At 43.9% G+C, this 287,596-nt stretch overlaps 9 protein-coding genes across 18 annotated transcripts; 5 read left to right on the forward strand and 4 right to left on the reverse strand.

Moving 5' to 3' along the window:
- Positions 1-5,775: 5,775 nt before the first annotated feature.
- On the forward strand, positions 5,776-24,638 carry LOC128415983 (armadillo repeat-containing protein 12-like). Of its 2 annotated transcripts, XM_053392928.1 has the most exons (8): positions 5,776-5,828; positions 7,268-7,370; positions 13,571-13,663; positions 15,198-15,355; positions 17,175-17,309; positions 20,571-20,744; positions 21,740-21,811; positions 23,845-24,638. In XM_053392928.1, exons 3-8 carry the CDS (start codon positions 13,618-13,620, stop codon positions 24,484-24,486), a joined length of 1,227 nt encoding a protein of 408 aa, XP_053248903.1. In that variant the 5' UTR covers positions 5,776-5,828; positions 7,268-7,370; positions 13,571-13,617; the 3' UTR covers positions 24,487-24,638. The 2 variants fall into 2 exon arrangements, with proteins under 2 accessions (XP_053248903.1, XP_053248902.1); XM_053392927.1 differs by lacking the exons at positions 5,776-5,828; positions 7,268-7,370 and having other exon boundaries at positions 13,317-13,663.
- Positions 24,639-26,688: 2,050 nt separating this feature from the next.
- On the reverse strand, positions 26,689-29,094 carry CLPS (colipase). The gene is made up of 3 exons (XM_053392932.1): positions 28,637-29,094; positions 27,485-27,607; positions 26,689-26,867 (listed from the first exon to the last, which is right to left on the reverse strand). The coding sequence occupies exons 1-3, from the start codon at positions 28,718-28,720 to the stop codon at positions 26,721-26,723; spliced, it is 354 nt and encodes a 117-aa protein (XP_053248907.1). The 5' UTR covers positions 28,721-29,094; the 3' UTR covers positions 26,689-26,720.
- A 2,314-nt stretch (positions 29,095-31,408) lies between these two features.
- Positions 31,409-39,550, forward strand: LHFPL5 (LHFPL tetraspan subfamily member 5). The gene is made up of 3 exons (XM_053392931.1): positions 31,409-32,194; positions 35,871-36,107; positions 37,134-39,550. The coding sequence occupies exons 1-3, from the start codon at positions 31,783-31,785 to the stop codon at positions 37,148-37,150; spliced, it is 666 nt and encodes a 221-aa protein (XP_053248906.1). The 5' UTR covers positions 31,409-31,782; the 3' UTR covers positions 37,151-39,550.
- On the reverse strand, positions 38,637-72,133 carry SRPK1 (SRSF protein kinase 1). 2 transcript variants are annotated; one of them, XM_053392921.1, is made up of 16 exons: positions 71,794-72,133; positions 71,131-71,191; positions 60,098-60,216; positions 56,315-56,423; positions 55,798-55,885; positions 54,812-54,899; positions 53,666-53,772; positions 49,575-49,740; positions 47,947-47,972; positions 46,616-46,841; positions 45,864-46,298; positions 45,009-45,109; positions 43,695-43,802; positions 42,597-42,666; positions 41,928-42,020; positions 38,637-41,249 (listed from the first exon to the last, which is right to left on the reverse strand). In XM_053392921.1, the coding sequence occupies exons 1-16, from the start codon at positions 72,116-72,118 to the stop codon at positions 41,065-41,067; spliced, it is 2,307 nt and encodes a 768-aa protein (XP_053248896.1). In that variant the 5' UTR covers positions 72,119-72,133; the 3' UTR covers positions 38,637-41,064. The 2 variants fall into 2 exon arrangements, with proteins under 2 accessions (XP_053248896.1, XP_053248897.1); XM_053392922.1 differs by lacking the exons at positions 71,131-71,191; positions 71,794-72,133 and adding an exon at positions 63,608-63,645.
- Positions 72,134-73,333: 1,200 nt separating this feature from the next.
- Positions 73,334-105,826, forward strand: MAPK14 (mitogen-activated protein kinase 14). Of its 2 annotated transcripts, none has more exons than XM_053392930.1 (12): positions 73,334-73,961; positions 78,951-79,080; positions 84,187-84,245; positions 87,657-87,768; positions 88,873-88,902; positions 89,428-89,475; positions 89,953-90,067; positions 90,410-90,481; positions 96,030-96,109; positions 101,578-101,656; positions 102,405-102,578; positions 103,741-105,826. In XM_053392930.1, the coding sequence occupies exons 1-12, from the start codon at positions 73,846-73,848 to the stop codon at positions 103,806-103,808; spliced, it is 1,083 nt and encodes a 360-aa protein (XP_053248905.1). In that variant the 5' UTR covers positions 73,334-73,845; the 3' UTR covers positions 103,809-105,826. The 2 variants fall into 2 exon arrangements, with proteins under 2 accessions (XP_053248905.1, XP_053248904.1); XM_053392929.1 differs by lacking the exon at positions 96,030-96,109 and adding an exon at positions 100,007-100,086 and having other exon boundaries at positions 73,740-73,961.
- Positions 105,827-111,551: 5,725 nt separating this feature from the next.
- On the forward strand, positions 111,552-130,188 carry MAPK13 (mitogen-activated protein kinase 13). Its single transcript, XM_053392938.1, has 12 exons — positions 111,552-112,024; positions 116,576-116,705; positions 118,046-118,104; positions 118,587-118,695; positions 119,378-119,407; positions 122,413-122,460; positions 123,274-123,388; positions 124,564-124,635; positions 125,803-125,882; positions 126,545-126,623; positions 128,686-128,862; positions 129,877-130,188. The coding sequence occupies exons 1-12, from the start codon at positions 111,906-111,908 to the stop codon at positions 129,954-129,956; spliced, it is 1,098 nt and encodes a 365-aa protein (XP_053248913.1). The 5' UTR covers positions 111,552-111,905; the 3' UTR covers positions 129,957-130,188.
- A 4,382-nt stretch (positions 130,189-134,570) lies between these two features.
- BRPF3 (bromodomain and PHD finger containing 3) lies at positions 134,571-171,559 on the forward strand. 4 transcript variants are annotated; one of them, XM_053392933.1, is made up of 13 exons: positions 134,571-135,288; positions 145,685-147,052; positions 147,706-147,862; positions 149,976-150,107; positions 151,427-151,555; positions 151,954-152,266; positions 153,233-153,502; positions 157,809-158,312; positions 162,133-162,229; positions 164,623-164,720; positions 166,440-166,537; positions 168,509-168,663; positions 169,068-171,559. In XM_053392933.1, exons 2-13 carry the CDS (start codon positions 145,704-145,706, stop codon positions 169,249-169,251), a joined length of 3,486 nt encoding a protein of 1,161 aa, XP_053248908.1. In that variant the 5' UTR covers positions 134,571-135,288; positions 145,685-145,703; the 3' UTR covers positions 169,252-171,559. The 4 variants fall into 4 exon arrangements, with proteins under 4 accessions (XP_053248908.1, XP_053248909.1, XP_053248911.1 ...); XM_053392934.1 differs by having other exon boundaries at positions 157,812-158,312; XM_053392936.1 differs by having other exon boundaries at positions 134,572-135,288; positions 157,809-158,225.
- Positions 171,560-173,824: 2,265 nt separating this feature from the next.
- Positions 173,825-178,907, reverse strand: LOC128415989 (armadillo repeat-containing protein 12-like). Its single transcript, XM_053392939.1, has 6 exons — positions 178,692-178,907; positions 177,325-177,473; positions 175,606-175,740; positions 174,997-175,170; positions 174,670-174,741; positions 173,825-174,229 (listed from the first exon to the last, which is right to left on the reverse strand). Exons 1-6 carry the CDS (start codon positions 178,828-178,830, stop codon positions 173,870-173,872), a joined length of 1,029 nt encoding a protein of 342 aa, XP_053248914.1. The 5' UTR covers positions 178,831-178,907; the 3' UTR covers positions 173,825-173,869.
- Positions 178,908-226,026: 47,119 nt separating this feature from the next.
- LOC128415993 (chemokine-like protein TAFA-5) lies at positions 226,027-255,096 on the reverse strand. 4 transcript variants are annotated; one of them, XM_053392951.1, is made up of 6 exons: positions 253,948-255,096; positions 253,588-253,684; positions 248,166-248,212; positions 242,605-242,757; positions 239,676-239,803; positions 226,027-228,651 (listed from the first exon to the last, which is right to left on the reverse strand). In XM_053392951.1, the coding sequence occupies exons 1-6, from the start codon at positions 254,042-254,044 to the stop codon at positions 228,643-228,645; spliced, it is 531 nt and encodes a 176-aa protein (XP_053248926.1). In that variant the 5' UTR covers positions 254,045-255,096; the 3' UTR covers positions 226,027-228,642. The 4 variants fall into 4 exon arrangements, with proteins under 4 accessions (XP_053248926.1, XP_053248928.1, XP_053248929.1 ...); XM_053392953.1 differs by lacking the exon at positions 253,588-253,684; XM_053392952.1 differs by lacking the exon at positions 226,027-228,651 and having other exon boundaries at positions 239,691-239,798.
- Between the last annotated feature and the right edge of the window lie 32,500 nt (positions 255,097-287,596).

Here is a 287,596-nt window from a genome sequence, read left to right on the forward strand (position 1 = left end):
TCTGTGCCTAAAGATCATGGATCTGTAATCTGAGAGTACTCCTTGATTTCATTCTGTCACTGCAGTCCCAAGTAGCTTTTGTGGCTAGAAGTGCTTTTGCCTAGCTTAGGCTGGTTCACCAGCTATGGCCATTCCAGGACTGGTTTAGTCCAGTGATCTCCCACTGGGACTACTGCATACACTCTATGTGGGGCTGCCCTTGAAGACAGCCCAGGAACTTCAGCTAGTGCAGAATGCGGTTGCTAGGTTGGTGAATGGGGCAGATCATGCATCGCTGGTCCTGAAAGTGCTGCACTGGGTGCCATAGAGTTACTGGGTCCAATTCCAAGTTTCACACCTAGTGGAAATTGCAGGGATGTGGCTTCCAATAAGGATCAGAACCACAGCAATTTTTCTATTTTCTGTTTTTTTGAAAAACATATACTCACTGCTGTATCATAAAAATATATCATAGAGGTTTACAACAACAACAACAACAACAACAACAACAACAACAACAACAACAACAACAAAACGTTACTCCTTATTCTGGGGTCCCAATCTGGATCAAATTTCTCACTTCCGTGCAAGACTGTTGATTTGTGTAACAACAACTGCAACCTTGCACATAAGGGCACAGTACATAGCACATAGCTAACGTAATGTGCAGCTTGCTTGGTCTGTCTTCTGGAAAGAGGCGAGAGGTTTATTGGTGCAGTTTAGTGTGTAATCCAGTGAGGAGTTCCAAACACACGCTGCCCCATGTGAAAGTGCAAACCACATGTTTGGAAAAAGGGGAGAGGATGAAGGGTAAACTGAAGGCACAAAGGGAAGCGGCAAAGAGAAAGGTGTTGTGGGAGGATGAGAGGTCTCTGAAAGAGGCAGGCAGCTCACCAGGCAAGCTTAAATAAAGAAACTACAAAGACTTGGAGGGAAGGGAGGGAAGAGGAATGATCGTTGCAAAATGGGAAGAGATAAGATTAGGCTAGAGCAGGGGTGGGGAATACTTTTTAGCCTGAGGGCCGTCCCCCCTCTGGGGTAACCTTCCAGAGGTCACCTGCCAGTGGTAGGTGGGGGTCAGAGGTAGACATGGGTGGAGACATGGATGTGGCTTTTACCTTTATACTGTAGGCTGCATTCCTGCCACACAAAAGTCAAAGGATTTTAAACACATGCCACGCCTCTCCATCCTCCATCTAGGTAAGCAAGAGGCAGCCACATGGACACAGCTTTTCCTGGTACTGAGATGCACTGGTGAGATATGCTTTGCCAGCTGGATTTCTGCCTGTCATGTGGTGACAATAATTCTGCTATTAAGGGTGGGGGGGTCATGGTGGCCCCAAAATGTCAGTGATCTTGGACCACATAGAGCAAATACAACAGAAATGTTTATGGTCACCTCCAGAGTGCCAGTATTTTGAGAGGGGTTCAGTTGCATATTGGAAATTTAGAGGCCCCACTATATGGAGGGTATTTCGTGGGAAGGATTCAAGCACATACTGGAAAGTTAAGTTTGCACAAATAAAGCTCTGTTGCCCTAGTGTAGCAAATCCACTTAAAGAATCGGACTTTTGTGCATTGAAAGTATAGGGTGCATGAATGACTAACGGAAAGATGTATAAACATCCCATAAGGAAATCAATAAGAATGCTTGATAAAATCCAGCAAATCAGGATGAATGTTGCAAAAATAGGCAGTCTGCAGGAGCTGTTAGTTTTATTTCATTTTCAAAAAAAGTGGATAAAAGCACTCTGGTCCAGCTAACCCACTTTTCTTTTTAAAGACTTTTTGCAGTTAGAAAAGTGGCAAGGAAATGTTCTCAGAAGTGTGGGATTAATAAGTGATTAACAGGAAGCTGTGTAACCACTGTGCAAGTAAATCACTGTGAAATCAGGATGAATGCTGATTGTCATCTAACCTCCCTGCAAATGAATCAGAATAATAAAGACCTGGAATTGACTAACCGTAAGCTTTGTGCAAGCAAATCGGGATGAATGCTCAATAAACAGGTCACCGGGAGGCGCCCTGCATAGACGAGCGTGATTCTGTACAAGCACACACACTGCTGCATGCAGCCTGCAGACATACTGTCTTTGTGATAAGTAGTAGGCACTGCAAGCGGATTTCTTTATAAGACTTATACCCACATGCCATTATTTTTCTTAGTATGAGTCATTCAAGAGGTCTGGGGAAGAACAAGGAGCTGAATGTCCTGAACTGATTGCTCCCCGTCTCTTGCTTCTTGCTCAAAAACAATGCTACTGGCAATACCTTTTTCCTGTTATCCATAAATAGCAAAGTGCTTTGCTGAGAAGGCACTGTAATTAAACCCATTGTACAGCTAGGGAAGTGGTACAGGGGGAGGGCTTACCCAAGTCACCCTCAGAAAAGGAGCCAAGGCAGTCCTACCTTTCTAACCAGCCAGACTCTGGCATAATCCACGTCTGCACCATGCCATCACTAGACCATATCTGCCACAGAGCCGCAGTGCCCCCGAAATCCTGAAACTAGGCAGATTACACCATGTCACCACTAGACAACAATGTCCACCACAGGACCACAATGCCCCCCCCTCCCCGAAGCATGAAAACAAGTCCAACCGGTTTGGATATTGGGCATGTGGCTTCACTTTCATGCAGTGTGGAGCTGGGAACGCTCACCAAAGATTTCTGCAAAAGCTGATTCATCTGAAGGCTGCTCGACCCCACTTTACAGGGTAATTCATTCCACACACATACCCGACATGCTTTCTTTCCTCCCCGCCAAGGCTAGCTGTGGTGCTTCATGTTCTCTCCCATGGCCCCGGCTAGCACTCTCTGTCCACAGGAATGTGCCAGGGATGGGGAATGATCCTCCCCTGCAGAGCTGTGGGAATGGCTGGCAGCCTCATCATTTCAGTAAAAAATTCAAGGTGGGGGGAAATGGTTGCCTATAAGCAGCTCAGGCTTCACAGCCCTTTCCAAGGCTGTGGCACACAAGACCCGTGATCCTTGCATAAATCGGGCATGGCACTCTTTGGGAGGAATAGAAAGTTTGTTCCTGTCTTTGGCAATGGCAAAATTCTCACTGACTTTGTCAAGGAGGACCAGGCTCCTGCAAGGAATGCCTTGCTTGGCCTTTGTTTGTTGCTAGCTTATTCTAGGTCACGTTAACCTCCTATTCTACACACCCTCCAATTATTCCTAATATTGAAGGCTGCTCTAATAGTGGTTTAGCTTCCAGGCTTCTGCGAAGGTTGAGAAATGTATGCAGCAGGTATAAACAAGTGAGTGCTCTCCCATGTCTTCCTCTCTCTGCAGCTGGTGCTATACCAATAGACTGAGCACCACTTGTCTCCTTCCAAAGCATTTCCACTGATGAAATGGTCCACCAGACTTCAGGTCTACATAGCCAAGGCTCTTTCCCAATCCAGGATATTGATAAATATCCCCAATACTGCAAAGTCAAATGGCACTATTTATTTGTATTACCCTTCTTTGAAGGAATGAATTTTGGAAACAACGGTCCCTGGAAAGAGATGGTGCTTGGTATCCATGTTGACCCCTTCCACACTCTGAGCATAAACATTGCTGGAGGCACTATGGGTGGGAATCAGCTAGCAAGTCCTGCTTGCAGAAGCCAGTGCATGGGCTCCTACTAGTGCAATGGGTTTTGCTCTTCCTTACCTCCCCACTGCAAGTTGGCATGGGAGTATCACCAGAACAGTGCACAAAGGGAGGAGCTGAAGCATTTGCTTTGACAGAACAATTGCCATGGTTGCTACATTGAATTTCTCCCTATGCCTCGGACTCCCAGTGGTTGGAAATCACAGGTGGGGGAGGGTATTGTTGTGCCGCTCAGGTTCAACTTGCAGGCTTCCCATGGGCATCTGGTTAGCCGCTGTGAGAACAGGATGCAAGACTAGATGCTAGACTGTGGAACACTCTCCCCAGGGAAGTTCGCCTGATGCCTTCATTATACACCTTTAGGCACCAGGCAAAAACGTTCCTTTTAAACCAGGCCTTTGGTTGACCTGATCAACATCAGGTCAACCCTTTTAAAATGTGGCTCTTTTGTGGGGGGTATTATTGGGTTATTGCTTTTATTTTTATTTTATATACTGTGATCTTTTTATGTGAATCATCCTGAGACCTCCAAGTATAGGGCAGTATATAAATTCAAATAATAATAATAATTAGATGGGCCTTTGGCCTGACCCAACAGGGTTCTGACTTTGCTGCTGTTGTGTGCCTCCTTTCTCTGTCCTGATATGTGATACGGATTCAGCCGGATGGAGGTCAGGTGAGCGGTACAGACCTACCACACCGTCCACTGCTGCCTAAACAGTTTGAGGATCAAGTTTTTTGAAGAATCATTTGAACCTGTATGTACCTGCCAGTGCCTGGAGATTGGCTCTGGAGGTTAGGCTCACTGGCATGCCTTTATGATCAGTTAGATAGGAAGGCTCAAGGGACAGGGCCTTCTCAGTAGTGACCCCTCGTCTATGAAGTCCATCTCAGGGGATGTGCAGTTGGCCTCTTCAGTCTTGGTATTTCAATCTTGGTGTTCAAAAAGAATTCAAATGCCTCTCTGTTCCAAGTGACTTGGGATTCTCAAATGCTGTAATTTTTGAAATGTTATAGTGTTTCCATTTTGTGCTTTATGTTGTTGTTTATAGTTATTCATACTGTTGAACATTGCCTTGAGAAGACTTTGTCTGGAGAGGCGGCCTAAATGTGCTTAAAAACAAATAAGTAAATATAGATTGAATGTGAACGTCATCAAAAATCAATAGGACTTACTTAAGAGACAATGCATTAAGAATGGGAGAATTTCTGGTTCAGAAATCTAACATGTGAAACAAATGTCACCCCATTTCCACTAAGAAGATGCACATTGTTCCCTTTATGCTCCCTTCAAACATTTCCTCACCCCTTGTTTTCTAGTTTGGTGTGCTCCCACTTTGTAACTGGTCTAATTTCTTGAATTATTGAAGCCTATCACACAATGAGGGGCAATGACTGGGTAGAGGCTCAGGCAGACCCATTCCCAACTAAGGATGGGGAGGGTGGAAATTCAATTCAGTTTGCATTTAAGGCAGGACCTACCTAATTCACATTTTCCAAAACAATATAGAAACCGAAATACATCCAACCTTCTCTGAATTTTGCAGTGCTATTCTCCAGTCAAATAAACACCTATCCTAAAGTGCACATAAAAATGCATCTCTTGGGAAAATAACATTTTTTAAAAATGCTTTATCCTGGGGGATATTGCTTTGGAAGACAGTGCATATTAGGTGAAATTGTGCAGGAAAAATGTGTAGAGCAGGAGAGATTCACTGATGAATTTTCACAAGGACTAATAATAAAGAAAAAAGCCTCAGCAAGCTCAAACTGATGTGGAAATTTAGAACCTAAGGCTGGAAAAATGTGAAGGTGAGGGGGAAATGAAATTTACAGATTCACCCATCCCTGTTCTCAGGTAACTAAAAATGCCAGCATGTTTCCCCTATAGTGAAGCCGGCTCTTGCCAGATGGTTCCGCTTATCCCTGTGTGCTATCAGTGAATCCACGTCATCTTCTTCCCAACCTTGTTACCCAGGAACAGCCAACCTGTGGAGAAAAACCAGGGTCAGGAGGAGGGGCCAGAGGAGAAGAGACAACACGATCCGCAGGGGCCAGGCGACGGGAGGGGTTGTCTCGTTCCACTGAATGTCAGGGGAGGAAAGGAGAGGGAGGAGGAGGAGGAAGGGGAGAGAGAGAGAAAAAGAAAAGCAACACTGTCTCTCTTTCTCTCTCTCTCTAAGCCACCTAGTAAACCGGCAAGCTGGTTACCGGCCAGGTCTTCAGGAAACCCCCTCATAAAAAGTAGGCAGAGCTGCTAGTTTATGGTGATGAGAGGCCGGGGAGTTTGCCTTTTACTTCTGGGATGAGCAATGCAGAGGCTCTGGGAGGGAGTCATGGGGGGGGAGGAAAGAGAGAAGTGGAGCAACAGCAACAGCCAGTCTGGTATTGTCTTCGCACAGAGCTGTGCCAAAGTGGCAGAGGAGGGGTTAAAAAGGTGAAGGCCACAGGCCTGAGAGTGAGAAACAGAAAGAGGGAGGGGTGCGCGGAGTGAGTGTGCCTGAGTGTGTGCTTGCGGGAGAGAGAGAGAACAGAACATCCTGTACCTTCGAGCATTAAAAACAGCCCTGTGAGGGCGGTGGGGGTGGGCGCAGGAAGACAGGAGCTGTCTTTAGGGAATAGCTGCACAGAAGAAGTGGGAGGCCTCCGTCTATGTGTGTCGAAAGGGAGGCTGCCGGGCCGGGCGAGTTGGGAATAGCAGAGAGAGAGAGCAATGACCTCCGCAAGGTCAGCCCCCTCGCCTGCCACCGCTCGGCCTGCAGCTAGAGCCACCAGAGGCCATTCCAGAAATGGGAACTTGGTCCCAGTGTGATGGAAGGGCCACCAGTTGGTGGCAGAGCAGCTGCATGCAGAAAGCCCCGTGGCCAGTCGCTGGCACCTCTGTAGGGTGGGGCATGTGCCCTGTCTGAAATGCCAGAGAGCCACTGCCAGTCAGTGTTGACCAGGCGCATGGAACCTTTTTTGGACAGACTCTCTCTCTCTCTCTCTCTCTCTCTCTCTCTCTCTCTCTCTCTCTCTCTCTCTTTCTCTCTCTCTCATGTACACACATATTCCTCATTCGTTTCATTTATTATATTTCTGTGCAGCTTTTCACTCTCATGAACCACATAGCCGCATCCATACAACAAATAGCAAGAAGAAGAGGAGTTTGGATTTGATATCCCGCTTTATCACTACCCGAAGGAGTCTCAAAGCGGCTAACATTCTCCTTTCCCTTCCTCCCCCACAACAAACACTCTGTGAGGTGAGTGGGGCTGAGAGATTTCAGAGAAGTGTGACTAGCCCAAGGTCACCCAGCAGCTGCATATGGAGGAGTGGGGACGTGAACCTGCTTCACCAGATTACGAGTCTATTGCTCTTAACCACCACACCACACTGGCTCTCGTAATAGGACATCACAATCGCAACATAAATCATATAAAGTAACTAACAAATCACCAGGAAAGCAACTGCAAAATCATCAGTAAAACAACCAGCTCCTGTAAAACACTATTAACAAAACAACTGTAAAAAAATAGGCTAGACAACCACAAGAAAAGTCATATTATGAAACTTGCAAAGCATTACGGCACTAAACAACATTAACAACCCAAAACAAGCTAAGCACTGTTGAATTCTCTCTCTCTCTCTCTCTCTCCAAACCCCCATGACTCACAGCTCCTCCCTCCCTATCTTCCGTCTAGGCAAGTGAGAAGTGGCTGGCCAAGGGCACAGTCCAGCCTGGCAAAAACACTCAAGGAGGATGTGAAGCAGAGTTAGAAGGGGATGTGACTGGCTGAGGAGGAGGTATGGCCTCTGGAGAACACCACAGGTCAGATAGAGAGGCCTGGGGGGACTGCATTTGACCCTCCAGGTCTGAGCTTCTCCACCCCTATTGTAGACAATGCTGAACTAGGTGGAACCAGGGTCTGGCTCAGTATAAGGCAGCTTCAGGTGATCGATCCACCTGTGGGAAGAGTGAGTACATGTGCAGAGAGCAGTTTCAGAAGCAACCCCAGGAGGCTTTGCTGACAAACTGCTGTTCATTAGCTGTTTAGAGCTGTTCGCAGACGCCTACATTGCTACAGTTCCCAGCACCCTTAACAAACCATAGTTCCCAGGATTCTTTGGGGGAAGCCATGACAGCCAAAATGGCACAAGAACGCTTTAAATATATGAAATGCAGATAAATAAAAATGTTGAGTTAGATCCAGACTTAAGTTAGTTGAAATCAAGTGGTGTTAATTTAAGTCATGACTAACTTATTCCATTGGTTTCAAGGGGACCTGTGTTCAGCTTACTTGCTCCAACCTAATGGACCCTTAAAAAAAAAGTATTGCCTGATTAATCTGGGATGCTTCTTTAGCCAATTAAAACAGGTTTTTAATTGATCAACCCAACAAATTAACTCATTAACGCACCCTCAACCTGATGCCCTCCAGATGTTGGGAGTTGTAATCCAAAACATCTGGAGGGCATCAGGTTGGAGAAGACTGCATCAAAGATTACAGCCCTCCTGTTAATGACTGTCCATATTGGGGTATCTTATCATGCATCTCTCTGTAGTCATAAGCACAATTTCACAGGCATTCTGTTCTGGTTATCGTCAAGTGTGGAGTATCTCTTGAAGAGCTATGCAGGGCCTGTGAAATCTAGTGGAGATTTCAACATGCAGCAGAGGGTGCATTTTGCCGAACATACTTTCAAGTGTGAGCACGCGAGCACGCGCGCACACACACTAGAGCAGGGGTCCTAGTGCAGCACCTGTGAGTTCAGGGGCAGCTTGAGGTTTTCCTTTCATGCCCATGAAACCTCTGAGCTCCCACACAGACTGCCCCCTTGGCCAGAAGGTGGTGAAGGTGGCTACCTTTATGCCCTTTCAAAAGTTGAGACAGCTGAAGGTGGAAGTTTGAAAAGGGACACTCTTTCCAACTTCCTCTTTCAGCTCTATGTGCTTTCCAAGACTCAGATCAATTCTACTGAAACTGACTTTAACCCAAGTCCCTTGGAGAAGCAAAATGTGTCTGCATGTATGCTTCTGTCTGTCTACATTAGGGGACAGTTGTGACCAGAGGGGATGATACCCATAGCAGTCACTCGAAAACAGTGTAAGAAAATGTAAATCCATTAATTAGGTGTACTGTAATCTATTTATAATCTCTGAACAAATTACATGGAGATTTAGTATAAAATGAGAATGGAAATTGTAATTATATATGTGCTTTTATTATTGTTTTTTCTCTCCTTCAGTTTTTCTTTTCTCTTTAATATTATATGTTATATATTCTGTATTTGTATAGTAAAAGAAAGAATAAAATTGAAGGGGAGAAAAAACGAAGAACGAAAACTCCTTATATGTGCCCATGAGCCTAAGAAGGTTGACAAGCACTGTGCTAGACTGTCTGTGTACCCTGCTGTACAGAGGGGCCCGGTCATCCTCTGTTGAAAGGCCTGCCCAAGTTCAGTTTAGAGAAAAGACCCATAGGAAGGGAGAACGGGGCCTTGAAGTTGTTCATCCACAGATAGCTCCCCCGCGGCAGACTGAGCAGCAGGCAACATCCAGGTCACCCGGCCACAGTCTTCCCTTCTATGGTGAGATGTATGGTATTTTTACTTGAATTACAGTAATTATTTCTAAATTTGCAGCTGTACCTATAAATTAGCATATGCAAACCAGTGTGGTCTCCCTAACATACAAACACACAAACACCTGACGAGCCTTAGCAATGGAGGCATAAAGAAAGGGGTAGAAATGAAGGAATGCATATCATTCTGCCACTAGACAACCTTTGATCAAAGGTTACAAGAGATTTCAAGGCATGGCAGAGAACAATAAGGAAGGCTATCATTTTACGTGAAGGTCTGCAATGGTAACACGATGACAGGTACATTAAAATAGAAAAAGCATCTAATGTGTGGATCTGGCTACGTGCAAGCAGAATTTTATGGGCAGATGCTATTTTTATCCCCCAGTAAGATGTTTGGGGTCAGGAAGGGTCCAGTTGCAGAGGTCACAGAGTTGTGTCTGTTGGCATGCTCCGAATCACTCTTCTCCTTAGCTCCAACACAATTCCCTGCAAAGCAGGTAATTATGACCAAGGTCTTGTGCATATGTGCAGTTTCTCTTGAGGTCCACTTCACATGGTGTGGGAAACACTTTGGCCTGGGAGGAAGTGGGAGCCCCTGTGTGTGGACTGTCAGATTTCCTACAGCTTTTGAGGATGGCTTCCCATGTAAATAGTTTCCATCACAGGAGTGTTTTGGCAAGACCATTCTAAAAACATTGAGCAAAACGGGGGGGGGGGGGGTTAAATGAGTCTGCTTCTGAGAAAGCTTCAAAATATGTGGGTCTTTCCTGCTGATAGTCTCAAAGTGTGGTTCCCAAGCTTTCAGTCAGGTCAGAAGGCCTGCATCTTAGAAAATGAGTCTTGCAATGTCAGCAAATATAATTTGTAAATGGTTAGATACACGTCTATTTCATTGCCAAGAACAGTTTCTGGGAAAACCTTGGAAGCTAAGTGCACAACATAACTTGAGAATGAGATGACTATTCTGTAAATGAGATCTGCAACAAAATGGTGCAGTGCGAAATGCTGCTGTCCAAAATGCTAGCTGCTCCACTCTTCCCCTTCCTTATTTTTTCATCCCCGCCCCAACAGCCAGGCTGCATACACATGACATCTTGTTCTAGAATCAGTGGAGGCTTGGTTTTTTCCTACGTAAATCTGCACACCATCTAGATCTTCTCCTTCTTCTTTTTGCCCCTGAAAAGTACTTCTTGAGAATCTGGTTTCGTTCCAAATATAAAAGCTCATTGTAGATTGATTTGGCATTACTCTGCACTGTGCCCATTTGAAAACAGATGTAGGCAGTTCCGGCAATCGGGGATGTATCTACACCTGCCCAGTGATGCTGAGGGTGGGCATATACCAGGATCGTAATCACCGCTTCCTTCTCCATTCACCTGGGGCATGTACGGGAAGGAAGAGGTGTGGATGACCTAATCAAGGGGAAAGTTTTCAAACATTTATCAAACAACCACACCCACCCTTGTGGACAGCAGGATCTAATCAATCTAGATTGACAGCAGCATGATGAGGACAAGCATGAACTATTCCAGAATGAGAAAAAAGTACTTTTTGTGCTGAACATAAGAGAGAGAGCAAATCATTCTACAGTGGTACCTCGGGTTACATACACTTCAGGTTACATACGCTTCAGGTTACAGACTCCGCTAACCCAGAAACGTTACCTCGGGTTAAGAACTTTGCTTCGGGATGAGAACAAAAATCGTGCCGCAGCGGCACAGCAGTAGCGGGAGGCCTCTTTAGCTAAAGTGGTGCTTCAGGTTTAGAACAGTTTCAGGTTAAGAACAGACCTCCGGAACGAATTAAGTACTTAACCTGAGGTACCACTGTATTTTATTTTGGCAGATTGTGTTACCCCATATATTCCCACTTGACTGCTTCAATATGCAGAACTGACCATGTTACAGGTGCCACATAATATTCACTCCACACTTCTCAGAAATCATTTTTTTGGGGGGGGGGGCATCACCTAAACTTTGGAACTCACTGCCTATTGACATCAGGCAGACAACTTTGCTGTCTTATTTAAGCACCTGCTTAAAACATTGTTGTTTAGGCAAGCGTATCAAGACATGTTAAAGTTACCTGTGTTTTATCACTTTTTAGCAACCATTGATTTTAATTATCTTTGAATGTTTTAAAATACCCATATTTTAATCGAGAACTTGAAGGTTTTATTTTATATTCTCTTAAACCGCTTAGAGATTTTAGAGACCTTTTGTTAAATGAATAAATCAATCTACTCTTTTATTCCATTCTGTTCTAAGTTCTGTGTTTCCGTTCTCATAGAAGGAGACTCTCCACCACCACCTGCCCCACTGCCGTGGTCTTGGGGTTGTTGCTTTCTACTTCCTTTTGAGCTTTGAGGTTCAGAGCTTGCCAACCAGAGGGGCAACTCGTGAAATAAACAGCGGCTCTAAAATAACAAAAAGGAAGTGGTTTTAACGTGTGTGCAGTAATTTCTCATCCTTTCCTGCCCATTGCCAGTAGCAGATGTGAGGTTAGATGGGCAGTTGCTCTGATCCAATTGACTCGATGGCATAGTTTTACAAAGTCAGAGAGGTAGAAGAAAAGCTTCAGGGATGAGTATTAGAGGTGGAAAGGGAGCAAAAGAAGATCTTGTGAGTGGGAGGCTACAGCCTTTGCTACAGCCTGCTGAAGAGGCAGTAGGTGGAGAGTTGCCATATCAGTGTGGGGTTTCTCTTAGGAACAGAAGTCCTGAATGCATTTGCAGCTGATCCTAGTATGTACCGAGGTTTCAAACTATGCTAGTCCACTGCACATCTACAGAGCTGTGAAGAATGACCCTAAATCCAGTGCAGACTGCACAACCCCAGCGCACTTGGTTTCCCACAGTGAATGCAAGGGGAATGCTACAGCCTCCAGCAAAACAAAAGTAACACTCACTGTGCAGAGAAATATCTAGAGAATACTTGAATAAAGAAGAAAGGAAGCAAGACGAGTTTGGAACCTGAGTAACATTCTTCACCCACAACATCTCCTTTCTGACTCACCAGGATACAGCATATAGAAGTGTTACATTCTTCAGTCTGGTCTCTGGGGAGCCCTGGGCCATCTCAGGGGTTTTGCTGCCCTCTTCTGGGGCCTGCCAGTGGTTCTTCAAGGAGCAAGGCTGATGCCTCCTTCCACCTCCAAGATCCCTGACCCAAGCACTCCCAATGCCTGTAAAATTGCTTCCAAGCAATAGGCTGGCTGTGAGTCCTAGGTTGCAGAGGACAGTCCTCTGTTTGTTGAGGTCAAGTCTGGTTTACAGATCAGGAACCATGAGAAGGGAAAGCAGAGGCCTTGAAGTTGCCCACTGAGGTGACTGAGCAAGCCCACAGCTCACCAAGTCACGGTCTTGGTGAGGTGCATTCTATTTTTATTTAAATAATATTAATTCTTTCTAAATTTGCAAATCTGGACCGTCTCTTTGTCCTTTTTGAGGAGATACATTTCTTCTCTCGCTGGCAATATGTAAGTGGCCACCCGACTGAGTAAGTTTGCTTAGGATTGTTCTGCACATGTGTATTTTTGATGCATTATATATTTCATTTCTGGGAAAGCATGGCAAGTTCATGCATATTCTCTAGCGTGTGGCCTTCAGAAAGTTGCATATGAGGAAATGTGGCCCCCAGGCTGACTTCTGCTCTATGTTGTTAGAAGGAGATAGATGGATGAACCCAAGGAGGGCCGATGAAACAGATGTGCCCTTTCCAGGCTTCTCTGTTGCCTTTTCAGAGTCTAAAAAAGGGGTGTTTTTTCTTTTTAAATTAGGACCCATATTAGTAAGTTGCCTGGAACCAAGTCAATGTAGCTCACTATTATCTATTCTGACTGGCAGTTGCCCTCCAGGGTCTCAAGCAGAAGTCTTTGACTTCCCACCTCAGGGATGGGGAACCTGTGCCTTCCAGATGTGGTTGGATTCCAGCTTCCATCAGCTCTAGCCAACATGGCCAATGATTAGGGATGATGGGAGTTATAATCCAATAACACCTGGAAGGCACCAAGTTCTTTGTAGTAGCTGATTCTTCTAAAATGAAATACCAGGGATTAAATTGGGGGATTTTGGCACGCCAGGCACTAGCTCTTCCACAGAACTATAATCCCTTCCTATACTATATTTTACTGTTTGAGATTACATTGAGAAGTAGTCTGTCAATTTCTCACAATGTTTTGATAACATCAGCAAGTGGGGAGGGAGGACTCAGGAGTCTTACCTCTCATATCCTGTGATGATGATGTGCCACAGTTGTTATGGTGGACTCAGGTGACATCACAAACCATGTAATGAGCAGTCAAGTATTTCCATAGGTGGTTGTGTTGGTGGGTTGCTGGTGGCCAGAATTCCCTAGTAAGCTCAAGGCAGGATGAAGAAATACTACGATCTGGTAACTAAAAAAAATGTGTTAACTGCAGCTACAGGAGCTACAGCCATCTATCTGGTGTCCAAGACTCTCCTATCAATGTTCAGAAGTCCCCCCTACAACCCGGATCAAATGAATTTTGCCAGTGAGTCATATGGGATATAGGGAGATAATGACGCATTCTCACGCCACATGTTTGTTGTTGTTTGTTGTTGTTCCAGAAGGGTCATGGCCATATAGCACATCATCCATCCATCCATCCATCCATCCAGCACATTCATTCTGTTTATGAGATACCTAATAAAACAAATTATCTATGTGCCGTGCAGATAAAAAAAGAAGAGAATAAAACATAATGATAAAACCATACTAAAATAAAACAGCAATAAGTTTAAGAGAGATCCAGGTGGAATCTACACACACATTTAAAAAAAAGCTGTGAAAATGCTTTTTTAAAAAAAGGTTTTGAAAAATAAATTGAATTTGGCATAGCTCACTGTCGCCATCTAATGTCACAGTTGTATATTGCTCTTTACAACACATTTAAAATGTTTTATTTGCAGCTGTATAGCTGAGTCCCCAGCGTAAAAAAATAAATAAAAATATTCAGCACAGTAAAATACTATATACATCACATTACTAAAACAACCATCACATATCTACATTAGAACCACCAATTGGATAGCTGGGGCTTAAAACTAAATCTTATAAACCCAGGTCTGGGAGAGGAAAATGTTAACCAGACACCAAAGAGACAGCAATGTGGGCACCAGGCACGCTTCCCTAGGGAGAACATATCCTAGGCCCCAGGGAGAGCATTCTAGTGTCTGGGGACACTACCTCTAGTGGCCGCCCTCCAAGCTTCAGATTGAAAGGGCACACAGAGAAGGATGTTTGTAGATTACCTTAGGGTTTGGGTTTGGGCAGGTAAATACAGAAGGTACTGAAGTCCCAACACAAGTCATTGTCCAGGAACTAATCATATATTTCCTTCATCATTGACTCTTCACTCCAGTTGTTGTGTGGTTAATGATGGCACGTTTTTGTTTTTCTGTAACTCTATTTCCTGACAGGTAATCATGTTAGTGTGCTGCAGCAGGGTGTAGAAAAAAATATATGTGGCCTCTCGAACTAATAAGCCTACCATGGCATAGGTTTCAATGCACTGCAGTCCACTACTTCAGATTCATGAAGTGTTTCCCCAAGTTAGGTAGCTACAAACAGAAAGTAACTCTGGCACCCATACACATCTAGGTTTCTTCAGAACAGCTGCTTGAGGCATCACACATGAGCTTTGTGAAACAGCCTGCTATATGCAGGTTATAGGAGGGACTGGTGGTATCAGCACAGAGAACCCCCATGCCAACTGGATAATCCAATGCCCCTTGAGATGTTGTTGGACTTCCAACTCCTAGCAACTCCAGCCAGAATGGCTAATGGTTGGGGGTGATGATGACGGTGGTGATTTATCAAATTTTATAATAATGGTTGGGGATGATGGAGTTTGCAGCCTAACGACATCTGGAGGGCCACAGGTTCCCCAGGCATGCTTTATGAGGTATTGAAATGTCCACAGAAGCTTCCTGTCACTTCTGTTGCACTGATGCAGAAATGCAGGAAGTTCTGGATCAAAAATGTCCGTAAGTTGTCCTAATTCACCTCTGGATTATTGCTTCTAGATCTAGCCGTTGAGTATTATCCAGCTCCATCTGCAAGAGCAAATGTTCCTGGAGAGCTCAGGAGACTCCTGCTGTCTCTCAGCCCAAACCTAGATGACAACTCCAAGAGGACAACGCTTCATACCATCACTCAGTGTATCTATCTGAAGGAATCAGAGGTGAAAGTCAAAAGTTGCAGGGCACAGATGCAACACACAATATCAAGCCTGATTAGTGCAGTTGGCTCCTGTTCAGCATTACCATATTCCTCTAGTGATCAATGGGGCTTCGTCCCCAGTATCTTTCAAGCCAAACATTCTCACTGGTGTGGATTTAAGGTGCTGCCTTGCACTGAGAAAAACTAGGCGGGAGTTTCAGCAGAAGCTGAAAGCTGCATACAAGACATAGATTGTGAAGGCTGGGAATCTATAGCTGAACTGGCCCTATTTGAGAGTATCAGTTTCTGGTTAGAGAGGTATTTTAGAGTTAATTTCCCCTGACTCTTTGCTGCTTGCTCTGCTGTAGAAATCCTATTTGGTCCAGCATGGCTTTGTAGATTCAGAAAGCCTGCTGGTAGGCTGACAGGGCTCCCCATTTGGCGAGGTCCCACCCCTAATATTAGGTAATATTAATTCTGTGGTTTTTGTTTGTTTGTTTTTAAAAAATCAACAGCAAGGTAGCTTGAGCCTTGCAAGAGCAAATGCAGCTTCCCCATTGTGGACTATGGAACACTACTGAGCCCACTGTCTATGGAACCCTTGGCCAGCAAGAGGAGCTCTGTGCATGTGTGGAGCTCAAACTGGGCAGCTGATTGGGTGCATTTAAAAAACAACAACACCACCCTGTTTCTGCTTCAGTGCACCTTCAGTGCATTATTTTTAATGAATCAAAACTGGATGAGATTCTCCAAAATATAATGCTGGCCCCCCAAAGGCACATTGTCACCTTAATACATGTTTAACTCCAGGTACATAGGGACAGCAGGTGGAGTTGTGGTCTAAACCACAGAGCCTAGGGCTTGCTGATCAGAAGGTCGGTGGTTCAAATCCCTGCGACGGGGTGAGCTGGTCCCAGCTCCTGCCAACCTAGCAGTTCGAAAGCATATCAAAGTGCAAGTAGATAAATAGGTACTGCTCCGGCAGGAAAGTAAACGGTGTTTCCGTGCGCTGCTCTGGTTCGCCAGAAGCAGCTTAGTCATGCTGGCCAAATGACCCGGAAGCTGTCTGCAGACAAATAGCGGCTCCCTCTGCCTATAGAGCAAGATGAGTGCACAACCCAGAGTCGTCCAAGACTGGACCTAACGGTCAGGGGTACCTTTACCTTTACATAGGGAATAGCTACCCACAGCAAAGTAGGAATATTCCTGGGACCAATGGGAAACCAGAGTATAACTTCTGAGCACATAAGAGTCCTTTGCAGTGACCACTTGTTCCTTCTACCTTTCTCTAGGAAAGTTACATGCTAAGCACCAATGTGCATATTATAGCTCCAATGACACTCCAGGAGTAGATAATAGCAACTGAGGGGGGAGCACTTAACCCTTTTCTTCCCCTGCCACTGACCTGCTTCAAATTGCCCTCCCCACTGGCTTTTCTCCCTGTCTAGTTCCAAATTTATGCTTGCCAATGCATTAGTGTTGCTAGTCAGAGGTATCTGCCCATGATTAAATTCCATGTCCCAGTGGAATAGCTGTTCTTTCCATTTTGAATCTTAAGAGATCATAGGCTGTTTCAGAAAGTGGGCTGGGCTGGTAAACATTTGGGTTAAGCCATAAGTGCCACAATATCTGAAATCCCATTGTGAAATCTAGCCCAGGGTTCAGTGCTGATGAAAATTCATCACATCTCTTGCCAGTTACACCACCACCTAGACTGAAGCGTCAGGTTCAGCGTCTTGGCAACAAGGTGTTCTGTGAACATGAAATGCGCGGAGCACTCTAATTCAGGTGGCCTCAATTCAGGCATATTCCCATCTGATAATCTGCTTCTTGCTTTCTAGGCAAATGCCTGCACCAATGATGACATTAGATTGGTGGCATTATTCCTGGATGATGGAGACAAAGCCGTCAAAACAGAGGCACTGCATGCCCTCAAAGCTTTCACTGTCGTCTGGCGGTTCAAAATCAAAATCCAGGTAACCACTTAAGGAAACTGTGTAAAAAATCCCCTCTAGTGTGTCTGAAGTTCTTACCCTAGATCATTTCTAGAAGGCTTCATCTATTAACAATGCAGGAAAACAGCTTTTAAGGTTTTCTCACCTGTCATGCCCTCCATATGCCTTTCTTCCTCAGCATACTTTTAATATTAATTTGGTCTGTTTCATTTCTGCTGCTGATTTTATGTTGATTGTTCATATGTTTTGCCTATTTTTATTTTACTGTTTTAAAATTATTTTTGTAAGCTGCCTTTCAGATTTTTAAGGAAAATACCTATAAGAAAGGGACATGGGTGGCGCTGTGGATTAAACCACAGAGCCTAGGACTTGCCGATCAGAAGGTCAGCGTTTCGAATCCCCCCAATGGGGTGAGCTCCCGTTACTTGGTCCCTGCTCCTGCCAACCTAGCAGTTCGAAAGTATGTCAAAGTGCAAGTAGATAAATAGGTACCACTCCGGTGGGAAAGTAAACAGAGTTTCCGTGCGCTGCTCTGGTTCACCAGAAGCGGCTTAGTCATGCTGGCCACATGACCCAGAAGCTGTACGCCGGCTCCCTCGGCCAATAAAGCAAGATGAGCGCCGCAACCCCAGAGTTGGCCATGACTGGACCTAATGGTACCTTTACCTTTACCTATAAGAAATAAAATAAACAAAGACTGGAAGCAAGAAGGTTCAGTGCTCTGCCTCTGTAAGGTAGAAACATAGGAATATAAGAATAGTCCTGCTGGCTCAGGAAACTGACCCATCTGGTCCAGCATCCTGTTCCCACAGTGTGGGAAACCCTCAAGCAGGACCTGAGCACAAGAACTCTCCCCTTTTTTGGTTTCCAGCAACTGGTATTCATAAGTATTACTGCCTCCCAATGTGGAGGCAGTGCCTAGCTCTCACGGCTACTAGCCATTGATAACCTTATTCTCTGCAGATTTGTCCAATCCTCTTCTAAAGGCAATTAAGTTGGTGGTCGCCACTGCCTCTGATGGCAAAATAGCTTTGCCTTTGCATGGACTTACTGTATATATTAGGATAACGGCACAGGGAAAGGGTTAAACCCTCCACCCCCAGCACTGCAGCCCCAATCAAAATCTTAACATCCTCCACAGCTGCTTTTTACATAAAAAAGAGGGTTCCTGTTCATGGATCCAAACTCTCCCTTATCATGTTTCATTTGGAGTTGCCTGCAGGAAGTACATGAAATTAGTCAATTCTGCCTCGGCCCCCAATGGGGGAAAGACTATAGCTCAGAAGCAGAGCACCCGCCTTGCAGGCAGAAGGTCCCAGGTTCAATCCCCGGGGACCCAAAGTCAGACTGGAAGACACTCCCTGTCTGAAACACTGGAGAACTGTTGCCAGTCAGTGTAGACATTATTGAGCTAGATGGGTCAGTGGGTCTGACTCAGTATAAAGCAGCCTTCCTGCATTCCCTATCAGTGGTGGACTTTGGGCTTTACAATCTCAATGGTGCCTTGTGCAACACCAAAATTTGGCACCCACCCATTATTCGTCATTGTTGCAGCGCCTCCTGCAGGCGAACTGGTTGTGCTCCCTAATCCACCTCTGTCCCTATGTTTGCATGTAACTTTGGATTGTAGCAGCTGACGTGATGTTAGGCTGCACAGACAACTGTGCTCACTTTCTGCTTCCGTGAACCCAGTGATTGGCTGGTATGCAATTTAGTTATTACTCAGAATAAACCTGTTGAAATGAACGGACTTTGTCATGCTCATATCAGTGGGTCTACCCTGAGTAAAACTTAGCTGAATCCCACCCATGATTTTTAGTGAATCAAACCCGGATTAGTCTCATCAATGTTTGGCATCTTGAGCCCCAACAGAGCACTGTTTTTGTCCCGTGCATGTTAGAACCACAAGGGCACTTAAAAAAGAGCAATTCCACCCGTCACCACCAGAGGACACCTTACCCACTGAACATAAGACACTGCTTTGTGTTTTGTCCTTGTTTTCATTCACATTTTAAAATTTCGTTTTGAATGGGCAGAGCCCTTGCAACGGGCTGAGGTTGTCCTCAGCTGCAGCCAGAATTGAAACCTGAATTCTGGGCCAAAGGCTTTGTTCAAAACAAATTATAGGGATTTGGAGCATTTTGACTTCCTTTACGTAATCCGTTCTGCCTGTAGTGTTTAATTTCTTGCAGAATGTGAAACATTTCACAAGGACTAGGCTGGCAGAGCGTGAGGAAGGAAGGGAATGAAAGCGGGTGGAGTGAAACATTAACCGTGGTAGACCATAATGACTGGAAACTAAAGCTGCAATGCTAGATGCACTAACTTGGGAGTAAGCCCCCTAAATTCAATGGACCTTACTTCTGGGTAGACATACATAGGTTGCTTGGGACCTGGTAATCCCCACTCAGCCGGGAAGCTCACTGGCTGACCTTGGGCCAGACCCTGTCTCTCAGCTTAACCAACCTCACAGGGCTGTTGTGAGGATAAACTGAAAGGGGAGAACCTATGGCTCCTCAGAGGAAAGGGGGAATAGAAATGTACTCAAAACAAAAGTAAATAAATGCATAAAAATACATCATTAATTTTATTTAGTCCAATCCCCCCCCAAGACTCACAAAGCATCTCTGCCAGTACCTACAACATTTGCACCTAAATGTGCAACAGCCTGATAATCAAGAAGTGAGGAGCTCTTGAGGCTCACATCTCCCAGAAGGCAACAGCCCTTGACCTCGAATACTAAAAATATAGGATGAGCTGTGATGACTGATGATTCAGTTGGTTAGAGGGTGATGCTGATAATGCCAAGGTGGCAGGTTCGATCCCAGTAAGGGGCAGCTGCATATTCCTGCATTGCAGGGGGTTGGGCTGTTAGTTGACCCTCAGGATCCCTTCCAACTATGATTCTACGATAATCAGTGGCAAAAGCAAATACATGCTGTGGGTATTCTGAGTCACTCTTTGCTCTTTCCCACAATTCTGAGCAGAAGCTGAAAAACAGGTACAGGAGGTGAGGTCTGGTCTGGATGATACCCTGATATGATATTCATCATAGCCATAAAAGGACTGTTTACACTTCACCCTGGATTGCTAGGAGGCGGTGATGCCTCTAGGAGCCCTATCAACAGAATGACCCAGAGGCCCGAAATGCTGCGGCAAAGACTTATCACCTTTTGAAGCACTCGTTGCCATCTGTGGGGTGGGGGCCTAACTGCCTGCAATACTGCTGAAGGGCAGAGTGCGAGTCTTTAAAATAAAATGCTGGTCTGTTTTCTGATGCAGGAATACGTTCCCAAGATTGTTGAGCTGGTGACTGGCTCCTGGGACCCCACCCTTCAGGTTGCTGGGTTGAGGCTGCTGAACGGGTTGAATATTCCAGACAACACCCACACTCTCCTGAGAGGGATGCTGCCGAACTTCCTGGAAATCCTTCTCATGGCAAACACTATGGCCAAGGTACAAAAAATCACAGGCAGGTACCTTCTCTTCCTCCTCAGGTACAGCATTGGAGTTGGGAAGTAGTACAGCTCTAGTAGTTCCTAGAAGGAAACGCTGGATGACTAATATTTCACCTTTTTGCTAAATGAACCTTTTATTTATTACATGTGGGGGTCTGCAACAAAATGTTGCAGCCTAGAGTGCCCCTGCTTGGAGTTCCAGTCACTACATTCCATTTCATTCTCCCTGCTCTCTGGTTCCCCTCACCCACAGGCAGTCTGTTTGCTCTATGGCCACTGAGTATGTACAGCCCCCACTGGGAGTTTTGTGGGCCCCTTCCCTCAGGATGTTTTTCTGTGTATTATTTTTGTATTTCTGCAAACTATGGGACTTCTGCCACACACACCCAAGACTGCTGATACCTCCCTCTTGTGGTGCTTTATTTGCTACATAATTGATGGCACTCACAGCCTGAACATCAGAAGTAGAGTGAGAAACAGGATCTATACCCTGACCTTTGATCAAATTATCAATGTGGCTTTGGAGAGCAGTTGCCAGCTCAAGTAGAAAGCACTGGATAAACCAGTGGTCTGGTTCAGTCTATAAAGTAACTTTGCACATTCATATTTTTGTCTGAAATATTTCAGTATGCTCTCTCTAGGGTTTGTGTTACCCGAGTCCTCTATCAAGTCCAGGCTACCTGATCATCCAAGGAGGGAAAGATCAATCTATTCTCAACTCTGAACTTACAGCCTCAATTTTTTATTCTTGCTCAGAAACCCAAATCTGTTGAAGAACATGATGTAGCCTGGAAGGTTGCTCCCTTCAGCTGAAAGGAGCGAATGTCATCTTCCTTGCTCAGCGTGGCTCATCTCTTTCCTGCAGTTTGCTCCCAACCCCACTGCCCAACTAGAAAGCATTAATATTTTTATTATAATTATTACTTTGCTTGCAAAAGGGGTCTAGTACCCACCCGTGTCCGCACACCCTGACATTCTCACTTGTTTGCTCAGGTGCAGGTTCTGAAGCTTCTTAGCACGCTGGCCCAGAAGGAAGACCTGCTGTACGACATCATGAATTGTCGGGTAAGGACTGCCCTTGTGCCTGCCAGCATGAGAAAGCTTTGTATTGGGGTGGGGGATAAAGAATATCAGAAGAACAGAGGTTGGGAAAGGTCAGTGTTTTTTTCTAGAAAAAGAGGCACCGGAACTCACCATGAACACCTCTTTTGTTCTCTTAGAATGGCAATGGCGCCCACCTGAGAGGTGCCAGAACTAAGATCTGGAGAGTTCTGGCTGAAAAAAAGCCCTGGGATAGCTGCTCTAGTTATAGGAATTTATTCAGACATAGGCATGAGAATACATGTTGCCCAGGGACTGCAACTAGGGAATCAATGCTGGCTCATTTGAAGCCACTTTGCATTCCAATGTACAAGAGCCAGCATATGAACAGGAGCCAGAATCACATCCTTTGAAGGCGAACACCCTAGCCCACCCAATTTCTGCTCTGCCTGGAAGCAGCCACATCCTTTCATTGTTGCATATTGATATTAGAAATGTCAATCTTATAATAGGCAATAGGTAATTCATTTTCTCAGAACAGGATTATTTATTCCTTGTACAGTGGGCAGGGCCCATGTGAGACTGGCGCTATGGCCACCAGACCTTTTGCATGCTCCAAACAATCTGGCTGCTGTACGAGACCCTTTTGACATTATTCAGTTTTGCATGGACTCTTGTGTATGTGCTGAGCATGCACATCCACAAATTCCCATGGTGGAGAAATAGGCCACATCTTCTTCTTTTAAATCCTTAGCCTCTCATAGGGAGACTTAGCTGAGAGGTTTAAGAAGTGCTGGAAAGCTGAAAGCATGGCTCCTCTGGCCTAAGTAGGAAACAGGACATGGCAGGAGTTCCTGGAAGCTCCAGCTAGGCTCATTTAGCCTGCCCAGGTGACTGAAGGATACAGCTGCAGCACACGGCAGATGGGAGCTCTGTCAGCAGGCTGGTTGCTTATGCATTAACCAAAAGGAGGAAATGTATCACCAATGAAAGAGAACAAGACGACAGGTTTTGCATAAATTCAGCAAATGCTAATTCATATGTATAGGTGCAAATTTTAAAATGGTTACAGTAATTTAAATGGAAATTCAATACATGTCACCATAGCGAGGAAGACTGATGTTGGTGACCTGTGCTCATGCTCAGTCTGTGGTCCATGTGCTAACAATTCAAGGGAACTTCCTGCTCTCCCATTGGATGGTTCTTTGTCTTTAAACTAGACTTGGATTGGATAGCCCTTTAGCTAGAGGCTTGTCCTCTGCAGAGTAGAACATATGATCATGCATCCCCTAAATTAGGGTCCAGTTCTGGAGCAGAAACCCAGGAAGTCTTGGAACCAAGTTCAGGCTTTTAGTCTGGTGGCTCTCTCTTTTACCATCACTCACACCTGCCCCCACTGGCACGAAGGTTTCTCTGTTGCCACAGGAGTGTAGGGAGCTGCACCATACTCAGGACTCTGTGTTCTGGTGCATGTAAAAATATCAGAACCTCTTGGTCGACAAAGGAAATAATGGCATCCTGCTGGTTGTAGCTGCTCCATTTCCTACATCATCCCCAGTGACAGAGGTTGAGAGTGAGGGTCACTATTGTCATTAACTACGTATTCACAGATCCACATTCATGGATCAGGGCCCTGTATACCATCCACCCCCATCATTCAGCCTGGACACTGAGGTCCAGCTCCAAGGGCCTTCTGGAGGTTCCCTCACTGCGAGATGTGAGGTTGTAGGGAACCAGGCAGAGGGCCTTCTCGGTGGTGGTGCCCACCCTGTGGAACGCCCTCCCATCAGATGTCAAGGAAATAAACAACTATCTGACTTTTAGAAGACATCTGAAGGCAGCCCTGTATTGGAAAGTTTATAATGTTTTACATTTTATTATGTTTTTATATGTGTTGGAAGCTGCCCAGAGTGGCTGCACAACACAGCCAGATGTGCGAGGTGTAAATAATAAAATTATCATCATCATCATCATCATCATCATCATGGGGATGAGGAGGAATGAGGGGAAGGAAGATGAGACATTGACTAAAGCCACTTGTGGTGTTTCTCCCCAAGACACCCGTCGAGTTCCTGAGCCTCTTCCAACCATCCCTGCCAGGGAACCTGCTCTATGAGATGTTAGTCTTTGTGGAGCGCCTCAGCGAAGGGCGCCTCTCCCCGCAGTACCAGTCGATGCAGTGGCAGTACAGCGACAACTCCCTCCACGAAACCATCTTTGGCAACAACTCCCGCCTCTCCGACCGCCTGCTTGCTCTCATCATCCACCCAGAGGAGGAGGTGCAGGCTCAGGCCTGCAAGGTCATCCTCAGCCTCCGGCTCAACAGGGAAGAGAGCAAGGTGGTCAGTGCCCTCCCCTTTGGGGCCAACATCAGTGTCCACCCCCTGGAATCAACGAGGATTAGCCAAGTCTCCAACCCCTCTGACCTGAGCAGCCACACTCTCGGTCCCAATAACGTCTCCTCTGAGCCCACCGGCACCAACGTCTCCTTTGACAGCACCCATGACAACAGCGGGCGTAGCTTCCACACACTCCAAGGCACTGATGAGACTGGACACAGCTTCTATCCCCTTCCAAGAGCTGACCACAGCTTCTACCCCCTTGAGACCGTCAGCAGCCACATTATTCAGGACCAAAGAGTCAACAGCTTCAATATTCCTCCAGCTTGCTATTCGGGTGAGAGTGACAACAGTGTTTAAAGGGCCCATTTCTAGACGAAAGAGCGAATGATAAAAGAATTGGAGAAGAGATGACATCACCATTTGTCTCTCCCTATGTAAGGAAAAGGTCCAGGCATGTAAGCATTCAGGATCCTACCTTCTACCTAACAAAACTTCTATGTGCATTAGAATCTGGAGTGTACTGATCATTTGCTCATTACCATCAATGTATGGTCTGCTGAACTTTGCTGCTCCAGTTCAAGGTTCAGAGTGCTCAGAAAATCAGGTCCATCCTAATATCTGCCAGCCTGCACTCATGGTGGTCTCTGAAGGGGTGTCTTTAGAGTTAGGTTAGAAACATTAAGACCGTGCCAAAATAATGGGGAAAGTTGCCTGGAGAGAAAGATCTGGTGTGTTACTGAGAAACCAGCAGATAGTCAGTAGCTTTTATTGTTTATAACCAATGGTCATCACAATACAGTATGAGCACAAACCACACAACTACACAACTAAAGACATTGCATGTGCCAGACCGGAACAAATCTACAATGTTCAAAATTTAGCAATGTTCCTTCTGGTCAGCATCTCTGGGTTTTGGCACTTGCACTATCCAGAAAGTTTGCCCTTATCTTTCTTGCCACTAATGCAAATAGTGCAGCCTACAGCTGATGAACTTATCAACCTCTGCCAACAACCATTTAATTTTCAAATCATCTGGTTGACCTTCCAAGGGTCAACCTGAAAAGGGGAGATAAACTTAGCTCTGGGTGAATCATACAATAGGCAATATAAAATATAATGTACTAGATCCTCAATATATATATGATCCACATATACAAAGGCGCTCTTTTACATATTTGTTAGTATATCTCCCAGCCAGAAATTCAGTAGGCATTGTCTGAAAACTGAGCTGGGTGAAAGCATGTCTTATGGCGGGGGGGGTGGGTGAGTTAATTCTCGCAAGTACATAGCCCTTTTGTGGTCTCTTTTAATTTTACTGTACCAAGCGGCGGATTTACAATTTTTTGTATATTCAAGGTCTTTTTTGCATCTTCGCCAAACACAATATCTCATATCTTGTGCGCAGGAGCATCTGACAGTATTACTGCTGGGGAGATTGAATAACTCTGCATCAGACCTCTACAAGATTTTAGCCAGCCTTCCCTATTCTGCAAATCTGAAAAACAACTTTGGGTTAGGTGTTGTTCTGGCTGCAATGATATTTCCCCCCAGTACAAAAACATGGATTTGTGTATACAAGCCTTTACAGAGGGAAGACCCGATTGAGTCCTTAGTAGTGCTCCAGGTGTACTGTGTGGCAGTGCCAACATCACATGCAGGAATTTATTTTGAAATACATCAAGTTCCTCCCTGCAATGGTAACCCCAGATAGGTGCACCACATAAAAGGTGAGACACAATCTTGGCCACAAAAATCTTTAGTGTTGGTTCAGCTAAATGATGGCCCTCTGTGTAATACAATTTCTTTATAGGCCCCAATAAGCTTGTAGCTGAAAGTGCTGTTGCTTCTAAATTGGTGTGGTTCATGTTCTAAATTGGACATGCTAGTAGATTGTGGCCTGGTACAAGGTTGGTTGCAACAGGAGCATTACCACCATGCAAGTATATGGTAAAAGATTAAGAAATGGGCCCTCAAATGCATATTTGGGTTAAAAGTGGGTACATGGTCTAGACCAAAGACTGCAATCTAAAGAGTATACTAAGTGATAAAATTATTTTCAACGAAATGGTGTGGTTCATGTGAATGGACAAAAGAGGTATGAGAGTATGGATATGAATATGCTGTGCTGAACTGATGTATATGGATGTTTTGAGAAAGTATGTCTGATCTGTGTTAGATAAGGGCTTTTAGCAGGTTGGATGAGGCGTATATTTGGAAGTATTTTCCATTTAAACAAATTGTGGTGATGTGTGGATTAGTTTAGAAACTTGTGAGATATGTGCAGACATTGGAATTACTTTGGGCAATGATAACTGCTGCATGGATGTGTGAAGGAGAAGAGGAGTGTGTGTTCATATTTTAAATGTTGGTTTCTGCTCTCTGAGTCCTATGCTCATGCACCTTCTCGCTACGTTCCTTCACTCTGCCCACGAGTTCCTTATGCAGAGTGCTGTGCCCATGTGTCAGCTGCTTTCTTCCACTGAGACATCAGAAAGGACCATGTGGCCAATTAAACTGCAACATATGTACAGAGGTAGGAATTACATTGAGGAATAATAATCACAGAGGAGAATAGGAGAGCAAGTGCATCTTTAATGTTTTTCCTCAACTTTTAATTTTCTTGCTGGGTCCTCACAAATGCCATAGTCGGTGTTGGTGATAGTCCCGATAATTGTCCTGTCAGCCTCACAGCTTAATCCATTTTCACAGGGACACCTGTAGTATATCCCAGTAAGGTGCTGCAAGAGATACAAAGATGTAGATCAGAATTCACAACTTGACTAGAGGAAAAGCTACGTATACAATGTCTTCTCCATTCTGCTAAACTGACCAGGCTTGGGCATCATCCTGCACTCCTCACTTTTCACTGTATTTGATACCAACTTCAGAATATTTGCCACATATATGGGGCTGCTTTAAAGTGAGTGATGGGTTCTTCCAGAAGACTTAAAAAAAATATCTAATTCAATTCTGCTTCTTCTCATGTTCACTCTCACACAAATCTTTTCAACTTCTCACCATCTCCAAAATTCATTACTTCATTCAATACCACTACATCCTCCTTCACTTTTCTAAGTATCTCTCAGGTTCACAGTTGTAATTACCTTCCCTGGCTCTCTTCTTTTGCTTCATCCTTCACTTAGGCTCATTCCCTCTATCCTTAGCTCTGCTGCTTAGCTTAATCTTCCCAGCCCATCATTATGATCATGCTTCTCTCTATTCGTCTCTCCACTGGTTTCTTCTTTCTTGTCTGACATTCTTCTGAATCTCCACTGACATCTTTAAGCCACCAACAAAGAAGATGAAGGCCAGAAGAAACACCAGTCACTCCTAAGGAATAGGAAATGCCACTTACCCACCGAGAGCACTCCTGAAACTCAGCTGCTTTGTCTGCACAACGAGCCAGGCTTAGGCCACTCCCTCTGTGACAGCATCCATTTTTGCATTGGAGACTGTTGAGACATAGCTCTCCATTCTCCTATAAGGTAATCATGATTAGATAAGGTGTGAGCAACAGGATAAATGCCCATGAAGATGGACGCAGGTGGTGCTGAAGTCTAAACCACTGAGTCTCCTGGGCTTGCCAATCAGTAAGTCGGCGGTTCAAATCCCCATGACTGAGTGAGCTCCCATTGTTCTGTCCCAGCTTCTGCCAACCTAGCACTTCGAAAGCATGCCAGTGCAAGTAGATAAATAGGTACTGCTGTGGTGAGAAGGTAAATGGCGTTTCCATGCACTCTGGCACTTGTTACGGTGTTCTGTTGTGCCAGAAGCAATTTAGTCATGCTAGCCATATGACCCAGAAAGCTGTCTGTGGACAAATGTCAGCTTCCTCGACCTGAAAGCGAGATGAATGCCGCAACCCCATAGGTGCCTTTAACTGGACTTAACCGTCCAGGAGTCCTTTATCTTTTTTAGCATGAAGATGAAGGCCAGATGAACCACCATCCATTCCCAAAGCATAGCAGAGAACAAAGCCAGCCAACCAAGGGAGTGATATGAAAGCTAGAAGCCAAACCCAGCTCTCACAGGTCTATATTCCCTGAATAGAGGATTTCATGGAAACTTATGGACCTTATATTTAAGTAACATAAAGTTGATTCTGCCGCACTCATGTCCTTTCCAAGCTGCCACTAGAGATACTGTGTTGTCATCATCCCTCAACCTCACAAAAGAAACTTCCCATATAGGCAGGAAGGTACCTTGTGTACCCTGGTTTTTATGCTGATATCCTAGAGTACCCTAATGCTCAAAGTGTTTGTTTGATACTCCTATTCCTAAAGTGAACTGGGGCAATTAAAGCATTTCTGAAATGAATCCTGAAATGGATCATATGCATAAATCAAACAAAGTGTCTGAAAAACTCCTGTAAAAGTCTTTCCCAATTACATGACTGGGTAGCAATTTCAATACTAGAGAGAACCCCAAGAGCCAGACACATGGCAAATCCCTCGCATCAGGGATGCTTCTGGAAAGGGTACAGCAAGAGTACCCAGTAACCTCTTACCAGATTCAAGATGAGTCCTCTTTGGCTAGAAAAGGCCTCTGCCAAGGCAAGTGTCAGCAGCAACAAAACCCAAGAGCTCTTCATTGGTTCTTAGCAGTAAGCCAAAGGTTTGATCTGGTGCACCTAGGACAAGAATCCAGAATGTGGCATGTTTCAGACTTATAAAGCCTACCCTCAAAGTCACATGGGTGCCTTCTTGCAAAAGATATGAGTACATGTAATTGAAAAATGCTGTGTGTGTTAAAAATAAAGAAAAAACAAACAAGCCAGTCAAAATCAGCCAAGGCCACAGGAGAGTATCATGTGCAGTCAGCCTCGACAGCTCTGTTGGTTAGAACAGATGTTTTCAACCTTTTTGAGTCCATGGCTCCCTTGACCAACTACATTCTTTCTGAAGCACCCCTGTGGGGCTCAGGAGCCCAGTTATGTCACCCCTTGCCTGCAGAGCTGGCAGCCCCTCGCCCCTACTCCCTCCATTGTGGACTGTTCCCTCAGCCACCTCTCCTTGGGAGTCCTTTGGGCAGCTGCTGCCGCCGCCCCGGTCTCTGAACTACCCAGCCCCAAAGAGAGATGTTTCCTCACACTGCCCCTCAGGGGCCTGGAACTTGTCTCTCCATTCCCAACAGTGAGGGCTGGTGGCTGGCTGGGCTCCCTTTCCCACTTGCTTGCTTACTCCAGCAACAGCACCCCCTGCCAGAGGGATCATTCGCCTGAGGAGCTTGTAGCCATGGCTGCTGCAACAAACAGCTGTGCAAGCCTTTGGGAAGCATAGATGAGAGAGGGCATCAGAGGAGGGAGGGAAAGAAAGAGGGCCAGGGGCCAGTATTGCCCATGGCACTCCTGACCATCATCAAGGCACCCCAGGGTACCATGACACACTGGTTGAAAGCCACTGGGTTAGAACATGGTGCTGCTAATGCCAAGGTTGTAGGTTTGATCACTGTATGGGACAGCTGCCTATTCCTGCATGTTTACACTCTCAGAAAGAACTGGAGCACGTGTGCAGATGTTTGGATATAGCAGATATAATTGCACCAGGCATGAATCTGGTTGGGCAGATCCTTCCTTCTTACCTTTCACGGAAGGCTTATACTTCCAGAGGAAAGGATAACTTGCCATTGGGTAAAAACAACAGAAAAGCTCACTGTTACTCATTTCATGGCCCTTTCATCTTCCTGAATATCTAGCAGGACTGCCAACATAAGGAACAGCAGGCAGGTGTGAAAGGCTTGCTCTTTCCCAGAGCTATTATTCAGACAGCCTGAGATATGAAATCACCTTGAGTCCAGTAACAGATACAGTCTGCTGGAACTTTCTCAGGGCACAGGTGTGGACTTTTTGGATTGCAAGGCCAGGCTCAGGTGTTCAGGGAGATGATTTTTTGAATGCTCTCAGCAGTTAAGTAAGTTTCAGTTTAGACTTGTGGGTCCCAATGTGGGGCACATGCCCCACAGAGGGACAATTTGATTTTTAAGAGGGGAAATTCAAGCAGGAAAGCTTCCAGTTGTTGAACTGAACTTCCTCTTCCACCCTCCCCTGTATGCCCCTTGTACTTCACACCCCAGCTCTGCTTTGGGTTCCCCCCAACTCTGTAGAGCAGATTGGGGGAGGTGCAGAGGCACATGGGAGGAGGAACGGGAGAATTGGACCAGGTACATATCACATATGGTTATGAGTTTGGGTGGAATTGTTCTGGATGAAACTGTGGGTCACTTCCAGGGTTGGCCGATCCATGAGGTGGGATGAGGCAGTTGCCTTGGGGTGGCAGGCTCTAGAAAGATGGGAGGGGTGGCAGACCCAGCCTCCATGAAGCATGGCCTGTACTTGCTGACCTTCCCCCCTCTTCTGTGTGCTTAACCCTCCCTGCCAACAACAGGTGGCAGCTGGTGCATAGGTGGGTGCCTGGCTGCAGGTGTGCAATGAAGGAGGAACAGGTGGGTGGGAGTGCTGTGGGTGCTCAGTGGTGAGGGAGTGGCATTTTCTGTTTTGCTTCTAGCCCTTCCAAACCTTGGAATGGCATGGCATGAAGATGGAATGAAGATATGGTTTTATGGTTGCTTCACCCTGTTCCTTGCTCAACCCACAGTTGTATTATCCATGCCACTGCAAAGTTGCTGAAAACAAACTCATGAACTTGTGAAATGTCAAGCTACATTTCCCTTGAATATTCCAAAGACCTTGAAAAACGCAAAAATGTAGCTACCTTGGAAAGTTGTCTCCATCCTTGCGGAACACCTCCTCAAACCACAGAATATGAAGTGTTGTGATTCAGGGGCTACTGTAATGAATATATTTTATACAGTGAATAGAGAGCACCTAGCATTCTTTTGCATTAGAGCAGGTATGAGCACTTGGTCTCTGAGGGAGTCAGAAATATAACGGGGCAATCATGAAAATAATGAGCAATTCATTGATAAAATTCCACTAAGCTTCAGTTAGTCCTGGAGGACGTGGCTGATGAAAGCCTGGAAAACCACTGTGCCCACTTGGATGCCAAACGACATAAACAGATGTTCAAAGTTGCCATTCGTCCCCGTCCTACACCCGGATCGGATTGTATCCCCGCCTCGTCCAATTTAGTGTATATTCGTGCTGTGCGCAGCTGTTGCAGCCTGCCTCCTTCCCCCTCGCTCTACTCGCCTTCCATTCCCTTCTCTCCCCTTGGCTTTCTCTGCCGGCCGCTGTCCGTGGTGCTGAAGCAGAGCGCGGAAGAGAGAACAGCAGGGAGGAGCTTCCCTTTGAAGGGCATGTGGCAGCCGCCGCTTAGAAACCGGGAGATCCGGGAAAAGGAGGAGGAGGAGGAGCCACGGCTAAGTAACCTTCAGGCTCTCGCAGGCTCTCAGGGAGCAGATCAGAACAGAAACTTAACAGGCATTCTGGAGACCCAGCGTCTGAAGCCCGGGAAGAGTCTCTTGAGTCTAGAGCTACTTCCCAGAGCCCTGAGGTACCGTCTAGGATTGGGAAGCTGAGCCTGCAGCCCCAATTCCACAGCTTCAGAGCATCTACCCGCTGCTCCCCCTCCCATTTCCTGGCGTAAGGAAGCAGCCAGCTTGCCGAGCATCTGACTTTCACCTCCTAGGACCCCTGTCCAGTGCTGACCCTTACCACCTGTTTCCTAGAAGAAACAACCCACCCTAGGAGTCGCCATGGGGAAGATGCTCCCAGCCCAGGAGGCAGCAAAAATCTACCACACCAACTATGTGAGGAATGCCCGAGCCATGGGGGTCCTGTGGGCCCTGTTCACCCTCTGCTTTGCTGTGATCATGGTGGTGACTTTCATCCAGCCCTACTGGATCGGGGACAGCATTGACACACCACAGGCTGGCTACTTTGGCCTTTTCTCCTACTGCATTGGCAATGCCCTTACAGGGGAACTCATCTGCAAGGGCAGCCCGCTGGACTTTGGCACCATCCCCTCAAGTGCCTTCAAAACGGCCATGTTCTTTGTGGGCATCTCAACCTTCCTCATCATTGGCTGCATCTTCTGCTTCAGCCTCTTCTTCTTCTGCAACGCAGCCACTGTCTTCAAGGTGTGCGCTTGGATGCAGCTGGCAGCATGTGAGTGGGGCTTAGGGGACCTGGAGGGAGAGGGGAAGACACTCTTGTAAGAGTCACACACCTGCGCTAATGGGAGTAGCCTCAGGGCCAAGCAATATCATTTTGGGAACAACATAGCTCTTTGGCTCTGTTTTCCAAAGGCCACCTGTGTAGATATAATTCAAATCTGCCGGTGGCCATTTTGGATTCACACTACATTGGCACCAACACAAACCAGGTTTTGGAACATTAAATTTGCTGCTGAAGCTCCCAGTACATAAGATGGTAAGTAAAATTGGTTTTGCGATGTATATATGAGTTCCTTAAATAAAGCATTTCCAACTTCTTATACAAGTGGTTGCCCAGATTACATGGATGCAAACCCTAAATTGTCACTGCAGCCAATCATTGCTCCCTGATCAGTGCACCTATATGCTTCATATGATGGCAAGTGAATCCTTGTACAATTCATATTTTCTTATTTTTGAACGTACACTTAAATATGCAATATGTGAAGTCTTCCATAGGCACCTTTTTGTCTTAAATTTCCAGATGGGTAGGCAGGTCAGTCTATTGCAGTGCAAACGATGAAGTCTTGTGGCACCTCAAAGACAAACAAATTCATTATGGCATAAACTTTTGTGGACTACAGTCAACTTTCTATTCTCCGTAGATTATCCTGTTTAATCTGGTGTTTACGTAATGAATAAGAGTGACTGCCTAATTAAGCCCTGCTAGTAATGGCAATGTCCAAGAGAAGGCACAGCTAGGATTTGGTGAAGCTTTTAGCCGTCCAGACTCAGTCCTGCTAGGTCTGTGCAATTCTACAGGCAGAAGAAGTTGACATATAATCAAGACACTTGAAACCTTTTGAAATATTTATACCAGTGAGAAATGTTGATAGCCTTCTTATATTACCTGCAGAGTAATACCTGCAGAGTAACAGGTAGAAGATATATTTGGTGGGAGACATTGGTGGCATAAACCAAGATGAACAACACTGTATTTTGTGGTTTTATATTCTGATTTTATCCTGTGAACCGCCCCAAGACCTGAGGGTATAGGGCGGTATACAAATGTAATTAATAATAATGATAAGAATAAGAATAATAAGGGAAGCCTCTGTTTCCAGCTGTCTCCAAAGCTTAGGAGTCAGAGGCTTGAAAAGGCCCGCAAGTGGCTCACAGTGACCAAAGAGCAGAAACACAGGAGGAAAAGAAAAGGATGGGTAAGCAGGGGGATGTGTGTGTTTAATGATTTCATGTGCAAAATTTCATGTTTCATGTTGCCATATTGGCTGCCAAGAAAGATGCCAAATAGCAGCATTGATCTATTTTATGATACCCACTTGCATAACTGTAGGCGACTATTTAAACAATGTATGACTCTTCATCTTACCGGTTTAGTATCTTAATCCCATACATGACCAGTGAACCCATTTATTCTGAACTGGAGGGTCATTGAACTTATTTACCAAAGACTTACAGAATTGTCTGAGATCTCAGGGTGTGAAGAATGAACCTCTGCTTTCTGGAAATATAACATTTATACATTTCAGTGTAATCTGGGAGAGAAGGTCAAATCAAACTGTGCATGGCACATTAAGTAGAAGTCCTAGCAGAAACACCAACTATGATCTTAGACAGGAAGGGATGCGGGTTATAATGAAGAGGAAGCTTGTGGGAAGCTAATTAATCAGTTTTCTTTCTTTATAAAGTCCATCCTAGGGACAAAGCAGTGCCAGAGAGTCATCATCATGTTATGGCATTGTAGTCTAGGCTATCACAATTCCTAGCGACAGAGATCAATTGTGTCTGTAAGCAAGGAAGACAGAAGGCAGCACATTTATTACTGGCATGAAAGAATGCTCTGCAACAGAGGTTATACTGTCTCTTGATGCACTGGTGTATAGTAGTATATCAAAGTACTGTAACTATGACCATGTGGCTGCTTTAGAGCATCAATTGCTGCATGTCACAGAAAGAACATTCACAATGGATATTAACAGAGCTTTACTGGATGCTTTTTCTACCACACTTGCCAGTGATGAAAAATGCTTGTGTAGCCCAGAAGGGCTTGTGTTAACATACAAATAATGATTCCATGACAACAGAAGCACTTAAACAAGTCTAATTCAGAACAGCAATGCTACATAAATGAACCCTATTCCATACTTATGCAGTAATCCTGGCTTATTTGGTTGTTTACAGCTTGGTTTGTTTGGATGAGTCATCTTGAGCTTTTTGCTCCATTAGCAGCTTCTGTTCTCCTTGTAGGAGAGGTTAATGATCTGTAGATATCTCATTAGTGGCTTGTCTGTCTTTGCTACAGGCCAGCTAGGCTGACTGTCAGTCCCATTCAGCTCTTGGATTCTATTTCAAAAGGAATAGGAACACCACAAGTGCATATTACTGTTTTAATCCTTTCATAGTTTTCCCCAAAGATTAATGTAATTCAATGTTAGACGAGGTGCCAAGAAAAATCCACAGTTCTTTTTCACAGAGCTACTATTACTGCATTCTCTAAGGAGCAGAACTTGACCAGTCCATCAGATTAGCTAAACCATATCTGTAGAGTAGATAAAATGCCCTAACACAATTACTACAGGTGAAATAAAGCCAGTAACATCTTGAACCTGGGGATCTCCCGTTGACTTAGAATATCTGTGCAGTGTTGTAAAAACACATGAATGTACTGCGACCACCATTCTGCATCCCTCTTTAGACAGGATTATATTACAAAAGGGATCTACATTAGTTATTGCAGCGGCACAACTCAGCAGCGAAGATGCTGCTGTGCTTGCAGAGGACTTGGTCCTCACACTGCAGCTTCCTATGATGGATGTGGCCCCAGGCACTGCTGAAGAACAATTCACAGATCCCTTTTGTAATGTGTAAAGCATCTTCTGCGTTTAACTGTGGTGATGTGTTATCTCAGATATCTAAACAAAGTTGTCATAAATAATACAAGTGGTCCCAAGGGAAGTAATTTTGCATTCAAGATCCTGGAGCTGAAGTGTTGCCAAGTGAACAAAGAAATGATGCAAAACTACATCTCTCAGCAAAGAAACTCCAACAAGACTTATTTTTTAGAGATGCTACAATCATACCACTTAAATGTACGAGATATAATATGCTGATGTCACAGGAAAACTATATGCATGTGCACTTAAGAGAAACAGTAGATTGCATGAGGCATATATGTTATACTCCAGAAAAACAAGGCACCTACTACAGTGATAATCCATATCTAGCAGCCTTCTTCCTAGTCCTAGACGCATGAGATTGGGGTGTGGTTACTCTGTAGTGAAGGACCTGGTGCTGAAAATTGCTTCCACACATTCATATCATCACTAGTTAAGCTAACATAGAACTGTGCCCATCAAAGGCAGAGACACTGAATGGCAATGACCTTCTCCATGCTGTGAAGATGAGTGGCAGTTTGCAAGAGATTCTGCCTTGTGTTATCACTGATGCAACACTGAGCACTCCCATTTGTGTCGTTTGGCTCTCTTCGTTTTCATTCAGCCTCTCTTCCCCCTTCATCCCGCAATTTCTGGGAGAGATTTGAAAGACATTACTGGAACCAAGATTATGTTCGAAAACCTTCTTGCACCACGCAAACATCCTGAATGAGACAAGATGCCTGCAGTCATCAATTTGGAAATCTTATTAATGCAAAGCATCTTTCCCTGCAGGTGCAGGCTTGTCCATAGGCTGCCTGCTCTACCCTGACGGCTGGGACTCACCTGAGGTGAAACGTATGTGTGGTGAGAAGACTGACAAATACACACTGGGGGTGTGCACAGTGCGCTGGGCATACATCCTCTGCATCATTGGGATCCTGGACGCCTTCATTCTCTCCTTCTTGGCATTTGTGCTTGGCAACCGGCAAGACAATCTCCTTCCATCTGACTTCCAAGTGGATAATAAAGGTGATCCTATTGTGTATATGGAACCTCTCTCGGGGCAGACACCACCCTCCAACCGGCTAGTACCTTGTAGGATAGCATTAGGCATGCATTCAGAAGTGCCAGGACTATGGGATATGATGAGGGAATGGTGGTTCCGAGCTGTGCTTAACTGCATAGCTTACCCAGATGTGTGCTCATGCAGGAACAGTAACTGCAGTGGGCAATTTGAGTTTATTTCAATTATTACCTTTATATCCAGCCTTTCTTCCATGGTGAAACTCCAGCTGGCAAATAGTATCCAGCTTGCCTCCCATCCAGGTACTGACCACACCTGCTTTACTTGAGCATAGTTGCTTCATCATGTGGTGGTGGGGAGCTCAGTCCTTGTGCCATGGTACAGGGAGAAACCAAGTATTTAAAAGAGGGGGCTTACTTGAAGGGTGCACATGTCAAGGCTTCTGCATAACTATATCCCTGAAAAACAGCCTGTAATGCAAATGCTTCTGCATGAATGCCAAAAACTCAAGCCTATGTATACAACTCCAAGCAAGCTTCTAGCAGGTGTAGGTATGACTCTCCCCTTAAATATATATGTTTTCTAGATACTAAACAGCACTGCAATAGCCCTGTGGAGAGATGATCTATCTTTTCCTCATTGCCCATCATCCTTCAAAGCCCTGCTCATCCATGGAATTCAGGTCTAGTCAGTTGTGATGAAGCCGATACACTTCCAGTGCAGTCCTTATTGGTACATTGGGTACTAAATTGAGCCAGTTCTCATTAACTGCAAGCGCAAATTGCAAATACAGAAAGGGAGTGACATCCTTTTTTCATATATAATCATGGCTAGTGATGGCTTTCAATTTAGCACTAGAGGTTCAAGCTGCACATCACACACCTTCTCCCCTCCCTGAGTAAGTGTGGGCTCATGTGCATATCATAACACTCTTTTGGGCCATGAAACAAGGGCTCCTTAAATAGTAGTCATGAGGCCTGGATACTTTTCAGGGTCACCATTTGTTGAATGTTGTGTTTTTTGTCTTGCAGAAGAAGGAAATGAATGAAGACAAACAACCTCAAGTGTACCTTGATTGAAGTGGGCGACATACACATTCCAACTATGACGGTGGAGTCCAGAAGGCTGCTTGATACACGCTCCCAGACTTTTATTGCCTGCAGACATTCAATTGTGCTCTGACACAAAACCAAAGGCACCTCAAAAGGGGGGGGGGGAGTGAGGACTCCTTTTGTAAAATTAACCCATCTTTCTGCGGAAAGATCACCTACTAGATTCTCAAAACCTTTGCCTTTGCCAAGAACTATACCCAAATATTCTTGAACTGAAGATCTGCTATGCAAGAATCAACATATTCATGACATTCTCTTTTAACTGAGGGATCCAATCAATCAAGAGACAATGCAGGCATATAATAAGTAACAAGCAGCCTATGTGAAGTAATCTGTTCCCTCCTTTGTTTACATGAAGCCAGAGTGGAAAGCCACAAAAGTAACTGAGGCCCAATGACAGGCATGCCCAGGAGGATAGTAGACTCCCTTCTTTGAAGAATGACTTTCTATCCTGCACTACAGAGTGATCGTGAAGCTTCCTTCCGGTCATGAGTTTGCTGTGCATCAAGGAGAGGTGCTGACCATGGAGAATATCTCATTAGGTGTGCAGTTGCTTGCAGTTTTCCAAATTTGGTCTTTTATTCTGTTCTTATGTTCAGTGTAGCCTGAGGTTTTCCGTAAAGCATAGATGAAAGAAATCTGCAGCAAAAATTAGCAGTTCCAACAAGATGCAGTAATACCGGTACCCAAGGAGAATAGGTCTATAAGCAAGTCCCAGACATCAGCCACAAAGCTAACCCTCCCCTCCCTTACCCTTACCAAATATCCCACTAAGATACCAAAAGAACCACAGAACAAGCAAAACATGCTAGTAGTTGGTAATGCATTTCTGCAGTATGCTCTGTCCACTGCACAGAGCGTATTAGAAATAAGCTCAAATGATAAGATTATGCTAAACAGATCTACTCTGAAACCCAAGAGTATTAACTGGATTTCTCTTTATGGTTAATTATCTGGGACAATTCAAACATCTCCTCCTGCAATGAGACCAGTATTGCATTAAGATGATACAGAGTTAAAAAAACCTGCTAGTATTGTAATGTAAATCTTAACTTAGACCATGATAATGAAATGTCTGATCAATTATGCATTGTGGTTTATGCTTTCAAGAATTAATTTCATCATCTTTTCTCCAGCAGTCTAAAAGCAGACCACCATTTCCTGAACTCATCAGCCACCAATATTCTTTGTTTCCTTTTCCTGCCCTGCAGCCATGCAACTAGATCACTATATCCCCGTAACACAACAGTGCTTGGATTTAATTTAAGCTTCTCACTGTCTCACAGCCTGTTCAGATAAGAGGCTCTACTGTACAAAACCTGTGGATGAATATAGACAGCATATCAAAAGTACCTGTGGATTATTTAATAACCTGTTTATTGTGCTGCTGCATTTACAAAGAAAAAAAGACAATGCACCCAATAGAAAGAATAAAAATGTATTTTTTTCCTTCAGGTTTTAGAACGTCAAAACAAGTACAAATCTGTTACTGAGCACTTTATGGCAATTTGGAAGTTGAGTGAATCCAATGTGAGCCCCCAAATATGTAGGCCATCCTGACAAGCTACCTCTTGTATTATCCCAGAACTTCTCTCTTAGTGCAAAAGAGGTGGCAGCAGCCTTCTTCGGTGGAGGGGAACCTATATCAAAACCCAAGAGATGCAGCCCCCACACCTAGGAGCATTTTGTTCCATTCAGGTAGGCAAGATGTTGATGCAAACTAGGTTGCATTGACACCGGAAATTCAATTCTCCCTGCCAGCAAGTTTTCACAGTATTCAAAAAGAAAGTATGTATTTATACATTCTATTTCGATCCTTACAGTCAAGCAAAGAAGTGCTTCTTGGAGGTGAGGACAATACTTTAGATAACAGGAGTATCATTTAAAACTATTGGAACCTTTTCCTTTTCATCTTAAGATTGTACAAAGAGAACATTGCTTAAGATCTCCTAAATGGACATGCAGCACAAATTTTGCAAAAGCCTCAGTCAGGTATAATATGACAGTGCAGCCAAATTCCAAAGTGAAGGAGGTATGATGGTTAAACTTCCATTTAAGATAAAGTGAAATAAAACTGCACCAGATTTTTTTTGCAAAGGATAACGAGGGTTTAAGATGACTATAAACTGGGATTTCTGCCAAGAGAAAACAACCGAGAAGAGTGTTTTCCTGCTGGTAGCTTTTGCATTGAATTGTCCCTCAGAGTGCCTTCAATTCTGAGTCCTCCAGCAGTTTCCAGCCTGGGAGAATTTTGCAATCTCAAAGGCCTATTTGGTCCATGGGAAGTCTCCAAACCTTACATTTGAGCAAGATGCTGGGGATTTAAAAAAACAAACCTGGGAAAACCTAGGAGATACTCATTGTAAAACTAGCAAGAGTTACATATCTTTCTAATAAAATAAAAAGCCTACAAGAGTCAGTCACAACTAACCCCTTTTCCTAGGAGTTTTACAAGCTTGCGTTGTATATTCTCTGCTGAGCAACAATGGCTGTAATGATTCTGGAGAACAGAATTTGACACTTCATCTCTAGGGGTAGGTGGGGAAGATTCAAACTACTCTGTTCCCCTAGATTATTTGTTCTGCTGTTAAGAAATTCTATTCGAAAGGGAATTTCTAGAGTCCAGCACCTTGGACAGTTAACAGGGTATATATATCATTACATTCATTAACCTTTGGAAATAGGGTGATTGATAGTCTGGGTACAGTTGGAAAGACAGCCCCCAATATTGCCTTTCCTTATTGTTGAAAAGGAAGAACATATCCTGTTTTTCCAGACTGAAAACGTAACTGCTCTCTCCTAAAAAGACAATTTCACACAAGGCCAACAAGGCCCCTGGCGGCATAAGGGAGACCCATGGAAAAAGTGGTCTGCACAGGCTGGATCACCTCCTGGCTTTTGTAGCAGAAACCATGCCATCGTCAAATGCCTTTTGGGCCACTGTACACTGTTGGCAAGCCCCATATTGCCTGGGGCTGCATGTTGGGCACTGAACTTGGGCAACCTGGCTGCCCCTCTGCAGCCAACAAATGCATAGAGCCATACTTGTAAAGAGACAGTGACCTCTACCAATGTCGGCTGCCTTTATTTTCCATGTGAAACTTACTCGGGTTCACATGCTACGGCTTTGGAGAGCAGCTTATTTCACGGGACTCAGAAACGCAAGTGAACATGGAGGGGACAAAAAAAAATGGTGCTAAAAAAAGAGAGATACAGTTCAAAAGAAGTCGTTTCAAAGGATTAAATGTCTAAAACTAGAGAAAAGTACTCCTGAAAAGAATAACGAGAAAAAAAGAAAGTTACCCAAGCAGCAGAGCAGACACCTTAGGAATGAGTCGAGTCGAGTTCAGTGCTCCACACGGAGCTACCACCTTGGTGCCATCTGCCATTTCTCCTCTTACTGTCAGCAACTGGATGTGCACTAAGAAAATGACTCCCAGAGTCAGTGAGCTAAGGAGGGATTCACAGCTCTTCACATCCCCCTTGGGATGACGGCAATATAGTTAAGGGAGTGTGTCCCAATGGAGATTTCCCCACACCTTCAGGGTTAGGTACTTGAGTAAGGAAGAGAGTCAGGGGTCATTTCACATTCCTGTAAAAACTCTTTGGCAAACTCCAATCACGGCAAAACATATTGGACGCCCACTGGCTGACAATATTCCCTACTGAGTCGAGTACACAAACTCACATGAACGGTTAGATTTATCTAAAATCTCAAAAGCCCTCAAGGAGAAGCTTCACTCTGAAAATCAACAAGGAAAAAATTGACCTGGGAGGAGAGGGAAGGGGCAGCTGGGACATCTAGGTGTGTATATATTATGCTGTAAACCCAGTTATAGGGCCAATACATCTAGGAGTTGAGCCAGGGGTGCCTGAGACACTGTGCTGCTGTAGCTCTCTTCTCAGGGTTCAGTTCCAGCATAGGTAATAAGAAGTCTGTGAATGCAGCTGCCTCGTCTTGGGACCACTCGTATTTCTCCACCAAAACTTCAAAAAGGCCCCATGGCTTCAGTTTGGTGATGTGCTTCAGATCACCTGAGAACAATGACGGGAAGATTAACAAGGCTCACATGAACATGAACAGGAAGGCCAACAGAACAGGTATCAGGATTCTAATGCTCCCTTCTAAATGATATTGCTCAATAGAAAAAGGAGTATTTTTTCTCTTTCAAATTTAACACCCAACGCAAGGCAAGTTGTAAATTATGGACTGTATGAAGTAGTGATAGCTAGGCAGCATTGTGCCAAATATGGACTACACTTTAAGGAAGTGTCCGGACTCTGGGATTTTTTTTTTTGAGAAGTCTGGTATTCCATGTTCTCTGTCTTCCTCACTTTCCAAAAAGCCTAAATCCCAATCCTGCTCTACACCTGCTGTCATACAATGTCAGGTGGGCAGGACAAATGGCATTGTGGGCCAAAATGGGACCTCAGTGGGCCTAATACAGCCTGTGGGCTGAAGCTTCCTGACCAGCGGCCCAAGGGGCCCCAATGGTTAAAGAAGTCTGACTTTGTTTCCAATGAACGAAAAGTAGAAATAATTATAAGCAAATGAGTAACCCTCTCTGCCATTGCTCATATACATCAGCAAAGTAAATGGGCGCTTTGTTATTATAAAAGAAAACAAACAAGCAAAAGAATAAAAACTAGATATTCCAACTACCCCAGGTCTGGAACCCTCAGCCATTCAACCTCAGATTATTTTCCCCTTACCTTTTTTGGTGAAGAACTCCTTGGAGTATTTTCCAGCCACAATGAGCTTGCGAGGTATTTTCCCCAGAAGTTCTATGATTAATGCAATATGGTCTGTATTCCCCAGGAGAGGGCATGAAAGAAATAATATGTAATAGTATTAACACACAATGGCTTTCATCCAGCTAGGATCAATGAGAGAGAAAATCATGAGGAGGCTGACCAAGTGGGGAGGAAAAATGTGCTCTTTCCACCTTCTTCCCTGCTGGATTTGAGTGTTTGTCCTGTTCTCCCCCCCTCCATTTTCTATTGCTCTGCCTGTTGGATGAGTCTATTCTGGCAGACATAAATCTCTACATTGGGAATAGTTCTTTTTATGTGTTACCTTTCTATTAAAAATATTTCAAGGAACTTAATGCTGTTAAAAACAAATCACTGATTATTTAATAAATGACTAACAGTAACACGCTGGAACCTAAAACAATCTGTTTTTAAATCTGACGGGTATTGAAAATGAGCTGCGTAATGTACCAGTAGACTCCAGCAGACTAGTATTAAAAGCTCTCAACAGAATAAAGAGGCTAGATCTCTTTTTGAGGTCTTGCTTTGTAGAGCTAGAACTTCCAAACCCCCTTGTGTAGGAACTATGTGCAGAAATAATTTAAAGTACTAGAAGTAGTAGGTACTCACCTTCATCCCTTGAGTAATCTTCTCCAGAGTGAGGCTCAAACAGATAGTCACCCGTAGCCAGTTCAAAGGCCTAAACAAGGAAATGTCAGACAACTTACAGTCATTTGGTATAAAAGCCACAATCCTAACCACACGTTAGTGTGTAGAGAAAAGGAATCCACTCTAAATTATGGTGCTGAGAGAGTATGTCAGGGAACTGCTATCAGAACAGGCGTGGGAAACAGAAGGGCAGTTGTGTTACAGGGAGCCTCCGAAAATCTTGCGAAGGAGTTCCTCTTCCGGTGATGAGGAAAACCCCACCTCCAGTGGGGAAGAGGTGAAAGGACCAGAGGACGCTGGTGGGAGCCTGAGGCACCACTTCTGGCAAAGCTGTCCAGGAGGGAAGCACGCCCCCTCCGTCGCCCACCCTGCGCAGAAGTCTAAAGCGCAAAGAAGGAAGGAAAAGTCTGGGTGTAACAAGGCTTTTATGCTGGAGGAGGTCCAGGAAACAGGCGCTCCCAGATTCTGCTAGTGATTGAGGCAGACATGAACTTTGGGGTTCTGCACTGTAAATAGTTTGCACCCAAATAAAACCTGTAAAAGACAGGTCGGAGTCCTGCCTGGTTACTCGTGAGCAGCCACCCTTGCCATCTGACAAATATCATGAATACTTCAGGGTTCTTTTAGTCAAGCAATTTTGATTCAAAACAAGGTCCACATCCCAGAGTGCCTTGCTCACCAAACTGCTGATACTGAACACAGACATATAACTGGTTAGGCTGCAGACCTGTAAATTACTTTGTCCATGAAGTCTGAAACAAGCAGGCCTTACCGAACATTGGCAATGTAGTAATATATTTTTTTAAAAAGTAAAAAGCTTGCTTCTATTAAATGAAAGCTTCATTTAATTTCTAATAGCACGCTTCATTTCATTTCAGGGCAGTACAGATATAACAAATGCAAAACACACACACAACAAAACCAAGAAAACAGCAGACAAAACTTTAAAACAGATTCAAATGTACTATCAGCTTATTGCAATTTAACAGTAATTTAATTCCTGCAGAATTCTGCAACTGACACCACTTCAAAGATTTAAGACAATGTGATTGAACTTACCATGCAGGCTGTACTCCAAATATCAGCTGGGGTGCTATAACCGGCTCCAATCAGTACTTCCAAGGATCGGTATTGCCGTGTCTGAATGTCCTCAGTGAAATGTTTATGCTGTGGGTTTAAGATGAGAGATCAAAGGAGATTCCAGAGACCAAGTAGACATGCACTAGGGAATGAATACATCTGAGAAATGAACCCCAGTGAATTCAAAGGCATGTATAGGCACTAGCTGGTGTCAACAGAGCCCCTAGTGTTGCTGTTAGAGGACAGATCTGCAAGATGTAATATAGCTCTCAATTATCTGGTTCTCATTCCTTTACTTGGTCTGCCCTCCCTCACCCTCATCTTCCCTTCTGCCTACCCCAGTGCTAATTAGGATGCTATACAGCATCAACAAAGGCTTGCGGTCACTTTTGTGGCTCTAATATGGGGCTGAGACAAACTTGGGTACTCAATTTGAAGATGCACCTTGGAAATCAATGTGCCAAAAAAACCCTGACTCTATCTATCTTTGAGTCCAGTCTTAAACATGTTTTGAGATGAATCTGTACTGCTACCCAACAGAGGATTACTGGATCACTCCCTATGGAATGCTGGATGCCTGTTGATCGTGCGACATATACTACCACAAGTGGTGCTCATACACAGTGATACAGACCTTTTGGTCTCAGGTATCACAGGAAATCTCTGCTAACATATCACAAATTGTACCTTCCTTGCCACAGCGGGCCTTGCTCTCTATCTTTCCAGAGGAGATGTGTGAATTTCTGTATCAGGAGTTTATTTCTTTTGCTGGCTGTGAAGCTGAAGGTTGCTCAGCATTGGAACCAGAGCTCCCCCTTCACTTTGGAGGAACGGTGGAACCAAGTTTGGAACCTTCCACTATTAGAAAAGCCAACTTACATAATCAGGCTATGTACAGGCTTGAATGAAGTGGACAGATTAGTTTAGAATACTGCTTGCATACATTGACCCCCTGGTCACCAACTAACTTGCTGCAATGAACTGATCCAACCGTGTCACATGAACTCTCAATGTTACATTGAAGATGTGCTGCCTGTAAGAAGCTAGATCTAACTTCTCATTGTAGTCAGCGTATTTTTCAATACCACTACTAACAGTACCACTACTGTTTGGTTTCCTGCTTATTTGGTGGGAATGTGGGGGGTCTGTATGGGTGTCTGTGTTAAGAAACCAATTTTTAATAAACAGTATTAATGGGGGGGGATATCAGAGGTATGTTTGCTACATTCACCTGAGCTAACTGCAAAGAGACAGCAGTTTCTGTAACAGTATGGAAAGAGCTTTAAAACTTACCACCCAGCAAGCATTTCCTAGGTCAGCTATCTTCACTTTGAGCTTATCTGCATTCCCAGGCTCAAGAGGATTAAGGAGGAAATTTCCAGCAGCCGATTTTCCTAGGCACAGCACAAACAGCAGCCAGTTAACTCCACATGGACAGGCCCACCATCTGCCACACAAATTCTAAAAGCATCATTGTTTATTAGAGTACTAGTCACTCCTTGTCTGGAGTCAAGTATTAATTTCACATCCATGAGTTGGTTTGGATGTCACTATAAACCGTGGCTTAATGCAACAGGAAATACAGAAGCCTTGAGCTCATGTGCTCCCCCCTTCTCCTGCAGTGCTACTATAAGTGGAAGACCAGAAGCTCTTGCTTCTGTTTGTGATCAATCACAGCTTGTCAGTTCTGCCAAACCTGGCAAATTGTGGTTGACTTTAACTATTTAACTTTTAGAATCTTCAAGCTGTGTGTTATGGAGAAAGGAAGAACCTTGACAGTTCTTCTTTTCTTAGAACCAGGGCCAGCTCTAATAGAGAAGTTTTCACTTCACAATGAAGCACAATAAAGGACAGAGAATAAACTAAAGCCAACTCATGCCTTGTCTAATCTCACCTCAGACTTTGCTGGATGACTTTAAACAAGTAATTATCTGGCTTCTCCCTGCCTCTCCCTTCATATGGGAAAAAAACAATACTAGCGTGCCTTACAAGGAATGCTTCTGTAAGATTATCACGATCATGTGTGAGAAATGCTTTGAAAGCTTAGGAAATGTTGATAATATATCAACATGATTGTGGCATATTCCATAGCACGGTTTGCCTCAAAATTGCACAATTTATTGCTTATACAGAACCCATGTCCTGTACCTTGGCTGTTCTCAGATGACTCATTATTCTCATTTTCATCCTCCGAAGGGATTTCTGCCCTGATGCTCTCTTGCAAATGGCTGATCTGCTGTTCACTAAAATACTGTCCGTCGCTTGAAGTTGCTTGGCATATCATTGAATCTGCAACCTCCGAAATTAAGGGCTCGCAGGAGTCTGATAACGCTTCCTGTATGCTGGCCTCTGGGCCACCATTACTTTGGTTGTAAGTACAGCTCTCCTCCTCTTCCTCCTCCTCCTGCGAGGGCCTGCTGCAATCATTGGCATTGTGAAGGTCTTCCTCCAGTCTCACTGACACTTGGTTGATGGACTCTGAGAAGGTAGCCATTTGCATCACTCCATTACAGTTGATCTCTGTTATGCATTTTTCAACTCCTTCCATTAAGACAGCTTGCTCGGATACAAGGGAAATGTCATCTAGATAAAAGAGAAAAACTGGAGTTATAATGGAGTTATAACTAAACGAGTTTTAAATGACTAGTGATTAGCTATGAAGTGCAAACAGTATCCAATACTGCAGCTGTTCTAATCACTTATAAACAGTGGCTTAAGATGTCCATTACATATGCTGGGGAAATGCTAATTCCTATGGTAACAATAATGATCTGTTAATATTTTCTTTTCCTGTAGAGTTTTTATCATTACTTGTGTTATGTTTAATGTCTATTAATGATTATTTTAAAACCTCCTCCCTTTCAAAGGATGCGTTATTACCAAGTACACCCAATCTATACCTGTCTTTTCCTGCAGCTCTTCATCTGGAGGGCTCTCTTTTAAGAGCAGCTCAAGTGGCTGTGGAATTTCTTGCTGCTCCTCCTGCTGCTCCTCAGGCTCTGCTTGCAGTGGGGTGGCTTCCTTCTCCATCTCCTCAATTTCCTGAATTCGCTTCTCCAGCAGCTCCGCTTGTCGTTTCTGTTTCTTTTTCAATTTCTTTTTCTTATTTTTTGACATTTTGTCAGCCTGTAGGGTAATTGCAAATACACCACCCCTCAGGCATCTATTGCCTACTGCAAATAATCTGGCAGACTTTTTATATAGAAAAAGTAGTTAAATAAGGGAAAACAGAAGGAAATAACACCACCCCTCTGATCATACAGAACATCCAGATATCATGAACATTTACGCTGCAATCCTATACATGTTTATACGAGTTCAATTTGGCTTATTTCCAGGTTTGCAAGTAAAAGGATTGCCACCATAAATCCAGTATTTCAATCCTATTCTCATAATTCTAGTATGTGCTTGTTAATGATGCACTCCTAAGCTTACTCAGAATTCCTACTGAGTTCAATGTCACTCCCATGTAAGTGGATATAGGATTGCAGTCTAAGTGCAAATTAGAAGATGTCAAACAAAGCCTCTCTGAGGTGAGCACTCTTGGATGTCAATACCATTTACATAGCAGAAAAATTCTCCATAATTATTCTTCCTTATGTAAATTGCTAGTACTCATTGATAATATCTGGCCACATTCTAGATCAGGCAAAGGCAAACTTGGCCCTCCAGATGTTTTCAGACTACAACTCCCATCATCCCTAGCTAACAGGACCAGTGGTCAGGCATGATGGGAATTGTAGTCTCAAAGCATCTGGAGGGCCGAGTTTGCCTATGCCTGTTCTAGATATTTCAGATATTAAACAAGGAACCTTTGTGCACTACAGACCAGTTCACATCATATTTATTTCATTCAAGTGAGCAGTTCAGACTACCTCCAAGTACGTGTTCATATGAATAAATATATGATACGAACAGAAAAATCATAGATTTGGTCATCAGAAATTCCTGCAATTGTAGTAGCTAGAAAAATAGCCAAACTATTAACAGTACAACTAAGGCAAAGAAAGGGTAACCATTAAGAGAACTGAAAGAAATGAAGTGTATATGGCAGCATGCTAAAATCTGAGCCCCTGGGATGGTGGGAAATAGAAATCTAAATATGTCCAGACACAACTGTGCTATTTGGTAGGAGCCTTCCCACAGCACTGGAACTGCTCTGTAAAAAGACAGTGTACATCTGAATGCAAAGTTTAACTCATTTATAATATGCACAAGTTATTACACTTACTGGTTTGGGCTGTGGTGCAGTACTCACTGTGAAGTAAAAAATAAATACAATTAATAATCCTGCAATCAGGCTATTAAAGTGGCATACTACTCAAACTATTCTATAGTTAACAGAAAACTACTTCTGCAACATGACTGCAGTATAGAAAAATAGGAAAATGTTCTCATCAAGTCATCAACAGATTGAATTCCAACACTGAGCAGCATTGGAAGACAGGCATCTACTTAAATCACTCCTGCAACACTGAGAAGCTGTTCCAAACACTAAATTGTTACCTTCTTATGGAAGCAGAGAGAACTCGATGTCAGATTATTATACATGACAACAATTATGTTATCAATTGTCAGGCCACTCAACCGTTTTCAAAGTGAGGGGAATAATTACATGCAAGTGAGGCAACACAGCAGCACGTACACAGTATTTTAAAAAGTGAACTGAGATGACACATAGGTAAGTCAAGAGTGCATTAAGTCCACTTCAAGTTCCATCAATTTCCAATTAACCACAGTCGTACCTTGGAAGTCAGCCTAGTTCTCAAACATTTTGGCTCCTGAACGATCAAAACCTGGAAGTGACTGTTCTGCTTTTCTAACATTCTTTTGAAAGCCGAATGTCCGAAAGACATTGGCTTCCTGCAGCCAATCAGAAGCTACACTTTGGACTTCCGGAATGGATTCCGTTCGACTTCCAAGGTACGACTGTACTTGAAATAGTAAATCACAAGGTAGTCAGCTGACAGTCCACAAAAATAATTTTCATTGGCCCCTGGCAGACCTATGTTTAATCAAGGGGTAAAAATGTTTAATAGACAAGAAAGAGCCTGACCACTGGAGAAGGACAGGGTTGTGACCCCTGGACCTCTGTTTTGAAAACTGACTGGTCTTGAAGAATACAGATACAGCAAGACATTAAACAGTTGTCATGGCTACTGCTCTGTAACCATACCCTTATGAACGCTTCAGGTACGGTGTACCACCTTGGCTGGTGACTGAAAAGGATGGAGTTCATGTAGTCTCAATAAAACACCACAGATTTGGTGGAGACCAAATTAGGAACACCCTCCCCGCTTTTACCATTAGTCAATGCTCTTCAAAATAATCCTGAGATACTGTTGCACAGCTCTTTGGCAGCACCAGGGAGGATTCAATTTCTATATCAGATTTGTCTTAAAAGATTGAACACCTATAATAGTAAAGCCACTTAATGGAGAGTCTACTTATACATAATATATACGGAATGTATGATGGAAAGAATTTTTAAACTCTCTGGAGAATACAAAAGACTGAGCAAGGCATATCCAAGATGCACCTCACTGCAGAGGTCTTCTAAATTGAATTTCTATAGACTCTTTTATACACAACGAAACAGAAGATGGTCTATTATCAATTTAATTACATGAGATCAGAAACAGCATTTTAAATAATTCTCCAGCGTGGCAATTTACACACTTTTCATGAGCTCTATACGGAACCATACAGCTAGCACTGCAATGAATATCTATTTTATAGACAAACTGAAATGATGTTCCATATTAATCGTGTTCAGGGTGATCTAGACAGCTAGTATTTGTCATATCCTAACAAACCACTTCAGAATGAACTGACTTTAAGCTAAAACACAAAAAGCACCTGCAGAGCCAGAAGGAGGGGGGGCTCCAGATCTCTGCCACTCTGTTGCTTCTGCAGCCAGCCTGCGGATATACTGGTCATTAACACACAGCAGAATGTTCTCTGGTTTAATATCAGTGTGGATAATCCGACACTTGGCGTGCAAATAGTCCAGTCCCTGCAAAACCTGCAGAGAACAAATGACAAAGGAAAGTCACATACGGGTGACAAAATGTCATTGTGTAACTTCCAAAGTATACCGAAGAGCCAAAATGTGACCAAAAGCTTGATTTTATTATGAAGCAAGCAGTGAAAAAGCCAGGTTACTATGGAAACTATAGCAAAATGAGCGTTCTTTACTTGATCTTCAACCTACTGTTGCTGAAGGCGTAATTCCCATTCATTTTAGCACTATTCTTCTACTCTAGGCTTCGCCATCCTTCCCAGCTTTCATTTCTGTTCTTGAAGCATCAATTACAAATGGGACTTGCAACAAAGCGTTGCACAACACGTGTGTGTGTTATTCAATGGGATGGTGCCTCCAGTATTATATGTTAATGTACAAGTGTGTGATATATGAAGGGAAGATACATTTTGCAGCCTGAACAACACACCCAGTCTACCTTACATGGGAATAAGTCCCATTAGGGCTTGTTTTCAAATAAGGATGCCTATGATCAGGTCAGGCCCTTGAGTGGAGGCACCACTGTGACATATTGGGATGTCCATTTGGCAGCACTTTGCCAACTCCTTTTGCGTATCACCTGACTCGAGGGGCTGTTCCGTACTCACAGGATGAAGAAGCAGCAGGTCAGTGTACCTCTTTGGTTCCACCTCCTTTAGCTGCACCCAGTAGGGACCAGGGCAAGTGGACAGGGCAACTGAGCAACACCCTACCTATTACCCTAGTTAGGTGCTGTCACTCCATCTCCTCTTCACCTCTTCCCACAGCCAAAGTGTGGGGCAGAGAGAAGTGAGCAAACAAAGGATCCATCATCACCATCCAAGAGCATAAGGTCAAACAGATTCCTCACAAGAGCATAAGGTCAAACAGATTCCTCACTGGCCTTGCAGACAACTTCATTGTCCAGAAAGTGGGAGAAGCAACAAGAGGAACAGCCATTTTAGATCTGGTCCTAACCAATGTTGATGACCTGGTTAGTGGGGTAGAAGTGGAAGGATCATTAGGCGCGAGTGATCATGCTCTTCTGAAGTTTACTATACAGCGGAAAGGAGCAGCCAAGCATACTAGGACTCAATTTCTCGACTTTAAGAAAGCCGACTTCATAAAACTTAGGGAAGTGCTGGGTGATATCCCATGGACAGTAATACTAAAAGGAAAGGGAGTTCATGATGGCTGGGAGTTTGTTAAGAGGGAGATAGTAAAAGCACAACTTCAGGCAATACCAATGAGACGGAAACATGGAAGGTGCCTAAAGAAGCCAGGGTGGCTATCTAAAGAACTTTTAACTGAGTTAAGATTAAAAAAGGATGTGTACAAAAAATGGAAAAGGGGGGAAACCACCAAAGAGGAATTCAAACAAATAGCCAGCACGTGTAGACACAAAGTCAGAAAAGCTAAAGCACAGAATGAACTCAGGCTTGCTAGAGAGGTTAAAAGCAACAAAAAAGGCTTTTATGGGTATGTTCGTAGCAAAAGGAAGAACAAAGAAACAGTGGGGTCACTCAGAGGAGAAGATGGTGAAATGCAAACAGGGGACACAGAAAGGGCTGAACTCCTCAATGCCTTCTTTGCCTCAGTCTTCTCCGATAAAGAAAACAATGCCCGACCTGAAGAATTTGGAGCAAATGATTCAGCAGAGGAAACACAGCCCAGAATAACTAAGGAGATAGTACAAGAATACTTGGCTAGTCTAGATGTATTCAAGTCTCCAGGGCCAGATGAACTGCATCCAAGAGTATTAAAAGAACTGGCAGATGTGATTTCAGAACCACTGGCAGTCATCTTTGAGAATTCCTGGAGAACAGGCGAAGTCCCGGCAGACTGGAGGAGGGCAAATGTTGTCCCTATTTTCAAAAAGGGGAAAAGAGAGGACCCAAATAATTACCGCCCAGTCAGTCTGACATCAATACCAGGGAAGATTCTGGAGCAGATCATTAAGCAAACAGTCTGTGAGCACCTGGAAAGGAATGCTGTGATCACCAATAGTCAGCATGGATTTCTGAAAAATAAGTCATGTCAGACTAACCTGATCTCGTTTTTTGACAGAATTACAAGCCTGGTAGATGAAGGGAACGCAGTGGATGTAGCCTACCTTGATTTCAGCAAGGCATTTGACAAGGTGCCCCATGATATTCTTGTAAAGAAGCTGGTAAAATGCGGTCTTGACTATGCTACCACTCAGTGGATTTGTAACTGGCTGACTGACCGAACCCAAAGGGTGCTCATCAATGGTTCCTCTTCATCCTGGAGAAGAGTGACTAGTGGGGTGCCACAGGGTTCTGTCTTGGGCCCGGTCTTATTCAACATCTTTATCAACGACTTGGATGATGGACTCAAGGGCATCCTGATCAAATTTGCAGATGACACCAAACTGGGAGGGGTGGCTAACACCCCAGAGGACAGGAACACACTTCAAAACGACCTTGACAGATTAGAGAACTGGGCCAAAACAAACAAGATGAATTTTAACAGGGAGAAATGTAAAGTATTGCACTTGGGCAAAAAAAATGAGAGGCACAAATACAAGATGGGTGACACCTGGCTTGAGAGCACTACATGTGAAAAGGATCTAGGAGTCTTGGTTGACCACAAACTTGACATGAGCCAACAGTGTGACGCGGCAGCTAAAAAAGCCAATGCAATTCTGGGCTGCATCAATAGGAGTATAGCATCTAGATCAAGGGAAGTAATAGTGCCACTGTATTCTGCTCTGGTCAGACCTCACTTGGAGTACTGTGTCCAGTTCTGGGCACCACAGTTCAAGAAGGACATTGACAAACTGGAACGTGTCCAGAGGAGGGCAACCAAAATGGTCAAAGGCCTGGAAACGATGCCTTATGAGGAACGGCTAAGGGAGCTGGGCATGTTTAGCCTGGAGAAGAGGAGGTTAAGGGGTGATATGATAGCCATGTTCAAATATATAAAAGGATGTCACATAGAGGAGGGAGAAAGGTTGTTTTCTGCTGCTCCAGAGAAGCGGACACGGAGCAATGGATCCAAACTACAAGAAAGAAGATTCCACCTAAACATTAGGAAGAACTTCCTGACAGTAAGAGCTGTTCGACAGTGGAATTTGCTGCCAAGGAGTGTGGTGGAGTCTCCTTCTTTGGAGGTCTTTAAGCAGAGGCTTGACAACCATATGTCAGGAGTGCTCTGATGGTGTTTCCTGCTTGGCAGGGGGTTGGACTCGATGGCCCTTGTGGTCTCTTCCAACTCTATGATTCTATGATTCTATGATTCTATGTTTTGTTCCTGTGTGTGTAAGGCAGTTGGGGGATGGCACCCACCTGCCTCAGTTAGTAGCAAGAGTGCCCACATCTTCCCTTTGTTTCACTCTAGCTGTGTCTCCTTCCCTAAGTTAACCCACCCAAATGATTCCCTCCCCCTCAAAACACACACACACACACACACACACACACACACACACACTTTATATAAGCCCAACTGGAGCAAACAAAAATGCTCCTGGAGCAGTAAAGCACACATACACAGCCCTTTGCTTCCACTTTTGGGAACTGTGCTGCCTTTTTAGTAGAGTGCCTTGTGGTTTCCAGTGATATGCAACAACCTACCCTGTTTTGCTGCCAAATCAATCAGAACAGGATCACAGATTCTGCTATTAGATAGAATCTTATTCTGCTATTAGACAGAAAGCATGAGAAAACTCTTGAACTGGCCTACTGATTCACAGCAGTTTCTTGTTAATTCTTAAATACTGTGTGAAGGACCTGATCTTGGGATCCAAGAGCATGTGATGCACAGGATATCCACCAATGAGAAGTCATTGTTACAATTTTGATCTGTTCCAGCAGCCAAAAGTGCAGCAACTGACATCACAGAGAGTCTCCAGCTGCACTTTGGAGCACCAAACGCTTGACAAAAACAACTTTTCACAAAAGTAGTCCCAAATGTAGTATATATAACATGCCTGGTGGATGATCTTTTTTACACAGAGTAGTGGTAGACCCTGATAATTTGATTTGATGATCCATTTCAGAAGATGGTGCCCCAGAACTTCAAACACCATGCAAATATCTGTAGCTGAGTCAAGGCTGAATTTCCCAGAACATTTACAAAGTCAGCTATTGCTGAATACATAGCAACACGGAAAAAGAAATTTCATGCTTAGTTATCGCGTATATACCCATTTCCCCCTGACTATCTGCATGTAGTTTTCTAGAATAGCTACACTTTGTGGCAATTTTACACAGCCCCCGCCAGTGGTGTGGCATTCCTTGTGTGGCTTCCCAATGCTGTGCACTGCTGCCAGTTCCCAAGAGGGAGAGGTAAGGCAATGGGGCGCTTGGTGTGGGTGCAGTGGTTGAGTCAGCCCAATGCTCCCCCCCACTGCATATCCACTGCACTCCCTGCCCCCCCCCCCGGTAACCAGCAGCAATATATGACATTGGGAAGCCAGATGAGCAAGGCCGCAACATCCACCCCATTACAGTGGTATCTTGGGTTACAGACACTTCAGGTTACAGACTCCGCTAACCCATAAATAGTACCTCGAATTAAAAACTTTGCTTCAGGATGAGAACAGAAATTGCGCAGCAGCAGGAGGCCCCATTAGCTAAAGTGGTGCTTCAGGTTAAGAACAGTTTCAGGTTAAGAACGGACCTCCAGAACGAATTAAGTTCTTAACCCGAGGTACCACTGTACTGGTATTGCACCAGAAAGTATTCTAATAATTAACAGTCCTATGAATTTTCACTGGTAAATTCCACGCACACAGGGATACAGAAATATCGTAAGGTGGTGCAGATGAAGCTAAAGCCACATCAGCAGGAAAACCCAAACAATACTCTCACTTTTTTCAAATTGTCTTCCCAACTTCCAACATTCAAAAAGGCTCTTGCCGCTCAGAATTAGAAAGGAAACCTTTTTGTAGGTTGTTTTCTTTATATGGTTGAAGGAAACTGAAAACATACTTGTGCCAAACGGCTACACGTTGTGAAATTTCATCACTGTGTAAGACAATCATTTACGTTTTAACCCAGTACTGTATTTTATTAAATCCCACATTTTGCTGGATTAAAGATCATAGAAAAGTCTGGTTTTATTAAAAGGATACGGGAACCATTTACTCCTGAGATTTTGAAGTCATCTAATAACTGAACTACTCTCTCTCTGTTTGGGTCGTCTGGGTCAGTGTTGCGGACCTGTAGGGGAAATCAAACACCATAAAAAATCATTTAATGCAGGTTCTATCTTTATCAAATCCCATAGGTTTCCAAGACACTCTCCAGATTCTCACCCCACATTCTTATTTAGCAAATCAAATAATCAATTTATGTTAGCATTTCTGACTATTCTTGAGCAACTATGTCCATACTAACCTTGCCTTATGCCCCAGCCGGGGCGGAAAAACCCTTCTTTAATCAATTCCTAAACAACACTGTCTAAGTAACTGTACTAATGCTGTTACTTCTCATGAGCCTGCATTTACCTTTCCCTCCCTCCATAAAAATGACTGAAAATGTACTGCTGGATACATGAAAGAAAGATTACCAGCTAAGGTAATGGGATGACATGATACCTACAACTAATGCCACAAATAGCAAACCAAACTTGAGATGAATTACCCACGTGCAATAATTACAATAGCCATATCTTTGAGTACCCGGCAGAAATTTTCACCTCCAACCAAGACTTTGACCTTTAATTATCTGTGGCCTTTTAGAAGTGTGTGGGATGTTTTAAATGTATTCCACCCCCTTGGTTTTAATATATCTCTTGTGGATTTTTTTTTCTTTTTCTGTTTGTTTGGTTGGTTGGTTGTAAGTTGCTTTGGGCTGCCTTGGGCAAGATAAAACGACTAACCAATTTAATAAATAATCTTCTGTCATCTTTTAAAATGCTCTGGAAACAGAGATAAAAATTGACCTTTACAAATTAAAGAAAAATAATAACAAATGCCTAATCTAATCCTGTGTACAGCATTCCCCTTTGTATCTAGTATGGAGCAAGATATTATATTATGGCTGGGAGCCATTTGCTGATATTTTTAAAGGATATAATTTGAAATTGAATCAAAACCATCTACTTGTGGATACTCACAGATTTCAGCAGTTTGATTTCATCCAATGCTGTTTCTGTGTAGTGTTCAGCACTCTTTACAACTTTCATTGCCACAAACCTCTTCCCCCTAAGTGGACACAAAGTTTAGTACTAAACTGCCTTCAGGAATCAGATAACACTAACAGAAAAAGACCTGAATGCTCAGGATCATTTCCTACAAAATACAAAGCAGGTTCTCTGTCACTCCTGAATGCATAATTTCCCTCAAGTTCAATAAAAAGCAAACTTGAAGAAATAATATGTAAGGGGGAATATGAATCAGTTTTCAGTTTGTACATGTTACCATGTTGTTGTTGTTGTTGTTGTTGTTGTTGTTGTTGTTGTTGTTGTTGTTATTATTATTATTATTATTATTATTATTATTCTAAAGCATGAGATGAAACCTCTGGATTTGAAAACAAGGAGGAACATTCTGAGGAAAAATCTCATGTTGCTGGTCTGTAACAATATTCCATGCAACTAGCAGAAATTCCTTCCAAAAAGAAAAAAGACTTACTGGATGTCCCATGATAACCACACCGTAGAAAAGTGTCCCCATCCCAGCTTCCGGATCACATGGTATCTTCCATTGAACAGATCCCCTATTTTAACAAGATGGTAGCCTCCTAGGAAATGTAAAAAGAGTTATTGGGTCAAGAACCCTCAGTGATATTGAGAAACTCACAGGTCAATCTATGCACCTGCCACTTTTAATCTCTCTTAAAAACAAATGAAAAAAAGAACATTTGAGAACACACAATTGTTGGTAGAACCATGCAATTTCTTCATTTTAGATATCATGCAAATAAATCCTGACAGCTTACCAAAGAATAATATCAGGCACAATATAGAATAGATGGTGTGTTTTCCCTTCTCAGCTTCTGCAGAGAAAATAGCTGTAGAGTGTGCTATTCCTCTATGTGGGAAGGATAAGCAGACCAGCATGGCTATGTGCAGGTGGTACAATCCCACTGGGAACTCTCAAATCTCTTGATTTTCTCACTAAATATACTCCAAAATAAGAAAAAGTATCTTTTAAAAACACTACTGTTTAAGAAACTTCAAATGTCACATTAGCTATGAGTTCTGGGATTGGGAGAGATAGAATGCATTGCTAACTGCTCTCTCCTAGCAGTAGCAAGAACATTTGGATTTAATAATGCTTTTCCTTCCCTCCATAAGAACAGGAATGCTACCCTGGGATTTTCTTTATTTGGTGAAGCACATGATGACACACCACTTGGCTGAAACTGCAGCTGAAAGGGGATGTTGATTTGTAAGGTCTAGTCACAATATTAAGAAGACCTGGTGGCTACTCTTCAAATCTCTTCATAAGATGCTGGGCTCATAACAGAACAGAATGACTCAGCTAAAGCATAGCAATATCCTTAAAAGAATGAGAGCCTAGCGTGTCTCTAAGGTTTCCATGATGAGGAGCCTTAGCCATGAGATAAGAGAATGATCTGATGGGTAATCTACTCAGCATTAAGGTCATACTGAGAACATGTCAATTCTATGTGCTAATACAGATGCGTATGTTTTGTTTAACGCATTTGTTAGCCACCTTAAATAATAAAAAAAGTATTTTCTCAATTGGATGTCACCTACTGAATTCAGGAGGATTCCCAGGTTGCGTCCTTGGACTTGCAGGCAAAGTGCAGCCCCACATCCAGAGCCAATTGAACCTTCTTTCTGGAGAAGACCAACTTCCCACCAGAGTATCTCCATTTTGTCTGAATTAAATTTCAGTTTGCCTGCCCTTGTTCATGTTAAAATTGCCTCCAGATACATAATTGACCACTAGTTTATTAATAGAAGCCAATGGAGGCGCATACATTCAAGCCCTGCCTTTGTTCAAAGAGCTTACTCAATATTTATCAAAAACAATCTAGAGAGAAGACGGGCATGATGGGATCGGTTGCCAGTTGATGTATGAAGGTGTTTGTCGTTGAATTACTGACTTAGAGACTTGTCCCTCGACCTTGGCAATGCTGGATTAAGAAAAATTATGACCTATGTGAGCTCCTATTAAAGAGCTCCCCTACACCATTCTGCCAATGCATTCTTGCCCCCTTCTCACATTACCTTTGTGCTATGGTTGCCACCACTATGGTGAACTGCAAAGGGTCCAACCATGTAGGAAGCTGCATATCTGAAGAGGTTCACACATCATCCTAACCACCTAAATGGCATCATCAGCCAACCCAAATCAGCCCACCTCAAACAGGAGCTACTTCACACAAAAACAATTCATTTTCTGACATTCACACCAGGCAACTACAGTACATCACTGTGATCCATGAGGGCAGCACCTCCATTTAGGCCCCCGAGCTGTACTGTTACACCTACACACATACTTCACAACAGCATCAAGCGTTGTTTGCAATTGTGTGAACCTGCTTTCTAACAAGGAGGAAAGCTAACAATGCCATCTCATACATTGCTACAAAAAGATCCCATTAAATTAAAAGATGCTTACTCTCAGGTATACTCAAAGGGGAAACAGGCAACATCCTACCTTTTAAGAAATGGCTTGGTGAACGTATTTCCTTGAAGCCTGGTTTGTTCAGCATGGGGAGTTTGTTATTAATTTTTAAAATATATTTCTGGATCACTATACTGGATTAGATAATGCAAGGACTATAATGAAAGAACTATCAAAGCAAGCTTGTTTTTAAACACTTGCCTGGTCGCCATGGGCAACAAGGAATTTCATCCAGGCGAGTGACTGGGCTGATCGAGTGCTTCAACCCTTCTCTGGTAGACTGCATTTCTAGGCTGGGCTTGGAGGAGGGTCCGGGGGTGGGGGGCTGAGCACCCATTCCCTTCTCCAGCATCCTTTCTATGCTGGACAGGGAGGTGGGGAAACTGCCTCCTTCTGTCAAGCAAAGAAACCAGGCAGACTGACAGGAGGCAGAAGTCTGAAAACTTCATCCCTCTTCTGACAGCCCACTGCCATTCCAAGCTAGCTGATAATGGGTAAGCCCCCTCCTGCGCGTTCAGCATTAAAAGCAAGAGGGTTTGCATCAGGCTGCTCCTTCCCTCTTGCTACCAGTCTACCATGTTTTCATATACAGGCACAGCAGGTGACACCCCCCCCCGCATGTCTAGCATAGAACACGCTGGCTGGCAATAGAAAGACAGAGAGATCCATGCCTTTGCTGCCAGCCTGCTAGATTTCTATGCCGGGCAAACAGTACACCCACACAAAATGAAGTCAGTGGAGAAATGACATGTTTTTCATTCAGTTTATTCCATTGAGCAGGATGCTAAGTATACCAGTTTGGGTAACTAGAGCCAGGATTGGGGAGATACAGTCGTGTTTGCAACATTTTACCATTGAGAATTCTGTGATGTGAAGGGAGATATATGGTATTTAAGTGGAGGAAATGACTGTTATTTGGAAATCACTGTATGACACTATGTCAGTGCTTTATATATAGCAAGTGGACCCAAAATGTACAGATTTATATGGTAATTAGAGGAAGCACAATCTCAGCACCTGAAGAGCAACCAATAGCTTTCTCTAAGTGTCGGCAGGTATCTAAAGGTACTAGTACAAATTGAATTGCTTCACCCAGTATTCTCTAGCACACACTGGGGGTCCTATACTGAGCTTCCTGCAAACTAAGGATTGCAGACAGTAACTACCCTTGGGAATGCAGTCTCCCTCTGACCAGAACAATCGCCCCCTACTTATTCCAAATTCTACCACTGCATGGGTGGATGGGTTAATCCAGTGTTGTCCCTGGCATTTTCCGTGAAGATGATGTTGCTTTGGAATCTCACCTATCAACCTGCTGGAGAAGCCTACCAGACAACTACATAGTTTTTACTTTTCACTCGCCATACTTATTAGGCTTTGTTTATTTCCTGATGAATTTTACAGCTCCTAAAGTTCCATTTTTTGTTATTGTTAAGTTTATATTTCTGATGTTTATTATGCAGTTTTGATGTTAACTTTAATTTCAGTTGTAAATATGGAGCCTATATTAAATGGAAAGCTGGAGAAGTCGTAAAAAGTTAAATAAATAAAAATACTGAGAAATACCTTAAGCAAGCATATGTCTTGATGTATTAACTTTGATTTGCTAAACAAACAAGGGGGACATAGTCTGGTAGATGTCTGGTCTTATAAGAAGAAGTATTAGTCTATCAAGTCCCCATAGATGAGTTCCTTTTTCTATCTACAAAGCAAAATCACTTACTGGCTGATACATACAATGTACCAAACCAGGTTTACAACCTTAATTATTGGTCTAAAATTATGATACTCAAATTGTAAAATAAAACATCTCACCTTTGCAGTAATCATTGGGATCTTCCTGCTCATCATCATCTGATCCCAGGATTTCCTCTTCTTGTTCAGGAAGATCATTCTCTGAATGGGCAGCAGGGCCTCGATGTTGGGTTTCTGGCCTAGGAGACATCGTAAGTTCGTAAGTCAAAAGCTTTTTACTGTGTGTACTTAGAGCAAAGGAAGAAAGAATATGCAAAGACTAAAATGCAGATTGAGGTTGGATAACGATAGGCAAAAGAAATGTTCCTAATTTTTTAAAAAGTAACTGAAATGCAAATGCATCACATCTATCTCAGATTACTTTGGTTGGAACAAACCCTCTCAGCAGATACAACTTGTGCAGACAGCTCCACATGTGCAGCAAGTACCAACACTCAAATTAGTACAGTTTCAAAAGATACCAGTCACACCAATGCCTAGAGCTGTCTTCATGGAGGATCAAATGTTGCACAGTACACCAATCACTCCCACTATGATTATGCCAGGTATTTGCCTTGCTCAGTCATGGGGAGGGAGTCAACTGCACTTTTACCAGGTACAGCTGTACTTTGTGATGTATTTTGTCTGTAGCAGAATTTCCTAAGCTGGAGGCGCTGGACCAAATGACTGCCCCTTTCCAAAAAATGCCAATCAAGAGGTGGGAGAGGCAGGCAGAGAATAATAGCAGCAAGAATTCAGGCTTCTAACTAACTACTCACCTTGTAGCTATAAGCAAACAGGAATTTCATACTGGCAAGGGAGTGAGCTGGTAGAGGATGGATCTCTCCATCCCTCCTCTGCCCAGTCCACTTGGTTTCCATGCCAACCATGGAGGAAGGAAAGCACCTCCCTCCCTGATCAGTGTGAAAACCATGCAGGATGGTGGAGGGATGGTTCATTTTACATCTGCTTGATAGCAGGGTCCTTTGTTTTTGTTTTTTTTAAGAACTTTCATTTCCATGCTGGTTGTGAAGGGGCTTCCGTTCCTCTCCAGCCAGCAAGGAAATGCAGGCTGCCAGTGTCTCAATGGAACAGTAAACATTTCAGCAGGCTAGTAGCTTTAGCAGCCTAATTTATCTGAAGGACCCTCTATACCTGTATGAATCTGCCCAAGATCAGAGTCCAAGACTCTGCTCTATGGCCAGTCATAAGGCAGGTAGGTTACAGGAACAGGGCTTTCTCAGTGGTGGTCCTAACCTTTGGAATTCCTCCCCAGGGAGATACACATGGTCTCATTACTGGCTTTCAAAAATATTTTAACAAAAAATAATAGGCATTCAGAAGGCTTCAACAGTGTAGGACAGTCCTTAGGCTAAAAATTGCCAGTGGCTAATAGAAGACTTGCAGTGAAAACTGCTTGGTGATGGGTTCAGGATGAAGGGAAATTTTAGGATTCTGAATTATTTTCTATAGACAGCCCCTCAGAATGGCTTTAGTTTAGTCATCCTATTACAGGTACCCAAATGCATTCCAGCCCTATAAGTGACTCAGTGTGCTTCTATGCAGTGGGACGAACCCATCTTTATGGCTCCCTAAAAACGGGAATTTCAAGCTACTGTATAGAGTGGCAGAAAAGAAAACCCAATCTTTCAGCAGAAAGAAAAATAGTCATGCATATATAGAAACATGTAACTACAACTTGCATGCTGTCAACTAGTAGTTGTCAGGCTTTAGACTGACTGCTACAGTGATCCATGACATATTATATTTGAATACCAAGAGAAACATACCTATATCTAGTCACTCCCTGGATTCTGTTTGTTAAATACTGAGTTGCTCAGCTGATCATAAGGCATAAATCAATGCTCTGAGGGTCCCCAACCCTCTGGAGAAGATTTTTGTGTGTGCACAGGGTTGCCGCTGGTAGGGGGAATAGCCAAAAACTGCTTCCCTCTTCATTCTGTTCTTACTGACAGCTATGTGACACCATTATATACAACACATAACAGTTATTTTGCAGAGTAACAAATAAACCTTTTGTAAAGTAACTGGTTTCACAAAACAATTGTGAAATACAGCTATTGTGGGGTTTGGTGTAGGGATGTTCAAACAAAAATAAATAAATCAGCATACTTGCAAGGAGTGCTCATGTACACTTCTGGAACATTTTACACACATTCTAAACTGACTGTTCCCTCCACACACTCATCTCTTGAAGATTTATTTAAACTCCCTACACCTTTCTTTGGCAAAAATTAAAAGTTGTAAATATTCACAGTTAGCCTAATGCGAGCAGAGCACATACAGGAATAAACACAAAATTAAATGTTAAACAAGAGTTAAGACAACTGCAGACAATGATTTTAAAAAATCATAACACTACTCAATAAATCTCAAACCTAGAGAGGAAATGAATAAGGATGAAATCAATGTGATCCCCCTAGAAGCCACACCCATCACAGCAAATCTCTTCATTAATTACGTCATAACTATGGGAACACTGAATTGTTAAGGTTTACTAGATCGGTTTTTAATGACAGAACGTTCTAGGGCATGCATCGACAAGGAATTAGGGTAAGCCTTAAAGCTAATTTTCCAGGCAAAAACGCTGTTTGAAATTCCCTGAATATTCTGCAATCACACATCTCTTCCACAAGCACAATCTTCCTGCAGCAAAGAAGTTACTAGAAAGCCTTCATAAAGCTTTTGAGAACTATCCTGATCCTTTATCTAAAGGATGTCTGAATGTCTTATCACTGAGTGATGTTACAGAGAGCTCAATTGCAATTAATTATTTCAAGTCCTTATACTTTCAAAATGAGAGTGAACTATTATTTGCCAGGGAGTGAAAAAGACCACATAACACTGCAGAGATGTGATTGCCTTTCAAAGGCAATATTTTCACTCTAATGTTTCTTGAAAAGTATGTGTACTTTTGCTATTAAATCTTTTAAAAATGCTCAATACAATCCCCACAACTGCTCCTGCCCCGCCCTCCTAAAATTTATCCCTCCTAAAATGCACCCCAAACGGGCATGGGCAAGGATGGTAAAACATGCATAGGAGGTACAAAGACCTTATTTTAATACATCATTTGATTCTAAACAATGCTTTATTTGAGCAAATTGTTACTAAGAAGAGAAACCTGAAAGCATCTTCTGATTCATTTAAACGATTTAGAAGTCAGCTTGTAAGCAGGGACAAAAGGCTGATGTGAGAGTTCCAGAGACTGCATTTCAATGAATAAGAAACAGACAGCTGTCAGAACTGCTACACTGCTAGAAACACATCAAATGCTAACAGAAGCCTTGAATGAATCCATTTTAACATATCAGAACATTTGGCAGACATCCACCCCAACAAGCACCTTGGGCTTCTGAACATCTACTTGCTTTTACAACCTAACTTCACTGGATTTGTTCTTAAGCTAAGCATCTGGTAAGATTACATGCTAGGGGAGGGCGACAATTGAATCAGTGTCCTCAGGAAGATTTATGAGCTTAAATGGAATTCAGAGAAGTCCTCATTGAGGCAGCCAAACTCCCTTTTTTCCATCTGGGTTTTAAAAAATGCTGTAAAAGGCAAGCTTACCTGCACGAAGCACGGACTCCCATTGATGAAGGTATCTCTGAAGTCGGGCCAACAGTTTTCGAAAGAGCCATCAAAAATTAAATGGCACCCTGGTGCAAGTAATAGCGGTACATAAATTGCAAGCAGAGGGCTGGTTCTTCCTGAACACAGCAAAGCTTTGTGCAAAAGCAAGAGAGAAAAGGAATTTGCCTCCACCACCTAGCTGCAGATGCATAGCACTGCATTGCAGGTAAATGCCTTGCAGCATCACTGAAGAGAGTTGCTCTCAGCTAATTTGCTTCCTGAAAAATTTAGCCATGCTCTGGAATGGCCAAAAACTCATTCTATTCTTTTGATGCTGACCAACTTCCAAAGTCTTTCCAGATATACTAACTATGTAGCCTAACTGAAGTGAAGCTACGAGTTTCCTGTTCAATAATAAATTTCCTTCAGAACTTTGAAAGAAAAGAGTATCACAGTATTGATTATACTATATGAGCACAAGAGCTCAAAGTATTAGCTTCTCTGTGCCAGTAGGTGCCAATTATTTTTCTAGCTCTGCCCAAAACAATTCTATGGAAAAGATGGAAGACAATTTTCATAAAGGCATCCCAACCTAAACAAGACAAGCTTCTTCATCTCATATGTTCTTATTAAGAAATAAACAAACTGGACAATTGCAGAGGCAATTGCCAGTATCATTATTGGCTATTGTATGGTACTTCTGCAACATATTTAGCCTTTCAGTTCATGCTGGCATTTCAGTGATTAAGTGAGCTGATGAGCTATGAAAACCAAACAGCAATGCATCAGTCTATGTAAAAAGCTGAAAAGGCAGAGAAAAAGTTACACGAAGCAAGACAAATGAAGATGCAGCTGAAATACAGTCTGAATAAGTGTGGTCAGCGGCTCCACCTGCAAACACATTCAAGTTCTAGCTTGCACATCTTATTCATGAAATAAGCACTAATTTGTGCTGTAACATTCCAGGTATTGCAAGGTACACTGCCAGTGCCTCCTCTACCAACAGATCTACTCAGGAGAACAACAGAAGCTCTTGCTTGCAAGTGAATCTGCCTGGCTTCAGTTAGCCTGCTGCAGCTTTTCTTCTCAAACAGATCAGCAAAGAAAGAAGTACTACAGTCGTACCTTGGTTTTCGAACAGTTTAGTTCTCAAATGTTTCGGCTCCTGAACACCGTAACCCAGAAGTGGCTGTTTCGGTTTGTGAACTATTTTTGGAAGCTGAATGTCTGACAGGGCTTCCGATTGGCTGCAGGGGCTTCCTGCAGCCAATCAGAAGCTGCGCTTTGGTTTCCAAACATTTTGGAAGTCAAACAGACTTCTGGAACGGATTCAGTTCGACTTCCAAGGTACAACTATACTTATTGTGAGAAAACAGACTGAAGTCTTGTGAATCTGCTTGCAACTAAATGCTAAAACCAAACGGTTACTCTTAGGTAATTCCTTGGTTGCTCTGGGTGGGCGTGGAATGCAAGCAAGTAAAAAGTGATACAAGAACTTAACCAGGGAAAAGAGGGACAAACTCTAAAGACTTCCTCCCATGAAAATCAGATGGTGCAAACACAGCCAAAGACTAGAATCCTATATGCATTTACCCTGGATTAAATACCCATGTACTCAATAGAACTTCTTTTGAAGAATCAAATAACTAGTTCCACTCACTGAAGAGGGTCTGGGGCTTGAGATTCTCAAATGGCAACTCTCCCAACCCCTAGCCAATGTTACACAACAAGCCTTTTGAAACTAAAATGATCTTTCAAACACAGTTTGTTATATGGCATGAGGCTTGCAGTTCAAAATAAAAAAATCTACTGGGCATGCTTTTTGGATCCCAGACTTGATTGCATATGCAATTCGTATAACCAACAGTCCTTAACTAAGGCTGTCTGTAACTCTGATTCTAGTTATTCATGCATAATCCCCATTCAATGTATGGGGTTCACTGGTGCAGAACTGGTAGCAGAATAGCCATACTGACTGTTTCATTTAGTAATCTAGATAAAGTAGGCTTCTGATTATGTCTTCACAAGATATACATCATAGTCGTACCTTGGTTCTCAAACAGAATGTGTTCCGGGAGTCCGTTCGACTCCCAGAACTGTTCAAAAACCAAGGAGCAGCTTCTGATTGGCTGTAGGAGCGTCCTGCAGCCAATCGGAAGCCGCACCGGACATTCGGCTTCCGAAAATTGTTCAAAGACTGGAACACTCACTTCTGGTTTTTTTATCATTCGGGAACCAAAACGTAGGAGTTCCAAGGCGTTCGGCAACCAAGGTATGACTGTACTGTCTTACAGTATGCATGCTTAGTCCTTTACTGTAACCTACATTTCCCATATTTAAATGTATGGAAAACGAAGTAAGGTACATATTCTATAAAGAAAAACCAGTCAAGTTCTTGTTCTTAAAAGTTATAATTAATCAAAAACTCTTGCTTCCTCTCCCACAGACCTGAGAATTGAAGGTTTTCTATTTTCTTAAAGAAAAAATGCCAATTAATCACTAGCTTTAGAACTATAAAACTGCATGACTTCTATCACTGAGAAACAACCATAGGGTAGTTCTATTTTATCTATTCTACTTATACCAGAGAACACATACCAGAGAAATTTGTTCATTTCTTCCTTCAGGCATTCATTCTCAGGATGAATGCCACCAAACTGTGTTTGAACAATAATAATGCATAAATAAATAAGGTGATGCACCCCCAACCCGTCTGTAACCATTAACTGTTCTACACAGAAATTCAGAGGAAACAGATTAAAAAAATAAAAGGCCAATTAACATGTAGCTTCTCATCGCAAGGTGAAACAATGAACATTCAAGCATTTCATTAGATACCATGCTGATTTATGAGTGAAGACAGCATGTTTCTTCAAAGGTGGGGGTGAGGTGAAAAAAGCACTTGTATTCATGAGCATTTAACTCCCAGCAAGTAGGAATTTGGGGTTTAAGGGATCTCACCCTTGTCTCTCTGCCTATAGGGAGCAAGACAACAAAGAAGGAAAAACAGTATTGCAGTAGTGTCTTGCCCTCACACTCCTACATATTTTCCCACTCATTCAGTAGTGCCAGCAATGTCAGAAGAACAGAACACATGGCACAGAACACAGAGCAGACATATACAGATGGATCTGTGTATTAATGTTAAAACAATTCATGGTTGTGGAGAGCAAAAAAAATTAGACACAGCATATAGAATGGCTGCATTTACTTAAAGGGAAACAGCATTAGTTTAGTTTATTCTATATCTATGGCTCAGAAGGAAATGTCATGTATATTGTTTTCACAGTTATACATGCAAAAAAGTAGAATTCCATGGAGGTCCCTGATTGCCACATACTCACAGACCTCTAGGCACTCTTTCCTCTACAGACAGGAGGGCAAGTGGATATCTCCCTTATTACCTACAGCCTTAGCATTTCCTTAGTGCTCTCCATCATAATTAAATCTGGGGTGTAGAGAAATGTGAGAGCTTGACTTGTTACCAGCTGCTACTGTTCTGCAGACCTTCTCCCCAAAGACCTACATTTCCTCAAAGCCCTGAAGTACAGGGATTTGGGGAACCTTGTGACCCTGCAAAGAAGGGTGTGTCACTCTCATTTTTTTTAACTGAAAGAAGGGGAATGCTGCATACCCACACTAACAAAAATGCACAGAGGTAGCAGCAAGAACAACTGCTTGCTTTCCAAGGTTCTGGGAGGGAAATGAACCTTCATTGATGCATTCTAGCTAATGCAGGCAACTAATGCTCACAACCAGTAGGACCTGTACTGATGACATACTGACTAGGTCTGTGGGTTATAAATGCATTAAATATATTTTAAAAGGTGTAGGTAGTATGTAAAACCACCACCTCGGAACACATTAAAAAGCAGCAAGCCCAGGCTCCCACTCACAGTACACTTGTCAAGAAGCTTCACCCAGTCCCAACTGACAAGTGTATGGAAGACATGTTTTCAAACATTCATAGCATACTTGTGTGTGTGAAGTGGCCCGCAAGGTACACACACAACAACAGTAGTTCTACGTATAAGCACCAATGTTATCAAGAAGGAAACCCATGGCCAGAAAGCAGCACATATTTTGCAGGTTATAATCACAGAAAGCACTCTATATGTATTGCCATTTATCACCTCCATATTTGACCTCTGCCTTGACTTGAATGCTCTCTTTCTTTTCTTTAAAGCATATTGGCTTTTAGCAGAGATCTGATATTTGACTGTCAAATACCACATGCACTGCTGCAGCTTGTTGGTAACCATTTGCCTGGTTATGAGCAAGGCTTACCTCTATGCAGGGAAGCCTGATAAAAACTACTGCTTTTAGAAGACAGATGACTAACATTAGTATGTGCAGGCAGGTGGGTTAGAAACATTTTTGTGATCCTTTGCTCAATTCTAAATGAGTCAACAATGTATATTTAAATGTTTCTTAAACTTAAAATATATTTTGATAAATCACCGATAGCTTTGTATACATAGTAACATAGCTGTTGCTCAAAATTATTCCAAAAAAGAAGGCATTATTTAAAGCCTGTTCTTTTAAATTTATATCTGCTGTTAAGAAATAAGCCTATCCATCAAGTTCAGTGGCAAAATCACACAAGCAACAGCTTTGAGCGGAGAAATCCACCTAGGGCTCAAAGACCCATTTCTTCTGCCAACCAACTCAAGTGTATGGATGGGCATCAATTGGGAGTGGGGAAGAATGAAAAAGGAAGGCATGGGAAACATGCACAGATCCTGTTATACTTCTTCCACACATACCACAGCTGAGGAGAAATGGGGCTCTGTTGAAACCCATGGGGTTTTGCAGTTAAGTATATATTGTGTCCTAAGCCTAACTTTGTTACAGCAAAATTCTACCGCTTCTCTTCCTCTATGATAAAGGATAGCCATGGCTATTTTAAGGCTCTCAGAACTGCCAGAGTATTAGCCATCTTACATATGAAGAGTCAAGACATGTTAGCTGCAGAAACAGCAATAAACAACTTTATGTCAAGTCCTTGATTTTTTGACAAGAACGGAACTTTTTTATTGTTCTTTTCTACAAGCAATTAAAAAACCGGAACTCTCTCAGAGCACTAGCATTAAATGGGAAGCTACCTTGGCTAAACATGTTATAAAAACCACTCTACTTAAGCCACTATATGAATTTGTAAATAATGGTTTTGGGTTGTATAATTAAGTTAACTGTTGGCCAACTCTTTTCATTTTTACTAGAATGCTTCCACAGTGAATGACAGCTTTGAAAACATAGAAGAGCGAGCTTGGGAAATTTGGGATTCAATTTCTGAATATTACTAGCTTGCCACAACTTTGCAGTAAACCTTCATGCAGTGGATTCAATGGATTCAATCTAAATGGAGTAAAATATTTGAGACAAGAGACTACACTGAAAACAATGCTACAACTATTAAAACTTTGGATTCACAGCATGATTTCAGAAAGCATTATTTTAGACACAAAAATTGCCTTGACTGTTCAGAAGTGACAGAAATGCTACATGGACAAAAAATTTTGACGTGAACAATGGATGAGAAGAGGCATAGGGTAGGTGAATAAATGAAGCCCCTTGACACCAAGTCAGAATATTGGTGCACCTAGCCTAGGTCTATCTGGTGTTCCAATTGCTCAGAGGCAAATATTTTCCCCACTGTTGCTACCTGAGTTAATTTAACTGCAGATTCCAGCAACTGAAACTAGGATCATCTACCAAGCAGTACTTCATTACTGCTATTCTCCAGTCAGAGATGCCAGATTTGGGAGCTTTCTGTGCACTGCATGAGAACTGGAGAAATATGAATAATGAAGGGCAGGACATGACAAACCAGGGGCAACTCAGTCAGATGGGTGGGGTACAAATTAATAATAACAACAACAACAACTAATAACCATTTGAAAATGCAGACAAAGGGGTTCAATTCAGGCCTATTTCAAAGTCAATGGAAATAAAAAAATTATTAGAGCATTTAATGGCATATGATGGCATCTACACATGTAAGCTTCCAGTGACTGTACAGTACAATCCTTTGAAATTTTACCCAGAAGTCTCACTTAAACGGGGCTTACTTGAGTCTTGTAAATAATCCTTCCCCTCCACCTTAAGTTACTAGCTTGCAAAAACTTTTACTCCTCTCACTTTCCCACAAGTAACTCCTGCTTGCATATGGGTACTTGGCTAGTGCTTAAACAAGGGATTACTTTCCTTAATATTCCAGGCTTAAAGAACTTTCAGAGAGCACTATCAACTCTGATAATTACTCGCACTAAATAATGCACATTCTCTGGCTCCATTTTCTTAATCTGAAACCACTTGCCGCTTAACACACACAGAACACAATCTTATCCACACTTAACTGATTTCAGTGGGACTCCTCAGTAAAATTTCAGAGAACTAGCCTATCAATTTAGTCCACCAAAGTCAGTCTACAGCAGCTACATAGAGTACGGTATGGTCAAATCTCTTTTCGAGTTATAGTAACAGGGTGAAAAAGAGAAGACTTCCCTCTTCTATGTGATATCTGAAATGTTTAAAGTAAGTTCCACCCTTCAGTTTTAGTGGGATTATTAAATACTCTTATTACAGTATTAAACTACACAGAGAACATATGTCTATTGCATTTTAGTTTGCTGAATTTACGGGCAATCTTAGATGTTCAGAAGTTAGTGCACCATTCTGAACATGTTTCAAGCTTCTTGGATCTACAAGGCCAGAACAGCTTATTATGACTATGCAAATAACACTTGAAATCCAGGGCTAGCCAGAACGGCTTGCTATACAATATAAATGTAAATCTCAAGGTCACAATTCAAATTCTGCTTGCACCAGGCTGGGGGGCTCGATTAAGCAGAGATCTTGCTTCCCCCAGCCCTGCCAGCCTCTGCCTGCAGAGTGACATCGGCATCGCTCTGCCAGTGTGGTTTCCCATTTTGCCAGCTAAACTTGTGGGCAGAATTGCTGCTGGTGGGGAGGGGGACTTTCTGGGATGGCAGACATTCAAGACAGAGGACTGAGCAAGCCTTACAGCTGTCATGTGACAGCAGCAGGCCTGATTACCAGCCAGTATGTGCTGCAAGGCTGCAGATGCTGCAGTGGCCCTGTTGGACAGCGCCCAGGGCTTGGATTTCACCCTACTACGGTTGAAAATGTATATAAATAAATAACATATTTGATCCATTAAGTTTATCTACTATTTTAGATTAAAATATTATCCTTGGAAAAGGAGACGAGAATATTACCAGCAAGCTGATAGGCACCCAGAGACAAATTTAATGGTGCCCACTTAAAATATGCACAAGATGCAGAAGAGGGTATATCACTCATGTGAGTTTATGCGCTTTTAACACTGAGGCTACCCTCAGGATGTAAAGAGTCACTTAGAATTGGAAAATCTGGAAGATTTCTCATTACCATGCAACCAAGGCTACCAGGCTGGCTTCTGCACATCATTTCAGGAAATTATTGTCACTGTCCAGGACACCATTCCACTCTGTTTAAGGCAATAGGGCCACACTTACTTTCTCTGGGCTTTTTCCTTCTTGGCTTTAGTCCGCTTCTTCCGGGCTTGCAATGCTAGAACTAGGAAGAAACAGAGGGAAGAAGAAGAAGGGGTGGGGCAAGAGTCAGTAAGCTTTTGTTCAGGGTGAAAAAGAAGGGCCCATTATTCGCATCATCAAACCTATCCGGTTTTATTTTGTTCTCAGATTAACCCCCTCTTCCCTAGAAGGAGCATTAATCCAAGAACAAACCAGATTCGTGAGACACGTGCTCATAATAGACTCATTGTACCCATATTTATAATATTAAAAAAAAATCCCCAAACACGTTACTGGAGGAGACAGGCGATTATGTCACCCTCTTTTATCTCATACTGGGTAGCGGGGTGGAGGCCGAGGAAGGGGAGCCCAAGGGCCGGACATTTGTCAGGATACCCGAAGACTGGCAGTTAGGATCCGTGAGAAGAACTCTGCGAATAACAGCGGGACCTGACAAAAGGAAACCGACGCCCGATCTCGGGTGAATTGGGGCAACAACCAGGGACGCGGAGGAAGCGAGCCGCCAAGACCCAGAAAGCTGAAGCCTGACTAGAAGAGCCGAGGGGCCGAGGGCGGCGGGCGAGGGGCGGCGGCGGGGAGGGGGGGTGAGGTTGGCGGGGAGGCGGCGGGGCCAAGCGCACTCACCTTTCCGCTCCATGGCGGCTAGAGACAGCAGCCCCCGCGACCCCCCGCGCGTGCGCTCCAAGGATGTTTCCTGCGCCTGCGCTGGCCGCGGGCGAGCCGGTCGGCGCGTGCGTACGACGGGTATCTTCGCGCGCCGTTGCGCGCGCCACCAGATCTCCTCGCCGCCGCCGCTGCTGCTGCTGTCACTTCCTCCGGAGCTGGGGCTCCCGGGGAAGGCCACTCCCCCTGGCTCTTTCAAACGCGTGCGGCGCCGCCCCCTGCTCTGCGTGACAGGCAGGAGCCGGAGCCGCGCGTCAGGCCCCTCGCCCGCCTCCCCTTGTCCCATGGGCGGAGCGCATGCGCCTCGCGGTGTCCCAGCCCACCGCTCGCTTCCCCGGGGCTTCGCCGGATTTAACTAGGGCCAAGGGAGGTGGGGGCGGCGTAAAAAGTGGCCTAGCGCGTATACAAGTACTGTAACTGCGTGTGCTGTCGCCGGAGATGGGATTGTGACGTGCCCGCCACGCGTTCTGGGTCCGGGCGGGTTTTCCAGCTTCACGCGTAGCCGGCATGGGAGGGAGGGATGTGTTCTGCTATGGACCCCTTGCGCCACCAGGGTGCGCGATGACTCGCAGCAACTGAAGTTAACGTTCGAATTCTCGAATTAACCTTTTTTTTTTTTTAACAATTTACATGACTTTGTACAAATGCGTGGCTTACTCAGTGGGAACTTTTATAAGTTATTTTAATGTATGCAGCTTATTAAAAATGAATTTAGTGTACGCATGTTATCCTCAACAATGGTTAGAAGCCAACAGTTGGGTGCTACCAGTTTTATTTGCAAGAAACAGGAAAGGCAACTGGTGCTGCGTACGTGCAACAAGCAACGTTGCATCTGGATGGTGAATGAAAGCAACCTAGCTTGTCACTGCAGCTTGTCACAAATAGCTTTCCGATTGGAAAGATTGGACAGTCCTGCAAAGTGAAGCCAAAAATGGGTTTATGCCAATAAAACTCAGAAACGTGAGGCTTACAACAGACCTAGCATATAGGAATCTAAGCAAGAAAGGATCAGCAGTCATAGCTAATTTATCTGGCTTGTCATTGCTGCACCACGAAAATGGCCCCCAAGAAGGGAATGCAGCCCATGAGCTGGAAAACGGCTCCTCATCCCGCATTAACAAATAACAAGGAAGACTGTATTGTTAGCTACCACAATTTACCAGCCGAGGGCTGTAACTCAAATGGTTGCTATGAAGAGAATTGCATTCCAACGATTATTTGTTAACGAACATTATTACAACTGCAAGCACAAAACAGCTAATGCGCTTCTTCCCCGGGGGCACAGAAAGAACGGGAGGAGGAAGTCACAAGGTGGCGGGTGTGAACCTTCCTTCCAAGAAGGCACCTGTCCAGGTTCCCGCTGCCTTAAACAGCAGCACCTGGAAGCCTTAAACCTTGGCCGGCATCACGCTCCACCCTTCCTCTTCTTCCTCCTCCTCTTTCCTTCTCGCCTCCTTCCAGATCTCGCGAGACGCTCCCCTCCTGGTTGCGCTCATCATAGGGCGCTGGAGCTGGGTTCCATATTGGGGCATCGCCTCAAAGCTCTTTCCGCGCCGTGGGTCTCGCGAGACCTCTGCAATCGGGGACTTAGGAAGAGGTCGGGAGAAGTCAGGCGGCAGCAGCAGCCCCTCCTCCTCCTCCTCGTCGTTGCTGCTTGGCTTTGCCGCACCCCCCCAGTGCAAGCTCTGCTCTCCTCAGGGGGACCCCTCGCGCCCACCTGTTAGGCTCCCTGTCTTGGGGCTGTGCAGGAGGCCGCGGGGTTGCAACCCGACAGACGGCGGGAGGCAGAAGAGCCCCGCTTGGCCTGGCCTTCCCCTCCGGCCGCGGGGCGGGGTTGGGGTGTCGGCGGCGGCACGAGGCCAGTTACTGAGGCGGCCGCTGGGCGCGAGCGACCTCTTTACCCTCGGAGCAGGAAACCCCCTTTCTCCGAAGGGGGAGGAGCCAACGGTTCTGCTCGAGGGTCTCCCCCCCCCCACTCCCGGCCGCGCTGGGTGGGGCGGGCTCGGGGTCGAGATGACCCAAGAGCGGCCCAAGTTCTACCGGCAGGAGCTGAACAAGACGGTCTGGGAAGTGCCTGAGCGTTACCAGAACCTCTCTCCGGTGGGCTCCGGGGCTTACGGCTCCGTCTGGTAAGTTACTGCCGCTCCTTTATTCCCCCCCCCCCCCGCGGCCCCGCAGCCCTTCGTGCGTACGGGACAGCAGCCGCCACGAAGGCCTGTCATTCTGAATGGGATGATTGATTAGCTGGGAGATCCTGAAAGCGGCCTTAGAAGGCGGTGGATCTCGCCTATGTCCACACCCAGTCCTCCTTGCAAAAGGAAGTCGGTTAGATCCTGTGATTCCGAGGGACCGGCTCTCGGTTGCAAGTACTAAAAGAAAAAGCGTTGCCTGTTTGGTTCTCTTGCACCGTAATGCTGGGGCAGTGCAAGTTAGCAGCAGAAGTAGTAGAGGCGTTTGATGTACTTGTCGCTCCGTCTGCTGCAGTGCCTTGATCTCCGTCACTTATTCCCGTAACCGCTATGAACTCATTCCCTACTTATTTGGGAACGCACAACTCGCACAGTTGAGCAATGTCTCCAGAAACAATCAAAATGTGCACCAAACAGTGGCTTTCTTCAAGTTCTCTAGTTTTCAAAAGGCATTATGTTAAGCATCTTATGCACGACCCTTTATTTTGCTTTGTGGTGCCAAGATTATTGGCTTTGGTAGGAAATGACTTCTTGGTTATTTTAGTTGCATTTGGCTTGCAAACTGTTGGGTGTTTAATGAAGTTTGGTTTTTTAGCAGAATCTTGAAAACAAACATAAAGCAATATTTTCAACACTGCACAATTAAATAACTTGTAATTAGTCTTAATATTTTTTGCATTTTTATTCCAACACTCCTTGAAGAAGCTAAGGGTTATGTACATAGTTTCTTCCCCCACCCTGATAGGCTGGTATCTCAATAAACACCATGAACCTGGATCTCCCCCAGTTTCTTACACTGATCTTGCTGGGAATGAGAGTAGGGAATAAGAGTTGACTTGCAAGTGAGGAAGATGTGTACTGAAGAGGTTGAGTGCAAAGCTGCTGAAGGAAAAACAGCTGGCCAGGGGTATCAGAGATTGGCAGGAGAGGAATTTGTGATTCATCTCCTCATGATGTCATAGGCACTATCCATAGATGTTTGACTTCATTACCACATTCCTCACAGCAAAATATGTATTACAGTTAGACTGCCAGGACAAAGATTAGAAGCTTACTCAAGAATCCAACAATAAATGGATGTTGTCTTGGCTACAGAACCTCTAAGCCTCTTGAGCTTGCCAATCAGAAGGTCAGCGGTTCGAATCTGTGCAACGGGGTGAGCTCCCATTGCTCTGTTCCAGCTTCTGCCAACCCAGCAGTTCGAAAGCATGCCATTGCAAGTAGATAAATAGGTACCACTGCAGCGGGAAGATAAACAGTGCTTCTGTGCGCTCTGGGACTTGTCACAGTGTCCCGTTGCGCCAGAAGCGGTTTAGTCATTCTGGCTAAGAGATGTAAGTATTTTTGTATATAAAACAACATAACCATTGCAAGTTCAAGGTAGTCATAACTTCTTTCGTAACAAATACTTGAATTGTACTTATCAGACTACCAGCCTTCTGTGATAGTTTAGCTAGAGTTACATGTATATATTTACTTTATTTACATGGCACAGTAAACTAGTGAATGGTTTGCAGTGAAAGTACTAGTCTGAGCCACTTGGTTCCTCTCTGCTAGCCCAGTCTCTGGCTTAACATTGGGTCCAAACCAAGGGTTGTGGTTTATTTCCTTCCAGACAAACACTATGATCTGTAGCAAAAGTTTGTTCTTGACTTGGGAGGAGCAAACTGGCTCATGTGATAACTGAAAACAAAGACTTAGACTCTGTGTATTTGTGTTCTTCTGCAGCTACATAGCAACGTTCTTTTAATTGTAGATATTAAGCCAATTTACTGCAGAGTTCTTGTTCTGCATTTTTTCCTAGAAAAACATATCTTGGATCTAAACTGTTTTATTATTTCATGTCTCGTTTGAAACAATATTTCACTTCCTTGTGTTTTGTCAGGTAAGAGCAATATCATGAGACAAGTTCTCACAGGAGAAAACAATGAAATTTTGTTTTTTAAACACCTACAACATAGATCCTGGTGGCCTCAGAAATTTGCATTCATTGATGACTGATAGGCAGGTGTGGTTCATTACACCATTGTCATGGTAGGATAAGAATGTATACTGCAGAGTTTTGAATGACCTTAGCCTTTTTGCTAGTTATTACTGCTGATACATCTAGTTACTGTAGTGATCAGTTTGCAGAATAATTAATGGTAATTCCACTAAGTAATTCCACAATCAAGTTTTGTGCCTTGTATCCATTAAGTAAATACACATATATCTCCATTCCCTCTAATATCAAGCTCAGGTGGTTGAGTGCCCATCAATTTTGGAAGCAAAATGGAATTAAAGTAGTGGCCTACTTAGGCACACAGAAGTATATAAATCTAATAATATTAATAATACTAATGCTAATATATTTACAAACAGCCCAGCAAAGTTTTGTGAGCTCTTGAGGTGTTTGGCATGATTTATCAGAAAATGTATGTGTGAGGTCGGGGGATAAGAATTGACTTACTCAGACCACAAACAGTTTATTGCAGGTATCCTGGAGGAGGGTAAATTAGGGTTAGGTATGTGATATTAGGTCAGAAAGTACCAACTGCTCTACACTATATATGGTTGTTTCAGGAGGAAAAAAAGCATTCTTTTCCCTTTAATCAGAATCACTGTACTGTATAGTTATAAAATACAGCAGGGAAAAGTTTTGGGTGCGCTGGAAAAGTAAAAAGAAGTTGTGCTTTTTTCTCATCATTAGAGACTCGAGCTCATATAAAGCTTCTGTTTCAGGCTGCTTGGAGCACTACACATAGTGGGTATATACTGAAACCCTTGCAAGTCTTCCTGAAACTCCCATACTTAAGTGAGGGAGAGCTATCTATATTCTCTATAATGTACCATTCACTTTCATGGTATATGTGAGGATGAAGCTGCTCACCTAGCCCCCTGAGCTTGCATTATATGAAGGAATTTCTCATTTGTTATGGCCCACTACCACCACCCAGTAATTATTTCCAGACTTCATCTTCTAAGTTTATATTGCTTTCACTTGTTCCTCTCTACAGCTAGCTAGGTCCAGATAAGGAGTTATTGGGGGCACTTATGCATCCTGTGTGTCTTACGGACCTTTGTAGATCATACTAATATCACCAAGAAAAAATACCAGCATTTCCCATTTTTGTTCAGATGCACACTGCTTCTGTTAAAACATCCAAATAATTTCTGACTGAATTGTTAGATATGTCAAATGTATGTGTTCTGATCTGAAGGATGGTGGTTTGCACGTCTCTGTAACTTAGTAACTATCACAAATCATTACATTTTTGTTAAAATGTGTGGCATTTGTTTGAGATCTTCAGAAAAATTAACATATCTTTCTACTGTTTTCATCATGTCTTATCCCTACCCTGATTTCAGATCATTTAAGTCTCTGCTCACAATATTTTTGTCAGGGAAAACTTGATTTAGATGCAAAAAAAGGAATAAAAAGCAGAAGTGGAGTTTTGTTTGCAACTAAACATTTCTTGCAACATGTGTTCTGTGGTAAGGCAAGGTGCAGGGCAGTGCCATATTGACAGGGTAAATTAAAAGGGAACTTGTTCTTTAAAACAATGCTTCAGTAGAAGCATACTGAAAATGCCTCATCAATTCCATATTATGATCAGGTACCAAACATAAATTATTGAAAAGCAAATCCATACTAGTCTAGAGTCAATTGAGAAGTGCGAGTGGCTTCCTGCTAGTGTGGCACTAGCCCTGCTCTAGAATAGAAAATTGGATGTATCAGTGGATCCTTGCAGAAAGGCACTTAGCATCATTTGTATCTGCAGGTGTTTCCACTAATTTAACACAAGTCAGTGGGATGGTGAATTGCAAACCTAATCAACTTCATTTATCAGACAAGTTTTGCTTGATGCTCCACTCCCCTTTTTTAAGAAAGACTTGATATGTATACAAGTACCTATTTTCCACACTAAGAAAAACAAATAAACTTTAGAAAATATTCCACAATTGTCCCAGGTATAGACAGGTGCCCGTGAGAATGGCACCAAAGTATGCTGTTGTAACCACATTGGTTGTATGTGTGTTTTAGGGTGAGGAGTAGTCTGGGTTCATGATGGTAAAACTTGGAATGCCAAAAAATCTGCAAAATGTGTCCCATAGGCAGTGACATCTGTACCATACCACCTTCAAGTTATCATCACTGTAAAGCTATTGGCTAACATCACCTGAAAATTCACTTACTATCAGAGATCCTAGGTATTCAGTGCCTTATTTCTACAAAAAACTTGCTTGGAGACAACCATCATGTGTCTGCTAATGCTGTGACCTGGATACAGCGAGCCCTAGCTTCTGAAATGTCACAATACAGTGGTGCCCAGCAAGACGAATGCCTCGCAAAACGAAAAACGCGCAAGACGAAAGGGTTTTTCGGTTTTTGCGTTGCTTCGCTAGACGATTTTCCCTATGGCCTTGCTTCGCAAGACGAAAACGTCTTGCGAGTTTGTTCGCTTTTTTATTAAAGCCGCTTGAAGAGGCGGAGTTGTGACGGACCGTGCTTCGCAAGACGAAAAACATCGCAAGACGAAAAGACTCGTGGAACGAATTAATTTCATCTTGCGAGGCACCACTGTATTCTGTTGAGGTTGAAATATTCGAAGTTACAGGAAGTCATTGCTATATCTTTTGCTGTGAGTCACTAAATGATTGCAAAAATTGTCATTCTTCCTTTATAAATCCAGCTGCAATTCCCAAACTCATCAATACATTCTTAAAACTCTTCTAATGATTCATTCTAAAACTTGTAAGCACCTTCACCTTTGTTTTCCTGCCTGCTCTTACACAAACCTTAAACTTGTGACTTATTTCATCTTGGGCACAAAGTTATATTCATTCAGTTAAACAAGATACCTATTGAATCATTTTCATGGGGGGGGAATCCTATTTTAGTCTTAATAGACATATTTAATGCTGTTTTTTTAAACTATTGTCTTTTAGTTCAGCCTTTGATGCTAAAACTGGCCTGCGAGTGGCTGTGAAGAAATTGTCCAGACCATTTCAGTCCATCATTCATGCCAAAAGGACCTACCGTGAACTACGTCTGCTTAAACATATGAAACATGAAAATGTAAGTTTGGGGAGAAAACTAGAAATGTACATTTCATTTGGTTTCAAATCCTAGGTTAGGAGTGAATGCTGGCTTGATAACCATGGTGTACTTGGTACAGATAAAATGGCAGACCATAGTGTCGGGGTTTTGTTAAAAGAGTAGAGGGGCCAGAGCAAGAAAATGAATAATTCAAAAGTTCATTCCCAATACCTTCATCTTAACTGAAAGCTGAGAAAATGTAACGTGTGTACCATAGTATTTTCAACATACTAGAGCCAGTTGGTTATAAACTGTTTAAAAAGTTTCTTAGTTCTGATTTTGTGGTGGTTATCGAGTCCTGTCTATTTCAAATGTTATGAAAACTTTCCTTACTGGTTTAATTCTCTGGTTTTAAAGTTAGCTTAATGCATGAGTACGTATTTTTTTCATTTCATTCATTGTTTTGGGTAATGGCTTCCATGTGTTGATTTCAATATTTTCTTACAGAATATATTAACTAGGGGAGACCCTAAACCTTGGGGGAAATAACGAGTCTGTTAATTAGACAGTTGTAAAATGTGAGAACCGTTGCAAAGTATCTCACAGTCCCAGTTTGTTTCTGAAACACCACAAGAAGGATGTTGCAGAAACATTTCTACCTTTTATGCTGCTATGAAGAGTTTAGTGTTACTATTTCATAGTATGCAGGAATAATATGTGTGCACAGAGTGCAAACTACTTCAAATCTGTGCTCCTGCTTTCTTCCCTTAACCCTAACCCCAACAAATTATGCAATTATAGTACTAAATAAATACAACAGCATATACCTCAGGGTGATTTTTAAGTACTTTTTTTGGAACAGTTGTGTTTCTGTTCATAATATTTCTTCAGACATGCCAGCAAACACCAGAGGTGTGACAAAAGCAGGGTGACTGACATAGGAAAGCACCTCCTAATCTCCTAAAGCAGGAATGAGGAATCTGCAGTCTTTCAGAGGTTGTTGGACTTCATTCACATCAGCCTCATCCAGGATGGCCAACAGTCAGGAGCGATGGGCAGCCCAAAAACATTTGGAGGACTACAGATTTACCACCCCGATGTAAACCCTTGGTTCACTAGCATTTGGGTAGATTTTTAATGACAGCACTCACAGTCAAACCTCGATTGAAAAACGTAATCTGTTCCGGAGGACTGTTCAACTTCCGAAATGTTAAACAACCGAGGCATGGCTTCCGATTGGTTGCAAGAGCTTCTTGCACTCAAGCAGAAGCCGCTTTGGATGTTTGGGTTCTGAAAAACATTTGAAAACCGAAGCATTTACTTCTGGGTTTTCGGCATTCGGGAGCTGAAACATTCGAAAATGGAGCTGTTTGAGAATCGAGGTTTTATGGTACTACTTACTATTCATCTGTTTTAACCACACCGTAACGTTTGGTCCATAATTTTTAATTTTCCTATAAACGTAGGAGAATCTTTAGTTCTTGCATTTCAAACTGGAAGGTATTCTTGCAGCAGTTTTACAATGTAATTACTTGGTTGGGCCTGAGTGTACTATAAAAATAGTCTTTTCACGTATTTGTCCCAAGTTGAAGCTTTCTAACACAACTATGAGTGACAAAGTGTTTGGAGAGGACAAAGGAGATGGGAGGAGGGAAAATAATTTACCACTGAGGCAGAACATAGGTTAGCAGCCATAGCTTAGGGCAAGGAACTACACATCACAGAAGCCCTAACTGTAGTCTTGACCACAGCTATAATGCCCAAGGCCCTTCTAGTTCTTGAGCCATCTGTGTATTCTGCCTGATCACTTCTTTGTGTCCATGGGGATTTGATTTAGCTGTGATGGTAATGTTTAGTCAAAAGTCAGATGACAAATACTTTAATGAAATAAATATGTACATTGCAATGTATTTACTTTAAAAGAAAAATCCAAATTCTTTGTTGGATACATGAACAACATGTAGTCGGATAAATTCCAGGACATTTTGTAATCCTTGGGATTGATGCATAGGGTTTATTTGTAAGCGCTAATATAGTGTCTGGCTCTCTTTATTTTCCATGTCTTGTGCAAAAATAGCTGCCCTCTGGCACTTGCAAGAAACATCCACTGATCTGTGTGCATTTAGATACCGTATTTTCCCCTCTATAACACACAGATTTTTTCTCCTAAAAAGTAAGGGGAAATGTCTGTGCGTGTTATTGAGCGAATGTGTGGTCCCTGGAGCTGACTGTCCCAAGTACAGGGCAAAAACAGGCAAAAATCGTATCGCGCCGTCACGGAGGAGAGGAGGCTGCTGCTTTCCTGCATTCTGCCTCAGGGTCTTACTGCCCACTCTCTTCTGTTTCGTTACTGTGTTTGCTCAAACGGAACAAAGAGCAGGCAAATCCCCTCCCCTCCAGGCAAGCAGAGGGGAAAGCAGAGCGTCCCCTCTAATTCCTCTCCGTGCTCCGGTGCTGCTGCTGCTGCGTCTAGGGACTCGCAGGCAGCGGAAAACATGCAGGAGGGGGGGCTGGCTTGGGTGGGGGGGACTTTTGCCTTCCTTCCCCCCCCTTTAAACCCCTCTCTTGCATTCTTAGCCAGCTGCTTCACACACCCCTCTCGTGCTCCTTGTCCCTTCTATGTTTTTCCTTTCCTCCCCACTTAAAACGTGGTTACAAAGCACGGATCCACATGGATCCTCAGGATCTTTGCATTGGGTCACCCCAGATTCACCATCAGATCACATAGCATGTCCATGGCTACAGCCTGCACCAAAAAAAATCACGCACCCTCTGTTGCCTGGGGCTGCAATGGTGCAAAAACGTGGTTACAAAGCATGGATCCACATGGATCCTCAGGATCTTTGCATTGGGTCACCCCAGATTCACCATCAGATCACATAGCATGTCCATGGCTACAGCCTGCACCAAAAAAATCACGCACCCGCTGTTGCCTGGGGCTGCAATGGTACAAAAACGTGGTTACAAAGCATGGATCCACATGAATCCTCAGGATCTTTGCATTGGGTCACCCCAGATTCACCATCAGATCACATAGCATGTCCATGGCTACAGCCCGCACCAAAAAAAATCACGCACCCACTGTTGCCTGGGACTGCAATGGTGCAAAAAAGTGGTTACAAAGCACAGATTGACATGGATTCTCAGGATTTTTGCATTGGGCTACCCCAAACTCACCGTCAAATCACATGTCTGTGGCCACAGCATGAAGCACAAAAATGATACATCCACTGTTTCTTTCAGATTTTTTTTTTCTTCTTTTCCTCCTCTAGAAACTATGTGCGTGTTATGGTCAGGTGCGTGTTATCGAGCGAAAAATACGGTATATACAGTAGTGATAAGTAGAGATTTCTGCAGTTGAAATAAGTTATCACACTTGGGTTTCAGCTGTGCACATGAATGAAAATATTGTATGCCTCAGAGACGGAGCCTGTATCATAATATGATTACCCTGTATAATATCTTCACTTTACATCAGCCTTTTGGAAAAAGAAAGATGAGTAGAACTAGTCAAGATGCCTGAGCCATGAATTAGCTTTCCTATTTACTATATGTGTATATTTGTGGGATTATTATTCTAGTGTGAAGCATGTGGTAGTCTTCTGCTCACATTTCCCCTACATTTAGTTTATTTTGTTTGTGTGGGAACAGACCATTTTTGTCAGTGCTGGAGAGGTTTGTACTGATAGCAGTACTTGTAAATGTATATTTTTTAAAACCCTCTTCTCCAAATTCTACTTAATGTGATGTATCCCTACTTAAAGCCTGTTAAAAAAAGGTGAACGTACAAAGTCATATTTCATGGTCTCTGGTATGAAATTACATGTTACATGTAAATGTGTAATGGAATCCTGAAAGCCCTTTTTAATTAGAAAAGTCAGTTTGCTAGGGGGTGATTAAGATCAGATGAGTCACATCTCCCTTCCTCTGCCTTCAGAGTTCCATGATGCATTTGTAAGGGCAGAGGGTATTCATAGAATGTAGTGATGGCATGCTTGCCCTCCCATCCCCCTGATTACCCTATACAGTGGTATCTCGGGTTACAGACGCTTCAGGTTACAGACTCCAGTAACCCAGAAATAGTACCTCGGGTTAAGAACTTTGTTTCAGGATGAGAACAGAAATCGTGCTCTGGCGGTGCGGCGGCAGCAGGAGGCCCCATTAGCTAAAGTGGTGCTTCAGGTTAAGAACAGTTTCAGGTTAAGAACAGACCTCTGGAAGGAATTAAGTACTTAACCCGAGGTACCACTGTAGTACTAACTAGCCAGAGAGCTATTTAGCTAGCTGACACTGACTTCCATACTTGGTTTAGTTGAAATACTACCACCAAATTACCTTGACTTGTACCCAGTGGCCATATTCAAATGAGAGATGAACAAGCCTTTTGTCCAAACATGCAGCTACTTTGTTTCGCTAGGTTGTCTTCAGTTAACTATAGATTTCCATTACATCTGAGCTCATAACCTATAGTTAACTGCTTTCGAACAGGGTAGGATATCAAGCCATGCTTTGAAGTTAGAGCTCATATTGTGGCTTGTTCTGAAGCTGTTAACCAAGGCCTCCATTTCAGAGCCGTTGAGAAACTATACTTGCACAGTTCCAGATTTGTTTGCTCGTACAGCAAAGAGAAAAAAGAAGTTACATGTGCACCTACAAGGTTCATTTATATCTCATCTCATTAAGCTGAGATATGATTTTCTGAACCAACCCAGTGTATATCACTGCATATTTACATTGGAGGTAGCGCTGAGCTATTTGATATGTTTACACCCCTTGTTTTTGAAAAATAAGTAGCAATTATGCTTTTAAAAAAAACAATTGTCGATTCTTTTCATTAAGGAAAATAGTTTACAACGGAAACAGTGATCTGGAGCCAAAGATGAAGCAGGAGGAGTCCATGCATGCAACATGATTCTTTTCTCTGATATTTTTCAACATGCCACATTACAAGATATTTGAAAGTTGCCAGATTTAAAGGAACTATTTTGAGTTTGCATCTGTGTAAGGATAAGAGTCTTATTTATGTGCAAGTCTATGTGTTCATGTAGTAGGCACTTTGAATTGGGGCAGTGTATATATGTGAGTTGGGAAATGGCAGATAAATGTAGAAAATGTTATTCCTTGTGTGTCTTTTTCCCTTTCTAGGTTATTGGTCTTCTAGATGTGTTCACACCTGCAAAGTCACTAGAAGAATTCAATGATGTGTAGGTAACCCTTCATAGCCTTGATGTTGGAAATAGTTTCCAGCCTTGATGGAAACATCCTTATCTATAAGGAGCATTAATGTAATAGAATCAAAGGTTTCAGTTTAGACAGGACTTTAGATTGCTATTGGACAATGAAATTAGGCATATGGAGGAAGAAATGAATGAAGTCATTTCATTGACTTTACTGTGATAGAAGTATGTAGTCACAACCCTTCATTAATTAGCATGGAAGGTAGCTATGGGCTGTTTCACACACTAGATTTTCTTTACTCAGTAGTGGGAGTAAGAAATTATTTAGTCGTGTGAAAACTGTAAATATCTACTTTGCCATGTTGACATTTGCCAAGAAGTTGACATCTGGCTCCAAACTGAAAAATCTGCTTAATAGTAATACAGTATATTGAACTCACTTTATGTAACTATTTCCCATCATGCAAATAGCCTGTAAATACAAGTCTCTAGCAAATGGCGTTTCCGTGCACTGCTCTGATTTGCCAGAAGCGGCTTAGTCATGCTGGTCACATGACCCGGAAGCTGTACGCCGGCTCCCTCGGCCAGTAAAGCGAGATGAGCGCCGCAACCCCAGAGTCGTCCGCGACTGGACCTAACGGTCAGGGGTCCCTTTACCTTTACGTTTACAACTTGCTAGCACTGTAGCTCAACTCTCAGCTGGTGTGATCTAGATTCCTCAGTGAAGGTCTCCCTCTTTAAAGTCATGTTATCAGTTTGAGGGTGTTTTTTTACTTTACAGTCATACCTCGGCTCTCGAACACCTTGGGAGTTGAACACTCCGGCTCCTGAATGCCCCAAACCCAGAAGTGATTGTTCTGGTTTTCAAACATTCTTTTGGAAGCCGAACATTTGACGGGGCTTCCGATTGGCTGCAGGACCTTCCTGCAGCCAACCAGAAACTGCGCTTTGGAAATTGAACATTTCGGAAGTTGAACAGACTTCTGGAATGGATTCTGTTTGACTTCCAAGGTACGACTGTACTAGGCTCTATGTCTGCTCATGCACAGTAGATCCCAGAACATGCTGTGTATTACTTAGGTTTCCAATTTCAAATATTCCAAATTCAAACTCTAGGCCATCCAAATTTTGGATCTTAATTCCCCTCTCCCCTCGGTTTCATGCCTGGAAGGGGAATATATATGAGTTATTCAGCATCTTAACAGTTTTGATTTATTACTGAATCCAGTTCTCAGGCCTAAGCCATTTGAATTAAATGGCACAGTACACAGGATTGCCATGCTTATAGAAGCATAACAAATTTAAATGTTCCATAATTAGGTGCCCTGAGTTACCTGTGGAGACAGAGGTTTTAAAGCTTTTTAGTAGCAGAATATTATTGTTGCTTTAAGGTTACCTTATGCAGGTGCAGTTACTGTCCAAAGCAGGAATGGCAAGTGTATCTTAAAAAGGAGGGGGAAGCGTCGCACATTGAGGGAGGAGAGTGAGAAATCCAGACTGAGCAAAATACTTTTGCTATATGGAAGGACTTTTGGGTTTTGGTAGGAAATTGCTCGTTTTAGCAAGGAGGGGAGTAATGTATTAATCATGTGACCATCTTCAGTCACATAGAATGATTGAGCCCTGGTTTCTTTAGTCATTACTTTGTACCAAGGCAGACTCATGGATATTTGCAGTTGTATGATGAGACAAATGACAGATGGCTTAAATAGCTGTTTATAAAACCTGTTGGACTTGTATGTGACAGTTTCAAAGCACATGTTGAGACAGGCTTCCTGTCACAATAAGTCCATGTAGAAGTATTTTATTAATGATGTACATACACCCTGTACACACCTTTTACCATATTCTTACTCTTGTGGAGAACTGGAAAGACTGAATCAATGCAGAGATCAGCCTAGTTTCATCGTCGTTGAAAGGTAGTAAAATTACTAATTTCAATAGGTCTTTTTCTCTTGGGGCTTCAGATTTAAAAATACTTAAAACTAACAACTATTTTGTACTAGGAGCTGGTTCCCATATAGCCCTGCCGTATGGGTGGGGTGGAGAATACATGTAAATTCTTGTGTGAGTAGATCCTGCCAAACATTAGTCTGACTTAGGAAAAGGAGTAGATGGACTGTGTGGTTATACTCTAGGTCCTGTGAGTGGTCAGGGAGAGTGTGTAAATTGGAGACTCATTCCTTGGCCTCAGCCCTCTGTAACCTATGAACTAAGACCTTGCATGAAGCAGGCCCAAAATAAATATAGGAAAAATATGTTAGTTATGAATTTAAATTACAGTGCATCCTTAAGAAGTCTCTTATTATCTATTGGAATTTTAAATAGAATGGATCTTTCTAAACAATGAGAGATGCAGGGTTATACATGAATCTGCAAAAGATAGAACTGTCTTATTGCTTATTGTCTTACATTATGAATACACTCTTTTTTGCATTGCAACACAAGTGTATCGTATATCTCTGTACTAAATGGTTTACATTCTTTATAATGGCTTGTATCCAATATAGTGCTAAGTACCTGTCACATCCGGATTTCCACTTGTCCACTTGTGCAAAGGGACTTCCCCCATCTTGTCCCTCTGAACACATCATCTCAAATCTGTTTTGAAGGTTTTCTCAACCCTCTGGAATAGATTGCGAGAGGATGCAGGAGGAGGAGGAGAGGGAGGGAAGTCCCATTGTGCAAGAAGAAATCCTTTTGCTGATGGAAACAACGGAGTTAGATACTGCCCAATGTATTCTCACCATACATTTAAAATTGTATCTGTACCATAGCAGACTACTGGCTATGAAAAGGTCATACATAAAACCAATGAATTTTCATAAATGCAATAGGTTGGATCCAGATTTAGTCATATTTGAAGAAGTTGGTCAGTAACTGATTTCAGTGGAAACTAGGCAGCTAACAGACCAGCCTAAATCCCTGTTCTATCATGGTGGAGGGAATTTTAATAGGACAGAGTTATCCCTCTGCCTGGTTCTACCACCTTTTGCTGTTGGCAGGGAACAGCGGCACCCTGTTGCACCGACCCAAAAGGCAGGTCAGCAGAAGCTGCTGCTACTGCCAGTATACTTGCCAGCAGTAGCCAGTGGAAAACTCCCCCGCTAGGGGGTGATTGGGGGATGATCTGTGCTGTACAGGATCTCCTGTGCTGACCACCCTGCTGCCACGTGATGGCAACAGGCCTTATCCAGGCAACTGGGGTGCTGCCACAGCAAAGGGATATATTCCCTTTCTGCCACCTTCTGCTCTAGCTGGCGTGACTGGTAGGACTGTGGAAGTGGTGGTGACTACATGGCACTGTCAAAGCCCACCGCTGCCAGTGATTGATCCCTAATTTAATCTGAACAAAATCCAGTGCTTCTCTATAAATGCTCTGACTCACTCACCTACAACACATGGAGGTAATACCATTGTTTAATTCTTGTTTTTTAGATACCTTGTAACCCATCTTATGGGGGCAGATCTGAACAATATTGTGAAATGTCAGAAGCTCACAGATGACCATGTACAGTTTCTAATCTATCAAATTCTTCGTGGTTTGAAGGTATTTGCATTGACTCTATTACTATTGTATTCTGTATGCAAGTGGCAAATAAAAGACATACTTTCTTCCCATTAGAGAGGTCCATGGGCATACTTTGGATTCAGATAAAAACACCACCACATGGTCCTGAATTGGTTGAACTGACCCCCATTATGACAGTCATGAAATATTAGCTGTTCTTTTTGAGAGTCTGAAGAGAGGCAAAGATATCATTACATGCTGCTCTCCTGAATCAGCTCAGACTTGCCTCTTGTATTCTGCTCTCCTCATGTTCAGAGGAACTAAATGTTCTTTCTGTGTGGGAGGATTTTGTTTTATGTGTTACATTCCCTTTGGTGGTGGGGGGAGGCACTGCAAAAAAAAAAAGTTACCTAGAGGGAAAGAAGGGAATGGGATCCTGCTGGAGATAGCAAGGCAGAAGCCAATACTTTCTGCTCAGTGGTGCTATCTTGTTTCACCCTTCTGTGTAGGAAAACAAGGCAGAGTGTTGAGAGGCATAGAAAGATAGTGAGAGCCAATTTCAAGTCTATATTTTTTGACCTGAAGAAGAAATCTTCACCTTATTGGTTTGTCATATGCAGGTGATTTTAATCTAGGAAACACACTGCATGCATTAACTCAGAGAAACAGTTGTTTGGCTTTGAACAAATAGCACAACCTTACTGGAAATGAGTTATAAATTATTGTTATTTTTTAAGTAGAAGTTCCTTCCAGAACTTCTAGATGCCCTCTTAAATGTTAAATGTTGTGAATCTTGTGAGATTACTATCTTGTGAGATTTCTGGGGCACCAGACGGATGCAGACTTTGATTCAGTAGTTTCAAAATGCATCTGTACTTTGCCACAGAATGGGGAAGAACCAAATATGAAGGGATGAAAATATGAACATTGTGCAGGCATTATTCCCTCTTCCTTTCTGGTTGGAAATGACTTTGGTTATCTTCAAAGGAACAAACTTAGAGCAGACATTTCTCAAACGTCATTACAAAACCACTGAATGCTAGATGAGTAGATGTAATACAAGACATAGACTTTCATAAGGCATGTACCTTCATAATGGAAAATAGTGTCTGAATCTAATCTTCAAAATATTTTTATTTTCAGTATATCCATTCAGCTGACATAATACACAGAGTGAGTATTATTTTTAGTGTAAATGATTCAATGAAAGCAGCATCCTGGGAAGTTGTAGCATTAGATCTTTGTATATCAAAGCAGCAGTCAAATTAAGCTAAAAGTTCAATAAAATTGCAATAAATATTTTAGTTAATGCTGGGAGAGAGTGAGTCTTGACAGATTCTGTTCAGGCATAGTTCACTTTACCACGGGGTTGGCTCTGGCCATCACTTTTCTTAACAAGTGCCTGCAGAGTACAGAACTGTAATTTGACTTGTTTCATTTGTTTGTTTGTTTGATTGGTTGGTTGGTTTTTCAGGGGTGGGATTAATTCTTGTTTATATACATATGGCTGATGCATGCTGTTGAAAATCTCAGTGAAGTGTGGATTATGGTAGGATTGTATTACAGTTAACATCTGAAGATTATTTTTGAAAGTTGAGGAATACATTAGATGTTGCCAGTGCTAAATTTCATGGTTGGGACATCTTTTTTATCATTGCAATGTTGTGACACCAGTATCTCTTTTTTTCTTTCTTTTAGGATTTAAAACCTAGTAACCTAGCTGTGAATGAGGACTGTGAGCTGAAGGTAAGGTGGGGTTAGTGTACACATAGCTTGTGGGCAGCCTAGCAATCATTTGTTTAATAGGTCAGGACCTGAATATCTTAACAGGAAAATGTAGGCACTAAGATAAGCAAGTCTGTTGACCCCTGGAGAAATATTTTAGAATTTATGAGTCTTTGTACACTGTTGGCTCAAAAGGTATTTAATAAAAGTTCCACTTTAGTTATTCCATGGTTGTGTATTTGTGGTACTCTTGAACTGCTCTTGTTTGAAATTGGGCACAGTGCGGTTAGGGAGTCACATAAGAGCTGTAAATCCTTGACAAATTTAGTCTTACAAAAGTATGTTTCACCAAACCTATTTCTGGAAGTGTTCAACAACATTTCTTTTCATCCATTTTTTTGCATCTTCTGCAATTGTAGCTAATCAGATCAAAAGTCCAGTTTGTCCTTTAAAAATAAATAAATGTACCAGTGCATTACTATCTTCCCTGTTCTGCAGATTCTGGATTTTGGATTGGCACGACACACAGATGATGAGATGACGGGGTATGTAGCTACTAGGTGGTACAGAGCTCCTGAGATCATGCTGAACTGGATGCATTACAATCAAACAGGTACGGTGTCTCATTAATCAAACCATCAGAGATTTGTATAATAAAACTGTATCATATAATTCTGTGGCACAATGGAATTGCCTCACTGTTGTAATACAAGAGATCTAATTTTTCAAGCATAGACATCTATATCATTAACGGAATCAGGTCTGCATCTGAAATTGTCAAATTCATGTTTATCAAGAGTACAAATACGTGCTTTTTCTTGCTGTCATACTAAAGCTAAGCATTTTAGGATTAGGTTAACCATTACAATTGGTTTTATTTAAATCTTTTGGAATACTGGAACAGAGATCTGGCTAGAGGAGTCTGGCTTCTAAATTCATTCTGCTTTTTCCTCAGTTGATATTTGGTCTGTTGGATGTATTATGGCTGAACTGTTGACTGGAAGAACGCTATTCCCTGGTACAGACCGTATCCTTTAAAAACATCTAAAAATTAACTGAAACTCATTTTCACACACAGCAACATGTAACCCAAGGAAGACTTAGGAACCAGCTCTGCACTTTGGTGTTGGAATTCTTTCTATGCAGATGAATTCATTTTGAGAACTACTGCTGCATTCTCCAATAATGCTTTTGGCAGGTGGTTGAAATGCATTATTTCAGTCTGTGGTTTAACAATAGGGTTTCACTTTCTCTGTCTTTGCTTGTTCTTCTCTTTAAAAGCTTTGAAAGTGGCCTTCCACCTTGAAGGGAAAATGTAATTACTTTTTTCAGCATCTCTGAGATCTGTTTTCCAGTTCCAGTAATTCAGATGTCCTGTCAAACTACTTCAATTTTGATACTAAAGTTCTATGAGAAGACAGGTTCCCTCATAATGTTTAGCAGCCCCAAGTCAGTAAAAGGGAAGAATATATAATCTACAGGTAGATCTGTTCTTATGTAACTTGTAAATATGACACAAAATAAAGGATTCTGTGTTGGCCCATAAGAAAAAATCCAAAATCCATATTATGGCAATACTTTTATGAAGCCAACTAAAATAGTGGACAAGCAATCGAGTTCTCAAATCAAGACTTGGGAAGAGAATGCATGGCTGGTGGTAACACCATGGCTGTGCATTTTGGAAGAGTCTAAAGGCAAAATGTTGGAAGAGGTAGTAGGTTGTCACATGGAACTCTTAAATGCTGTGTTGCTGTTTCGTTGTACCAAGGTTTACTTGAAAGGAAGAAACAATAGCAAATTTCCTATCTTTGGAACTACAAAAACTAGCTGTTACTCAGGTCTGTCTCCATCCTTACATGAAGCACACAGGTTTATGTTTTGTGTGACTTGGATAGATGGAAAAGCAGAATAAAGAGGAAGGGCTATAGCTCTGGGTTGGAGCATCTGCTTCTTACCTTCCTAAAGAGAAAGGGAGTCTTATTAACAAAAGTGTACTTTTTTTTACCTTTCACCCCACCTATACTTAACTTTTACCCACCTGAACTTTCTACCTCTGATAATATAAATACTATCTACTTTCTCTTCATTTTTCTCTACCTGTCCAGGTCACACAAAAAGTAAATCTGTATGGCATTTCACCTAAAGATAGGAGCAAACCAGGGTACCAGTTTTTTTTTGTAGGTTTTTTTGTATATAAATTTTGTTTTAAAAAATAAAGATGGGAAATCAGGCATTATCAGCCCATCTTTATACCTTGGTGCAACCTGATACCTGCATAGCGCTTACAGAGCCTCATTTGAATGTCTGCTGCTTCCTCCTGCATTATGCCACAGGACTCTTTATCAAGTGCAGACTCATGGCTTTGTCACTAGCTAAATATTCTGTCCCCAGCCCCCCATTTTATCCACACAACAGCCTTAGGCTGAGCAACAGGGACTGGCCCAAGGTCATCCAGTGAGCTTCATGACTGAGTGGGGACTTGAATCTTGGTCTCCACGTCCTAGTCCAATACTTAAGCCTCTTTAACATACTGGCACACTTTATAATATAAAAAAGCATTCTGTGTATAATTCAGTATTTGGTCCCTAATCTGAAGTCTAAATCATTGGCAGGCTCCGTGCAACCCTTTTATCAGTTATTAATGGAGAGATCTTGAAAGATAAGAATATCTTGATATTCTGTCCAGTTGCACTGTGTCCACCAAAATATGTTCTATGGGAATGAAACATTTAAAAGTTTCCGGGTTATCCGTCTAAAAGTAATAAATAAATGGATTGAATCCTAGGGAAATAAAATATATTTTTGCATTTAGTTTTCCGACTATTAAATATTTCATGAAGGGGAGTGTGTGATGTTGATCTTTGTGGAAAAAACTAACACATTTATTTTAGGTTTTAGGCTAATATTAGAAGGTGTGAAGATGGTCAAAGTCATTTATTTTATGGTTGTTTTTTACCAAACTTTCCCAGAATAGATGAGGCAAATGTGAAAACTATATGATACATTTATAGCCTACATGTTGGATTTTTTCCTTGTTTTTGTTGTGTTACCCTTTGCTTTCACTTCTTCCTGTTCACTTCTCCTTTTCCAAGACCCTTGCAGTTGTCTTTCTCCTTCTCCTTTTCTGTCTGAGGTATGTAGAAAAAAAAGTTTCTTGCCTAAAGAGCAAAATAGACATGTTTTAACTATGTTGGGTGCAATTTTTATTTTTACAATATAAATATTTGTACTCTTTTCTCTATTACATGTACATGCTCCTCTTTTTGAATGGTCCTAAATGAAGTTGTGTTTGCCTTCCACAAATCTTCACTCCATATGTGCAGTTATTTAAGGCTAGGGTGGGGAGTGATAGCCATTTCTGTCAGCTTCTTAATGGGAATAATGGATATGCATTCAAGGAATAATAACACATTGGCTTACATTATAGGAATTCTGTGAGTATACACAGCATGCAAATTGGTTTAACCAGTGGCAGGAATTTGTAAAGCAAGCTTTTATTACTCAGCTCTTGGAAATCTGATCTGCAGGAGATAGTGGGTTTGGGGGCTCCATTAGTGGGAGTTGCCAACTTAAACACTTGATGATCAGCAGCTACAGGTAAGGGAAAGATTAAATGCCCAAGCTGTAATTGGTTAATATGCTGCATGTGCAGACTTAACTTCCATAGCTGTTTTGAAAACTTCCATATGTGTTTTGAAAATTGCTATAGGTTTGAGCATAACCAAAGTTGTAGCTGGTAGTACTGAGTAAAATCTAATATAGTTATTGCTGAACAGAGTTCATATTTCTTCTACCCTGACCCATATTAGGGTGCTCTCCATATTTTGAAATCGGGCTGGGCCGGTGTCTTCAAGTAATGTACCTTGATTAACCTATTTGGGACAAGTTGCTTTTTTAAAAATAATAATAATAAATCTTACTAACTGAATTACTACAATGATCTGGAATGACTAATTGGACTGTGATGTAGAATTTGTTATAAACATATTCTAAGTCAGGAAGATTTCTCAAAAAGTAGCCATATCAGAATAACGTGTTCTGGGTACTCTTGGTCTTGAATGCCCACTTGGACCTGGCATCTGGATTTTGCTTTAAACTTGGCTTTTTGCTGTATTCACTGTTGGTTGTGGTAGCAAACTTTTCCCTTTTCTGTATGGTCAGTATTGGGACTTGCCAGTTCTTGAAATTCATTCTTTTCTGAGATCTGCATGCTTTTCTTTGCTTATGGCTTTCTATGCACTCTGTTTACTTTTGCTTTGAGTTTACTAACAACTCCTTCCTAGTTAAGCAGCAGTTCACAAATTATATTGTTGATATATAGATGCAACAATCTTGTAATATTTTAATTGATTCATTGTGTTGGTTAGCTGCTTCCAACTGACTTCTGCTTCTTGCCCTAGTAAAGACTTTGTAGTGAAGTAATTAATGTTTGTCCGTGTACGCAGCAGACACAGTCTGTAAAAAAATAAAAAGCACTGACAGCAGATATATCTTTCATTAAATTCTGATATTACTTAACTTTCAAATACTTCAAACAACCAGAAAATGGTTGACTTACCATTATTTAGATGGCACATAGAGTCATACTTTTGGTTGTACTTGTTTTAATTTACAAACTTGTGTTAACTTGTTCTGGCTGAAGGCTGAAGCACATAGATGAAAACTGGCATCTTCTTTCAAAGATGAGCCTACATTGTGCAGGTTTTTATTGGAGGCCTCAGTTCAAATCCAGCCCAGAATTCACAAAGTAGCTTTTGGGAAGTTACTGCTAGAAAGTAACTTGCTTTAAGGCTTAGTATAACTAAGGTGGGAATTATTTTGCAAATTGAATTTATATCCTGCCATTCCTTAGGACAGCCTTGATGCAGTTTCAAATTCAGGAGATTAGATTTTAATCTTCAGGGGCTGGAAAGTTCTCACTCTCCAATAGCTATGGGATTTCCTATGCAGTCAATAACTTTTTCTCACTCTCTCCACCATTGGGAGCATTGCTCATGAGCCCCAAGCTTGCTTTCCGATCTTAAGGATAGCAGTTCCAGGTGGGGTGTAACTTCTAGGGCCCCTAAGGAGTTTGTGACTTTTCCAATCAGTTCCCTGCTTTGTTACACTAGCTGTTGTCCGCAAAACTCCCTGAGAGGACAGTGGAGGGAAGCAAGTGTGACTCATTAAAATATATATAACTGCCCATTAAATACTATGATAAAATGTCCAGATGGGTTTTGCTGACATGGGGTCTCCAATTGTAATAAAAGTCACTGATTTCACAAAAAGGATTAGGACTGAGTATAAATAGTGTTGACCGCCAACTTCTACAAAGTAGAAGGGTTGACAGCACCTGAAGTAGCCAGCATCCTAGAAAGCATTTACCAACCTTTCCCAACCTGGTGCCCTCCAGATGTTTTGGATTAAATTTCCCACCATCTTCCTACCATTGGCTGGGCAGGCTGGAGTTGATAGGAGTTGGGAGTCCACTAGGTTGAGGTAAATTGGTTTTGTGCACTATTAAAATTAGCCTCAAAGTTGCTACTTTACTCAAGCTTTAAAAGTTAAGTGACAGCAATTTCTACTTACAGGTAGATAGCCGTGTTGGTCTGCCGTAGTCAAAACAAAACAACAACAAAAATTCCTTCCAATAGCATCTTAGAGACCAACTAAGTTAATTATTGGTATCTGAAGAAGTGTGCATGCACACGAAAGCTCATACCAATAACTAACTTAGTTGGTCTCTAAGGTGCTACTGGAAGGATTTTTTAATTTAATTTAATTTGTTTCGAGCAATTTCTGCTTTCACTATCACCAGTGCATGCTAGTCTTTTACCAACTGCTTCTGCCACTAAATCTTAACTGTTACTAATGACTGGGAGTATAGGTCTAACCTAAAATAATCACAGAGAGCATCAATTATACCTGTTAATCACCATTGTATTCTGATTGCAAAATGTGCATGTTTGCCACTATTGGATAGTAGCTTGGAATGGTGGACAAGCCTTAGTAGAGCAATTAGAATATAGAGCATAGAGCAGAGCAGAGCAAAAAAAGCACTTTAACCTTAGAACCTCAACGAAGCTGTCTTCAGTTTGTCCTTTGGGCAGAAGCTTGGGTATATTTTCTCTTGTAAGGGTAGAAAGATTTAGACTGTAAAGCTACAGTTCTAAATATTCTAGGTGCACTCATTCTATTCTGAATTAGGAATTGCCTCATCCCTTCCATGAACAGGAAAATTGCAACTTGTGAAAGAGGAACCACATTGGGTAAATTCAACCTTGCAACAATTGATCACTCACATAAGCAGTTGTCTCCATATGTTAGCTGCTTGCAGAAACAAATGTGGCTAAATGTGTCCACATTTCTTGAACAGATTTGGGTGTAGGATTTTCATCAGGTGGATATTTAAATGGTATGTGTTTTCTACATTAGATGTGTGCTAATATTACTTATTATTATTATTATTTATTATTATTTTGATTGAGACATTTGGTTTTCTTTTTCCCCCTTTAGTTTTATTCGGCTGCTGCTGTGATTTTTTTTCTCCCATTTTATTTGTCCCAGCATTTTCCTTTATGGTCCATCGTTAGATATTGATCAGTTGAAGCTCATTTTGAGACTCGTTGGAACACCAGGGCCTGAGCTTTTGAAGAAAATATCTTCAGAGTCTGTGAGTTTAAAGCTTGACTGTAATGCCTTGCCTTTTTGGATTTTGTGTTTTCCCTTTTCTTTGCTTGCTTGTAGACTGCACCTATCTCCTTCCTGGTTAGTTTTGTCTTAAGCTTGTTTCCTTAGACACATCTTATTTTCCTTGGACACATCTTGAAGCCTCCCCTCTCTGCCTCTGTACTAGTCTTCATGTCCCATCTTACCTTCTTCTATTTTCTGTCTGTAGGCTATACTAAGCTTAGCTGAACACTGTGTACTTCATTGCACACTCTTGTTAAACGCTGTTAGGCACATGCTGCTACCAATATCCCATATATATCACATCTCCTAATGGATAGTGCTTTCTTTAAGTTGGATTTTGGGACTTGCATTGAGTGCTCTTCCACAAGCTGTTTCAAGAAGGGGAAAATGTTTAGGAACAAGTATGAGCATGAATCATGTTAAAAGCCAGACAGTAAATTCCTGTTGTCACTAGTGCAAACAGCTTGTTGTTGGATCATAACATTGACCTCAGTCCTAAAAGTGCTCAGTCATAAAGGTGATATCCATGGAAGTAATGATATAGCTGGGGTTTCCCCTCCATAAGTAGGATTGTTCTGCATTCATGGGATGATAGCTAATCTACATTCTACACTTCAACATAGGGAGCAGCTGGGTGTTGCAGCTTACCAGAATAGGAATGAAAGTTGGGTAGGCGCCCCTGTGCGAGTGCAGGTTTGGCTTCACCAGTGTGCCTGTGCAATCCTGTCACCACTGCTGCCTGGTCCTCCCCTATCCCTGCAGCGTCCTAGTAAGAAGCAGCAATGCCACTGTCAGTAGGGTAGCACTGTTGCCTACTCTCATCACACTGGTCACTGCTACTTACGCATGGATGATTTTGTCATATAAAATATTTTGATTAGAAACTCATTTAAAATAGATCTACAAGCACCCTAATTTAGATTAGGCTTACTGAAGAGATTGAAACGTGTTCGGAAATAAGAGGGGAAATGAGCTGAAAGGAACCCACAGATTCAACATATCCATATTTGTTTACTAAATACATGTTTGCCGGTTTAGCCATAAAGCAGTGGTGGAGAGCCAGGGTGGTGTAGTTGTTAAGAGCGGTGGACTTTTAATCTGGTGAACCGGGTTCACTTCCCATCTCCTCCACGTGCAGCTGCTGGGTGACCTTGGGCTAGTCACACTTCTCTGAAGTCTCTCAGCCTCACTCACCTCAGAGTGTTTGTTGTGGGGAAGGAAGGGAAAGGAGATTGTTAGCCGCTTTGAGACTCCTTAAGGGGAGTGAAAGGCAGGATATCAAGTTCAAACTCCTCCTCCTCCTCCTCTTCTTGTTTTATCACTAAATGGAATGTGAGGAGGATGGGCCTATGAAACCTGTACCCCCTTACCTCCTTAAGGTCTGCTGCTTGAAGAATTGATACTGGAACAGGGAGATGGGGAATTACAGCAGCAGTTTTCAAATAGGTAGGGCAGGGAAAGAGGTTGTTCCCACCAATCACACCACCCTTCTTCATAGGCTAACCAACAAGCAGGTATTTAACAAACACAGCTGTTGAGCCCCCAGTAGTTTTCTGGAATTAGGCTGATGGTACTTGAAAAATGTTTAAAAGTTATAAAAATAAAAAGGATTCTTCCTTCTGTGAAGTGCTGTGAATAGATGAAATAGATAAGAAAGACAATGATGCTTATAGTCCTACTTTTTCACCTTTTGTACATCTTGGTTTTTGCTTCAGGAGGACCGAGTAATCAGCAGTTGGGTCATACTGCAAGAATTTAATGGATCATTTTTTCTGAGTTAAGGAAATAACTGGCTCCTAAGAACGAGCATATACAGATGGATTTTTATTGTTTCTATAGTGCCATCTGTGCATATTGCATTTTACAAAGAACATGTTTGATAGGACCCAACCCCAAAGTATGTGTTCTTAGAAGAACAAAGCATATGTTCTTACCTGTGCTGTATATCCATTGAAGAGAGTACTGAAAAGTCTAGCCCATCCCTTTATAGCCTTCTAAATGAGGGTCTGCTTTGGAGTAATGGGATTTTAAATGGCTGCATCTGCTCATAACTTTCTGCTTTGCAGTATCAGTAGCTACATGTGTTCACAGCCAACTTGGCCCAGATCTTATCCAGAAAACAATGCTGAGTGAAAAATTCAGAATTAGATGACAATGCATACTGCAATACAGCAGCTTGTTACCTTAAGCATCTTCATACAGTTATTTGAGATGAAGTAGCAGATGAAGATTCTTCTTAGGCTCATACCAGATGGTTGTTTGGAATACCCTTGCTATGAAACATGGATCAGATGCAGTCTTGACTGGATGTGTGTTAAGTAGCAAAACGTATGTAAACTGTTTTGAATAAATGTAGGAATGATTGCCAGGAGGTAAGTAAAGGTATAAAATGGCAGCGTTGAAAAACAGGGCATTTGAAGTTAGAGAGTGATTTTAACTCCCTCTGTGTGCCCCAAACTTGAGCTGTGTATATTTTTAGAGCAGGGAGGATCAGCTTTTTTGTTCATATACTTGCTGTGTATGAGCCCTTTTGTTGACTGGGTGGGGGATAGAGAAGAGCCATGCTGCTCTTGTGTGTTTGAGGGTATTAGAGGGGTAATAAGAGATGGTGCCATTGTAGTTGAAGCAGATTGGTCTCCTGCTTACCCCACCCATCTTACTTGCAGGTTGGGGGTTGTAACCATAAGATAACAGATCTGAATAGAATGTAAATCAAACTGTGCCTTGACAAACACATAGCCTTTGCCTTTCTTTCCTGTTGCGGAAGTTGGTAATATTCAGGCTAACACATTGTCACTTTTCTCAGGACTTCTTTCCATTGGTTGTCTAATTTAAGGGAGATAATAGAATCACTAAAACTTCCAGTCTGTAGTAATCTCCATATATGCATACCTTTTTTACCCGTCTGAAACATATAAAGGCCTGAAAGTAGGCCCATTGTCCAGCCAGTTTGGAGCCTGTGGTTTAATTAAAAATCCTACAGTGGAGGAAGAACTGTGGAGGATTCCACCCTCCCAACTTGGCATGAATTCCAATAAATAAGAAGTTTTTTTTGCTTTTGTAGACAAAGCAATGTCAAATAGTATCAAATAGCAATATTATCTAAATAGGGAAATTGACTAGATTTTTAAAGTTGTGAAAACTTTTTAGGATAGAAAATTATTTCAGTAAAAAGACTTTATTTGGTTCTGCATATAATTAAAGCATAGCTAGACAACATACTTGAAAAAAATCCTTGTCCTCTTTCCTCCCCATATATCATGTGCAGTTGAACAAAATTAAATGCTGTATAAAGAAATGTGCTACATGAAGCTTAACCTCACTACTATGCACTACTATTCACTGTACAGATGTTTATTTTGCCATAGTTGCCATTAAATTGGCTTTCTCTTTATCACTGACACCTAACATTTTTGTGCAATGCGAACTGCATTCTAACATTGCATATTTTTCTATTAGCATTCATATGGACGAGTATCTCAGATACTGCATCCTCAGTGTATTAGCTTGTGCAGCAAAAGAGTGAAATCTAAGCTTTGTAAAGCCAGATAGAATAAAATAGTATATCTTTAGCAGCCATCAATTGGCTCACTTCCTTGTTCAAGGCGACTTCTGTTTCTAAAAGGGGCCAGCACCCAGTTTAAGGCTGCCAATTGATTATTATAAACAGTGAGCAAGCATCTGGCTTTACTGAAATATTATTAACTGTTTTCTGATTTTACTTTCTGGTCTGCTTTCCTGTAATACAAAGATGGTGTGACACACAGAGTGGTAATTGCCTGTAGTGTGCAGACTAGATGCTTTTTGCGTAATTGTCTTGATTGTATGTTCACACTGATGCTGAAATATTAACAAAGCCCTTGACTAGGCACCTAAGATATTAACCAGCTTCAGCAGATAATGCGTCTGACGGGGACGCCCCCTGCATATCTCATTAACAGGATGCCCAGCCATGAGGTGAGATGTGGCAGGGTGTGCATAGTGGTCTGCAGATCAAAACATTTCTTTATTCATGGATCTTTAGCCCATCTTCCAGGGCATAGGCCTACTAACGCTGCTCACAAAATTGAAACAGCATGGAACACTTAAATACATTATCACAACTCTGTCCCCCAGTCTAAAACCAACGGTGTTTAAAAACCCCAGCACACTGCACTTAAACAGAAGATATACCTGAAAAGTTCAGAATCTACTTTAAGGCAAATATAATTGGGTCTCATGAATTCATAGAGGTGGAGCTACTACAACAGAAGTCTGTCTCTGCCAGAGGACTAGGGATTAAGGCTCTCAAGGCCCAGGCAGGCCCATATGGGTGCAGGCAGTCCATCAGGGAACCTGCTGCCAAACACTTTAGGTCTTTAAAGGCTAAAACCATCACTTTACATTGAGCCTTGAAGCAAGCTGGCAACCAGGGAAACTGGTATTGGGTAAGGTTCTCAAAACACCTAGTCCCCACAAGCATTCTAGCAGCTGAGTTTCCAGTCCAGACGACTCTGGGGTTGCGGCGCTCATCTCGCTTTACAGGCCGAGGGAGCTGGTGTGTGTCTGCAGACAGTTTTTCTGGGGTCATGTGGCCAGCATGACTAAGCCACTTCTGGCGCAACCAGAGCAGAGCACAGAAACACCTTTACCTTCCCTCCAGAGCGGTACCTATTTATCTACTTGCACCTTTTTTGGCGTGCTTTCAAATTGCTAGGTTGACAGGAGCTGGGACCAAGCAATAGGAGCTCACCCCGTCACGGGGATTCGAACCGCTGACCTTCTGATAGGCAAGCCCAAGAGGCTCAGTGGTTTAGATCATGGCGCCACCCGTGTCTATCCAGAGCACATTATGATAGTCTAATTTGGAGGTTGTCAGAACATCAATAAGTGAGGCAAGCTCTGCTTCTCTGCATAGAGCCACAACTGGTGAACTTTCCTAAGCTGATAGAAGGCTTCCCTTTATAGTAACTAGGATTTCTAAAAATGTGCTACTGCACAGCTGTAGACAGCATAATTAGCTTATACTTTGGGTCTTTTAATAGCAAGTAATGAAAATCCACAAAGGAGAACCAAATTTGCTGAAACTTTGTAATTAAGTAGTCAACAGATTGTAACTATCCATTTCAAATGGGACTCTTCTAGTTAGTTGCAGAAATAACATTTGTATTTGGTTAGTGCTCAACTACATAAATACACCTGGATGCCACTGCTGACCTTCAGGAACTTCTCCTCACTTGCAGCAACCTTCAGTACATAACAGGCAATGTTCTTCCAGCCTTACAACTCATAGTGCCCTAGTTCCAACGCTTGTTAATTGTATCTCTGTCGCTGTGGTCAGTCTGGATGAGAAGGGGATGAGGATAAGATAGATGCTGATTAAGCTCAAGCAGGAAAAAGTAGGCACTCGCAGGAGCTTATAATGATTAGGAAGCACAACCTTAACAAAACGTTTTTCTTTTTCTCCAGGCAAGAAACTACATACAGTCTTTGTCTTACATGCCGAAGATGAATTTTGAAAATGTATTTATTGGTGCCAACCCCTTGGGTAAGACTTATCAGCAGTTCCATAACAGTGGAGAATCCAACATGCAAACATTGAGATGTTTAATGTCTCTCGAGACAGACTGATGTTTTAAAATAGTGCTCTTTGTCCAGGAGGTGAAATAACTATTTAAAATATTTATGGACTGCCTTTCTCAACAAAGTCAATGTGAGGCTCAAGCCCACAACCCTGAGATTAAGAGTTTCCTGCTGTACTGACTGAGCTATCCCAGCTCATTAAGTTCAACTCTGCATCTTAGTGAAAACTTGCCTTATTTGTAAATTTTGGTTCAAAAGATAATACGACCAAGTGTTTGTTTGTTAAATACTACTTGTAGCTTCCTGTCTGAAGAGGAATCCAAAGCTGTCCACTCAGATTTGTTTTCTTGCAGGTGCTATTTGCAAAGCAGGCATTGATCGCATACCGTTTGGGGTATATTTTAAAGTAATACTCCCAAGTACAGCTTGAACCATAAATTACTCTCCATTGTGAAATTATAATATTCCTTGGACTGCTGGGACTGAATCCTTATCTACTATAGTTGGGATGGGGAACTTTTGGCCCTCTTGATGTTGTTGGACTCCTGACTTCCATTAGTCCCAGCCATTATGGCCAATGGTCGGGGTGATGGGAGTGGTAGTCTACCCACATCTGAAGGGCCACAGGTTCCCTGCCCTACAGCTTTAGGTGGGACTTTTAAAGAACTGTTGTACAATAATTCTCTCTCCTCCTCATCCCTTGACCCCTGCAGCTGTAGACTTGCTGGAGAAGATGTTGGTGCTGGACACAGACAAACGAATCACTGCTGCTGAAGCATTGGCTCATGCCTATTTTACGCAGTATCATGACCCAGATGATGAGCCAGTGGCAGACCCCTATGATCAATCCTTCGAAAGCAGAGAACTTGATATTGAAGAATGGAAAAGTAAGTTTTCTGGGAGACTGATTTGGTAAGACAGGTCTTGATGGGTGACATCTATTACTGTATGCTCATATAGTGAAAGCAAAACTTGACAGGAGGTGATAAAATATAATGCAACTCAGTATTACTTTGAATAGAGGAGGCAGGGGGCGGTGGGAGAAATAGCTCTATTCTGGTGGTATATTGTAAAAATAAATAAAAAATACAGTCCTTTGAATTTGATGTCAAATTAGGCCTGAACCTAATTGGTGGGGGTTCACAAAACCCTTCTTATTTCCATGTGCTGTTCATTGTCAGTAGTGCTTTCTACAACTTGCAACATATTTGCCTTTAAAACTGAAGAAGTGGGACTTCTGTCAGATTGAATGATTCTGTAGGGAATAATGTAGGCAGCATAATACGCAGTTAATCAGAACTGGATACATGATGTCACAATCAAACTGGTGTGAGGGGAGCCCTTGCTCTGTTGGGGGGGGGGGTGGAACACATCCAATGTTTCTCACATCCTGCCCAACCGTTGCCAAAATGGAGGTGTGCAGTTCAGGAGGGGTGAAGTCTGTAACACAATGTTCTCAGTTTCTGTATAGTGTTACATGAAACTGCTGCTCACAAAAGCAGTAAGTTTATCTGTACTGAATTTGCTTATTGGCCCAATCCACCTCATTGCAGATTCTAAATATCTATAATTGGAGATTCTACTGCTTCATTAGGATTTGAGGGAAAAGAGTCATCAGCATTCTGCACTTCAAATCCCCACAATAGTTTGTAGACTTGACAGAACCGGGTTAGCAGCTGCCATGTGTTCTGTCACCTTGCTCCAGCAAAGTGATGACCAAACTTTGTCCTCCAGCTGTTTTGGGACTACAACTCCCATCATCCCTAGCTAACAGGACCAGTGGTCAGGGATGATGGGAATTGTAGTCCCAAAAAAGCTAGAGGGCCAAGTTTAGCCATCACAGCGGTCCAGCAAGTAGATTCAGGTCTGGCCTAGAATTATGTGAATCCAGTGTGCAAATCTGGAAACAGCTAGTACCTAATTTTAGTTCAACCATCTTCGTTGACTCTGAGGATTGAATTAACTAGGAGTGATTCATTATCTTGTAGGGAAGGAACGGTTACCCACCGGCTGCACTAAAGTCAATGTCTTTCTCTTTTTCTCCACCAGGCCTAACCTATGATGAAGTAGTTAGCTTTGTGCCACCACCGCTTGATCAAGAGGAGATGGAGTCTTGAGAATCTGTTTCTCTCTCTTTGTCCCATATCACTGTGAGGGGAAGGCCTTTTTCATAGGGATTCTCCACATATCATTCAAGTGCCTCTTGCCGTGAAGATTCTCCTTGGTGGAAGGGTTTTGTGTGTAATTCTCGTGTGTGTGTGTGTGTGTGTGTGTGTGTGTGTGTGTTGAATGGGGGTGGGTGGGAGAGTATTTATACAGTAACTGTATAAATAATGCTGCATGTTCTCTTGTATTTTTGTATACAGCCTGGGACATGCTTCTGAAGACCTGTTTGTTTGCTCTTTAGCCTTTACAGTTGGTAACCAGCTTTCATCGCTTATATGGCAAGGCAGATAATTATGCAGGGAAGCTGAGATTTCAAATTCTCAGTAGCAATTCTTGCCATTAAATGGCTTTCCTATCAAGAAAAGACTTAAGATGATGGAAGCTGAACTTTTACTTGAACTGTGCCCTCTGCTTTCGAAGATAAGGGAAAAGAGGGTGAGGGATGTCTTTCCATTCCATGCCATGCAGCTGCTTTACACCCATAGCCTCTTCCCAGTATTCTGTTCAGCAGGAAGGATGGGCCCATGAATGACTGGCTACCTGTTGGGAATATTTTGTCTGAACCAGTGTAAAAAAAAAAAAGTGTGTGCCTTAAATGACTGAGGAGAAATTGGAATCGGGGTTAGTGTTCTCTTAACAGTGGGATTCTGAGCTTGCTGCTTCCTAGGGTGTTGTAGGCCACAGAATACCCATGTATTACTGGCTGCTTTGGCCAGGATACAAATCTACCAAAAATAGGGTGCAGCCCTCATTTTTGGTATCCTCTCTCTTCCCTGCCCAACTCTGAGATGCCCATCAGTAGCTCTGTCATGCTGCCTGTTCATTTTGTATATCTTCTTAAGACAGAGTGTTTTGCATGTTGTAGCTGTGTGTGCATGTAGGCTTCTTTGTGTTATCTGGAGGAGGCACTGGGTTGGTAATCAGCTAATAAATTACTGTATTCACTACCATGGTCAGAGCCATATACAATTGCAGAATCCATCTATTCTTGTTCAACTCATGGGTTGACATTTTGGGCACTTTTTGGATGAAAAGGGGCAAGCGAACATGCACCTTTCTTGGATCTTCCTTTTGTGGCTTTAAAAATGAGTTCATTTATCAGTTTGTGTGTGCCTGAACACAAGATTCAGTTCACTGTATTCATATATGATAGAAATCAAGTAATGATGAGATTGCCCTATTTAGGGACTAAGTGGGGGGCATCACTTCAAGTATTTTGTGTCCATCAGGTGTTCTGGGTATCTGAGGTCCTATTTTTAAAGTATTTTCTGAAATTTATATAATGCAGGTATCATGCATGGATTGTACGTCTGTCTCTGAAAGAGTGAAGCTTTGCAGTATTTTTGTTTCTCCTAATGGATCTGGGATTTTAATGTATTTATCCCTTTTGTACAGAGAAGCCGCCAAAAAAGAAAAAAAGATGGCATGTGGATAATAAAGCCATCAGTTCCTTCCTTTCTAGTGATCTCCCTTCAGGTCATACCCTCTGTAGAGAGACTTGGGGTCCAGAGAGCAGTGCTGCTTCATGCTTCTGGTTTGGAGGCCATCTTAAGACCAAACAAAGTCAACTCCCTCTGCTGGACCTGCAGTCTGGGTATTCAGATGGAAATGTAGATATATTCTGTAAAACATAACAGGAAGATTATTTTTATCAGTCGTTTTATGTGTAGATGCTACCGTGTGACTTTCATGCAGAAATGCTATAAAAAAGAATTTAAAAGCTTATAGGTATTTGTGTGAGTGGGAATATCTCAGAAGTTGAGAGTCTATGTGGGAGCCCCTGTGGAGAGCACTCCCTGTCATTTAGTGTGGTGCTGTTCTACTGCCTCAACTGGACAGAAAGTACACACATGAAAAGATAATTTCTGCAAATTTGTATGTATCCAGGAACTTTGCTCTAACTGGTTATGCCATATAGGATTATCACACAATGCCACTGGTTTAAAATAAACCTATTTTTCAAACTTAATGGACTGGCGGTGGTGGTTGCAAATTAATGTGTGTCTGTAATTAAAGTGACTCATTCATTGGGGCAATGGATATGATGCGGTAATGTCTTACAGTTAATAATAGCACTATGTGTAAAAAGCAAGAGAAAAAATCTTAACTGGCCACTGTGTGTTAGGTGGTGGTTGTGTTGCCTTTTTAAATGCCCCCCCCAACCCAATTACTCTCTTGAATAAAATAATCAAACTAAGCCTGTTCAAATTTGTAAACAGATACCAAAGACCAATTACTCATCATTACATTTCAATGTTACGACTGGACTCTTGAAAGTACAGACTGTAAGGAATGGTTTTTAAGGTACCCCTGGTTTGTATCCATTTGAGTTGGTCAACTCTGAAAATGAGCTTCATAAACAAGTCTGAAGAAGCTGGAATTACATCTTCCATGGCCACACTGCAAGAAGCTGTGCTTGTAAAGTTATAAGTCATTCTTGATCCTTCACATTTTACTGACATCCATTTGTTGTGCTGGAACAGATATATTTTAAATAATAAAAAGGTGGTGTATCCGATTGGTGTGAAGTAGGTAGTGGAAAGAACAGATCAGAGGAAATAACATCTGCCTGCACTTTCTTGTAAACCTGGCTGAAATGTAAACTGGTGTCCGTAAAATATTCAGTTAGACCAGGACAAAAGAGTGTGTTTCCTTTTGGGATAAGATGGTGGGAATCCCTTAGCTATAGAGCTGTTATTAAGCTGGAGTTGTCAGCGAGGTGGATACCTTTTGTATAATTGTTTCTACACACTATTCTCCATCCAGGCAAGCAAGAGCATTCAGCATTCAGGGATAAATTATAGCCAGGTAAAGCACTCAAGGAGGATGCAAAACAGGGCTGATGGGTATGGCGACAGAGTCCCTAAGGTCAGGTAGGGATGCCCTGAGGACCACATTTAGACCCAGGCTTGGGGTTCACAACCTCTGTAAGTAGTTTTTAAGCCAATTCTTTAATCTCCAGAAATCTAATTGGCTATTTGCATTCCAGAATGTTGAGGATTCCTTCTAATGGTTCGTCATCCTGGGAAAAAAGTGAAAAGTAGGATGCCGCAGGGTTCAGTCCTGGGCCGATAGTTGTTTTTATAAACAACTTGGCTGAAGGAATTGAGGGGATGTTCCTCAGATTTGCAGATCCCACCAAACTGGGAGGGGTAGTTAAGGCTGCAGAAGACAGAACTGACATTCAGTATGACCTTAACAGATTAGAGAACTGGCCCTAAACTAACAAAATGAATTTCAAAATAAATACAATTAGGGTGCCACAATAATTGAATTTATGTGTGTGTGTTTTAAATGAAAACATAATAACACAAATAGACTGATTTCAGCAAAGATTCAGAGCCAAATGTTTGTGTCGATGTAATATTTTATTTGTTGGATTTGTTTCACAATCCCAAAAAGCACTGGCTTATAGCACTGCAGTGCTAAATAAGCATCCCAACAGTGCAAGGGTGCCTGCTTGCACAAAGTGACTCACCCTCCCCCCCAAATCATGCTTCTCCCCAGGCACCCCATAAATCTGTTATGGGGTACCCCCAATATTACAGAGCAGATTTGGGAAGCAGGCAGTGGGACTTGAAGAAGGAAATCCTGTTCCACAAGCAGAAATCCTTGCACTAAAGAGATGCTTCCATACTGCTGTAATGGAGACAAGCCTGAGTGAAGTGCGATTACTGAACACCTAAATCTACACAATACATTGAAAGTCAATTGGAAATGTGGCTGTAATTGTGATCACCTTTTAAAATTATCCTTCAGAGCATTTACAAAGACCTCAAATATGCATACAAAAAGACAATGTTGTAAAAGAGAGCCTTATGTAATATGGCTAGGTCTTCAAAGTACTCCTACATTGTCTGGCAGAGCCCAGACAGAATGAGATTTGCTCATCTGCTGTGGCATAATTTGTAGATAAACATAAAGGGACCCCTGACCGTTAGGTCCAGTTGCGGACGACTCTGGAGTTGCAGCGCTCATCTTGCTTTACTGGCTGAGGGAGCCGGCGTACAGCTTCTGGGTCATGTGGCCAGCATGACTAAGCCACTTCTGGCGAACCAGAGCAGAGCACGGAAACGCAGTTTACCTTCCCACCGGAGCGGTACCTATTTATCTACTTGCACTTTGACGTGCTTTTGAACTGCTAGGTTGGCAGGAGCAGGGACCGAGCAACGGGAGCTCACCTTCTGATCGGCCTTAGGCTCTGTGGTTTAGACCGCAGCACCACCTGCGTCCCAATTTGTAGATACTGTAATAGCACTCTTGCAGCCTTCCAAAATGTTTGACGTACCCTGGCTAATTTGAGCACAAGGTGTCTCCCTGAGCAAAGGGATGAAAGCAATTCACAAGCATGACAAACTTCTCCATAATCACCATTCCCTGCATGAGCCTATTAGCCACAGATCCACATTTTTTCACTGTGATCAACCCTCTGACCGCTCATAATGCAATAATGCATTCATTTATCCAGCTAATTACAAGTGCCTGCAATCAGCATGTGATGATGTGATCAAGGGAATGGGAATGGCTCGGGGTAAGTAACTCAAGTAATTACCCAACCATAGTAGACAAGCAGGGAGGCAACAAGCCAATCAGCTGGTTAGTTGTCCATTCAATTACGGCTATCATTTACTTGAAAAATGTGAAGTCTCCCTCCTCCATCCTACAGGGGAACTCCTAGAAGGCGAAACTAGAGCTGTAATCCACTGACTGGACTATCCTCAAGTGAGCTATAGAATTGTTCCTGGATAACTGGTGTAAATGAACTCTGTTTGCAATCATCTTTCAGATCCCTCCTGCTTATTTACACATGACTGTTGGGTGAAACTAATGATTAACTTTGTAGGCAGCTGCTAGTTGTACCACAGGCAGGTGATTTGTCATCTTAGACCTACAAGTGGTTTTATTGCTAACCTATCGTCCTACTCCCCAGCCCACCCACCGAAAGTCAGCACTTCTTCATTGTATCTGGAAATGAGATCCATACTTACAAAGCTGCACGCTGATCAGACAAAAGATACTTAAGAATATAAGAGCCCTGCTGGATCAAACCATGGGTTCATCTAGGCCATGGGTAGGCAAGCTAAGGCCCGGGGGCCGGATCCAGCCCAATCACCTTCTAAATCTGGCCCGCATACGGTCCGGGAATCTGCGTGTTTTTACATGAGTATAATGTGTCCTTTTATTTAAAATGCACCTCTGGGTTATTTGTGGGGCATAGGAATTTGTTCATTTATTTATTTTTTCAAAATATAGTCCGGCCCCCCACAAGATCTGAGGGACAGTGGACTGGCCCCCTGCTAAAAAAGGTTGCTGACCCCTGATCTAGGCCAGAGGTGGTGAATCTTTTTCAGTCTTCGAGCCATAGTCACCATTGCCCACCCATACCTTTTCAAGGAGTGCTTGCCAGTGATGGGAGTGGCTAAATCCAAAAGAATGTGACTGCCCAACACACTCTAAAGTGCACACATTGCTACTCACCACGCACATGCATCTCTCAAAACACACCAGTGCTTTGTTTTCTAGTGGTACTCATTGGCACACAGTGCCAGCAACTTAAAAATTAAATAAAATCTTGGCTTCTAAATCAAGCATGTGAGGAGGGTGTGCCTTTTCTCCCATGCCTATGGTGGCAAGCCCTTTGGCATTGCCAGCTCCAGTGGCACCACTTTGCCCTCCTCCCATGGCGGCACAGCTGTAGAAAGCTGCTGGTCTGCCACTGCACCCACCACTGCTATTCAGCCAGCTCAGCAGGAAGCAGGTGTGCTGGGTTTGTGGAGGCAGTGACAGCCTTGCAGGAGTCTGGCTTCCTTAAAGGCCTTGCAGATGGCATTAAGGCGGAAGGCCACACCTCCTGGCAGCGAGGAGCCCAGCTCTGGGTGCTCGGCAAACACTCGTCCCACACTGAGCCCAGTTTGCAGCATGGCCTGTCCAGCAGCAGCTGCAGCCAGTTTGGCTGAGAAGGGTACTTCATTGTGAGTAACAGCACACACACACACACACACACACAGAGAGAGAGAGAGAGAGAGAGAGAGAGAGAGAGAGAATGAATGAGAAACAAAGCACTGCATACAGGCCACATTTACATCTTAGCTACAGACCACATGCCTCTCCTATTCTCTCACAAACACACTTCTCACACACTCACCCTTCTTGACAGCAGTGGTGAACACTTGTCCAGATAATTCGCCACACCACCAGCACTTTTCATTGAGAGCTGCAATAGTGGCAGCTTTGCCAAAGCTTTGCCCAGAGGACAGGAAGAAAGAGAACCAATCTCTCCCAAATAGCTAATGGGCCCACCAGGAACTAGGAAGATAGCTCAGTGTTGCAGAAGCACTTGACAATGAGGATGCAGCAAGTAGGTCAAAGACAGGGCTGTGACTGCTGGCACCGTCAATAAAAATTCTGAACTTGGTGGGGGACAAGCACAACGACCCAAGCTCAACTGGTGTGTATTGCAATTTAGTTGGGTTTCTAAAAAGAAAAAGAAAAAAAATGCCCCACCAATTTGCCAAATCCTGGTGGGTCTTGAACAGCCAAGCTAAGAATACTTGGTGGCTGGATATGGACAAGGGGATGCAGGTGAGCCACCCATGATATAGATTCTGTTTCACACAGTGATGCCTCTAGAAAGATATGATGACAATAAAGGTAAAGGTACCCCTGCCCGTACGGGCCAGTCTTGACAGACTCTAGGGTTGTGCGCTCATCTCACTCTAGAGGCCGGGAGCCAGCGCTGTCCGAAGACACTTCCGGGTCACGTGGCCAGCGTGACGAAGCCGCTCTGGTGAACTGGCACCAGAGCAGCACACGGAAACACTGTTTACCTTCCCACTATAAAGCGGTACCTATTTATCTACTTGCACTTAGGGGTGCTTTCGAACTGCTAGGTGGGCAGGAGCTGGGACCGAACGACGGGAGCTCACCCTGCCGCGGGGATTCGAACCGCCGACCATGCGATCGGCAAGTCCTAGGCACTGGGGTTTTTCCCACAGCGCCACCCGTGTCCCATGATGACAATAACCCCCCACTATTGCTGCTACCCAACCATTTGAGAAGAGCATCACTTTAAAGGCAATAATTATCACCTCACCAATGTTTGTCTTGTTTCTGAAACCTTTCATCTTAAAGTGCAGGATATGGCCTTTCAGTTTTGCCTCTGAATGTGTCCAGTGAGATAGCCAACATTTTCAATAGCATTTTATGCAACTATAGCTCTAAGCTTCCTTTACACTTCCTTACCGATTGAAGGAAGCCATGGGATAGACAAGCCTTTTACGTGAAGCTCTTTTCCCCAGTCTGCATCAGTACTGGAACTGTTTTGATCTGTTTTCATTTTTTGTATCTGGAACCACTTTTAAATGTTATATATGTGTGCATGATTCTGCTTTTAAAAAAACAACAACCAACAACAACACTTTTCTTTTACAGTTGTATCAGTTTTAATTGTGTGTAAGTGTTCGTTTTATTGTTGTAACCCACTCCGTGCTCTTATTGTGAAGGGCAGTTAAGAAATACATGCCCCCCCCATTTTATATAAATGGCAGCTGGAGTCAAGCAGCTGGAATTTTGATGGCTGTTCTAAGATCTGATTATTCCTTTGCATCCATAATTTTCCAGCCAAGGACAAAGTCTAATCTACACCATGCCTTCTCTAGCAATTTCTCTCCCTCCCTTTTACCCTTTATGGAAACTGGCAATCAGGGACACGAGGGAAGTGTTTAATTGTAGCAGTAAAAACCTAATAGCCAAAAATGGTTGTTGTCTCTGCTGCTGGCTACCTTTAAGGTAGAAAAGGTGAGTCCTCTGAAAGTACCAGGAAAGAGGTGTGTCTAATTTGAAACCTGATGCCTCCTTCCTGGGCTGGTGTGTGGGCAGAGGAGGAGGGAAATGTGGCTCGTTGAGCACAACAATAGCAGCTGAGACGGAAACTCACAGGTATTTCTTTTCCTAGAGGAGCTTTCAAGGTGGGGAGATTCCGGATTTGGCTCTCAGTCTCCTCTTGGGGGCCCTGAGCACTGGAGGGTTCCACTCCAGACACACAGGAGATGAGCTTCCCCAGGAGAAGAGGCTTCTACAAGCAAGAAATAAACAAGACCGTCTGGGAGCTTCCTAGGAGATATACTTCTCTCAGCCCCGTGGGCTCTGGAGCTTATGGCTCTGTCTGGTGAGTGGCCTTTTTATGGATCCCAGGGCCCTTGGCAGATGGCGGCAGGGGGTGGGGTGGAAGAGGGAGAGAGACTGGGGTACAGGACGCTGGAAGCCTGGATTCTTGGGAGGAGTCAAGAGGAGGTCCTTCACTCTCCTCCATTATGGAGTGAAAGCGATTTGCATTTTGGTAAAGGTGCCTTGCTTCCTTCCGGCCATAGCCTGCGTCATTCCAAGTGTCAACAGATCAGCTCTAACAAGCTAGACATGTGGGGAAGGCTGCTTAATGTTCCATTGCTTCACTTCCTGCAAGGCCCCTTGTTGTGAATATTTCAGCTGTTTGGTGCCTTGGTTCATAAAGCACCAGCGCAAACTCTGAGTTTCCACATTGGAGGAAGATGTTTCAGATATGGCAGGTACAGACGCATTTAGACTGCCAGCAGCTTTGCCAGTAGGGATGCATAGCCAATGACCAAGGCTGGTCCAAAGACATTTTGCTGCCTGAGGGGAAACAGCAAATGGTGCCCACTTGCCCACCCAGCACCACCGCAAAGGTGCATAGCGCCCCTGAGCAGACACAGAACTGGCATGTTTTATTTCAGACCAGGAAGTAGACCAAATATAGTCAACCAAATGTAATCTACATCAGCCTATACAGCGACTGGTTGTTCTCCAGATACTTTGGACAGCAACACACATGCTGCCCAGTGGCTAGGAATGATGGGAGTTGTAGCCCAAAAGTGCTAGAGGGAATCCAGTTATCAAAGGCTGATCTACATTGCTAGGACACTCACCTCGAATTCTTATATGACCAAAAATATGCCACCCATTCCAAATACCAAAGAACTGAGACAGGGCCAAAACTACCAACTAAAGTGGAATGGCAGGTGAAATTATTTGACTCTGTAGAATTGGCAAAGATGACAGGAAAAATTATGAACCAGACAAACCAAAAGTTTAACAAAAATGGGATATATACAGGTTATATTTAAAAGAACATTGTTCACATATGAAATCTTTGACATGCTTTGATTAACTTTTGCAATGCCATATGCTACAAAGATTATAGATAATTTATAAGTTAAATGTGATACAATATGCAGTCAACAAGGAAACGAAGAACCCATGCCAAGGAAGACGGAAGTCTCAACGTATGGAAGAACTTTATTTTATATGTAATATTTTCTTTGTATTTGTTGAGTTTTGGGATTTTTTGTTTTTTTGTAGTGAGCGGATGCAATATTTAAAACCTATAAAGATTAAATTGGGGGGTGAGAGAAAGAGGGCAGAAACTGAATATTTGTTTCAGGGCAGCTAGATGACTCTAAAAGAGGATTAGACAAATTTATAGAGGATAAAGTCATCAGTGGCTACTAACCTTTATGGCTCTGTTCTCCCTCCACTGTCAGAGGCATCTTGCTGGCTACTGGGAGAACATCATGCAGGACAAGATGAGCCAGTGGCTTGATGCAGTAGGCTCTTCTTACATTCTTATGTATGTTCATGTGTATGTATATGAATATATATATATTACTAGTTTATGCATGCATTTTTGAGCTGCTGCCCTTCACCCTTTGTCAATTGAGGCAGCTGCCTCACTTTGCCTAATGGTAGGGAGCATATTAAAAACCATGCCCGACAATTAGAATGCAGGCATTTTATGATGATTTGCCCCCAGAACTTCAAGCAGGACAGAACTTGCAGTCAGTAAAGAATGGTGTAAAGTCAGACTCTTTCCATGTTACTTATTTAAAAGGTGGGCACATAAGATAGCCAGAGCATATAGAAAGATATAAAACAAATACAGTGGTACCTTGCGTTACAAACTTAATTTGTTCCAGAGGTCCGTTCTTAACCTGAAACCTTTCTTAACCTGAGGTGCACTTTCACTAATGAGGCCTCCCACTGCTGCTGTGCTGCTGGTGCAAAGTTCGCAACCCAACGTACTGCTTCTGGGTTAGTGGAGTTTGTAACCCGGAGCGTTTGTAACCCGAGGTGTTTGTAACCCGAGGTACCACTGTACATGTTTGGAAATATGCATCGTGCAGGTTAGGGAGCCAGATTTGGTGGTGGCTTCAAGGCAAGCATGCCTCCCATACTCTTGAATGGGTCCTGAGACATAAATCCTCCATTAAGTTTTTAACCCTTGCTGGATCAGGGGACCCAAGAATCACAAGGGACTATCATCATGCAGGCTAACCCCCAAACTCACAACAATATTGTTGCCATCAGCAAACTGGGGAAGGGATTTTTTTTTTAAGAGACTGAAAAGGTTTTGGCACTAAAAAGAATACAAGATGAGTCTGCTGGATCAAGCCATTCCAATCCCAATGGCCCATGTAGCCTAGCATCCTGTTGTCACAGTGGCTGACCAGATGCCTGTGGGGAAACCACATGCAGGACCAAACACAAGAGCACTCTCTCAAAGCAGCTGGTATCCAAAGGCACAATGGCTTTGAAAGCAGAGGCAGAACATGTTTAAAATATCAGAGCAGGCGCCTGAAAGGGACAGATTTCTTGGAGCTCAGCTGCTGCTACAACTTCCTAGAACCCAAAAATGCCTGCAAAGGACAGCCATCCTTTTATCACATATACTCATCAGGTGGAATGAATTTGTGTGTGGTATTTTTGCATTTCTGCTGCGCTGGTTAATAAGCAGGCTATAACCAAGGGTGGATTCATGGTATTTACATAACGATAGCAATTGCCACATGATAACCTAGTAATCGTGTGCTGACTTGCTCTGAGCAACGTCTGGTGCGGTATTTTGCAAGCACAGGACAATTCTACAGGCTGCATACACACAAAAAAGCATTGAATGTATAGACTCAGATTGCTTATAGGCGATTGTCTGTGCTGATTAAAAATTAAAAGAGAATGATATTAAAACCTTTGTAACTCAAGTTCCAAGTCTACTTAGACATGAGGATTGCTGAGTACAAAATGGATGAGTCCCAAGTAGCATTTCTACTGTGAGCAATCCAAACTGAATTAAATAGCACAACTCCCAGGCCACCTTATTCTGGAGAGGATCACAACCCCCCCTGCCTTGCTCTGGAATACCTTTTGGGAGACGGACTGGCAGCAGTGGTTATGGAACTGTAGCCTCAACCAAGTGACTTTACTCTAGCACTTAGCTGCAAGATTGCGAAAAGTATTACATCAGCCTTCAGTAATGGTTTATTAAATGAAGAATGAGTTTATTGCATGGGATAGAGGACAACTGGCTCATTGGCTGATTGAATCCTTCCTGCATTTGGGGGACAATAATTAGTTGACATGGAACATTGTTGGTATATCTCTTTTTCCCATACTCATTCACATATTGCTTTGTTTAAAAAACACTTTTCAGTCTTTTTCTTAAAATTGTATCCCAACCTTTCCACTGATAGATTGCCAAGATAGTTAATGATAATAGATGATTATGATAAATAAAGATACAGAATAACAATAAAAACATTAGAACCAGAACAGAGGACACAAACACTTCAATAAAAATGCACATACAATGTGCACATGAACTTTCAGAGACAAAGATGTGTTACTTTGTTATATTTGTTATATTAAAAGCAGAAAAAGTGTCCCATGGCATCTTACAGACCAGCAGATTTATTGTGGCATAAGCTTTTGAGATGCATGAAATGTTATCCTCAGCTGACAGATACAAGCACACAATCCTAAACCCACTTTATAGAGATTGGGAAGAAAATTGATGTGGTTTGCATAATAATGCAAATCTACGACTAAACGACTAAACAACTAAACAACAACAACTTAAAATCCACACTTCTTGCAACAATACCCAAAGCTGAAATGCAGCTGTTCTTCAAAATTCACACTCCTGCAAATTTTAGAGTGTGGTCCTCTAACCAAAGAAAGTGTACAAAAATGCATGTATTAGTGAAAATAACATAAAATATGTACTAGAGAAAATTGTTTGCATAAAAGTTTGTGATAGTGACAATGGCTTACAAAAATGTGTTTATTATGAGAAATGCTGGTGAATTTTTATGAGGACTTTAAAAAAACCAAAATTTCAGACTAATGCTGAACTGAAGAAATGAACTAAACTTAAGTCTGGGAAAATGAGAAACCAGTACTGATGGATTTGCCCATCCATACTTTCAAGTATAGGGACGCGGGTGGCGCTGTGGGTAAAACCTCAGCGCCTAGGGCTTGCTGATCGCATGGTCGGCGGTTCGAATCCCCGCGGTGGGGTGAGCTCCAGTCATTCGGTCCCAGCTCCTGCCCACCTAGCAGTTCGAAAGCACCCCTAAGTGCAAGTAGATAAATAGGTGCTGCTTTCTAGCGGGAAGGTAAACGGCGTTTCCGTGTGCTGCGCTGGCTTGCCAGAGCAGCTTAGTCACGCTGGCCACGTGACTCGGAAGTGTCTCCGGACAGCGCTGGCCCCCGGCCTCTTAAGTGAGATGGGTGAACAACCCTAGAGTCGGACACGACTGGCCCGTACGGGCAGGGGTACCTTTACCTTACTTTCAAGTAAACATGCAGAAGCTCTCATAGCACTCCAACTTCATATCCTTCTGGATTTCTCCTGCCTTATTTGCCACAGCTCAGCAATAGATAAGAAGACAGGGGAGAAAGTGGCAATCAAGAAGCTCTGCCGCCCATTCCAGTCTGAGATCTTTGCCAAGCGAGCATATCGTGAACTGACACTGCTGAAGCACATGCAGCATGAGAATGTGAGTAACTCCTTCCCTTTGCTTGCTTACACACAGTTGTCTATGTCTTTCATGCACAGCCCTGGATGGAAGATGGAATTGAATATCGGAATCTATCTCCACCCAAGTTTTGGTAGTCAAAACAAAATCTGACCAAGTATGCAGTGTCAGAATTTGCATGCCCACCAGATTTCAGCCACATTCACACCATGCATGTAAAACAGTACCATGCTGCTTTGGACAGTCATGGATTCCCCAAAAGAATTCTGGGAGCTGTAGTTTCTCAAGGGTGCTGGGAGTTGTTAGGAGACCCCTGTTCCCTAGCCAGAGCTACAATTCTCAAGAGGGAACTCTGAATGGCCACAAGTTCTTCATCCCTGTATTAAACTTTGATGCTGTACTAACCGCATTACTAGTTGGCAAAATCTTCATGCAGAGGCTCATAAACTGATATGCCCTAGTCCTTATAGACAATGTAGAGGATGATGGTAAAAGAGCAAGAGCTGATGATAGATGACATCTAATAAATCTCCACCCCTGAGCCCTTTTCCCCCTGCTTCTCTTCCACATGGCTGACACACTAAGTTCAACTGGACAAAAAAGAGGAGCATGGCCTGTGCCAGTTAAATGCACTCTTCTTCAGATCTGCTTAGGATCTCTAGTACAGTCGTACCTTGGTTGACGAACGCCTTAGCCGTCAAACGTTTTGGCTCCTGAATGCCGCAAACCTGGAAGTGAGTATTCCGAACGTTCTTTTGGGAGCTGAACGTCTGGCAGGGCTTCCGCAGCTTCCGATTGGCTGCAGGAAGGCGAATGTTTTGGAAGTCAAACGGACTTCCAGAACAGATTCCATTCAGCTTCCAAGGAACGACTGTATACCAAATGAAGAGGACAGGGAAATTGCAATATCCCACTTCTGGACTGCATACAATGCAGAGATGAAAATCCGCTTTCATTCAGAATTCACACTCTGGTGGGGGCGGGGTGCAAGTTCATACTCTGTTCCCCAAAATGGTAAACACTGGCAATCAGCTATGCTGGTGATATTCTAATAATGTGAGTAACTCCTGTTTTCTCAGCTTCAGGAAAGTTTTGGCTGTTGGGCATATTCCAATCTCTTTTGCAAGTTTTGCAGTATTAGCATTCTAGCATCTGAAAACACACATTCTTTACTATTCCTGGCGTTAGTCCCTAGATTTGGGACTTGCATGAATACTGTACAGCATATAGTATAAAATCTGGGTTTCCACCCAATGCATGAACTGCCATTGAACCATGGCTTTGCTTCTGGTGGGGCACAGAACTCCTCTTCTACGGTGTGTCCTTAATAACATTAAATTCCATGTCCCCTTTTACTGCAGGTCATTGGGTTACTTGATGTCTTCACTTCAGCTATGACCTTTGACGGATTCCAAGACTTGTAAGTTTGTACTTCCTTCCATAAAATGCTGCAAAGTTCTACTGTAGGATTTGCTTCTGGTACAATGTGTTGGTCTGTTGCCTGCTACTACAAAAATCAGCTGAATTCAGCCTGATTCCATTCCTCCTGAAGTCAGTGACTGAATCTAAAACAATGCTTGTGTATACTCTGAAAAGAAGCCAATGTGTACTAATTTCCATAGTTTATATACAAGTTGCAGAATTCAGCTTTTTCTGGATGCACAATGTAATTTCTTCAATGCTGTTTTTATTTTATTTAAAAGCATATATAAACCACTTAATGCTTTAAAAATATTAAAGTAGTATTAAAAATAGAATATGTGGCACTCCTGTCTTTCTCACTGTGATCAATGTTGCCATTTCTGATCCTGAAATAGAGGATAGTTCTCAGAAATGCAATGTCTTAGTATGTCAGTGACAGTCTTCCTTTGAGATTCAGGGAATTGTTTTACTGTCTTCTAGCTACCTGGTGATGCCATACATGCGGACAGATTTACAAAAGATAATGGGACATCAGTTCAGTGAAGAGAAGATCCAGTATCTAATCTACCAGGTGTTGAAAGGGTTGAAGGTAAGAGTTTGGAAAAAACTCAGAGTAGGAATTTGATCCTGCTGAATTTTCCTTCATGTCTCTCTTCTGGCCTAAAAAGTAGATTCTGATATACTGGACAAACTAGTTTGCAAGTTCCTACATTTATAAAATGAATGCCTTTACAAGTCTGCTCATTATAAGAGTTCATAACCTTTCAGTCTCCCCATGTTCTAGCTGATAACTTAGCAAGTGGAATAAGGTACATGGGTTATTGTTTTTTAGGACATAGAGGTTGGTAGTATGTGTGATTATAAGAGGCTGAGTGGAAGCCTAGTATATAGCAGCTGAGTTTCTTAGCTCACCATTTCAGTTTGGTAGAAACTATGCAGACTGCTTTGATTTTTCTCAGAGCCACTGGGGGCAACTTAATTCCCATCCAAATTGTAAGTCAGCAATGGAAAACTTGTAGCCCTCTAAATGTTGCTGGACTACAACTCCCATCATTCCAGACTCCGATCACTGGTCATGTTGGTTAAGGCTGATGTCCAAATAACCTATGGAGACCGACTGGTTGGCCAACACTGTTATAAGAGTACAGCAAGGGACATTTTCCATTATGCAAGATCCTGACAGATGATTGGCTGTTGGGGATTGGGTGGGAAAATACTTGTTCACAAATGACCAAACAGACGTTTGTGTGTTTTCTCTTTTTTAATTGCAGTATATTCATTCCGCTGGAATCATTCACAGGGTATGTGTCCCTTAACTTTCTTTAAAGCTGTTTCTCTTACAGTTTACAGTGCATTCTCCTGCACATGATACCTTTTCTGCCCTCAACCTTTTCAAATTCTCTCTTGATGTATGTTCTTGCTCAAAACACCAGCGAGTCCCTATTCATATGCCAAAGACTACCAAATGATACCTAATGATATCTGCCTGCCTCTACCAGGGACATTATCCTCTGTCCCTAGAAGCCTCTTAGCTATGTGGAAAAGACACATAGCTGGTTCTGCCCCAGCAGTGTGTTGCAATAAACCCAGAGCCAATACCATCATCCAACCTGGCCACATTTGAGCTGCCACTATTCTGCCTTAGGGTGGCCTAAGGGATTGCTTCACTCCAACTGCAACTGCACTCCTCACATGGGGCACTACTGAGTGTACCACATGCCCCAGAGCTGAGCTTTGCTTGTAACAGAAACTGGGCTTTTAGTGTTGCAGCTCCAGCTGACTGGAATTAGTTGCCAGCCCAGATTAGACAGGCACTTAGCTTCGTGACATTTAGGCACCTGCTGAGGTCACTGTTGTTTAAGGAGGCTTTCCCTGAGGTGTGACCCAGTCATTTATGGAATATTAATTGCACATCTGTCAGAATGATTTTATTGTTTTGCTTTGATGGCTTCAGGCTGTGAAGTGCTCAGCACATTTGTAAAATAAATAAAAGAGAAGGCCAGGTTCCTCCACCTTTATAAGAGTTGTGGAGAAGAGGAAACCTCAGCAGGCGTGGCTTGTTGTTTAAGCTCCTCCCACTGGGCTGCCTGAAGCAGGTTGCTCGCTTCGCCCTGCTGTGTTGCAGGGTGGCATTTTTCTGCCACTTAGCTGCACTTTCTTCAGCTCTTACCTCACATACTCCAAGGGCAAGTCCTGGACGCAGAGCTGTGAGGGCCTCTAGTTCCTCCCTCGAAAAATATTTTGGAAACTGCCTGAGGAAAATGCATTGCACATCACCTGAAAATACATCACTACGCAGAGCCTCTTCCATACCCTGACGCCAGCTTTCAACACAGAACGTTTTTTGAAGGGAACATCCCAAAACGTAGAGAAAAAGCAGGCCTAAATTAGAGGGAGGGAGACCATTCTGTCACATTAAACAAGGCTAGATACTTGTCTAGTTTTAAGTGCAGAACAGAATCTTTTACCTCCCCCAAACCACAAAAGTACCTATGTGTCCCACATCTGGGGAGCATTTACTGAGGACATTAATGAGTGTAGGAACAGGTTTTCCATCCTTGGGGGAAAAGCGAGACAGATATTTTTCGTTATTAAATTCTATACAGTGGTACCTCGGGTTACAGACGCTTCAGGTTACAAACGCTTCAGGTTACAGACGCTTCAGGTTACAGACTCTGCTAACCCAGAAATAGTGCCTCGGGTTAAGAACTTTGCTTCAGGATGAGAACAGAAATCGTGGCGCGGTGGCCCCATTAACTAAAGTGGTGTTTCAGGTTAAGAACAGACCTCCAAAACGAATTAAGTTCTTAACCTGAGGTACCACTGTATGTATTTTCAAGGGTTAAACAGTTTTTTGCAGCAGAATCCTTTCCATGTCTACTCAGAGCAGAGTGGGACTAACTACTAGGTCAGTGCATACAGGCTTGCAGCCTTATAGAACAAACCTATACTCCCATTTGGCCAGAGACCAGATATATGCTTCCCCCATACGGCGGAACAGCTGCTATATCCAAAGGGTGCTCAGCATGGGAAGAGAGTGGGAAAAGACACAACACAGAAAATATGAAAAGGGATGTAAAGTGATTTACAGGTTTCCATAGACCATGAAAAATGGAACAACAAACTTCCTTTTAAATCTGTGTCAGCTCATATGTAAGAAAATTCTATAAAGGGAATATTATGCTGCTACCTGACCCCTGTAAAGTTAAATATGATCGACTCTTCCATCTCATATGTGGCCAAAAGAGGACTTATTTCTTATTAGGTGGTCCTGTTCAGAGATCTACCTTTTATGGACATAAACCTTCAATAAAACTGGAGTGATAACACAACAATCACTATACCCTTTCCCACAAAGTAGCCTCATTAAATATTTTTGATGATTCAATGAGAAAAAAATTTGCCCAGAGACTGATAATCTTACTATCAACAGCAGCTACATTAACATGAACAAAATAATTGGAAAAGTCCCATTTGAATTTATTGGAAGTTTGTTACCAAGAAATCTGGTCAACTGATTTGATGGAAAAACTAATGCGTAAAACGAAAGCATCAAGAAAAGCAAAAGAGTCAAGAGAAATATGGTATTGTTTTATTGAATTTGCTTCTAGCAAAAAAATCCTAATTTATTTTACCTTGAACTCATGGTAAATTATGGATAGCTGACCTTGGCTGATGGTATTTTCTTCTTTAATCTGATTCTCTTCTTCTTTAGCTTTCCCTTCTTTGCTGTTGTTGTCCTGATGGTAATTTACACTGTGCTCTTGACCTTGCATTAATTGTATGGTAACTTATCTGCAATCTGTTATTGCTCCATTACATTTGTTAGCCCATAAAACACAATACATACACTTTAAAAAAGAACCTCGGGAAGAAACTGGAAACACAGTAAGTATAGCTGCTGTGTTCACATTCAGCTGCAACAAGTCAGATCTCTTTTTTCATACACATAATGAGAGATGGGTTGGGGCAGTTGGGTCTATTTACTTTTCACAACCTGACATTTCCCATGCTATTCTTGGTTTTTTCGCTTATCTGAAAAAGCTGTTACTATGGTAAACTGAAACATTCTATCTTGATTTTTGAAAGCGCCTAATTCATTGATTTTTATTTAAAGACAAGGGATGCCACCAACATGCCTGGAAACTCTGCCTGAGCCCCAAAATCAAGAGTCATGCCAATGGGGACACCCACAGGTGGCATGGATTGGGGGGAGGTGTTTGCAAAACTGCCAAGCTGGGTGGGTGTGCGGGTGTCTGTCACACAGACCTGCAAGCTTATTTCCTGGCCTTTCTGTGTTTTGCAGGATTTGAAGCCTGGTAATTTGGCAGTCAATGAAGATTGTGAACTAAAGGTAGGAATACTTTTCAAAAGTAAGAGGCATGTAGCGTGTAAGATTGGTTTGATGGCGCTTTTTCTGAATCAGCAACCACATCAGATGTGTGGTTAGTTGGAGGTACATCTGACTGATTTCAGTGGAATTTACCCCAAAGATTACACAAAACTGAAGATTAGATAGAGACCCAGCTTTGAGGTTCAGAGTGCAAATCCAGGGAAATTCTGATGTAGTTTCATTTATATTCAATCTTTATTGGTTTATAATCAACATAGATGTACAAAGAAAACTTAGAAAAAGAGAAAGAAAGAAAAACACAGCACATCACTTACAAATAAAATAATAAAGAAGAAAATAGTACAGTACATCGCAAATACACAAAAATATTTTACCCCCAGTTTTAGAGTTGCACAATGGCACCTAAAATTATTCTCCATCATCGGTACTCTCTTTCACTGACAGATGGCTTTGGGATGGTAACAGGGACTTACCATGGTCCATGCGCCTGATTCATATCAGCTAGGTTTGAAAACCATTTGGAATATAGATACTGATTCAGCAAGATTCTTGAGAAATGTATTTGATCTGGTTTTATGCTGCCAGCTTAAAAAAGAAATCCTGTTAGTTCTTATGTGTGATGGAGAAGATGTTTGTTATCAATAGGAATACATTGCTTCTAGTGCAGACTTTGTGTCCAAGTGATATTGCAGGGTGCTCTGGTGATGGAAAATAGTCCTAGAAAAGAAGAAGTCTTCCCTTTCCTGAAGGGTGGTGAGTCTGTTCTGTGGTTCCTTCATTATATCTCACCATTTGTGTGTGTGTGTGCTGTAGATATTGGACTTTGGCTTGGCAAGGCATACAGACTCTGAGATGACAGGCTATGTTGTGACTCGCTGGTACAGAGCCCCAGAAGTGATCCTGAACTGGATGCATTACAATCAGACTGGTGGGTGAAATAATTTCCTTGTTCGGCTGCTGGGGGAACTTTTCTCATTAGAATGTGGGTGTTCTTAGACGGCTTTTCATGCTCTTAAGATTTCAGTAATAATAATGCCACCTGATAAACAAGTACAATATATTTCCCTTATACCTCCTCGCAGTGCTTTTTTTTTCAAAAAAAAAATGTTTAGGGGGTACTCTCATTTTGACTCAAGAAAATCACCATTTTATAGTTCAAATCAGGAAAAATAAATACAGGAAATGGACAAAAGGCCACCATCAGGGGTAGCAACGGAACTAATGATTTACCGTGCTAGAGAAGAAACTATTTTTTTATTTTTTAAAGTTTCTTCTCCCGTTATATTCACAAAATGTTTAGGGGTATGAGTACCCCCGCGTACCCCCAGGGAAAAAAAGCACTGGCTCCTTTGGTTCAAAGATGCATCTGTTTAAAATGTGTACAAACCAGATAGCACAACCCTATATTACACTGTGAACCGCCCTGAGACCTGCGGCCATAGGGTAGTATACAAATTTAATACATACAATAATAAATAATACTGTACATGTTTACTTAGAAGTCAGCCCCACTCTGTCCAATGGTGCACATTCCTGAATAAATGTGCATAGGATTGCAGCTTGAACAGATTTTCTCCCCTTATATAGCCAATGAGCTAGTGTTCTGGACCTGGAAGAGGGCAGAACAAGAGCGGAACAGGCCATAACAAGGCCGTAATGGGGAGAGGCGGGTTCATTCGCGCTCGCCAGAGGCACGCAGAGGCCAGGAATGCAACCCACGCAACAACTCAGGGGTTGATTGTGTGCCGCTGTGCACTGTATTCTCAGAGAAGCTAACAAGAGTGAGTAGCTTCTTAGCCTTAGCTTATGTTATGGCACATAAGCGCAGGTGTTTCTGATGCAGCTGCTTCCACTGCTATCCCTATTAGAAAAAGCTTGTGTTGCATTAATGTGCACTAGTCATTGTCTGCAATCGGCCCTGCACACACTCCACTATCTCCTTCAAGAGAGAGGAAGTGAAAATATTCAGTAAGACCCCAGAGGAGGAATAGGACATACAAAACATTGTTGCGGGGAATTATTCATTTATTTTAAACCCTTGTTTAAAATAAGGGTTTTATGAGCCATTCAGTCTCCTCCTCCTGTGTTTCTTCTCCTCAACAGTGGACATCTGGTCTGTTGGCTGTATCATGGCAGAAATGTTGACTGGGAAAACTCTCTTTAAGGGTAAAGACTGTATCCTTTTCTAACTATGATCAGTAGGGGTGGGTTAAATGCGTTTGTTGAGGGTGTGATGGAGGCTGATACTCTCGGTGTATGGACTAAAAATATAAATAATGGGAAATAGAAATCCATGTGGCAGGGGGTACAGGCAACTCCCCATTTACGTGAAATCTATTTGAGTGCAACCATGCACACACACAGTGCCAGGACCCTGGAAGTGAAACCTGGAAATGGGGAGCACCCTGGAGAGTTCTCCTGGCCTGCAAGGAGATCCATCGCAGAGTCTGAAAAGGACATCCTCCTTGGCCTCCAGGGAAGGTCTCATGAGCCAGAGGCGTCGAGGGGCTTTGCTGAGACTGCTCAGCCTTCCCAGCTAACAGCTGACATGCAGGGTAGCGCAGCCTCAACAAAGCCCCGCTGCCCCTCTGGCTCATGAGGCGACCCTCCCCAGAGCGAGAACAGAATGTCCTCTTCGGGCTCTGGGGAGGGTCTCCGCACAATCCGGAGGCTTGGTGGGGCTGCTCAGCTGATACACAGGAAAGCTTCCCCGCATGTCAGCTGAACATGCCCCACTGCCCCTCCGGCTCACTCTTCTCTGAATCCCACCAGTGGAGGAAGCTGATTATGTGGGGATGGGAGACAGAGCCTTCTCAGTGGTGGCACTACATTAGTGGAATTCCCTCCCTTAGGGAGGCAAGAAGCACAATCCTATCCATGTCTACTCATTTCTGAGTAGTCTCATTGAGTTCAGCCGGGCTTACAATGCATATAGCGTTGGAACCAAAGTTGTGTGTTATTACTGTTATTGTTGGTGTCACTGCAAGCACCCCAAAGTAGCCATTGTACAAAAGATAATATAAAAATGTACAATAATGCGGGGGGTGGGGGGTGGAATTGGGTATTTCAGATATAAGTTGAGGCTCTGAAACTCAACGTATTACCCAAAGGTTGTAGATTGTAGCCACCGTTATCACTATGAATCAGTAAACGGGAAAGTCTCACCATCTGTTAGTCTAGCAAGGATAAAATCAGGGTGGTGGAGGCGAACCTCTATGGAGAAAGAACAAAATAGAAACACATTAATAAATAGATATATAGATGTAACTTGTGCAGGTGCTTTGACACTTATGTTCCAAAGTTTGAGCCTTTGTTTTAATAAGCCTTAACTTAGCCTGCCAGATTTAGATCAGCTGACTCAGATCTTGAAAGTGACAGGAAGCCCCGGAGAAGAATTTGTGCAAAAGCTGGAAGACAAAGCGGTAAGAAAATTGCATCAGATGCTTCACTCAATTTTGTGCTTGGCCTCGCCCACTATTGGCAGACGGTCCTCAGAATGTGGGGCTTGCTCTGTTCGCCCCCATGTGGACTGGATTTTGTGCTCTCAGAGTTGCAAAGGAACTTACAAGAGACACATGCAAAGACGGAAATGCTGTATTGGAAGATCTCTACACCTGTTTGGGATGCAGTGAAACAAAGACTGGCAACCAGAACTCCTTGGGCTAATCATTTGCTGTGTGACTTAGAACACATTGTATTTCTGTACTTAAGTTTACCTAAGAGTGCAGCCCTTTGCATCTTTATTCAGTCTCACTACGTACAGTGTGGCTTACTCCCTCGTAAGCATGTTTAGAACTGCACCAAATTACTTGCTTGAAGAAGGGAAAGATAAACAGGCAATTATTGCATAAAGGGAGCTGCTGGAATTAAGAGCAAAATAGAGGAGGCATTAATAACTGGTAGAATTATTACTGTGTCCTATTTACAGATATGTTGGCCATTGTAAATTACTGCTCAAGTTAAAAGCTGACTGCATGTGTGAGTCTTTGGTTCCCCGACAATATATAAACTATTTAATATTGCTCCTTACACTTTCCGGTTGTGGGGCATTTGTATGCCTGTCTGAAAGTCTTGTTTCTTTCAGGCAAAAAGCTACATCCAGTCGCTTCCCAAGATCCCTAAAATGGATTTATCTCTCCTTTTCCCCAAAGCTAATCCTTTGGGTAAGTAGACACATTTTCCCTGACTCCACGGAACCTGCATTTAATACTTCACTTTTAGTAAGGCTGGCCGAGCAAAGAATTATTTTACAATAGAGGCAATGCAACTCTGCAGTGTCTTCCAGAGAGCTGGAGTAATCATCATTTTCTGTAGTGTTTGATGATGATGACAAATGAAGGGGGAAAATCCCTTAAAACAGGGTGGTGGGATGCCATGGACGACAGGGCTCTGGCAATTTCAAAAGTGGTGTTGGATGGGGAAGTTCAGCAGCCTGACCATGTCATGCAAGCTACACCTTAAAGATGCAAGTTAGCGATTGTTCCAAATTGCTCTGTGCGACAAAGGCATCTTATTGTATTCCTGTCATGATTTGGGAAGCAGGATTCTACTAACAGGCCCTGCCAGCACAAGGACTTTTACTAGTGCTGCAGGGCTTCCCCCCCTCACCTACTCACTGCCATTGACTATAGAGTGGCGTCATGAGAACCCCTTGAACTAGAGGCGGAGCTCGCTGCTCTGGCATGCACACCCTGCACCCGGGGGCGGGGCTAGCTGTCCGCAGGGGCAGAGCAAGTGTCCCGGGGGGGCAGCGTGGTGATGTCACTCCCCCTCAGGGATGGCACCTGGGGCGGGCCACACCCACCACACACCCCTTCCTCTGCCACTGCATGGAACAGCACCTGGGGGAGAAGAGGGCAGGTCGTTCCATCAGGCAACCTGAAATGCTTGCACCATCAAAGCAGTCTGCTTAGCACCACATTGAAGTCTTCCCATAATATCAAGACAAGGAAATATTTCTGTACATAGCTGTGAACTGAAGCTTTTGAACTCTGGAAGAGATGTGTGCGAATCGTCCTTGTTGAATTCCCTCCACTCCTTCTATGTAGGTTGCAGATGAGAAGAAGCACTGTGCTTCCAAAACGGGCTGAGAAGTAAAACTGAGAAGGAAATGGTCTTGACAGATTGGTTAACATCTGGGTTTCCTGCCTTCCTGTTTTCTAAGCCTAGTTTAGCTGTCTTTTTCTGTGTGCAGTGTACCTCTTTTCTGCACAATTTGAGATGAGTGAGGCTGAAAGGGAATTTAAAATGCGAAATAACCCTCTGCTGTAACGTTTTGATTATTTACCTTAACTCTCCCCACCCCCATCCCATTATGCAACACTCCCCATATATGTGATCACATGGAGAAACATCACACATGATCCAGTGGATCACAGATATAGTCAGCAGAAGAGATGGGGGAGAAATTTATTCTGTTTGTGTTTAGAGGCAAACCTACTTAATCCTTATGTTCCAAAACAATACAGTAACTGAAACACAGCAATTTGTCAATACTCACACTTCTCCAAATTTTGAGTGACCATGGACCAGTCACTGCCTCTCACCCTCACAGCGTTGGAGATAAATAAATCATCCTACTTCACCTAAATTATTGAGTAAAATGCAAGCACGATTTTTGGGGGGTGGGGTGGGGGTTGTTTGAGCCAAACTACTTGGTGATGCTGTAAATCTCAGAATGGTTGTGGGGCTGGACTGATGTAGTTTCATCACTGAAACTAAGTATGTCTGGGACTGTGCAATTCTTTGAAGAAGACTGAGAGCAGATACGAAAGGCAAGTTGTCGCATCTGAAGGGCTGTCACGTAGAAGTGGGAGCAAGCTTGTTTTTTCTACTCTGGGGTAGGACCTGAACCAAGGGCTTCAGCCAGGGATTCTTTAGCTGTGATTCCTGTGTTATAGGGGGCTGGACTCCTGGGATCCTTTCCTACTCTACAATTCTGTGTGCCTATGGATGGGCTACCTCTTTTGGAATATGCATTTTCTCTGCTTTCAGTGATGTATGTGACTACCATCTTCTGTGCTACTTCAGTGGGGGGTGAGATTCAATATAATAATGAAAACCATTTTTGGCTCCATCTGATGAGCTGATGCAATCAGCCATGGGAAAGTGCCTCAGAGGCCAAGCATCCCTTTTGGTTTTCAGCACATTACTCTCTCGGGCTCATCCTAGTCTTAAGCATTATTGCCCTAATTTACCTAGCCCCGTTTCCCTCCTTTCTTGCAGCAGTGGACTTGCTTGACAAAATGTTGCAGCTGGATGTGGAAAAGCGTCTGACGGCCACCCAAGCTCTAGCTCACGCTTACTTTGACCCATACAGAGACATTGAGGAAGAGACAGAGGCGCAGCACTCCTATGATGACTCCACAGAGGCCGAAAAGCTTTCGATCAATGAATGGAGAAGTAAGTTCAGCTCGATAGCTTTGCAACCATGAGTGAAAGAAGTCTCTTGGGGAAAGGTAGGCACCTTCTCCACCCTCACATGCTATTTGGAGACATCCGGCTGCCATGGAAGTCCAGCAAGCCAGACTCTCCCTCATTTATTTCACTTCCGCCTTTCAACGGGCCTCTGACTCCTTAAACAAGAGAGACCTCTGAAGTTTCTGCTTAGCTTTAGACCCAGGCAGCAATGACAGCCAACTGCATCTCCTCATCACTGTGAGGCAGATTTCATCTCATCCACCCTTTTGTCCTTCTAGGCCTAAGGCTGTAGTATGAGGAATCAGCTTGGCATGAGGGAGGAGAGTGGTCCTTGGGCTGTTGTGTCCAAAGGACGCAGTCAAAATCCAAGTTCCAAATTAGAAAGGGAAGACAGAAAGAAAAGGCAAGTAACAGGAAATAAACAGCCTAGCCAGACCAAAGAATATTAAAAAGGCATTACATGCCATAAACAGCATGGGTCTCTCATAAACATCAGACAATAGTTTTCTACAGCATCCTATTGAACTTTAAAATTATTAGAGCCAGGGCATGGGGGGGGGGCTGGCCATGGGGAGCTGGATATGCCCGTTTGGCATCTTGTGGCAGTGTGTTCAGCATGTAGGTCAGAAAACCGGAAAACATCCAACAGGATTGTAGCCTTAATGAATTTGCTATGCCGAACATGCCTGACTCCATTCACCTATGCTTTTATGCCTTTTATAATCTTTGCAGTTCTTTTCACAACACTCAAATGATTTCCCCCCCTGTTCTAAAGCACAATTTTGAAATGCATCATTCCACATGTTCTCAGGCCTCAAGATTTATGAAAATGACCCATTATAGAGTCTTGTATACATCTGAGTTCCTTTTATAGTCACCTTTCCCTGAGAATCACAGAGTTTTATGTTGTAAAGTAATGCACTAAGTAACCATTAAAACGTTCGGTGTACATAGATTGATCACAAATGCAAACATGTCTTTTGCTTCTCTTTCAAGGGCATATTTACAATGATATACTGTCATTCAGTCCAATCGCACGGAAGGACTCCAAGAGGAGAAGCGGTATGACATTGTAAGCTCTGTCCTATCTGATGCTGAGACACCTTTCCTATGAGAAAATGTACATCAATATTTTGACCCCAATAAAGAACAAATGTTAATCAGCATGGAAAAGCCTGTGTACATAGAACACAAGGACAATGAGTGTATTAAGGGAGTTCCAGCATAGCCGGAAGGCCAAAACTGCACCAGAAACATCTTTCAGTGCCAAAAATTAATATGCTTCTCATTAAAGCTCTTTGTGATAAATGGTGAGTTGCACATTTCTTTCTTTTCTTATGCATTCTGTAACTGGTTCTTCACTTGATTAAAAAGGCACCTGTGCATTCCATTATTCTTTTTCATTACACCTTCTGGAGTCTTCTCAACTCCCCGTTGGAAACTCTGCAGCTTCCAGCAAAACTGACAAGGGGTGGTGTTCAGTGCTAGTCCTACTCAGAATAGACCACTGAAGTTAATGGACACAGATAACTCAGGTTCATTGATTTCAATGGGTCTACTCTGAGTATGACTTAGTAGAAACCAACCCAATGTTTCTAGAAATAAGGTTTATGTAAGATAGTGACAATTTTTTTCTACTTCTTTGAGGGCACCACAAGGAATACGGGTGAAATATTTTGGAGCTGGAAGTGATTTCTGATTTAGGACACCTCAATTCTCATTTCCCTGATATGAAGCCACATTATTAAACGCAACGTGTCAACTTTTTAAAGTACAGTGGTGCCTCGCAAGACGAAATTAATTCGTTCTGCGAGTTTTTTCGTCTTGCGAATTTTTCGTCTTGCGAAGCACGGTTTCCCATAGGAATCACCAAAGTCTTCAAAAACCTCAAAAAAGGCTACCACACCGCGTGCTATGAGTTGCTCCTCGAAGTCAAGTCGCAACTGCACCTCTTCAAGCAATGCACCCTGGGTATTAACAGTTTTAAGAAAAAGGAAACAAACAAACTTGCAAGACGTTTTCTTCTTGCGAAGCAAGCCCATAGGGAAATTCGTCTTGCGAAGCAACTCAAAAAAAGAACACTCTTTCGTCTTGCGAGGCATTCGTCTTGCGAGGTACCACTGTACTAACATAACATAGAAATAATGTTGTAAGTGTTAGCTACATTATGACCATTCTGAACTAGGGGAGGGCTTAGGTCAGTGGCAGAGAATCTCTTTTGTATGCAGAAAGTCCCAGGTTTAATACTTGACATCTCAAGCATCCAGCAGTTAGTATCCCAGCCTTTCCACTGCATTTCCGTTTCCTCCTCCTCCTGGGGGTGGGGTGGATTTATCGTGTAAGAGCCCAAATTCACTTCAATTGTGCAATTATATGGCATGTGGCGAAATCCCACCTACAGAAAAGCAAGTCTGGAAGCACCCTGAGTCTCTTAGATTTTTCCATGCACACTGGATTCCAATTGCTGCCCATTCATGGGAACTAAGAGAGGTGCAAACTCTAGGGAATATTTCCCTTCTTTGCCAGACAGGACAAAAACATAGGGTATTCAGGAAAGAAAAACAAACCAGTATTGGTTTGCTTTGGGAATCATGGACAAAGGTAACCTGTGGCAGAGAATTCTGGAGAATTCAACCTGTGGGGAATTCTGGGAAAAAGGGCATTACGGAAACCCAGAAAAAAGGGGGGATTGTAATCTCTTTCATTCCAGACCCATCATAACCAGTACACAATATTTTGTCAGAACTTAGCTACTTCCCTCTTCCCTTGACTAAATTTATGCAATGTGAGAAACTGAGCTTTAACAGATACTTTTAAAGGGGTGGATGGAAATGACCACAGCCAGCTACCATAACAGATCATCAGTGACTTCCAAAACAGAACAGGCTTGCCTCACAGTTCCTCTACCCTGAGAATGGCCCCGACACAAAGGCATTGAACTGCAACCAATCACTAAGGATGGTTTCCAGCATGGCCCCTGGACTTAGGGATTGAATTGCAACAACATTCAAGTTCCTGCACTGGCTAAGTGACCCTTAGAATACCACACAATAAAACAAAATAAAATGTGCTAGCAGCTTTCTGTGCCAGGATGGGCTTTGGTCAGCAGTGAAATATTAGGAATGGCCACACTGTGTTGGTGCTACAAACACACACTGGCAGCAGAGCATCAGTCAGATCGAGCACTTACTGTACGAATTCCATTCTTATCTACTGTTCAGAAGACCCCATCATAAGGAATGGAAATATGCGACTTTCTGAAAGCCAAATTGATGTGGCAATAAAAGGAGGCATCTCATTTGCAAGCAGGAGTGTTTGTTTTGAAAATGTCATCTGTTTCCTGTCAGTATCTGATTGAGTCATTTTATCTGCTTATTCCACATAGCTTTTGCCTGCAATGCGACCGTTGCTTTTAGCGCCCCAAAAATCATTTTGATGTGCATTTCCCTCTTCCATTGTTCAATATACTGTTATTTCCAATCCTAGTTTCATGCTGCAAGTTGTGGTACCTTTTCACTCATTTATATAGGCATGCTGTTAAACCAGCACTCATTCCCATTTGCTGTCCATCAGCAAAGCCCTGCTGTCAGTGAAAGTTAAATGCTATGACAACAATGAAGTGAATTGTTGGATGATTAATATGAAAAGTTGGGTACCCTATATTACTTTACTGCTGGCTAACTCAGATGACTATTCAGGAGCCTATTTTTTTTAAATGATTTTTTTGGGGGGTGGGGAAGGATTGCTCTTTTTGAATCTGCAGCTTGTTGTAATATGAGTGGGACAACCATGCAGCCAGATTATAGGCATATAATCTGCCTACGACAGCTCTAGTTCTAATATTATTTTGCCTTCTAAAAATCCCATTTGCCAACATCCATGATGTAAGAGGGATTTTACCAGAGACACCAACAAACTCAACCCCAGCTTGATTTCACTGCAGTAGTGGTCAGTAAAGCAAGCATGGGTGGGTCTCTGTCGCTTTTCAGGCATCCAGACACCACAGGTCACTGCAACTTACCACGAAGGGGACAAGTGAGGTGCAGAGTTTCCTATCTCCCCCCCCGGTAACAGCCAATGTGACTTGCAGTATTGGAAAGTGACTTGTCCCCTTCATCCCACCCCATACTGCCGACAGAAGGAACCCTGAATTTTAGTATCACATCCCATAGCAACAGAAGTGCAGTAGAGGGGAGTGAAGGGTATACAGTGACAGCAGGAGCGTGGGAAGGCTTGCAAAGCCCATCTACACTGATCCTTTCAATCTCAGACATCCGAGGTTAGACATCCAAGGTGTCATTATTACTAACTGAAAACGTACTGCTAATTGAAAACCTTTGTGAAATAGGATGCTGCGGTCAGTACAGTACAGTATACAGCAGCCACCAGAATGGAAGTACGGTAATTTCAATCTCAGATATCAGAAGTGCTAGTTGATTTACATGCATCATTTACGGCATGTAGATGCTAGGCATACATGTAGGTATACACCTTTCAAACATTCTCCATAAACAAAATGAAACTTTTTAATATGAGGTGTCCGACAACTACAGTTCTGAAGTCAGTATAGCTTGCTAGCATTAGAGAATAAGAGTTCTTCAACCGTGTATCTGGAAAGGTCCCAGTCCCAGGATCCTCCATCAGTGACTTCAGTGTATTTGCCAGGTGCCTTGCTGTAGGTGGTTGTAACTCAGTGACAACTAAAGTTGTGCAAACCAAATAGTATGCCTATTGTTCTTTACTAGAATAGGATTTGGAATATATAAATATGCCATCTTGGCATAAAGAACAAAAATAAATGTCTTTATCTGGCTGTGCATATACACAGTATGAAAGCGTCACCTATCAGATTACTCAATTTTATACACTAGGGAGAGGTTATAACCCTTAATCTGCTTTCATGCAGTAAATGGTATTACTTTCTCTCCTCTTTACTGCCTTGAAATAATAAAGCGGAGCACCTCATTAAGCTGGTAACATTGACAACCAAGTTTTCCTCATAATGCAGGGACACCCCCTTGAAATAAGATTATCTGAAGGATTACAAAATATTTCAGTTACATATACTCAGCTGGATACACCACAGAGAGAATAAGACTGGGTGTTTGTACAAAGCCATTTCTCCTACTCTTAGTTAAGCACTTTAGTATGAAACTAGAAACAGGCTATTACCTGAAAAACATAGCCTGTCATGAACCTGCATCACAAGGACTGTACTTCTAATACCGTCCCAACTTTTTGTACGGCATCACTTTACTCAAATTTGTTATGTGGTAGCACACAGTTATAGTTTGTGAATTGTTTGCTGCAGCAAAGGAAGACAAAGCTCTCTGCATGTGTGCAATCTATGAAATGAAATAAACCAGCGGCTAAAACAGAAAGCCTGTATGTGGAATGTACTATGTGCATACAAATATTTTCTTGGCCAGGGTTCCAACCTGAGTCGTCAACAGCAGTGGTACAGTCCGGACATAGTCTCACCACCTCATGTGCTTTTTGGAACTAGGCCTACTTTAGGGCTGCTTCACACAAGAGGAGAGCAACTCTGTAACAGGAACCTGTGAAAACACCATGCGATACCCAAACACTTGTCACTTTCTGGCCAGGTTCCCAAAGCCTGCAGCAACTATACACGTGTTAAAAGCTCAACATGCAGCAGTGGGATTCATCTATGCATGCCTACGGGGAAGTGACTTCCTGCAGGAATTTGATCATGGGTGGAAAAAGCCCTTAGGACTCTGCACCAGGAGGAACCCATGTAGCCTATGAGCTCGACCGACGGGGGCACCTTTTCCCCATGCCCCCCAGCCTGCTGATCGGTCCCCGAAGTGCTCCCCACAGGGGCCTCCCCTAGGGTCGCCCCCACCCCTAATGCAACTTAGCGAGCCTGGGAGTACCAACCCGCGAAGCTCTGCCCGCCACAGCGGGAAGGCGAGTGGCGACGGCGCTCATTAGCCTATCTCGGTGCCCCCCCAACCCCGCTCCTGACCGCTGTCGCCGGGCCTCCACGCTTTGTGTCCAGGGAGGAAAACGTAAGGGGGGGGGCGGTCCCTGACCGGGGGGGAGAGAGAAAGAGCGGAGCGCGGTAGCAGCCCCCTCCCTCGCCGCCTCCTTCCCTCCCCCCCCCTTCTCCCTCTCTCCATCGCTTGGCCGGGCTGCGCTCCTGTCGCCGCCGCCGCCTCCATCTTGCCTTCCCTCGCTCCCTTCCCCCCACCCCGCAACAGGAGCCGGAGCCGCGGCGGAGGAGCTGAAGCGAGCGGGCGGCGGGTCCGAGGCAGGTCGGGAGCCGCGGCTATGAGGGGGAGGCGCTGAGGGGAAGCGCGCCGAGCCGACATCTTGTCTCCCCTCCCCGACGGCGTGAGCCCGTCCGTCCCGCAGAAGACCCGGCGTCGCCACGGAGGAGGACAGGCAAGTAGACCGAAGGACGCGCCCGCCCTCGCCACCACTGCCGCCCGCTTGCCTGCAGCCCCGTTCCTCCCTCCCTCCCTCAGCGGCGCCCCCAGGGTCGCGGGAAGGTGACCGGACTAGGCGGTGAGGGGGTGTCGGGACTGAGGAGGCCTCGCGTCCTCTGAGCTGCGGAGCGGGGCTTTCTCCACAGCGCTTTATACCGAGGCTGAGAAGGGAGAGAGAGTGGGTGAGAACGCGGGGGGGAGAGAGAGGGAGACCGATGCCCGCCATCTTGTTCGCCCTCATAACCGGGACACCATTAGCCACGCCCACCTTCCCCTTCTTTATTGGCTCAGGCAGGGACACGTCGCTCTCGCCCGCGCGCTGTGTGCTGCTACTGGCCGCGGTGCAGGAAGATGGACAGCGATCGTATCCAATGGAAGGATGATTACAGCTGTTTCCTTTCCCTGCCGTGTAATTAGTCGAGGGATTTCCCCCCTCGGAGGGGCTTGTAGATGTTGGCAAATTTATATTCAACATTTCCCACCCGCCGCCTGCGACTTTAATCTTGCTGTGGATGGAAGGAGGGCCGCTAGCATCTGGCAGAGCGCGATTGCTGCGCGCTCTGTCACGTGGAAAGGGCCTGGATTCTGACACAGCCCAGGCTGCCCCGTCCCCCAGGGAAAGGGTTTCTGCTGTGAGGCCTGGTGTGTTTTTCTTTCCCTGTGCACACTGAAGAGTCACCTGAGAGAGTGTGCATGTGCACTCAAACCCCCTTCAGCGGTCTGCTGCTAGAACCCTTCAGTTGCATGGACCACCCTTCTCAAAAAGGCCAAAACACAGTGCAAAGGCAGATTAAAATGTTATCTGCTGCTGAGAGGGTTAGTGAGAGATGTTTTGTTAGTTTATACTGATTGCATGTGATCCATAGACTAGGAGCAAGAAAGTTGTTCACATGGAACCTATTCTAGCCTTTAAGTTCATAGTGGCAACAGGGTCGTTTTCCCTGAGGCATATGATGCAACTCTTGAACAGGGGCCTCCTCCACTGAAGGATACGAGTTTGTTCACCTTAATGCAAGACAATCCCTTCATTGGCTGTACTTTTCCATTGCTAAGGCTGCTGCTGCTGAAGTAGGAGAAGAGCACAGTACAACAAAGTGCATTTCCCTCTTATTTTATTTTTTGTCTATTGTAGGATGTCCCTGCCCCAGAACTGACTTCTCAGTCAGCCTGTTTAAAGTCTTAATCCAAGCCAAACTGACAACTACCTATCCTTTCCCAAAATCTATTCAGCAAACAGTTGGGTTTCTTGAGCAACTGAACATTCTGGGTTATCATACCAGCTTAGCTGTCAGAAGCACAAACTAATATAGATAATGGTGCAATAATCTGTTGAATATAATGATGCTAGTTAAATCTCACTCATCAACATGTGGCCAGAGCTTTGGCATAGTTTTCATTGGATCATGTGTAACGAATTCTTTGTCTTTAATTCAGCATATGCATGATAGGAATAAGGAATAATGACATGTGGGAAGAGAGGAATTCAGTGTTTTATGAATTGGGGGGAGATTATTGTATTACTGAAACTAGAAAAGACTAACTTGAAGACAAATAGCAAAAGCATAAAAATGACATGGATTGTTGTTTAGGGACATTTGGAGATGGTGGCTAGCATGCACAGAAACATGTTGTTGTTTAGTCGTTTAGTCGTGTCCGACTCTTCGTGATCCCATGGACCAGAGCACGCCAGGCACTTCTGTCTTCCACTGCCTCCCGCAGTTTGGTCAGACTCATGTTTGTAGCTTCGAAGACACTATCCAACCATCTTGTCCTCTGTTGTCCCCTTCTCCTTGTGCCCTCCATCTTTCCCAACATCAGGGTCTTTTCCAGGGAGTCTTCTCTTCTCATGAGGTGGCCAAAGTATTGGAGCCTCAGCTTCACGATCTGTCCTTCCAGTGAGCACTCAGGGCTGATTTCCTTAAGAATGGATAGGTTTGATCTTCTTGCAGTCCATGGGACTCTCAAGAGTCTCCTCCAGCACCATAATTCAAAAGCATCAATTCTTCGGCGATCAGCCTTCTTTATGGTCCAGCTCTCACTTCCATACATCACTACTGGGAAAACATAACATACGTTCCATCTATTTACACTTTAAGCAGTATCATAGCACTTTCATGGCTTCCTCCCAAGAATCTGATGCTAAGTGTTCTTAGCCTCATGGAGCTACAGTTCCCAGAGTTCCCTCAGAAGACGGGTTTATTGTTAAACCACTCCACAAACTGTAGCTCTGTGAGTAGAATAGGGGTCTCCTAACAACTCTCAGCACCCTTAACAAACTACGGTTCCCAGGATACTTGAGGAGAGCCATGACTGCTTAAAGTGGCATGATACTGCTTTAAATGTATAGTGCAGATTGGGGCCTTGGTGAAAGTGCTAAAGGAGTCTAGTCTCTTGATAAGTGGCAAATGTTAGCAATAGACAAGGGTGAAGTCTTGAAAAGTGTGGAGGAAAGGTAAAGCTGTTTTAGGAAGGTGAGATGTTGGATGTACCTTGCGAAGGAAGACACTGCTACAGTATTATAGAGGGACAGGGGTGCCAACTTGACCAAAATGTTTGGGGGGCAAGCCCTGCCCTACACAATCGATCACATGGCACAGCACACATGCACCATTTGAATGGCCACACTCATCAACCTTAGGAGGACCAGCCCCCTCCATTTTTTGGGGGGGGGGACTGCTGAAGGGACCTCAGCCCCTAGGAGTTGGCTGCTGTGCAGAGGAATTTGTATTAAGTCCACAAAGTTTATTGCTATAATGTGGCCTTGTAAGAAGAGTGGCATAGCATCAGAGGAGAGAGGTGCAAGAAAGAAAATGAAACGATAAAGGGTCTGAAAACCAAGCCTTATGAGGAACGGTTGGTGAAAATGGGTATGTTTAGCCTGGTAAGAAGATGATAGCTATCTTCAAATATCTAAAGGGCTGTCACATGGAGGATGGAGCAAGCTTGTTTTCTCCTGCTCCAGAGGCTGGGACCCAAACCAATGGATTTAAGTTACAAGAAAGTAGATCCAACAAAATACCAAGAAAAAAATTCCTGACAGTAAGAGCTGTTCAACGAGAGGTGGTGGGCTCTCCTTCCTTGCAGGTTTTTAAGCAGAGGTTGACTGGCCATCTGTCGTGTGATCTAGTAGATTCCTGTATTGCAGATGCTTGAACTAGATGACCCTTGCGGCCCCTTCCAAATCTACAATTCTATGATTCTATGAAATAATTGGTTTATGGTTGTAAATCAGTGGGGTGGGGGGAATCCAGCACGTGCTGATTTAGCATAAGGGTTGAATAATTTGAATACTGAAAATCAAGGGAATGTAAAATAAAGTGGTTTCTGTCTTCTGTAACCAGCTGTCATCTTTAGTGTTTTAACATGAGAATAGAAAATATGTCTTCATAGGCAATCCACTAAGCTAAATTTTGCATGGCTAAATTTTGTATTCATTGCGGAGGAGGCACTTTTACAACACAACTGCCTTCTTACAAATATGCAAGTGGAACATAATGGAAGCAGAACATTATGGCATAATACTATGGCTTGAGAATCATAGGACATAGTAATAGTAATGATTTTATTATTTATAGCTCTCCCATCTGGCTGGGTTCCTCCAGCCACTCTGGGTGGCTTCACAGCATATCTAAAAACATAATAAAAACAACAAACATAAAAAATCTCCTGATACAGGGCTGCCTTCTGCTCTGCCATTTTAAGGCTGTGCCAGTAGAAATATCACTGGTGTAGTTTCACACCAGCATACTTGAACTGCTAGCAGAACTTTACCAGTGGATTCACCAAAATGGGCCAAGGTTGAGTGCATGACAGAAGAGAATCAGATATACACAAAATGCTATGCTGCTAACTCCAACACACTGTTGTAATGTTACACTGATGTCCTAAGTGGTGTAAGTAAAAAACACTAATTGAACCCCAAAATCATTGGCTACCCACCCTGTGTCCTCTGCCACGGTGGAGCATAGTACTCAAACAAACTTTGTACCTAATCACAGTTGTATAGAAACAGTATATAAATCCCTGGGAGGGAGAGTATAGCTCAGATGATGAGGAATGCACTATGGGACTATGTCTCTCTGCCATGCCATTAATTGATTTAATGTGTCTAGTTTTGCCTTTCAAAGTAATAGTTTCAGGGGGCCCTGAGCAGGAGTGGGAACATGTCATCTGGAGAAGGAGAGTTTAATTATCCCCTCCTCCCTCCACTTTTGTGGTCCTGATTAAAATCGCCCACAAATGTACTGTTAGCCCTAATAGGGAAATGTCCCCCTGAGGCTAATAGCAGCTTTGGGGGTGGAAATTTTTATCTTGACCATGGTGAGAGGAATGATTCCCCCCTCCCATTCTAGCACGCTGCAGTCCCACTTCTGCTTACCTGTGTTTCTGTAGATGTTACTTTGAAAGGCAAAACCATATGCTAAGTCCACTCTGAACACACAGGGGGGAGCTTTGGAGATAGGAAGCACTGAGAAATGAAATGTTTCACAAAAAGGGGCAATTAAAGCAAGCTATTTAAGGGGCAATTAGCAGGCCCTTTATAACTTGTTTCCCAGCTGGGATCAACAGGAAGCAATAAAACTAGCAGAAACAACAGACTTCCGGGTTAGCGCCATCGACTAATGGCGGATTCCCTCTGAGCTCCGGAGGGAATCGGCTCTGCAGGATCGGGTCTTGCCGCTGCGGCGACGCGGGGACCCATAAAAATCACAGGCGGTGAAGCCTGTGAACCTGGTGACTCGGCGGGCACCATTTGCGCCCCCCGACCTGCGAAGGAGCCTTTTTAAAGGCTTCGGAACGGGGGACGGGGTGAGTGGCGCGGTGCGGAGAGTCGACTGCTTCTCCTGCAGAGTGAAGCCACATTGCCATGGTCGGAGAGCGCTGACTTCTTCATTTGAACAATTGGACTCTAAAAGTAACAACCCGTGAGTACTACGGAAATTGGTACTGTAAAGAAAATTTTGCTTTTAAGAATTAGGCACGATCGGGGAAGGTGTAAAAAGGAAGTCTGCCTCCCCGTCTTGTAAACAAGTTAAAGCAAAGACCTGCTAACTAAGGTCGAGAGAACCTTTTCTTCTTTCCTTCTTTGGTAAAAGACTTTAATTTCACGATTTGGCAGTATAAGAAATTTTGCTGGAGGATAAAGAGCTAATTTTGGGAACTGAAGTGCCACCCTCCCGGACCCGGGAGTGTTCCGCGAGAGAGCCTGTCGATGAGGTACTAAAGAGTTTGACAGCTGTCCAAGTAGCTGTCAAAACGGAAAAAGAGAACTTTGTTTCTGTTGCTTCTGCTGGTTATATATGTTACAATTTTTGTTACAATTTGTTGAAAACAAGGAAGAACTGATACAAACTAGCTGGATTTTTGGGCTTGGATTGGAATGAACACTAAGAAATCAAAATCCCTCTAGAGGGGGATTTGGGACATTACAAGAATGGCTGGAGAAGGGAGAATTCAGGCTGAATTGGACAGAGTCTTTGTTCTCTTGGGAAAGTTGCAAGGCCAAATTGATGTTTTGGCTATAAATGTTACAACTCTGGACTCAACTGTAAACAATATCATTGAAACTGATAAGGAGTTGAATCTGGAAGTTTATTCAACTGAACAGAAAGAGAAACTTGACAACTTTGAGAATTTGGAGAAGGAGACATATGTTGTCCCTGAAGAGCTGCAGATGATGAAGGAGGACTTGAGGCCTGACATGATGGTAATGAAGGAAAATAAGAATTTGATGTGGAAAATCTGGCCTGAATTGGAGATTGAAGAAAGGAAAGATCTCCTTATGTGGAGATCCGAAGACCTAAGGATTATAAATTGCTCAAGGTGGAGGTTGGAGCCTTGGGGACATTTGGACTTGAAAGGAGTAAGAAACAAGATTTGGGTTCCACCTTTAAGTATGGAGGACTGGTTGAAAGAAACATGGATCCTGAAGGGCCAGAGCTTCTCCGAGAGTTGGTGTTTAATTTTAAGGACTATCAAAAAAAACCAGCAGAGAGGAATTGAGAGAGAATTAAGAGCCTCGGATGTGAGATCTCCAGGCTAAATATTAGATTAAGACTGATGGACATTTGTTGGGGACTGGAACCGGGGAAGGGTGGGGTGGGGTTTGGGAATCCAAAGGGTACATAAGTATAATGTGTTTTGCTTTTATTTTTGTTTTTGTAATGTTTATGAAATTTGGGAAATTCGTGGAAGGGAATTTGGGTCGACTTTAGAAAGAATGTTTTAAGAATATGTATTGATGTATAAGTATTGATGTTTAAGTTTGGATAAGGTAAAATTGGTTTTTTTTAAAAAATGAACTAAATTAAAGGAAAATAAGGTTAGCAAAAATAAATTGAGGAAATGGATGAAAGAGTAAAAGTAAAATAATAACATGTTAATTTATTAGGTTAAGAATTATGGTTAAGGATTTGCTGAATCAATAATTTGAATTGGAATACAAAAAGGGGAGGTATGAGGAGGTTGGGAAAATATGTCAATGAAAGTAAATTTTGGTGAACTTAATGTGTTTTTAATTTTTATGTATCTTTTTTCTGTTTTTTCGTATTTTTTTTTCCTTTTTCTTTTTGACTTTTTATATTCTTACTGTATTAATTTTGAAAATTTTAATAAATATCTTTTAAAAAAAACCTAGCAGAAACAACAAGCAATAAACTTAGAACTGAAGTTGTCAGGGACCTTTGTTTTAAATAGAACTTAATTGTGATGGAACATAGGAGAATTTGGTTATGGGGAAGGCCATTGCTTGGTAATATAGTACTATATGCAAGCTCTGTATGGACACTCTGCTTTAATTCCTTTGCCAGCTAATTAGAGGAAACTGTGCACCTAAGGGCTCTAGGGTGAAAGCAGCCCTGAAAGGCAACATGGACTGGGACCTTATTTTCCTTTCACAGATTCCTCATCCCCATTTCCTCCCTTCCCACTCTCTTTCCCTTCCTATTGTCCCTCAAAAAACTCCACATAGACTTGATTCTTTTAAGGAAACTTTCTCCAGGAAACTATCATTGGCCTCCCCTGCTCAAAAAACAATGCTCAAGAGTCCTTCAAATCCCCCCATCCCATATAAATGGAATGCTTGCTCCTTCCCCTGTATAAACAAAATACTGATTTCTCAAACACATTTCTTTAAAAGGGAAGATGGGATACATGCATCAGTCAATATTAATACCGTACATCATGATGTTGACTGATGCATATATTCCATCTCCCCCTTTTGATATGATAAATGCACTTTTAATAATAATAATAATAATAATAATAATAATATCTTTATTGTCATTGCCCCCTCTCAGGGACAACGAAATTACTCTCAGGGACAACCAAATTTTTCAGTCTAAAATTGGTTCTGCGCAGTATGAAAAAATCTACTGACATGATAATAATAATGATGATGATGATGATAATAATAATAATAATAATAATAATAATAATAATAATAATATCATGACTATTATTATTAACTTGTTGATCGCTTGTTACCTGAAGATCTTCAAGCAACTTACAACACATTTAAAACATAAATACATAAACCATTTTGACCAAACTGCGGGAAGTAGTGGAGGACAGAGGTGCCTGGCGTGCTCTGGTCCATGGGGTCACGAAGAGTCGGACACGACTAAACGACTAAACAACAACAACAACACATAAACCATAACAACAGAGCAAAACAGCCCACATAACAACCACAAGGAGCTTTGATGGCACACTACTTTATATTTATATAATAATTACTTTTATTTTATATTTATATAATAAATGTTTATATTTTTATTTCTATAGAGCAGTGCAGGCCAAGTGTACACTACACAAGTGAACCAGTGGGCTAGAAGCAGTTTGTGGAGTAGCCACATTTACTATCATAATTTGTTTCAATGTTGTTCTATATGTTTGTTTATTTAAAAGTTATTTTTCCAGCCACCTGTCAGTAAGCTATCAGAGTCAAACACTGAGAACTTCTTTCTCATTAGCATTTTCAAAAGATGATATATGTAGCATTATTTCTTCCGCTAATGTAGCATTGCTCTGTGTTTAAAAGTATTAGGCTTGAACATAAGACTCCAATATTCAAACACAGTATATGCTCAGCTATGAAGCTTACTGGGTAGCCCTAAGCAAGTCACTACCACTTATCCCACAGGTCACCAACATTCAGGGACCAGTGGAGGCATTGGGAGTTTTGAGAAAGTGCAATGCACTAGTCAATAAATGGCTGCCTTGAGGTGGGATATAATAAGAAGTAACTGTTGTGAGGCATAGCTTAACAAAAAATAGCTGCCACATTTAAAGGAGCGGAAGACACAAGACCACAAAATGGCATTGGCATGGCTTCCATTAGCCCCCCATCAATGGAAAAAGGCCACCTACATCAGCTACCACTGTAGTTACAGAGAGAACCTCTTTGTACCTTTTCTCTGTTCAGAACAGAAGACATGGACAATATCCCATCCTCGCATCCAATGAAATCTGGGCATGATTAAGGGTGCTTATTCATTGGAGGAAAGGACAAAACAATGCAAACAGGAACTGAGCAGGAAGCGCAACAGTCTTTCTTTTCCCCAGGTTTTTAAAAAAGTAGTTTTAAAGTTGCTTCAACCATGAAGTAGCCTCTCTGACTTAAGTTGCATCATCTCAGAACAAGTAGTTTTAGAATTCTCATCCTTCTCAAATGATAGCCTTTGGAAAAAATGTAGCAGATGCAGTCTGAAGGCTCATATTTTGTAACCAAAGGGGAATTGTAGATTCTCAATTATGTCTTTAAGAATACATGTTTATCTTAAAAGAAGTATTGTTACTTTGTTCTATGCCACTAAGACCTATACAATAGGTATGGATTTCAATTGTTGCATTTCCATGTTTGGAAAACTGCCATTTGTTAAATTTATTCCTGGCTTACAGTTAAACAGAGGGCCTAGGAAAAAGGGCCTGGCTTTTTCTCCTTTCTTTAAATGCATTTTTATTGAATGTTTCAAAAATAATTACACAATAGGAACAAATGTAAAACATTGACATATTCTTCTTAAACTGTGACAATGTAGGAAATATAAAGTTGACCATTGAAGAGCATGCATTATAATAGTTATTGGGTTGTGGGGGGGGGGGTAAAAGAATCGCGCCAAAAAGAAAATTGGGTGATGGGAGGGCAAAAGGTTTTGTCTTTCGTGTTTGCACACATAATACATGTTTGCCTTTTCAAACATTTTCCTCAACTGCAAGTTAAATTCTGTTCAAGTGTACAATTCCAAATCAATGGTTGGTTTGTACACACTTAATATCTCACAATCATGTGCCCCTTCCCTCCATGATGTGACTGCAAGGAAACTATGGAAGCTTTTGATTCCATTTTAGGTTAACATTATGCAGTGACCGATTTCCCTCACTAGAGCTACAGTTGCCAGTGTTTCCTGGGGAGAGGGGCTGCTTGTTAAACCACTCTGGGAATTGTAGCTCTGTGAGGGGAATAGGGCTCTCCTAACACTTCTCAGAGGGAAAGCCATGCCTGTTTGAAGTGGTATAATACAGCTTTAAATGTAAAGTGCAGATGGAGCAGAATAGCTTACAGCAAATTAGGCATCCACTAATTTAAAGTTTCACACACCCAAAAGTGCACTAAGAGATAAGGCCCCAGCCCAAATTTATCTTTTTAGTTTGCATTCATGTGCTGCTTTGCATTCTCTGTTTCAGAATCTTAGTTCATTAGAAGAGACAGGCTGATATTTAGCTCCTTTATTTTACTTCTTTGCTCGGGTTTGTGTTTCCTAATTAAATTCTTCTTTTGATCCATTTCTTCATTTTCAACCTCCTTGTTTATTATTGGATTTTCTTTGCTTCCAGGTTCTCTTCTACAAGTCTTCTGTGTCTAGCCTTCCTAGCTGCTTGCTTATGATATCTTTGTCTTGTTGGTTCTGTGAATGACTCCTATAATGCTAAAACACTTTAGTAGAAAGAGGAAAAGAATCTAAGATTCATATTCAGGATAGCCATATCTTTAGGGCTATTTCTTAAAGAATTTGTATTTGGTTAAATTTTGTTTTTTAACAGAGCAATCAATTCAGTTTAAATACTTTTCAGATTGAACATTACCTAAGTTACCTCAGGATAGGTGCCTTTTTGAGAAACTGAAGTGTGAGATAAGCCAAATCTGTCTACCACTCATTGTTTAAAAGGCTTTATTTTCTTTCTTTTTTTATTCCCACAAAGTAGTTGCCAAATAAACAGGTATGTTCTTATTTCTCAGCCCTGTTAGTTAAAATTAACTTTAACCAATTAATCAGTTGAAGTCAGACCTTGTTGCCCTGAAATTTATGCTGCTCATGTTTATGCTATTTTTCTTTTGGACTATTCTGCAGGGTTTTTTGAGTTGCTGCTATGAGGAAACCTCGGAGGAGGTCCCGACAGACCCTAGAAGGGAGACGTTCTCCTTCACCATATAGCTTGAAATGCTCACCCACGCGAGAGACTCTGACCTATGCCCAGGCCCAGCGGATAGTCGAAGTTGATATTGATGGGCGTCTCCATCGCATCAGCATTTATGATCCTCTAAAGATCATCACAGAGGATGAACTGACTGCCCAGGACATCACAGAATGCAACAGTAACAAAGAAAACAGTGAGCAGCCACTGTTTCCTTCAAAATCAAAGAAAACTCAGTGTAAAGGCAAAAAAAGGGAGACATGCACAAAACATGCTCCTGGGACATCATTCCACCTACCACAGCCCAGCTTTCGGATGATTGATTCCTTGAGCCAACCAGATGCTCCAGCCCTGCCTTCAACATACTATCAGTACATTGAGAAGCCACCTGAAGATGTTGATGCTGAAGTGGAGTATGATATGGATGAGGAAGATTTGGCGTGGCTTGACATGATCAATGAGAAAAGGAAGAACGATGGCTATGGGTCAGTTTCTGCTGAGACTTTTGAGTTGCTAGTAGATCGGTTGGAGAAGGAGTCATACCTGGAGAGCCGCAACAATGGGCCCCAGCAGACTCTAATAGATGAAGATGCCGTTTGCTGTGTTTGCATGGATGATGAATGCCATAACAGCAACGTCATTTTGTTTTGTGACATTTGTAACTTGGCTGTGCACCAAGAATGCTATGGAGTGCCCTACATCCCTGAGGGGCAATGGCTTTGTCGCTGCTGCCTACAGTCCCCTTCCCGCCCAGTTGATTGTGTTTTGTGCCCAAACAAGGGTGGGGCCTTCAAGCAGACCAGTGATGGTCACTGGGCCCATGTTGTTTGTGCCATCTGGATCCCAGAAGTCTGTTTTGCAAACACTGTGTTTCTGGAGCCCATTGAGGGGATAGAAAATATCCCACCAGCTCGCTGGAAGCTCACTTGCTACATCTGCAAGCAGAAGGGCATGGGAGCAGCCATCCAGTGTCACAAGGTGAACTGCTACACAGCCTTCCATGTCACCTGTGCCCAGAGGGCTGGTCTCTTCATGAAGATTGAGCCCATGAGGGAGACCAGCCTCAATGGCACAACGTTTACTGTGCGCAAGACTGCTTATTGTGAGGCACATTCCCCTCCTGGCACAGTGAAGAAAGGGCGCACAACTACTGTTCACAAGGGAGAGGAGGATGTTTCAAGGAATGAGGCAGTAGATGGGGGCACTCCCAAGAGCAAGAACAAAGTGAAATTGAAGCAGAAGGCAAAGAAGGAAGCCTGTTCTTCTGCCCCTTTGCTGATGGTTGCACAGATCCCTTCATACCGGTGAGTGGGGAAACCATTCTGGCTTTTGTTTCCATGTTGATCAATGAACTAGCCCAGCGTTTTTCTCCTGTTTTCCAATTGGGTGGCATCTTTTATGCCCTGCGGCTGTTTCAGCAAATGCTTAATTACGTTAGGAAATGAAGTGCAGGCACAAATTGTTGAAGGTGGGAAACGAAGAAAATTTGCAATTTATGGTCCGAGTTTAGGCTTATCCCATTGACTTCAATGGGATTGTGACAGTTTAACTTGGAGCGGGATTGTAACCTCTATCTACAGTTGTGTTTGTTGCTTAGTGTTTATATTAGTAATGCGTTTAAGTGATTATATGAAAGTGACTAGAGTAATCACTTGTGCTAAACCTCTGAATTAATTTGGTCCATTTGAGCTAAGCTGATGGCTGGGTGTTGCCCATTTTGCTGTTGCTATTGCTTAATTGGAGCTGTAGAGCTGTTTCTTACAGAGCAGCAATTTCACAGTTGAAAAGCCTCTGATGAACTTGAGTTACTTATATAATTCCTAACATGTAATGTGATGTTAGAAAATTAGGCACTGTTTTGCTAAAGTGGGGGTTTCCATGTGTTACACTGGTCTTCCGGAATCTGAAGTTGGGTTTAATATGTGATGAAATCGCTTGATGCTTTTGTTTTCCCTAGACTGAATAAAATCTGCAGTGGTCTCGCCTTCCAGAGAAAGAATCAGTTTATGCAGCGACTGCACAACTACTGGCTTTTAAAGCGTCAGTCAAGAAACGGTGTTCCTCTTATACGGCGTCTGCACTCTCATCTGCAGTCCCAAAGAAATGCAGAACAGGTATGATTGTGGCATCATTGACATTTTACTGAACCCTGAAATACCATGAGAGAATAGTGTTACATGAACTAATTAGGGAAGCTTCTGGGATACATGGATGGAAAATGTCCTTGGATGGAGTAGCTACTGCTAGCTAAAAAAAGTAGGAGGGTAGTTCATTTTGGGAATTGCTTATGAAGTATAGAAATGGAACTTCAAAATCTTCCTTTAGTAGAGTTGTCCATGAATAATAACTATTGCGTGGACAGGCGGAGTCCCCAGGTCCCGAGTGGCCCCCCCCCCATGTGGAATAACGACTCAAGACAACGTGCTATGGGATTAAATTGGCCACAACTTTATTAAATTTCAAATGTGGGTAGACCTTGGCTCAGGCATTGGGCGTTCTCTCTCCCCAGTCCCCAGCCGGGGACCTAGGGAGCATCAGGGTTATCCACTGTTTGTGTGGGGGATGGGCCGGCTCTGGAGAACATATGTTGAAGCAGAGATAGCCGCCGCCGCAGGGGAGAGCAATGACGACCTTTCGGTGTACGGTCAAAGCCTCCCTTCAGAAACCCCTTTAACGGGGAACCCTGGTATCGCAGCTGCAAAGAGGAAGATGGACAAAAGGATTCCGCCCAAGGCCTGATACCTTGTGATACCAAAGTTGTGACATTTTGCTACGGGAAAGGCAAAACCTGCCAATGCAGGGAAATTCCTTTCCGGCCCTTTGACAGCGACCTTAACGTAGCAGCGCCCGCATACCTGTAAGAAAAGTTAACCTGCAAAACCTGTGAAGAAAAGTTAACCTGCAAAATAAGGCATTAACTGAGGGTGGGTAGGGTGGGAGAAACTCTGGAGCCAAGTGAGGATTCCCAGGTAAGATGCTCCCTCTATTGTGTGGGCAGGTAATCCCTCCCCCACCTGGCCTGATCTCCTTGGCAACGCTTCCCCCAGGTGGGATTGGACAACTGACTGGGATAGGCGGAGACCTCCAGGTATCCCACCTGAGGGAAGGCAAAGCCAAGCCTATGCTGATGGAGCCGCTCCAGATCCAGGGGCTGCGCGTGTCCATGCAAAGGTCGCCCCCCGTTTTATGCGGGGAGCGGTCATTGTGATTGTAATAGAGGTTTTGCAGCATGCAATTTTTGTATTATGCCACGTAGCATAAAGCCAAGCCACCCATGATCTATGCCTCCTGCTGAAAATTCTCTTAACAGTTCCTTCCTTTGAAACCACATCCCATTGTTTTTACCTTGTAGATGGTTATCAATGGATTTTATCCACATTGTTTTTCTTTCCTGTGTAAAACACTACATCTGTCTTTACCTTAGAAACAATCAGCACTGTGGAGACCACTTTTCCTTAGTTGTCAGGGCCAAAGACTGTACCCACTGATTTACTGTTTGTGGTCTAGTCCTTTTGAGCTAGGCATACACTTTACTATTTTCTTTACACAGAATTGGTACTTGACATTTGCTGTGCCCCATAACTTTTTTTGAGTGACTTTGCTAGAGAGCTGCAGCAGTGTGCGAGGTTGGGGGGGGGGAGGAGAGCAGCAGTGATGCCCTCCTGGTGGTGGTGCCACTATGTTCACTGGGACAAAAATGGGGTGGGGGCAAGATCGAGGGAGCATTCTGTTGGCGTCATCATTGTTGTGTATGTGTGTCTGCACCAGAGACATGTTTCTGCCATCAACCTGTAGCTCTCCACCCCATGATTCCTGGTGAACACAGTCCTGGTGAGCACAGTGCTGCCACCACCAGGAGGGTGTCACTGCCATTTTGTGCCTCCTGTGCCACTGATGACACAGTGCAATCCTTTGTCAAAAGGCCAAAAGCAATGGAGCCTCGCTCTTGGTTATACCACAGGTATGAATTAGCAACACATATTTGAGAAGTTAAAGAATGTCAGTGGGTATGGTTAAAACATTTCCAGAACATACTCAGAACGTTGGTTGGACTTCTTTAGATAGTCAATCTATGCTTAGGACTCATAAGGTGCTTAGATTCTATGATCTAGTTAAAGACTGACTGTGAATAACTGTAAATATGAAGAGATTGGTGAATCAGGAGAGATATGAAGAGAGATCAGGTACCATTAAAAAAGAAAGAAAGAAAAATCTCCCATTTTACAGAAAGAGCATGATGAGAAGACTGGTGCAGTGAAGGAGGAACTGAAGTACTGGCAAAAACTGCGGCATGACTTGGAAAGAGCACGGCTGCTCATTGAATTAATTCGTAAGCGTGAAAAACTCAAACGTGAGCAGGTTGGTATGAGCATGACCTGATGATCTGTACAGCTGTTTACACTCCCAATGAGATGGACATTATTTAATACCTTTGATTAGAGCTGCTAAGGTGGCCTGGATGTGGAGTGATTGCCATTTTAGTGTTAAAACCAAACAAAAAACAAAACACCAATGCAATCCTAAGCATGCTTATTCAGAATCAAGCTGTATTGCATTCAGTGGGCCTTACACCAAAATACGTGTGCACAGGATTACAGCAAAAAAAAAAAAAGATTCTGAAATGAGTCAGATCCTAGCTCTTATTGGACAAACTGTGTGTGTGTGTGGGTGAGTATGCGCACATGTGCATACACACACACACACACAAACACATCCACTGGCACTTTAAAATTAAATGGCAGCTTTTCCCTGCCCCCTTTCCCCCTAGTGCTGGAGTGAAGTTGAGGGGAAAATGCTATCTCTTAGTATTAAAGAGCTGGAAGACAACTTTCTCTGATTTCAGTGCTGTGGTGCTTAGCACTGCGATTGGAGCTCAGATATTTCTCTAACCGCCAGATTAAACTTTATCTCCATATCTGCATCTAAGATCACAGAGCTAAAGTGCTTAGTGTTGAGATCAGAGAAGAAAGATCCCTCTGCTTGCTCTTTAGAGAAGATCTCTTTAGAAGAGGTCTCTAAAAAGCAGTCAGAGGGATTTTATATTCTGATGAGTAGATATCACATCCATCTCCACTTTAGCGATTACTGTGTAAAGAACAGACAGGGATATTTATCTCCTGACCAGACTGGGGCCTCGTGAGTAATTTTCTATGGCTTGGTGGGCCATATCTGGCCTGTTGGCCTCAAGTTAGCCATCTCAACTGCAAATGCTACAATTAAACTGCATTCCTGTATAGATCAGGTCAGGTTTCTTCATTTCGTAACCATTTTAAAAACACATGAATAAATACGGCTAGATCATTAAAAGAAAACATATGTATCAAACGAGTAGTTTATCTGGCCCACGATATTGTTATTGAGATATTTGCCACTAGAAGTAATAGATTCAATAACAAATTTGTTGTTCATGATGTTCAAAATCATCTGTCTAGTTTTGCCTAATGGTAGGGCCAGCCCTGCTTGTTGTATATCCTGCTATCCTTTTAGCCTCAAGTTAGTTGGTTTTATCAGAACTAGCATTTATAGTTTCTGCAGTTTACAAGGTTTGCCTGCAGGAAATGCTATTTTCCATCATTAGTATCTCAGGTGTGCTGCTTTTAGTTATCATTCCTGCATTGCCCGCAGTTGAACTACATGACCCTTGGGATCCGTTCCAACTCTGATTCTATGATTTTCAGGTAAAGGTTCAGCAAGCTGCCTTGGAGTTGCAGCTCACACCTTTCAACGTGCTTCTGCGGACAACACTGGATCTTCTACAGGAAAAGGATCCAGCCCAGATCTTTGCAGAACCTGTAAAGCTGAGTGAGGCAAGTACTTTACCTAGAAGTGCAGTTAGATTTGACCTAAAGAACTGCTCATTTGAATGCCTGCAAAATGTAACTCACAAAAAGCAAGATCAGTTTGGACTGTTCAAGGCATACTTGCTCTGTTCTTGTATAAATTAAGGACTTCCTCTAAGGTTCTTATACAGAGGATTCCCCAACCAGGCAGACTAGAGCACTTTTTCTGAGGGAGTTTCCTTTTGCTTCTCAGCAAGGTTATTTATTTGCTGGGGCTAAATGGGATAGGACTTAACTGGATGAAATCACTGTGCATTTGTGCACTGCCCCAGTGCCAGTGAGAGGGCATCTAGAGTGCTTGTGATGGATATGCCCTGGTTGGCTAGTAAATGATTTTTGTAATTGTACAGGTTTTATATGTTTAGGTTCCAGATTACCTGGAATTCATTTCCAAGCCAATGGATTTTTCTACCATGAGGCGGAAGCTGGAGTCCCACCAGTACCGGACACTGGATGAGTTTGAGGAGGACTTTAACCTTATTCTTACCAACTGCATGAGGTATAATTCTAAAGACACCATTTTCCATCGAGCGGCTGTCCGGCTGAGAGACCTCGGAGGGGCAATATTGCGCCATGCACGGCGGCAAGCTGAGACTATTGGCTATGATCCCCAAGTGGGGATTCATTTGCCTGAATCGCCAAAGACAGAAGATTTTTATCGTTTCTCTTGGGAGGATGGTGAGTTTCCATTAGGGATTTTTGCATTTAAAAATAAAAGACCATTAAGGAGAAAGAAGATTAAAAACCTGCATATGTGCAAAGAAAGACAATAATTTAAGAAACTGCTCTAGAGGCAGTATCGCCTACAATATATATATGTATTTAATTTTGTTAATACAGACCTCCATTTCCCATTGATCCTATGGAGCAATCCCATTTTGCATCTTCCCCCACTCCCCATCTGATTGATGCTGTAAACAGCTGAGGAGCATGCTAATCAGTGTGTCTATCAGGCAGGGAGGTGCATGCTGTTTGCTGTTTTGCCACTCCTGTCTTCCCTTGCACTTGTTCTTTCATTGCAGTGCTGGGTTCAGTACTGACCTACCCGTCGTACTGTGTCTTCTGCTTCCTGGCCAGATGATCATAGATGCCTACTTGGTGCTGTACCCTGCACTTTCTCTATTTGTCTACCAGGAAGCAGGAAATAGTGGGCAGGAGATGTCTGCAGTAAATTTGAGGCCAATGTTGTTGGTGGGAATAGTCGCCATGGGGGACAACTGGAGGAGTGGGCCATACAGGACAACAGTGAGGGGTACTTGAGTTCCACGGCCACAGATTGCCTATGTGTGCTGCACAGCATGTGATCTCTCTCTTTCTCATTGGCTCTGTGGTGTATTTCCTACATATTATTGGCATTTCATTTGAAGAATCCTTATGTCCTGTTTATTATATGAAGTTCAAAAACAGCTTTATTAATTGTCTGCCCTTTGCTCAAAAGTTGTAGTATGAGTTACAACAATTAAAACACAATATTCAAAACAGTTCAAAACAACTTAAAATTACAGAAATTATGGTATGTTCTAAAAATAACCATCTCAGGTGTCAAAAGTGAGAGTGAAGAGGTGCCACAAGCTGTATAATGAAGATGATAGTTGATGTGAGACCTAAATGGTGGGTCAGTCACATTCTTGCTTCTCATTGCAGTTGATAACCTTCTCCTCCCTGAGAACCGGGCTCACCTTTCATTGGAGGCACAGCTGAAGGAGCTACTGGAAAAGCTGGATATGGTGAGCACCATGAGGTCAAGTGGCGCCCGAACTCGCCGCATCCGACTCTTGAGACGCGAAATCAACTCTATCCGGCAAAAGCTGGCCCAGCAACAGAATAAAACCTTGCCAAATGGAGATCCAGCTCCATGGGAGGAAGGGCTTGAAAAGATGCTACAAGGAGAACGTGATGAAGATGGGGAGAAAGGTGAGTTTTTTCACTAGGTCTTTGAAGGAAGCAGTTCTGGTTGTACTGGAAAGGGCTAGGTAAATGTGAAGACTCAAGGGGATCTGTGCACATTAATTCTACACAAGTCTGGTAGGCAGAAGTCACTATGTAATTACTGCCTTTGACAACAAACTCAAAAATCATCTTGAGAAATGGAGAGCATCAAGAACAGCCTTAATATATATAGCATTTGGTAAACCTGTACATTTTTGTAACAAATGCTGGAGAGTTTTGGGGCCGAGGAAGCAGCAGTCGATGGTAAGAAGGGTTGCCAGTCTCAAAGCTTTATGGTGATAAGGCAGCCTTAGAGAAATGTGTTTGACAATCTTATCCCAGTTTCTAGAGGTCTGCATCACAAAGACACCTACACTTGGAAGTGCTAATTTACCTCCTTGGCAGTCTCATCAGGAAGAGGTTAAAAGATTGAGAAGACTGTCAGCCTCATGTCCTACATGTGTCTGTCACCTGTAGATACATAGTTGCAACAATGGGCTGTGAATGTAATAGCAGTAAGGAGCTGTGACATAGATTGATCCAAAGGATAGTGGACAAACTTGGGCAAGGAAGCTTGGGTTGTGATCCCACCCATGGTCATGTGTAAATCAAAGATAGTAGAGACACTTACAGAAGAGTGCACAAGTGGCTGCAGCCAACCATGATCCTAGTTTGCTATTGAGTAAGTGGCTCTATTTTTTTCTTTTTTTTTCTTTAAAAGCATCATTTAGTTAGAAAGTTAGCTGTCTAACTTTCGCTTAAAAACAAAATTAGAAGCCAGTAAAGATGGAAGCTGTAGTATATACAAAAAAATAACCACAGAAGCAGTCAGGGTTGGCCTTTGCTGTAGGGTGGGTCAGTTCCCCTGGCAGGGAAAAGCGGTTCAACGTTGCCTTGCCTGGCCTTCTAAGAGGCTCAAAATAGTCAGCTGACAGCAGTTTAATGCCATTAATTGTTACTGATAAAAACAGTGTTAGCATGGTCCTGCCATCGTATTCTCAGAAAATGTGCCTCTGTTAACAAGCACTTCTGTTCTCCCCTATACTGTTTCAAAGCTGCAGCCATGCTGAATTGTTACAGAAAACTCTTTTCTCAATTCCTGCATGTTTGCAGAGCTTTACATGCAGCCACAGAGCAGCAAGCCTCACTCAGTTTGCACAGCTTTTGGCATCAGTCAAATCTTTGACAAATGCAAATTCAGAAATAATAGTGGATGCTGGTGCCACATGGCTGGAAAGTTCAAAGACAGGCAAAAACACATGGAGTGTGAAGTAGGGCCCATGAGGGGTGTGGCCTAGGGAGAGTTTGAAGTGCCAAACAGAGTGGTCTGTAGGGGCATGAGTTTTCCTCAGCCCTTCTGTACGGTTACACATCCATTCTGAAATCAACCAAATCCTTGCAAAAGTGCAACTTCAGTCATTACCTTTGTATACCACCCTTCATCCGAAGATCACAGGGCAGTTCACAACATTTTGTTAGAATTACTGGAGCAGCATAGTTCTCCACCTGTGGGTGTCAGTAGCCCTGTCCATTGTTGATTGGATAGATATGTTTTGGGTACTACTCTAGCTACTCAGCCTGTGTCATGCTGGGAGGAAGGAGGAAAGAGGAGCCAGCCTTGTTTGAGCATCCAAGAAATGGGGAAGGCTGTTAAGGGGGAACAAATAGTAATTTTCCCTCTCTCTGCTGCTTCTGAAAGTCTGTGAACTGTTGTGTATATATAGATATACACACATGTACACACATGTACACACACACATACACAGGTCCTTTCATTGGACTTCATTTGTGACCTTTTGGTACATAGGTCGCTAAAAGTATATTAAATTCCTTACCCTCCACCCGCTGTAAAAATGGAATTAAACACTAGTTTTTCAAAATGCAGATTGAGATTTTAAAACTTACGTTACACACCTCACTGTTTGGTGCTTTTAAAGCTCTCTAAAAAGAGTCAATAGCTGTGAAATCCAAAATTTGTTGACTAACACCAAGTCCTAAGTGGCTGGTCCATGAGAGCTATATGGGCCAGTTAATGGTAAGGTCATGGTTAGACACATAGCATTTCCAGAAAGTTTGAAGCCATGAGGTGTGTGTGAATATGTTTTTCCCATTTTTCCCAGAAAAAACCCAGAAATTTTGGAAAAAAATAATTCTATTTTATATATATACATACACAGAGATGAGAAAGAGATCACGTTTTCAGTTTAATTACAATTTGAATTTACTTTTTACTTTTTTTGCTGTTGTTGTTTTTTAAGTTACAAGTGAAAGTACAAGCTGCTGAGCAGTAAGGAATCTCTTTGGTTTTGCCAGTTTATGAGGAACAGGCAAATGATAATAATAAAAAGAAGAAGAAACAATTAGTATTTTTGAAACAAAGAACATTATTATGTCTCCTCCAGTTCTCCATAGTGAAATTTAATGTCTCATTTTCTGAGCTATTGCTATGAATTTCAGTTCCTGCGTCTTCTGCTTCTTCATATTTGTCATCACCATACTTATAATGAACTTCTAAAATCTGAAGGTTTGCCTGTATTGAAACAAACATCTCTGCCCTTTCACAAGCAAATGAGGCACTGAAATCATCTTCCTTCCCTTGTGACAATAGCAGTGCCCCCAGAGGCAGAAATGCATCTTGCTGTTGCATTTGAGAGTTGAAGTCTCAGTTTACAACTCAGGACTTGATTGTCCTCAGTGTACAGGAATTGTAATCATCTGATACTGCACATAGTCTTAACATAAAAGTCTTCCCAATGCATAATTTTTAGAAATCATTTGCGGGGAGTAAATATATGAGCACTTTATCTTAAACATTGTATTTGTCATTCAAACATAATCTATTTTTTTGAACAAAACAAAAAGCTTGGGGGGGGTGATTGGGAGGGATTCCCCCTTGAAAAAGTTTCTGGCTTTTCCTAGGCTATCACATCTTTTGTCATGGTTGCAGCAGATGAGAATCTGTTTTGACTTTTGCTGAATGGATCTCAGAAATCTTAATTTCTCTTCTGGATTGCTTTCAGGAATATTTAAAGGGACGTTTTGAAAAGTTGTTTTCCTTTTCCTTGAGACACCCCCTCTCCTGACGACATACAAATAGGGTACCCCAATGGTCTGCTGTCTCTTGGTGGGGGATCAAAGTATTCTTAACTAGTCGCCAAAAAACTTAAAAGAATATCAGTATTCCCAATTGAGATTTAGGGAAGAGCTTCAGTATGAACAAATTACTTCATGTTTATTGTTTTGGTTAAATCTACAATAATCTTTAGTTTATAAGCATACCAGTCTCTGATTTTGAACCGCACTAAATAGGACAAAGGGCTTCTTAATATACTTTGAATTCAGAGATGCTCTGTGCTCTATTTATGAGGTTCTTACGAAATTCCTGAATGGTGACATTCCTTCTTAAGGAGTTGTAGTCATCTTAGCAGCCATGCTTTTCCACAGTGCTTGCAATCCATGCAGTTTAGCTAGTCAAGGGAATAACTTGTTTTCCCCTGCTGACAACCAGAACGTTGCACAGATAGCAAATAGTGCTTGAACAGGAACACAACCTTAAAAGGGGGGAGAATGAGTGCTAATCTGTGACCTCATTGCATCATGAATTGGAATGAAATGCTTAGACACAGAATACAAGAGGAAGGAAGGCTCACTGGAGAGAAAGCTGAGCTTGGATTTGGTAGTTTAATGATCTCTGGGTGTTTTTGGTGACCTTAGTACACGGGACAATGACGTAGTTTAAAAGGAAAAGAATACACAATTGACCATTTTCCATTATTTGCAACATGATCGAGGTCCTTAAGAGACTTTTTTGCATTTGAAGCTCCTCCTTTGATGTTTTCTAGTTCTCCCATATCTCTTTACCCTATTAGGTTAAACATGGCTATGTAGAGTTTAAAATACCTGAGGAATGAGGGTCTGAAAAAAAGAGTTAAGAAGGTTGGGGAGTTAAGCGTCATGCAGCCTGAAATTCAGCATGTAAACTTATAAGCAAATTCCATTAAATTCAGTGGGATTTGCACGCTTGTAACGATGCATAGAACTGTCACCATAAATAACATTGTTGGTTAAATGACAAGCATGTTGACTGGCTCTCAAGAGGATGAATATTTTTTCTTCTGCAGAGTGCCATAGTTATTATTTTTTCACCTCTGAGTGTCTTTCTTTAGGCTATTCAACAAAAGTTGGTTATTACCTGCCACTTACTTTCAAGCATAGAAAGGGGCAGAAAGGTGTGATCCGTACTTTGGGAAATACTTTTTAAAATGTTCAAGCAGATTCTCTTTCTCTTTAGCAGATGACACCAAGCCCCCACTTCCCCCCACCCTGGAGCCCACAGGACCTGCACCCCCCCTATCGGAGCTGGACTCTCTGCAGGACCCTCCAACTCTCAAACCCATTAGCGAAAGCAAGTCCTTGAACAGACTACATAAGCGGCTGAAGTCCGAGGGCGAGCTCTTTGATAAGAAGACACTGCAGAGGGAGAGCCACGCCTTCCAGCGCTTGCTCAGCGACAACGGCCTGAACGGATTGGCCCTTCAGGCCACGGGCACTTCTGCCAGCCCCCCGTTTAGTGGAGTGGGCAGGCGGACATCTGTCCTTTTTAAAAAAGCCAAGAACGGGGTGAAACTGCAAAGAGGTCTGGACTGCCCCCTTGAGAATGGAGAGGACCACAGCCAGAGTGGGCAGCTTTCCCCCTCCAGCGTAGAGGGTGAGCGGCCATCCCGGAAACGGCCACAGAGTGGGAGCTGCAGCGAGAGCGATGGCGAGAAATCCCCCAGGCAGGCAGGAGTGACAGGTGACTCCCCTGAGCTTTCATTCCTCTGATGTCTTGGAAAGCCAGAGATCCCCAGAGTAGAGGTGTCTTGTAGCTGCGCTGCTTGCCTGCTGGCAAGAAGTCTCCACGCCTTCGCAGCATTTCTCTGAGTCCCTTTGGGAATTGAGTTCTGCCAAATGTCTGTTGCATGAATCCCAAAACTAGCATCCAGTTTTATTGTACTAAAGGATGAGAGGAAGCTATGGGCTCTGGAGCAGAAAAGAATTTTATATTGCAGAGGAAGGCATATTAACCAGCCTATAAATCTGTGACTAATTTGGGCATTTTCTTCCCTGATGCCTTTATCATGCTAGGCTGCTTTTGGGAGAAGTGTAATACCTGATTGTTTGAGTTGCAGGGGAAGAGTAGGTCTCTCTTTTTCTTTGCACCTTTTTCAACCTTCAACTGAATCAGATACACATCTCTCTCCAATTTTAATGTATGCATGTGTGAACTATTTATTTATAGTGTAGTGAACCTTAACACTATTGAGAATTTTTCAGTGAAATCAAGTGATGTGAAAAGCTTACACCATATTCTTCTCCACTGTTTCTTGTTCCTGGATCTTGTGCAGTCATGTGCCAGAATTGGACAAATGGATATGCAGAGGGATAGTAATGGTTCTGTGGTGACTTATAGGTCTGGAGGATCTGGAAGGAAGCAGACAGTGTTAGGGAGACTTTTTATAAAGGCAAGCAGCAGGGTCATAGTATTGATCTGAATGTGTCCCTGAGCTCAGGCTGTTTTGCACATGCTTACACATCATTGGAATAATCTGCACACGATTACTCACAAGTGAATGTGTGATTTGATGCTACTGAAAAGCATACTGTTTTGTTTATTTATTTATTTATCAAAATTATGTCCCATCTTTCCATCAAATGTTGCTCAAGGCAGCTAACAGAAATAATAAAAATACCATAGCATGTAATTAAAGGCAATAGAATAAGTTTAAAAATACGTAAAGACAAAGCAAGTGTGCTCAGTTCTGCTTTCTTCTTTCAGAGTAAGCAATTAGCACATATCTTTTCTTAGTCATTAAAAACAGGGACCAGTTCTGAAGCTCTTTAGAGCAATCTGATGGGATTTTTGAGCCATTCTCAAAAAGTTGAATGAGTAACTATTTCTAAAGCAGTATTTGTGCATGTGCTCATAGTGATCCTGTGATTTATCTTTGAAAGGGGCACAGAGAATCAAGGAAGCGTTTGGTAAAATAGTGCCATGCAATCTCATACTGAGCAAGTGTAGTAGTACCTGTCAGAGGTATGCAACACCTTTTTAGCTAGCAGTTACTGATGTTAAAGTAGTAGGTGGAATCTCCCATTTAGCTACAACCCAAATTTAGGAATGCATTCTAGCTTGCACTTCTCTGTTTTATGGTTTGTGTGCTTCACACTGTTTCATTTATTTAACTTTATATAACAAAGACTGATAGTGGGTTACAATTTTAAAAATAAAAGCATGAAGTCCAAATGCAAATCCTAATAAAAACATCTCCACAGGCCTTAACACTTCTGGAAGAGTCTCATGCTGAGCCTTAGCACATCCATAGGGGGAGACAAGTTCATAAGTTTGGAGCCACCACTTATTGTATGCAGTTTGCTCACAGAGGAAACGAGGGTGCTCCTTAGTTTATTACAGAGCTGGTGATGGGATAGAAGAAATAAGACTGTCTCTTTGATTCCTCAGGTGCCTTTATATGTCAAGTGTAGCACCTTGAGTCTCTGAATTCTATAGGGACCCAGTGCATGCTATGGAATACAGGTGTAACGTGCTCCCAGGGACCAAATTGTACAGCAGTATTAAGGCCTAGGTTACCCTGATAATAGTTGATTCTTCGTTGGCTAAAATGCCTTTGAGATGGGCTGCTCCCCTCTCTACTTTATTCTGTGCTATGCAGCAGCTTTGTATGGTATCGCTTAACTTGTGTGTTACCAGTTATGAAAGTGATAACCTATTCTGTTGGGATACTGCTGTGTCTTAGTTGGCTTGTGATTCTAGTACAGCTTGATAAGATGCGACAGTCATTGCTCCCCATGCTAAACACTTGTTTGACAGCTCAGTGACTTGTGAACTGAGCTACAGGATGGGTAAAAGAGATGTAGGTGAAATTAGAGGAAATTCATTACCAAATGTTTCTAATACTTACTGTTTTTTTCAATTTGATTTTCCACTTTCTAACTGATAGAGCACATTAGTCAGCAGGGGACCCATGGATGGAATATTATTCAGCTTTCTCACCTGCTTCCAAATCTCATATATCATATTCTCTTAAGTCTGGGGCTACAGTGAAGTTTACCTGTGCCTGGGTTAACCTTCTTTGGTGGAGTAAAGGATTGTTTTCGTAACTAATATGTGGAAACTCAAGTCAAGAAATTAAGAGATATCTACACTTGCAGCCCTTGTTTCATCACTTATTATTTCTCTTTGTCTCTCCTTGTCCTGTGATATTATAATACTTTTATGTATGTACTTTCTCCTCCCAGAGTTGAGGCCTGCTCTTTAATTTCTTTATTTCTAAACCCAGTGTCACTTGAATATGGAAAGGCTGTTAAGCAGATTGCACTCTTGCCATGAGTGAGGGCATTAAAAAAAAAAATCAAATAAGGAAGGAGAACAGACCTGTGGGTGACCAAACCTTCTGGGATTATGCAAGAGCAGAAACAAACACATTCACACATTCCCAAAGGAAAGTAATGAGGTCTCTAGGGGATTGCTGTGTAGTGGATAGGAGCCCAGTCTGTGTTTAAAACAAACAGTTAAAAAGAAAAAAAGGAATTAGTTGTGAAGTCTTGAGCTGATGACTGGGATGAGGGGCATTCCCAATGTTAGCATACCTGACCCTAAGGGACAACGCATGAAGAGTAGTATTTCTTTCACAAGGTACTAATGCCAAACGCCCCCCCCAAAAGCACTAATCAGGAACATCTCATTATATGAAAACTTGGCATGCCCAAACCTCAAGTTTCCTTCCAATCAATAATCATAACCATGTAGCAGATGACATGCAGAATCAAATCCAGGCTAACTATACATTTAAGTGCAGACCTCTGGAATTGAAAATGGTTTTTAGAGTGTAGGGGGAGAAGCTTGGCAGATAGAGAGATGGAAAATGTGTCTTGTGAACATTTGTTCAGGCTGAATTTTGACTTTGTAGACAAGGCAGTGCTTACCATAATTCACCAGTTATCAGTGGGGTTAAGGAGGTAGCAGTTGCTGGACTAAAGGGAGGTGGATGAGGAACATTTATTTGCTAATGGGTAAGAGTTGGTAAGGACTACGAACATAAGAAGATGGTGGGGGAGAACTCGCTTTGAACGAGTTCTTTGAACATAGTTGTTGCAAGATGCCTCTTGACTCCAACTGTGCACAGACATTGGGAATGAGAATTTAATGCATTCTTTAAACTCTTAAATGCATTTTCCCCCAACAAAATTTTGACATGATTCAAATAGTCTTGTTAGCTGCATTGTAGAATTGTGGTGTATGTAGTCTGTTTTCTTTCATAAGTGTCTAAAGTGGGTATGGGGAGCAAGTTGGCCAAGTTGGATTTTTTTTTACCTGCATGTTAAATCACACAGGTAAAAAAGTGGGTTCAGCACTTTTCTAGCAGCAACTGTTCAACTGATAGATGTAGGGCAGATAGATGTGACTTGGCTGAAATGGCCTCACAGACCAAATGGGGAGGCGTAGTGGGCCTAATTAGGTCTGCAGGCTGGACGTTCCACATCTGTGGTATAAGAAATTTTTAAAATAGCATTGTATTTACAGTTAGACTCATTCTCACATGCATTCTTCTCAGCACCAGTGACAAATGGCTTCAGGAAGCATATGGAAAGCGGGTCTGACTCAGAGTGCAGTTCTGGCCTCGGTAGTGGTCTCTCATCTGACATCTGCAGGTAAGTCTTCTTCCAGGTGCTTTCACCCAGAAAAAACATTATTCTCTTGGTAATTTTCCAGTCTTTTCTTTCCGTTTATACTTTTAGGTGCCTCTTACATTTAGATTTCAGCTCGGCATTTAATACCATTCTACCACAGCGTCTGATGTCTAAACTGGAAGATCTGGGGCTTCCGTTATCACTTTGTGGGTGGATATTGGACTTTTTGTCAGACCGCTCCCAGAGGGTTCGGTTGGGCCCTTATACCTCTAAAATGCTTAAGACTAACATAGGAACACCACAGGGATGCGTACTCAGTCCGCTCCTTTATATTCTCTACACGTACGATTGTGTCGCTGCTCACCCTAGTAATAGGGTTGTCAAATTTGCAGATGACACAACCGTGATTGGGCTCATCCCTGAAAGGGAGGGTGAAACGCACTATAGAGATGAGGTGGAGCGGCTGACAGAGTGGTGCAGAGCTAACAACTTGCTCATAAATACAAGGAAGACAAAGGAGCTTGTGGTGGACTTCAGGAGACAGAAGAGCAATATCTTTTGATTGATGGGGTCTGTGTGGAGAGGGTAACAACGTTCAGATTTTTGGGCATTGAATTACAAGAGGATCTGTCCTGGAGTGTCAACACAAGGGGGCTTGTGAAGAAGGCGCAGCAGAGACTGTACTTTTTGAGAATTCTAAGGAAAAACCATCTTCCGCAGAAACTGCTGCTTGCCTTCTATCACTGTGCCATTGAGAGCGTGCTCACTTATGGCTTATGTGTGTGGTACGGAAGCTGTACTACCCAGGACAGGATGGGGTTGTGCAGAGTTGTTAAGGCAGCAGAGAGCATTGTTGGCTGCCCACTCTCCACCTTAGAGCAGATTTATGCCACAAGGTGCCATAGGAAGGCACTGGACATAGTAAAAGATCCATCGCATCCTGGTCACTGTCTCTTCGAGCTCCTGCCGTCGGGACGGAGATACAGGACGATGAAGACAAGAACGAGCCGTCTTAAGAACAGCTTCTTCTCCAGAGCGATCTCAGCCCTGAATGGGAAGCCTGGACTTTGAAAGTCATCTAATCTTCCTTGCTGTACTATACTGTATTGTTTTAATTAGTGTTTTTATGGAGCAGTCGAGTAATTTCGTTGTCCCTGAGAGGGGGCAATGACAATAAAGATATTATTATTATTATTATTATTATTATTATTATTACATCCATATCAGAGGCCAGAGGTTTTTTAATAAAAAAAATCAGCATTCCAGAGGAATTATGGCTCTAATCTTGATTTAGCTGCATGTATGCTGTTTAGCACGTGGCAACTGAGGGGTGATAAGTTCCAACCCTTGTATTCTAGACAGTATAATTCTAAGCAGTATATAGTAAATTGGTGACACCGATGCCTGAATTATTTTTTCATTCTTAAGCATCAGTGTTTTCCATTATTTTGTGTTTTGTTACCAGTCTATTACTGAGATAAGCTACCTTTTGATCCCAAGATGGCTATAGGGTCAAGAGTAGACCCCAGTCCCTTAATAATAATTAAGTAGTCCTTAATACTTAGCACAGGGACGCGGGTGGCGCTGTGGGTTAAACCACAGAGCTTAGGACTTGCCGATCAGAAGGTCGGCAGTTCGAATCCCCGCAACGGGGTGAGCTCCCGTTGCTCGGTCCCTGCTCCTGCCAACCTAGCAGTTTGAAAGCACGTCAAAGTGCAAGTAGATAAATAGGTACCGCTCTGGCGGGAAGGTAAACGGCATTTCTGTGCACTGCTCTGGTTCGCCAGAAGTGGCTTAGTCATGCTGGCCACATGACCCGGAAACTGTACGCTGGTTCCCTCGGCCAATAAAGTGAGACGAGCGCCGCAACCCAGAGTCGGTCACGACTGGACCTAATGGTCAGGAGTCCCTTTATCTTTACCTTTAATACTTAGCACAGTCTTGCCATTAGTTTGCCTATCCCAAGTGAGCATCACTGCCGTACCATTCTCCCTCTAGCTTTGTAGCCGAACTTTTGTCTGCAGAACAGTCGATTGAGAACCAGCTTTCTTGCAATGTTGGTTTGCTTCTGCCCTATCACATCCTGCTTCCAATGTCCGCAGCAATGCACAGCCTGCCTGAATTAGCTTGTTTCCCATCTTCCCTGTCCTTTGCATCAGATCCAACTCTCCTAGGAGCAGCTGATCAGATCTATGATTCATATGAATTTCTGCCTTTCACAGTAAGGTTTTAATTGCTGCTCTGGCCGCCCACTTCTGGTTATTTACCAAAAGAAAGGCTGCAGAAGTCCCTTATCAGATCCAGATGTTATTGCCCACAACGGCATTCTATCCACTCCTCTTCCTTCACTCCATGAAGCTCAAGGTGTATTTTGGAGCTAAGCATTGTTTTATCACTTGGCTCTCTTTTCACAGTGGTCTGACTCCGCACAAACGTAGCCGAGGAAAGCCTGCTCTTGCACGGGTCCCTTTTTTGGATGGTGTAAATGGAGACTTGGAATACAGTAGCTCAGGTAAGAAAAACAGTGTTGGTATTTCTTAAGCACAACGTGTAGCTAGGTTATGGATGTTATTTTTTCCTGTGGATTGTGCCAAAGGAGACTAAGGTTGCAATCCTTCCAACACCAGCAAAATAAACATTGTTGAACTCTTATTTGCAAGTAAGCATGCATAGGATCAGTTTCTATGCATGCTCTTTACATTTGTTGCCAGTCTTGTAGCTTGTCATTTTTATAACTTAAGAAATGGCAGGATCAGTTCCGCTGTAAAGATGTAGGTAAAAGAGTTTGAACAAGTTCTATAATGAGGCTTTCATCCCCCCCAACCCCCCCATATGTTACAGCTGTAGAGAAAACCTTGAAAATGTGTTGTCAATATCTGGAGAAGGCTCAGGCCACAGAGTGTTAAATCAATGGAGCAATATGCATTTCTATTATGGTTCCCTGCTTCCTAGTCCTTCCCCAGCTGACGGTCCAGTCTCCAAGCCTACTTCCTAAATGGCCTGTGCCAATCAAGTTTTAGCATTCTAAATTCTTCAAAGTGAAGTGTGTGTGATAGGGGGAAGCTCATAATTTGGGGAATAGAATAAATTTGGCAATGTTGCCTAAAATATATATTCAGATTTAATTTCCATAATTTATTCTGGGCACAAAAATATTTTTGCGTGTTTCAGAATTCAGTCTTTGTGGAAGTAGCTTAGTATGGCAACTGTCAATGGTAGATTTTACCTGTATTTTTCTCTGTGGTTGGGTCTTGAACCTTGTCCCAGAAAGGCTATGTATGCTCTCATCAGTCCCCTAAACAATGTATACATTGCCTAATTACAACTGCCTCCAAGTGGTATAGAAGGATACTATGTTGCTGCATGTGGTGTTCATAAAACAGTGCTTGTGAGGAGCATAAGGGAATTTCAGCCTTTGCCAGGCCCTGGGGGGATGACTGGGCACTGACCTCAGTGGGATTGTTGTTGGCTTTGCCATTGATGGCATGGGAGTGTTAGGGTGGCAGCTTGCATATGATGTGTATTGTGATGCAGGGGCTGTGTTCCCATTGTTATAAGTTTATTGGTTCCTCCTTTATGTGTGTGGCATGGCATGCACAGTCCCCATTAGGTGAGTATTCCCCTTGCTTCTAGAATGTTGTGGGCATGTCTGTTTTTACGCTGTTTGGGGATTTTCTTGTGTGTTTTCCTCCTTGTGAGCTGAGCACACATTGGATGTGGCAGCTATTCTCCTGACATAATGGTAGCTTGCCTTTGGTACTGGGTCAATGTGAGTATAAGATTGCACTGCCTGGTGTGCAATGTATTGCCTTTATACCAGATCCATTCTTACAAAACATTTTATCTACTTATAAAAGGAGGATGGTAGGATAAGTCTTTGCCAACATGGCGTCTTCCAGGTTTTCTGGACTGCAGCTCCCATCAGCTATACTAGCAGAGGTTGATGGGAGTTGCAGTCCAAAGCTTCCCGAGGGCACCAGGTTGGCAAAGGTTGCCTTAGATATGTTGTCTTATGCGAAATAGTTGCTCGTTTTTAATTAACATGTTTGGCCTGATTTCATTTTTCAACCTGCAAGTTTTATCAGAAGTGATATTTAAGATGCAGGATGTTTCCTCAACTTTGTATTCATAAGAGCAGCCTTCATCTATAGCTCTGCAATTGCTTTCAAGGAAAAATGGTATTGTCATGGTAGACTATGATTCTAAGGCGGTTCATATTGCAATTCCTTAGGTACAAACCTACTGATGCCCTTTGAGGAGCACACAGAACTAGAACCTCTGGAACTTGTATGGGCAAAATGTCGTGGCTACCCTTCTTACCCGGCGTTGGTATGTATACCTGGTTCAGTGCTACCTTCTTTCCATGGAGGACATCTTGGTGGCCTATAATACAGTGCTAAGCTCAAAATGTAGTTTCAGCTGAGGAGGGAGGAGAAGATGTCCTCTGGAAGAACCCTACACAACACTGAAGCTTTCGTTGTGAAAACTTGGGGGCCTCTGAGCTATTGTTTCATGGCTAGCCATATTGTTACTTTGTTCCTTCTAATCATTTTTAATGTTCTTTATGCATTCTCCATATTCTTTTTGTTAGCTGCCTTCCAGTGCTTTGGTGGAAAATAAATATACAAATAAATGACTCAGAATAGGTAGTAGTCAACAATCCTCTATCACCATATGTTTAGCCATATGCCTAGTAACATCCACATTTCGAAACATGGAAGGATAAACAGTGATAAAAATATAATAAACAATTTTAACTAGAAAGATGCCATCTCGGTGCTAGGAAACCTTGGATGATTTCCTCTTAACCAATTCCCAGGTACAGGTGTGTAGCAGAGGTGGGGAACTGGATCTTCCTAGCAGGCCAGATCATTGTCTCCCTCACCCCCAGTGGGCCAAATTTGACAGGTGGGTGGGGAGCCCATCTGCCAATCACTTGATGTCACTATGATGTAAGGTGACTCTCTTTTGCCTTCACAGTTTTAAATCATACTGTGTAGGCAAATGCACAACTCACAAAGCACCTTTCAGAGTGCTCCTAATGAATGAAAAAAGCCCACTGCAAAGTGCTCACAATATTGTTGTGTCTTGGAATTTTTAAAATTTTATTTTTGTGCACACAACTTTGCAGATGCTTTCAGTCAGCTGATCAGGGGTGTCTACAAACCCCTTTCAGCTGAGCCGGGTCTTTATCTGTTGCACACCAGAAGTCAGGGGCAGGGCAGGTTGAGTGTAGCTTGGTTGAAATGTCTTGTGGGCCAAATGGGGAGGCTTTGCAGACTTAATTGGGGCCACGGGCCTGAGAGTCCCCACCACTGTTAAAAGCTAATAACAAAATCTAGTTAGAATAAAACATTCAAAAATTAGGTTTCAAGTTAGTTGAATGAGATGTAAGGCACACAACCCACATAAGTGCGAGAGGCATCATGTGTATGAATATATAACAAGTAGCTTGTGCTTTACAATAGTCATAATTTAAAATATCAAAACAAAAAGTTAAGGAGCACATATAGCGTACAGCACAGTCATTCTGTAAACATGTATTTATGCAACAGAAAACTCAAGTGAAAACTCCAACAATGAATCCCTTACCTATCCAAATGTCAACAAAGGTTGAGTCTAATTATCAGCCAATAAAAGCAAATTAACTGATAGCCAGCTTGAATCAATAGACTTGTACCATAATGAAACTGGTGTGAGTGAGAGTAAACTGGGACAGCTGGATATTGGGTCAGCAGGGATGGTGTACCGTCTCTTGAGTAAAGTTATTTTGAAATCTAATTTGCCAAAAATTACACAAGTTTCTGCTTACTTGTTCACTTATTGAATTCTTCAGTATGGAATAAGAGAGAAACTTACTAAGTTTTCTCTAGACTGGAAAGCGTAGATGAATGGTTGTTATTCATCTTGCATTAAAGTACTTAATTCTGACCAATTGAAATACAGAGTGAAAAAAGCTGTGTTTTCTGAACCTTTTAGCTAAAACAGCTTCCAGTCTTATCACCTCTTGGCTCTGCCCTGCTTCACATAATTCTTTGCTCTTGCTAACGTCTTCTTCACAATTTTCTTGGATCCATGCTGCTTCTGCCTAAATACTCAGATGGTTGTGAAGCTTGTTCCTTTAATTGCAATCAAGAATTCACATTCTACTACCATAGATGAGATTTCTTCGCTACCCACTCATCCTTTCCCTGGTTTCCTTGGGTGCTACAGAACGGGGCTTTTATCTTCTGGCAGAATTTCTAAGATCGGTGATGAGTTTCCATAATATAACCTGCGTATTTTGCCTTGTGTTTTTAGATAATTGACCCTGACATGCCTCGCGAGGGCCTCCTTCACAATGGAGTCCCAATTCCTGTCCCTCCTCTGGAGGTTTTGAAGTTAGGGGAGCAGAGGCAAGCAGAAGTTGGAGAAAAGCTTTTCCTTGTCCTTTTCTTTGACAACAAGAGGACATGGTGAGTAAATGTAAACAGGTTAAGGAAAGAACATTTTTTTGACTGCAGAGTATCAAGAAGTTATACTGATGAATTTGCAGCTTAAAATTTAAGCACCCGAAGGTAGGAGGGAAGACCTGCCATTTCTTCCTTCCCCTTTTGGCACCAAGCAGAGTCGTTACACAACTTCCTCCTTTTGGAGGGTGTACATGTCACAATATTATTCAGCAGACTTAACTGACATTCCTTGAGGGTCTTGTTTCCAGTTAAAATGAATAGCAACAAACATGTCTGTAAATTTGGAAATAAATCTTTGCAGTCCGGGAGAAAACTAAGGCTCAGGATCATTGGAAATAGATTTCCTTGTGTTTTCTTATGCATTCTCATCAATCATTTTTGCCTCTTTATGTGCTCTTGAACCGCAGGCAGTGGCTTCCACAGGAAAAAGTTATTCCTCTTGGAGTAGATGACACAGTGGATAAACTAAAGATGTTGGAGGGACGAAAAACCAGCATCCGCAAGTCTGTCCAGGTGGCATATGACCGGGCCATGATCCATATGAGTCGAGTTCGGGGAGACCACCCTTTTGTCACACCAAATTATCTGTAGGGACTGAAAGAGCCTGCTCTGCCCTTCCTGCTCTTTCTGGAAATAATGCCTATCAATAGGCACAGTGGGTCTTGGGTCACTGATCAGTAGGGGATTCTCCCCTGCCTGGAGGACGGTGTGAATGTTATGTCTGTTTGCGTTCATAACAGAGATGCACTATTCCTAGTAGTAGGGAAAGCAGCTGTAAAGTATCTGATATGTGCCATAAAGCCTGTCTGGATTCTTTCTGAATCTGTCTCAATGAAGAGCCAGCAGGAAATGAAGTGATGTAATAGTCTGACTAGGAAGAGGATGTCAGGAGCAGCTGCACTGTCCTGCCGTGGCCTTGGTTATAGGGCAAGGGAGAAGCTGAACTCATTTGGCGATTGGACTGCAAGTCTCACAAGTCTCTTGTGTTTCATTCTTCAGCTAGTCCCGAGTTCAGCTAACGAAGAATCATCTGGAGCCTGCCACTGCTATAAATAATCCTTCATCCTTTAGATGACTCTTGTGTGCCAAATTTAATATTCAACATACTTTTTCATGTTATTTTAAAAAGCACTGGTTTGCCCCACTGCATTTATACATTTAAAGGCTAGTCTAGAAGCCTCATGCCTAGGTTTATATAGGTTTTTATGTTAGATCTTACTGACAGGAAGGATAGAGATAATATTTTGGTGGGTTTTCCCTCCTCCCTCATGCACATTTAAATGCACAGAGCTTTAAATATGAAGATGAAATCACTTGTGAAATGTTTTGTGTGATTACATTTATGAAGTAGTTTTTACATTTCAACTTCAGGTTAATAACATGTTTGAAACTGGGCAGAACAGTATTTTACATCTTCTTTTGGGAAGCACCTAGTCCGCTGGAGCAATGCTGTTAAGTACTAAGATTTACTAGGACACGACAAAAACAGAACCTTGTTGGTTTTAAAAACTTCTAGCACATAGCTCCATTTTAGGGGCGCTGCGTACAGAAGTTCTGTCCGAGTAAGAGCTGCCTCATTCGCTTCTGTACATCATCACCCTGACCCATAAAGCCGTATGATTGCTGGATGTCTATAGAAGAGGCTGGCTGTATGCAGAAACAGGTTTCCATGTGGCCATTGTTCACCTCGTGGCATGTGCAGAGATTTCTCCCCCTTTAAATGGTGCAGTACCTGCTTGCATAGAGTGCCATGTGTGTATTGCCGTGTGGAGCTTTGGGTCAGGGCATTAGTGTCAAACTGCAGTTCCCCTTTGCCCTCAAAATTCCCCCCATCTTGTTTTGGGTTGAATTTGGAACAGTGTCTGTTTTCTTGCTCACCAGAACACATTGCAGTTTCACCCTTAGCTTCCCCCATAAATATTTCTTTCTCTATGAACCTTCGTTACTGGAATCCGTTAAAGTCAAGTGTGCAACTCCTCTGAGAATCCTAGCTTTTAACTTGCATGCGCTGGAAAAACAGGGAAAGCTGAAGTTTGCAAGTTGACAAAGCATTTCACATTTGAATTCTGATTTGTCTAGATTTCTCTATGTCTTTTTAAGCGTTACAAACCAAAGGTGCAAAGCAAGATTGTAATTTTAAAATATAATTGTTTCTTTTCTTTTTAACTCAGTATTTTTTATTATTTTAATTTTTCTTCATACTAAAGAGATTGTGGAACAAAATGTTAATAATAAGGGGGAAATCACTGCCATTTCTATGTGGTCTACTTTTTTTAAAAGTACCACATCTTATATATTGGGGACATAAAACCACACTTTATGGAAAATATCTGTAACATATAAAGAATAAGAATAGGATTTTTTTTTAAAAAAAGTTGATAATGCCTAAAGAGTGTGGCTGTGGAAGGAACTTCTGTACATAGTTGTAAAATACTATTCTAAATTATTCAGGCCGATTGTTACCATTCTTGAAGTCCTCGGTTGTGTTGCTGGGTCTTTTGTATGCACACAGTGTAATTAATTTAAAGCAACATACACTTTTCCCAGGTTGTAGCTCAGCTGTGGACTTGTGACTTATGTATAACTGTTTTAAGATCTTGCATTTTACTTTTTTCATTTTTTAAAAATTACATTTTAAGGATTTGAATTGGCTAATATCCTGCTGTTGCTATGGGACCTAAACGTGACTTGTCAGTCTGCTGTAAAGCACAGATGGCTCTATTTATTATAGAAAGTGAGTTTATTTGCTTTCTAGAAATGTTTATATCAGATGGTATAAAAGAGGTAATAAAATTCTATGCTTGTAAAGAAAAAAATGCTAATTTTACCTACTATAATCTGACTGTCTGAAGCTATATTTTCTCTCTGAGAAATAAATGTTCTAATGTAAAATAACTAATTGAATTGTCTTGGGAGATCCTTGACCTGACATCTGGACATTGAAATGTAATGTGAATTTTCCTAAGTCCCAAGCATTCAGCAGTTTTCATATACAGTACCTCCTTTCTTGGAAACCTGTGTGCCCCCAAAGCTTTTCCTCAATTACGGTATATTTAAGTGTCAGATTTCGTAGAATGTTGAAAAGTTGACAGATTCATTTCTTTAAGGAAAATGTGGACTATTTTCAAGAAAAAACTTCCCAAAATGATATGTCAAACACACATCTGTAAAACAGCACAAAAATCTCAAAACAGGATTTGAAATCTTTACCAAAAGCCACAAGGATCAGCACTAATCCAGCATAAATATCAAAATTGGGCAAAAATTTGGTAGTAGTATCGGGGAAACAGGAAGGTTTAAAATGCAAGGACATTAAACACATAAGCCTGGAAAATACCTAAAAGGTGATTTTTTTTATCTGTCACATGTGTAGTTTGTCCCCACTCCAGTCCTGCCAGTCTCAAACTTTCATGATTTTAGGCTTGCAAGGAAGAGCTCTCAGGCTACTGTGGTAAATTGAACTTATGGGTAAGCAGCCTGTGTAATGTTATCCACAACAAATTTTTTTACAGCCATACTTCCAATGCTTGTGGAGTGGGATACAAATTGAGTATATGCTGCAGCAATCTCATGGTGATTTTCTGCCCGTTGCAAATGCTGTGTGAATCCACATAACACATAACCAGTGTGTCAAACTGGATTGTATGAATTGGTTTACAGAACTGGGAACAGGCCACTTTATGGGATAGAATTATATTAGTTCAGCAGCGGCTTTTCTCATTGGGTCTGCTCATATGGGAAGGACTTTGGACAGATGTGTTTCTCCTCTGGTTCTTGGAGGGCATTCTGGATTATCCATGGTAGAAACTCCTCTTGCTGGGAGGGAAGTGACTCATGTTTCTTGACATAGCTCCTTTAAGGAGGGACATCTCTCCTTTCCCCAGCTACCCTACCTAGTGGCAGATTAATTATTGGGGCTTGTATCCCTTTGTGACCAGTTGGTTTTAACAAGGCAGCACAACCCCAAAGAAACATGTGGACCAATGGAAGCCATTCATCAAGGCTTTATTGAATCCTGGATGCATAATCAGAGAGATCAAGTGATAATAGCAATATTTCTCTTTGGTTTGGTCCCAACAGAATGAAGAGTTTGATCACATAGCCAGCTCATATTCTGGTAGCTCCCATGAAGGAGCAATCTTCCTCACTCCATGCTCAGTACTTGGCTGGCACAGACCATAGTCTGCTGTAGGGACTGGGTGCCATTCCACCCATCCATGTACAAAACAAGAGTTTAGATGGAAGAATCTGAAGTTTGTATTGATGGATTCTGAGTTTGTAGAGCAGTGGCTAATAATCAAGTTTCACGAACATTCAAAATATTGTGACAGAAGTGAAGAATGGAGCCTGATTGCTTCGTAGGGCACATTTGGTAATTGGGTGTTAAGTATTTTATTTGTGATTTGATGTCTTGAAGTCATGCAGGAAGCAAGAGAGAAAGTCAACAAGTTCGCACCTTGTTAATTTAATTTATCCTCCATTGTCCCTTCCCCCACTTGGTGCATCTGTTGCCTATGAAAACTCAGACTATAATAAGCCGTTTAAGGGTACAAGCCTGTATTTAGGCCTATACTGGTGGGAAGCCAAAAGGTATGAGGTGGGAGCGGAAAAATGCCGGATACAACTCAACCAGTGAAGATACGCCAGCACAACTTTGTGTATATGCTAGTGGAACTCCATGCAACACTGCACTGCCAGGACAACACTGCTGGTGGAATGACCAAAAAGGAGTACAGATGTGGGAGTGATGAATGAGTAGACAGATGACAGCTCCTGTACTCTCAACCCTACTCCTAACATCAGCATAATACCATTCCTAGAACTCAATAAGGACTGGCTCCTTGTATGGCTGGCTAAGATGATGTCAGCCCATGATTGGTGGGAGCCAGTAGTGTTGCCATGGGCACTAGGGGTGTGGCTGTTGTTGCTCTATTCCATGTTACTTGCTCCTCAAATTTGTGCTGGGCTTTGCTAGATACTGTCGATAAGTTACTCCAACCTTGCGGTGGTGCAAGAAGTCTAAGATTGCACTCTGCTTGTTTCTTAGGAGCACAACAGTAGTCTGCCACAGACTTAACCTCACAGCTGCTTCTCTGAGAACGGCTTAGGCAGGTCACACCTCACCACATCACTTCTCCCCCAAACCATTACTTTCGCTCCGTGGTTTCTGTTTAAAATAATTTAATTATCTCTTAAATCCTACAAGGGCTTAACAGCCCGATTTAATGAGTGAGCTGCCAATTTTGGAGTCAGAAAAGAAGGTAGAATCATAGTTGTGGAGGAAAGCCATCTCCCCTTCCTCGTTGAGCTGGAGCTTCAGGATAACCCTGCAGGCCTGGATCTGCACCTCTTCCTCTGGGTGAATGATGAGCGAGAGGAGGCGGTCAGCTAGGCGGGAATCGTCCCCAAAAAGGACCTCATGAAGGGACGACTCATTGTACTGCCAGCTCACTGACTGGTACTGGGGAGTCAGGCGACCCTCACAAAGCCGTTCCACAAATACCAGCAGCTCAAAGAGAAGGTTTCCAGGTCGTGAAGGTTGGAAGAGGTGGAGGAAATCTGGATGGACCTTTAAAAAGAAGCAGACCAGGTTGATTTTGTTTTAAAGGACAAGGCTTGGGCCTGCAGGTCCTACCCATCTGGATGACTAACTCCAGGCGGAAACCAAATGCCACCCTCCAGATCTTTCTATCTGGCCCTTTGAATTCCTCCTGGGCCACACCCTCCTCAGCCACATTCTGCCCATTTTTGCCTCCGACCCCACTCACTGCTGGTATGTGGTTCTCAGAAGGTTGCCCAGAAAGGAAGGCAGCCCTCAGGCTAAAAATAACTGTATCCCTGTTCTACTAGGAAGACATCCCAGGCAGCAGGAAGGCAATGCACTTTACTCTGTTAATGCCGCTGCATTAAGCTGCAGCAGACATGGAAGTCTAGGATTGCTGCCTTCTGGCACCTTTTGCTTCCTTCCTCTCCCAGGTTTCCCAACAAAGACAGGACTGAAATCCTCACCTGGCAGTTCATGATGTCAAATAACAGAGCTTCCTTTTGGGCTAGCGTGCCAAGGAATTTTAGAACCTGCACCTGAAAAAGACAGTTGCAAGTTTATCAACATTACAGGTGAAGTGTCTCACTCTTGTTTTATGGCTTCCACTTAATGTCCTCACAGGATTAAGGACAGGGATGAGGGACCTGTGGCCATCCAGATGTTTTTTGAGCTACAACTTCCATCATCTCTTGATGAATGGCCATGTTGGCTGGGGCTGTTGGGAGTCCCACAACATCAGAAGTTCTCCATCCCTGATTTAGGAGTTGGGTACAAGGGATAAGCCTTGGTACCTGACACATAGTGTTTCCCATCTGCAGAATTTCCATGAAGGCTGGCATAAGCTTCTTCACCAGTGGAAATGTGTGATCTGACAACGGTAGCCCATTCAGCAGCCTCAGTCCAGCAGCATGTAAGTCGTGGTCCCAGATGCTGGCAACCATTTCGAGAACCTTGGGGAAAAACTCCTGCAGAAAACATAGTGTTTTATGGTCACTGTGGGTTATTTTCCGTGACTGAATTGTGCCCTCTAGTAATGCGTAAATGCCTCTTCCTTGCAGTAGAACACTGAAGCAAGAAAACCACCCATTTTCTTCTTCTTATGGAATGATGTGGTAGGAAACATACTTAACAGATCAGATGGCTTACAACATTCAAATGTGCTGTTCATAGCTCAAGCACTATCACAGATCTAACCCCATGAGCAGAGTTTTCATAGGACTTTCCATTACTTTAGATCCTTTCATAGCTTCTCAAAGAAGTCCGTTCACTTGTTCAATCCACAAGCCATAGAATGATGAGACACCGAATGATGTCAAATGGCAAGCATTCTTGTGGGAATCAGTCAAGATCCACTGCATGTAGCCTGATACGGAAAAGCACTGTGGGGTACAAACAATCACCTGAATCCTAATTCTAAACTTCCAAATGCCGGTGAAGGCCTTGAGGGCATGCAGAGTCTGAATCTTGATGCCAATGTCTGGATCATCCAGGAAGGAGGCCACCAGTTTGATATCCTCATACGTACAGGCAGAAGCCTGGAAAAATAGAGCATGCAAAGTCAGAGGGATGTTAGTTTAGGTTTATTACGTTTATGTGTTGCTCCCACTAAAGAAAGTTCTAAGCCAGGCTTCCTCAACCTCGGCCCTCCAGATGTTTTGAGACTACAGTTATCATCACCCCTGACCACTGGTCCTGCTAGCTAGGGATCATGGGATTTGTAGGCCAAAAACATGTGGAGGGCCGAGGCTGAGGAAGCCTGTTCTACGCAATTTACATCCCAGGTAAAAAAAAAACCCTAATAAAATCACATATGAATTGAAAACATATTTAACAATACAATAACACTCAGGAAAACAAAAGCACATTTGCTACTGAAAAATGAGAAGGTTAGTTCCAGGCAGGCCTTCTTGGAGAGGCTTTATGGGGTGGGATGGGGTGGGGTGGGGGGCTACTATGGAGAAGACGCATCTCTCATTGCCACACTCTTAACTGTCCTCAGAAGGGGCACACAGAGAAGGGCCTCACGTGATGGTCTCAGGATCCAGACAGGTTCATAAAGGTAAAGGTAAAGTGACCTCTGACCATTAGGTCCAGTCATGACCGACTCTGGGGTTGCAGTGCTCATCTTGCTTGGACAAAACCATCCATTCATTCATTTATTCATTCATAGCACTTATACTCCACCTTCGTAGCTCCAGACCAAAACCACTCAAGGCAGCTAAGGGGCGAAAATTAAAAAGACCAGCGCAAGAAACAGCAAAATGCAAGCAAACAAGTGGCAGATAAAATTAACAAAAGAAAAGAAAAATATGGGGGGAGGAAAGGAAAAGAACCAAAACAAAAAAGAAGCGAGCCAGCAAAATTAACCCACATTCACACCAAAGGCCCACCAAAATTCCAGGTAGTGGCCAAAGGAGCCAGGTGGATTTCTTGAGGCAGGGAGTTTCATAGGGTTGGTGAAACAACTGAGACATCCCTTTTACATTCTAAGTCCTCCAAAAATGTGCATACTTCTGAGGGATTTGCCTCTCACTTTGCAGCAACTAGCCAGAACGCAACTGTTGGCCAAAATATGCCACCTTTAAATATGGCTTTGCCCCAATCAGTCGAAAAATAGGTGTGTGTGTAAAACTCTCCCCCGATCACCATTTCTCCCCTTGTAATCCACTATCCTCTCTCTCTCACACAGCTCTTTTTGCCTTAAACCAGACTCCAGTATCAGAGTCCTGCTGGGAGATAAGTGGCTGGTTGGAGGGATTGCCAGTGGAGGGGGCAGTGGAGGATAGGAGGAGAGTTTAAATCAAAGACCCATTTTTAGATGCACAGGCTGCCATCATCAGATGTAGCTTTGGTCATGAACAGTGGCGGACTTTGGGCTCTCAAATTTCAGCATGTGTGATGCTAAAATTTGGTGCCCCTCACCTCTCCCACTCCGTTCTACAGCATTGCTGTGGTGCCCTCTGGCACCCAGTGCAGCCCAACCGGTTGTGCTAACTTAAAACTGCCTCTGTCCTGAACTTGGTTACTTGGGTGAAACCTGGCTGGGCAACGCACACTTGATTTCCTTGGACTTGCTGTTCCACCACTGTACTTTACATCATGCAGTTCTGGAGCCTCACCTCATTGTCCAGTAGATAAACACACCGGGTGATGCCATGGAGTAGCATATTCTTGGAGTAGTCATCTAGCTTTGGGTTGAGGGTGTTCAGGAGTCCCCTGAGTTCTCCAGAATCCAGCACAGTTTGACTCTGGTGCTCTATAGCGAGTTCTAAACACAGGAAAGGAAGGAAGGCAAGAGGTCCCGAGGGGGGCAAGGAGGCAAAAAGAGCAGTGATAGGTGAGCTGAATGGAGCATGTCGTACTAAATGGAATAACATGTGTTTCGACATGGGAAGCATCAGAGCTCAGTCGGAGAGTATCTGCTTTTCTGGTAGGCAGATCCCAGGTTCAACCCTTGATATGTCCGGGTAGGGGTCAGGAAAACCCATGTTTGAAGTGCTGGAAGGCCGCTGCCCATCATTATGGACAACACTGAGCTAAATAGACCAAATACTCTCAGTATATGGCAGCTTCTGACAGTGTGTTGTCTTCTTCAAAGGTCATATGTTTATGCTATCTCCTATTTCAGCAAAGTCCTCTCTCAGATCTGTCCTTCTCAGGAGGAGGACGCTGCCATTGCAAGGAGCGCAGCCAGTTAGAGGGACCTGATATTTAATTCATAGCAGTTCACATTTCATTAAGCAGATTGCTTCAGCCCAGAGAGATGTACAAAGCTAAGACGTCTACAATCGGCACTTGCAAGGTGGGTATTAAAAGACAACACAGACCCCAAAGAAGCAACTCGACAAGCTGAAGAGCAGAGATCAAGAGAGTATTTCTAGATCAGTGATACAAATTTAAGAGCAAATATATTCCTTTGCTGCACGCTTTCAGAGATCATGTATGAGATTTACATTTTAAAAACTGTGCCCAGTCTGGCTGGGAGAAAGGCCTTGGGTGTGGCCTTCCTGCCTGAACTCCATTGGCCATTGGTAGATATCTGAGAGCCTGTTTTATGGCTGATTAGCAGAACGTGGGACCATGCAATAGTGCATATGGCATTTGTTTCAGCAAATGTCTATACCATTCTCACATATTCAGCGGGAGCCTATGCAAAAGACCAATTCCCTCCATACTGTTTGCTAGGAGAGCCAGTGTGGTGTAGTGGTTAGAGCATTGGACTAGAACCTGGGAAACCAGAGTTTGAATCCCTACTCAGCCATGAAGCTCACTGGGTGAATTTGGGCCAGTCACTACCTCTCATCCTAACTTACCTCATAGGGTTGTTGTAGGGATTAAAAATGGGGTGGGGGAGAGAATTATGTACGCTACTTGGAACTCCAAGAAGAGCTGGGATATAAATGTGATAGATAGATAGGCAGATGGTTGTTGAGAGTTAAACCAGGGCCTGTGAAAACTGCCATGCTGGGAGCATTACATAACTCACTGGCTAAGGTAAGTGGCTCTGGGTTGTAGGGAGGGCTCTTGATCCCTGCCATGATGGTCTTGGCCATTAGGAAGATAGCTCCAGCTCCTGTCGCTGCAGATACCACGTTTTTTGTTGTCACCAGCTCAAAATACTTCATCTCCTTTCCTCGAACTCCCAGGGATGTAGATAGAGCCCTGGGTGCTGACCTCAAGCAGGCCCTCCAATGGAAATACTAGATTGCTCTCGGCATGGTTTGTGATGTCACCAGATTCCACCAGGACATCTGTGACACACCGTCCGTGAAGGTGCAGGAAGCAGGTCCCTCCAGGTTCTCCAATATCAGTGCAGGAGGACGTGGAAGCCTGTGCTGAGCTATGCAAAGGGAGCTGCTTAACAACAACAACAACAACAACAACAATTGTATCCCTACCATCTGGCTGGGTTGCTCTAGCCACTCTGGGCTGCTTCCAGCATATACAAAAACATAATAAAACATTAAACATTAAAAAGTCCCTATACAGGGCTGCCTTCAGATGTCTTTTAAAGGCTGTATAATTACTTATCTCCTTGACATCTGGTGGGAGGGCGTTCCACAGGGTGGGTGCCACTACTGAGAAGGCTCTTTGCCTGATTCCCTGTAACCTCACTTCTCACAGTGAGGGAACCACCAGAAGGCCCTCAGAGCTGGACCTCAGCGTCTAGGCTGAATGGCGGGGGTGGCTGGTGCATGTTTTCCCACTGAATTTTATAGACAAAGTGGTCATAGGGGCCACACCAGGGGAGGAGGGAACCTGCCCCAGTTCAGCAAGGACAGGGGACTTTGCTCCCTCCTCAACAGCGTCCCCAAGTACACCCCTTTATTTTTCTCCCACAGAAGTGAATGGTAGCGGAGTGAGGGAAGTGTATCACTTGAAAACAACTCTTCAGCCCAACTGATGCCCAACCCCCCTGCAAAGAGATCCCATAGGAGAAGTACAATAAATCAGTCCATCTGAGACTTCTGTTCTTAGAGACACCTTGCATTCCTTCAGCAGCCCCTGCAGTTTATAGGCTCACCCTCCCATCCTATCGATGGCCAATCATAGATGAATATGGCAATATGCCAACTTTTCTGTACATGTTGTGGTGATGCCACTGCTTTCCCACACCCCCCCACACCCCCATCAGTTGCTCACAATCGCTCACAGAGAGAAGCCCTTTGCACCTCACCTCACCTCAGCAGAGAAAGGAAGGTGACTAACCACTCCTCACATCTAATGAAATGTGGGCATGGCTGAGGGGTCATGCTCTGTGTTGGAGAGGCAGAGCCAGTGGAAAGAGGAACTGAGCAGGAACAGAACTATGTGGGAGGGCCCAACAATAAGCCCACATTTCCCCTGTTTTTTATGGCCTCAAAGGGCAGAAACAAACCTTTATGTGCAATGTAATGATAGGTAAAGGTAAAGGGACCCCTGACCATTAGGTCCAGTCGTGGCCGACTCTGGGGTTGCGGCGCTCATCTCGCTTTATTGGCCGAGGGAGCCGGCGTACAGCTTCCGGGTCATGTGGCCAGCATGACTAAGCCACTTCTGGCGAACCAGAGCAGCGCACAGAAACACCGTTTACCTTCCCGCCGGAGCGGTACCTATTTATCTACTTGCACTTTGACATGCTTTTGAACTGCTAGGTTGGCAGGAGTAGGGACCGAGCAATGGGAGCTCAGCCCATCACGGGGATTCAAACCACCAACCTTCTGATCAGCAAGTTCTACGCTCTGTGGTTTAACCCACAGTGCCACCCGCGTCCCAATGTAATGGTAGGGACATGTTTATTTACGTTAGGTGTTGTATCTGCAATTCTTCTAGTTTTGCCCTGCTCCTACTCCTCCCAGGCTGTCTTCTTTTCTTATTTCTTGGGATGAAACTTCTCTTTTTCCTGTTCTGACCCTACAGCCTGAGTGCTCTGGAGTCTTCTGACAGATCCTGCAGCTTATCGGCTCGCAGGGCAACAGATCAAATCATGCTCACATCTCTGCCAAAAAGAGATCTTAAGAAAGTATGGTGGGGACCCAGTTTTTGTCTTTCTTCTGCTGGAGTAACTGAACTGAACTCAGAGGGTATAGATCTGACGTGGAACGAGAACGAATAAAAGGAGAATGTGAACATCTTGGGTTATGCTTATGTTGCTGGGTGAACAACAGGACTTCCTGCCAGAAGATGGCGACAGCAACCAAATATTATGTGGCTTTATTCCTTAGCACTGGAACTCTACCAGCAGTGTGGGCCAAGTATTGCCTATGTCACACTTACCAGGTAGATATGAGCATCAAAGGGTTGATTTCCTTTCTGTTCCTTCTTTGTTTTTAGTTCAGGGTAGGCTTCCAGGTTTGCAGGAACTATTTTGTTGCATTTTTTACTAGAACCCCCAAAGGTTCTCAACTGGAGCCAGTTGCCAAACAGTGGTGGGAGAAGAGGGGGCAACATATCCAGAATTAAGGAGCAGAGTGTCTCTGAAGACATGCGGAGCCCAGGGATTTGTTTTCAGTACTCACAGGCCTGTCACACCAAAACCCACTCCTGCTTATCCCTGCCTCCCAGCTTTCCTTATCTCAGCAGCCTAATAAATCAATCCTTCTTGAACTACTGCAGGGATGGTGAACCTTCTGAAGGTTGTTGGACTCCCATCTCCCATCTGCCCCAGCCAGCATGGTCAAGGATTATGGGAGTTGTAGTCCAGCAACATTTGAAGGTCCACGGGTTCCCCAACCCTCACCACCTGCAAATCACTTAGAGATCTACCAGTAGTTCCCAATCTACCTTCTGCCCATCTCTGCTTTAGAACACATGTTTTAGTAATTCTCTCTTTTTTTGCCCAGGGAACCTTATTAATTTACTTTATGGAAGATTTTGATGCTTTCAGATAATAAAAAAAGCCTTGCATTCTGCTTGCCAGGAGATATGGGCTTGTAGGTCTGGAGATGCTTCAAAACCACCTGTGTGATGCTAGCTACACACACACACACACAGAGAGAGAGAGAGAGAGAGAGAGAGAGGAGTAGAAAGAAGAATGCTTGTATACAAATTTCAAAAAGTTAAATGATCTTGGGGAAAAGCAAACTGGAGAAATTCTCATGATGATCCTTTAGTTAGTCAAATGAATAGCCCCACACCAGCCCAAAGGCACAAGCTGGTAAGAATACATTACAAAGCAAATATAAATTCTATAGTTGAAACTCATTTAAGCAGATAATGCTTCACAAAACCTTTTCAGAAACACACACTCACCACTGTATTCAGCTTCTCCAACACACCCACCCACACAACACTGTATTCACTTGGGTACCCAAAGCCAGACATATAGAAATTCTGGCACATCTCCAGGGGGGATGGGAGTTCTATAGAGAATGCTTTTCTGCGTGGTGAAGCTGTTCTCATTTGATGCAAGGACAGTAGCCTCAAGGGGGCACTCTCTTTCAAAGTTAGAAATCACAAGAGGGCACTACAGAAGAGGCAGGTACGTTGGGCTAAGCTGTACAGTGCCTGGAATTGTTCCTGAAAGAATATGAGGAATAATGCAGACGCTGCAACATTGGGGTAACATGCTCCCAGCTGCGCTTTGCTCCAGGGCTGGCCATCTGTCTTGCTAGCACAGCAGGCAGGAAGACCAAAAAATGCACATACAGACTTGCCTAATGTATCGTATCCTGCCCGATGGGGACAAACGCCTCCACATGCCTCTTATGTTTAGGGGCAGATCTTCATTTGGTGGCTGGTTGCAATGGAAATATGTTTGCATTCACAGAGCAGACCTTTTGTGACACATACGTACATGCACTACACATCAGGTCACAACTCCTCCCCAAGTGTGTGCTGCTGCTTTCTGTAACGCAGTTGTAAAAATGTACATTGGTGGAAAACACACAGTTTGCAGTGTCATCTGCATGTTTTCTGCACTGACAAGAATCAAAAGAGAGAGAAATAGTCAAGAGAGCCTCAAATGTGTTTTTCCAGTGTTTCACATTAAACTGTGCAGCCATGACACGTGATGCCTATAGACTGAATGGGTTGAAGGGTTCCAGTTGTACAGACACAGGTAGCAACTCTGCACACCTGCATAAAGAGCAATCAACCAAGCAACTGAAGGGGAAAAAATCAAACCAAGTTAAAAGTAATGCAGACCAGCCTTGCAGCTGAAATTAAGTAAAGGTAAATCGTACTCGTCGGAAGGGATAAATCTGTCCATTTCAGTTGTTTCCGTTTATCACTTTCAAATTAAATCCAATTCTCCACATTTCTGCAGCAATTTGTGAATTAAAAACACAAAATCTTTGCAAAACTTAAATTGGCATTTTAGTGTGAATTTCTTCTAATATACACATTTTTGTATGTAGTTTTGATTAACATGCACTGTTTTGCAAGCAGCTATCCCTAATATAATGCATGGTTGTAAGTTATTTCCACGACACGTTCATTTTTATGCCTATTTTCTTTGTCTGGAGAATTTCATCACAAAATTTGGTTAAGTGCAAACTTCAAAGGGTAGCTATGTTTTGGTTTGTGCATGGGTTCACAAAGTGTGAAATGGGTCAGTTCTCTTTAAGATGCAAGCAAAATAGAGTTAGTTCCCCATCCCTATATGCTTGTGTAGTGAGGTATAAGAGTCTTAGCAGCAATACCAATAGGTGTTTCCCCACTTCTGACCTCTACAGGTGTGCTGCCATCAAGAGCACACCAGTGTGTGGCAAGATGACTTCAAGTGTGCATGAAAAAGGAAACCGTCAAGGTGGAAGCATCCACCACTTTATGCCTGTCACATTGGGGAAACCCCTGGTAGTATTGATTCCCCTTTTTGCTCATATATGGGCAGTGACATCACATACCCTCCAATATGTCCAGGCTCAAAACCAGGCCATGCGTCTTCCAGGGTGATTTACGTGATCTGTGCAGTGCCAGATTACCAAAAAGGCAGAGCAGGCACTGGCTTAAGGGCCCCATGCCTTTTAGGGGTCCCACAACAATGTATCAAAATAATATTGTGTAATAAAATTAGTTTATTAGAATTGCTGATTGGTAAAATAAAAAAGTATTAGGAGATAATTTGTGTGTGTGGGGGGGGCCTTGAGATTTCGTCTGCCTAGGGGTCTCTACAGGATTTAATCTGGCACTGGAGCCACCTTTTCAGGGTGAGGTTGTGGCATCCAAAATGGTCGCTGTGCTCTTGCATGGTAAAACAGGATGTCCTGGTTTTCCCGGGACAGTTGAGAGGTATGACATCATCTCAGGGAGGGAGTAACAGAGGATCAAAGTATTGCTACTGAAAAGTGTGGGGAATCCCAGACACATCCCATTGTCTGGAAAGAATGGGTCCCATCCTTGTGAACTCTGACTCAGAGGCGATATTAGCGCAGCGATCCTATAGTTGTGAGGAAGATGCCAGCCCATTGTTCTGGGAGCTGGCTGTAGAAATATATGTATAATCTTTTGGAGTTCAGGAGTGAAGTGAGCCCATTTCAATGCCTCAAACCCTGTGGCCTGGATATTAAAGGTTTAGGAAACACTGCATCAAGGTGAGGGACCAGGACTCAAACATGGGACTCAAACACAAACCTTCTGATTTGACTGTGCTGCCCTTACCATTCCAGGTCTCCCTGGCAGACAGTAAACAAGCTCTGCTTCCTACCCCCTTTCTTTGAAATCGCCTCCTTTTGTCGCTCTTATCTGTTACTTCCACAGCTTCCCGCCCTCTCATCAGAGAGCAAGGAGCCTCCTTCTCTGGGTTCCCACAGCTGTCAGTCTGATTCGTGAAGAAGCCTAATTTCTGGTAATCTGCCTTCCTTGATGGCCCTTCTGCTGTTGTGCCTCTTGATCCTCAACTCAAACTGCTGATAAAATACCCTGTAATTAAATTCCTGTTCCTCCTAATGGACTTGTCCTTTTTTGGATGGCACTGCATCTCATTTGAAGCATCTGCAGGTGGTTTCGGTTTGAGGGCGGAGGTGGGAGCTGCCTGTTGCAGGAATCAATTTGGCTTTCATTGACGAGCACTTTTGTCAGAAGGATACCTCGCTTCTTTATTTCACCTTTCGGAAGTGAGGAAAGTGATGCGATGTCATGGGGAGTTTCTCCCCGTGTGGAGTTTGATTAAAGCCAACGCCCGAGTGCCTCGTCTGTCTCCTGGCACAGAAACTCATCTCCCCATGCACAGCCCTTTGGGCTCAAAACTGCCTTCTTGTTGGAATGATAACAGCTGTATATAAACATACTAGCAGTAAAATCATCCTTTCTACCTACCAGAGCTGAATGTGATAAGACATCCCAGCCCAGCTGTCATTAAATGGGCAGCCTGTCCATTTTCATTCACTTGTACTGTACATGTTAAATGCTCTGCTCTGGGGAGAAGGATTGCTAAAGAGGTCTTTGTTCTCCTGTATTATGAAGACTCTGAGCGACAGCCATATGTTTGAAAAAGGGAAATTGTACACCAACTGACCCAAATTCAGCACTGAGAAAAGTGGGAGTCTCTTAATTGTATACAATGCATTATGCGAGCCTGCGTTATAGTCTGCAAAATTTATTTTGCTGCTGCTGATCCTGGGAGGTCTGTCAAAGGAATAAACTGAAGCTTTAGAGTTCTTCAGAACTCTTCAGGAGGCTAGATGGTAAACAAAAGGGGGAGGATGTGGTGCGGGGTGGGGGGAAGAGTGAGTGACGTAATCTGAGGCTGCATCTGGTATGAGTGTTAAGGTCGGACATCAAATGCTGCCTTATACTGAGTCAGACCATCGGGCCCTTGTTAATGGGCATCTAGGTCAGTCCTGCACTGACTTTCAGCATCCCTGCAGGGTTTTAGACAAGGGGCCTTTCCAGTCCTACCTGCAGATGTGACATTCAAATGAGACTATTTAGGTGCTATGCAGGTTTCCGGTTGCACCGAGATGAGAAGGAGAAACATACAACAGCATACTCTCCAACTGTCCCTATTTTTTTTTATTAAAGATTTCGTGGTTTACAGAAGTATGTGCAAGGTCTCTTTTTTCAAGTTACATTTTCTACAGATCAGTTTCATTTCTTGAGACATTGGTGTTACCTTAGGAAGAAAAAGGGGGGAAGAGGTGGAGGGGGGCATGGTGAGTGGGGTTGGGGTCAGGTGGCAATGCTTCTATTCTGCTTATTGATGTGTGGGGTTTTGTGTCAGTGTCGCTTGTGCAGGTTTTCTTTACTATTTGCTTGTGTTCCTTTGGTGGTGAGAGAGGTTGGGGTTGGCCTAGGGTGTGGTTGGTTGTCTTTGATTGGCTGTAGTGAACTTTGTTTTCATGTGTGAGCAGGGTATGTGTGTGTTTTTGTATCAAGTTAGCCATATTGATTTGTATGCTGTTGGCGGATTCTTGTCGTTGTCTTGTTGGGCTGTGTATGTGATAAAGGGGAGGTGTCTTCTTCTATTTGTCCCCGTGTCAGTTTCAGTTTGTTGGTTAGTTTTTCTAATAAGGCTGTTTCCCATACTATTTGGTACCATTGGTCAACCATCCCTATTTTAATAGGACATTCCCAGAATTACAGAAGCCATCCTGGCTTCTGATTTGATCCCGGAATGTCTTTGGAATGAGCCGGTGACCACAGCTGATGCTGTCCTCTCACGCAAGTCAGATGATTTGGGTGAGAGTGCGGTGCCAAAACACATCTCCTGGTGTTGCACGAGTAAACTGACTCAGACGACAGCATGGTAACAAAAAATGTGTGTCTTTTGATGCCATGCTCTTGTGTCCCGATTTTCACCAGGGGAATGTTGCAGCTGATTCCATGTTGTCAGTTTTTGTATTTCCGCAGATGGGGAATAAGTTGCTGTATGTTTCTCCTTCCCCCACAGGGTAGTGGAGAGTGTAAAGCGCTATGATAGTGTCTCTGCTAAATTTTCATCTGAAAATAGGTAGTTTGCAATACACTTTGTTTCTCTCCAAACTAGGGTGTTTCCATGTGGTTTTCAGAACTGAATCAGAAAGTGTGAAGTCAGAAGGGACTGCTGAGCTAATGGGTTCTTCAGCACTCATATGGTACCACCCAGTGCCAGTTGGTTTCCAGAACTCTTACTTAAAAACACTCCCTCTTGCCTGGAGGTTCCCTTCCTTTGGCAGAGGAAGATTGGCCTGAGTGCTTCCTGGGGGAGAAGAACAGGAGTGTTTCTAGAACCACAGTCCCGACTAGCGTGAGTGATGATTATACACTCAAACGTGGCCAGATTTGGCTATAGACTGAGCACTGATTACATAAATACATATTTAAAACCAGAATCTTACAGCAGTGAATCTAATTGTCCGTAGACTCGTATATGTGTGCCTAATTAGCATCACATAAATAAATCAACAGTGGATAATTATACAGTGAATCAGCATTTATTTTAGCAAGCACTGCAGCTAACGGCAAAGTTGTGCCTCCGCTGTTGTGAGTTCCTGTTGTGTTATATAAGAAAGGCTCTGAACACAAGCACCTGCTGCCCCCGAAGGATGGCAAAGCCTTGGAGGAAGGCAGAGGAGAGGCCCTTGCCAGGAGCTGCAGCCAATCATCTGCAGCAGAAGCAGCCAAACAGGTTTCCCTTGGCTGCATGATGAGGTTTCCATGCTGCCTTTTGAATTGCAAGGCTTGGGTGGATGGTTTGGCACAGTGGTGGCAGCAGCATCGTCTGCTCACTCACCCACTGCATACAGCTGGGGGTCTGGAGAGAAGGATGACCTGTGGGTCAGTCAGTCTCCTGTGTAGCGGCGGCAGGCTTTAAGCTTTCCGGCCAGGTGTCTCCTGTTGTGCACACACACAAATTTGCACAATGGCCCTTCCAAGCTGTCCTAGCCATTCACCAGAATAGAAGAGGACGAGGGAAGCAAAGATGCATTTATTTGACCTGCACCAGAAACAGGGATGATCCCCAAACCAGCTAGGGAGATAACTCGCCATAGCTTTTAGCATCTCTGTGTGTGGCTGAACGTGGCTGTTGTCAAACCAGCATCTGTTCAGGGCTGCCCCAAGTAGCCCTGTAACTTACTGTAACTGTTATGTACTGAAGTTCTCACCCTGAGCCAGCAGGGGGATTCTGTAGATAGTTATGCAAATAAGGGATCGAAAGTGACATTCAGTGATTGGATAGTTTTAGAAAATTGTTACAGTTATGTTGTACTGGAGCTCTATATAAGCAGGCTGACCGAACCCTTCAGTTCAGTTCTGTTCTGGCCTGTGAATAAACAAGAGCTGTTTGAAGAATCGCTGTGTTGTCTGATATGTTCACCCACAACTTAACAGTAACAACAATAGGTGAGTTCTGTCGCCTATTTTTCTGGGGAAAAGGCACCAACTACGGCAATCTGCAAAGAGTCGAAGGAGGAGGATCGCTCTCATCCCCCACTGTCTTCCACGTGTGAAGAACACTCATTGCTATTCCTATGGCACCCTGCCTCTGAGAATGCTTCCACTTCTTTGTCACCCAGCACTGATTTAATAGCCATAAATTCTTCAGGATTTTCTTACCTGAAGGCCCCTGTCGAACATCAATCTCGGGGAATTCCACAATATGGTCCCCAGCCGTGGCCCATTGAGATGGACTGACCTCAGGCTCATCTGCCCGTGACAAAATAAGAGAGCGCAGTGCAGAATGAGCACTTTACGGGCAGATGGATAGCAGGTGACAAAACTTAATGGTGCTTGCTGTTGGGATAAGGATTAACTCCTCATTCCTGATGATGTGCAATTGTGGCTTGCTGCCATCTCAAGGCCTCCCGTCACCAAATGACCTCCCTAATGTGCAGGTGCCAGGCTGAAATGCCGCCTCTATTGTCGGGTTAAGCAAGAAGCCCAGGTCTTAAGAAATCCAAGAAAACAATGTTGTATTGTTGTTGTTAGAAGCACAAAGGGAATAACAGCATGGTGGAATCTGTGGGAAGGATTTTCCCTCTGTGCGGAAATGGTATGTGGGTTTACCCCCCAGTAATTTTGCCCCCAACAAGCAGATATGCCAGGGGTCAGCAAACATTTTCAGCAGGGGGCCAGTCCACTGTCCCTCAGACCTTGTGGGGGGCCAGACTATATTTTGGAGAGAAAAAATGAACGAATTCCTATGCCCCACAAATAACCCAGAGATGCATTTTAAATAAAAGGACACATTCTACTCATGTAAAAACACCCTGATTCCCAGACTGTCCGCAGGCCGGATTTAGAAGGCAATTGGGCCAGATCCAGCCCCCGGGCCTTAGTTTGCCTACCCATGAGATATGCTGTGGTGAAAATACTCCAGATTCAGGGGGCTGAGGAGAGAGCAATATTGAGCTCCTTACGGAGTAGGAAAGGAGTACAACTTAGTTTCTTGTTGAGCGATGCAGCAACAGACTGGTTTCCGGTACTCCTGTTTGCTGTCCCCCCATGGATCCACAGGTTGGTTGCACCAGATATCACAAAGAGATTGATGTTACCCTGTATGAACCTGCCTGAACTCTGTGATCTGCTCTGGAGGATCAGCTCTCTGGTCCATCAATATGAGAATTTAGACTGACAGGTATTAGGAACAGGGCCTTTTCAGTGGTGACCCCATACTTATAGAATATGATCCCCTATGAAGTACGTATGGCCCCTTCATTGCTGACATTAAAAGAACAACCCTCAAAGCATTTTTATTTCAATCTGCTTTTTAGTAATATTTTTAATTCCCATGCCTTGGTGTTTTTTCTGCCAGTTTCAAAGGGGTGCAATTGGAGATTATAAATGGCTGATTTATATGCTTTGTGACTGGTATTGCACACCGTCTTGTGAGGACACTTGTCATATAAATCTTTTACTGATTAAAAAAATAATAATTTATTTTGCCAGCAAAATGGTTTTACTATTGATGGGGGTCATCACAAGAGGTTTGACTATATGTAGGGTTGCTTTTTCTGCAGGTTCCCAGTACTAACGCAGCAGATTTCTGCATCCCCCTCAGAGTTCTGGATTAAATATACATTCCCTCCGAATAAGAACAAGTGGGGCTTTCTCCTTCTGCTTTCTGTTTTAAATATGCTATGCTGTAATACTGTAATCGTGCTTCTAATGATGTTCCCTGCGCAATGGACATGGAATATTTCTTTGTTGATGCTCTTGGATTTCTTAGCAACTGGGGGGGTGGAGGACTCTGCAGTAATTCTGGCCCTATCTAGGAGTAGATTCCAGAAAGTAGTGCAGATCCTCCCCTTGGCCTTCTGCTTGTGGAGTGCCACAGGATTCAATCGGTTCTTGACACTGCTGGGGGAAGTCATCCAGAGGTACTGGTGTGCTGGTGACAGCCAACTCTCTCTCCCTCTCTCTGCCACCTATTTCCCACCAAGGCAGTGAATGTTCTGAACTGGGGCTTGGAGACATGCATTCTGATTTGCTTGCACAAAACTTGCACAGTGGTTAGAATATGTACGGTCTTAATTGAGCATTTGTTTTTATTCATTCATGGGTTGATTATATAACAAGGATCTTTCATCCTGATAGGCTTTGTTTACACATATTCCTCTTCATCATTTGATCCTCCCACACTTTTCAGTGAACTTCCCAGTCACTTTCCAAACTGCAAAAAGGTTATTAAAAACACACACACACACGAAGCGGATTTGTTGCACTAGGGCTTTAATCTGCTTGAATTGCACAAACCTAATGTTCTGGTAGGGACGTGGGTGGCGCTGTGAGTTAAACCACAGAGCCTAGTGCTGTTGAAATGGAACACTCAGGATGAAACGGTGAAATCAACTATGATTAAATGGGCACAAGATGTAGGACATAATATTATGATGGCTGACTGGGAACAGTTATGGACTACAGGTATGAAGTTCATGGCATGTAATGCCTTAAGAGAGAATATAATGAAAATGATTTACAGGTGGTACATGACACCGGTCAAGCTCGCAAAAATTTATCACTTGCCCGATAATAAATGTTGGAAATGTAAAGAGACTGAAGGTACATTTTTTCACCTTTGGTGGACGTGCCCAAGGATTAAGACATTCTGGGAGATGATTTATAATGAAATGAAAAAGGTATTTAAATATACCTTCCTGAAGAAACCAGAGGCCTTTCTCCTGGGCATGGTCGGCCAATTGGTGCCAAAGAAGGATATAACTTTCTTTATGTATGCCACAACAGCAGCAATAATACTTATTGCAAAGTACTGGAAGACACAAGATCTACCCACCCAGGAAGAATGGCAGATGAAGGTGATGGACTACATGGAACTGGCGGAAATGACTGGCAGAATCCGAGACCAGGGAGAAGAGTCGGTGGAAGAAGGTTGGAAGAAATTTAAAGTTTATTTACAGAAACATTGTAAAATTAAGGAATGTTAGAAGGATGTTGGAATGAAGTAATGTGGTTTTAGCAGAAATGTTATAAAGGATTAAGAAAAAACAGATTGTTAATTGGTGAAAGGAGGGAAAGCAAAGTTACATTATATTAAGATAAATTATAGGACAAAAACTGGAAAAGATGGAAAGGACTTGCTGAAATAGCTAACTGAACTAGAATACAAAAAAGGGAGGTGTGAGGAGGTCAAGGAAACAAGCAAATGAAAGATAAGTTATGGGAAGGTTCATTGTGTGTTTTTTAACTGTTTTTATTTTTCTGGTTTTCTTCTTCTTTCTTTTTTTCCTTTTTTTCTTTTTTTCTTTTTCTTTATTGTGATGTGATGTTTTGTTTTTGCTTAATATGGTGTTTTCTATTTTTTCTTTTCGTAACCTTTAAATTTTAATAAATATTATTTAAAAAAATAATAAACCACAGAGCCTAGGACTTGCCGATCAGAAGATTGGCAATTCGAATCCCCGCGACGGGCTGAGCTCCCGTTGCTTGGTCCCTGCTTCTGCCAACCTAGCAGTTCAAAAGCACGTCAAAGTGCAAATAGATAAATAGGTACCGCTCTGGCGGGAAGGTAAACGGCGTTTCTGTGCACTGCTCTGGTTCGCCAGAAGCGGCTTAGTCATGCTGGCCACATGACCCGGAAGCTGAACGCCGGTTCCCTCGGTCAATAAAGCAAGATGAGCGCCACAACCCCAGAGTCGGCCATGACTAGACCTAATGGTCAGGCATCCCTTTACCTAATGTTCTGGTAAGCAACTGAATCCCTCCTGCAAAATAGTGACAATCAGGAGGCACCCAATGATGATAAGAGTGATCAAAACAATGCTTAATCAAGACATAGGGAGGTCCTGTTGCTTGAATGTATCTCTGATCTAGAGATAGGTATATAACTGGTGGTAGACCGGGTGGCTTAGGCTTTTTCTTGGAGAGGAATGCCAAGTGATTCCTCATTTGTACTATTATAAAGAGCTGCACACGACTGCTTTCAAAAAGTGCTTATAAACCACAGATGCTTCAGAATGCAGCTCTTAGGATTTTGAGTGGAGCAGTCCACGGAGGCCTGTAATGCCATATTTACAGCAACTTCGCTGACTTACAGTTAGTTTCTGATCCCAACTGAAAGGTCACTTTCATATTCACAGCCTTAAATCTACTGGGTCCAGGATATGTTTTTAGGGCCACCTGATATTGTATAAGCTTACTTTGAAGTCCTCCTCTACATGCTCCTGATCATTTGAAGTACAGTGTGTGTGTGCGCGCACGCAGAATAGGACACACACACACAGACATGCATGCAGTGCTTTTTTCTAAAAAAATGTTTAGGTGTATGCGTACCCCTGCTTACTCCCAGAAAAAAGCACTGTAGATAGATAGAGAGAGTGTGTTTTTATTGAAAGTTTTCAGCATACAATAAAAAATAAACTAATTTAAATGAAAAAGAAAGAAAGAAAGAAAGAAAGAAAGAAAGAAAGAAAACAGAGAAAACAGGAGGAAAAAGAGAGAGAAATAAAATACAGAACTCTCTTAACCGTTATCTTACAAATAAAAGGGGGTGGTCCCTCTCAGCTCTCACCTGGAAACTTCCATTTCTTCTTCCAGCCTCCCACCCTGGGAATTCTTCTCTTCCCTGCCTCCATCAGGCCTCCATCACCTTCCTGTGAGTATCCTCATCAACCAGAATAGGACCTTCTCAGTGATGATTCCAAAGTTATAGAACTCCCTTCCTAGGCCACATTGGGGTATTCTGAATGCATTTTTATGACAACCGTATGCTGTCCCCGCCACCTTGTTTCTGCTGTTTGATGTTTCTTTGGGGTTTTATTGCATTTCCTCTTCTGCACTGTGTTACCCTCACTCTGAATGGGTGTCAAGGGATCGGGGAGATGGGGAAAGCACCAACGGATGCTGGGAAGGAAAGCACAGCTATTGGCTATGCTGGTGTTTTCCTGCCTATTGTGCTATGATAATTGGATGGTCTTGGTTGGGAAGCCAGACATATTGCTTCCCCACCTTCTGGTAGATTCTGCCCCTGCACACTTTGGCACCTCGGGGTGGTGGGAAATCACACCAAAAAAGGATGGATGCTTTTTAGATCAGGTGAAAGGGTTCACACACAGTCACAAACACTTGTGGTTTCTGCTCAGCTGTACATGAAATGCTTTGTCCTTGAGATGACTGCTGTATTGCAACACTCTTCATGCTTCAGGGGTCATTAATGGCAGCACTTGGTGACAAAACAGAGCATTAACCTGATTAGCTCATATTTGAGCACATCCTCTGCAAACAGCCTGGTCTTCCTTAGGATGAGACAAATGTCTCCAGCTTTGTGGAATGAGACTATATATGGGTTTTTACATAAGCACACCTGGGGGGAAGATGGGAGACTTCATGTCAGGGACATGAACTGGAAAAGAACCTGCTTCACAATGTGGATTGGAGGGATTTCCAAGCATGGGGGCTTGCATCCAAATATGCAGGGACCAAGGATACAGACAATGGGTTGTGGGTGTGAGATCATGTGGGTCTTTGACAGTTTAATTTGTTCCCTGGTTATTTTTCAGCTAGAAATCAATGTAGTCATCCAGTGGCTTGGGATAGTTGAGAGTTAGAAAAATGAGTTCTGGAGTCATCATTACTGTGGGATCAAGGAGTCGTGGCAAAACGACACTAAGTACATTTGTAACTTGACAAGGTTTGAAATGCTTAGGAGGGGCACAGTTGCACTGGGCTTCAAGTTTCACAAACAGCTGCTGAAGTGAAATGGGCATAGGAGATTCCATGGCAACAAATGGGACCCATGTAGTATCCCTATTGCCCTAGTCCAAAGGAGAGGAGACACCATCCTTTGGGCAAATCTTGCTCTGCCAGGGGTTCCAACCTGGAAGGCCATTTTTCAAAACCACTCCCACCTGTCAATCAGCTAACAATCTGTTGAGCAGAGGAGTAAATCCTGCTCATTTCGGCAGGATTCAATGCAAAACTGTTCCCAATCAGGGGACTTGGGCACTTCAGAGCACCAAGTCACTTGTTGGCCACCAACTTGGATGGCTTCCAAAGAGGACAAATTCATGGAGGATAAAGCTATCCCTGTCTGCTAGCCATGGGGTGACTGTCTTGCCTCCCCTGTTGGAGGCAGTGTGCTTCTGCATGTCAGTTTTGGGGAATGACAAGTGGAGAGAGTGCTGCTGTGCTCAGGCCCCTCCTTCAGGCTTCCCACAGGTTGTTCGTTGTGAGAAGAGGATGCTGAAGTAATTGGGCCTTTGGCCTGATCCAGCAGGACTCTTCTGCTCAAGCAAAATCTTACTGGCAAAATGGAACGATCCTTCTCCTGACTCTAAGAACTACTGTCACATTGCCACTTTCTAACAGCAAAGACAATGCCAATTTCTTAAACTAATCTCTGGAGCAAAGAGGCACTTGCAGGAGCAGCCCAATGCTGCGGTAGTTCGTTTACTCCTCTGCTGCTTGCAATGGGATGAAAATGGAGCCCTGCTTAAACTTCATTGATGGTAGGTGGCAGAAATTCTTCAGGAGAAGCCAGGAGGTGACAGCTGTACTGTATGTGGCACTGCCATGTTGCCCTACAGGATGCCATTTTGTGAGTTCCAGCTGCAGCCTTGGAATGGCTCCTCCTAGTGGTGGTGAGGGCAAGTGGGGTGTATTTGTGGTCCACACACCATCCAATTCCCCTGTTGCCGACACTCTGCCTGCGTTGCTATCTCTCGCAGAGGGAACCTCCCCCCCTGCTGTCTGTGCCTCGACAATAGTGTCAGCAGGCTCAAAGTAAATAGTTATTTTATAATCTTACGTTTCTATCAGTCAACTAATGGGCTCTCTCAAACACCAGGGCTGCAGGAGTTCTGTGCCATTAAGCTGTATAATGCCATATTTCTCAGCTGACAGTCCTGTGCTCTCATCAGCATTGCTTACAGTGGCAGAATCATAATCAAAGCAGGTGGAAAGAAAAAAGGAACAGCAGACTCCTTTACAGAGCAGCGTGATGTGAAGGGCAGGATGGATGCCTTGGGAAAGGAGCTTGGGGGCAACTGCTGGACCAGCAGCTTAAATCCCAGTAGTATTTCAGAGGGAGAATTCAGGCAACGCAGCATATTTGGCTCCCAGATGCTCAATCCCCACAGCATCTCTCTGCAGCCTGCTTGACCTTCCTTGCAATGCAAGATGTCAGCCTCAGATGCTCTGCCTTTAGGAGTCACTACATGCCAGGGTGGACCTGCCCTAATAGCTGGATTGAATGCAGACAGACAGACTCCATGGAAGGGGAGTCTACAAATCTTAATTTTCTTCTTCTTCTTCTTCTTCTTCTTCTTCTTCTTCTTCTTCTTCTTCTTCTTCTTCTTCTTCTTCTTCCACTCATAGCCGAGTAAGATTGTCTTCCATAAACACGGTCCTTAAGTGACTGTGGAGGCCAATTCTGGATCCACACGTCCTTCCACAGTGGGGACATTGGTTTCCTGGCAGGCGTTGATAACGGTGTGGATTTGCCAAGCATGCCTTCCTCTTAGCATGTTTCTCCCTTGCGTCCTGAGTTCGAGTGTCTTCAAAGCCCATGACACCTTTGGTAAAGGCTGTTCTCCAATTGGAGCGCTCACAGGCAAGTGTTTCCCAGTTGTCAGTGTTTATACTACATTTTTAAAGATTTGCCTTGAGACAGTCCTTAAACCTCTTTTGTTGACCACCAGCATTATGCTTTGCATTTTTAAGTTCAGAATAGAGTAGTTGCTTTGGAAGACGATCATCAGGCATCCACACAACATGACCAGTCCAACAAAGTTGATGTTGAAGAATCATTGCTTCAACACTGGTGATCTTTTCTTCTTCCAGTACACTGGTATTAGTTCGCCTGTCTTCCCAAGTGATGTGTACATTTTTTCGGAGACACCATTGATGGAATCTTTCGAGGAGCTGGAGATGGCATTTATAAGTGGTCCATGTTTCACAAGCATACAGTAAGGTTGGTAGTACAATAGCTTTGTAAACAAGCATTTTGGTTTCCCTGTGAATGTCCCGGTCCTCAAACACTCTGCACTTCAATCAGGAGAAAGCTGCAGTCGCAGAGCTCAGGTGATGCTGGATTTTGGCAACAATGTCGGCCCTTGTGGAAAGATAACCAGGTAGGAGAAGTGTTGGACATTTTCCAACATTACACCATTGAGTTGGATTTGTGGCACTGCAGAGGGGTTATTTTGTACTTGGTTTCATTTGGGAGTTCCAACAGTATCTGAATGGCCACTGATTCCCCATTCCAGCTTTAGGGAAGCAATAAGGGGAGCTTTTTGCTGAACCACGGGAGAGGAGTGAGAGTGGCACTAGAAAAAACTATGAGAGGGAAAACCAGAGCATTGTAGAGTGGGGACAGAGATTCTTTATATCAATGACTGTAGCTTCTATGCAGCAGCAGCAGCAGCAGCAGACTTCTCCTTCAAGGGTATGGCTAACTAGGGAAAAAATATCAGTTTGTAATTTATGATTATCATATGCAATTTGTGCAATCAGGAGCTGATACTGCAAGGAAAGAGATGAACTGCAAAAGAGGTCAAGCAAATCAGAGCCCTGAGCTGCCAATAGCAGCAGGCTTATTTTGGGTGATGGTGCTTCAAAGGCATCAGTGTGAGCCAATCAAGATAACATGCAGGAAGAAGTGGTGGTGAATGAGTCATATGCTGCTTCCTTGGTCTCTTGATGGGTCCCAGAAGTGGTGCATGCTGCAATTTCTGGCTACCACCACTGAGTAAAAGGCATCTAATTTGACACACTCCTGGGGACATCTTCACAGCTGCCTTGCAGACGTGCTTGTAGATCAGTGGCTCCAGCTACATAGTTGGTGCAATTGTGAGGCTCAGGTCTTTGGCAATGCTGTTTCAGGCTTGTCCTTCTTTCAGGGCTATGCCAATCCCTTCAGCTGTACCATAATTAAATGCAATGGCAAGAACGGGAGCCCCAAACAATACAGAGAAGGGACGCCATTCGCAGCCACACAAAACCATTAAGCATGAATCAAGCAGAAAGCTTTGTGTTTTTGCTTAGTGGTGCAAGGTGTTGGGGTGCATCTTCAAAAGCAGGACCCCATCATCCCCAAAGCAGAAGAAGAGATGGCTGCCTGGAAAGGGAAAGGCCGGTCATGCTATTTGCTGCTGCTCCACACATCCCCTCTTTGCTGTGCTCGTGGCTTTCCAGCTCATCCGTCATACAGCAACGACAGTCAGCGTGTGACTAATTTACCCGTAGCTGACTTTAATAAATCATCAGGAAAGCACCGGCTCAGGCACAAATGAAAAATTACTTAATTTTAATTAAGACTGCACAATTAATTTGCAGGACTCCTGCCAGGAGCTGGGGGGTCACTCCGTTCCTGAGCCAGTGCAGTTGGCTTGCGTTGCAGATGGTAATAGAAATCCAGGCTGTTTGGCTGAAATCTGTGTGGGATGAGATGAGGGCAGGAAGCCTGCAGGGCTGGCAGGCACCTGCCTGTTTGGAAACAAGCAAAGCCTTCAGACAGCATTAAGAGAAATGCAAGGCAGGAATAGATACAGTGGTACCTCAGGTTACAGACGCTTCAGGTTACAGACTCCGCTAACCCAGAAATAGTACCTCAGGTTAAGAACTTTACCTCAGGATGAGAACAGAAATTGTGTTCTGGTGGTGCGGCGGCAGCAGGAGGCCCCATTAGCTAAAGTGGTACCTCAGGTTAAGAACAGTTTCAGGTTAAGAACGGACCTCCAGAACAAATTAAGTTCTTAACCAGAGGTACCACTGTACGTAGGTAGGATACATGGGGTTGGATCCCATGAGCTGCTTTGGATTTGAGCATTTCTAGAAGGGTTTCCTGGTTCTTTTCTGTAAACAGCAGAGCTCCCCATGCAGCCAGCCCATATGCCACAGCACAAATTCCTTCTGAAAGTCACCTCGGCCTCAAAAGCAGTTTGCCACCTATACCAGGAGAGGTTCCCGTTCAAGAGACGCAACAGGCAATGCCCCTTTGCATATGGGTCAGGCCAATGACCCATCTGGCTCAGCACCCTGTTCTCACAGTGGCCCCCCAGATGCCTGTGGGAAACCCTCAAGCAGAACCTAAGCACAAAAGCACTCTGCCCCCCGCCCCTGGTTTCCAAAAGCACTGGAGAGATGCATGATTCTGATCATAGCTAATATTGATGTTGAGGGTATTCCTGCACACAGACCAAACATAGGAAGAGCCCTGCTGGGTCAGATTAAAGGCCCATCGAGTCCAGCTCCAAATTTCCCACCGTGGCCAAACAGATGCCTATGTGGAGCTCACAAGCAGGGCATGAGGACAACGGCTCTCTCCCACTGTCATTCCCCAAAGACTGGCATTCAGATCCATACCTCCTTTGGTACAGGGAGCAGCCATGATGACTAGCAATCACTCACAACCTTGTCCTCCATGAATTTATGTACTCCCCTTCCCCTATGATTTTTTTTAAAAAAACTGAATAGCACTATAAACATATTTTTAACATATGAAGAAATAAGCTCTGCACTGTATACACAAGGACTATGCAATGGCGGTGACATGTGGGGCAGGGGACAGGTGACAATGAGCATTCACCGAAGAGTCGCTACCTTGTCTCTTGTGTTACCGGCACACCAATTTGCTCCCGCTGTGAGCTCTGACAATGTGATTACTCTCCTGGGTTCCAAGACTATCTTAAGGCACAGTTGAAAACAGATCAGACATCAAGGTTGCAATTGTAATGGCGACTGTCATCTAAAATGATTAGATGAAGTACGGATAGAAATGTTGGGAGCTAGAAGCTGATGATCAGAAGTGCAGTTCTGTTCTGAGCCAGTGTGTTTTGGCTGCCAGATGCCATGGGTCAGCACCAGGGGGGTGGGGGGGTGGGATGCTGCCATTGCCCATGCTTCTTTGTGGCTTTTAACTGGCCTTGATTGATAGGGCAGGATGCAGAGGCAGATGGACGAGTGTATGAAGCAGTCTGGCCATTCCTGTGTTTTTAACCCGAACCTACTAATATATAACCAATTCTACTGGAATCAATAAGGCCATCAAAGAGTAAATGGATTGAGGATTGCGGAGCATTTCATCTTATGCAGAAGAGGAAAATAATGCGGGAAAGGAAAGGGAAGCTCTTTCCAAACATATGGTTGCTTTCCCCCCCCTTTCGTGTTACCAGCAGTTTGATGGATGCTGCTACACTGTGAAATAGCCTGTAATTACTCAGTGGGACAGTGTGGATTCATCAAGCAGTGATCAATATTCACAGCATCCAATCAGGTGAAAGTCTTCAGTCCTGGTCTTCGGGCATAAAGAAGCTCTAAGCTGATGGATAGATGCTGTTTACGTGACAAGCCACATTACAGGATTCTCACAGTAATGTAGTACACACACGCACACACACACACCTTCAGCTATTTATTGTATACATGGGGGGGGGTGGAGAGCAAAATGTGGGAGAGGAAGGAAAGGTGGTGGAAAAGATTGGGGGGAGGTGTCTGCCCACCATTGGCTGTGACCTCATACACCACCAGCAAGTGACCTCCAACAGATTACTCTGAGGGAATGTGACTCTTGACAGGAAAAAGAAAGGTTCTGCACCCCTGTTCTATTGGATCATTCACACAGGGCATTAAAGGGAAGCAACACTATCCCTCCCTTCCATGACAATGTCATTTTGTGTACATTGTTGTTGTTTTTGTTGTTGTTTTTAAAAAAATCAATGCTGAGTGTTAGTCAGGTGTTGGGCCACCATCTAGCTCCTGAGTGGAGCTGATCCCAACACAATTAGGAGTTCCCTCTAAGGTTCTTCTGTAACCGTGGCGTCATTCTGCATCAGCGGCAAGGATTGTACCACGCCTCTCCAGTGCAATGGTGGAGAGGTGTGGTACAGTCCTTGCCACTGATGCAGAATGAATGCACATCTCTCCTGATTATTTAGGGGAGAAGGAGACTATCATTTTCACTCCAGGGTTCCCAATAGTGAAACCAGCAAGCATCCATTTCCTTTCCTTTTACATCTTTTAATCTTATTTTGTTGATCATTTTAATATACAGAAAAGGACAGAAAGGTTACATTGTGAAAAACAAATAAGCTGATGTCCAGCTTAAAAAAACAACAGATTGCAGATTTCCATATCATAACCAAGCAGAGTCAATTAAAATCATAAAAGTCCAAATAATATAAACAGATCTGCAGTCTTGAACCTTTTTACTCCAGTACCTTATAAGAGCACCCAATTTTTCTACCAATTTTTTTTATCTCGTTATCTGCCTTCTCAGACTCCTATAACATCCCTTTTCAGGGGAGCAAAAACAGAGCTGTGAACTATTTGCCCAAGGGAGAGAATACACCTAGAATCATAGAATCATAGAATCATAGAGTTGGAAGAGACCACAAGGGCCATCGAGTCCAACCCCCTGCCAAGCAGGAAACACCATCAGAGCACTCCTGACATATGGTTGTCAAGCCTCTGCTTAAAGACCTCCAAAGAAGGAGACTCCACCACACTCCTTGGCAGCAAATTCCACTGTCGAACAGCTCTTACTGTCAGGAAGTTCTTCCTAATGTTTAGGTGGAATCTTCTTTCTTGTAGTTTGGATCCATTGCTCCGTGTCCGCTTCTCTGGAGCAGCAGAAAACAACCTTTCTCCCTCCTCTATGTGACATCCTTTTATATATTTGAACATGGCTATCATATCACCCCTTAACCTCCTCTTCTCCAGGCTAAACATGCCCAGCTCCCTTAGCCGTTCCTCATAAGGCATCGTTTCCAGGCCTTTGACCATTTTGGTTGCCCTCCTCTGGACACGTTCCAGTTTGTCAATGTCCTTCTTGAACTGTGGTGCCCAGAACTGGACACAGTACTCCAGGTGAGGTCTGACCAGAGCAGAATACAGTGGCACTATTACTTCCCTTGATCTAGATGCTATACTCCTATTGATGCAGCCCAGAATTGCATTGGCTTTTTTAGCTGCCGCGTCACACTGTTGGCTCATGTCAAGTTTGTGGTCAACCAAGACTCCTAGATCCTTTTCACATGTAGTGCTCTCAAGCCAGGTGTCACCCATCTTGTATTTGTGCCTCTCATTTTTTTTGCCCAAGTGCAATACTTTACATTTCTCCCTGTTAAAATTCATCTTGTTTGTTTTGGCCCAGTTCTCTAATCTGTCAAGGTCGTTTTGAAGTGTGTTCCTGTCCTCTGGGGTGTTAGCCACCCCTCCCAGTTTGGTGTCATCTGCAAATTTGATCAGGATGCCCTTGAGTCCATCATCCAAGTCGTTGATAAAGATGTTGAATAAGACCGGGCCCAAGACAGAACCCTGTGGCACCCCACTAGTCACTCTTCTCCAGGATGAAGAGGAACCATTGATGAGCACCCTTTGGGTTCGGTCAGTCAGCCAGTTACAAATCCACTGAGTGGTAGCATAGTCAAGACCGCATTTTACCAGCTTCTTTACAAGAATATCATGGGGCACCTTGTCAAATGCCTTGCTGAAATCAAGGTAGGCTACATCCACTGCGTTCCCTTCATCTACCAGGCTTGTAATTCTGTCAAAAAACGAGATCAGGTTAGTCTGACATGACCTGGAGTATGCTTTCCATGGGCATGTGATAAAGATTTGACCTTAAGGACGTATGTTTGGAAGTAAACTATGTTGATGCCAGTGGAACTTATTTTTGAGTAAACATGGTTGAGATCAATATTCAAGCCCATCATTTTCAGAAGAGGTAATTGTATTTGCAGTGGTTCACTGAGAGGCAATCTCTTTCTGCAAATTTAGCTCCAGCTCCCTGGTGAAATCCTTGCAAGTAGCCATCGGGGTTTGCTTTTGCCTCTTCCAGCTACGTGTGGCACTTGGAGATGATAGTTGCTGTGAGTGCAAGAGGGCATCATGTTTCCATGCCACCGAGCTGTGATCAGAAAACCCTTTGCTAGCTTTTTGGCTGGTCAGAAGGCGATGAAGAGGAGGTGGCAGTCAATGGGAATTAATCTGGATTATTATTTTTAAAAGAGGAAGTACCATCTCAATGCAAGCAAGGCGATAAGATGAAGTCAACGAATGCCTGTGTTTGGTAGATACCCGACACCCTCCCTTCTCCTTTTCTGACCCGAGGGGTACATTTGCTTAGCAACCTGCCTTCCACTCTCTTTCAAAATTCTACTGAGTGAAGGTTTTACTTCTTCAATTTTGTTCCATTAGAAGTAATGAAAAGGATCTGTCAGCATGAACATCTGGAATTTCTATTGGGGAAAACTAACTTTCAGCTGAGGAGCTGACTCCTGCTGCAAGACAACAAGCCCCTGGATACATCAGCAACAGGCAGGAGGTCTTTTAATGCTTGCCTTGCCCTCAAGCAGCTCTTGCAGCTTTCAAGTGTTCCACCAGGAGGACCACTGTCTCTGGCGAAATCTTGACTAAATGGGTGCATTGATTTAATGCTAAGCAGATGCTGTCAAGTAATTAAGACTCTCCACTTGGAAGAGTTGCATTGGGAAAGGATGAGAAGACACACACACATACCCCAAAGATGACTAGGCTTCTTTTATCATTGTTTAGATGGGATGGGTGGATGATGGATAATAAACGAATGAATGAAATAATGAATGAATGAATGAATGAATGGAGGTATTTTGCTGTGGTGTGCCTGGAAAATGGAAGTCGCTAAGCAGGCACATGACAAATGGAGAGAGAGAAAGAGAATAGAGACAGATAGCAAAGAGAGATCTCTGATGTGGACTGCTCTGGCCTTAGGGGCCTTTTCAGATGATGAAAGAAATGGCTTTTTTTTTGTTTGTTCAATGGGGAAGGGTCATGAGTCTTGCATACAGAAGGTCCCACATTCAATCCCTTGCATATCCAGGTAGGGCTGGGAGAAGACTTGCTGTCTGAATCCCTGGAGAGCTGCTGCCAGTCAGCATAGATGATACTGAGCTAAATAGACCAATGGCAGCTTCCTATGTTCCTATGCCCGCCTTCCCCAACCTGGTGCCATGCTGGCTGGTACTGATGGAAGCTGTAGTCCAAAGTATCTGGTGCCATGCTGGCTTAAACGTCATGATGGCAGGCTTTGTAATCTGACCCACAGGAGGTAGGTGCCCTCAGTTTGCATAACATTTGTCTTGTCTGAACAACAAAGGTGACACACAGGGAGGGGAAAAAGCCAAATATTATAGGTCTTAAACCCCAGAAGAATGTGTTTATTATTCCTGCTCCAACATTAAGTAATAGGATTGCATCTGCTCAAATGAAACATGCTGGAGTCTAAGCTTTACTCTAATCCAGATGTATCTGTGGAAAGGAAAAGGAACTCTGCATAGGCTCCAAAATATCTTTTACTTAACGTGTACTAAGGCTGAGCATAGGTCTTGCAAACGGGTTCCAGGGGCTGGTTCTGATGGGACACATTTTAAGCCATTTCTATATTATTTTATTGTAAGCACATTGGCCATGTGATCCTATGCATATTTGCTTGGGAGTAGATTCCCCTATGTTATTGGTGTGCTTAGGATTGCAGCCTGAGACCTGTGAAGGCAAGCCTTAATTCTAGCATTATATTTGCATGGCACAAAGTAATGCCTTCTTTAAAGGTTCTGTACAGAAATGGTACCAGCCCAAGATCCGTGCATTGCCTCTGTGTTGCTTATAATAAGACTCGTATTAAAACTAAAGAGGGTTTGGTTGATGAATATCCTGCCTTTGAAGTAATCAATTAAATTGAAACAAATTTTCATGTCACCAGAACCTTTTGGGCTATTGAAAGAACTATTAAGATAACTTAACAATTTAATAAAGAAAAGCTGCAACGCGTTGTGAGAAGCAAAGGCCCCACTTATTATATTATAATTCCTTTTTCATTTCCTAGTGCAGTAACACAATACCATTACCAAACCAAAATAGCCTCAGTATATAAACTCGGGTGCCCTAAAAACTCCAAGCCTTGCCCATTAAGATTTGCCTCTGCCAATTAATCAGCTAAAGCTTTAGCTGATTAATGTAGTATAAGAAGCTCGCAGCCTTCATTAAAACTTGCAGTGCCTTTCCGACAAAGCCATTGCTTCTCAGCAGGACTTTCTATGCATGTACCCCATGCGTATCTCTTCACTTGTGACAAATCTGCCTATTTTACCATGTTTTCACATGGCGAACATAGAAATGCATGTCCGTGGGAGTTCCCATATTGCCTATGCAAGTTGTGCATCGCAAACTGGCCATGTGGAAATGGTTAGGATAATTTCTGGATGCTGGGCCAGCAGGCTGCGTGGGGGTGGTGGGGGTGGTTGTGACCAGCGGGGGGGCGGAGGCGAGAGAGAATCTCACTGTTCTGCACTAGCTCCCAAGCCTGTCAGAGGCACCAGCTGGAGTTTCACCCAGGTGTCAGGCACAGGCAGGTGGAATATGATTCTCATTTCACAGAATCATTAATCTTCTTTTGGCAGCCTTGCCGAGGAGATGGGCTCATGTGAGATGTGGCCTCCTCACCCCCATTCTTTTGGCAGAGGGAGTGCCTGTCCTAAGACGTCTTGCTCCCTCCACATGACATAAACAAAAATGTCGGTGCAAGAGAGAAAAGGGGCTTCTGCTCTGTCTAGAGGCCCTGGGCACAAAGTTTAGTCACTGGGAAGGTTTGATCTGCATGGGCAGTCAGCCCTAAGCTGAAGCGCCATTGCACAGGGCCTGGGCTGTGGGGAGGAAGAGCTGCCAGGAAGAAAGAGGAGGCCTGCAGAAGATCCCATTGAGCCGTGGCACCATCTGGTCAGGACTTCAGGGCAGGAGTCTGGAGCCTCACTTGGCAGATGAACAGGGGGGCTCTGCAAATGCACCTACTAGGCAGGGAGAGGCTGCCCCAGATGATGCAACATGCTGGGGCATGCGGGGGGGGGGGGAATGAGGCAGTTACTGACACCAGATCTTCTGCTGCTATCACCACAAACTGGGGGGGGGGGGACATGATTGTGATTAATGAAACAAATGCGTCTGCAGCAAATGTTTAACAAAAATGTGATTTTAGCAAAGAAAATACAAGAGATCTTCAAGAGTGAAAATGAATGTAACTACAGAGCAAAAGAAAAATCTTTCAACACCCTTGTTTCGTATGGAAAGCACTTGAAGCCCATGATCCCTTTGCCTCAGTCTCCCAGATTTTCATTAAACAACCCTTTGAGCAGTGCTTTTTTCTGGGGGTATTCAAGGGTATGCACCATTTTTTCTAGAAGAAAAGCACTGGTTAAAAAGCACTGATATTCACCAGAGCAGAGATGAGGTCTCTATGGTCCTGCAGACATCACTGGATGCCTATCATGATGGGTGCTGCAACAGAACAGCACCTGGAGTCTTGCACAGGTTCCCCATTCCTAGACCAGAGCAACTTGTAGGTCAGTTTCCCTTCCTTTAAAATGGAAGCCAAGCTGTTCAAAAAAGTGAAAGGCAAACTGCTGGAAAGTTGTCATCATTGTGTGGTCCCTTGTAAGAGTCACCTTGGAGTCAGAAGGTGTAAATCACTTGACTTTGTTTTGATGTGAGGCTGATTCTCAGCAGCTGATGGATCTGGCTCAGAGCCAGCATGGCAGAGCCAATGGAAGAAGCCTTGGGTAAAGGTAAAGGACCCTTGAATGGTTAAGGCCAGTCAAAGGCGACCATGGGGTGCAGCGCACATCTTGCTTCAGACCGAGGGAGCCGGTGTTTGTCCGCAGACAGATTTCCAGATCATATGGCCAGCATGACTAAATCGCTTCTGGTGCAATGGGACACTGTGATGAGTGCCAGAGCACATGGAAATGCCATTTCCCTTCCCGCCACAGTAGTACCTATTTATCTACTCGCACTGCTATGCTTCCGAACTGCTAGGTTGGCAGGAGCTGGGAGAGAGCAATGGGAGCTCACCCCTTCATGTGGACTCAAACTGCCAACATTCTGATCAGCAAGCCCAAGAGGCTCAGTGGTTTAGACCACAGCGCCACCCACACCCTTTGCTGCCTCTGTAACCTCAGCTCACTTGATGCTGGTCCATTATACCCCATTTGCTAATAATAATAATAATAATAATAATAATAATAATAATAATAATAATAATAATGTTATTTATACCCCACCCTCCCCAGCCAAGACTGGGCTCAGGGTGGCTAACACCCAATATAAAAACAATTGATTGAAATACAGCTTTAAAAAAATAAGATAAAAAACAACATTAAAACATTAAAATGCAGCCTCATTTCAGTGGAAACTCAAATCAAAAACTTTTTGGGGATGAAAACATCAAGTCTTCACCAAGGCTAACTATCCAGACTGGTCCTACATGGGCCAGAAAAAAGCCAGGGAAGTCCCCAAATAGGAGTTCCACCACAGAAGGAGAAAAGAAAAAAGAAAGAGGGGGAGGGAATCAAATTGATTCCAAGTCAAAGGCCAGGCGGAACAACTCTGTCTTACAGGCCCTGCAGAAAGAAATCAGATCCTGCAGGGCCCTGGTCTCATGAGACAGAGCGTTCCACCAGGCCGGAGCCAGTGTTGAAAAGGCCCTGGCTCTGGTTGAAGCTAATCTGACTTCCTTAGGGCCCAGGACCTCCAGGGTGTTGCTATTTATGGACCTTAAGTTCCTCCATGGGGCATACTGGGAGAGGCGGTCCCATAGCTGAAGCTGATGTGACTGGTCCCTGACCAAAGTAGGGAGGTGAATCTTAGTCCACTTTTTTCCATGCCAGTATCAGCTCTGATAGGGAGGCATGATTGAAGTCATAGCTCTCCCCACCCCCGTCCCGCTCCCAGAAGCCTCCTCCAGCAGCAAAACACAGACGGGATTATGCAGAAAGAATGTCCTTCAAGGTTAGTTTGCTTCTCATTTCTGCTCCCTGAGATGAGAAACCTGCTGAAAGTTTGAGAAATCTGAAATAAGTTTCCAGGGCATTACAGTCCCTTATTACTGCTGTTTGTTTCTGAGACCAGAGGGATTATCTGAATCAGTGAACTGAGAAATTCTATCATTCTTGCAAAAATGGGTTGAAACAGAGGTGGCTTGAGGCACGAGGGAGCAATTAGAGTGACCTTGAAGGCCCAAGAAGAGCAGCTCTTCAGCAGGACGGACACCTCAATTAGGATTGCTGCGGGTGGCCAGAAGAAGGGGTGGGAAGGTGGGAGATGACCGGCAGCAGCTCAGCGGGTGGCCTCAGGGCCAGAGCTAGAAAACAACAGCACCTTTACTCTCCCCTCTTCCCCTGGAAAATACAAAACAAAAAGAGGTTACAAATTGGAAGCATGCCTCTTTGGGTGCCTCCAGACTGCCAGTATTTTGTGGGAGAGCTTTAGGTGAATCCTGAAAAACTAAGTTTGTACAATTAAAGTGGATCAAACTTCTCTGTTGCCCATGCACAACAAATCCATTTTTTAAAAAGGATTTTCATGGTAAGGAAAGTGATGGGGAAATGCACTGAAAAATGTGAGTGAATGAACAATTTATGAGAAGACACGCAACCCCCCCATGTGCAAATTAGGATGCCTGCTCATTGTCATATAACCAGTCCATTAATGAATCAGAGCGAATGCTTGATAAAGACTGGATACAATCTAACCTTTACAACTGTGCCTCAAACCTCTTGATTATGTGCTGCTTTGGGGATGGGAAACTGGTGGACCATGATGGGTTAAAAAAAATGCACAGTGGAGAAGGTATAGACAGAAGGATGAGTTTCATGTTTGAAGGACTAGTTTGACTTCACCTCAGGGGCGCCACCTATAGGGGCTCTGGGTACCCTAGCACCCACACCCCAGGACCCCCAATGCAACTTCTAGTGCCTTGTGAAGCACCAGAAGTCATGTTTGAGGCCTCGTGTGACCTCAAAACCCGACTTCTGGTGCCACTGTAAGTGAGGTTCTGAGGCTGGGGTGTGTGTGATGTCATGATATCACATTGCAATATGTTGTCACGATGTCACACGCACTGGGGCCCAGGTCGGCTCCCCTGTTTCACCTAGACTCAGTGTTATTTTTCTAGAAAAAGAGGTGCCTGAATTCACCATGAACACCTCTCTCGTTCTCTTAGAATGGCATTGGTGCTTACCTGAGAGGTGCCATAACTGAGTTCCAGTGAGTTCTGGCTGGGGGGAAAATCCCTGCCTAGACTGCTGTCTGATTCTGGGTGCCATGATGAAGCGTGACTGCAATCCTACCCCCAGAGTGAACCCCATTATTTCAATAGGACTTCACTGAATAGATATGGATGGGATTGTGTGCACACTCTCTCACTACATATATAGGCAAAGTGGAATGTGTTCAAGAAAACAAGTCCCATAAGAAAAAAATGAAGGAAGTGAGAAGAGAATATTGTGGGGGACTAAGAGAGAGCTGTGTTCAGTGTTTGAGGTGCTCCCTAATCCCAAGTCTGGCTTGGCTGTCAAGGGCTCCTGACATGTGTCACAGCAGGGTTTTTTAAAATCTAGACATTTGACAAGGACAAAAAAGTGGCAAATGCATCAACAAGGCTAGTTGCTGTTCTTGCAGTAATATCTTGACACTTCATTCATCATCATCATCATCATCATCATCATCATCATCATCATCATATTTTTAGCTCTCTGAAGGCTGGCATGCACATGAAACCAATGGAGCTATCAGACTCTTAGTCCATCTACCAGCTAGATTCTAGCTCATCAGTAGGTGCCGTAGCTATCACTCAAATACTAGTCCCCTGATTCTGTCAGCAGCATTCTCCTACGTTTCACAGATGAAAATAGGAACGTCCTTGTAGCATTCCATTCTGCCTTGTTCAGGCTGTGCACAGTATGGCAGGTTAGTGCTGTGCCATCCTCTGAATGACTGTATCCTAGAGAAAAGCAGTGTTTACCTTCTAGAGTCTCAGGGGAGAAAGCAAAACCCAGAATAATGACAGTGTTAGCATGAAGAGTATTAACAAGGCATCCTCCAAGACAGGACCAAGGAGAAGAACCGTAAAATAGAATCCTAGAATTGTAGAGTTGGAAGGGACCCCAAGGGCCATCTAGTCCAACCAAATAACAACCAAAAGGGACACCCTGAGATTGTGTGCATCGGTTGGTAAAACTGTGCTGGGCACAACCATGCCCAGCTCACTTCTTTGCTGCTGCCCATCAGTAAGCAGAGTGCTGCCTCTGCCTCTGCCTCCTCTATTGTCAGGTGGCCCCAGCAGCAGCAGGCACCCATGAAATGGCTCAGGCAGGCAGGCAAGCAAACTCCAAACCCAGTTGTGCCAAGGGGAGAGGACAGAAGGACCACATGCAATACTGGCTGCAGCAACAGGGGTGCCAGTCTCTCTCTCTCTCTCTCTCTCTCTCTCTCTCTCTCTCTCTCTCTCTCTCTGCCTCTTAATGCCTTAGATGGCTTCTCATCGGTTTGCAAAACAGGGCAACCCATTGCACGGCATGGTTTAAAATGCAGAACAATTTAAAACCCGCCACAATTAAAATGCTCAATAAAGCAATCTTATTAAAGCATTAAAATATAAGCACCCACAATTAAAACACGCCATGAAGCACAGCAACTGAAATGGAACGCCTCGGGTGAAGGAGATCCAAGGTGCATCAGCTGCTTCTGGAACCCGGCTGCTGCTGCTATGCACACCCTGCAGCATGTGAACCCAGGCCCTCTTGGGTGGATTGGCGGAGGCAGCAGTCAGGCAGGTCTGTGGACTACCCTCCTAACCTACTAGGGACCTGAGCAGGCAAGCAGATGTGCAGGTAGCAGCCTGACACCTGACCCTTGTTGGTAAGCAGGCCAAGTAATAATAATAATAATAATAATAATAATAATAATAATAATAATAATAATTTATTATTTATACCCCGCCCATCTGGCTGGGCCTCCCCAGCCACTCTGGGCGGCTTCCATAAAAACCAAAAAGTACAGTAAAATATCACACGTTAAAAACTTCCCTGAACAGGGCTGCCTTAAGATGTCTTCTGAATGTCAGGTAGTTGTTTATCGCTTTGACATCTGCTGGAAGGGCGTTCCACAGGGCGGGCGCCACTACCGAGAAGGCCCTCTGCCTGGTTCCCTGTAGCTTTGCTTCTCGCAATGAGGGAACCGCCAGAAGGCCCTCAGCGCTGGACCTCAGCGTCCGGGCAGAATGATGGGGGTGGAGACGCTACTTCAGGTATACTGGACCGAGGCCGTTTAGGGCTTTAAAGGTCAGCACCAACACTTTGAATTGTGCTCGGAAACGTACTGGGAGCCAATGTAGGTCTTTCAAGACCGGTGTTATATGGTCTCGGCGGCCGCCCCCAGTCACCAGTCTAGCTGCCGCATTCTGGATTAGTTGTAGTTTCCGAGTCACCTTCAAAGGTAGCCCCACGTAGAGTGCATTGCAGTAGTCCAAGCGGGAGATAACCAGAGCATGCACCACTCTGGCGAGACAGTCCGCAGGCAGATAGGGTCTCAGCCTACGTACCAGATGGAGCTGGTAAACAGCTGCCCTGGACACAGATTTGACCTGTGCCTCCATGGACAGCTGTGAGTCCAAAATGACTCCCAGGCTGCGCACCTGGTTCTTCAGGGGCACAGTTACCCCATTCAGGACCAGGGAATCCTCCACACCTGCCCGCCTCCTGTCCCCCAAAAACAGTACTTCTGTCTTGTCCCTGAGGGTAGTCACACAAGTACCCTGAGGGTAGTCACACACACACACACACACACACACACACACAGAGTCATGGGGATGGTAGGAGAACCTCCTTGTACAGAGTAGTCTGTCTAGATAGGGGATCAAAGATTTTCCGACACCCCCAGGAACTCCCTTCGTTTATGGCATAGACAGCAACAAGCCCCAGGCCAGCCTCTTTTTGTCGTTTGAGAATCAGGTCATGTCGTTTAGCTTTGGCTGCTCTCCAGGAGGCAATGAGCACTAGAGAAGTGAGAGCAAATGGCTTGGGGGCTGTTAATTCCAAGGGTACAAAGTGAATAACTAGGCTCCACAAGGTGAGATCTATTCACTTGGACTCTGTAATGCCAGCTTCAAGGCAAAATGTGTATGTGGAGGGGCAGGGTAAATGGGGGGGAGGAAGGGAGCGTTCTTTCTCACACTAAATAAAGGCTGCACGTCTATTACCATTCACCAGCTAAGTCCCATTGCACTCAACGGGGCTTACTTCTGAGTAGACCCTTAGAAGGTTGCACAGTTGGGTTGCAATCCTAAACACGGCTCAGGACCGCTATACCTCATGGATCGCCTCTCCATATATGAACCCACCTGGACCCTGCAATCACCATCTGAAGCCCTTCTTTGTGTGCTTCCTCCATGAGAGGTCCACAGGGTGGCAACATGAGAATGAGCCTTTTCTGTAGTGCAGGCTTCCTCAAACTCGGCCCTCCAGATGTTTTGAGACTACATCATCCCTGACCACTTGTCCTGCTAGCTAGGGATCATGGGAGTTGTAGGCCAAAAAAATATCTGGAGGGCTAAGTTTGAGGAAGCCTGCTGTAGTGGCTCCTAGCTTGTGAAATGCTCTCCTCAAGGAGACTCACCTGGTGCCTTCATTACATAAATTTAGGTGCCATGCAAAAACATCCCTCTTCTCCCAGGCCTTTGGCTAATTAAACAAACTATGGCCTTTTAAGCACTCTCTGGGGTGTGTGTGTTATTTGTCTTTGCTTGTTACTATGTTGTGCATTTTTGTGTTTTTATTTTGTAAACCACGCTGATGAAGGGTATTATAGAAATGTAATAAATAGTAGCAATAATAAATACACTAAGTGCCATCTAAGGCATGTTACTCAGAAGCAGGCCCCCCTGATTTTGCTTGGGTTTATTTCCAGGTACAGATGGAGAGCAGGGGTGAACAGGCTTGATGGATCTACTTTGCTTTTTAGAATAACCAACTTTATGATCCACCAGTGAGGGCTAGATACAAAATTATGTCACAGGAGACTTTATGTAAATGTATAATTAAGGATCAGGGGGCCTATGAGCAGTTGCTCAGCCCCATAATTTGTTTTAGGGAGCAGATCTAATCTCAGTCTTCTCACACATAAATCAGTCCTTCTTTCTCCTCTGCCGCATTTCATTTCGCACTCTCCTCTTTCTTCACTTCAGAAACCATGTGGTCGTTTTTTTTAGGGGGTGGTCTTTTTGTTGTGCTATTGTTAAACCACTGGGTGCCAGAAATGCTTGTCAATCTACTACTAATCATGTCGAGATCTCCCATTAGATTCTGATTGGCCTACTGCCCACTCCTAATGTGTAAGACTGCAGTCTAAGTTCAGTGATTAGACACTTGCTTAAACATATTTTACTTGTGGGGGGGCTGACAAAAATGGGGTGTGTGTGATGGAGATATATAAAATTATGAGCAGTGCAGAAATAGTGAATAGACAGATCACCACCCACCCACCCCCAGTAATTCAATAGAGTTCTTTGGCAGCAAATTCAGAACAAGCAAATGGTTGCATTTCTTTCCATAGCACTGAACTAACTTATTGCATTCCTTAACATGAGATGTAATGATGACCAGCATATTCAATAGCACTGAAAACATATAGACAACTTCATGGAGGAAACACTGTAGGTGGATATCTGCTATAAGAGCTGAATTGAACCTCCATGTTATAGGTTGTATACATCAGAACCAGTTTATACACTGCTGAATTGTTCCATGTGGTTATGTGTGCACAAAGAAGCATGAAGAAAACAAGTCATGTGAACTGGGTTGCACATGAAATGAGCTGGCAGCCATATTGGCGATTGTGGTCGCACTTTATCTAGCCATCTTTCCCAGCATCTGGATGGGAAACTACCTTGTGTCCTGATCCATGGAGATGCATACTACTGCAGATAGGTGACTGTCCAAGCAAAGGCGTGGTCAATAGTTCCAGGAATGGCAAGGCAAGATCAGCACCTTGGAGAGGGACCTGGGTGTGGTTTTCAGGACCATGGCCAGTGATGCTACAGCTGAGGAAGAAAATACAAGTTGACTTTGCAACCTCCTGGTACAACTAGCAGGTATTTATAGCCTGGGCTAGGTATTCAATGAGTAAAGGCCACACTTCCCAAAGTCTGACCAGTTAAAGTGCCACTGCTGCCTTCTGCTTTTCCCATACCCCAATATTTCAGGCTCTCCTGATCCTTTGAGGAATCTGTGAACCAGTCAACAGAGTCTAGTGGCAGAGTTGTCACCCTGAGTTTCTGGGGAGGAGTTTTAGGCTCCACATGGGAATGGACCAGGGAGTGGATTCATTTCCTCCTCAGGACTGCCATTGTTGGAGGGCTCTGGTCTGGGGCCATGACATTTGGTAATCACAAATGTGTCATTTTGATCCACTCAGAAAAAAGACTAGGATAAGCAGCAGCAACAACATGGCCCACAAATTCACTCTGTATCACATGCCAACTTTCAAACTTATGTGTTTGACCTATGGATGTTTGGCTGGGAGTCAGCTGTTCGAGGTTACTCAGGAAAAAACATGTTTGCTTTGCAATATCTTTATTCCTAACACCGTCTCATTCTGGCGCCTTTTGCCATAGATCTAGTCCCTCCATAAAGCTTATCAGGATAGAAAAATGATTTGATTTACAAATTGGTGTGCTAACAGAAATTCTTCTCTGGTAATTTCCCACTTATAATTAAATATGAGAGGACTTCATTTGTGTCTTTTCTAAAAAGTTGACATTTCTACTGAGATGCTAACCATCCTGAAAGCTCAATGCTTTGATTGATAAAATCACCAGCCCATGACATTTCCATGCAGCTTCTTCCATCTCATCATTGATTCAGGGCAGAAATCTATTCTAGCATATGCAATGTGCATAGATTTATTGCTGTCTTCATGGTGAACAGGATACAGAAAAACTATCATGCAAGGAGTATCATACTTTTTCCTAATTGCATGCTTTAGAGTCTAAATGTTCTTGGTTAATCATTAGCCTGCCAAAAAGCTGCTAAAATCTTCCTGACATGGGGGATATAGCGAATTTAGATTTTGGAGAGCTGGATAACTAATGTTCAAAAACATAGGAAGCCATTGAAAAGTGGGTGGATGTATACCACACAAGAGGCTGGCTCCAGAGTGCAGCAAGGGTAGGCATTTGCTGGGGAACCATGACTTTTACAAATGGCCCACCCAACCCCAAGTGGGTCATTCATCTCATTTTGCAAAGTGCATCCAAGACAGTTGACAGTATTGTAAGAAAATTCTTGGATGATGTGCTCTGCCTCTAGTGGGTTTAAGATGGGCATGGGTCAACATCTGCAAAGGCAAAAGATCCCACACATCTTGTTTAAGAGTATATATCGCCAAAATATGGCCTCTGAAATCCTGATGCCAACACTGGATGGATATATAGATTAGAGTCTGGTGCTAATCTGAGTTGATGATCCTGAATTTTCAATATGATCATCTGCTTTATTCAAACACATCCTGCATGTTTTGCTTCATTTCTGCAGAAGCGAATGTTCAAACCAAGTGCAGCTGTGCATTTTAAGGAGAATCCACCTTCTCTCCCAAGGCATGCACACATGGGCACAGTCCTCATTTTGTGGGCTGAAGCTAACAATAATTCCATAGATGGCCTGAAAACAGCTCCTTAATAAAAGGGCAGTGAGCAGCTGTCATTCTACTGTGCCAGCATCTGTCAGATACAATGATTATCTATCATTAGGTGTAGCTGAAATAAGGGGATTGTGATAGAATGTGATAAAATGGGAAATGTCTTGGTTCTGTCTGGAATTTATGTGGCTGAAAGAGAACATTAGCATGAGACATTGTTCTGTTCTACTGGCATTACCTCTTAATACATTCCTAATACTCATCATTATAGCATATAGCCCCCGCTTCGTTCCACGCAGCCAGCCAGAAATGTCCTCCAATCAGTCAGCTGTCACTATTCATAGATCAAGATTCATGATCATAACACATTCAGCACACTGTCCACGTGGCAAGCTGCCTTCAAACTGTGCTGCCATCCATCATGCGCAGTGACCTCTGGCATAGGATGGAGAAGCTGAAGCAAAGGGCTGGATGACAGCTCCAGAAGGAATGGCGAGTAACAGGCAGCAACTGGACCTTGCTGGAACCAAAGCTGGATCTTTGCTGCAAGCACACTTAAACCTGTTTATTTGCTGGGCTTCCTGTCTTGTAGGGATTCAGAGTCTGGGATTTAGTTTTATGAAGGTGCTAAGGTTTCTCATCTACAGGTCCTTGGACTCATCAGAATGACCTTTTCCCTTGAGGTCATGTTACCCATCAAGGGATTTTTGTACCCTGGGCATTTTTCAACTTTTACATTCAAGGGTGGAAGACATATTTGGGGTGAAAGACATGGGGCAAGGGCTACTGATGAAATGAGGCAGGGATTGGGATGAACAACAACAGACACCTCTCTTCCTGCTTTCCTGAGAGTCAGGCATGGATCTCTATTTTAGAAGCCAAGAGGCTGTGGAAGCATCACACATGTCCTTCTTCTGGAAGCCCCATTCCTCCTTCTTTGGAAGTGTCTAAACAGACAGTATGATTTGAGAGCTGCTTCCAAGATCCACCCCCCTACCCTCCACTGCACTGGTCCCGAGGGAACAGCTAGCGCAGTAAAGTCTAGTTTTGGAACGTGCAAAAGGAAAATAATGGCTTTAAAGTTTATTTACTTTTTAACAGCAGACTGTGCATTAGTTCTATCTTACCTGTCTCCATTGCAGAATTGTACAATTGCCCTTAATGCTGCCCATTCCTAATAATGCTACCGTGTGTGTGGCTATGACAGTTAAGCAATCTTTTATTAGACCAGCTTGCCTTTAGAAGACGGAAAAAATACTGCACGTGCCTTGTGCTATATGGAATGCAGATATTTTAAAATGCATTTGGACGTTTATACCCTGCCTTTCTATGCTGGAAATCACACTCAAGGTGTCTTACATATGGGGATATGATGTTAATCATCAGTGTTAATCTCTGTCAATCCAATTCAAGCTGTAGGGGGCATTCATGTTTGCATGTCTACACTGCACATCTCCCAGGGGGCACCACTAAGGGTGAAGGAGATAAGAGATTGGAAACATACAGGTACATGCAGCAAACATGGGGCACGCCTTGTAAACACAGGGATCTGTGCTGTAGATGCACAATCGACTCTGACTACCAGGAAGGTGTCACTCATATTGTTGCAAACATGCCCTCTACTCACTATGAGCCCTGTTTGCTTCTGCAAACTCCAGATTAACTCCACCAAAGTCATTGTATGAACAGAACAGCTTCCACTCACACAACTGAACTTCTCCTGTCTCCATCCCTAAATCTGCTCTGAAAGTTTGGGAGAATCTCCAGAGATTGGAACCCCCATAAAATTACAATGACTAGATGCAAGAGGAGCTCTGTACAATATGTTGCAGTGTGTATGTTACTTGAGCTTGAGGCTTAGAGGGTTGGAAAAAACAAGATAGGCCATTGAAGACAGGAGTCTTGTTTTACTTTGTTTTCTCTTGTTTTGAGCATTTAAAAAGGGGAAGATGGTTTGCAAGTCAGTGGAGTTCGAAGCTCCCATTAGTAGTTTATTTGACCCAGGAGGAGGTCTAAGGGTCAGTTTAGGTAGCTCCCCCTCTGGCTTGTGGCTGCAATACTGGTCTACATTATAAGGCTGTTGTAAGCTACTTTCTCAGCACAGCTTTCCAACTTGCAATAGGAACAGAACAGTGAACTAAGTGATTTTTGTATCCTACTCTCTCAGTCCAATCTGTAATACAAGAAAAAAAGCAGCAAATAACACTGCAGTGCTGTTGAAATCTACTCTCTCAGCTTCTAATCAACCCCCAGCCTGCAAATAAGGAGCAAATACTCTTGGGCAATATTGCAGGGTTGTCATAAACCACTCAGAGCCTGATCTGAAGTATTCCGTGTGAATGACACTGCATGATCATCATAAGTCACTGCCTTCCAGCAGCTGCAGTTTGGGGGCAGCGAACTGCATTTGCTTTGGAATCTGTATTAGCAAGGCTGTTTTTTTAAAAGCGTCACACTAAATAAGAACTGAGACTTTCTGAGGAGGGGCTATTGGCTTCTGAGTTTATTGTTTGGGTCGGGGCTGGGTGGCTGGGTGGACACACAGGTGGTGCCCAATCCCAACTACATTAAAATCTTGATTTCTGTGGGCAGGTCTTTTAAAAATAGGTTCTCACGGTGAACCAGTGTGGCCAATCCACAAAGGGGTCAACCCAGACAATCCATATTCTTTCTGCTAGGACTCGTGAGTGAGTGTCTTCTCCTGTTGCAGGCACTCTGTTTTCCCCAACCCAGGTCTCTGTCCCTGGCCCCTTCCATCAGCCAGGATCCCATGCCATTGAGCTAATATGGGGCTGTATGGGGTTTCCTTGTCTGTAGAGAGCCAGTATGGTGTAGTGATTAGAACACGCATAGGCAACCTTTGGCCCTCCAGATGTTTTGAACTACAATTCCCATCATCCCTCACCACTGGTCCTATTACCTAGGGATCATGGGAGTTGTAGGCCAAAACAGGCTAAAGGTTGCCTTTGCCTAGATTAGAATGCTGGACGAAAACCTGTGTGGCTGGGGCTCTGGTCCCCACTCAGCCATGAAGCTCAGTGGTTGGTTTTGGACCAGTCACTGTCTTTCAGCTTAACCTACCTCACAGGGTTGTTGTGAGGATAAAATGGGGAGACAAAGAACCATGCATGCCACCTTGAGCTCCTTGGAGGAAAGAGTGGGCTATAACGGTTATAAATAAAATATATAGATAAGGATTGTCTTGCATATCTGCCTCTTTCTTTCTTTCTTTCTTTCTTTCATGCATGTGATGTGGTTTTGACTCCAGCTGCTCAAGCATGGGAAGACTCAAATTATTGTTAATACATGGTGATGGTGATGATTCCATCCAAGGCTGTTTGACGCTTAGCACTTCAGTGGTCAGTCAGTAGCAGCCAAATATATATTTCCCAGATACCTCTTTTATAAACACAATTGGCAAGGTTCATTCTTCCTAACATGTGGTGGGGTAGACCCCTCTGGCAGATTAGCAGGATACAGTCACATTTTACAGTCATTCTTCAAGGTCTATGTACACACACACACACACACAGAGAGAGAGAGAGAGAGAGAGAATGAGAGTGAATACCTATGAATACAAAGCAAGTTTAACGAATGCACAAAATATGTAACAAAATGCAGAGAGCCTGGGGAAAAGGCTCAGAACTTCCTCATCCGTTTCAGTGTGTGCTTGTTCAGTAGCTGGCTATTTAAATTCCTTTCCCCTCCCTAAAGAACAGAGATTGCTGCCCCCCAAGATTGTAAAAGAAGAATAAAATGGCAGCAGCCAGAGTGGCAAGAAAAGCTACTAAAGAAAAGGCATGATCCAGCTCCCTGCAAGTCCCTGTTCATTCCAAGGAAACGTGCACAGGATCCTCCACAGGGAAGCAAATCCTAAAATAGTTAAAATAGACACCACAGCCATCTGTTTTATTATGAATCAATTCCCACACAGTGCTGGCTGGTGATGATGGGCATTGTAGTCCAAAAACATTTGGAGGGTGCCGAGTTGGCAAAGGCTAAGTTGGGATGTTGTATCAGATGTATGGCAACTCGGCTTCTCTCTTGAAATTCCTTTTGGGGTGTCTTGAAGGTTGTTTCATAGCTTAAGGGTTTAAATTTGCCTGTTTACTTTGTAACTGATCAGAAAAGAAATGAAATTGTCATGCTAATATATTTTAATTGACCCATTAGAATTGCTAAATAAAATAAATTTTCACCGGCAGATGCATCCAGCGAAGCGTGAACTTTCATTTCTCATTCTTGGTTAGCACAAAGCAAATTATTATTATTTTTGGTACCTTCCAAGATAATTTAGATTACAATTCATTGTCTGACAACCAATTCCAACCCTCAATACACGTTTTTCTTCCATATACATATACACAATCATGTATTTCCCTTACCTAAGTTTTGTGGGTGTGTAGGAGGGTGTGTAATAGAATTTTAGAATTTTAGAACTGGAAGGGACCTCGGAGGCCATCTCTATGGGTGGGGGAGAAGTGCAATTCAGGTCATATATAAAGGGGAATGTACCAAATTCCCACCTCCTGAAACAATATTTGAACCAAAACACAGCCATCCTTCAAATTTCACACTTTCCTAAATATTGGACTCCAGTTCTCCAGCTGTGCAATGTGTGCAAAAATGCATATATTTGGGTTAAGTATGCATATATTAGGGGAAATAACATGCAAAATGCTGTATATTAGGAAAAATTGCTTGCCAAACTGTATATTTATCAAAATCCATTCAAAACTGTGTTTATTAAGAGAAATTTGCACTGAATGGCTGAGGAATTTTCATAAGGATTAAAAAAAATAAATGCAAATTGCTGCAGCTATGTAGAGAACTGAATAGAAGACTGGAAAGTGAGAAATGAAGAGAATGGACATAACCATCTAACGTAGTCTCCAGCTCATCGCAGTATCTGCAGTGCAGGATGCAATTGCTATAGCATCCCTGCCTTTGCTTAAAGACCTCCCGCGAAGGAGAGCCCACTGCCTCCCATGGCAATCTGCTCAACTGTCAAACAGCTCTTAGAAAGCTCCTCCTAAGGTTTAGTCAAAATCTGCTCTTCCACAATTTTGACCCATCAGTGCTTGTCTTGCCCTCTGGAGCAACAGAGACCAAAGTTGCTCCTTGTTCCGCATGGCAGCCCTTCAGAATTCAGGGTGGCTTTTATTGGATGTGTTACATTTGGTGGAGGGGACACTAGAGACATAAGAAGAGCCTGGTGGCCTCAGACCAAAGGCCCATCTGGCCCAGCATCCTGTTTCTCCACAGTGGCCAAACAGAGAGGCTTCTGGGAAGCTGTTGTGACCCGGAAGCCAGTTCCCCTATGATCAAGCAAAGGTTCTGAGGACTCTGCGGAGGGTGAAGATCAAATTAACCTCAGAATCGGCACACCCTGAGAGAGACCGGGGAAGAGAAGAATCCTGTATATGTCCCTTAGATCCTTGGAGGAACAGTAAGACATATACATAACTAAAAATAATGATGAAATAACAGAAGCCAGAAGACAGCACTCTGCCAGAAGCCTCTGTGTGAGAAGAAACCCCAGGACCTTTTGCATTGCCACCTCCATGGCCTGAGGACAGCCAGTGCTTGATGAAGAGGGCATGGTCCCTTTAAGAACAGGAATTTCCATCCCTATCCTGGCAGAAGGGAGGACCAATCCTTCCTCCCTGGTGCTTCATGGTGGGGAGAAAAACCGCTCCATTCAGGTGATGGAGGGCAGTTTTCTTTCTGATTGTGGCACACAAGACGGGAGGGGGTTAACCATCCTTCTCAGTGCACAGAGACTGGGATGAAAAATAGGCTCTCCTAAATAAACTGAGAAGCAGCTGAGGAAAAGGTGGAGGGAGCCTGGGTTGAGCAGGGTGCTGGGGGTTGGATGAAGAGGTCCAGCAGGCTGGATTAGACCATGCCTGCACTAGCAGTTTCCTCAGTGATGGGGTGGAGTTAGGTACACCAAACTAGACAGTAGGATTCATGGGTGCCAGGGGTGAATAAAATATTGGGGGGACCAGGCAAGCCCCGCCCCACATAATCAATCACAAGGCACAGTGCATGCACATCATTTGAATGGCAATGCTCATCAACTCAGGGGGCAGCCTCCTCAAATATTCAATGGGGTGATGGTGAAGGGACCTTGAACCCTAGGATTTGGCTCCCAAGGTAGGGTTATTTAAACTCTCAATTGCCTCTGTCTCCCTGCTGGAGTAACATCCTGGTCTGCTGCTATTGGGTGTTTGTATCCATCCTGGACTTTTGCCAGCCTCACTTGGAGCTGTCCATGGTTTTCCTTCCCTGTCTAAACTTCTCTCTCCTAGTCCTCTCTCTGGATTTGCTAAACTTTAGTGTGGTCTAATGCTGGATTTCTGAAACAACATGGTTTGAGCAGAGTCTTGAAGAACAGTTAGAGATGCTTGGATTGTCACACCCAGCCCCTGATCCTTGTCCAAACATTTGTAGTGGCAAACATTACAAGATCTGTGTGAAATTCTTGCTCATGGAGCCTCAGATCTTTATGCACAAAACAGGTCGGTTGGAAGGAATAGCGGTGAATGGCCTTGCACTAAAGCAGGCACCCCCAAACTCAGCCCTCCAGCTGTTTTGGGACTACAACTCCCATCATCCCTAGCTAACAGGACCAGTGGTCAGGAATGATGGGAATTGTATTCCCAAAAGAGCTGGAGGGCTGAGTTTGGGGATGCCTGCACTAAAGGAACATACATGATTTGAACGCTTTAAATATGAGATACCAATGCTAGATATGCATTTAAAATATTTTAGGCCACCCTTCATTACCATGAGTTCAGGGGAGGGCACATCAATAGAAATATTAAAATACAATCCCATACTGTTACACTATAATGTGAACACTTAATACAGAATAATAGAATTATAGAACTGAAAGGGGCTCCCAGGGTCATTTAGTCCAACCCCCTGTGATGCAGGAATCACAAGTAAAGAATCCCTGCAGATAGCCATTCAACCTCTGCTTTAAAACCTCCAGTGAAGAAAGGAGGGGGCGGGCAGGAGAAGAATGTACATCCTTCATGTTGCTGTGAAACATGAAGAGCTGTTTGCTATATTATTAGCAGCTGTTCTACAGTCAAGACAAGGCATCTCTGCAGCTGCTACCATCAGATGTGCCTCCTCCGGTCACCACATGGGTGACTTGAAGAAGAGGCAAGGAAGAAGTGGAGTTATTATGTTGCTCCAGCTGTGTCAATGACTGCAGCTGGTTGATAGGTGAGCAAAGAGGGAGGTGCACCTTTTAACCAGGAGCAAGAAGGGTGCAGAACATCCCCCCTCTTACAAACATTTCCCAGTCTCCATAACTGTGTGAGCCTGTCACTTGGTGAAGCAGATTTTTTTCTCACCTACTCCTGGTTCTGAGAAGAGCAGGTAAATCTCCCTTGCTGATGCCCAGACTACAACTGCCTTGCAAGGTGGAATTGGTTACCTGCATTGGAAAAGAGTCTTGTCTGCCAATGAGAGGGATTTTTCTGCTTCCTTCCTGGATTAAAGGTGGGAAAGGTGGGGTGAAAATGTGAAAAGTAACTGAGTGACATCTACTTCCACTAATGGGTTCTTTTGAGCGTGTGAATTGGCCTAACACTTTGGGATGAGAGAGAGAGAAAAACTCAGCTGCTCTTTGCCAACAGCTCCTCATTCATCAAGGCTGCCCTTAGAGGTCAGGAGCCGCCTCTGCTTATCTCCTGGTCCAAAGCCCTTTGCTTCAGCTAGGATGCATTACTGCCTTCCATGTGATGGATTGCCAGTGTGGCCTTGCTTGCTTCCAGGTGCGCAGTGTGTGGCATTGTTATTATCCAATCAATCCCATCATCAGGAAGCCAACAGCTGAGTGATCTGACAGGCTGACATGGGAAGGCATTAAGGAGGCTGCCAACAAATAGCTGGCAACATCACTGAACAACAGAGCCACCTTCCACACCAGCCGGTGACTGGAGACTTGGCAGTTGTGCCCAGAAGGAGAGACTGAATAATGAACACTTCCCAATAAGTAACACCTGCAGCCAGAAGGGCACCGGAGAGCCAGCTACACCTGCAGCCAGAAGGGCAGGCACTGCCAAAGCAACATAGTGGGCAATAACAGCAAGATCAGAGATAGGAAGAGCAAGATGGCAGTGCCCGGAAATGCTATTGTATATTCTGCTGTCCAGTGTGTGGACAGTGCCTTGAGTTGCTGCAGAGCAGCTCCACCATGCCTACTACACTTGTTGCAGTACAAGTTTTCTTTAATGAAAACCTTGAAAGCATCAGAGATGGGCAGGTTTCATTCTGTGCATGGAGCTCATCAGAAGGAGCAGAGCATTTCTAAATGGAAGACAGAGATTGGGCTCAATGTATATGTAGTCTAGGCATTCAGGAGCAAGCTAAAAGGAGCATGAAGATGTCCAAGAAATGACTCAAACTTTCTACACCAGGGATAGCCAGCATTGTGCCCTCCAGATATTGTTGGGCTAGTTTCCATCAGCCCCAGGGGGCATGGCCAATGGTCAGGGATGATGGGACCCATAGCCCAACATCTGGGGGCCACCATGTTGGCTTCCCCAGTTCTACAGTATAGCACTAGCAGAGAAGACTTGGTTCATATCTGCTCAACCTGGTGAATACTTGGGCTTGTAGTCAGCTAACTTTAACTCAGAATGGACCCACTGAAATCAATGACTATGATTAATTTCAACGAATCTATTCCAAGCAAAAGTTAGTTAAATGTAATCCTTTATTTATTTTTCTCTTATCAACATCAAAGTATTTAGATGTTGTGCTGACCATCACCTGTTTTGGGAAGCACTTTTTCTTCCTGCATTTATATCCCACCTTTGCTCCAAATTGCTCAAGGTGGCATTCCTGAGTCCATGTACTGGGAGTGGGGGGCAGAGGGAAGGTTAGTACTGCTAATGTCGTAAAACAAAACTGTCTTCATCTCACCTTCTGTGTTGTCCACCTTGGATGAAATATGTGCTGCTGTAGGTGGAAAGAAGTGTAGTGCAAAGGCTTAAAAATGCACCTGGGACATGCTTTTAAGCATGCTTTGATGGTTGATGGGGTTGGTAGACCTCTGTTTGATGGTTGATGGTTGATGGACCTCTGTAGCTCAGTGTTAGGACACAGGAGTGGGAAGGAGCTCTGCTGGTGATCTTGGAAGTTGAGCCATAGGACAAGGTTGAAAGTGTTGAGCCAGGTGATCCATTGATCTGACATGTGTTCCTGTTTATGAAAAATACTTCCATTACCTCAGATCGCTTTGTCACTGGAAATATGAGCATTTGTCCACTCAAGGCTTTTTAAGGAGTCACTGAAGAGCTTTGGGCTAAAAGGTTAGGTCGAGTACTAGTTCCTTGGGACACCAAGAGGAACTTGCGGTTGATGAATGTGACACTCATTTCAAGTTTCTTGGGCTCTTTCCCCGCCATCGTCACAGTTTCTCCTGGCCCTCAACTTGACCCCTTCTGTTGTGATAAACACAGGGGATTACGTTTCTTGTGGGTTTCACTTTATTCAATTTATCACCTGCAATTCCTTCTTCGGATAAATATGTTGCACTAAAACCCTTTTTGGATTGTCGTGCTAACCCACAGAACACAAACACGGCAGCATTAGATTTACCTAAAGGTGAATCTTACAAAACCTGACTTAAAGGGTGTTTGGGACCCCATAAGGTGGTGGATGACCACAGATGGTTTTACTGTCTACTTCTGACTTTATTGGAAAGGAAGCTAAGTAACAAAGACTGTTCTAAGATAGCTGACGGAAAGGCAGCCATTTCTTTCTGTGTTTGAAAAAAGACTCATGGGAGCACTGGGACTGCAAGCTGTATTCTCTGCAGACGAGGGACCTTTCTATTCTCACCAGTACTGTGTTTTATGGATAATTAATGGCTCCCAGGATCCTGTGTGTCCAGACTGCAAGCAGCCTCTCTGTTGTTTAAATGGATTCTTTAAGAGGGCCTCACGTAGAACATCTTCAAATGGTGCTGTGATAATGAGAGAGACTGTTGTATGTGGAAATCCAATCAATGGTAATTAGGCCAAGACATGAATTAGAGCCTTGGAGACTTGGTCTCTCTCTGCACTCTGATTGCATGGAGGTGGGCAAAGCAGAATAGGCAGGTATTTAACTATTGCTGGCTAGACACATACATATTCCATTTACTTGGACATTTGCCCAGATTAAGAAAAATATGTTGTTGTTCGTTTCAGTTGCATTGCTTGGCTTATTCCAATCTGTAGGGTGTTAATGTTTGCTGGTATTCATGCAAGTCATTTCTCTGAGCAGAGTATCATCCACAATACCATGAGAAATGAATTTTGCACAACAGGCAGGGAGAGAAATATATTGAGCCTCGGGCACTTGAAATCATGGGGCTCAAATCTTGCTTTATTACATCACTCTTCACATAAAAGACCTGTTAGATCAGACCAAATGCCTACCTAAACCAACAACTGGTCTCCTAAAATGGTCCATCAGATGCATTTGGGATTCCCAGCAGCAGGGAATGAATGGAATAGCCCCTCCTGCTGTAGTAGCTCCCCATAAAGTGATATTTTGAGGCATCTTGGAAAGTAGGCTCACTAGGAGCCAGGATGCAGGATGCTTCCACAAATGGAGTTAGTTTTCAAAGATCTCTGTCCTTTGTGTAAACACCAATGGGTTGAGTACTCATTCTCTTCAACTGCTTTCAGGACCACTCAATATACAAATTTATTTTCCTTCCCTGCACTAAAGGGAGAGCATGCCATATATGAATGCTCCCCTTAATCTGATGACTAGGAACCCCCATTCCTTTCTTACAGTGACTCTCTTCCAAGTATGGCAGGAAAGTGGGTGAACACTCCACATTTTCCACATTAGATCCCTCAAGTGCCTGTGTAACAGAACATTTACCGCAAACAAGTGCAATGGTTGTCTCCCATGGGATTCCACTTCCTGTGTGTCATATACCAATCCTTCCACAGGTGTGTGAAAGGTACACTCTTGCATTTTATTTTTTGTTTCTGTGCCCAACGACAAATTGTTGCATGTTTCCCCCATGGAATTCCTCCTCTGAAAACTGCAGATCCTGGTTTCCTCCTTTTTTCTTTAACCCTTTTCAAGCATTCATTACCTGTGTGGGTAACACATGAAGGGGACCGCAATGACACACATGACAGCAATGTTTCCCAGCTGATGTGATCAGCTCAGTCAGATGGGAGCATGTAGGATTTCCTCCAAAGGGACAGAGACCCAGATTGGTCAGGATTCTCATCCCCGTAAAAAGATGAAACCCACAGCCAGGTTTCAATCATGTGTTGGCTGGGAGACATCACTAGCAAATGCCTCATTATCAAAGGGCAGGACTAGCTGGTCCCTTCACTTTCAAAAATGAATGCCTGGATACTGTTTTTTTAAAAAAATAAACACTGAATGTGCACATTGATACCCCTACACCTCCCACTGTCTGGGTGCTATAGTTTTTACCACTGAACATACACACATGCAAAAAAACCCAGGAAGGATGGGGAGTGTTCTCGTTGACTAGTAAAGTTAGAATTTTATTTCCTTACCTTTTTCTCTTTTTTGACATCACAAATTTTGGAAATTTATTACAGTGGAAAAGGCCCTTGCAACATAAGAGTCCAACTCACAGTGAGACCAGAAAAGGTGGGGAGGGATGCTGGGATGAGAGCAGACCCCCCAACCTTTGATATTTACAGGTGAGGGAGAAATTCTCAAATTGTCGATCAGTGCCAACCAATGGGGCTTGGAAAGTTTTAAATGTTTTGTCAAGTCACCAGAAGAGGGTGATGGTAGAATTGAAGAAGTTCAACATGTTGCACTTCTAGGCGAAGGGAAGAATTGAAATCAACAGGTCAGATAGTGCATTCAGAAAAAAGGAAAACCAACAGTGAGTCTCTGGGTAAAAACTAATGACAGCCTTGAACTAACGGCAAGAGACTCTTGTTCTTCTCCAACTGGGCATATGTGTTGATTCAGGGATGAGGAACCTGTGGCACTCCAGGTGTTACTGCACTACAACTCCCATCATCCATGACCATTGTCTATTCTGGCTGGGACTGACAGGAGTCCAACGACATCTTGAGGGTCACAGGTTCTCGATGTGTATTGTTAGTCTCTGCATTTTGAACTGCTCTAGTTTTCTTGCTGTATCAACCACTGATCAGGCCTTATTGTCTCTTATTATGTGTTGATTGGTTGTTCCTAGGTAGAATTCCTATTCCTGCTTAGGCCTGTTTTCTGCAGAAAGTCTTCTTCTGGCCTTGTGTCTTGCCAACTCACCCACCCCATCTCTTTTACCTCAGTCCATCTGATTAAGCCTTCCATTCACCCTCCCCCACAGCTATGTATTTGATCATCTGCATTTACTAGTTGTTGCCAGTCAAGGTGAAGACTGAATTTAGCTGGCTGGGTTAACACACAAACCGGAACAACTTGCTGTCATTTGCCTGGTGAGACTTGAGCTAATTGACCCCGACTGCTGGGATATGTCAAAGTCAAGGAAAGGAGAGCCCATGGTTTACCATGCAGGCTCAAGGTATTAAATTACACCCCCCACCACCACAAAAAAGAGGCAAAGCCATGATTAGAACTGGAGTGTATAGTGGAACATTAGCTATAATCACCCTAGGATGCGACTGGGTCTTGCTGTGGTTAGCATTACAAGCATCTGGAGAATGGTGGACCACATCTATCTCCCCTGTGACTTGGATTCTTCCTGACACTGGCAAACCACAAATAGCTGTACCAATCCCCTAGCTGTTGGTTGATAGTGCAAAGGGCAGGCTGGGGTGGACCAGGACTGGTGTGGATGGCAAAGCCCAGGCTAGCAATTAGGACAAGGTCTCTGCCTTAATCTCAACCTTTGGTTTGTGGTAGTTTCTCTTCCACTTCCAGTTTAGTACTAGAGCCCAAATCAATCATGGGAGAAACTGCAACCTGGATGCTTTCATTCCTATATAGCATAGCTTGAAGAAGCAAGCGCTGCAGTTAAAAGTTCAAACATTGAAGAGGGATCTCTTTCAAAGGCCCAGGGCTGCAATATGCCTGGCAAAAAAACAACCACTTCAGAGATTTCCAAGGCTGTCCAAATGGGTTGAACTAGGGGGAAAATTGGATGGGAGTTTTATGCTTTTCTAAAACCAGTCATGAATGAATATCTTTTTCCAGTCAGAATGCATGAACAATGGCATGTAGCTAATCATATTAAATCAATTCTGCTCAGATTTTGAGCTTGCTCCCATTAAGTGGTGAAGGGCAATGTTTGGGTAGGTGCCATGAGTAAATGGAGATAAATAAGAAGCTGTAAACACAAAAGGAAGAGGAAAGCTCATTAAATACACACATTTGTTTTTTTTTTGTCCAGGTTATTTACCCTGCCATTTCACAAGGACCTTTCTTTCTTTCTTTCTTTCTTTCTTTCTTTCTTTCTTTCTTTCTTTCTTTCTTTCTTTCTTTCTCACAGTATGCCCCATGCCTTTGGTGAACTTCCTCTCCTATGTAGGCAGAGAAGGCCACAGTCAGGAGTGGCAGCCATGACGCGTACCATCCCCCCCCCCCAATCTCCTCATCTCCATTGGATTTGGGGGAGGGAGGGGGAGAGAACGAACAAGTGAAAGGAAGAGGCACAGGGGAAAAGAGAACATTTTCTTCACAGCAACTGGAGAACATCCCAGACTCTTAGCAACTGCCTCAGTCTGTCACAGCCATATGTCTGAAGGAGGCAGCCATTCCCCAAATCCAAGAGGCCTGTAGAAATCTTGAGTACCAAGTGGCAGAAATCCTCTGTTGTCATTGGGAGGGGGGAGAAATCTAGGGAAAACTGCATTTCATATTTAGAAACCCACAAAATAAGCCAGAAATAGTTATATTTGCTATGGGGAAGAAAGGGAAAGAAAAAAAGTGGAGGAAATCTCACAGGTACAACCCCAATATACTCTGTTGGTAGCCTTTGTGTTCCATGTTCAGGCACAAGAGGAAATACAGTTGGCATGGGCCCCAATTCATGGGGATGAACCCATGTTGAAGAAGCGGGTCGCTCCCTTTCCCCCAAGATGATTTGATCGCTGAACTGCTGCATCAGTGTGCAGGAAGTAGAGAAGCTGCTCTCATGGGCAGGTGCACCATGGCTGTCAGGAGACCTAGAGAAGAAGAAGCCATAAAGGGATTGGGTATATTGTATTGTATAACCTCTTGGAGTTATAGTTCGCCTCAGGCAACAGAGTTTCACACAAAACCTTGTACATGTGTACTAAAGACAGCTTGTACCTGTGTCCAGTGTAACATGTGAACAAGCCTAGGAGATATCAGAAATCACAGCGTTACTTTGTAGAAGTTGCAGTCAGCATAGATAGTGCTCTCGATCAACCTATTGTATTTTCTCTTTGCATTCCCAGTTTTTCAGATCATTCTACCTCAGCCAGGCAGCTCCATGAGCCAACTGGGAGCTCCTGGGAGCTCAAGGGGAACATTGATACCCTCCACTGAACAAAAGCCAAACCAAGTGTTTCGCAAAACAAAATCAGAGTATGTGCCTTTGAATGCAAATATTCAGTAGTACAACTCTTCAAATGTAAATTCCACATGCCATAGATCCTATGGCATGATGTTCCACCTCAAAGGTTTAATTTTAATGTACCATTTGATTAACACTGCACCTCAAACTAGACTAAATTTAAAATTAAAAAGGGCATAATGTCAAATTACATCAATGACGAAATTGGCTGTGTGCTGTGGTACAGGTGTCACAATGCCCTCTCCCCTGCCCTCAGGTCTTGTATTTAATTTTTTAAGGCCACAACTTGCTTGCCAAGTGCATCATTAGCATAGCATAGGGGTAGGGCACCTCAGGCCCAAGGGCCAAATGCAGAGTGCTGTGGCACTAAGACCTCTCCTCAGGCCCCACTCCCTCACTGATCCTGCTTCACACACAGTTTTTGCCTGGCTGGACTGCTGTGGCCTTGAATTCTGCTGAGGCCTTTTGCTTGTCTGAATGGAAGATACCAAGGGCTGTGTGAGTGTACATGTAAAAACTAGCCTCCTGTTCATTTATTGTGCATACCGCTGACATGTGGTCCTCGGAAGGCTGCCTGGAAGAGAACACAGCTCTCCATTTGAAACAGGTTCCTCACCCCTGAAGTAACATGTAGATAGGTCCCATTCTTGTTCTATGGGGCCAGCTCCCTCCTCCTGTTCACTACAAACAGCCTGACACCAGTAGGCTCTTTGGATGTTCAGCTTTACGAGCCCAGACATGTAACACAAGTGACATTCAAACATGACCGTGGAACACATGAATGGGTGCGCTGAGATGTGACAGAGGTTTGACGGACACTTTGTGTCCAGTATATCTGAAGGAGCATCTCTACCCACATCGTTCTACCCGGACACTGAGGTCCAGCGCCGAGGGCCTTCTGGCGGTTCCCTCGTTGCAAGAAGCCAAGTTACAGGGAACCAGGCAGAGGGCCTTCTTGGTGGTGGCACCCATCCTGTGGAACCCCCTCCCACCAGATGTCAAAGAGAAGAACAACTACCAGACTTTTAGAAGACATCTGAAGGCAGCCCTGCTTTGGGAAGCTTTTAATGTATGATGCATTATGGTATTTTAATATTTTGTTGGAAGCTGCCCAGAGTGGCTGGGGAAGCCCAGCCAGATGTGTGGGGTATAAATAAATTATTATTATTATTATTATTATTATTATTATTATTATTATTATTATTAATTATTTGTGAGCCTCAGCTCAAGAGCACAGACAAAACCTGCTAAGGAATTCCTATCTTTCCCAGCCCCTTGTGAATTCTGGACGTTCAGCTGTGTACGAAGGTGCAGTGGAAGGTGGCCCACGCACCGACCTGCGCCTAATCAGCTTGCCTTTATCCTGTTAAGTCCCACTGACATGTGCCACACTCGCAGGTGGCAGATCATAACAGCTTTAAGCACATTCGCTTCGGATTTTCCTCCTTAATCTCACCCTCGGCTTTTTCCTTTGGGTTGGAGAATGATATGCAAGAGTTTGGGAGCTGTGGAAAAGGAGGAGGGAGCAAGCGTTTTCCCCAGAGGACTAGATTAGTATGAATTCTTCCACAGGAAAGAAAGAAAAGTAGGAGTCACATTCAAATTTTTTGCAGAGTTCAGTAGAAACCTGATAGATTTTTTTGGTATGGGCATTAACATTTCTATCAGACCTGCCCTAAGAGAAACCTCAATTCCCCATTATGGGGATGGTTCCAGGATGAAGTGGAAACGCTGCCCTCATTTTGTTCTGTGAGCTTTTCAAAGTGCTTCCTCATAAAATGTTAGTTTCTATAGAAGGAAAGTGAACACAAGTTACAGAGTGGAGGCTGTGCAAGGCTCCCAATATGGAAGGTTCAGGAGGTGCACTATTCCTGCTTACAAACTTTCTTGCAAAAGGCCACAACCAGGTGGATTACAGTTTAAAGTAAGAACATAAAAATAGCCTGCTGGCTCAGGCTAGTGGTCCCTCTACTCCAGCATCCTGTTCTCACAGTGGCTCCTCAGATGTCTGTGGCAAGCCTGTAAGATGGACATGGCAGCAGTCTCCCCTCCTATGGTTCCCGTCGACTAGTATTCAGAAGAATTGCTGCTTCAAACCATGGAGGCCCAGCACAGCCATCATGGGTAGTAACCTTTGACAGCCCCCTCCTCCATGAATTTGCCCAGCCCTCTTTTAAAGCCATATAGGTTGGTGGTCATCCTTGCCTCTTGCAGGAGAGAGTTCCATAGTTTATCTGTCACAAATCTTCCACCATACAGCTTCATTTGATGTCCGCAAGTCCTAGTGTCATGAAGGAGGAAATGTTCCTCTGCCCAGCTACCCAGCGCCATGTTGCCTCTTACTCGACTTTTCTCCAAGCTAAAAAGTCCCAAATGCTGCAACCTTTCTTCATAGGAGAGATCCCCTTGATCATCAGGGGTGCCCTTTTCTGAACCTTTTCCAATGAGGCTCTTTTTTCTTCTTTTTTGCAGGGTCCTGTGTTTCCCCTGATTTGTACATAAATGATTCAGTGGCAAAAATGTGCAAACCCCACATTGTCAACCAGCTTGCATGAATATTTAATAATGCAAAATAAGAGCTGGGGCGATCGGGACGGGATTTGCCAAATCTGCGATTGCGTTTGATAAATATGGATGAGTCTCTCCGCTCCTCACACACCCCTCCTCCATCATCCCCTGTCCCGAAAGACCAAGGTGGATTTATCTCCCCTTAACAGCCGGAGAATTACATGCAGGGTCTCAATGCATGGATGAGACAGTGGCATTGGGAGGAAAGGTTTAGATTTGTTAGGCACTAGGGAACTTCCGGGGAGAGACTGAGCCTGCACAAGAGAGGCAGGTTCCGCCTGAACAGCAATGGAACCAGACTGCTGGTGTTTTCATATCCAAAAGGCTGCAGAGCATCTTCTAGAAAGATATCTGAAAGGAAGCTGCCAGGAGCTGGGGGACCATCTGGTTCAGGATGTTACTTGTCCCATGAGGGTAATGGTGTCAATATTTCAGGTCATGGAAGTAAGGGAGAGATAGATCTTGGCAAAGGGCATACAGGAAGAAATGACAGCCGGCGAGACCAAAGAGTTGTGGGTGAAAATTGCACATGAAAATGATGTATGGAGAGGGACATAATGTTCTGTTTATGAAACAATGCTAGCTGGAGGCTTCCAGGGCAAGATGGGGGAAGTGGAGGGCTTGATGCTAAAGGGGAACATAAAGAGGGTGGATGTTTCAGAAACCCAGTGGGACAAAGGAAGATAAGATATCCCAGGATGCAGAAAAAATGAGGAGGGGGATATTGGGAGTGATGTTCCTCTATGCGTTAAAGAGGGCACTTTAACACTAAACTAGAAAACGTAAGTGGAATAAACTCTTCCATTGAATCACTGTGTGTGGAAACTTTAGGGTCTATAAAATAATTTGGTGCTGGGGAGTAAACATACAACTCTGAGAAAGCTCTGGGAGAGATCTTGATGGAGAAAGAGATCAAGAGAGGTAGCCAAAGGAGGAAAAGGTTGGAATATTGGGTGGTTTAAACTTTCCGTACGTGGAATGGGTGCAAATGCACATACAAGTCATAACATTTGTAAATATGACAAAGCCTTAGAACACACTCCAATCCTATGTCTCAAAGGAGGGCATCCTAAGGAGAATGCATCAGATCTCCTTCCGCAATAAAAGAGCTCTGGTGTCAGAAAGGGAGATCAGATGTCAGATTTTCTCCCCCTACCAATGTAGAAACATCCAGGACACTGGCCCTATTGACATACCAACTTCAACATCAGTTGAAGGGTCTGGCAGAGAGGACGGCAAAAGGTATGTTCCGAAAGACCCATAGTCTTCTCAGCATCACCTGCAAAACCAGCCCCATATTTCTAATGAGAGGGAAGTTGTTTTAAAAAGTCAGGCAAAAGAACGAAACACAAGAGTGCTTTTCCAATCTCCCTGCTGCTGAGAATCTGGCAGGATTTTGAATAAGGTTATATCCACACCATGCATTTAAAACACACTTATATCACTTAAGAGTCATGGCTTCTCCCAGAGATTTCTGGAAACTGTAGCTTATTAAGGTTTCCTGGGGCCTTTCAGCACCCTTAACAAGCTACAGTTCCCAGGATTCTTTAGGGGAAGCCATGACTCTTAAAGTGGATCGCAGTTGTACCTTAGAAGTCGAACGGAATCTGTTCCAGAAGTCCGTTCAACTTCCAAAACATTTGGAAACCAAATCATGGCTTCTGATTGGCTGCAGGAAGCTCCAGCAGCCAATCAGGAGTGCCTTCGGACATAAGGGTTCCAAAAATAGTTCGCAAAGAGAACAGTCACTTCCAGGTTTGCGGCATTCGGGAGCCAAAACGTTTGAGAACTAAGCTGTTCGAAAACCAAGCAATGACAGTACTTCAAATGGATGGCACAGATGTCATGTGACCTAAGGCAGTCAAAATTGTCTTTAGCTCCCTTCTCAAACCTGAGGAGCCTTAGTCATAGAACGGACTGCAGGGGAGGTGACACTGGGCATATCAGACCGACTGGGAAGACTGAACACAGTGCAATCAAATGCAACAGATATGGTTATGAGGAGAAAGTTGTCCAGGAAATCCAACAGTTATATTTCATTTTAAAAGAGAAAACTTTTTCTTTAAAAAAGGAGATTAAACAGGAGGAGGTTGAATTAGAGAGTCAAGAGGGTCAAATCCCTTCAGGGAGTTATTTAAAACCACAACAATAGAAGCTCAGTTAGAATGTATACCACAGAACATGAGAGTGACTAATAAGTCCGACAGAATGCCAGCAGAATTAATGAGCAGAGTCAAGGAAGCTTTAAAAGACAAGAAGGCTTCTTTTAAAAAGTGGGTCTTGCCCAATGAGAATAAAGGAAACTCTCTGGAAAAAAACAAATTTAAGTTGACAATAAAGCAAGCAAGAAAGCAAGCAAGCAAGCAAAAAAAAAAAAAAGGATTAGCGCACCATGTTGTTAAAAACAATATGTCAATGATTAAAACATCTTTAAACGCATCAGAAGCGTGAAACTAGCCAGGAGGCAGTCAGGCCGTTAAGAGGACAAAGATGTGAAAGGAATTACTGGAGGAGGATGAAACTGAATGCATTCTTTGTGTTGGTCTTCATGGGAAGATGTTGGACAGACACCTAAACACACTTTTTCTGGGCAGGAAAGAGGAAGTGACAAGAGATTAAGTCCTTCCGCTGATTCACATTATTTTTTAAACAAAATCAACAACACAGTATTGACAGCATCCAACAGAGAGTTCTGAAATAATTCAAATGTGCAATAATTGTTCTTATTTATGTAATACCATCTATGTACATGCCATTTCACCAAGAACAGGTTCTGAAAAACCCCTGCTTCCAATGGGCTTAATCTAGAAAGGGACATACGGGGACAGCAGGGGAAATGGGTAAATTAAGCACTATATTGAAAAACAGGCATGTAGGCAAGGAGGAATATTTGATTATTTTAATTGCATATACTTAAGCTGTGCAAAGACAATGTGGTTTGTTATAGGTACTGGTGACTGTAGCACTGTGAGGGGTAAACCACATTTCCTCCCTCTGTCTCTGTCATATATATATATATATATATATATATATATATATATATATATCCTGGGGAAAGTGTATCAAAAGGCAATGAAAATGATTAACAGGTTGGAGCACATTTCCTACAAAGAAATGGCAATGTGTTTCGGTGTTTTGTTTGTATTTTAGGATGAAGAAAGGCAACGAGGTGTAAGAGGTAAAAAGGTAAAGAACCCCTGGATGTTTAAGTCCAGTTGAATTCGACAATGGGGTGCAACGCTCATCTCCACTTTCAGGCTGAGGGAGCCGGTGTCTGGGGACAGCAGAGGCTCACAAAATTATGTGTGAGGCAGAAAAAGTGGAGAGAGTTTCTTATTTATTGAACATAACAGAAGAACTGCAGGTTACCCAACTGAATTGATTGGTGGCCGATTCAGACAAAAAGAATGCACTTCCTTCATACAACACTTAAGATAGAATGGCTCCCATTACTGATGGCTTTAGTGCAATCCTAACCCTGATTGCACCGATGTGGCTTTACTGCCATGTCTGCAGACTTGCTCAGCTTGTCAGCCAGGGTGGAAGGTAGGGGTGCAGGCAAATCACTGCCCTAGGCTGGAGCTGGCAAAATCACTGGGCCCATATCAGCCCCAATGTTATTACATGATGGAAGCAGTGCCAGCTTAGGACCCAACCGATCAGCCTTGCCCCTCCCCACCCCAAAAGCTTGTTTTCTTATCTCCATAATGTTCAGACACATGCACCCACATTGCAATATCATCGTGCTATATATTTCTCCACCCATCTCCCCCACTGTGTGTGGCAGCATGGAACAGGGAAATGCACAACATGCTTGCATCGTAATATGGGTGTGTGAGAACTTGAGGTGAGGCTGCCATTTTCCGTGGCAGCCCTGGATCAAGTATGATGCCTAACTTCTGCCCTAAGCGTTGCACTGGGGGAAGGAAGAATTTCAGCAGATGTGAAACATGGCCAGGGGAGGCCGGCGGGGGAAGCTGCATCTGGTGCAATTTCTTCAGCGCCATTATTTACAGGTGCAGGAGCCCTCCTGGCAGCTGGTCTTGGCAGCCCAGAGCAAAACATACGTGGGGGGCAAACAGGCTTGGCCTGGCAATGTCCATCTCCGCTCTTCTGTGGGGAGCATTGCTCACCTCCCTCTGAACCTCGAAGCCTCTGGCATTAATAAAATATCCCAGTGTGCTTCTGAAGCAACCTCCAGCTCCCCATTCATTGTTATTCACTTACTGAGCTGACTGCAGCACGGCTGCTGGGCCTCGCACATCCAGTAGCCTGCCAGCTGCTCCTGGATCCGTGTGATCATCTGGGAGGGTGCTGCTAAAGGAGCAGTTCGGCTCTGATGCCTTTTGAATAAGAAATAAACTGGCACACACCCCTCTTCTTCCTGGGTGCACTCTTGACCCTACGTCCCTTCCCACGTCAGGTGGTGGACCACAGCCAAGCAGCTCTGCTCAAAAGCCAGCTCCAGAGAGGCTGGGAGAGCATGAAACAGGCCAGCCATGGCTGCAAAGGCCCCAAACGTAGGAAAGTGGAACTGGAGGCATCACAAGTTTCTTGGCAAGCCAAAGCTAATCCTCAGTTGTAGAATGGTAGCAGGGGGGGAAACAGGTTTTCAATGTGAAACGTCAAGTTTCTCCACTACCCAACATCAGCAAAAAGCACTGCTATGCTGTTCTGATGTGCCTGTTCCCCAAAACTACTAGAAAAGGGTGAACAACCCAAATTACAATCCACATGCTCTCCTGTAGTTAACAGGGTGGCTTCAGATGTTCCAGGAAAACTGTTTTTACACTTTAAGCCACCTTTGTGAATGTGGTTGTATGAAGGAGTGGTTCTCCAGCATCACCACACTTCCGCTTCCCCAGATTTCTGAAGGGCAGCAACCCTGGGCTTGACCATGTCATTGTTCCCCATCAGCACTGAATCCCCACGGAGGGGGGGGGGGAGGAACACTTCCTGTGCCATTTCTGATATAGAAGTGACATGCTCTGAATTGCCATGAACTGAAATAAGAAGTAGAAGGTGATCTGCACCGACATTTGTGCAACTCAGTTAACATAGCCATCCCTGAATTCTTCTTGGTGCCTGCTGAAGACATTCTTATTTAGACAAATCTACCCAGATGTTTGGGATGCGGGTGGCGCTGTGGGTTAAACCACAGAGCCTAGGACTTGCCGATCAGAAGGTCGGCGGTTCGAATCCCCGCAACGGGGTGAGCTCCTGTTGCCCGGTCCCTGCTCCTGCCAACCTAGCAGTTCGAAAGCATGTCAAAGTGCAAGTAGATACCTTCCCGCCAGAGCGGGAAGGTAAACGGCGTTTCCGTGCGCTGCTCTGGTTCACCAGAAGCGGCTTAGTCATGCTGGCCACATGACCCGGAAGCTGTACACCGGCTCCCTCGGCCAGTAAAGCAAGATGAGCGCCTCAACCCCAGAGTCGTCCACGACTGGACCTAATGGTCAGGGGTCCCTTTACCTTTACCTTTACCCAGATGTTTAGAAAGTTTGTGTGAGTTTTTAATTTGAGTTTATTCTATTCTTGCTTTAACTGTGTGCTTTAAATTAAGGTTGTAAGTTTTTTATTGTTTTATCTTTTCTGTAAACCGCTTTGAGTTTTTTTCTACAATCAAGTGGTATATAAATTTTACAAAACAAACAAACCTGCCATTCCTGATCTACAGAGGTTGCCAAATTTCATGGGTGACCTTGGGCTAGTCTCTCTCATTAGGTCTTACATTTGCAAGGTTGTTGTGAAGATAAAATGTGGGAGGGGAGCAAGACATGGATGCCACCCTATGCATCTTGAAGCAATGGCAACAAAAAATCCTAACACCCACCCCGGTGGGACCTACAACAGGATATTGCTGTGCAGAATAATCTTTTCCGCATTTCAGTCATGGCCTCCTCCTCATACTCCATTCTTTTTCCTCTCCCATCCCACATGGTTTACCATTGGCTGTCCCTCCCTTCACCCCCCTGCTAATGGTCAGTCATTCTTCCACAACCTTAGCATGCTTAGTCTTCATTAGGTTTTTGGGGTGGGGGAATGCCCTTCGCACTTAAGGCCCCCCTCCCATGTTTTTTGCACATCTGCAAACTCTGCTATTCCCCTGAATCTGTTTATTCTTTCCCTCTTGTGTATGACTGGTCCCATTGCAGCTACATACAGAACAGCACTCGCAGTCTGAACATGGGCAATAGGAGGAACAGCCACCATAAAACACAGACAGGTGGAAGGAGGGATGCAGCAGTTGCACTCACAGCCCGCTCCTTCTTTCATCTTCTTCCCCCACCTGTTAGACCAGCAGGCGGAGAAGGAGATTAATGAGAGAGACCAGGAAAGCAACGGCATGGGAGGTGCCTTAAAGCGCTCTAAAGCATGGGCGTGGTCTTCAGGCTGAAGCCTGGCAAACTGAACAGAGGGAGAGTGGCTGGCGTTTCCCTTAGGAATAAAGAAGATCCAGCTTTAACTATGATGCACATTCATTTTTGCTGAAGCCACACTGCAGCACACCCAGCACAAAGCCAAGGCAGTAATCCAGGACTCTTACTATTCTGCTGTCAACTTGCATGGAGGAAAAAATGGAGCTCCTTTGTTTTGCAGGCCTTATTACTCCCTCTCTGCACCGCCAAGAGCTTTGTTTAAGATCCACCCAAATCCATCTCTACCTGTCTAGGCAGCAGTCGTTTTAAAAGGCCCTCAGAGAGCACGATCCCTCCTGCGCCTGCGGTGAACTCAACAAAACAAATTGCTTGATGTGGGTCCCTGCAAGTGAGTTATATTAATAGCTGGCAAAGCCCTCGTGCGTGGCCCATGTACCAACTCTACTAGCAAGGCTGATTCCCCACAGGCAGAAGGGGCAGGCAATGACTCCCTGTGCTCACAGAATAAACGGGAAGAAACGGCACTGCATATTCTGCCAAAGCTGAGCATCGCTTCGGGCATCCTCTACTTCCCAGCATTTCCTCCCTTGCTCCACTGTGATGGCACATATAGTGACCCCCTCCCTTCAAAACAGCCGTCTGGATATGGTGTTTTGAAGGCTAAGATTCTTAAAAATCCAGATGGTAGGCCACATCCCATTTCTGAACTAGTTCAAAGAATGCTGGTGGGAATAAATGCACCCCAGCCTCGCCTCTGACATCCCGTCCCTGCCAGCCACACCCAAGACAAGATGAATGGAGATTCTTCATCTATTTGCCAAGATGTGCTTAGAAACCCTCCTTGTGGCTGGGAACCCTGGCTGGGCAAGGTTCTGGATCACAGAAACCTTCTGAGCATCTTCAGCCAAATGCATATGTAATCTTCCTTCAGACAATGTGGGAAGGAAAGGAGATGTTGAGGGCAGGCCAGTCCGATATCCACTATTTATTCCCTACCAGGAGTGCTGGTGAAATTTGCTATGAGCTGGCCAAGCCTCTAACTCAGGGGTCAGCAAACTTTTTTAGCAGGGGGCCGATCCACTGTCCCTCAGACCTTGTGGGGGGCCAGACTATATTTGGGGGGGGAAAGAAGAACGAATTCCTATGCCCCACAAATAACCCAGAGTTGCATTTTAAATAAAAGGACACATTCTACTCATATAAAAACATGCTGATTCCCGGACCATCTGCGGGCTGGATTGAGAAGGCGATTGGGCCGCATCCAGCCCCTGGGCCTTAGTTTGCCTACCCATGCTCTAACTGGCATGTAGTCTTGCTTGCAGGATTTCCCCATACCTTGGTACCAAGAATCAGATTACATCCCTATTCTCCATGCAATCTTAGAATGACAGAAAAGGGCTACACTACAGGGTCTGGATACAAAGAACAGGAACAGACCTTGCCTTGTGGTATTTCTGCACAGCTGGTACCTACAGAATTGCTCTAGGCAGAACACGGTTGCTGCAGCCATTACAGATCTGCCATGGGCCGAAAAGAAGTTTCTTGGCTCACAAGCTGCTTCTCTCTTTTCACAAGATGCCATCTGGCAAAAATCCTGCCCCTGCTATGGGCAACTTCCTCCCTCCTTCCCTCCCTTCCCACGGCTCAGTCCCCAAAGGAGGAAGTTGGTTTTGCTCAGTGACTCCCAGGGCAGTTTGCTTACCGTGACTGTTTTTATTCGCCCCAGTTGCCGAGTGCAGCTCCAGCCTGAACGGTTTATTAACAAAGTGCACTGCTCCCCGTCATCGCAAGGCTCCATTCCGCACCACTGTTTGTTGACAATGATCTGGGCTGCCGAACGTAGCCAGGGAGGTAAGGAGGAAGGAAAGAATGGAGAGAGAGAGAGAGGCAAAAAGGGGCAAAAATTAAGCACAGGTTTAACAAGAACCATGGATAAAATGTGAGATTTGGGCTTTTTCCTATGTCAATTTCATAGTGCAATTCTTTACTTATTTTTATATTTATATCCCACCTTTTCTCCAAGGAGCTCAAAGGGGAGTTCTCTCTCTATTTTTATCCTCACCACATTGCTGTTCGGCTGAGAGATTATGACACATGAGCTTCGTGGGTGAGTGGGGATTCAAGTGCTGCTCTCCCATGTTGCAGTCCAACACTCTAACCATTGTGCTACACTGCACCACGATAAAGATGCAGTTAACTAACTGCCCTCCCAAATGAGTCTGTTTTCTCCCCACCAGCGAGACCACCCCCTCCATTTCATGGGAGTGGGATTCCACAAAACAGGTGAGCACGCCTGCACATACTAACTACTTACTTAAATAGAGTGAGGTTTACTTCTATATAAGCACACATAACGTGGCACTGTTAAGACATATTTTGCTCATCATAGAGAAAGGCCCTTTGAAACGGAGTACTGGAAGAGGAAAAGGGGGGAACAGAGTGAAAATGAAAGCAAAGGAAGAGGGAAGGGGAAAGGGGAGAGTGGATCAAATCTATGAAGCTTTATGATGTGGTCATAACACCCCCTAATGTGAGAAAACAGGCCACCTGTGAGCTCAGAATAGCCTCATATTCGCCACATGTACCAAACACCCACCCACAGGCGGGGGACACCTTCCCACACACGCATAGCAACACTAGGTAGCATGTCACTGTTGCACAATCTCAGCACATTACAACACAAGGTAACACATGCCCACACGCCAAAGCCTCAGGGAAGCTTCTTCTAAGGCCTTAAGGTTCAAGAGAGAATCCAGTGCATTTTTGTTTTGTTTTTACACAGTAGCTCCCAAAATATGATCAAGTAGCTTCCTAGAATGGGAAAGTAATGATTTTGTGGAGCCAAACCATTTCCGTGCAGCTCAAGACCATGTTACCCTCAGTCTCAGAATCCAAAACACATGGCTATTTCCCTGAGGTTTTCTTGTTTCTCCCCAGACAGGCTAAAGCTTTTCTGATCACTCTAGTTAATGGATATCAGCAACAGCAAGTGTATTCTCAGGACCTGCCCACTAGGTCCTATTCTCTCTCTCTCTCTCTCTCTCTCTCTCTCTCTCTCTCTCTCTCTCTCTCTCTCTTTCCCTCTCCCTCTCCCAGCTTATCCACATTTACCTTTCCTCTGCTCTTTCTAGTTTCTAGGCACAGCCTGCAATTTAAAGCTCTGTGTCCAAGCACCCCCCCTTCTTCTTTTCTTTTCTTTTTGCTCCAGAGCTTTCCCCATGGAAACCCACTCTTTAAAGCTCAATTGGAGCAAACTTCAATCCAAGTTGATGTTTGCTCAGCACAGAGCCTTAAGGTGCAGACTTCCGCCTGGAAAGGGCAGGGCAAAAGGTAAGTGTGGATAAACTCTGCTCCCCTCTCTCTTACTCTCTCCTTCGGAACTTTTGTCGTCCAGTGTTTTAAGTCACAATAAAGCCTCCACACAGATAGTGAGTTGCCCTTCTCCCAGAGATTGCCTCTGTCTCCTCAGATGCTCACAGCAGAGAAGAAGAAGCAGTGCAACCGCTCAAACAATCTGATATCCCACCCGCTATAGCACACAGCCCACGAGGTTACCTAGCCAGTGTGGTGTAGTGGTTAAGAGCGGTAGACTCGTAATCTGGTGAACCGGGTTCGAGTCTCCGCTCCTCCACATGCAGCTGCTGGGTGACCTTGGGCTAGTCACACTTCTCTGAAGTCTCTCAGCCTCACTCACCTCACAGAGTGTTTGTTGTGGGGGAGGAAGGGAAAAGGAGAAAGTTAGCTGCTTTGAGACTTCTTCGGGTAGTGATAAAGCAGGATATCAAATCCAAACTCTGCTAGTGGTGGATGGAAAAGAAGGGAACAGTGAACAAGCGGAGCAACAGAATGAGAAGCAGAGAAGCTGCACACTCGTCTTTAGTTGCAGAGCTTTTAAAGAGATGGGCTTCCTCTTCAGGCGGGCACCTAGAAATGCTAAGCACCGATAACTGCTTTACAACAACATGCTTATCAGAAGAGGGCTTATGTATCTCCTCAGAGTGAGAGGGGGCTCTTGAAGCACGCAGATGGAGCGGCACTGCACGTCAGTCCAAACCCAAGGGTAAGGAGCCTTTTCCAGCCTGAGACCCACTTTCCCTTCTGGGCAACTTTCCTGAGGCAGCAGGCTAGTTGTGGGTGGGGCCAAAGGCAAAAGTGGGAAGCATGAGGCATTATCAAGGACACATTCCAGCCAGGCAAAAACACTCAAGGGGGTTGCAAAGCAAGGTCAGTAGGAGATGTGGCTGGTGATGGCTTGTGGCCTAGGAAGAGTCCCTGAGGCCAGACAGAGAGGCTTGGGGGCCACATTTGTCCCCCAGGCTTGAGGTTCCTCACCAAAACTGAATGTAATAACTTTATTCTTTTTATAACTCTATTGGATCTTAGTTTTGACTAGAAAAACCTCAGCTGGTTAGTTTCAGCACCCCTGGCAGAGACCTATAGATTTAGAGTGGGGGGAAAGACAGCAGTCCCTGCTAGCATTGGAGAGTTCACAGAGACTGTGATGTATATCAGTAGGAGAGCACCAAGAAGCCTCAACATTTCTCTCCACGTTTAAAGATGTTCTTATTCCTTGTTGGACCTGATCCACAGATATTTGGAACAATCAACTGAGGGAGACCTTGCTCTCTTACCATCCACACATGCAGGTTTTGCTTTCGTTGTTCCAGCCACTTGACCCCTCCGACAAGCACACCGCGCTGTCTGCCTGGCGATCATCCTCTTGGGATGGCTCATATCTCTGTCCAATGCTGTGATTTCACACGTCCCCACCTCCAGCTCCTTTCCTGCAGTGAGAGATTGGGAAATGAGACAGACTTAATCCCAGCAGAACAGGAGAAGCACGCAGCCTGTTTGCCAGAGCAGGACACGAGGAGTCAGGCCTCTTGGGCTAAAGAGGCAGCCTAAAATGACTCAGCGCCAATTGAGTATGCACACACACACACACACACACACACACACACACTACATTTCAAATGCAACCATTCCCCGTGAAACACTTTTGTGCATATGTGTACACTTTTTTTCACTGAAAACAAAAATGATTCTGCTGGTTTTGCATCTTCCCATTTTGGCAATCAGCCAAAAGGTAAAAAATCATGCTGAGAATAGAGACACCTTCCAAGAAATGTGAATCCCTTTCTTTAAGTATGTTAATGACCAAAGACTTTGTTATACCAGTCACTCAATATTTTCAATGAAGAGGTTATGTTAAGCATTATGTTTCATTGTTGAACATGTAAGTTTACGTCTAGAGCAACGGATAGAATGAACACCATTAGATGTACTGCTGGAGAAGTGCTTACTTGTATTATTATTTTTAGAAACCAATAAAAATGGTTTGTTTGTTTGTTTTAAAAAAAATTACACCAGGCCTGTACGGTTCCAGCAACCTGGTTACCCTGACGCTGAGAGGAACCCAGCCTATCTCCATAGGATAGCTAGCAATGTCCCAAGTCACTGGACCAAATTCAGCCATTTTGCATAGCTAAGCTTTGTGGTTGCACTAGATTCTCAACATGCTAAATCCATTCCTCCTCTCACTAGTCCCCTTGGGGATGGAATCTGGAAGTTTGGAAGAATCACACTTTTTTTTTACACTATATATGAGGCTGAAAAGATGAGCCAACAGTCCAGGGGGTGAAATTCAGATGAGAAGCTGAACCCAGACATTCAACAGAAGGTTTTACCTCCTTTACGATTGCTGTAAAGCGCTTGGGATCTCAAAGCAGGGACTACTGCCAGCCATACACCCAAGTGTTTTACCTGGAGAGCCACCTCTAGCCAGCACGGGGCTTCCCAAAGCCCTTTTGTTCTTCTCTCCACTTTTCGGCTCAGGGAATGCCACGCAGGGGCTGGGCAGCAGCAAAACACCCTCACATTCACCTTTTCCCATTTAAATGGGTTGGCCTCACACAGACTCGCTGCTTGTGTAGCAAGCATGCAAGAGATTGCTCCTATGGATTCCACTTTGTCTTTGCCACCTATCTACCTGGGCAGGCCGGCAGGCTGGCCTTCCTACCTGCCTGCCTGGCCACCCTGATAACAGCATGTTCCAACCGTTTCCTTCAATCTCTATATACTCTTCTTGCTGCTTGCTGCGCTATCAGCTGTTATCCAGAGCAGGGAAACAGAATGCAGATCTACAAATACTGGGCCTGCTGGCTCATAAGCCCCTTATTGTTACTTCTTGTGTCACCGTCTGTCCGAATTCCTTTTACTTTCTCCCTGAGCCTTGAGTATAATATACTCAATATATGTATCTCCATATATCTGTATCTATAACCTGCCCCTTTGAATAAGTTCAAAAGCCCCTCTGCTTCCCTACTAGATGGGCAACACCACTTTCTCATTTCCTCACATCTTCTTCAGTGGCATTCATGTGACGGAAGTGCATGCGATCACCGGAATTTATACCGGCACATGCAACAGCCTTTTCATATTTATTTGGACTGTAATATATACATTCAATCTCCAGCTCCCTGTTCTCTCTCTCTCCTAGAGAGAGTTATTTGTTATCTGAATAAGTAGATGTGAGCGGCTGAGACGTTTCTATTAGAACTGCATTCACTGGGTATGATTTACCTTGCTGCATGCTCTGTTATACCTTTTCCTGCTTATGATGACTTGGGGACTGATCCTGCCTGGCTTGCTCAGTGCTACTGACATCAGCAGGGAACAGACTCATAGTAACTTTGCTTTAAATAACTCCTTATCGTCAGCATATCCAAGTGCCACAAGTTACTCACATTGGGATGTTTCCGTGACCCAATGTGGCTGAAGGAGCCGTTTCACACAGCGGTTGTGTTTCTCACAGCCCAACTGAATGTAAAGTGTGATGGACAAAACACAGGCTCCTGATTGCAAAGTAGGTATGTGTCAAGTATCGCAGCCAGTCATGGACCCACAGTAGACATCCCAAAGTCTTAAGGAGTCTGCACCTGCCCATCACATCCTACAAGTTTGCTTGTAAGCAACTTTTCAGACAGATGCTGGAGAGTCCCCTTGATAGAGATGGGGAAATCTGTCAATTTCAGGGTTTGTTTTCCCCCAGTTTCCAGTTTTTCCACATTCAGTTCCTCATATTCCTGCATCAGTTTCTGAATAATCTTTTAAAAACAAGTCCTCATGAGAATGCAGCAATTTCAGTGCAATTTCAGTGCAAAATTCTAATGTGTGTAGGCAAATTTGCCTTGCAATGCACATATTTTTTCCTGACATTATAATTTTTGTATGCTATTTTCACATATGCATGCATTTTTATCCGCACTTTATTCTAATGCATACTCTTTTTTTGTACACCTTACTTGGCTGGAGAACAGCCTGGCAAAATATGAAGAAGTGCAGATTTTGAAGGATGGCCGAGTTTCAGTTTGCGTACTGTTCGTAACATTGTGAATGAGGTAGGCTTGCCAGCAGGAGTGCTGGGTTGGCTACACCACTTCATCCAGACAGCCCTGGTCTCACTCTGCCTCCCAGCCATGCTGCTGCCAGGAGGCTACTGTTGCAGCCCAGCCCCACTTGGCAAGCTGCTTCAGCTACCAGCAATGTGTCCTGCAATATCTATGCAGGCATTGCAAGGAATGCTGCCCCTTTTAAGACTGTCGCTTGAAGCAACAAGGAGGCATGCCTACAGGAACGTATGTTTACTTGTGATTAGGCACCCCAACCTGCTATCTGCTATCTTTCAAGCGGTGCAGGGGTGGGGGAACAGCCTAAGGGCCAGATTGCCATCTGGACAGCCTTCCAGGGGGCCAGTGGCGGGCAGGGTGACAGGCAAAAGTAGACGCATCAATAAATGCTAGTTTTGCCTTTGTACAGTGGACCTGTTTCTTGAAACATATGCATCTCTATCCATCATCCGCCCAGGCAAGGAAGGTAAGAGCTCTGCCTGGCAGAAACACTCACGGAGTGTGTATGGCAGGGCTGGTAAGGGGTGTGGCTTGGGAAGAGGGCATGTGGCCTGGGAAGAACTTCAGGGGCCAGGAAGCTAAGTGTGGAGAGCTGCACGTGGGTCTGAGGTTCTTCATCCATGAAGTAGTGAATTTGTCCCTGGCACGTATTATAATCAAGAAAAGGAAGGGGGGGAGGAGGGAGGAAAGAGGGACAATGAGAGAGGAGGGACAAATCAAAATGGAAATAAAACAGGGGTAAAGGCACCGCTCTGGAAAATATTGATTGGAAGGAAGAAAGAGGGGAAAACGCTTCAACTTCTTTAACTGCCTGAGCAAAGAGGTGATTAAAGCACATTAAGGGATAGCTGCCATGTTTTGTGATCTCAGAAATATGCCCTAAAGTGTAGAAAGGCAATTATCATCCATGTCAGTGATTGCAAAAGTAGAAACAGACGGTACAATTTATTCCAAGCTAATTCTTTCTGGAATAAAAATGGTTGCTTTTTAACACCCGGTTCCCTAGTTTTCTGAGTACGCTAATTGCTGAACGCTCTTTTCTCCCAATTTGCTTAATATCAATGGAATGCTTTGTCACCTCGGAGTCTCAGCACCATCGCTCTACTAATGCATTTCATTTTTACATCCTTCTTTATCTTCACATGAATTGATTTGGCATTGTAGGGCTGGAAGGGATCTGAAAATGATCTATAGCAACCCTTTGCACTAACCCTCAGCCACATCACACGTGAGCCCACCAAGAGAGTAACAGATCATCTAAAGCAGCAGTGGACAACAGTAGCAACAGGTGTCACTGCTGCCTACCTGGCTGGGGTGATGGTGAGGTTAAGCAACAGGGTTGCATCATCAGGACTGCTGGATTGGCTCCCATCAATGCAACCATGCAGGCCCAACCTTACCTACGTTCCAGGAAAGTAGAAGTCAGGTTCTGTCCCACCACATAGGCTTCAAGTGATGGGCTCTACTAGATTATTTGCCATTTTGAGGCAGATCAAGGTTTTCTGGCTTCCAGTTGTTTAATAATAGAAGGAACAAAAAGACTCCCCCCTATTAGGTTGTTAGGAGTCCCTAATCTGTAGTATTTCAGATGCAGACTTCTACACATGGATCATCCCATTGGATGGCTCATGGGGAGGCAATAGGTCACTGGCTCCACTGCCTGAGCCACCCTTTTGTAGCTGGCTCCGCCTTCCTGGTATTTTGCACCTGGCTCTGATTTGTGGTCAGCTTTCGGGGTCTATTAAAAAAGAAATCAGATTCCACAAGCCTAAAGTCTGCCCACCCTTTACTTAATCTATAATGAAAGTGGAGAACTGAAAGTGGAGAACTGCTCATTTTATGGAAGATGCTTTGCTGAGTTTCAATACTAGTTTAGTACTGATTTGATAAAGAGGTTAAGAGTTTCCGAGGCCCTGGTTCAGATCTCATATTAGCCACAAAAGCAAGCCTTGATCCTTTATAGAGGTGAAGGGAATAATATCTCTTCACTTCATGGTTTTCCTACTCTGTGCTAGCTCTGGGGGAAGGGGAAGTTGCATTTCTCCATCTCTGGATATATATTTTTTCCCTATTTGTAAGCATAATCAACAGTTAGCACTTGTGTATATCTCTCTACATCTGCAGAGTATGGCATTAAACTGGACTCACAAACCCTCATGCAACTCATCTAAAGCAAGCATGAAATATTTATTATCTCCCTTGGGTAAAATGGCAAGCCAAAAATAGCAAATTTTAGCTTTGGGTCTACACTTGACTCAGAGATTTTATTGGCATCTCTCCACCCACCACCTATTTGGCTGATCAAAGAGAAGCTTGAACAACATATGAAGTATGGTTTGCTCAAAGCAAAAAGGCATTAAGCAGGAGCTTTAATTCACACATTGCCGCACCATGCTGAAACGACATTAAATCCCTGTGTAGTTTGTCATGTACGACAATTCTGCTGGAACTTTCTGCTTTTTTCTTCTTCTAAATTTCACATCTGTGGAATTCCCTCCCATTAGAAATCAGGCAGGCACCATCCCTGCTTAAGTTTCAAAAGCTGGGTTAAAATGGTTTTATTTCAGAAGACCTTTGGACTATGAGTATTGTTCTAATGTTTCCATTTTCTGATGTTTCAATACACGTTTTCCATGTTACACATTGTACATGAGCTGCTTTGAGACAGCTACTGAAATGTGGGGGATAAATTCCTGAAATAAACTAACAAACTTTAGTCTTGACTGAAACTGGAGCAGAGTTAAGCATTTACACAGCATATATTTCACTTTACGAGAGCAAACCTCTTTTGCAATGGAGGCATTCCTGGTCTTGCGCACTTTCAAAAGCCCTGAAAAACACAACCATGGCACATATTGAACAAGACTGTATTAGAGGGAAATGAGCAGTCATTGTCACTCTTCCTGATTTTGTTTCCAAAGCCGTTGATTCTTTGTCACAGTATATTAAAGGTAAAGGGACCTCTGACCATTAGGTCCAGTCGTGACCAACTCTGGGGTTGCGGCACTCATCTCACTTTATTGGCCAAGGGAGCTAGCATTTGTCCGTAGACAGCTTCTGGGTCATGTGGCCAACATGACTAAGCAGCTTCTGGCGAACCAGAGCAGCACACGGAAACGCCGTTTACCTTCCCGCTGGAGCGGTACCTATTTATCTACTTGCACTTTCAGCTTTCGAACTGCTAGGGTGGCCGGAGCTGGGACCGAACAACGGGAGCTCACCCTGTCGCAGGGATTCGAACCGCTGACCTTCTGATCGGCAAGTCCTAGGCTCTGTGGTTTAACCTACAGTGCCACCCACGTCCCACAGTATATTAAGTTTAGCCTAAAACAGGAGTAGGACACTTTCTGTCCACATGCCTAATGAGGCCCAGAAGGGGTCCAATTTGGCCCACGAAGCCATTTTCCTCAAACAGTGCCCACTTGCCTGTCATCTTACATGACATCAGGTGTAAGGAAGGTAAATGCATGACTGGCTGCCATTACAGTCATACCTCTGCTCCCGAATGCCTTGGGGTCGAACATTTTGTCTCCCAAATGACCAAAAACTAGAAGTTGTTGTTCCGGTTTTCAGACGTTCTTTCGGAAGCCAAACGTCCAACAGGGCTTCTGCAGCTTCTGATTGGCTGCAGGAGCTTCCTGCAGCCAATCAGAAGCTGTGTTTTGGAAGTCAAACATTTTAGAAGTCGAACAGACTTCCGGAACGGATTCTGTTTGACTTCCGATGTACGACTGTACTTTGAAGCCTGTTTGCAAGAGGTTTGTATTGAAACCGCTCAGAGACTTCATAAATATATCTCTCAGCACCCGTCAGTCGAGAGGTACTGAATGACAGTGCCTCTGACGTCCATCAACGACAAGGCCCTTTCAACTTGACACCTGGCATAATAATGAGGTTGGGTGACTGACAGTTGGGTCGCCCTGCCCACCGGTCATAGAAGGGTCATGGGGTGGGGCAAGGAAAGATCTAGCCCACCCACCAGATCCAGTTCCCCACTCATGACCTAGTAGGTAAGGCCCAATCTGCACTATACATTAAAAGCAGTATCATTCAACTTTAAACAGCCATGGCTTCACCCAAAGCATCCTGGGAACTGCAGTTTGTTAAGGGTGCTGAGAGTTGTTAGGAGTCCCCTTATTCTCTTCACAGACCTATAATTTCCGAGAGTTCCCTGGGAAAAGGACTGCTGGTGAAACCGCTCTGCGAATGGTAACTCTGTGAGAGGAATAGGGGTCTCTCAGCACACTTAAAAAACGATAATTCTCAGGATTTTTTATGAGAAGCCATCCCTGTTTAAAGTGCTATGATACTGTTTTAGATGGGGTGTAATACTGTCCACAATCTTCAGCTTGCCACTGAGTCTAAATGCAGACTTTACAACTACAACATTGAGCCAGTTGGGTTCCTTATTGCTTTTTACTCTTCCGCCCATTTTGCTTAACATCCAGCCAACGAAGAGTTTTGAAGAACTCAAAACACTTGCTCTGTTTTGTGACGTTTTTCTCGGTCCGCCTAAAGCTATTGCCCAGCTGTGGATTTCAGAATCTTTCTTATGGATCAATGCTGCTTCCATCTGTTTTATTTATTGCTGAATTCCAGGCAAAAATCACATAGCTAGTTTTGGATTTATGAGATTCTTCTTAGAATTTTCGATATGCAGCACATCTAAAAGCAAGTCTGTTTGGGGTGTGTGTGATATGTACACACACTCACACATCCCAGCACTCGGTTTTCCTTGCCATGGAGGCATAGCAATGAACTGCAAGCAATCTCCACCTTAGCTGCTTTACAAACTGTCCAGTGAAAGAAGCTGTGCAGCAACCAGCCTTGTGGCCTATAACACACCTAGGGCTCTGGCAAGGCAGCTGATAATTTGGCAGTGTCTTGCCTCTTGCATGCCGGTGATCAGCACTGAACTCATAGCTCCTGCTCAACTGGCTGAGACTGCATCATCTGAATTATTGCATAAATGTTTAGTTTCAGTTGCTAATTGTGACATTATTTATGGATCCACATGGATCTGCAAAGTGCCCCTCACATCCTAGTTTGCAGGAGGCCTGTCTTGGGAGCTCTCGGTGGAACGTTTACGCTGACAGTGCTCTTTATGTTTCTGGGTGAGCAAACATCAGCACAGGATTTCTTCTGCAGCTTCTGGGCTTGCAGAGCTGTTTGTTACACAGCGTAAACTGGGGGAAAGGAAGTTGGGGAAAACCAAGGGCAACAAATCAGTTACTTAACAGGGCTCAGTGGATCTTGCACACACAGGAGAGGGGGGGAACCCAGGAAACATTGGTTAGCAGCTACCCATGCAAATTGCCAACTGCTTCTAATAGTCTACTCGTTGTGTAATTCCTATTCATCACTCAGTGGTGCTTCATGTGGAGTGTTTTAGACACAAACATGGCTAGGATTTTCTGTGATAAGTCAAAATGAAAATAGAAAATAGAAAGACATTGGGTTCTTCTTCTGGTAGATGTCTGCCAACCCGGAAAACTGAACTCCCCTTCGAAGCTATCATCTGAAAATGGGACCCTGAGCAAATCAAAACTGAACCACAGAGTTATTAAGGGTGAACATGGGTGGTTCTTTTCCCCATTGTGAGGGGGGGACAGCCAAGTGAACAAAGCATTTGACTTCCTCTCCCAAAGTTGTGGGCTTGCGCCTTGTAAAGAGTCTTAGAAACCAACTGTCTCCAGGGCACTCTTCTGTAAACAAATACTGAATCAAGTGGACTGGGAAGTCAAAGAGGTGATATATCATTCTCTTGAGTGCAGAAAATCATAGCAACTAGTTTCTCATTAACAACCCAACCACACACAGGCCTAGGTGGCTCTTGCCTTTGGAAAATAATCTCTTTCAGGACCAAAACTGTAAATTTAATGGACTCTGGGACTTTCAAGGAGACCTCACTCATCACAGACCTCATTCCTTTCCCCACTGGTAGCTTTTGCTTGAAGTAGGGGGTAGTACCACATTGGCTACCTGCGACTGAAGAGTTTTAGAACCAGAAAAAATAAGCTCTGCTGAAAGATAAGAATGACAAGTTTGAGGGTCACTGTATTTAGGCTGCAGAAAGAGACCCAGTTGTGGCAAAGTAATGTGTTCAGCATCACAAGTGAAAGCTAGTGACAGGATTGGAACCTGATCTTAAAAGAAACCAGACCATTTGCTGGTCTAGTATTATCTACTGCAATTGGCACTGGCTCCCTATGGGCTCCAGCAGAAGCTTTTCTCATCACCTGATCAAGCTCCATGATGCATCTCAGCAACCAAATATCAATGAAACTGGGTTGATATATTAAGATAGCATGTCCTGAAGGTCACATATCCCTATGCCTTAGTGTTCACTACACAAAGAAGCTCCTTTCTCTGTTCATCTCCTTCTCTCTCCAAAAGCATTGCAATTAAGTGCACGTTGAGCATGTTGAAGTACTTAATCGTGAAAGTGAAATGGAATCCTAGAAATAAGCCAATGTCTAAATCAAAACCAACAATGCAAAAAAACCCTCTTCCTTAGACTGAGGTGCTTTCTCTCCCATGCAAGGCTTGCTACTTGGGCTACTCGGCCTAAATTTTAAAACTTTCTCCAACTGGACTGCAAGTATCAGATTAAATCAATATTCAAACTCCATGCAATAAACATGGTCATGTCACTTGTCACCCACAGCAGTACTGCTCAAAGTAGCTAGCAGCCAACAAACCTGAACCCTTCCAGTAAAGGTTTGCTACGCAAAATTGTTCAGCCCGCTATAAAGGGTCAGTGGGAGATTACCCAGTGTGCTAAGAGCAACACAGCAGCCACGAACTGCCCCCATTAAACAAGGTGGGCACAGAAAATGAGTTTGATGCAGAGAGAATGTGAAGTCACAGGGAGGAATTCAGTGCAGCCCTAGGCAGATGGCTCCATTAGTGAAAACATTTCTGCTTGCTTCATGGAATGAGCTGCCTTCTCCTTCCCCTGTTCTGGGGGTTCTCCTGCCTCAAACCATTTTGGGGAGGGTCACAGGAGGCATCGACGAGGAGGAGTGGAAAGTTGCATTGTGCTAGAGGAAGCTTCTGTTTGGAAGGGCTACTGACTTGAATCCAGCCCATTGTGCATGCCCATGCGCAGATCTTCAGAAATGAGTCCACTGAACTAAGTGGGACTTACTCCCAGATTTGTGCATCTAGAGCTGCAATGGGAAACATAGGGCCTTCCAAAAGTTGTTGCATGGCCAAATATCAGGGATAATGAGAGTTGATATTCCAACAACTAAAGGGCCAGAGGTTCCCCATCCCTGGTATAAAAGGTTGCAGCCTCAGATAAGGATTTAAACAGCCTTCCTGAAGTCCTCCAGATCTCTCCTTTCATGAAGGTTTCCCTTTTGTGTGTGTTTGTCAAGTGCAAATGTCTCTCTCCTGGCTAGAACCACCATTCTTCTGCCCTGGTCATTGGCTCTTCAAGTTCTGAATCCTTCTTATTTATTTTATTATTTCATAAAATTTATAAACTGCTCAATTGTAAAAAAAAAAAACACACCTCAAAGCAGTTTACAGATATGAGAAATTTGCTACTTAAATCTCCTTCTAGGAGGATTGTTATTGCACATGTAGTAAACTGAGCTTATAAATTTTGGCTTGAAGGCCCTCATTATTCAATGGGCCTTCTTCCCACACAACTTTGCACAGAAGTAAAGCCTTAAAATTCACAGTTTGCTCTTTTATTCAACCCTGCTGCCTCCTGTATGGAAAAACTGTAGGAAATGTATAGATTGTGTCTTATGCCTTTGAAATTTAAATTCTTCAAATGACCCACAGAAACCAGGGAAGGAAAACCTGGGATGGGTTGGAAGTGAGGTCAACAGTTCCTCATTCTTGCCTTTGTAGCCTCTTATAAAAGGAGAGGTTAGTGGAATGACCAAATGTGTTCTTGGAGTCTTGAGCCCTGATTTTAATTTGAAAGGACTCTCTAACTCATCTGTGAAAAGGTAACCCAGGCCGTGTCCCTTGGATAACCTGGGTGCCACTATGGCACAGCATTTCAGCTAGCTTCCAATTGCTTGCTTTTGTTTTCTATGCCCATACTTGGGCTGGTTTTTTTTTGGCGGCGGGGGGGGGGGGAGATGGAGTGGAATATGTAATGTGCTTAAAGCAATTTGCCAGGGTGGGTAGGTGGGGTGGCCTACATCTTCCCTGCTTCAACATACCAACCGGCCTGAAGCTTACCAGGTGCTTTTATATAATCCGAGGAGTCTTGGGTGCCTGAAAGGCCTTTCTGTCCAAATCCCTATGTGCCTTTCTGGTTCTGCTTGCTCTTTCCAACCTAAATAAAGGAGGGGTGATCATGGCCAAATGGGCAGGCCTTTAGATTTGTTTTAACATGTTCTCCTCGCCAGCAACCCCAGGATAACCCTCAGGACCTTAGACAGCGGCAATGATCCCTATTTAGATTACCCCAGCCTCATCGCAGGGTTCCGATTTGTGCATAGCCTTGAAGGCGGAATAAGGGAAGCTCCTTCCCTGCACTCTCTGCAAAGGCCATAAGGTGAAGTGGCGAAGTGGTGTATGAAACGGGCACGAACATACCTTCCTTGGGTGGATGAGAATACAGCAGCCAGAAGAAGAGGAGGCAACAAAGTGTAGCACTTATCCCTGTAGACAGCTCTCTCCATCCGGCCAGCATCCTTATAGAGGTTTTCCCAGATGGGCCAGCAGATGGGCCAAAGAGGGTGGTGCCCCCTCTCCGCCCCCTAAATCCAGACTTTCACACAATCCAACTACCAGGGGGGTGTTTTCCTGGCACAGAGGGGCTCCAGCTGTGCCTGGAGCACAGCTGCATTCCCTTCACAGCAGAGCCAAGCGACAGGCAGTAGCAGCATCAGGCTTCTGAAGGGGGGGGGCAGATTCAAACTGCTACTTTACAGAGGCCCCGACGAGCTCCTTTTAGGATCCGGCGCTTCTCATCCCGAAGTCCAGAAGCGCCATAAGTCTTATTTCTCACAGGATCCCGGGGTGGGGGGCGACGATGGAGAGAAATGTCTTCTTTTTCACGTGCTCTCTCCAAAATCCAGCCTCCCCGCTCGTCCTGGGAAAGAGGGCGCTCCAAAACCCAAAGGGCACCCACTGAGTCGCTTGAAAAGTATCCCCGGGGTCGCAGCCGGAGGGAGCCGCCCCTTTCCCGGGTGCCGGCGCAAGTCCCGACCGCCCTGCAGTTCGGTTCCGGACTTCCTCAGGGCCTTTCAGCTCCTCGGCGATTCAGCAGGCGCTGCGCCCGTTCCTGCGAGCACTTGGGCGCCGTTGGTCAGGCGAAACCCTCGCGGCGGCGCGCTCTCCTCCTTGCAGAAGAGCCCACCCGGGAGCAGATCGGATCCTTGCCTGCGCCGCCGCTCGCTCCGCCGGCCTCCCCAGCGCGCGAGGAGGACGATTCATCCTGGGATGCGAGGAAGAGCACGGGGGTGGGGGTGGGCACGATGCGGCGGGAGTGGGCGCGCGGGGCGGGGGTCCTCAGCCAGAAGCTTCCGCACCCTTTTGGGGAACGGGGGGCGGGGGACACGCGCGATTCCGGGTGTGGACGCGCGTCGCGGCTCTCCCTCCAAGCGTGCCGGCGAAGGCGCGGGGCCGCCGCGGCTACCTGTGGCAGGGCGCCTTCCCAGGACCCGGCCGTCGGCTGGCGGCGTGATCTGTCGGGGTGTTTTTGCGCGCGCGCGGCGGAGGAGGGGTGACGAGTAGATCCGAGGGATCCGATGTGTGTGTTCCAAATGTGCATACACAGAAAGATACCCGAGCAAGATCCGGAGCTGGGGCTCGCAAGAACCGCCCGCCTTCTCTTTTTCCACGACGCAACACGGCCTCGCCACACACACGCGCGCACAGGGAGAGAGAGAGACTTCCCGGCTCTCCGCAGCAGGAGCGGGCGGCACGTTCCCGGTGGCGGAGGAGCCCCGGCGCCAAGCCGAGTCCGACCGAGGGCTGCGGAAGGAGCCTCGCCTCCTTCACTTTTGCTCAGGCCGGAGCGGCGGCGCGGGAAAAAGCGCCTCCGGACTCCCCCGCGGAGACACCCCGAGGGGCATCTCTCCGCTCCCGCGCCGCGCTGCCGCCGCCTCCGCCTCCTGCTCCTGCAGGGTGCCGGCGATCCCCGCGAGAATCAGCCCCCCCCCTCCACTGCTGCTGCTGCAGCGGCAGCTTCTCGCCAGCCGGGGGTGGGCAGTGCCTGCGTCTTCCTCCTCCTCGCGCAGAGAAAAAGATCCGGGGAAAGTTTTTCTCTCGGCGCTGGGCTCTCCTGCACTGCCTGGCGCCCCGAAACGGCGGCACCGGCGGCAGCGCCTGCCTATCCCTTTGGCCGCGGGCCGCCCTCCCAGACAGAGACCACCTGCTCTGAATTCTCCTTGGCGGAGTGTCTCCCTCCGCTTAACCCCTTCCTCGCCGCGCGCCCGGGAGCCGCTGCCTGCCCACCTGATCAGCTCGCCGCCGCCGAGCTGCCGCATTCCCTCGCTCGCGCGGCGCCTTTTCTCGCTCGCTGCTCCGCTCAGGCCGGATGAGAGTCCGGCTTAGAAGCGGGGAGCGCGCCCTCCTTCTCCCCTTAGAGAAAGGTGAAAACCGCAGGGCATGAGGGTGGGGGGGGGGGCGATCAGGCAATGCCGCATTTCTGCGCTTCCTTGTCCATCCCGGGCAATTATGGAGGGGCTGGAAAGGGCGGCTGGCCGTGCGCTCACCGAGAGCGATTCGGCTTCTCGCGCCGGGCTCCCTCGCTCGTGGGATCGGCGCCGGATTGCCGCGACCCCGCTCCCCGCGAGGCCGGGGTGGCCTCCGGGTACTGCCCCCGAAGGGACAGCTGCGGAAACCGACTCCGCCGCGCACAATGCGCAGAAGCCGCGGGACAGGATACCGGACGGGCTGCTTCCAGAGCTGTGCGGCTTGCCTGCTCCGCTGTGCTCGGGGCTGGACCCGGGCGCCAGGGGCGGTGAGCGAGCGAGGAGATCTAGCTAGAGATCTGGGGGGGGGGGATCGGCTGACTTGCCTTTGGGCTCCAGGCGACCTCCCCAAAAGGAAGGTGTCTGGCAGACATGGAGGCCTCTCCAGTTCTCTGGGGGCTGCTGGCATGCCCTAGCCTAAGGCGCCGATGGGGGCATTCGCTGCCCCAGGCAGGCACGCAGGCAGATTCAGCAGGAATCGGCCACCGCACTCACGGCTTGGCTGCCTCTGGCTTCCCGCTTCATGCAGAAGTAGTACTTGTATTTTTGCTCTCATCTGGGTTGCTTCCATAGGCTGGGAAGAAGTGTGTGTGCGGGGGGGGGGTATTTCCGGGAAAACCCCTGCATGGAACCCTGAAGAGTGGCTGCGAGCCAGTCAGTGTAAAGCAACCTTCCCCAATCTGATACTTTGGACCGCAACTAGGACAATTTGCCATATTGGCTGGGGTTGATAGGAGTTGCACTCCAGGCTTGGGTAAAGACTGGTTGGCAGCTTTATTTTCTTCCTATATTGCCAACTTGTTGCAGAGGGGGAAAGGGGTGTGGGTTACCTAGAGTGCCAGGAGGGCAGATGAAGAAGTCTGGTGGACCACCAGTAGAAGTCTGCAGGCCAGAGGTTTCCTGTATTAGTGTAAACAGTTCTAACCCGATGGACCAGTAGTCTTATATAATATAGGCTGAATCCCTTCGTTACAATGTATTCCCCCATCCCCTGAAATCCTGATCAGATCTTGTTTTCTTCTGGAAATCCTGCACAACCTTCTGACATTTCACCACATGTAGATTAAAACATTTTCAGACCTATGTTCACATTCTGATTCATTATGTTTATATCCTCTCTCAGGGCAGTGCGCATGTTTTTCTTCCTTCCTTTAATCCTCTCAACAACCCTGCAAGGTAGGTTCAGCTGAGAAATGGTGCCTAGCTCAAGGTCACAGAGGGTGCTTTCAGACTCTCACCATTTTCAGTCACATAGTGGCAACTTCAAGTTGCACAATTAAAGTTGATTATGAGGTCTTGCACAGCAAATCTGAGTCTCCCCAAAATCAGACATTTTGCAATAAGGAAAGTGGTGAGAAAATGCATTTGGAAGTGTGGGATAACACTTGCTTTGATGTACATCATCTAGCCTCCCTACAAATAATACTGAATGTTCACTAAATAGCCAATGTCACCTAATCTCTTTGCAAACAATCAGGATGAATGTACAATAATCATGTCTGAAAGCACCCCTAGTTATCTTGGGTGGGTGAGTGGGATCCTGGCTCCATTGACACTAACCACTACACCACATTGGCTCTTAAAGACTGGTCCTTTCTCCTTTTTTTTAACAATATACTGAGGAAGCTGAATTCTCTTGGAAGGATTCATTTAATTTTTTTGGTGCAGAATCATGGAAGATGTGCAGCACAGGTTTTTATTTTTTTAGTTGTTGTTTTTTTATTTTCCATCCCTGCTGTTAAACAACAGTATCTGTTTGGGTCCCATCATTCCCCTTCCTAGACACACCGCTTTGCCTCCAGCGCACAACTGTCAGAACTGCTTCTCGTTGCTCTTTCCAATTTTGGGTCGTTCCTGGGTTGAAAGGCTCTCTTCTAAAGACTTGTGCAACAATTTAGTTCCCTTCATTCAAATGCAGCAAAAGGAGCCTCTCCCTCGCCATTGGAGGCTTCTACTGTAATGAAAAGCCCCTGCGTTCTCTCTTGGCCCTCTCCTTTGATTTGGGGGAAATCAATACATGTGTTCCACCACAGCAGTGCCTGTGACTGGTTTGTTAACTATGAGGGGCCCTGAATGAATAGCACTCGGGCGGGTAATTTACCATCAGATCTGTGGGGATAAAGGGAAACCAATATAAATAGTCAGTAATAAAACTGTTTACTGACACTGGGCGTTCTTTAAATGAGATTTGTATGCAGGAGAGTACACCTCAGATAAGCTCTCCAGCTTACAGTTATTGACTCCCTTGTCCAGTGAAGCCGGGGCTATTATTAGCACCAGAAAGCTGGGAGACTCTGTCTTCATAATGCACCTGATAATATTAATAAGGAAGGCAACCATATCAGAGTTGAAAAGGAGCCGGCGCACAAGTCAGCATTATTAGTCCTGCTTAAAGAGTAATTGTTGGATGCTGTCAGGGCAGGCATTCTTTGCAAGGGGCAATGCACCAAGATCCATTAGGCTCCCATCGATTTTTCATCAGGAGCTAAGAATGGCCAGAGCTTCATGGGACTGGGACCAAAATGCAGACAGTCTGTGGTGTGTGTGTGTGTGTGTGTGTGTGTGTGTGTGTGTTGATCCCCCCATTTACTGTGCCCTGCACTCATTGCATCTCTATTGCTGGATTTTTAATCCATGCTCCCATGATGGTATCCACAATGCATATGTATCCTTCACTTTGTTATAAAAATTGGCTGTTTCTGACACACACCTTTCTCAAACCAGCTTCACACAGATTGCAAGTCCTTAAGGCGTTCCTAATTCCTCTCCAGCCAAGGTTTGGGCACCTTTGCATCAGGGTAAAGACATCCCCATCCATCAGTGCCCCCCTAAACAAATATGACACCAACGAAGACATGCTGATGTGAGACGCTGGGGGGGGGGGAAGAGTTATGAAATGTACTATGGGGCGGGGGGCAAAGAGCAACTTCACTGTGGTAATGTGAACACTCTGTGTGTGTTGCGGCCTTATTGAATGGATGAAACATTTTAATAAATTGCCTGCTTTGTCAGATTAATATTTCCAAGCAAGTATTAGGTGTAGCTGCCGCCATCCCCATCATTATCTCTGTTTTATGATGGGTGGGATTAGTTATGCAGGGAGGGAAGGTTTTCATTGATTTCCAGTGTCTAGTACATTTTCCATGCTTCTGTAAACTAATGGTGATGAAGATGAAGTCTAGGAGCCCCACTGATCAGGGATGGATAAACTTGTTCATCCTGAGGCCCCACATTCCTTTCTGAGAAACTTTCTTGGGAACCACATGAGAGTGGCAGGTAGGGCCAGAGGCTAAGGTGGACGGAAGAACAAATGGAGCAATCATTTTACGTTTCTACATTAGGCTGGTTTTTGTATGCACACCACTCACATGCCTCTCACTATCCTCCATCCAGAATTTAAAGACCATTCCAGCCCTGCAAACACACTCAATGAGAAAGCAAAGGAGAGCCAGTAAAAGGCTGTCAAGTTTTGACCCTGCACTACAGAAATAATATCAGAATCTCCTTATCTCCAGCAGTACTTGCTGTGGCCTCTTGGATTTGTGCAAGCTCTTGTTTCCCAGCCAGATGCCTTTAAGTGAAAGCAATATTTTCCCCCAGAAGCTTTTCCTTTCAAAGGCTGCTGATGCTCCCTGTCCCTTTGTGAGAAGTTACTGCCTCCCCCCTCCCCTTTGCTTCCGAAGGAATCTTGTCCCATCCAGCCTGAGGGAGGGAGCGGGAATATTCTGGGCACCAACCCAGCAGTGGGGATTGGCGGGGGGGGGGGAGGAGAGAGGTGTCGGTATAAAGTGCTTACCAGACTAGTGAAAGTTACTAATGAGATCTCAATTAAAGTCAATTGGGAGAAATTAAACAGGGGAGAAAATAGGGCAGCAGAGGCACAAAGGGAAATAAACCCTTTTCAAGGAGCTGGCGGAGAAGAGATCAAAGGCAGCGAAAGGAACCACAGAGCGGCTTCAGTGTGTTTTTGACCTGATTTTCTCAAAGGGGCCCTTTCCCCCAAGCACTCCTCCCTTCACAACTTTGAGGTAGTCTAAAGCTGGGTTGCTGTGATACGGAAAGGTTTGACTTCACAGGCGACAGGTCTCGGAGGCATCTCCCAGCCGCATCTTCTTCCCAGACAAAACTTGACACCTGAACTTGGTCCTTTGTGCTGACCTTAAGGCAGAGAAGCCTTTCTGTTTCGCAGTTAAGGAAGAAAGCACAAAGAGCACCGCTAATGAGGCACTCGCTTTCCAGCCACTGCTTTGGGATGAAATGGAAAGGTGTTTGAACTTTATAGAACTCCTTCATGTAAGGGATGAAGAGCAAAATCCCTCATATTTATGAAGCAGCAGTAACAACAAAAGATTTGCCAGAAATTTAGTATAAAGGTACACTAGTGATGGTGGTGACTGAAGAACTACCAGAACATTGAGACAGACAATCTAATGTGTTTAATGTCTTTGAAATGTATTAAAAATGCAAAAAATGAAATACCGTATTTTTATTTTTAAATCTTTGCCTCATATCTGATTGTTCACTTCTGCAGGCACACCATACTTTCAAACCATGCTTAAATCACAAAACACCCAGATAATACAGAGAACTGTAATTAAGGGTGCTTGGAATTATAGCTCTGTGAGGGTTGAACTACAGTTCCCAGAATTGGGGGGGGGGCGTGGCGCTTTAAATTTATGTTGTGGATACTGCCTTCCTCAAGGGCCTGTTGGAAGATTCAGGACAGGTAAAGAACTTTTTTATTCTATGTAACAAAGAATTTTAGTAGATTTGGCTGTGGTTTTCCTGTATATTTAGTGATTGTTGATGTTTTTGGATAATATCATGGCCATTGGCTAGTGCAATAAAAGTTTGTGAACATGAACAAGTACTTCTTCATACAGAACAGTTAAACTATGGAACTTGCTCCCACAGCAGAAGGCAGTGATGGGCACCAATCACCACCCAAAGGGATTAGACAAATTGATGGCAAGAGCTATAGAAGGCTGCAGGCCATGAATCCTGTGCTCTGCCTTCACAAATGGAGGCTGTGTGGCTTCTGAATACCAGTTGCTGGAAACCACAGGAGGAGACAGTGTTCTTGTGCTTTAATCCTGCTTTCAGGTTTCCAACAGGTCTCAGGTTGCCCACTGTGAGAACTTCATTTGATATGAAAGTGCAAATACAGTGCCAATTTGAGCTGTGGTACCCTGTTACCAGGAACACGGGTGGTGCTGTGGGTTAAACCACAGAGCCTAGGACTTGCCGATCAGAAGGTTGGCGGTTCGAATCCCCACAACTTAGTGACCTCCTGTCCCTTCTCCTGCCAACCTAGCAGTTCGAAAGCACGTCAAAGTGCAAGTATATAAATAGGTACCGCTCTGGCGGGAAGGTAAACGGCGTTTCCGTGCACTGCTCTGGTTCACCAGAAGCGGCTTAGTCATGCTGGCCACATGACCTGGAAGCTGTACTCCGGCTCCCTCAGCCAATAAAGCGAAATGAGTGCCGCAACCCCAGAGTTGTCCGCGTCTGGACCTAATAATCAGGGGTCCCTTTACCTTTACCCTGTTACCAAGACAAGTCCAGAGTAGCCACAAAGTAATAGCATCTACTTAATGGAACAAGCGAACAGAATTTCATGGGCTATATTCAGATGTTTAACATTATTTTAATGTGTTTTTAGTCTTTATTACCTTACTGTGGCGCATGTGCTTGTGTGTGTGTGTGAATTGGTGACCTTTATAATAAATTGCAGGTCTCCAAGCCCTCTTAAAAGAAAAAACTCCACTCCACTGGGAAGTTAAGTAACTCTGTGTTGCCATCTAAGGAAGTAAAAATGTTGAAAAGAGATAAATTAAACAAAGTACCTGGATCCATCTGGGGGATGGTTTTATGTTACATTCTCTGCTAATGAGTGTTTTAACGCAGCAGCTCCTAACCTTCTCATAAAGAGCACCTCTCATACAGTGAAGTGTACTCACTTGAAGTAGATGCAAACATCAGAAGCAAGAGAGGGACACGTCTAACCTGGATGCCAAGTTGGACAGAGGAGATCCACTTCCCAGGAGCTTTGGAGAGGCTCAGTCTCTGCACAGCTAGATACTCAGGTCACACCCACAGCATACATTTGAAGCACCTGGCTTCCCATCCCCCAAGAATTCTGGGGAGCTACCATTCCCAGCAGTCCTAACAAATAGCTTCCCCCAAAGAACTCTGGGAATTGCAATGTGCTTTAAATGTATGCTGAGGATTTAGCTTCAGTGCCATTTCATTAGCTGCAGGGCAATCAAAACGCTTATTCACACTACCCTGCAGCTGCCAGATTCAACGCCTTATTGTCCTCACAGGGGATGGGAAGCCTTTTCCATTCTGAGGGCCATACTCCTTCATGTGGCACCACCTGGGTGGGCAGGACCACAGGCAAAAGTGAATGGAGTAGCTCTTTATATAGTCAGCTACATTCCAGCCACAAAAAAGTCAAAGGTTTCTCTCTTCTTCCTTCATCTAGACAAGCCAGGGGCATTAAACAGGTTCAAGGACACATTACAGACCACTACCTTAATTAAACAGCAATAACTTGCAGTGAAATTGGCTTGGGGTTTAAACCCCTTTCCTGATCTCCTAAATATTTCTGTAAGACTTGCAGGGAAAGGTGATGGGGTCTGTGACTCCATCATAGCCATCCATACAGCTGGATTCTTGCACAAAGCAGGTACCTATTTCTGCTCAGCAAAAATTGCTCTTAAATAGGTTCAAAACACACACATCCAAGAGGCAATCTGTCTGCTTCCCAGTAGAGCTTGTCCACCAGAGCAGCCAAGACCATGTCAAACCGCCAAGTAAATGGATTCATATAATCAATATCGTCCAGAAAGTCCTGAAGCTGAGTCACTATGTTACAAGGCTTGGGCAGTGAGTGTCCATTTTGTCTTCTGGAGTGGACCAAAGATGGGTTTCGCTAAAGCAAAGGACCATGGGAAATGATTCTCCTATCTTGACCTTAGTTGATTTCTCTATGCTGGACCTTCTCGCTAGCACAGTCATGAGGATCCAGGAAGGTCATTGATCAACTTGGTTGCAAGATCGGAAAACAAAAGCTCACCAGATTTCTGTATCTGAAAGCTCTTGCATGGAGCTCCAAAGGCAAGCTTCCTGCATCAGCCAGAAATTCTATAGAAATGTAGATGCAGGCCTATGGGAACAATAGCATCTGCAGGGAAGACAGCATGACTCACCAGGAAGCCACCTGCCATAGTCATTGTTCTTGATGGGGAAATTGATCCAGCAGGACCATCCACAAGGTAACCCTCCAGATGAGTCATACTTGTTTGCTTGCCTGCGCTATCCTACCTCTTATCAAAACCCTCCCTATTACATCTCCTGAATCCTCTCCCATATGCCCAATCACACCTGCCTGGATTTTGCCCAGTCCCCGTTCATTCCCCCACTTTAACCTCCTCTCATTGGTCATCATGACCAACTCACCTTGACACACTTTCAGATCCCCTACAAGACCACGTATGGGTTGCCACCATGTCTATTCTATGCTGTCTCTCTGAGCAACCTCACTACACACCCCAGGAACATCTTTAACTCGTCACCACTGGCCTTTACATCTAAGGCTTGGTGAACGATCTGTGCCACAAATCCTGCTTTCTGATAAAGATCTGAAATCCCTTGACACTGATTCCTGAGCTCAGCACCTGAGTCCCAGCTCTTGCACCAAACACACTGTCTCAGTTCACTATTAGTATATATGATCATCCAGGAGGCGTGCAGATGATGGACCTCACTCCGCCAAGGATTCTGACCATAGCCTCAAACTGTACAAATTGAAAGGTAGCCATAACAACATGATAAACAGTGACCAGAGGTACATCAATGGCTCTGCAATCAATGGGTGGCCAATGTCAGAAGACAGGCAGGCAATTTTACCAACAAGGTGTTTTGCAAATTGCTCACAGCAGGAAGGCCTCTAGGGGATTCCCCCTGCTCCTCCCTGAGGGCTGAGAGTTAAAATGTCAATTGCCATCCTGAGCAGATCTGCTGGATGACAATGTGCAGATCCAAAGTTTTCTGGTTTGCCCTTAAGCCTGAAATGGTACCTGTAAGGACATTCCATGTCAGAAGTAAGTCAGCCTTGCTCTAATTGTGATGTAATAACTTCACCCACCCACCCACCCACCCAACCAACCAACCCCCCCTATTTTGCTCCTGCCATCTGGCTCCCTAATTATTTCATCCCAACTACTTAAAGGGGGGGCTACCATGCTAAAAAATCTAAGTTACATGCACAAGATCATAGTTTTTAGTAACAGTGAAAAAGGACTTGACGTGAGTAAAGGAGCCTCTGAACCCCATAAACTTTAATGTTGCTATGGCTACTCATTCTTCTCTGAATTCCTCTCTTTCTTCTTCTTCTTTCTCCCCTTCATAACATATATAGTAAGCTTAAATGTCATTTACTGATTTGCAGTTATAGTTGTTTGTACTTGTGCTGCTGAAATGCACTTGGAATCCACATGACTGATGAAATTAAGGGAACGTGCAGTTTCGTTTCCTTTGCATGTGGTCTGAAAAATTAATTTTCTGGCAGCGGCTAGTGTGGAGGGCTTTAAGCAAGAGCCCAGAAGTTGGCTATTACTCTGCTGTGACCTCTCTGCTCTCACAGCATCATTGGGGAAATTGTCGTTTTCTCTCTCTCTGCCCCATCTTCTCCTTTCCTCCCCTGCTCTCATACAGAATGAGCTCAGCTTTAGTTTACACAAAACAATGAGGGATGCGTTTGTCATCCGGTATGAGTTGTCCTGCTCAGCCCACACAACATAAAGCAAAGGTTTCTTGTTTTATCCTGGATGAGGAACCTTAGTGATGTAAAGAGTGGCCTGCTTTTGTTGGTAGGGCTATTATACTATGCTAGCATCCTGCTGGCTAACATGATCAACAGAAGTGTACTTTCCAGTTTGCTGAGTCTACTTGGCCACTCTGTGACGTAGGAATATGGGCCGAAGGATTTTGCACCAGACTGCCATTGTTTTCTGGCAGGATTCATTCACATACCCCAAGGTTGTGCAACTAAAGTTCATTTGGAGCTCTTGCCCCCAACAAACCAGCTTCCTCCAAAAATTTTTGCAGTAAGGGAGGTGATGGGGAAATGCACTGCAAAGTGAGGGATAACATTTTATTGATGCAATGTCAAACTACCTTCCCTGCAAACAGAGCAGAATGAATACTCAATAGATAGCCAATGTGGCCTCGTCTCCCTACAAGCAATTCAATATGAATGCTAGATAAACAGGTCAACAGGAACCATCCTCAGTCGGGAGAGCTGGCTGCCCACACACTTCCCTTGCAGAAATGGTGGCTTTCCATAGGATGTAGCAAGCATGGCTGGGGACATTATGCTCAGTGCTATTTTATCCAGGGGGTGCTAAAGGGTACGCAGTATGGGCAGCTCTTTGTTGTTGTTAAAAAGTGTGGCACTTAATGTAACAACTTCATGGTGAGTACCGGCACCTATTTTTCTATTTTAAAAAAGCACTGGCTGTACCCTTCAGAGATTCCCATTAGCAAGCACTGGCCATAATTCTGTAGGATGTAACATAAACAGTCAAGTACAACACTTCCTGTTTGCCCAGAGTGGACACACAGGGGGATGTTATTCCACCCAGGAAGAGACTTCCTGTCACACCTGGTCTGGAGCATCCTCTGCCTGTGTGTGACCAGGTAGGTGGGCATGACCCTGGGAGACCCTGTAAAAGGGTCAGTCACGCAGCCATCTTCCCTTACTTTTCTTGCTGCTTTCTTCTGATACTGATGTATTTTGCTGTCTGCCGGCTCTCAGCCAGCACGACACAGGCTCAAATCCCTGCATGGGATGAACCCACTCTCTTTTCTCTAACTACAAGCTAAAGCCTGCCTTCAGGGAACCGGCTGTGAACTGAATGTAAGTAAACTTCTTGTTATACTTTTAAAAGAAGACTGCTGTGTCTTTATTCTTTTTAAGAGGGATAAAAGGGGAATTTACCAGGATCAAGCCCAATCTGGACAAGCCAGATTGGATTGCTTAAGTAAAGAGATTCAAATGAATCTACCAACTAGCTTCCTGCTATATACTGTATACTCTGCTACTAACTCACTAGCGTGAGTGAGGAAGGATAATATTTAATTAATATATCCTCTCTAGTATCCACAACATTCCCACAGATTCTAGTTCTCTCTGAAGTTTTGTGTCTGTGGCCTTTTGACCCGTCATCATTTTTAGCAAATGGCCCAGACATACAGATCTGGGTGTCCTAGCATTTGGTACTGAGCCAGGCACAACTAGGGTCAAACTTCATCTCATGATTGGTCACAAAGTACACCTGAGAGAAGGTATTACAACTCAATAGCAACAAAGGAACATATATCCACACACACTTTGGGTGGCTCACTGAATGAATGGAGAAGAGGCAATAGGAGGTTAAACCCTCATGAGCTACAGCAGTTATCAATAGGGCTGTGTGGCAAATTCAAGCCAATCTCAAATTCTGGGCTGAGGCAGGGTACTGTAGTTGAGATGGTTTATCGTCTTATCAGAGGTAAACAAGGATCTGCACAGTGTCCAAGCTGAAGTGGGTACCATATGAAGCACTTTGTGGTACCTCAGCAATTCAGGGGGTTTTTTAAAGAAAAAAACCTGCAGCAACTGTCTGCTAAAAGTGAAATGAATGTACCTAAGCTTACCACATAAGGAAAATTCCAGGGTGAGGTCAAAGTGAGGGAAAAGGCACTGTGGAGAGGGGGAGAGAGCTCTGTTATAACTGACATATCAAACTTGCAATCAGAGGGTATGATTTTACCCAAACTCTCCAATCCGAGTGCTTTGGGGAAAGATATTGCCCTTCGTAAAATACCTTTAGCCTGACATGCTTTTTGCTCTTTTGCAAGTTTGGTCTCAGAGCAGCAGGAACATTCTTAAAAGAGTTCTGCTGGAACTAGAAAGGTAGCCTCCCTTTCGAAAGTGCTGCTGCCAATGGCCAAGATGCTGCCTGAAAGCTCAGCTGTGAGGGAAGTGAGTGGTCTTGCTGCTGAACGACAAAAAAATGGCTGCATTGATGCACCAGGTGTGTGTACTGGGGGCGGGAGGGTGGGGGAGCAGCATGATGAGGGCACCCCTAAAGTCTGGTGTCAGTCCTGGGTATTGTGTCTCTTTTGTAGAGGTGGGGGGGGGGGCAACCTAAGCTCTTCATTTGTGAAATGGTACTACTGTATTAGTGATGGTCCTGTGTTAGAAAGATCAGCAAGAAATACTGGTAAGGTTATGTGCACTACTGCCCTCTGCTGCAGAGAACTAGAACTGCTGGTCGTCATAGGAGAGGCTCCTTCTGCCCCAATCAAACGACAAGTCTCACCTCTTATTTCTAGTCCTGGAGGGCACCAGGTTTGTGAAGGCTGGTATAGGAGACGTCAAATTATATTCCTCAAACTTTGAAGGAAACACACAACTGGCAAACATAAGGGGCAGTATTTATCGTGGCTAGAGTAAAAGAACAGCATTCTCCTCCCCTTCAAGCCTCCCACCAGCCTCTTCACTTCACAGCCGCATTCTTTGGGCTCTCTCTTCTTCAGCTGGAGCCCAGGGAATGCAGTGTCAGACTGGAAGCAGAGAAGCAACAGTGCTAGTCTGCTTCAGCAAAGGCAAAAAGGAATATTGTGAGACCTGAGACCAGCCTTTCTCAACTTTGAGTTCCCATCTTCCATAGCTAGCAAGACCAGTGGTCAGGGATGATGGGAGTTGTAGTCCAACAACATCTGGGTACTTAAGGTCAAGAAAGCCTGCCTTAGACTAACACATTTACTGTAGTGTAAACCCTTGTGGAGTAGGGGACCCTCCAGATGGTGCTTTTTAAATGGGAACATTCTGCAACATGTCATTGACACAATAATGGTGGATTAAAGGTAAAGGTAAAGGGACCCCTGACCATTAGGTCCAGTCATGACCGACTCTGGGGTTGTGGCGCTCATCTCGCTTTATTGGCCGAGGGAGCCGGCGTACAGCTTCCGGGTCATGTGGCCAGCATGACTAAGCCGCTTCTGGTGAACCAGAGCAGCGCACAGAAATGCCGTTTACCTTCCCGCTGGAGCGGTACCTATTTATCTACTTGCTCTTTGATGTGCTTTCGAACTGCTAGGTTGGCAGGAGCAGGGACTGAGCAACGGGAACTCACCCCGTCGCAGGGATTCGAACTGCCAACCTTCTGATCGGCAAGTCCTAGGCTCTGTGGTTTAACCCACAGCGCCACCCGCGTCCCCTAATGGTGGATTAGTGGTGGATTTATACTGGATCATCCGCACATCATTCCACTTTATTACTTGTTCTGTGATGCTCCTTCAATGCTGCCGCATTATTGCCAGGTGGAGGGACATTCTTGTGCTATAGTGTAACAAATGCGGGGCTAGAAAAGCGAACAAACCCTGGAACATTTGGTGGTAGGAAAAGTTATAGGATTTCAGCAGGGAAACTATGGGACATTCAGCAACTGCAAACAAACTAGTATGTCCTCCTCAAACGCTTTGCAGGTGCAAGCAATGTTAAAGCAGGGTTGCATATACCAATAGCATCATGAGCACAAATCACCAGAAATACACAAGAGAAACAACAACTAAAGGGCCCCTAGATTAGATGTGTGAAATCTTACCTTCAGCTGTCAGGTATGTGTATGTGGGTGCATGTGTGCGTACACATATGCACAAAGAAGAGGACATATGCACAAAGAAGAAGGCATAGCTCAGTGGCAGAAGACTCCAGGTTCAATCCAGGTGGAGTTGGCAATGTCCCCTTCCTAAAACCCTAGGGAGATGCAACCAGTCAGGGTAGACAATACTAGGCTAGATAGACCAGTGGTCTGATTCACTATAAGGCAGCTTCCTATGTTCATCCCCTATGAGGGCGGAAGTTGCAAACAATGACATGCAATGGGTTGCTATAGGTCTGCTATGTTTCTATGCTGAGCCAAATCAACACAGCTGCCACCTCGGCATTATCTGGAGAGGAGGGGTCTTGGTTCGTTGTCTGCAGGCGGGAAAAGCGAGATGAAGCGAAGAGCTGTGCCCAAGCGACAGAACTGAGGATTGTGTGTTGAAAGCAGCCTTTGATCTCCAGCTGCCCATTGCTGTGACCACATTGGGTCGTGGCCTCTCTGATCGTAGAAACATTGCGGCGCCTCTTTGCCGGAGACTTTAAACGCAACGTAGGAAAGGGGCCAAGCTGCATCCACGCATCCTCAGAAGCTCCGCATTCATATTCCGCCAGCGGATGTGCTGATGCAGGGCAGGAAGCCCAAAGACACTTTCTTCCTTTCAAATCCAGGCAATACATTAATTGCTTTCTTAAAGCTGGCACTCTCCCAGTACAATTAAGATTCTAATAGATCAACAATTACAGTCATGCACTGTGGGGAAGGATTAAATTGATCCCTGTTAACCCCAAGGCTCTGAACTGCATCAAGTTCTAACATCTCTGCTGCTTTCTTGTTAATAGCATGAAAGAGCCTCTGCCTTTGCAGTGGGCAGCGGCTGAGGATGGAGAGCTCCTACTTCAGTCGCTCTCATCCATCCTGCAAAGTGCAAAATGCCCTCTCTCCCAGAGCTGTGAGTGTTTAGCACCTTCCGAATGTCATCTGAGCTCTCTAGGTTCACGTGCATAAACATGGCGGGGGGGGGGGCTCAGTTGATTCTAACATCCATTTAGCAGGGGACTTGTCTCCAAGACTGGATTAACTGCTATTCCAAGAAAAGTAGGATCCTGCCACTGCTATAACCCTTTGGGAATTGCAAGTGGTGGCTGTTTAATTGGGCTTACATTAAGTTATTGTAATGCTGGTTTTTACTGTGATTAATTGCATTTGTAAAACTTTTGGGGTTTACATCTGTTTTTAAACTTCTACTAAGGTGCTTTGTGGAGGATATCACCAAAAAGCAAGGCAACCATTTCTTCAATAAATAGTCTTTCCTAAGCCCAGAGCTTAGCCTAGAGCTATACCCTAGCCTAGAGCTATGCCCCCTCCCACACCACATTCTGTCCTTGACTAAAAAGTATAAAAATGAATTTATTCTGGCATGGGTGGACTAGAGTACACTTCCATCAGTTATACCCACAGAGGCTTATGCTATAGGAGAAATTGGTTCGGCCATATCCAAACCACACATTTAAAGCAGTATCACATGATGACTTTAAACAGCTGTGGCTTCCCTCAAAGAATCCTGGGAACTGTGGTTTGTTAAGGTGGGCCAGTGTGGTGTAGTGGTTAAGAGCGGTAGTCTCGTAATCTGGGGAACCAGGTTCGCGTCTCTGCTCCTCCACATGCAACTGCTGGGTGACCTTGGGCCAGTCACACTTCTTTGAAGTCTCTCAGCCCCACTCACCTCACAGAGTGTTTGTTGTGGGGGAGGAAGGGAAAGGAGATTGTTAGCCGCTTTGAGACTCCTGAAGGGGAGTGAAAGGCGGGATATCAAATCCAAACTCTTCTTCTTCTTCTTCTTCTTCTTATTCCAGTATGTTTCTGAGCACAATTCAAAGTGTTGGTGCTGACTTTTAAAGCCCTAAATGGCTTCAGCCCTGTATACCTGAAGGAGCATTTCCACCCCCATTGTTTAACCCCGACACTGAGATCCAGCACTGAGGACCTTCTGGTGGTTCCCTCATTGTGAGAAGTCTGGCCAACATTTTGCACACTCCATGACGTTTCAGTCTCAACATCATTCTGTGACATTTTTGGGAGGGAAATAGTGGCTGTCATTTTTTTTAAAAAAACTTAGATAATATTTGGAGAAAATTCTGAAGAATGGCTTCTTTTTAGAAGCAGTAGGAACTGGGGAAGAAAAAGAAAAATCCATTGTTTCTCTCTCTGAAAAATATCTTCGGAGAACCTTCAGCTCAGCTATTTTTGAAATAGCGGACTTGAGGCAAACAACAGCAGGGTGAATGCCTGTGAATTTCTCCCATTAAAGTGCTTTTTTTACAAGGCCACACAGGAAGCCATTCAAAATAATTGTGGAGTGCAGAGGGAGGGAAATGTTGTGAAGGGCCCTCAATGAGAGTTATTGAACTGAACCTGCTGGCAAATGATGTAAACACCTGAAGGGGCAGATTGAAAATGCCAAGTGCCCCAGCTGGAAAGCCTGTGGTGGGTGCTGGTGCCCTGAAGTGAACCTGAATCCTCTTCAAAGCTTTTTGAAGACAAGCAGGAGAGGCTGGGTGTTTTAAACGGTATTTAATTTTATAGTGTGTTTGTGTGTTGGGGGGGTGTAATTCAGTATTCAATGGTGAAATGGAAGCAAGCGGACGGCAGCAAAATGGGTTTAAATCCTGACTCTGCTCAACTTCCAGAAAGAGACTGGGATCCAGTCCAAAACATAATGTTGTATTCAGAATCTCTGAGTGGTGTAAGATTTCAGGGGTTCCAAGCTTTGTGTTTCCTTCAGAATGAGGCACAGCAGAGACTGTGGTGTCTTTATGATACGTGGTTTATTTACACACACATATATAACCTGAGTCCATGGTGGAGGGCTTCACAGCAATAATATCCCAAGAGGGTCTTGCTTCCCCCATAGCCGCAGCCTTGGATTCAAACAGAAATCAAACATCACTGTGCCTCTCTCAGTTCCCAGTTTGCTGCTTTGCTTCTAGCTCCCAGCAATCCAAACTCTCTGCTCTCAACTCTGGGTTTGTCCTTCTAACTATCTATTAGTTGGGGGAGGGAGCCCTACCCATTTCCCATTTCGCACAGAGGTCCTTTCTTTGTTCTCCTAATGGCCTAGCCTATCTCCTCAATGGGAAACTACTCTGGCTATTCCAAGAATTTAAAAGGGGAGGGTCAGGCATTAGAAGGAACTTGGCAAACAGCCTACTCTTCCCATTCACCTCAACTCATAACAATACTTGAAACTATAAATGAACACAGGCAACAGTTTACCAAGTGATAGCGCAGTGCATAAGTAGGGTTGTGCCACAATGCAGTTACACCCATGCAGGGAGATAGGGCCCTTCCAGATTACTGAGCATTCAACCTGATTTGTTTGCAGGGATGTTAGATGGTGCTGCATCAAAGCAAATGCTATCCCACACTTTCCAGTGTGTTTTGTCATCACCTTCCTTATCACAAAAATTCAAGTCTTCTGAGGAAGTGGGTTTGCTGCACAAGACCTCCTTGCCAACTATCATTGTGCAACCTAAATTTGCCAAACTGTAATTGAATCCCACTTCAAAATAGCAACAATCTGGAAGTGCCCCTGTTCGTTTGCAGCATCTTTCTCAGGTGATGAAGATAGTTTTGCCTGACATCCATGCCCAATCTGAAAACCAGGGAACAATGGCACAGTAAAATCCTTCTCACAATACAGGCAGAGTCTGCAAATGATTTGCTCACACTATGGTTCTATGCCCACTTTGCATGTTTCCACTTGGAATAAAGGTAAAGGGACCCTGACCATTAGGTCCAGTCATGACCGACTCTGGGGTTGTGGCGCTCATCTTGCTTTATTGGCCGAGGGAGCCGGCGTGCAGCTTCCGGGTCATGTGGCCAGCATGACTAAGCCGCTTCTGGCGAACCAGAGCAGCGCATGGAAACGCCATTTACCTTCCCACCAGAGCGGTACCTATTTATCTACTTGCACTTTGACGTGCTTTTGAACTGCTAGGTTGGCAGAAGCAGGGACCAAGCAACGGGAGCTCACCCCGTCGCGGGGATTTGAACCGCCAACCTTCTGATCGGCAAGTCCTAGGCTCTGTGGTTTAACCCACACCGCCACCCGCGTCCACTTGGAAAATGCTCACCTATTTGTGGACTCATTGAATCCAACAGACTATTGCTTAAGAACACCACACAGATGACACAACTGCAAACTCTAGAAAAAACCTGGGCCCTCCAGAATTTGATGGACGCCAATGCCCATCAGTTCCATGGGCAATGGCCTGGAATTATGGGAGTTGCAGTCTCCAATAATACAGAAACAGAGGAAGCTTCCTTATATACTGAATCAAATCATTGGTCCATCTAACTAGTTATTGGCTATACCGACTGGTAGCGGCTCTCCAGGATCTCAAGCAAAACTCTCCCAGCCTGACCTGGAGATGTTGAGGATTGAACCCAACACCTTCTGCAGGAAAAGCAGATGCTTTACTGCTGAACTACAGTCCTTCTGGAGAGCCACAACCCAGAGGTTGCCAAATAGACAAGCTGTGGCTAAGTGGGCAGAATGGCAGGAATTGATTCTTTCTTGGGCGTCTCATGTGGGTGTCTATCTGCTTCTGTCTGCTTTTTAAAAAAATCTAATGGATAGTATTTTCATTTTTGATGCACTGGCTCTCAGAACTTGCTGCTTGTCAAGATCTGCTGCCTGAACCACTATCTTCTTTTTCCATAGGTAAGTGATTGTCTTGGAAGGGCTGTTTGGAGCTGCTGTTTGTCAGGACCTTCGACCCAGATGACTATCAGCTCTTCTAGCATACAGCAGTAACATGTGAAAATGGCAAAGACTCTGGTGGCATGAAGGGCTTGACATGTAGTGGTTTGTGTGCTGTTTGCTTTTACTGAGTGGCTGTTATAAATTGTTACTTGTGAAGATTTTGTACCTCTTTTTAGGGGATAGTATAAATAGATAAGATGTGCTCATGACAGAGTGATTTTCAGAAATTGCTACTTGTCAGAGCCCTTCTCCTGAACAGCTGTCTGCTTCTTTGGCCAAGAGTAGCAACAGAATCATAGACTCATTGAAATGTAGAAGCAACCACTAGGGTCATTCAGTCCAACCCAATGCAATGAAGGAATATTTTGCACAATGTGGGGCTCAAAGCCATGACCCTAAGTTTAAGAGTCTCGTGCTCTACCAACTGAGCTACTAAACTGGATAGACAATGTTTGGAGCAGACCCAAAGGTGGCCTGGATTGTTGGTAGGGTTGGGGGAAGAAATTCAGTTCATGTTTGGAGATGAACCTACTTGATGCACACTTTCCAAAGCAATACATGAACCAAAAGGCAGGCATCTTTTGAAACTTGCACTTCTCTGAATTTTGCATTGTAGTTATCAAAGTGTTTTCAGGGAGGATGGAAGCTGAACAGAGAAAACATGGGTGGAGCATGTTTTGATTATGATGTCATGCCCTGTTAAAAAAGGTGAGTGAACAAAGCACAGCTATTCAATAGTTAAAAACATCCAGTACTGCAGCAGCCACAGTTCCCCTGCTATTTCTTAACCCTGTGATGAATCATCAGCCAAATAGCTAACCATTCTGGAAAATAAAGAGAGTGGCTTGTGTAACATAGCATATGCTTTATAGTATCATAGGCAGAAATGAATTTGTTTGGAGAGAAAGTCTGTAGTTGTTAATGGATGTTCTCATTTCTTTTCGCAGACGCAAATTGCCCTGATGTGCAGCCACATTTGGGGCAGACAACTTTTGGCTAGAAACATACTTCATATTTCCAGTGTGGATCTACCTCCCATGCTGCATTGTTGTAAATAAAACACCAGAGAAAATAAAATTTAATTAACTAATATTGGGTGCAACAGCTAAACAAACCACGTCTTCAAACAATCATAGGAAGCTGGTTAATTACTTTTGGCCTCATCTTCTGAGGACACCTTCAAAACATAAGCAATTCCAAACATATCCACTAAGGAGAAGCACGTTTAGGGATTACCGGTAATATTTATTATTTCAAAAGTTAAGAGTCCAACAGCTGTAGTTCCACCATGTCAACACCTCTAAGACTATTGGAAAACACAAACTCAGAACTCAAAAAGCAGGTAAGAGTGGTTGTGGCTGTACTGCCAGAGACAGGGGTTTGTGCTGCAAAACTTTTAACAGTACCTACCCAGTATTTAATAACTCTGCAGGGGCAGACAATGTGCTGCATTCCAGATGTTTTTGGAGTCCAACTCCCATCAATGCCAGCTAGCATGCCCAATGGACAGGAATGAGTGTACAGTGGTACCTCGGTTGTTGAACTTAATCCGTTCCGGAAGTCTGTTCGACTTCTGGAACCATCTGAAAACCAAGGTGCAGCTCGTGGCTGCAAGAGCTTCCTGCACTCAATCGGAAGCCTCAGAAGCCCTGTCAGACGTTTGGGTTCCAAAGAACGTTCGCAAATCAGAACACTTATTTCTGGGTTTGCAGTGTTCGGGACCCGATTTGTTCAGGAGCCAAGCCGTTTGACAACCAAGGTACCACTGTAATCCAAAAAATTATTGAGATCACCATATCTGTTACCTCTGAAACACAGTAACTGGGGAGGGTGATGTTGGCATAACAATGAATTAAGATGTAGGACCATTCATCATGGTTGTGTCAGTATTTGCTAATAAAAATCTGGAAATACAGAGGTGATATGGGATAAATGGAAATCTGACTACTTTTTACCAACTACTATTGAATATGAAAACATAAGAGGATGCCTTTTCAAAGATTTATTACAGTTTGATGTTGGTCGTTTTCAGGGATGACAAATACTGAAGACAATGGGAAAAGGCTTTATTAACTAGGTAGAGAATAGTGAAGACATTTGTGAGTTGTAAGCACTGTTTTGAAGAAAATGTCAATAAGATTCTACTTTAGTGGTGTGGTACTATAAACTGACTAGAGTAAGGGAAATGTATAGTTGACACTGGCAGTATACACATGCCAGCATATGACGGCAATGTAATGTTTTCAGCAGACGGTCTTAACAGCCAAGAAATTGCAGGTGATGTTGTTATATTTAGTCTGCAGGGATGTTATTTAATGACCTAAGAAATTGGGTAAGTAAAGAACACAGCAGATTGCTTGACAATTTATTTGTAGATGCTAAAATTTTAAGAGATAAAAACCAGGAGCGTAATAAGAGGCCATTGATTGAGGAAAGGTTTAGATAAAAGAATGTGGAATGTGATGCTAATGAGTAAATTAACAGCCATAATCAGATTTAGGAAGTAGGAAATGGTAGCTGTACAATTTTCTTTTGGAGAACTAGGGGAAAAATATAAATTGTTGGAATATAAAAAAGCTCAGGAAAGTGTAGGGTTACAATTGATATCAATGATACCAATTCCAATTGTACCTCTACTCTTTTAGTTAAAGAGGAAAACATATGTCCCTTATGTTGCTCATATATATATATATATATATATATATATATATATATATATATATATGGTAAACTTTAAATGAGGTCAAATAATGCATTTTCGAAGTAGCTTAAGTACCTCTTATCACTGGGCAAAGAAACATGTACTTAATTTGAACCTAATATTGGAGTATATCTTCAAAGTAGATTAGTTTGACCAGTAGGACAATTTGGTCAGTGACTGATATAACACCTTTGCTGGTATATCCTAAGCTTTGAAATTTTGAGCATTCTAATATCTGGTAGATTTACTGTTACAGACCACCATGGCTACCCGTTGGAAGTTGCACTTATTTGAGCTTGCTGCATGTATAAACAGTGCTACCTGTGGCACAGTCCTCCTCTATCCTGTTCTAGCCTGTCCCTTTGAGATAACCCAGTTTCTCTGGTCCTCTGTTATGTATAAATGAGGTCAGATCTCTCCTTTACCAGACTGGAATACACAGGATGCAGATTTCTCTGGACCACTCCAGCCGTAGTTAACTTTCTGATGGCCTCCATCTCTCTCTCATTGACACCTGGATCACTTCAGATTCTCTAGCTCCACAAAATGGTGTTACAGCCAGGCTAGGTCTAAGTGCTGTGATTGGCTGCTCAAGCCACCTGTCAATCAGAGGTCACCTGGGTCAAAAGCCCTTAAAAATAGAATGCTGCCTACATGACTTTGTTCCTCATCCTCCATCCAAGTTGCCACAATACTCATGTTGAGACCAGAAGCCTATTTGTAGGTAGCTGCATAAAGCAGACAGACTTGAAGTGTTTCTTTATTTTCTTACATGCACCATTTTGTCTTTTCCATTTTGCTCTCTTAAAACTTACTCTTAATAAATTCTTAAAATTTGCTGCTGGGGTTTGATGTGCATTTGTGACAAGTGGTTTTCTTCTCCCCACTGCGCCTTGATCCTTAGGACCCACACTAGTCATTTAGGTCTATGGAGAATTGGAGAAGAGAAAGCTGCCCTGCTCCCCAGAGAGCGTGAGGTGTCAGACTGGATGCTCCCTCATCTCCCTGACTAAGGTCGCCTTGAGAATTGTCCTTGTCTCAAGGCTGGAGGGAAAAGGAAAGGCTGATGGCAGCATCCCTCTTATTTGGAAACATGGGTTACTCCTGTTCCTGGCAGGGAAAGTGTGAGCTCTTGGGATCTCTGCTGCACTATCATTTGGAAATGTGAGATGGTTGCCTTAGACAACAGATTATTGGAGGGCAGTAGTAGAAGCTTCTTGGCTGTTCCTCTTATGCTGCCCTCCATTCAGTTGTGTTCCCTTGGGTACCTTGGGTGTAGTGGAAGATACTAGCCCAGGCACAGGCAAACTCGGCCCTACAGATGTTTTGGGACTACAACTCCCATGATCCCTATCTAACAGGACCAGTGGTCAGGGATGATGGGAATTGTAGTCCCAAAACATCTGGAGGGCCAAGTTTGCCTATGCCTGTCCTAGCCCATCACTAGTCTTGAAGTAAGGCTGTGTACACACCTTACATTTAAAGCACATGGTTTACCCCAAACAATCCTGGGATTTTAGCATACCCCTAACAGAACTACAATTCCTACACCCTAAACAAACTCAAGTTCCCTGGGTTCTTTGAAGGGACTGGTGTGTGCACAGTCTAGCTGGCCTTCCAAAGCCAGTTCTACCACAGAGTGAGTTAACTTCTCAGGTGCCTGATGCTGGGGCCAGGAGGCTCCTCTATTGGAATAGTGGGTGGAGCACCTTCTTGTCATTCACTTCATGCCACAAAACATCGCAAGCTGCCCTTGTGTATGCATCAGACCAACTCTGCATGACAAAGATGTCTGCAAACAAGACTGAAGGCTGGCAACATCAACGCTGCTATGTGGGAATCCCTTGCAGACGACCGCAGAGCCTGGAGACAGGCAGTCAAGTCATGTATCCTTAGCAGTCACAAGGGAGAAATGATTGCTGGGAGGAGGGCAGTGAGAAGAAACTCCATGGTGCATCGGCGGCAGCACAACTGGATGCCTTCATCTGCCCCAGCTGCAACAAAACATCTCTCTCCTCTGTTGGTCTCTAAGCCACAGCAGGCATTGCAACCGTCCAAGAGTTCAAAGATGCACTCCTCCATTGTCTTCTGAGACTGGTGGATGCCAGCTAGATAAGTATCTGTGGGATTTCTAAAGATCAAAGTTCTGCTCTTTTTCTTCAGACTTTTCTGTACACTCTGTGCTGCTTTGTGACCCTCTGATTCTGTAGCTCATGGTATGCTTTGAGCTGTTAAAAGTCTGAGAAAGGCTTCATTTTGGAGCAAGCTAGGCTCTTTTTATATGGGACGCGGGTGGCGCTGTGGGTAAAACCTCAGCGCCTAGGACTTGCCGATCGTCAGGTCGGCGGTTCGAATCCCCGCGGCGGGGTGCGCTCCCGTTGTTCGGTCCCAGCGCCTGCCAACCTAGCAGTTCAAAAGCACCCCCAGGTGCAAGTAGATAAATAGGGACCGCTTACTAGCGGGAAGGTAAACGGCGTTCCGTGTGCTGCGCTGGCTCGCCACATGCAGCTTGTCACGCTGGCCACGTGACCCGGAAGTGTCTTTGGACAGCGCTGGCCCCCGGCCTCTTGAGTGAGATGGGCGCACAACCCCAGAGTCAGACACGACTGGCCTGTACGGGCAGGGGTACCTTTGCCTTTTTAGGCTCTTTTTGCTTCTGGGGAAGGAAAGAACAGCGGATCAAAATGCCATCGTGCCTTGGCGATGTCACCACCACGCTATACTCTTTATGACACCCAGGTAAGACTTTTAAAAAATTCTCTGAGGCCCTTTAGGACCCTGCACATTGGGGGGTGGGGTGCTTTTGCGTTTGTTCTCGGAACAATTAAGTTTTGAATGGGCTTTAAGTGCTGCAAACATTGTGCTGCTGATATAATGGTGAATCAGTCCTCATAAAATCCAGCAAGCCTACATTAGAAAATAATCAAAGATAGTTTTGTGCTCTGTTTTGTTGAAGAGGCAATGAATAAAAGCAGATTCCTTTCTGGAGATAATTTATATGTTCTCTCTCTCTACCACTAAGTAGCAGATCTTTAAACCCAGCCAGACTGCATCAGGGTGAAGGACAGTACAAAGAGAAAGGCATGCAACAAATGTTAAGTACTTTGGGAAGTGGGTTCCCAGTTGCGATTAGGAGATTCTTTTATCATTTCCTTCTCTAATTTCAGGCCCATAATTCAATCTGGCACTCCATAGGGTTGTAGGAGGGGGAGAGGAGGGGGAGTTCAGCATCTGTTTGCTTGCTGCTTCTCCATTCTCTGCACACAGAGTGTGGAAAGGATGTTGTGCTGAGCCTTGGGAAACCGAAGGAACTAGCAGAGGCTGCGTACACACCATACATTTAAAGCACATGGTTTCCGTGCAAAAAACAAACAAACCCGGGGCACTGTAGTTTAAAGTTCTCAGCACCTTTAATAAACTACAGTTCCCAGGATTCTTTGAGGGAAGCGATGTGTTTCAAGTGCAAGGTGTGTTTGCAGCCATAGCGAAGCTGAGACGAATTCTATGAAACAGACGTGGGGAACCTGGGACTCTCTAGAACAGGCTTCCTCAAACTCGGCCCTCCATATGTTCTTGGCCTACAACTCCCATGATCCCTAGCTAGCAGGACCAGTGGTCAGGGATGATGGGGATTGTAGTCTCAAAACATCTGGAGAGCTGAGTTTGAGGAAACCTGCTCTAGAAGGTGTTGCTGGACTACAGGTTTCAACATTCTTGACCGTGTTGGCTGGGTGGGTGCAGCTAATGGGAGGTGGAGTCCAGTAACATCTGGAAGGCAACACCTTCCCCATTCTGGCATTAGAGTCATGGTAGCTGTTGCACACAGGAGACAAGGACTTTTCTGATGGCAGATCCACTCCATACATTTAAAGCCCCTACAACACACATTTCAAGCACATGCCTTCTCCCCAAAGAGTCCTGGGCTCTGTCGTTTATTAAGTGGGCTGGGAATTGCAGCTCTGTTTGCAGGATTATTGAGAGGGGAGGGCTGTGCTTGAGACGTATGGTATGTCCACAGACCTCCCAAGCAGTGGATCCTGCTTTTTGAATGGTTTATGATCAATTGATGGCTGCTCTGTGCTTTTCAAATTTCTTTTAGAGTTATTGTTTGTTGAGAGGTATTAATAATGTTAATGTTTTATATTTTATAGGCAATTATTTTTAATGAGGTTGTTAGGCACTGCGAATGTGCTAAATATCACAAAGCAGAATATTGTTATATGCCAACAGCAGCAGCAGCAGCACTGCTTCCGGAGCTGGTGAGATCAGCCATGCTGGCCACACCGTTCGTCAAGCAAATTGCTTGACAATTCCCTAAACGAGGGCATGTCCTGCATGCCTACCACAGCTTGGCCAGCATTCAAAACAACATTAATATATTGAAATACATATAATTTGTGTGTCTTCTTAAAAACATATTGAAATCTAATTCATTGTTTTGTCATCCCTCAGCATTTGGGGGTTTTGCTGTCATTTTACAACCCCACATTCCCCTCTCAAAAGACATCACAGCTATCCCATACCCTCCAACATTTCTCCAATGAAAATAGGGACGTCCCATTCCATGATGATAATTTTACTATTTATACCCCACACATCTTACTATGTTGCCCCAGCCACTCTTGGCAGCTTCCAACATATATAAAAACGTAATTAAACATTAAATATTTTTAAAACTTCCCTATACAGGATTGCCTTCAGTTGGCTCTGGGTTCAGATAACTCCATACCTTCCAACATTTCTCCAATGGAAATAAGGACATCCTAAGGAAAAGTGGGACATTCCAGGATCAAATCAGAAACGGGGAACGTCTTCTCTAAATCAGGGACGTCCCTGGAAAATAGAGATACTTGGAGGGTCTGCTATCCTTACCACAAAACAATAAAGTAATGCAAAGCTTTGATGATGCCCAATCCATATTGAACATTTGTTCTGATTTGCTTTGCGGGGTGTGTTTATGTCTCCCCACTAATCATTTGTTCATCCCACACTTTTTGGTCAACAGAACACTTCAATTTGCTGTACCTGCGCAAACCTGACTTTCCAGTATGCACTTGAACATCTTAAAATTGTGACTGTCTGGAGGCACGCTTCCTGTCGCTCTTGCAGAAACAGTGCCTGTGTCCTATATTTTTAATCTACTGCAAATTTAAGAGATTTTTGGGGGGCAGAGGAGACTCCTTTGCCCCAGAGCCTTTGTATAAACTGGAATGTGAAGCAGAGACTCGGACAGTTGTAGGTGCCCGCCCCCCTACTCCCAACTCAGTAAATTAGAGGCCAAGGCATCAGCACTGGTCTTTTAAGCCAAAGTTTAAAGACCCCCACCACCTTTCTTCCTGCTGCTGAGCTCCCCTAGTGTTCCAAAGTGCAAACTGCACTCTGCAATGGAAAAAAAATAATGCTCATGGGATATTCTGTTTGCCAAGCATTAGGCAATGTCTTCATAGGGAATATTCTTTTCTGTCCCATTTCATCCCAACAGAGACACAGTTGTGCATTTTGTTTTTTAACAAAATTTTATTGATTTTCCAATTATTTTTTAACATTCTCAATCAAGTACAATAAAAAAAGAAAAAACAGATTCAAGATTCCCTTGCATCCCTAGACCTCCCTCTACACTTCCATGGGCTCCAGATTTAACATTTCCTGCTGCATATTTTATGCCCTCCATTTATTCCATTTAACCTTTATATCTTAAGTCTCTGTTAGCTCACAAGTGTTATTTAAGTCCTGTTACAGAGCTCAACTGTTTACAGTGGTCTTCCAAATACAATAAAAATTTCTTCCAGTCTTTATTAAAATCTTGGTCTTCTTGGTTTCTGATTTTTCCAGTCATTTTCACCATCTCAACATAGTCCATCTGTTTAACTTGCCATTCCTCTTTGGATGGGACCTTTTCGTCTTTCCATCTCTGGTCTGGGCCATGAGCATTCTGGTGGCTGTTGTTGCAGTTCTGCATTTTGAGAGGAGTCATGCCAAGCTCTTGACTGCCCAAGCACCTGGGGACTGGCAGGTATAACTCTCTGACCACCAAGGTCAACATACAGCAACTTACACCAATAGTTCTTGCCCACAACAGCAATTGGTGGAAACAGACACCAGACTGTTTCTGCACACAGGCAAAAGCAACCACAAGACAGATGTTTCAACTGGTAGCAGTTGCTACCAGTAGACACTAGCTTGTTCACAATACTTAATAGTCACCCACAGCACTGGTTTGAGAGAGCCATCACCTCCTTCTGAAAGTGCATTTAATAGCCCTAATCAGTCTCAGTAGGAGAATCCAGGTGCAAAAGGAACCAGGGCTCCTGAACCTTAAACAGGAAGCTCCATAGAAATAGGAGTATCTGCAGGAGCAGTTCAGCGTGACATGCTGTATCTGCTGGAATTCCCTCTTCTGAACAATTGTTAAGGTTGCAGGAGCCCCATCCCCTTTTGCAGCTAGACATCCTTGTCCCAGGTGCTCCTGTTTGGCTTTACTTAACTGGAGGTTATCCTGAGGTGCTGACAGCTCTGCCAGAATTAATTAGGTGCCAGCATGAAACCTGGTTCACCTATAACATTGTGAACAGTGCACAAGATGCCTCATGCCCCATGCCAAAGAGAAAAAATAGGATAGTATGTATTTATAGTGCACCAGTGTCTGTTTATTCATTGAGAGAGAGAGAGAAATCACTAAAATATTCAGATTTACAGTGTTGCGATATCACAGAATACTAGGGCCAAAAAAAAAGCACACCTGTAATCTTTATAGCAATATCAGCTCATAAAAACAGTATGGTTAACCAAATAAAATTGCTCAGGCCAATTTCACACCAGAAAATTGCCATCGCCTACATTTCTCCCCATTTCTTGGTTAACACTGGACTGCAGGTGCTATTTGGTAAGCTTTTGCCAGCATTCAGGACCATCTGAACCCAGTGGTGCAATGGGTCTGGCTGTTAATCATAAGGTTGGGATAGCTGTGGGCAGGAGGGGTTGGACTAGATGCCCCTTGGAATTCCTTCCAGCTCTACAATTTTATTAAATTAAAATGGCTGGTATCTTTCTGGCTTTAGAACAGACTAGCTGTTGTTGTTTTATTAGTGTTTCCAGGGCAGGGTTTAATTTGGATTGGTTTCCTTTAGCCAAGGAAGCATAAGAGATTGACAATTCAAGGCATTTATGTGTTACATCTGAGTTTATTTACAAGGACTATAGAGGGTGACAGGCAACATAACACTCCTACAAACAGCAAACCCACTATCCCACATTATATTTCCCCAGAGACAGTCCCAAAGTATCTTCCAAGAGCTCAAAGATTTATCTCTCTAACTCCCACTGCAGCATCATCCGTTTCAAAAATTGTGGCTTCTCTCACTGTCCCCCAACCTGCTCCTCTCATACAGAGATCTGGCTTACGTCATCCTAGCTGGAGAGAGTTATGCCCCTACTGCATTCAAAGAAGACCCAGCTATTTCCTGGCTCCTGAAAAAAAATACCCTTCAGCCATTCTGGGACAGTAGCCAAGCAATTTGCCTGACAAAGGTATGACCAGGCTTAGCTGACAGATTTGCGCAGCATTCATAACAATGACTTGCGCAAGTGATCAGTGGCTGGTTAGTTCAGTCACATTCTTTGGGGAAAGTAGTAATCCTAAATGAACCTATCCCCATCTTTCGTGTTGGGGGCAGAATAGACACTTACAGATTACCGTAATCCTCTACATGCCTACTCAGGAATAATTCCTATTGCGTTCAGCGGGGCTTACGCCCAGGTAAGTGAATGTATGATTGCAGCCTTAAAGACTTACGAGGCTGTAGAGGATTAAATGCAGCTACTGTTCAAATATCAGAATGGAGGGAGGGCACTAAGGACATTTTTTGTTATTACTCTGAGTCACAGGACTTCTCTAGATGTCATGTTTATTCAGCATCCATCCTGATTTGCTTACACAAAGTTTACAGGGTAGTTAGACTACGAGCATTTATTCCGATTTGTTAATGGGGCAGTTATACAACACTCATGAGCTTTCGTTCTGATTTGCTTGTGGGGTGTTTACACGTCTTCCCATTCATTATTTGTTAATCCCACACATTTCAGTGGACTTCGCATCATTTTTCTTAAAGTTGTTTTTAAAAATGGATTTGTTCTGGTAGGGAAACCACTTTAATTCCACGAACCTGGTATGGATGTGAATGCCTCCCACAAAATAAGGACAATCTGGAGGAAGCCATGCATTTTCAAAGTTCCATCTTGTTTTCTCAGTACTGAAAGGAGCTGAATCAAACAAGCTGTTCCGCTTGTTCCCATAACGTAGCAAGTGATTGACATGCTCCTGTGTGGCTGCCCTGCAGACAACACTGCCCCTGCTCCTACTCACCTGGGGCCAGCCATTCAATTTCTGCAGCTGCCCTCACTGAGAGCTGCTTTGCTCCCCTTAAACTATTGCACTCCTCTCTCCTTAAGCTTTTGCCAAGTCTCCTTTACTATTTGTCAGGACGAGATGATATTTGCCTGTGCCAAAGAACTCTCCCCTTCTAAGTCTTCTTTTGTGCACGCGTACCTGTAGGCCCATTCATGAGACACACACTCATTCTTTCAGGTGCTTGTTTCATGACAGGGGAATCTGGGAAGGTGGGCTCCTACTTCAGGGCTGACCTTTTCCAAATGGTGTAAGAGACGCTTGGATGAGAGCAGTGATGCTGCAGGCGTTCACATCTCTCAACTCAGTGAAGCATCGGTTATTGTCAGGAATAAATCAACACTGCAAAGACCTGTTCAGCATGGAGAGCAGTTTCCATAGACTCACCTAATGTGATTTTCCCATGGCTAGCTTCCCAGGGCTTCACCACCTAGGGGCATTTTCAGATGATTTTCAACAGCATATTAATTGCACTCTTGTCACTTGGTAGCTGTCAGGGATCCATTGTCCCCCCACCCAAAAAAAAACCCTTTGGAATTTCTCACAGGGAAACTGCATTTTCTTTTCTCCCAGCCACAATAAATTGACCCTGGGAAAAGGCAGTTCTCTTCCTGACAGCTACTGTAACAACTGCAAATTATATCTGCAGGTGTCGTGGGAAGAGCACCTATTGGCTAGTGCCTATGCCATTATCAATGGTGAGTGATTGAAGCTTTTTCCTAATTGTGTTTTTAAACAGGTCAATTTCCTAAGTTATGCTCTATGTGTCTCCATCTATTTGAGCCTGATGGCTCCTCCAGACGGCCAGTTTATTCAGCATTCACCTTGATCAAGCTTTTGCAGGGGCTAGATTACACCTGGTCTTTATTGAACAATCATTCTGATTTGCTTGTGACATGTTTATACATCTTCCTGAAAGTCATTAATTCACCCCCCACACTTTTGAATGTATTTCCCCCTCACTTAAGAAAGTGATGTCCAGCTCTTTGTTAAAGTGGATTTGTTGTGCTATATGGCGACAAGGTCCTTTCATACATTTTAAATGAGCAAACCTAAAGTTCTGGTATACACTTGAATCCCTCCTGCAAAATAGTGATGGTCTAAGGGCCCCATGAGAGCTTTTCTGCCATATCAAGCAGAAAGAAAGAAAGAAAGAAAGAAAGAAAGAAAGAAAGAAAGAAAGAAAGAAAGAAAGAGACAGGCACTAGCAACACTGAGTTTCCACTTGCAACGAAACTCTGATGCTCAAGATCTTTGTTAATTGTTTCCATTGTTATAGTTAAGTTCTTTTCATGCTGACCACTCCATCACTTCCTAATCCATTTCCACTGATTTGAAGAGGATCTTGTCAATTTCACACTCCCTTGCCTTCCTTAGCACAAGTTAAGCTGACAAAGCTCCGTTTTGGGAATAAAAGCGGGCACAGCAGCAGGGCAATCCCATTGAAGGAAGTCCCTCCAAGCCAGATATTCCTCCTTCCCCATCAATATCCCAAACTGTGCAGACAGACAGCGCTGCATCTGGAACTGGGGTGTGGGTGTGTGTGTCCTGGAAGGATCCTGCAAAACAGTGGCCAAAGCTCCTTCCAAGATCATATGGGTAAGCTAATCATGAAGCGGATGTTGTGATATGAGGCAAAGATTAACATTTCAATGACTTGAAAAGGCGAACAAAGCAGGGGCGCTTTTCACCGAATAGGCAGAATGAGTAAGATCTCCTTGATAGATATTGAAGCAGCACACCTGACCAAGTGCAAATTCACCATTTGCCTTATATTTGAAACCCAGCCAGGGACAGCATGCCCACAGCATGGAAGTATTTCCATTCTGTTCCCCAAAGCACATAATGATCTGTTCAGTGGGAGGTCAACTTCATTACCTCCTGTCAACAGATCAGGGCACATCTGGGGAACAAACAAAGCACCCATTAACCCAGCAGCACAACTTTCGCAAGCCGCTTCTAATGTTACAAAGTATCCCAGGCAGGTATTAGCATGGAATCTGCACATAAAAAGGGCCCTGATGAATCAGCCCAAAGTCTTCTCGTCACAGCATCATAGAACTGTATAGTTGGAAGGGAGCCCAAGGGTCATCTAGTCCAACCCCTTGCAATGCAGGAATAGTCCAACGTCCTGTTTCTAATAATGCTCAGCCAGATGCCTCTGGAAAGGGCATGAGACCAATAGCCTTCTCTTGTTGTTGTTCCCTGCAACTGGCATTCAGAAGTCTACAGTCTCTGATCCTGCAGGTATAGCCTTGATGATTCATGGCCATGATTTTTTTCTAATCCCCCTCTAAAGCCAAATCTACAATGAGATTGTGTGTGAGGTCCACTTATGACTTCTTCTGATCTATGTCTTCATGGTGAAGATACATCTAAATCACTTTCAGGTGAAATGACTTGGGCAGGGGGGTCCATAACAGGTCGTACCCTTTCCAAGAAAGCTAGATCCATATTGTGAAGGGCAAGCATGCACCCTTACGGCACCAACAGCACATAACATTGTGTGTCGGTACATACCCTTAGTATCTTCAGAAAAAAACAAAACCCTGCTATAAGCATTTGGAGCCCACAAATATTTTAAAGTTCATTGCTGACCTCCTATGTTGCCAGAGAATTGTTGTGCTTTCCAGAACTAATGAAACAAACCTGAGCCTACTCTAGATAATGCATTTGTTGAGCATTCATCTTGATTTGGTTGGAAAAAGCTACACAGGGATTAGATTCTATCTGACCTGTATCGAGAATGTATTCTGATTTTCATTTTTTGTTTTTCAATGTATTTTGATGTCACTTTTCTAACTGCAAACAGTCTGTTTTTTAAAATGTGGATTTTATGTGCCAGAGTGACCGAGCCCTTTAATGCACCTTAACTGTGCAAACCTAACATTTTTGTATGTTATTGAAACTATCACATGTAATACTGGAGACATCCCTGATTGCACCCCTTTAACTATATCTTGGTGTATTTCTACAGCAAGGGTGCAAAAGGCTTCCAGCCTTCCAACAATT

This window comes from Podarcis raffonei, chromosome 6 (genome assembly GCF_027172205.1).
Source record: "Podarcis raffonei isolate rPodRaf1 chromosome 6, rPodRaf1.pri, whole genome shotgun sequence".
Taxonomy (NCBI): Eukaryota; Metazoa; Chordata; class Lepidosauria; order Squamata; family Lacertidae; genus Podarcis; species Podarcis raffonei.

Coding starts and splice junctions, on each gene's coding strand:
- SRPK1 (XM_053392921.1), bottom strand. CDS start 72,118: ATGGGACAAGGGGAGGCGGGCGAGGGGCCTGACGCGCGGCTCCGGCTC. Junction 45,110..45,863: donor GTCATCTGAGAACAGCCAAG/GTACAGGACATG, acceptor TGCTGTGCCTAG/GAAAATCGGCTGCTGGAAAT. Junction 42,021..42,596: donor AGATTACTCAAGGGATGAAG/GTGAGTACCTAC, acceptor TGGGGAATACAG/ACCATATTGCATTAATCATA.
- BRPF3 (XM_053392933.1), top strand. CDS start 145,704: ATGAGGAAACCTCGGAGGAGGTCCCGACAGACCCTAGAAGGGAGACGT. Junction 152,267..153,232: donor TCGTTTCTCTTGGGAGGATG/GTGAGTTTCCAT, acceptor TTCTCATTGCAG/TTGATAACCTTCTCCTCCCT. Junction 162,230..164,622: donor CTCTCATCTGACATCTGCAG/GTAAGTCTTCTT, acceptor CTCTTTTCACAG/TGGTCTGACTCCGCACAAAC.
- MAPK13 (XM_053392938.1), top strand. CDS start 111,906: ATGAGCTTCCCCAGGAGAAGAGGCTTCTACAAGCAAGAAATAAACAAG. Junction 116,706..118,045: donor AGCACATGCAGCATGAGAAT/GTGAGTAACTCC, acceptor CTTTTACTGCAG/GTCATTGGGTTACTTGATGT. Junction 124,636..125,802: donor TCTCTTTAAGGGTAAAGACT/GTATCCTTTTCT, acceptor TTAGCCTGCCAG/ATTTAGATCAGCTGACTCAG.
- LOC128415983 (XM_053392927.1), top strand. CDS start 13,522: ATGAAGAAATACTACGATCTGGTAACTAAAAAAAATGTGTTAACTGCA. Junction 13,664..15,197: donor GGATCAAATGAATTTTGCCA/GTGAGTCATATG, acceptor TATTGCTTCTAG/ATCTAGCCGTTGAGTATTAT. Junction 21,812..23,844: donor ACGACATCATGAATTGTCGG/GTAAGGACTGCC, acceptor TTTCTCCCCAAG/ACACCCGTCGAGTTCCTGAG.
- LOC128415989 (XM_053392939.1), bottom strand. CDS start 178,830: ATGAAGTATTTTGAGCTGGTGACAACAAAAAACGTGGTATCTGCAGCG. Junction 175,741..177,324: donor TTTATCTACTGGACAATGAG/GTGAGGCTCCAG, acceptor CTATTTTTCCAG/GCTTCTGCCTGTACGTATGA. Junction 174,742..174,996: donor TGGGAAACACTATGTGTCAG/GTACCAAGGCTT, acceptor TGTCTTTTTCAG/GTGCAGGTTCTAAAATTCCT.
- LOC128415993 (XM_053392951.1), bottom strand. CDS start 254,044: ATGCTGGCCGGATGGAGAGAGCTGTCTACAGGGATAAGTGCTACACTT. Junction 248,213..253,587: donor GGATTATATAAAAGCACCTG/GTAAGCTTCAGG, acceptor TGTGTTTTTCAG/GGCTTTTGAAAGTGCGCAAG. Junction 242,758..248,165: donor ATGCCTCCATTGCAAAAGAG/GTTTGCTCTCGT, acceptor CTCTCACTGCAG/GAAAGGAGCTGGAGGTGGGG.
- MAPK14 (XM_053392930.1), top strand. CDS start 73,846: ATGACCCAAGAGCGGCCCAAGTTCTACCGGCAGGAGCTGAACAAGACG. Junction 84,246..87,656: donor CTAGAAGAATTCAATGATGT/GTAGGTAACCCT, acceptor CTTGTTTTTTAG/ATACCTTGTAACCCATCTTA. Junction 89,476..89,952: donor ATGAGGACTGTGAGCTGAAG/GTAAGGTGGGGT, acceptor CCTGTTCTGCAG/ATTCTGGATTTTGGATTGGC.
- CLPS (XM_053392932.1), bottom strand. CDS start 28,720: ATGAAGAGCTCTTGGGTTTTGTTGCTGCTGACACTTGCCTTGGCAGAG. Junction 27,608..28,636: donor GAGGACTCATCTTGAATCTG/GTAAGAGGTTAC, acceptor ATTACCTTATAG/GAGAATGGAGAGCTATGTCT. Junction 26,868..27,484: donor TTCAGGAGTGCTCTCGGTGG/GTAAGTGGCATT, acceptor TATCTCTTGCAG/CACCTTACTGGGATATACTA.
- LHFPL5 (XM_053392931.1), top strand. CDS start 31,783: ATGGGGAAGATGCTCCCAGCCCAGGAGGCAGCAAAAATCTACCACACC. Junction 32,195..35,870: donor TTGGATGCAGCTGGCAGCAT/GTGAGTGGGGCT, acceptor CTTTCCCTGCAG/GTGCAGGCTTGTCCATAGGC.